The sequence below is a fragment of the Phacochoerus africanus genome, chromosome 11 (genome assembly GCF_016906955.1).
Source record: "Phacochoerus africanus isolate WHEZ1 chromosome 11, ROS_Pafr_v1, whole genome shotgun sequence".
Lineage (NCBI taxonomy): Eukaryota > Metazoa > Chordata > Mammalia > Artiodactyla > Suidae > Phacochoerus > Phacochoerus africanus.
In genome coordinates, this window is record NC_062554.1 from 121215210 (window position 1) to 121503567 (window position 288358).

The window sequence follows — 288358 nt, forward strand, 5'->3', positions numbered from 1 at the left end:
GTGAGTATTTGGGGTCGGGGTGGAGACAGAAAGGCAAGGTAGCACGCGAACAAGCCATGTGAAGAAAAGGAAAAAGGCTAATGTCTTTTGGAGGACAATTTAAGTGCACTCTTCTTAGCAGGCTGCTCACGAAGCACAGGAGAAAGGCTGTTAAAAACCGTCCCTCCCAAACCGATGATTTGGCGTCGTTATTTCACGGCACCTCCAGAGCGCTTTGTATTGGGGTGAGCACAGTTTGGGGAGAGCAGGCTCTTTCAAGGGAGTGGCCCCTTCTGTGTAGCAGGACTTTTTCCGATCAGGTGAGATTGACCCGTTTTTGTTTCTGTGGATGTGTTCATCAAGGTCACTCCCTATTCCCTGGGGGATGTGGGGGGTGGTGGGGGGGCGGGAGGCGAGAACAGGCAGCTTTCCTCATTCCTACAACAGCAGGAGGCTCTCTCGGAGCCCAGGGAGTGGGCAGGTGACTGTCAGGTCTTTGGTTTCGGTGGGTGGGGTTGGCCAGCTGGGAGAGCTCTCGAGCGAGCATGGGTCAGAAAGCCGGGAGAGGAGTTCCCATTGTGGCCCAGTGGAAATGAATCCAACTAGGAGCCATGAGGTTGCGGGTTTGATCCCTGGCCTTGCTCAGTGGGTTAAAGGATCCGGTGTTGCCGTCAGGCATGGTGTAGCTTGCAGATGTGGCTTGGATCTGGCGTTGCTGTGGCTCTGTAGCTTCGATTAGACCCCTAGTCTGGGAACCTCCATATGCCATGAGTGTGGCCCCAAAAAGCAACAAAAAAAAAAAAAGAAAAGAAAAGAAAAAGCCTGGAGAGTTCAATTTAATTTCCCCAGGGCCACCTCTCCAGAAAGCAGCCATCCCTGGGGCCACATTTGGAAGCACAGTCATAATTGGTCTCAGATTTTAAGTGATCTCCTTGCAGGTGGGGTAGAATTACAGATGGACGATGCCATCAATGAGCCACAAGCCAAAATAGTTCCTTGGCTCTTCTGAGGCTCGGGGATGGGGAGAAACAGACCACTACCTTCCCCAGCTGGAGGTCCAGGGGCTCCTCTATTGCTCTGCAGTCTGTTACTAAGGTATAAGGTGTAACCTGGGAGCTCTTTTCCCCCTTGCGAAAGGACAGGGATGAATTTCAAAGATGAGATGAGACCTTCTAGAGGCATTGGCAATATTGGGACCTGTCTTTGGCACTAGGAAAGCAATTAACTAGCAACCGTTAGCCGCAGTGCCTGGCTGAGAGACCCGAGGGTGGCAGGCTTCCGAATCCAGGAGCAAATTAATATTAAAAAAAAAAAAGAAACCAAGTGGCCAGTGGTAACTGATATAAGCAAACATGGGATCTGCGGGGCTATGGAAGAATCTGTATTTGCTGAAAAGTCCTAAGACCATGGAGGAAATACCAAATGCAAGGTCAAAGCTGACCCACTGGGTAAACTGCACCATGGGGAGGCTGGATCCTGGCCCTTTCAGACACTTGCTGCGAATGCTGAGGCCAATTCCTGTCTGTCCTTGTGCGTTCTCTTTCTTGCCTTGTCTGACAGTTTAAATATAAAATGAAAATCAACTACTGTATTGATAACCTTATTCCTGCAAACGAGTACAGTGAAACACCAGACAAAGAGGACAAAATTAAGACATAAGAAGAGTATTTGGCAGTGTCTTTTAATAAGGTTTTTTTTTTTTTTTGGCCAATATAAAACATGAAATCTGATAAGATCACTGGGGGCCATTCGATCTTTACAATGAAGTTCACGGTGAAGTTCACGCTAAGAAATCTGACAAACAAAAGACATTTTCGTCTCTGAAGCTCGAGCTGGTTCTTCTGAAATAACCACCTCCTGGCAGGAGGGCTTGGAGGCTTCAGCTTAGCAAAAGCTGTGTGCTGTGCGACAGGGCACGGGCGGCACCGTCACCCCCACGCGCCCCCCTCCCGCTCGCCACCCTGACAACTTGGTTCTAACCATGGAAATAATGACCATACCTCCTCAGCCAGCAGGGTCTTGCAAGGACCGAGGAGGCTCATTTTTAAACATTGCACTTTAAAAATTGGAAACCGTGAGATGAAGACAAATTGAATTAAGCGGAAATGAGTTTTGTTTCATTGCCTGCTGCTGAAGGGCTCTGGGCATGCTGAAAGCTAAATAAAAAGCACATCACTGCCTCTCTCTTTCTTGGACTGGTCAATTGGCCCTTTTTGCCGTAGTTGCTCCAACTGCTCTAGCACGGGGACTCGCGGAGCCAAAAAGAGAGAGTGCAGCAAAGTCATCCCATCCACACACTGCTTGGTAGGACCACACTGAAAGCACAGTTTCACGCTGCTAGCTCTGGGGAGGAGTCAGCTGCAGGTCTGGGAGGTGCGCCAAGCATTCCTTTGCTTTGGGAGGCAGAGCACAGGTGGACAGAGCAGGGCACCCCCACGCTCGCCGGCTGCCCACCTAGAGACAAGCATCATTTGTACGTTCTCCACTCGAGGACTGTGTTAATCAAACACACAGGTTCAGGGCTGCAGGATCCCAGAGGCTGCTCTGAACTTGCAGTCAGACCTCAAAGCCCAAGATCCCCCCCCGACCCCCGATCCCCTAAGCTCTGGATTGTTGCCCTCACCCTTCGCAGTGTAAATTTTGTACAGTTACAAAGAAGTGAAGTCTCCATTTCCTGGGGAAAAAAAAGAGAAAAAGAAAAAAAAAAAAAAAGGATCCACCCACCTACCCTTATTTATTGCCATGTGACTCTGGAACTGGTGCGTTGGTTTGTATGTGCCTCCTTGTGTTGGCATGAGATGTGTATGGTAAAACTATGTCAAATAAATATGGAATTCTTTAGAAGCCAGTGTGTCTTGCTTTTCATTTGCTTCCTGAAAGTTTTTTTCGCTTGAAGTGATAGAGTAAAAAGCTGTGCTGACATGGGATCCTTTCATCACCGGAAGGATACCCAAAGTACAGCTCTGAATGCAGAAATGCTTACAACCGTGAACGCCAGCACCACTCAGTAAAGCACTGGACAGACAGGTTCTCTGATTTCTCTAACACCAATGGTCTGGGGCCCAATCCGCTGTTTTGAGACTTAACAAATGGACAGAGAAAATCTGCTGATCACATACGTTTTAGTTCCTGTTTGTCCTGCTGCATTCTTCGTCCTTTATACGTATATATTTTCTCCCTGGGAAAATATGTGCAAATGTCTATATTTGGGTGAGAGGTAGACAGAGGGGTAGAAATATTTCATGAGGGCTCTGGACAAGCTTTTTGAGGAAAATCTCCATTCAGTTGTTTTTTTTTTTTTTTTCTCTGCAGGAGGCTTTATCATTGTATAGCTCTGAGGTTTAGCTAGAACGAAAAGAGCAACAGGTTCTCTAATAAAAAAATTTTAGGAGTTCCCATCATGGCTCAGTGGGTTAAGAACTTGACTAATATCCATGAGGATGCAGACACGCCTGGGATCCTACATGGCCATGGCTGTGGCTGTGGCTGTGGCATAGGCTGGCAGCTGCAGCTCTGATTCCACCCTTAGCCTGGGAACTTCTGTATGCTGCAGAAAAGTCATAACATTTCTGTAGAGCTGGTGTTCCATCTAGGAAAAACTGGTGCTTTTTCCATTAGTGATTCGTTTTGGTTTGGTTAAAGAGAAGATGCAAACAGAAGTGCACTGACCAAAATGGTAGCTATTAGCCACCTGTGCTTATTTAAATTGATTAAATCAAAAGTTTAGTTCCTCACACGAGCCGTATTTTATGTGCTCAATAGCTGCATATGGCTAGTAGCTACTGTATGTGGACACACAGATATAAAACCTTTCTTTCGTTGCAGAAAAATTCTGTTGGACAGGGTTGAGAAGTTCAGGCTCAGAGAATGAGCAGAGATACTCATTTGTCACCTGTTGGTAGCTACTAGTTATCCTGGAGTCCTTGGTGAAGTATTCTCAGACTTCTTAGACTATTGTAGCACTGACTTCTCTGCCATCATATTTTGCACGTGGTAACACACACCAGAACCACCGCTTAGGTACCAAGCGGGAGGCTGGGCTCTGGGCCTCTGAGCAGTTTGATGTCTTGTCTCAACCTAAATCCTAGGCCCGCTTTGTGTCCCACAGTCTACCCCAGTTAAATAGGAAAGATGCTACCTCCTAGACAGGAGGTCCAGTAAGATGCTTAGAGGGTTTAATCATTTTTTGGTGGAAACTCAAATCTCTGCTACCAAGGGAAGGGATTTGTGGTCCTTTGCCAAGTCGTCTCCTGTGGGAAATACTTTAGTAGGTTGAGAAAGGCAAAAAACCCTGCTGGGTGGGAGTCCCCATGTGGCGCAGTGGTTAACGAATCTGACTAGGAACCATGAGGTTGCGGGTTCGGTCGGTCCCTGGCCTTGCTCAGTGGGTTAAGGATCCAGCGTTGCCGTGAGCTGTGGTGTAGGTTGCAGATGTGGCTCGGATCCTGAGTTGCTGTGGCTCTGGTGTAGGCCGGCGGCTACAGTTCCAATTCGACCCCTAGCCTGGGAACCTCCCTATGCCGTGGGAGCGGCCCTAGAAAAGGCAAAGACTCAAAATGAAACAACAAAACACCTACTGGGTTATGCACCAAGGAAGGTGGGGATGAGAGCAACTAATGGTGTGAGGTGTGGGAAGAGGAACACGAGGGTTTTTTTTGTTTTTTTGTTTTTTCCCTTTACTAGCTCAGTCCCTTGGGTGGGTGGTCAGGAAATTTGCAAAGAAGCTCTGAAGGGCTCTGTCGCTCCTAAATTTAATCACGCATCTGAGTATTCCTGAGGCACTAATGATGGAGCCGGAGAATCCTGCCAGTGTGCCCACCACACACTGTGTCTCCGCCTTGTATCCTTGAGCCCCTCATCAGCAGCCTGTGTGTGTCGCGTCTGCGTCCCACACCCTGGGGACTGTTTTGGGTATATCAGGCTGACAAGTAATCCACTGGACCATTTCCCTCTTGTGCGCGCTTGCACACGGCTCCCAGCGCAATGATACGCTAGCAACTTTTTGGAATTATGCGGTGTGTCCCCCTCTCACAAAGGAAGGAGAGGACCTGTTTTTGTTTGTTTGGTCGCTACAGACCAGCTCCTGAGCAGTGTGCTTCTCTTTCTGACAGTGGCTTTTCAAAAGGACAGTTGTTTAAAGAAGAAAAAAGGAAAGAAATCACCGGGCAGAAAGAATGAAGTAAGACACAAAGTCAGGAGAACAAAGGCTCAACACTCAGTGTTCTCCACCTCTTTCCAGCTACTTTGCTAAAATCAGAAAAGGGTAAAAAGCAAAGATAAGTTAGTATGTGATAAGGTGTGACCATCTGCCGAACCAGAAGTAAAATCCTAGGAGAGGTGATCCTTGAATATCTGAACGTTTCTCCTTAGATTTGATATTTGAGACATAGTTTTAAAAATTGTCCTTTACAGCCTGGAAAATTGCTGCAACCCGTAGCCAAACCTGCTAGACGACTATTTCAGTTTTATTGTTTGGAACTCCTGGTGCCTCTCGTCATAGCATCCTGGGCGGCGTGTAGTGAGTGATGGAGCTGGGTCTGGGGGCTTGTTGGGGTCACGGCTGCCTTAGGGAGACGAGCAGCAGTCGGCCCCCGCTGCTGGGGACACACTGTGAGTTAGGAGTGAGGGAAAAACCGTGATGTTTATAAAATGAGCCAAATCGCTAGGATGTGGGAACTTTTATTATCAATATTCTAAAAGTAGCAATAGACATAACCCATCCGAACTAGTCAAGTCTTTTTGCTGCTGCCCTAGGGGAGCACATCACAACCTGTCGGAGAAAAGCAGGTGCAGGCTTCTGCAGGTAGCCTTTGTCCCTTTGTGACTTTTGCATTCGTGTTCTCTTTGTCAGGATTTTCCTTTAGAATCCTTTCCCGTTGGTGAGGCTTCCTTTAGCCATCTCCTCCGTTAAATAAAAAACCTCATTTAGGTATTGCTATATAATTCTGTAATTAAATGAACGAGTCACAGGTCGTCCCTGACAGGATGCAGGTCTGCTCTTCTCCTGAAAAGGGGCTCCTAGGAGAAAAAGGTTTCTGCGTGAGTCCTTCATCTTTCAGGCTGTTTCACAGACCACTGCCACGGCCAGGCCCTTCAGGGCTGATCCAGGCGAGGCTGCCTCTAGAGCTGGGGGAGAGTTGTTTGGTTTGGTTTTGTGTTTTGTCTGTTTTTTAAGATTTCTATTTCCCTCACTTGCTTGCCAGCCCTGAACCAGGATCTCCTGTTGGCTGGGAGGGGTTTGGGGATTTTGGAAAGGCTGGGAACTGCTTCCTGAAAGATAAAATAGAAACCCCCCAAAGTGCTCTTGGCACACACTTGAAGTTGGAAATAAGTTGGTTTTTTTTTTTTTTCCCCTAAGGCCATTAAAATGGTAAATAGGTTTCAACAGATGGCTTCGGCACAGCAGTGTGAAGCCCAGGCAGGGACATTAGGGTTAAAGCCCATATTTTAGTCACCTGGGACTGGCTTCTTATTCCAGAAAAATGAACATTTATAAAGTTGACAGCTCCCTGCCCGTTTGTAAAAGAGAGACGGTGAAGGTTGCTTGCTCAACGGCCAGCTGATGGGGAGCTGCCTGTGACCTGGGGAATTGAAAGTCACTTTTTTTCAACACCTGCCAAACGGCAGCTCACCCAGTCTTCAGGAATATGATAACCCAAACTATATTACGGGTGGGCCAGGACTTTTATACTCAATATGTGTGCTGGCTTTATTATTTTTTCCGAATCATTTTAACATTTAATGCTTCTCAATTAAAGTGATTTCCTGGAGTGGATGCCAAGCTTCGTTTAGAATGCGCATTAACCACTTTCTGTATCGGTAGTTAAAGGCACTGAGGGATTTAAACAGCAATCCACAAGTCTGTTCAGTCAAGGTTTGGCGGAATAAAGCAGATTATAAACAATAATATATGTCTTTCTCTTCTTTTTTTGGAAGGGTTCCAAACTCACAAACGGAGCTAAAGTGCTATAAACATATCCAGGACTAAGCTCTGGGCTCTGCAAATGTAGTCCGTGAAAGCCACGGGCACTGGCGGTGCCACTTTTTATCCCGTGTGTGTACGTGTGCATGTACTTTAAAAGAGCTTTTTATTAAACAAAGTGTCCATCAACTGAACTTACCTTCTAAATATTAAAATGGAAACCGGGAGAGGAACACGAGATGCTGGCTGCAGTGTGGATGATGAATTTGCTGCAGCTGCCCAGGGCAGCCCATGGAAAGGCACCTCTCTGTTCCTTAATGCCTCCCAGTCGCTCAAGTTCAGTCCCTGCGTCCAGTAACTGCAGGTTCATGGTCTTTTCCTACCTAGAAGAGACACTCACCCTGAGGGCCTAGAGTTCTGCCCTGAGGGCAGGTGCCTGCTATGGGGGCAGCTCCCTGGACGTTTCCCTCCTGCTTTTTTTTTGTCCTTTTAGGGCCACACCTGCTGCATATGGAGGTTCCCAGGCTAGGGGTCTGATCGGAGCTGTAGCCAGTGGTCTCCGCCACAGCCACAGCAACGCCAGATCCTGCGACCTACACCACAGCTCACGGCAACGCCGGATCCTTAACCCACTGATGGAGGCCAGGGATCAAACCTGCAACCTCATGGTTCCTAGTTGGATTCATTTCCACTGCGCCCCAATGGGAACTCCCCCTCCTGCTTTTAACTTCAGTGTTCTAGTGTCCTTCTGAGACATGTAGGAAAACTATTTGCAAAGAAAATTCTGAGTATAAACTAGCAGGTACCCTATGAATGTCCCGTCTGGTTTTCAGGGCTGGGAGGCTTTCTCTTGCTGGAAGAAGGTGACTCGAGTATGTGAGTCCCCCAAAGAAAGAGTCAGTGTAACATAACGATGTTTATAATGTTTATAATTTACAACGGTGTGAAGAAAAAGTGAGGTAACAAAACACAGGAAAGGAAAATTTCACGAATTTATATATAAAAGTAAAAACGGTAATAAATAAAAAGCCATGAACGCCCAATAACTATGATGATCCCTACAAAGATTAAACCATTAAATTTCTGCTTTCAGGTAGGAGCATGACAAGAATACTTCAAGGATAAGTGAATAAAGATGAGATTGAATATCTTTTCCTGTTCAATCCTTTAGTGTAATGCCAATTAATGCGTATTTGACAAATTGATCATACTTGGTGCGTAATAAACGTTAGGTGATAAGTATAACAAGGAAGCCTTTTTTTTCTTCAGTCTGGTAATCACCATACTTTGATCGAAATCTCTCTGATGAAGGAACTGGGAATGGTTACTGAAATAATTAAAGATGCCCCAGGTAAGCTCCAATAATGATCAAAATAATTTTTCAAATCACATGATTACAAAAGATTGCATTGAAGGCTTTTTATGCTATAAGGAGAAAATCCAATGTCTATATATAAAATCCACAAAGAGGCCTGATGACATACTTTTCAGGGTGCTGGCTTTTATTTTCACTTTAGCTTATCCTGATAATGTGGTGCAGAGAACACTTTTGGACTTGGTATCACAGGTTTGGAAAATCACCCTGATTCTGAAAAAATAAGATCGTGTGTAGTTAAGTGCTATATATATATATATATAATAAAGCCTATATAAAGCTGGGCATTTCTACATTTCTATTTGTATAACCTTGGATGATTGCCCTAACAAGTCCAAGTTTCAATTTCCTCATTTGTAAAGTAGAGAAAATACCAATTACTTCCATTTTTACAACTATTCTGAGGTTCAATTAAGATGCTTGTGTACAGAGTCTTACATAATGCAAGGTATAATTACTGTTATGTTATTAAAGTTAAGATGTTTTGACTGTAAGATACATTAGTTTATGTATTACTAAGAAAAAAATGCTGCCAATTCAACTATGACATTGTTTGTAAAAGACATCCAGTTTTGGATATGTTGAAATGTGAAAAAATGTGCATCTTAAAATTCATCAAATATAGTATTAATGACTGCTATTAAAACATTTGACCCCAAATGCCTTAAGGACTGGGATTTAAAATGTACTCAATGAATGCTTAAACTCAATATTTTCATTATTGAATTGTGGTTGATGAGTTATATACTTTTCTGTGATAAACATTTACTTAAAAAGGGGATCTTTAATGGACCTGAAGTTTGATGAAGGCCTTCATGTTTCAACTGTTCATTGTTAAATAAACATTTAAAAGTCTTCATGTTCAGCTGAAGCACACATTAGCCTGGGCACTAACCCTTCTGCCACCCAAGCTTAGCTCTGCCCCAGTCACACACCTTGTTCATTAATCCTCAGAAATGCTGTATGGTACCCGGAATAATAACCCATAGCCAAGTAGTTAAACCTGGCAGGAAACTAAGAAATACCTATTTATGGAAAGGTTCACTGGATCATGGCAACCTTTTAGCTGGAAAATGCTGAAACATTTCTTAAAAAAATTATAATAGATACAATTCCAGATATGATACTTGGTTTGTTACCTTCCTACCTAACAAGCATTAGAGATAACTGCATATGACCAGGTGGCTGACTTCTTACCTCTTTATTAGAGGCAGTTACAGCAGGTTTAAAAGATTTAGCTAGTTTTTTGATGGGTAACTTATAAATTGCTATGAGACTTTGCGAGATAATCTCTTGCAATATCTTGAGATACCATCACATAAGTACTTCTAAAAATCCATGATAATGGGAAAAGGGAATGACAGTGGCCTAGAGTGGTGCTTGTCATTTAGCAGGCTCTCAAGAAATATTCGTGGATTGAATGGAGGAGGAGCTTCAGCGCTCCACATGAGTTTTGCACCCTAATAAAGGGCTGAGATTCAGCAGACTTGGTCCTAACTGTGGCTCTAATATTACTTGTGATCTTGGGCAATATAAGCAACCTTTTAATGTCTCAGATTCGTCCTCCTTTAAGTGGCCTTAAGAGCACTTGTCCTACCTACTCTGCAGGGTTGCTGTGGAGGAGTGATTAAATAATGCCTGTGAAAGCCTTCTGAAAAGTCAAAAAAGCTAAATGCATGTAAAAATCCATCATTAGTCACACAGAATCGAACATGTGGGCTCACTTCTGCCCTGCAGCAGAATCAGAAGTCAAACAGGTCAGGGTCCACCTTTTCGGCCTGTGCCAATTTAAAAGTTTCTGATTTCGTGATCAGTGATAAAACTGTAGTCTATGTGTATCATTGAAATAGTGACCAATGGTTTTCGAAAAAAGCACTTCTCCTATCCTTCCAAACAGGTACAGTAACACCCTATATATATCATCTGGCAGAAGCACTTAAAACCATGAAAATTGGGTCAGTCAACAAAAAATTTTTCTTTTTTTTTTTCGGTACCTGTGACATGTGGAAATTCCCAGGCTGGGGACTGAACCCACATCAAAGCAGGGAGGACCCAAGCCAATGCCGTGGTAAGGCCGGATCCTTAACCCAGTTTGCCACCAGAGAATTCCCAAGATTTCTCATTCTCAAAATAGGGTAATGAGGAGCCAGCAAAACAGGGGTTCTCAGTGGGATTCACAGACCCCCGTGGAGTCCAGAGAAGGGCTTCAGATGTGTGAACTCCTCAAAATTCCATGCACGATCCTGTGTTCTAGGGGAGGAGGGATCCAGAGCTCCCCAAGATTGATTTGGTTGACTCGAGCAAGAGTTCTGAAGGGAGCAGTGATCCAGTTGCTTTTATTGCCTCCTCTTTCACATTTGTTTATATGATTCTCTTTTTATTCCTTGTTTTTCATTAGTGTGCATCAAGACTACTGCGAAGGCAGCCAGGGCCTCTTAGTTGGTAGAGTCAATGATGCTGTTGAATCAATACTAAATACAGAAAGTCATTAGCGTTGTTGTGAACACACTATCTTCAGAAGAGAAAAAGAAGAAAAAGTAACGCATTATTTTATTTAATTAATGAATTTATTTTCTTGTCTTTTTGCCATTTCTTGGGCCGCTCCCACAACATATGGAGGTTCCCAGGCTAGGGGTCAAGTCGGAGCTGTAGCCACTAGCCTACGCCAGAGCCACAGCAACTCGGGATCTGAGCCGCGTCTGCAACCTACACCACAGCTCACGGCAACACCGGATCCTTAACCCACTGAGCGAGGCCAGGGATCGAACCCGCAACCTCATGGTTCCTAGTTGGATTCATTAACCACTGAGCCAGGATTGGAACTCCACACATTTCTTTTTTTTTAAAGACATAGGAAAATGGGGTAGGTGTGTGGGTTATTATTTGTTTTGTTTTGTTTTGTTTTTGCTTTTCTTAGGGCCGCACCTTTGGAGGTTCCCAGGCCAGGGGTTGAATTGGAGCTACAGCTGCTGGCCTATGCCACAGCCACAGCAGTGCCAGATCTGAGCCTTCGACCTACACCACAGGTCATGGCAACGCCAGATCCTTAACCTACTGAGCGAGGCCAGGGATTGAACCTGCGTCCTCATGGATATCAGTCAGGTTCATTACCGCTGAGCCACAACAGGAACTCCAGGATTGGTGTGTTTTTATAGAGGTGACTGGAGAACAAGACAATAAAATAAATGTGGAATGAGAATGAGGTAGCCGTGGAAAGCCCAGAAAAATGCAGTCTGGAAAAATGCAAGAGGTAAAGTAACAAAAGCAACTATTAATAACTCCGACAAATGTCTTTAGTTACCCACCTCTTTTTTTTTTTTTTTTGGTCTTTTTGCCATTTCTTGGGCTGCTCTCGTGGCACATGGAGGTTCCCAGGCTACGGGTTGAATCGGAGCTGTAGCCACTGGCCTACGCCAGAGCCACAGCAACACGGGATCTGAGCATGTCTGTGACCTACACCACAGCTCATGGCAACACCGGATCGTTAACCCACTGAGCAAGGCCAGGGATCGAACCCACAACCTCATGGTTCCTAGTCGGATTCGTTAACCACTGAGCCATGACAGGAACTCCTAGTTACCCACCTCTTTATGATGCTTCCAACCCAAGTGGTTTTCAGTGTGAGAACACAGTAAAGACTCAATTTTTTAAAAAAACCTCATGTACACTAAAAAGAACAAATCTGAGAGCTTGAACCAAGGATGAGGTAAATGGAATTCACATCCCAGGAAGTATTTTTTTAAAAAGACCAAACAATTACTTTGAAGTTCGTATTGAATCATGACTAGAAATGAACCTTCAGAAAAAGGTTTTCTAGAATTTTTGAAAATATGAGGTGGCATATGCATAACAAATGCAAACTTGGACTACATTCAAGTATGTCCTGGTTTTATCCTGCTGACCTGTAAGAAAATGTGGTTTACTACATATCTGAGAAAGTTAACTGGCTTTCTGGTCCAGGAAATTTGCGTTCTTTGTTTGGTGGTAACCACTGCACCTTTGGCAATGGAACTCATGATCTGACTGAAGTGTGATGCACTCTGTTATAATTCCTAATTTAAGGGGAATGAAAACAAACCAAGATCTAGTTTTCTCTGACATTTATGAATGAAATCGTCCCCTTGATAAGGCACGGGTAGATGATCCATAGATTGTGATGTGACAGTAGGGATTTTGGAAATTCAGATACTGGTGATAAAAGAATAGAGATTTTTGGGAGTTCCCGTCGTGGCGCAGTGGTTAAGGAATCCGACTAGGAACCATGAGGTTGCGGGTTTGGTCCCTGCCCTTGCTCAGTGGGTTAACGATCCGGCGTTGCTGTGAGCTGTGGTGTAGGTTGCAGAAGCGGCTCGGATCCCGCGTTGCTGTGGCCCTGGCGTGGGCCGGTGGCTACAGCTCCGATTCAACCCCTAGCCTGGGAACCTCCATATGCCGCGGGAGCGGCCCAAGAAATAGCAACAACAACAACAACAAAGAATAGAGATTTTTGGAAACGGATTTTAGAATGTACTTGAAAATGTTAGGTTGATGACTGTTTTTACTGACAGCTTTCAGGTGCAAATTTGATACCTTTAACATGTATAAAAACCAAGTCACCTTCTTTATTTAAAAACAATCTAGGCAGTTTTCGATGTGGCAAAACAGCATCTTAAAAACTTGTCTAAGAAATATCAAGGTCAAATTACAAAAGATGAAAAAGGGAGTTCCTTGATAGCTTTTTGCTCAGATAACTGCCCTGTAAACTGGAAATGAATAAAGACTTTTTTTTTCTTTTTGATTTGCTAATGTCCTAAAAGTGTACAAAGTACTATCAATTAAGAGCTGCATGCAACATCTTGGTCACTTTTTACTGTAACTAATGAATAATGTTTCTTAACACACATTCAATCAATGTGGAATATGAGAGAATTTAGCTGAACAGTAGGTTGCGATGTAGCTGGGATTGTGGGAAAAGAAGAGATAATGAAGGGAAAACTCTGCTAGAATTACAGTAACATTTCAGTGTGTCCTAACATGCATATCACTTCCACGGAGAATTAAGAAGTCATGTGAAAAATGAATACTCTTCGTGAATGGTTTTTGTTTACATCACAGAAAGTAAAAGGTTGCAAGAATCACAGAAGCAGCATTATTTCTTTAAGCTTTATTTCTGCTCTGAAGGGGCTTGCTCCAGGAGGGCAAGTTAGCATGAGCTAATGAAACCCTTGTCCATTGCTGAGGGCTCCACTAAGCAAGTTTATTACTTCTTAAGAGTGACAGGTTAGGAAAACTATCCTTTAAACAGTCGTCTTTGCATCTAACTTGTTTTTTCATTTCTCTTCCTAGAACAACTATCTATTTTCCTTACACAATGTCAAGGACTTCCCCAGATGGACTTCTTGAGGCTTAAAGGGGAAAAATGTAAGGGAGACAGTTTCGACAGTGGCATGCTTGTCTATCCTTTAACTTAGACCTGTGGCTCACTCATCTATGTTTTTAATAAAACAAACAAACAGAAGCTCTCCAGAAAAAAACTTCAATCATACCTCAGTACTGGGGCGCTATGGCTATTTCATATTAGACCCAAACAGACCTAGCAGTTCAGGCCGAGGCTAGTTACAGAGACTGCTGCCATATGCCACAGGGACATGATAGCCAATGAAAAGGGCCAAGGTAAGTTTAAGGACTCCTGACCTAATCAGTGAATTCTCCAGAATCTGTCTTTCGATTCTCAAGTGAGGTCACTGAATCTTACTCTAAAAGATTACTCCAAGATTCTGAGGTTTTCAGTAAATCTGGTTGTTCCTCTGACTTCTATATCCTTTGTGACAAAAGTCTGCCCTTTCTCTCTTTTGCTTTCTTTCTTTCTTTTCTTTTTTTCTTTTTTTTTGTCTTTTTGCCTTTTCTTGAGCTGCTCCTGTGGCACATGGAGGTTCCCAGGCAAGGGGTCTAATTGGAGCTGTTGCTGCCAGCCTGCATCACAGCCACAGCCACAGCCATGCCAGATCCAAGCTGCATCTGGGACCTACACCACAGCTCACAGCAATGCCGGATCCTTAACCCACTGAGCGAGGCCAGGGATCAAACCCGAAACCTCATAGTTCCTAGTCGGATTTGTTTCGACTGAGCCAGGATCGGAATGCCTGCTTTCTCTTTCTTAACACCCCTCTTCTTATGGTTCCAATTCTGTCTGATGAAAGAACAGACATTTTAGTTACCTATTCAGACCAACTATACAAAATGCCACAAGACCAATCCCCACTCTACTGAGATTTCATGGAACTTTCCTAATTGTCAGTGAGGCCATGCGGGACCCCTCTTGCTCCTGTATGTTTAAAAGAGTGGCCATGGTTAATATTGTGAAATACGACGCGTCCCCTGCTCCCCACCCTCTGGAACAGTGATAAATTTCAGAGCACGCTCAGCGGAATTGGATTGTATTATGCACAGTACACATGTTCATCACCCAAACGGGACTCGCCAGAATGTATGCAAGCAGAATGAATTGCTGAGCCTTCAAAATTCCAGTTCCTCGCAACTGATTTTTATTAGCCAATGTATACCAAAGGTGGGTGGCAGAAGCAGCATTATTTTTGCAGTTTCCTTGCGCCACTGAAGCTCTGCGCTGTTAACACACTGTGGTTTTTCCAGTCTTTTGATTAAGCCATGCCAGCCATGTGCTGCTGTAACACCAAAGCGACCGCTTTGCACCCTGTCACCTCCTGGGGCAGGCAGCCGTCCTGGTCTCGGAGGGTGGCATCTGCGCCGGCCTGGAGCAGCAGCTCCACGATGTCCAGAAACTCACAGGCGGCGGCTGCCGGGGAAATTGACAATACAAAAACAAGGTTACTGTGAGACAAAGAGAAACTACTAGACTTGAGTAGGAAAGGCAGGTGCTGAGCAGTGAGGAATCCTCAAGGGTGACCAGGCCTTGTAACAGAACTGTGTGTCATTACAGCGCATTTGCCAGTGTGAGGAAAAGCAGTTTACCTCCGCGGTCGCCCAGAAGCAAACAAACAGATACTTTTTTTTTTTTTAATTGTGGACCCAGGATGGGAAGAGATGAAGAGAAAGAACAAAAACAGTGTTTAAATCGTTTACTTTGATCTAAATGATAGGTTTGTAGGCTGTCAAAAGACTGAAAATACCATAAATGTCAAAAGATTTTGTTTTGTCTTTGAAGAGGGAGTAAGTGGGTAACTAACTGAACTTTAAAATTTGTAAATGAGAAAAAAGTGGCCTAGTAATGAGAGCATCCCTTTAAAGAAAGCTTTCTATTTTTAAAATACTAACTGGCACCAACCACACAAGGCACAGGAAAAGGATCTAGGGCATCAAGATTTATTATGAAGATGGTACAGTATCGCCCCCAGCATGGACAAACTGACCAAAGGGCTTGAAGAGAGAGCCACCCACTTCTTCCGCACGTGGATGGAGAGTAGATTTATGACAATGCTGGCATCGCAGATCAGCGAGGAAACAAAGCTCTGTTCGTTAGAGGGCACTGAGACAAGAGGGCCAAGCACAAAAATAGGCGTTTCACACAAGATAAAACATTAATGGCAACAAACATGAAAAGATGAACAATTGTATTAGTAATCATGGAGATAAATATTAAAACCGGGAGATACCATTTCATTCCTACCAGATAGGTGAAAATTAAAAACGGAGACAATACCAAGCCCTGAGGAGGCCTGGAGCAAGGGAAACTCCCTTCTGACTGGGGAGAGAGTACACTGGTGCATCACTGTGGACAACAATTTACAGTCAAACCTAAACAAATGCACACCCTCGGACCCAGCAATGCTACTCCCAAGTATAGACGCTCTAGAAACGTTTGCATGTGCTTCCCAGGAGATACGGACAAGGATATACAGAGCAGCCCCATTTGTAATAGACCCGAATGTAAACAACCCAAACACCCATTAGGAATAGCATGTAAAAATAAAATATTGTTTACATATACAACAATGAAAACTAATGAACGATAGCGTCACATAACATGAATTTATCTCCAGAACAACATTCTGTTGGAAGGAAAAAAGCAAGACAGAAGAATACACACGGTATAGTTCCTTTTTTTTTTTTTGTCTTTTTGCCTTTTCTAGGGCCAATCCCGCAGCATATGGAGGTTCCCAGGCTAGGGGTCGAATCAGAGCTGTAGCTGCCAGCCTATGTCAGAGCCACAGCAACACGGGATCCGAGCCGCGTCTGCAACCTACACCACAGCTCACGGCAACGCTGGATCGTTAACCCACTGAGCAAGGGCAGGGACCGAACCCACAACCTCATGGTTCCTAGTCGGATTTGTTAACCACTCAGCCACGACGGGAACTCCGGTATAGTTCCATTTAAACAGAATTTTAAAAACAGATAACACTAAACATCAGTGTTCAGGGCCACACATATGTGGTGACACTATACGAGGAAACAGTGATAGAAAATCTGGGATAGTGCTAATGGCAGCGGGGGGCTGTGGGGAAGGCCATGTGATTGGATTACGGCATTTCAAAGATACTGGTAATGTTCTCTTTCTTTAAGTGTTACGTACAATTTTTTAAAGCTACATTTTATATCCTTCAAATACATTTTACATACAATTCTGCAGTGTGATATATTACATTCTAGCGACAACAAAAGTTTAAAAAGGGATGCTGTACCACAGAAATTGGGACAACACTGTAAATCAACTATACTTAATTTTTTTTTTTTTTTAAAGGGAGAGCAAGAAGGGTAAGGAGTTTGATTCAATGAGTATTTTACTGAATACATAGCATTACCAGTCCTACCAAGGATACAGGTCAGATTCCTGCTCTGGGGAACCTAGAAGGATGAATAAACACTGTGGCAGGCAGGGACACAGACACAGACACACAGACACACAGACACACACACACACACACACAGACACACACAGACACACACACACACACACACACACACACACACCCCTCTGCAAAGCTGCTAGTGGGGATCAGGAAAAATACCACCAGTAGGTGGTACGTAAGCTGAGCTTTGAGGAGAGAGTAAAATTCCAGTGCCTGCAAGGCACTGGCAGGGTAAGAAAACAGCATTAACAGAGGTAGGAGAGGGCACAGAATGCTGAGAGAGCTGGCTGCTGGCTCAGAGAAGCAATGAAGAGAATGAAAAGCAGAGAGGCTGCATTTAAGTCAAACTATATTCTGCCTACGAGCCATACCTAGAAGCTTAGTGTTTACGAGGAGCGAAGTAGCAAGTTCGGCTTCTGCATTAGGATGATAATTCTAGAGTGACTCAGAGAACCTTGAAATTAGCTAGTGTCAGCAGGAATATAAAGAGGGAACAGAATAAGAGAGCCACTGAAATTCAGCTAGGCTATAGCAAAATATGGAAATACCTTTTCAAAAAAGTTTGTGAACACTAAATTTAATAATTAATGAAGCTGATAAAATATCTGTAGACACCTAGTCAACATTTAATTATATTTCGCAATTTTCTTTTTGTTTTCTGGAGCAAAAATAATTTCAGGTTTTATGTATTTTTACAGGTTTTTGAAAAGCTCTTAGGCCCAAGGTTGTGATCATACGTTTACTGAATAAAACCACCTGAGTATTTCTACACTTATAATATGAAACCCAGATACCATAAAAAAATTGATAAATCTGATTATATAGAAACCAAAAACTGATAAATTTGAACACATAATTTTTTTTTTTAATCTTTTTAGGGCTGTACCTGTGGCATATGGAGGTTCCCAGGCTAGGGGTCCAATCAGAGCTGTTGCTGCTGGCCTATGCCAGAGCCACAGCAACGCCAGATCCAAGCCATGTCTGAGACCTACACCACAGCTCACGGCAATGCCAGATCCTCAACCCACTGATCGAGGCCAGGGATCGAACCCGCAACCTCATGGTACTAGTCGGATTCGTTTCCACTGCACCATGACAGGACATATAAAAATTCAAAACAGCTATACCACACACAAAAATACTATATACAAAAGTAAACCATAAATTGGGAAACATATTCACCTACATTACACAGGCAAGAGCTAATAACCTTAGTATTAAAAAAAAACTTCAACAAATCAACCCAAAAGAACAATGGGCAAAATAATTAGAGGAATCAAAGATGACACGTTTCGAGTCTGGGAGAACATCTGTTGGCGACATTAGCTCTAAAATAAGGAACCAGAAGAAGGAAGAGCAGGGGTTTTTGGAGAGGAAGAGAAGCAGAAAGAGACGGGTAGAAATAATATTGTCTTGGGACATGATAAATATATGGTGCTAGGCGATATCTATATTGATAAGTTCAGCTGGAAGGTACGATTTGAATCGGGAAAAAAAAAAAAAAAGACCTCCTCATGCTGTACACATTTCTATCTCCATTTTTACTGTACTGTGTGAAGTACATTTTTATTTTGACTTTGTGAAGACTTGTTTTGGGCTCAGGATTTTCAGCAGTTTTTCTAGATACTCTGTTTAATATATTTATATCACATGACCTCCCTGGCCAAAGAGCTACCTACCAAAGTTGGTGTCCCTTAGGATGCTGGAGAAATACATTTGAAAGAGACATAGGGATTATTGAAAATTCCTAATGGTGTCCCTACCAGTAGACACATTTATGTGGCTGGGAAACAAAAAGCTTCAGAGGCAAAGACTGTTAATGTCCATTATTAAATTTTCACTTGCATTTTTCTTTTCTACTACAATGTACATGCATCCACTTGTTTTATTGCTGTTGATCACTGAGCATGTTTTATTAATTATTTTGCGTGCTCCCTACTGGGCTTTCTTCTCCCTTTAAACTAGCTCTTTAAAAACGCCATTTCCAAGCCTCCTTATAATGACTGTCCTTTGCCACACCTGGCCTTAGCTCATCATTGTACTTCAACAGCCTCTAGTGCAGTGAGCAGGTGTCAGAAACACCTGGAAGGCTTGTTGGACCTTATGCTGCAGGGGCACCACCACGCTCTCAGTTTGATTGGTAGCTTTGGAGCAGGACTGAGAATTGACATGTCCTAACAGGTCCCCAGGTGATGCTGATGCTGCTGATCTGGGGCTTCGCTTCCAAACCCAGGGCGCTACCAGCTGCCTCCTGCCTCAAACCTTTGACCAGTTTTCACAGCTAGAGCCACTTAAGGTGTTGATTCCGCCTCACGCAGGAAGGAAGAAATACAGGCCTTTCATTGGTTCCCTACGACGACGTAACCTTACGGAGGGTTTGACGTGGGTAGCAGAGCCGGGCTTTTGCTGAGTTTTCGCAGCTCCCGCGCTTCATTTCTTCCTGGATTCCTTGCTGGACACACCGTTTCGTCTGGGATGAGGGCGCTTTGATTTCCTTTGCTCCCTCAGTTCCTTCTGGAAGCTGAAGACGCGCAGGTAAGCTTCCCACCTCCGGGAATACACATTGTTTTCCTTCTGGGTATTTGTGAAGCCATGCTCACCTTGGCAGGGTTGGTTTGCCTGCGCCTTCTTTCCGTTGCTTGTTGCTAAGACTTTGAGGTTTGCCCTTTCTGTGCCAGTGAGTCTAGAGTCCTGGATCTGGCATTCCCGCGCCTGACTTCAAATACCTCAGGCTACTTTCTCGGCTTTTCAGACATGACTTATTTCCACTGAACAGAGGTGTTGCTGTTTCTGTGACTGCTGCCCATTCTTCCTCTTTCGCCCATCTATGTTTCTGGGTCCCCGCCCCCTCCCCCAGGCTCCATCTCCCTCACAGTCTTGAGACTCAGTTTGGGCTTGGTCTTTTGCCCTCTGTGCATGATTACTTTTCTGGTAAAACCATGCATCTTAGCTGGAAGGCTCACCCACATGTATGACTTAGATCCAGGTAAGTCAACTATTTTCTTTTTAAAACCGTGTCATGGAGGCTTGATGGGCTTGCCACACAAGTGTAGTCTGAGGATTAGTGGCTTTTGGTGGGTCAGAGGAACTCGTTGGAAATGCAGAGCCTTGGGCTGCACCTCGGATGCACTGAGTTAGAAGAAGCCATGGTGTAAAAAGAGCCCCAGGTGATTTTTATTCACATTGGAAGAGAGTGATGCCTATAGGACGAACTGCTCCCACCTGGGGCCAAATCGTGACTGCCAACCTTACCAACCACTACTTTTCCCAACTTATCGCCACTGATGGAATGTTGCAAACTTGTGTGAGTTTCCTGCTGACAGTGTGAATTATGAACAACCACCCACCATACTGCAGGAACCCAGGGTCTCTGTGTACATCTCACATTTGTTGTTTCTTGGTATATCTTATGCACAAGGCCTTTTCAGCTAAGTCAGTATACCAAAGGAATATTTTCATGCTTTTGGCCATGATCTGATGTGGGCTTGGATGACAGGCCTGAGGGTCCAGGGTGGAGGGGTGCCAATCAAGTTCAATAGTAACTTTTAGGTGCTTAATGGAACGCGTCCCACAGTAAGTGATCATCCAGACACCTCTTATTTACTCATTTATTTATTTGTTTATTTTTAGGACCGCACCCTCGGCATATGGAAGTTCCCAGGCGAGGGGGCGAATCAAAGCTGTAGCTGCCGGCCTACACCACAGCCACAGCAGTGTGGGATCTGAGCTCTGTCTGCGACCTATACCACAGCTCACGGCAGCGCTGGATCGCCAACCCACAGAGCGAGGCCAGGGATTGAACCCGCATCCTCATGGATACCAGTCGGATTCGTTTCCGTTGTGCCACAATGGGAGCTCCAGCATTTATTTATTTATTTGGCTGTGCCCATGGCATGTGGAGGTTCCCTGGCCAAGGGCTGAACCCAAGCCACAGCAGTGACAACACTGAGTCCTTAACTGAGGCCACCAGGGAACTCCCCTCATCAGCATTTATTATGGAGAAGATGTTGAAAGTAGGTCAGGTTGGGTGAACTAACTCCACTCCAGAGCCTCTGTGGTGGGTGGGGCCAGCATTACTCATGTGGACAGTGACCAGTGAATGGCCTTGTTGGCCAGAAACCCATCCCTGAAGGAACAGGATTCCAGCCAGTGATTGAGTCTGCAAGTCAGGTGCAACCATTGCAAGAAGGGGTCTAATAAGACATACACGGAGTGTCAGAATCTCAGCAAGTGCCTAAACCCAAACCAAACAAACAAAAATCTGGAATTCCATAATGGCCTAGTAGTTAGGGATCTGGCCTTGTCACTGCTGTGGATCCAGTTCATTCCAGGCCTGTGCTTTTCTGCATGTCATAGGCTCAGCCAAAAAAAAAAAAGACCAAAAAAACCCCCCAAACCAAACAAGACTGCCTACATTCAGGATAGGGCTCGAAACCACAAAGGAGGAAACTGCCATGTTAACCTGGAGACCCAGGTGGACAATTCCATAGAAAAAATAGGGGTTCTAGAATCCAAGGTGGATTTCTGTGACCTTAAGTAACTTTATCCTCATATGGTCTTCCTAGGCAAATGAAAATGCATATCCAGGGTCTAGGAGAGAACCCACATAGCAGATGCTTAATTAAATGGTAGTTACTATTATGTTTATTATGGAGGAATCATATTCTTATGTGAGCCTATGGACCACAAAACTGCTCCAGGTTCTCTGAATTCTGAACTGACTGGAGGGTTGGGTAGCTAGTGTAGGACTTTGTTCAGGGATCTGGGCAGAAGGTCACATGCATACTCAAAGTATTAGCTAGTTAATATTGGAGGACTTTTTTTTTTTTTTTCTCTCCCGCTTTCCTTGTTTGTTCTCTTGTGATTGGACTATCTTTTAGTGTTTGGATTTCCTTTACTCTTTCATGTGTATATCTGTTAATAGATTTTTGGTTTGTGGTTACCATGAAAAGCCTCACCAAAACCGGTATAGGAGTTTATATTTATACGCTGATGTTTTAAGTTGCTGATCTCTTAATTTCAAATGCAATTTTTAAAAAAGATGGTTAGGCAGACTTTAGGGCCCTCAGGATAGGTACGGGGACCACTGCGTGGGATATTCCAGTAGGGGAGAGAGATTCGGTTCAACTCCAAATATGTCTTGGGCAAGTAGGAATTTATAGCCAAGGATCAGGGTGGGAGTCAGTGGATATCAAACGAGGAGGAGACACCAGAGATAACAGGGGTTCTGCCTAAACTGACCTATTAGAATTCTTGCGGAAGCCAGGCCAGGGTAATGAGACATGGCTGGAGGACAGGAAACCAGGTTAGCTATCAAGGGTAGGGGGTTCTAGTTAAAGTGACTTAGCAGGACTCTTGAAAAAACCGTATTTTCTAAGGAAGTACACGGACAGGCCTTGAAAAATATTCAGGAGGCGGACAAAAGTTTGGTCAAGTAAAGAATCATTGTTAGGAATTCCTGTGGTGGCCCAGGAGGTTAAGAGCTTGACATTGTGTCTGTGAAGCAGCAGCTTCAATCCCTAGCCTTACTCAGTGGGTTGAGGATCTGGTATTGTTGGAAGGTGTGGCACAGGCCAGCAGCTGCAGCTCCTATTTGATGCCTAGCCTGCGAACTTCCCTATGCTGCAGATGCAGCTGTGGAGGAAAAAAAAAAAAAATCATTGTTAGTTTTTATCAAACAAATGCATTTTATATATCCTGCATTTGTACCCTCCTCCTCTCATGATTACTGGTTTGATAACATCTTTCTGTGTGGATTATTCCTACCTTTACTATATGTTTGCCTATACTGGTGATCTTTCCCGCTTCAGAATTTCCTTGTTTCTAGTTGTGACTTTTCTGCTTAGAGAAGTCCCTTCAGCATTTGTTGTAAAGCTGGTTTGGTGGTGCTGAATTCTTTTAGTTTTTGGTTGTCTTGCTTTGATTTCTCTGTCAAATCTGAACAAGAGCCCTGCTGGGTAGAGTATTCTTGGTTATAGCTTTTTCCCTTTCATAACTTTAAATGTATCTTGCCACTCTCTTCTGGACTGCAGAGTTCCACTGAAAAATCAGCTAGTAACCTTAGGAGAGTTCCCGTGTGTGTTTGGTTGCTTTCCCCTTGTTACTTTGAGTATTTTTCTTGTATCTTGGTGTGTTCCTCACTGGGTTAATTCTGTATGGAACTCTGTGTGCTTCTTGGACTTGAAGACATCCTTTCTCATGGGACTTCCTTCACTGTGTTAGGGAATTTTTCAGCTTTTTATCTTTTTTTGTCTTTTTACTGTTGCACTGGCAACATATGGAAATTCCTGTGCTAGGGGTTGAACTGGAGCTGCAGCTGCCAACCTATGCAACAGTCATAGCAATGCTGGATTCAGGCTGTATCTTGCATAGGTGGGATCCTTAACCCACTGAGTGAGGCCAGGGCTGGAACCTACATCCTCATGGATACTATATCAGGTTCTTAACCTGCTTAGCCACAATGGGAACTCCAACTTCAAATATTTTCTCAGGCCCTTTCTTATTTTACTCTCCTAGGACCCCTATAATGTGAATGTTAGTGCATTTGATGTTGTCCCAGAGGTCTCTTAACGCTGTCCTCATTTCTTTTGTTTCTTTTTTTCTTTTCTTTTTAAATGTTTCATTAAGTAAAATGAAATAAGCAGAGTTTCTCTGTTGCTGCCAAACTGATAAAATTGTTTTCTTTTTTATATTTATTAGAGTATAATTGATTGATAATGTTGTGCCAATTTTTTGCTATACAGCAAAGTGACCCAGTCTCATGTGTACATATATGTGTGTGTGTATATATATATATATACACACACACACATATACATACATAGGTATGTATACACACACACACACACACACACACTCCTTTTCTTGTATTATCTTCCACCATGGTCTATCCCAAGAGATTGGATATAGTTCCCTGTGCTATACTGTCGGATGTCATTGCTTATCCATTCTAAAGGTAATAATTTGCATCTACTAACACGAAACTCCCAGTTCATTCCACTTCCTCCCCCCTCCCCCTTTGCAACCCACAAGTCTGTTCTCTAATAGGTAGGTTTATTTTTGCCATATTTTAGATTCCACATGTAAGTGATATTGTATGGTATTTGCCTTTTTCTGATGTACTTCACTTAGAATGATAATCTCTAGCTGCAACCATGTTACTGCAAATGACATTATTTCATTCTTTTTTTTATGGCCGAGAAGTATTCCATTGTATATATATGTACTATATCTTTATCTGTTCATCTGTTGATGGATATCTAGGTTGTTTCCTGTCTTGGTTACTGTGAATAGTGCTTCTATGAACATAGGGGTGCATGTATCTTTTTGAATTATAGTTTTGTCTGGATATATGCCCAGGAGTGGGATTGCTGGATGATACGGTAGTTCTATATTTCGTTTTCTGAAGAACCTCAGAAAAACACTGTTGTCCATAGTGGTTGGACCAATTTACATTCCCACCAACAGTGTAGGAGGGTTCCCTCTAGCATTTGTTATTTGTGGTCTTACTAATGATGGCCATTTTGACTGGTGTGAGGTGGTACCTCGTAGTTTTGATTTGCATTTCTCTAATAGTTGGTGATGTTGAGCATCTTCTCTTATGCCCACTGACCATCCGTATGTCTTCTTTGGAGAAATGTCTACTTAGGGCTTCTGCTCATTTTTCTATTGGGTTGTTTGTTTTTCTTGCTGTTGTATGGTTTTTGTTGTTGTTGTGGAGTTGTATGAGTTGTTTTTGAATATTTTGAAGATTAAGCCCTCGCCAGTCGCATTGTTTCTAACTGTTTTCTCCCATTCCATAGGTTCTTTCTTTTTTATGGTTTCCTTTTCTGTTCAAAAGCTTAGATGTTTGATTAGGTCCCATTTTATTTTTATTTCTGTTGCACTGGAAGACCAAAGAAAACACTTAATGAGGTTGATCTGAGAGAATGTTTTTGCCTGTGTTCTCTTCTAGGAGTTTTATGGTGTCATGTCTTAAATTCTTTTAAGTCTTTAAGCCATTTTGAGTTTATTTTTGTGCGTGGTGTGAGGGTGTGTTCTAGTTTCAATGATTTACATGCATCTATGGTCATACTGCCCTGAATGTGCCCGATGTCATCTGATTTACATGTGCCTGTCCACCTTTTCCAACACCACCTGTGGAGGAGACTTGTTTCCCTCATTATATATTCTTCTCTCTTTTGTTATAGACTCATTAACTCTACGTGTCTGGGTTTATTTCCGGGTGCTGTGTTCCACTCATCTGTATGTCTCTTTTGGTACTAATGGCACGTTGATTTTTTTTTTTTTTCTTTTTAGGGCCACACCTGCAGTATATGGAAGTTCCTGGGCTAGGAGCGAAATCGGAGCTGCAGCTGCTGGCCTATGCCACAGCCACAGCAATGTGGGATCCAAGCCACATATGTGACCTACACCACAGCTCACAGCAACGCAGGACTGTTAACCCACCAAGCAAGGCCAGGGATTAAATCTGAATCCTCATGGATACTAGTCAGGTTCATAATGTGTTGCGCCACAATAGGAACTCCAGGGATGTGATTTTTAAAAAAGTATTGCTTTTTGCTATCTCATTGTTAGTGTAAAGAAATGCAACCGATTTCTGTATGTTAATCTTGAATTCTGCTACCTTGCTTAATTCATCTGTCAGTTCTAGGAGTTTTTGTGTAGAGTCTTTAGGGTTTTCATGTATAGTATGTCATATACATATAGAGATAATTGTACCTCTTCCCTTCCAATTTGGATACCTTTTTATTTCTTTTTTCTTTGCTGTGACTAGAACTTTCAATACTATGTTGAAGAGAAGTGGTAAGAGGGCGCCACCTTGTCTTTTTTCCAGATTTTAGTGGGAAGGCTTTCTTTCAGCTTTTCACCTTTGAGTATTAAATTGGTGGTGGGTCTGTCCTAAATAGCTTTTATTATGTTGAGATACAGCATATAGTCCTGTTTGTGTCTGGCCTCTTTTTTTTTGAGCATGACGCTTTTGAGATTCATCCACGTTGCCGCAGGTATGAGTGGTTCTTTTTAATGCTGAGTAATATTTCATTGTATAAATGTATGTAGGCATCTGGGCGATGTCCAGTTTTTAGCCATTATGAATAAAGATCCTGTGAACACTGGATACATGTCTTTGTGTCGACCTTTTATGTTTTCACATCTTTTGAGTAAATAGCTTTCTAGGAGTGGGACTGCTGAGTCACATGAAAAGTGAATATTTAACTCGAATAAGAAACTACCAAACTTCCTAAGTTTGCATTCCCTCCAGTATGTGTGAATTCTAGATGCTCTGTATCCTTGTCAGCACTTGTTATTATCATTAAAATTCTTTAGCCATATAGTCAGATCTATAGTTTAGCTCTTTTCTTAGAGTTTCAGTCTCTTTGGCAAAATATTCCTTCTCTTCATTAATTTGTTCCTGGGCTCATTGAGCTACCTTTCCAAGTTTTCTTACAGTTTGCCAAGTTTCTTCATGTCCACTTTTTTGAATTCTTTTTATCAGTTATATTGCAATATTCCATGACTTTAAGTTTGGTTTCTGGAGAATTGTCATTTTCTTTCTGTAATATAGTGTTAATTTAGTTCTTCATGGTGCTTGGTTGTTCCTTTGCCTGGGTATTTGAAGTAGTTACAGGATAAAAATTTGAGGCTGTTTTCCAGTAGGTGGCACCATAGCATAAAATTTTGGTTTCCTCCTACCTGAGATGTCTCTTATTTTTGAGAGTTGCACTTTCCATACTCCACTGCCTCTGTGTGCCCCCCACGCCCCCTACCCATGTTATCAGTTCTTACATCTCTGGGGTCACTGATGCCTTGCTTCTGCCAGTGTTGCTGGCATCACCACCTGCTGCACCAAGATGGTGATGTCTTCCCTTATGTTTGGGATCCCCTGAGTCACAGGTTCTGCCACTGCAGGGGGACAGGAAGGGAAGAGGCAGGGAGCAAGGATGTTGCGGGCATCTCTTCTGTGTCCAGTGTTGTAAGGTCAGTGGGCTCTGTTGCTGAAGAATTGGTGGGGAGGGGCAGATGCCCAGAGTTGTGGGCACATCAGTGACTGTAGGGATGGAGTCCCAGGCCCCACTACTGCTGTTGCTCAGTTACCCGTGGTTGCAGGTGGCACTGTAGCTGTAATCATGTGCACGGCTTCTGCTGCTGCTGCTGGGTTCTTTGGGGCTGTGGGCCCAGCTACATGGTGGGAGGTCTAGGAGTGCAGGCATCACTTCTGCTGTGTCCTCAGTTCTGCCTCTTATATGTGTTCCAATCCACTGACCTTTAAGATGTACAGACGTGTGGAATTTTCTGGCGTCCTCGTGTGTTGGGCAGAGGCACCTTTGTTGAATTACAGATGTTTCACTGGTTGCAGATTGAAAGAGGTAGCTTTTCACTCCACTATGTTGCTGACGTCAATCCTCGGCAAGTTCTTGAACTTGAGAAAGAACATCTATGAAAAAATCTATAGCTACAATCGTACGTAATGGTGAGAAACTCAAAGCTTTCCCACTAATACTGGTTTTAAGGAAAAGATATCCCCTCTCACTACTCTTTCTGAACACTGTGCTGTGGAAGTTCCATGTAATGCAGTTAAGACAAGAAAAGGAAACAAAAGATAAGTGGATTAGGGAGGAGGAAATAAAACTGTCTTTGTTGGCAGATGACATGACCGTCTATAAATGTAGAAAATCCAAAATAATCGACAAAAAAACTCCTGGAACAAATAAGCAATTATAGGAAGGTTGCAGGTAATAACATTAATATACAAAAGTCAATTACTTTCATATGCACCAGCAATGGACAAGTGGAATTTGGCATTAAAAACTTAATACCATTTACATCAGCATCATCGAAGTAAAATACTTGATAGTTTTTATGTACAGGATCTATATGAGGAAAACCATAAAACTCTGATTAAAAAAATCAAAATAGGAGTTCCCGTCGTGGCAAAGTGGTTAACAAATCTGAGGCTGCAGGTTCGATCCCTGGCCTTGCTCAGTGGGTTAAGGATCCCGTGTTGCCGTGAGCTATGGTGTAGGTTGCAGACTCAGCTCGGATCCCATGTTGCTGTGGCTCTGGCGTAGGCTGGCGGCTACAGCTCTGATTTGATGCCTAGCCTGGGAACCTCCACATGTCGCGGGAGCAGCCCTAGAAAAGGCAAAAAGACAGGGGAAAACAAAAAAATCAAACTAAATAAATGGAGACAGACTCTGTGTTCATGCATAGGAAGATTCAGTGCTATTAAGATGTCAGTCCTTCCCAACCAAAACCCCAGCAAGGCAGGCTGTGGATATCAACAAACTGCACATTGATATGGAGAAGCAAAAGATCCAGAAGAGCCAACACAATGGAGGACAGACACTAGTTGACTTCAAGACTGATGATAAAGCTATAGTAATTAAGACAGTAGTATTGGTAAAAGAATAGAAAACTGGATCAATGGAACAGAATGGAGAGCCTAGCAAGAGACTAACATAAACACTGGCTATAAATATCAAGGAAGACTTCTCCCCAGGAGGGCAGTAAAGGGTACTGAGACCTTAATTCCTCAGCCTCATTGGATTCACCTGGTCAATGCTGTCTCTTCCAAATACTGTACTGTGGATTGTTTCGAGAAAGTGCCCTGAGGGCTGAAAAACAAAACAAAACAAAAACACAACTACCCCCCCCCCCAAAAAAAATGATGATCTTTGACAAAAAAACAAAGGCAAAACAATGGAGTAAAGATGAGTCTTTTTAACAAACTGTTCTGGAACTACTGGACATCTAAATGCACACACACAAATCTAGACACAGACCTTACATCCATCACAAAAATTAACTTAAAATGGGAGTTCCCGTTGGGGCTCAGTGGTTAATGAATCCGAATAGGAACCATGAGGTTGTGGGTTTGATCCCTGGCCTTGCTCAGTGGGTTAAGGATCCAGCGTTGCGGTGAGCTATGGTGTAGGTCTCAGACACAGCTTGGATCTGGTGTTGCTATGGTTGTGGCGTAGGCCGGCAGCTCTAGCCCCAATTTGACCCCTAGCCTGGGAATTTCCATATGCCGCAAGTGCGGCCCTAAAAAGACCAAAAAGAGAAAAAACAGACACCTAAATGTAATATGCAAAATTATAAAAATCCTGGAAGATAACATAGGAAAAAAAGCTAGATGACCTTGAGTATGTGATGAATTTTCAGACACAACCCCAATGGTGCAATCCATGAAAGAAATCATAGGTAAGCTGGACTTTACTAAAATTAAAAATGTGTGCTCTGTGAAAGATGATATTAAGAGAATGAGAAGACAAGCTGCAGATAGGTAGAAAATATCTGCAAATAACACATCGGATAAATAACCATTATCCATCTTGGCTCAGTGGGTTAAGAACCCAACCAGTATCCATGAGGATGTGGGTCTGATCCCTGGCCCTGCTCAGTGGGTTAAGGATCTGGTGTTGCCCTAAGCGGTGTTGTGGGTTGCAGACACAGCTTGGATCCTGCGTGGCTCTGGGTGGCAGCTGTAGCTTCAGTTCGACTGCTATCGATCCTCAGCCTGGGAACTTCCATATGCTGTGAGTGCAGCCCTAAAAAGCAAAAAAATAAATAAATAAAAAAGGAGAACCTCCTAAAACTTAATAATAAGAAAGCAAACAACTTAAAAAAAAATGGGCCGAAGACCTTAATGAACACCTCATCAAAGAAGACACACAGATGGCAAATAAGCATATGAAACGGTGATCCACTTCATGCCACTAGGGAAATGCAAATTAAGAGAACAATGAGATATTTCTGCACACCTACTGGAATGGCTAGTCCCTGGAACACTGGCTACACTGATGCTAGAGAAGAGGTGGAGCACCAAGAACTCACTACTGATGGGAATGCAAAACGGTACAGCCATTTGGAGGACAGTGGCAGTTTCTTGTAAAACTAAGCATACTCTTATCATACAAGCCAGCAATATGCTCATCAGTATTTATTGAAAGAAGCTGAAAACTCTGTTCACACAAAACCCACATATGAATGTTTACAGCAACTTTACTCCTAATGGCCAGAACTTGGAAGCAACCAAGATGTTCTTCCGGTAGGTGAGTGGATAAACCAACTGTGGCACATCCAGATAATGGAATATTATTCAGTGCTAGAAAGAAAGGAACTACCAAGCCATCAAAACACAGGGAGGAAACTTAAATGCGTATCATTAAGAAAGCCAATATGGAAAGGGTACGTACTATATGATTCTAACCATATGATACTCTGGAAAAAGGCAAAATGATGGAGTCAGTAAAAAATTGGTGGTTGTCAGGGGTTGAGTGTTGGAGATAGGATAAATAGGCAAAGCACTAAGATTTTTTCAGGCAGTAAAAATACCTTGTATGATGCTATAATGATAGATCGTCATTTTATATTTGTCCATAGAATGTACAATGCCAGGAGTGAACCATAAAGAAACTTTAGAACTTGGGTGATGATGATAAGATTATGGCATGCTGATGTAGGTTCACTGACTGTAACAAGTGTACCACTCTGGTGGGGGATGTTAATGATGTGAGTATGAAAAAAATAAAACATATATTTTGGTCTCTGCCTCTGGTTCCTGACACGGAAATCCTATGTGATTTCCTAAGCACGTAAACTGTGCACTTATTTTTAATTTATCTCTAGGAGTTTCATGTTTTTCTTGAGGCCACTATTAACAATATTTTAATTTTTTTCTTTTTAGGGTTGTACCCACAGCATATGGACATTCCCAGGCTAGGGGGAGAATCAGAGCTGCAGCTGCTGGCTTACACCACAGCAACTCAGGATGCGAGCTGCATATGGGACTTAAACAAAATCTCACAGCAATGCTGCATCCTTAACCCACTGAGCAAGACCAGGGATTGAACGCACATCCTCAGACTAGTCAGGGTCGTAACCTGCTGAGCCACAATGGGAACTCCATTAGTGATATTTTGAATTTTCAATTTCCATTTGATTCACTGCAAATATAAAGAAAAACAACTGATATGCGTAAAATGACTTTGTGTTTTCAATCTTCCGTTTCCAACTGTCTGTTACTAGTGTGTAGGAATACAGGATACCCAGGCTAGGGATTGAATCGGAGCTACAGATGCTGGCCTGCACCACAGCCACAGCAATGTGGGATCCGAGCTGTTTCTGTGACACCACAGCTCACAGTAACACAGGATCCCTGACCCACTGAGCAAGGCCAGGGATCAAACCCGCATCGTCATGGATAATAGATTGTTTCTGCCGTTCCACAATGGGAACTCCTAGAATATGGCTGATTTTTGAATACTGATTTTGTATCCTGTGAACTTGCTGAACTCGGCAATTCTAATAGTTTTTTTTTTTTTTTAAAGATCCTTTGGGGTTTTCTACATAGGTGATCATGTTATCTGTGAATAAAAGATGATTTATTTCTTCTTTTTTTAACCTATATGCCGTTTGTTTCCTTTGCCTTAATGCACCAGCTAGAACTTCCAGTGCAATACTAAATCAAAGAGAGAGGGGACGTCTTTGCTTTGTTCCCAGTCAGAAGGGAAGCATTCAGTATTTCACCATTAAGGGTGACATTAGCTATTACTTTCTTCAGGTTGAATTAGTTCCCTTCTATTCCTGTTTTGCTGGTTTTTTCCCCTTCAAATCATGAAGAAGGTGGAAGTTCTCAAGGGCTTTTCTACATACAAATGATTTTCAATTGCTGATCCAACCTTGCATTCCTGGGATAAACGCATTTGGTTATAATTTATTATCCTTTTTTGTACACTGCTGTGTTCAACTTGCTAGCATTTTATTCAAGATTTTTACATCTATATTTGTGAGACTTATTATATTAGCCTGTAGTTTTCTTTTCCTCTAGGTCTTTTTCTGGTATTAGGATAATGTTGGCCTCATAGAATGAATTGGGCAGAGTTCCCTTTTATCTTCTGGAAGAGTTCGTGTGTAGAACTGGTATTATTTCTTCCTTAAATATTTAGTAGAATTCACAGTGAAGCAATCAGGGCCTGGATATTTTGTTACGGGAAAGTTCGTAGTGACAAAATGAATTTCTTTGATAGATGTAGGGCTAGCTAGGTTCTCCATTTCAAGAGAATGTTGGTCATTTGTGTCTTAAGGAAAACATGTCCATTTACTCTAAGTTACCTAATTTACTGGTGAAAACTTGTTCATAATGTTCCAGTGTTCCCTCACTTGCTTCATATTATCTGTAGGTCTGTGTTGACGACTCCTTTACATTTCTGAAATTGGTAACTTGGTTCTCCTCCTCTTCTAAATGGGTCTGGCTAGAGGTCTACCCATTTTATTGACCTTTTCAAAGGTTTTCAGTGGTTTCATTGATTTTCAATTTTCTATTTCAATGATTTCTGCTCTGATCTTTTATTCCTACGCTTATTTTGAGCTTAATTTGCTTTTCTTTTTCAAAAGAAAATTCTACAGTGAAATCTTGATTTGAGATGACCATTGATTTGAGATGTTCCTTTTCTAATAAAAGCATTCATTTTACCTCTAATAACTGATGTAGCTGCATCCACAACTTTTGATAGGGTGTTTTAATTTCAATTCATAATACTTTCTTAACTTCTCTTGGAATTTCTTCTTTGACTTATGAGTTACTTAGAAGTGTGTTTAAGTTTCTTACAATTAAGGATTTTCCAGATATGTATCTGTTATTGATTTCTAATTTAATTTTGTGGTCACAGAGCAAATTTTGTATGATTTCTTTTATATTAAGGTTTGTTTTAGGACCTAGAATATTGACTATCTTGTTAAATGTCTCCTGTGTACTTGAAACTATGTATATTCTGTATATTAGGTACAGTATTTTATAGATGTCAATTAGGTCAAGCTGGTTGATAGTGTGGTTCAAATCTTTCATGTCCTTCATGAATTTTTACCTACTTGGTCTATCAGTCATTTATTGCTTGACAAGGAGTTGTTTTTTTATTTGTTTTGTGCCTCATAATTTTTGACTGAATGCAGAACGTTGTGTGTAGGAAGACATTGGAAGCTGAAGTAAGTAATAGTTGTCTACACCCGGAAATGGGCATGCTGCTGCTTCTGTCATGTATGAGAGTATGGCTGTTGAGTCAATCTAGTCAGTGGTTGAACTGGGTTTGGTTTTGTTGTTGCTATGGATAACTTCAGGTCATCATACACCTTAAATTCCTCCAGGTGTGGGCTGCTGTTACCTTATGCATAGTGTGCAGCCTAGGTGCCAGAGGGTCTTTGCCGTATTCTCACCCCACCCTCAGTTTTCAGCAGTCTCTTCATGTCTGCCACAGATGGTGTTTCTCTGTATGCTTTCTCCTCCCCATCTTGTTGCTGCTTGTAACTCGGAGTGATGTTCATGGGGAGAGTGGGAAAGAGTTCTTTGTTTTTTGGGGCCTAGCCTCAGTCTTAGCAGGCCCTCAGGGGTAGCAATTTATCAGTGTTCCTGCAACCTCCCTGCCCCCTAAAGTGTCAGCAAGATTCTGCCTTGTGTGAGGGAAAACATATCTTGAATGGGAACTTCCTGTCTTGCCTCCAGAGGTGAGAAATCCCTGTTTGTGTCTGAGCAGGGTCCTGAGTCCAGGGGTTCCCTGTCCCTCCCTCCCAGCAGACAGGCATTGATTTTACTCCTCCAAATGCAGTGGATATCTGCCTGGGCCCGGGGATAGCAGGAGAGAATAGAAACGTTTTCTGCTGTCTCCCCAGTGCCTTAAGGATTTTTCTTTGTATGAAATAAGGGTCTAGGGAAGTGGCAGAGTTTCATGCCTATGTGTCACTGAGGAGGGTGCTCTCTGTTCTCAGTTTCTCTTACAGCATCCAGTTAATCAAAGAGTATATGAGAAAGAAGTCTTCTTGGGTCTGAAGCTCCTAGGTATTCTAAAATGTCATACTAGCTCACTTTACAATTTTTAACCTTTAGCTCTTGTCTTCTTAGCTGCTTTTATGGTGCCTGCCTCTTCCTGAGGTGCTCCACCAAAGGGGAAACAGTTGGTGTGTATTGTAGGCACTTCTGGTTTACTTTGCTGACATGCAACATCTGCTATCTGATGGATCTGAGAAAAGTTATGATTTTGTAGATCATCTAGCATTTTCTTGTTAGAGTAGGAGCAATGTTCTGATGTAGTTTTCTCTGTCTTAAGTGGAAGCAGAACTCTGGGAGTTTTGTTTTAGATGATTTAGTAGTGCCACTTCTTCTGCACTCTGTGGGTACTCAGGTAAACATAGTTTCTCTGGCTCCCTTGACTGTCTTCTCTCCCCTGGAACCACCGTTTCAGCTCAGGGCTCTCTGCCTATATGCTCTGAAGTGGGCACAGAGCCAACAGCCAAAACTAGATTGTGATAAGTTATAAATTTGTGACAGCTTTGGTGATTCTTTATATTACCCATCCCGACAGACGAAGGCACCAAACTCTAATCCATAACAGCAAAGACTCAGAGGTGGAAAGCAGAAATTTTTCTGAACTAAAATCAGAACATTTGGGAACCCTATCTCTCTGCCCTTAGAGGGATTTCTTAGAAGGCCACTAGGATTATAAATATTAAATTAATATTTGGTGAATAAATGAAAAGGGAGTAGGAAAAAAAGGTACGAAAGGCAAATTTGCCTATTCTATTTTTTTTTTTTGTCTTTTTGCCATTTCTTGGGCCGCTCCCGCGGCATATGGAGGTTCCCAGGCTAGGGGTCTAATCGGAGCTGTAGCCACTGGCCTACGCCAGAGCCACAGTGACGCGGGATCCGAGCCGCGTCTGTGACCTACACTACAGCTCACGGCAACGCCAGATCCTTAACCCACTGAGCGAGGCCAGGGATCGAACCTGCAACCTCATGTGTTCCTAGTCGGATTCGTTAACCACTGCGCCATGACGGGAACTCCAAATCTGCCTATTCTAATCCTGGGACAGTCATTAATGGGCTGAGATCACATTCTGGGGTATGCCTCAGACCAGGAGGAAGGCAGAGACATGATAGCATTACCAAGGCTCAACATCCAACAGAAAGTGTTTAGGAGTATAACATCCTTTCAAGAGTTTAAAATTATCTTCCAAAGTGATATAATGAACATTTTTATTTAACATTTTTGAAATATTTTTTTTACCATGAATCACTATACACCAAGTTAGATTCCAAAGGAAGACAGTCTCTTTCAAAATATAACAAAGTTAAAGACAGATTATCTGGTGTCAGGTAGCTGTGAAAGAGGATATTTATCCTACATAAGAACCAGCTACATGACATTTATATTTTGAGGAATAATCATTTAACCTTTTTGCTGCAGCTATTAGTCTCTCAACTTATTAGAAGAAACACTTGGTTAGGTTTTCAAATTGGAACTTTTTAAAGCAGTATCAGGAATAAATTTCCTGGTGTATAAATCTATAACCCAGGATTATAACTACTATGGTCTGTGAAATCACACTTAGCAGTTTCAAATGTTGGATTAGATTTGAAATCAGCCTGAAGATCAAGGCTAAGTAGACTTGTGGGTATGGCTGAAGACACTAAGCTGGCAATCTCAGACAAAGGGGCATTAATTTCATATCATCTGTATGATGATGTGACCTTTCCAGCCGTGAGAAATGAAATAATCTATAGGCACGAACCCAGGAATGGAGCTGAAAATTTTTTAAGTTTCACATCTAGAGGACTGCAGCCAACCAGCTGAGAAAAGGCTTAACTGGGCTGTGTAACAAGCTCTAATCAAACAAAATGTCATAAATGAAATTTTAGCTCAAGTGTAACTACAAAGTGAGATTTAAATTTGGAATTTTGGGGTTGCAAAGCAGAAATTCAGGGTAAGGGATATGGCACCCATAAGGAAAGGGGTTTTAATTATAAAAAGGGCCTGGGGTTTATGCAAAGATCAGACTGATACGAAAGCATACGCAATTAGGAAACCGTGGTAGAGAGGGGAAAAAAAGGGACAAGAAGAGAAAGACTGATGAAAAGACAAGGGGAAAGCACACAGGTGACTCTCACCCTGGTATGAGGAGGACACCTGGTGTGCCTCTTGGAGGGTGGCTGTTAATAGGCATCACTTATGTTTATATTTAGCACAAAGCCTACTATCACCCATAGGTGCCCAGCAAACAGCTTTTGAAAATACATGCTTTGTGCTCCCAATTAGACGGTGAGCTACTTGATTCTATGCTTTTCTGTATTCTCCTCTTTATCTAACACAGCATTGGGAACTTGGTATTGGCTCAAAATTCATTAGTTAATTGATTTCTCTGCCTTTGGCATGTTCAGTGACGCTCACTTCACAAGGCAGAGTCGTCTTTCAGAAATGTGCGAGCTGCCCACTCCCTCAAAATGGACAAAGACAAAGAAGATGAGAGTGGGATGAGAAGGAAAGGGTGCTAACATTTTACCAAATTAATGAGGGGATATTGGTGCCCACAATGTGCTGCGAAATACAAAAACAGTCATAAGCCTATCTTGGAGAAGCTTGAGCAAGTCTACAGGGATTAGAACAGTTGCTGAATTTATGGTACCCTGGGAACCTCTATTTGTCAAGTGCCATAGAGGCAGCCCTGACACTGGCACAGGTGAAGATGAATTTTCATTCAGAGCCGTGAGCCTTCTGACTCCATTAATCCTCAGGGTTTTGATGATGAATTTCTTCCTTTTTTTATTTTATTTATTTTCACTCTAATGCCTCCTCCCACTGCCCTGTAACAGCGTGCAAGGAACAGAACAGATGGTGCTTTACGTGGAAGACTGAGGGCTCATGAGGATACAAAGCCTGCCCACTCTGAAATCACATGACTGCACGTGCAAGGAAAAACCTTGATTTCCCCTGGGAGACACAGATGCAATGATTTTAGTATTCCCAGCGGAGGGGGAGGAGGGGAAGGCTAAGGCCATTTACAAGGAAGACCACACTTATACTAATATACTCTTGAGCAAGGACCCTATTTAATCACAAAATAACAGGAGGACCAACATCTGAAGATTGAAAAACACCAAAGTAAAATGGAGACAAATAAAGGTTTTCGTATGCTGCTATGCAAAGCGCATTTAGAATGAACTAGGAAGGACATACAGTAGTAGAAGACTGGCCTCTGGTTAACCTGCCATTGGCTCTGACCCAGTTTTAATCGGAAGAAGCCAGGATTTACAACCTGCTTAAGGATGGAGTTTGACAACTGCTATAATCAGAAGAGCTGTCAACACAAGGACAGCTGTCAAGCCAAACTGTAATTCATAAAAAATAATAGCTAAGCGCCCAAGACATCCCTAACATTGTCTGCAATCACTGGATTTAACTATACTTATAGTTTTATGACAGTTCCAAGAATAGGTTAAGGGTTCTAAAAGAAAATAAAATCAACAAATAGCTACTGAGTGCCTCTTAAGTAAAAAGATTAAATAATAATAAGTAACTAAATGGATAAAATATGCCCAGCACATTTCCTGGCATATAATAGGTGGTTCATAAATGCTACTTATTATCATTACATGCCAAACTCTGTCTGGCAAAAGTCTAGTGACCTAGCAAGAAAATCTAAATTAAAAATTAATCATGCCTATAGGTGATTATGAAGCTTAAAATATTAATTTCACAAAACATTCCTGAGTTGTCAGACTGTTTTATATATTTATAATGCCCAAACCTCTAACATTAGTGATATTAAATGTTTAATTATCTTGTTATAACATATTATGGTATCTGTTCTTTCTACAGTAAATAATTAGAGAGAAATAAAGAACATTTTATTAGATAAGTTTTGGGCATAAAAATTTTATTCCTTTTTCTAATTTTTTAAAATAAAAAAAAAAATTTTTTTTTTAATGGCCGCACCCATGGCATATGGAAGTTCCTGGGCCAGGGACTGAATCTGAGCCACAGCTATGACCTGTGCTGCAGCTGTGGCAATGCTGGATACTTTAACCCACACGCTGGGCTGGGGATCAAATCTGTACCTTTGCAGTTGGATTCTTTGTGTGTGTGTGTGTTTAGGGCTGCACATGTACAAATGGAAGTTCCCAAGCCAGGGGTCAAATCGGCGCTATAGCTGCCAGCCTACGCCACAGCCACACGGGATCTGAGCTGTGTCTGTGATCTACACCACAGCTCATGGCAAGGCCAGATCCTTGACCCACTGGGCAAGGCCAGGGATCAACCCTGTATCCTCAAGGATCCTAGTCGGGTTCATTACCACTGAACCACAATGGGAACTCCAGTAATGTGTGCTTTAAAAGGAGACGAGGCTGTAATTATTTATGAAGTTATGAAAAGACTGGAAATGGAATCAAAAGACCTGGACAAGGGAGCTTCCATTGTGGCTCAGCAGGCTACGAACCCGACTAGGAATCATGAGGATGCGGGTTCAATCTCTGGACATGTTCAGTGGGTTAAAGATCCAGTGTTGCCGTGAGCTCTGGTGTAGGTTGCAGAGGCGGCTCAGATCCCTAATTGCTGTGGATGTGGTGTGTGCTGGCAGCTGCAGCTCCACTTCGACCTGTAGCCTGGGAACCTCCATATGCCATAGGCCTGGCCCTACAAAGAAAAAGAAAAAAAAAAAAAAAAAAAAGACTTCCACAAGTGTCTTAGCTCTGCCACCTACAACCTGAGTTACCCCATCAAGGTCACTTCACCTCTCTGGGCTCGAGCTTCTCATCTGCAAATGTACGAAAACAAGGCCTAGCTCAGAATGTGTTGGAAATTTATGTACATATATGCATATACATGTGTGTGTGTGATTATATACAAGTACATGAATATATATACGGATATGAAAACAGTAACACCATCATCTTACATCTGTCAAGGTTTGGGTTTGTGTGTGTGTAAATTTTATTAGAGAGTAAATGCATACTGAAAAGTAACAAAGTCATAAACTTTCTTAGATGAATTTGTCCATGTAACCAGCACACAGATCAAGAATCAGATCATTGTTAGAATCTCAGAAGCACCCCCGCCCTATTTACCCCTCCTAAATGCTACCTGTCCAGTTCCCCAAGGTGACCATTATACTTCCTGATAATGCTGCAGATGAGTTGCTCCCATATTTGATATTTATATAACCCGAAACATATAATACATACTCTTTTTAGTTTGGCATCTTGAACTCAGTATATTTGTGAGATTCATCTAAGTTGCTGCATGTAGTGACAGTTCTTTCTCACTGCTCTATCGCCTTCCATTGGATGAATACCTTATCCTGACCAGATCTCATAATTCCTGATTCTGAAGATTTCTTTTTTTTTTTTTTTAATCTTTTTGCCTTTTCTTGAGCTGCTCCTGCAGCATAGGGAGGTTCCCAGGCTAGGGGTCTAATTGGAGCTGTAGCCGCCAGCCTACACCAGGGCCACAGCAATGTGGAATCCTAGCCGCATCTGTGACCTACACCAGAGCTCATGGCAATGCTGGATCCTTAACCCACTGAGAAAGGCCAGGGATCGAACCTGCAACCTCATGGTTCCTAGTCGGATTTGTTAACCACTGCGCCACAATGGGAACTCCTAAAGATTCTAATATTTAATCAATTATGGAAATTATCAGTAAGTATATCTTCAAATAGTGATTCTTCCATCACTTCTTCTGGAATTCCTATTTAAAAATGCTGGACTTCATTTTACACTCAGTGTTTTTTTTTTTTTTAATTCTATTTCTTTATCTTTCTGTGCTGCCTTTTAGAATGGCCTTTCAGTTCACCATACCTTTTTTTTTTAAAATTTGTGCCAATCTTGCACTTTATTCATTGTAAGATTTCTGGATTTTTTTCATTTATTGACATTCTATTTGCTTCTCTTTCAAATCTGCTTTTTTTTTTTTTTTGAGTGTTCTTGTTTTTAACTCCTTGATTTTATAAAGATTTTTTTCCTGATAATTTCTATCCAGTAGCTTTACTCACATTCATTAAAGTCTAATCCTGTGGTTTACTATGTCTCCTGACATTGACTCAAGTGTATTTTGCCATTTTGGATTGTGAGCTCATTGTCAGCCGAGCTTCTTTGTGTAAGAATTCTGTGCTGCATTGGTTGAGGATGTCTCTCTCAGGTTTAGCATTTGCCTCGGTGGGGTCGTTTAGGGGCAACCAATCTAGATGTTAACATGTATTAAACAGGTTAACATGTATTATGTTAATTTTTCAACTTGAGAATTTCTGAACCAGAGTATAAATTTAAACCCCAAACCTGCATGGGATGGGACTCCCCCCCAACCAGATTCTGGTCTGTGGCAGATAAAACTTGTTTTCCTTCTTTACATTAGTGAGTCGATTTTTTTCTAATCCAATTTAATTTTTTTTTCCCCTATGGAGGATGTAGTCCTTTGAAGGTCCTGGTTTAAGTGCAGAATCTCAGGTGCAACTCCCCATTACCCGTGGCTCAAGAAGCATCATTTCCAGGGTTTGCTGGCATTCACATCCAAGTCCACAGTTTCTCCATATTAGATACAGTGTTAACTCACGCACTGTCATTATGGTTATCGGGTCCCAGTTTACTGGGTGGGAAGTGAAGAGGACATTCAAAATCTGGGGATATCCCTTATCTTAAAAAGGATGTTGGTATATTTTACTCAGCGAATAGTAGGCACTTGTTAAATATTTGTTGAATGAATAAAACATAATTCAAAAGTTGTCATATTTTGTTCCTGTCATGGCTCAGTGGGTTAAGAACCCAACTAATATCCATGAGGATGCAGGTTCGATCCCTGGCTTCCCCTACCCTGGGAACTTCCATATGCCACAGGTGTGGCCCTAAAAAAAAAATAAGTTGTCATAGTTATAGTACTAATGGAACCTATGATTTATTTTTTAAAAAATTTTATTGACATATAGTTGATTTACAATGTGTTCATTTCTGCTGTGTAGGAGCAAAGTGACTCAGTTATACACATATATATCATCTGTTCATATTTTCCATTACAGTTTTATCACAGGATACTGGATATAGTTCCCTATGCTATACATTAGGACCCAATGTTGTTTATCCACTCTATATATAATAGTTTGTATCTGCTAATCTCCAACTCCCAATGTTTCCCTCCACTATCCCCTTGGCAACCACAAGTCTGTTCTCTAGGCCTGTGACACAACACTGGATGCATGCTTAACCCCCTGCACCACAGTGGGAACTGTGGAAAAAACTTTTATCCTATGCTTGTATTCTAGGTCTATACTTGCTCTTCCCTTAGGCAACCAACACTGACTTTTTGTGTATCCTTCCAGAGATATATCAGACATTTACTAGAATATGCATAGAGATATATTCATGGCAGCACCATATATACAACTCTTTTGCACCTTACTCCTTTCACTTTACAATATATCTTGGAGATTATTCCTTATCAGTATAAAAAGAAAATATACACTGAAGCCAGTCAGAAAGACCTTCAAAAAAAAAAAAAAATCCCAACCCTGTTGCTACCTAGAAGTGAATTTTACACATACCAAATGTAAATGGACATTCCCACATCGGCAAAGGCCTTCACCACCAATGGTTAACCAGGGATGACAGCGTGACTCATCTACACTTTCAAGGGCACATTTAGTCTGGTTTTGCTGTTTCTTTCTAGAAATGAAAGGAAAACACAACATGCCACAGAGAAGGCACTTAAAAAATGCCTGGGAAGTGGATGAAAGAAGGAGTGAGGGGATGGCAATGCTACCTGATGTAGCACCCCATGTGAATGCCTTGGCAGGGCTTGTCTTCCCAAGCAGAGCAGTGAACTCTGGATCTTACAGCACACATTTTGGAGTAAAATAAAGTTTGCTTCTTGAAACTAGGCATCAGGAAGAAGGGGTAGCCCTGAATTTGATGCGGAAGGCCTCACAACCACTGTGAAGAGTTTCCTTTTTCTCCTTTCTGATTATCTGTGGTTGTCTGACCTATGCATGGTTGAAACAGCTATGCAGGTAGCTGAGTCACGTTTTTTCCTGGGTTGAAAATTAGGGCTTAGAGCAGCCAGCTCTTGATGATGTTAGAGGAGCCCTATGAGAGAATTCGATAAGCAGGTTTGAGGAGTGAGAGCTGTGAGCACCGTGGAAGGAGGGATGGGAGGCACTCATTTCTCTCTCCTTTCCTAGAAAATGTTGAGGTATGGGTTTGAAATTTCTGGCTCTAAGCCAAGTTAATTAATTTCTTTGAGTGTTGGGTTCCTCGATTATAAATTGGAGAAAACACAATAACTACTTCGCAAGCTGTTTATAGAAAGGAGATTAGAAATACCTGTATATTTTATATGCACTTTTTTTTTGGTCTGTTTAGGGCCACACCCATGGCACATGGAAGTTCCCAGGCTAGGGGTCAGATTGGAGCTGCAGGTGCCAGCCTATGCCACAGCCACAGCAATGCCAGATCCGAGCAGCATCTGCAACCTAGACTGCAGCTCATGACAATGCTGGATCCTTAACCCACTGAGCAAGGCCAGGAACCGAACCTGCATCCTCATGGATACAAGTCGGGTTTGTTACCACTGAGCCACAATGGGAGCTCCTGTATGTGCACATTTTTAGTGGTACACCTTTCAAAGGCATTTGGTTACATAAAACATATATGCTTAGGCATGTGTGTGTATGTGTAATTTAAATTAACCATTTTAAGCGTGGCATATAGAGGAACATAAAGGCTTATAAGACAAGTTCGAGGCTCTTACAAACAGTTCTGTAATACATGTTCTTAATCATGTCTCATCATATACACATTGGGGAGAAATTCTAGGGTATATGCTAGAAGTGAAATTGCTGGGTTGTAGGGTATGAGTACCTCCAGCTTTACCAGATCTTGCCAAATTCATCTCCAAAGTGATGGCAAGAGTTGCCTCCCACCAGCGATGTATGAGAGATCTTGTTCCTCCATATCCTAATGATAATATATGCAGATGTTTACATGTTGCCCGTCTGACCAGTGTGAAGTTTATCTGAATGTTTTAATTTGCATTCCCTGATTGCTGCTGGGAAATGGTTCTCTTAAGGGACCCTAATGTTTCTGCACCCCTTGTGAGCAGATGAATGACAGCTTTTGTTCCGGACTGTCTTTGCGTTTGGCTGAACAGCCTTCAACAACAGAGTAGTGTTTCCTTGCAGAGTAGAGGGCAGGTTGGTTTATTGTCCAGTATACGAAAGAGATGTGTTCTCCAGGGCAAATGTTGGGCAGGTCTGTTTGTAATTCATTATGAAAGACTGGAATTCAGAGTTCCCAATGTGGCACAGCAGGTTAAGGATCTGGCATTGTCTCTGAGGTAGCTACAGGTTTGATCACTGGCCTGGCACAGGGGGTTAAGGATCCAGCATTGCTGCAGCTGTGGCATAGGTCAAAGCTGTGGCTTGGATTTGAACCCTGGCCTGGGAACTTCCATATGCCATGGGTGTGGGTGAGAAATGAAAAAAAAAAAAAAAAAAGACTGGCATTCCCTAAGCTTAGGATTCTTAAGCTATGGCACACTATGTGTGTAGGACCTACCTGCGGGACTCAAGGGGAGACGACACAGATGTGCAGCTCCTGATGTTGCTGTGCCATGAATAACAGTCTCTTCTCTCTGATCCATGAGTTTTGAGTCTTTTGCCAGCGTCCATAAGACTGTGTCAGGCTAACTTGTTAGCTTGCAAGTGGTATATAATCTCAGACTAGTCATAGTTCTTGGAAGTTACTGGTGAGGGTGAGCATTTTTTCTTATTTTAATGGCTATTTGGCTCTTCCCATTTGTGAGCCTCTACTTTTTTAGGGTCCATTCTTCCATTTGATTGTCTTTCTTACTAACTATATTACTATATTCTGGTTTATCTTTTATTCAACCCTGTTCACACCCAAAGAGAATAAAAGAATACTCTTTCTAGTACTTGAGAGTTTACAAAATACTTGAATATCTTTTACCTCACTGAAATTACCCCGTAGCTCTTTAAGAGCCATAAAATTTCCATTTCATAGGTGGTCCTCTCTCCTGCAGATGACCGAAGTGAAGATTACTTACTTAGGCTAATCAGTAGGGGAAATAAGTTAAAAAATCAAATCTAATTTTCTTCACTTTAGTTACAGCAAGAATGAATCTCTTAGAGACTCTAGCTCCTGAGCGACAATGATTAGCATCTTAGTTGTCACTGACAATAAGAATGAAATAATGAACTTTCAAAAGGGAGGTGGAAGAACCTCCATTTCTGCTGATGGGGTAGAAATGCTCAAATAACTAGGAGCATTATATCCACAAGATACATACGCTATCCATAAGAATTTTAACATATCTCCAACTTTAGAGGTTATTAATCTATTTTTTCAACGTTATTGTAGCTCAAATATAATTAGTAATAATTTAAAAACATCTTACCATAATGTAGAGCTGTTTGACCTTCATTGTCCTATAAAAGAAACAAAGAATATATTTAGAAATCTAAGTTACACTGTGGAAGTACGAAAGCCCCTAAGCTATAGCCAATATATCTGATAGATCAAAGTTGCATGGGATACAGGAAAGGAAGTCAGTTCTTTGAGTCTCACTGTAACTTTTGCCAAGCTCTCTACCTAGGAGAAAGGAGAATGCAAAATGGTAACTTGTGCACTCCAGCAGCTACAGGCAGACTGATGGGATGACTGCAGCTGCAGATAATAAACCAAAGAGAATCCCCTAAAATGTGGCAGTTTGATGACTTAATTAATGGCAGAAAAACTGACTCTGTATGTCACTTGGCTAGTATTATAATGTTTGTTTTTCTAAACACATTCCAAAGTCTATCTAAGAAGTCAATCCCTTTTCAAAGATTCTCAAATTCCAGGCTTAGGACATTAAGTTTCCTAATCATATCAAATATAAAGAAATGTGATTTTAAAGCATACGAAGTCCCGGAGTTCCCGTCATGGTGCAGTGGAAACAATCCAACTAGGAACCATGAGGTTGCGGTTTGACCCCTGGCCTCGCTCAGTGGGTTAAAGATCCAGTGTTGCTGTGAGCGGTAGTGTAGGTCGCAGATGCAGTTTGGATCTGGCGTTGCTGTGGCTCTGGTGTAGGCCAGCAGCAACAGCTCCGATTCCACCCCTAGCCTGGGAATCTCCATATGCCGTGGGTGCAGCCCTACAAGGACAAAAAGACAAACAAACAAAGACATATGAAGTCCTACAAGTTGCTAAGATAGTCAAAAGTTCCCACATATGTTCAGCAAACTCCAACAGTTTAGTTAAATTTTTTTTTTTTAGAACCAAGATATTCTAACTATATAAACTAATAGCACAGATGAGTACATTTTAGCAATGCTATTTCTTAAGTTGAGAGCAGGTGATCACATTACATGAGCAACACATAATCAGGATTCACTACAGGTGAAAGCAGAATTTAGTAATTAATTTGATATGCACAGAGTACGTGCACAGCCATTATTAAGCTCCTGGTAATTAAAAATAAATGCTTAACCGTTGCAGTGAATAACTGAGAGAGGGTGGTATTATGATTTATATCAACTACTCCTGGACATGCCACATCTATCTTTCCCACTTCCTAAAAGGTGAATGTGGGGGTTAGTCCCCAGAATGTTTTGGGTATAGCTGTCTCTATTTAATCTCCTAGAAAGAAAAGCAAAAGGCTGCCACAGAGGGCTTATTTTCTGGTTCAGACAGATAACAAGAAAAAAAAGTTACTCCTTAAGGGCTTTTTTTTTTTTTTTTTTTGTCTTTTTAAGGCCACATCCCAGGCACATGGAAGTTCCCAGCCTTGGGGTCGAATTGGAGCCACAACAATGCTGGATCCTTAACCCACTCAGCAGGACTAGGGATCAAACCCATGTCCTATTGGGATACTAGTCAGGGTCGTTGCCGCTGAGCTACACTGGCAACTCTACGTTAAGGGCTTTTTAACACCTATTGAAGCTTCTCAGGGTTAACAGCTGGTGGAGTAGGGAGGCAATATAGTTTAATGAAACTTTTCCTACCAGGGAATGGGAGTTCTCATTGGATTTGGAGAGAGAGAGAAAGCAGTTTTGGAGAACCTTGTGAGTAGGGTAGACTCAGCTAAAGTACAAAAGTGGCTACATCTGGATGTCCATTAAGCATCATAGACTAAACTCTATGGCGAGGAAAAGACAGAAAGCAGCACCCAGAAATCAGGAAGACAAGGGATCACTTTTGCCTACTTGGTGTATTTCTCAGTACAGCCCCTACTTGCTCCCAGCTCCTCTTTGTCTTGTCCTGCCCTTGAGGTTAGGGGCAGGTACGGGAAGTGCTCTGAGGCAGCGGTCGTACCCAGGGTCCAGAAGATGATGATGTGGGGCAGCACAGCAGTGTCGAGTTGGGCTCCAGCGTATTTTGACTTGCCCGGCTACAGCCAAGAGCAATTTTGAAAGAAGTGCCACTGGCCATTATGGCTTTAGACTCATATCTGCTTTGCCAGTTTCCAAAGTTAATCAGTAAAAGTGTGTGTGTGTGTGTGTGTGTGTGTACATACACCTGATGGGTTTATACATTGACATTTATAGTTTAAATGCCCGGCAACAGAAAGCAATTTCAGGAAGGGTTTAATCTATTGCAATTTCAGGTCTCTAACTCGTGCATCCATCATGTAAGGTTATATTTTCCACAATTACCCATCTTCAAAAAGTGTAGTTCTCTTGCTGTTTGTGCATAACTTTCCTATTTAATCACTGTGTTTGTAGACACTCATAGTACAATTTCATTCAATTTGTAATTGCTCATCTTCATAGGGAGGTCGAAGCACAATTAATTTCTTTTAATCACATTTACCAATGAATACTGAATATATATCTCTAGCCCAGTATGCAATTAATTAATTAAAAATATTTATTGAGCTCCTGTTATGGCCCAGTTACTATCCTAGCATCTGAGAACACAGAGGTGAGCAAGACAGAGAAGGTTCCTAATGTTACCAATCTTATATTCTAGGGCTAGGGGAAATAATAAGCAGATACATCTATTCTATAATAGGCAGTGGTAAGTGCTCTGAAAAAAAAAAAAAAGCATATGAAGTGTCTAGAGTGATGTGGGATGCTGTTTAGACAGAACAAGGAAGGACTCTGAGAAGGTATAGAGAGAACTGGGGAAGGTACTGGGGTAGCCACGCAACCCAAGCTGAGCTAATCCTAGCACCTGTCTTCCTGGTCTGAAAAGTATGTCAGGAGTTCCGTTGTGGCTCAGTGGTTAGTGAACCTGACTAGCATCCATGAGGACTTGGATTTGATCACTGGCCTCGCTCAGTGGGTTAAGGATCTGGCATTGCTGTGAGCTGTGGTGTAGGTTGAAGATGTGGCTTGGATCCTGTGTTGCTGTGGCTGTGGTGTAGGCCCGCAGCTACAGCTCCGATTCAACCCCTAGCCTGGGAACCTCCATATGCTGTGGGTGCGGCCCTAAGCAACCCCCCCCCCCAAAAAGTATGTAACTCAAACCAAACTAATTAGAATTCTCTCTCAGGATTTTAAAAGATGGAGTTGTGGGGAGTTCTCATCGTGGCGCAGTGGTTAATGAATCCAATTAGGAACCATGAGGTTGCAGGTTCAATCCCTGGCCTCACTCAGTGGGTTAAGGATCCAGCACTGCGGTTAGCTGAGGTGTAGGTCACAGCTGTGGCTCGGATCCCGAGTTTCTATGGCCTTGGCGTAGGCCGGTGGCTACAGCTCCAATTAAATCCCTAGCCTGGGAACCTCCATGTGCTGTGGGAGTGGCCCTAGAAAAGGCAAAAAGCCAAAAAAAAAAAAAAAATGGAGCTATGGGACAGGAGAGTGTGAGCAGAGAAGGTCCTTTCCTCTCTGGTAAAATACAATGGTGTACTGAGTAAAGACAGACACAAAAAGGTAAATACTGCCTTACTCCACTTAAAGTACTTCAGAGTAATCAAATTCAGAGACAGAAAACAGAATAGTGGCTGCCAGGGGCTGTGGCGAGTGAAGAATGGGAGTCAGTGTTCAGGGGGTGCAGGGTTTCAGTTTGGGAGGATGGGAGGTTCTGGGGATGGACAGTGATGATGACTGCACAGCAGTGTGAATGCACTCAATGCCACTGACCTGTACGCTTAAAAATGGTTAATGTAGTTTATGGCATGTATATTCTGGCACAATTTGTGAGAAAAAGAAATACAAAGGAAAAGATGTGAGCCAAAAACTACACGTGGCATTGTTCTCCACTTGGGGGAGAAAACTGGCCTGTGGTAGGAGAGAAGGAAGCATCACAAAGAAAAAAAAGCAGTGGAGAGAGACTGAGTCTGGTTCTTGGCATCCTTGCGTTTCCTAGTTAGGTGAGCCCATACAGCAAAATACTCTCTAGACAAATGTGACCTTTTTGTCCCTTGCAAACAAGAGTCCTGAGTAATGCAGAACGAAAGGCAATTTCTGACCGAAGCCTTGGTCACCTTCCTCTCCCTTTTGTGACTGCCCAGTACCAAAAAGAATCCCTAGCTGGACTCCTGCAGCTGTAAATGCTCTTCACTCTGCTCGAAACCTTGAAAGAGACGCTGGCAAGAGCGTCTTGCTCTTTTCCTGTGTTGTAGAATTCCTCTTTGACATATTTGAGCATTGTAAGTAAACTTACAGTCCCTTTATTTCTTTTATTTGAGCTCGGGGAGAGGAGGGGGCGTGGTGCTACTCGGCATGTTTGTTGTGCTCCCTGAGATTTACGGATTGCTGATTGCTTCCTGTGTGCTTTATAATCTTGGACTGTAAATTCATTTTTAGTGGGGTTTTATCTGTGAAAAATTCTGTGCTATGTTCCCTGGATTGAGACTCTGTGCCTCCAGAATGATTTTGCTTTTGTTTCTGTCAAGCACCATGGAGACGTTATCCGTCTGAGATCCCCACGTTGATTTCTTAGCTTGGGCATTTTTGAACACTTAGGTAGTGTATCTAAAAAGGGCAGACCCTTTTCCCATCCCACTTCCCACTCCAGGGCTTGCAGCATAGGCCAAGAAAAGCTCTCTGTGTCAACCCTGTGTTGGTGGGCAGACTTCGTAAGCCTACTTCACCCTGAGAGCGGCTGCATTTTTTGAGAGTTCTCTACTTGATGGGTACTGCGACTGGCAGGCACATCCTCTCAGGGCAGCCGAGTGTTGGTTTAAACTTACCACTTTCCTTTTAAAGCTTTGGGCTTTTTAGAACTGTGTGTGTCTGGCCCTTGGAGGGTTACCTTGCCTTTTTCTAAGCTCTGCTATGCATTTAAAGGGATTTTATGTTGCATTTCTGATGTGGTGGGAGAATTTTTAGATTATTTAGTCTGGATTCTTGTAGGAAAAGGAAGTCCCCTCAATCTTTAAGACTCAGTTCATCTTCTTCAGGAAACCTCTTTGACTCCTTAGGTGGGGCTGCGGGGGAACCTCTTTGACTCCTTAGGTGGGGCTAAGGGGGTCCCCCTTTTCAACCACGGAAGCACAGCACATGCTACGTGTACTTACGTCTCTTCCACTAAGACTGTCAGCTTGTTGCATGCAAGTACTGTCTTTCATCCAGTGCCTAACACAGTGTCTTGCATAAAGTGTGTGCCCAATAAATGTTCATGAAATGAGGGAAGGAATATATTACTTTAATCTTTCCTTAATGATTTATTCTTTAATCTCTTGACTTCCCTTTTTTCTTTGAACTTAAAGAAAAAAAAAAAAAAGTCCCCATACATTTCCTTCAGTCTGGCGTATAATGCCAGAGGCAATAATCTAATAAGGACCCAGGGATCCAAGCCGTGGGCATGGCCAAAAAAAAAGAAAAAAGAGAAAAAAAAAAGTGAAAAATCAACTAAGCCACTGTTAATATCACCATTTTCTATGCATAAATTTCTGTAGCCAAATCCTGATTTTTTTCCTACTGTTAAATGCATTTTATCAAATTGAATCAAGAGCTCCATTTCCAAGTCAAGATTGATCTCTCTACACACACACTTAGTCACAGAAATAACATGCTTCCTGGATGTTCTCTCTGAGCAGAAAATTCTCCTGAGTGTCACTGGATTTCTTTTTTTGTGACCATAGTGATATTGAGACTCTAATTCAAATTTGATCTACCATTTCTACCAATGTTAATTCTAAAGCTTGAGTATGCAGCATGAACTGTTAGAAAAGTAATAATCGAGCTGCATAGAGGGGATGGATTTTCCTATGTGGTTAATGAGAGATTTTGTCCTTATCCAGTAATGTATATTGAAAATATAAATTCTATTTTAGTATTTCAAGTGAATATGCGATAAAGGAGGCACTCAAGAAAATTGGTTGTGAGGAATTAGACGTAGTGATAAAAATTATGAGTTAGTAGTATAATTTTAGGGAATTTTTAAAATTATTTCTAAGCCTGGATTGTATTGCCTCTCTTCATCTGTGAGATCTGTGACTCTATAATAGAATATGATTAAACGAATCTGATAATTTAGATGTTTGCAAATGTATTTTCTGATGCATGAGTCAAGCCTTCAGTTAGGGGTTTTCTCCTTTCTTTCTTGAAAAACATAAAAGTAGGTACAAACATCTCATTTAAGTGGCACCTTAGAGTGAAAAAACTTGTCAGTAGATTTTAAAAATAGTCGGCACATTACTCTTTGAGCATGCAAACATTAAAAACACCACCCCTATAAACTTTGCAAGGTATCTTATTTCTCCTTATCGCTCTACATGGAGAACACGGAAAATGACTTAACCTCTTCTTGATGATTCAGAGTTATCATAAACTGATGATTGTCCCTCAATGTCTTGTACCAAGTACATGTCTGGAGAGGTGAGTGAACAAAAACATCCTTTACTGTACATGCTACAGCATGAATGATGCCTTCACATGGCGCATCAAGGTATATAAAGCTCTTCGGCCTTCCAATAAATGGCCCCAGGCTACTTTCGCTTTTTATGGAGTTCAATTTATTTACAGCTTTTTTTCAGCCATAGGATTTCTATCAAGCAAATTTTATTACTGTCAGTGCACTTAGACTCCTGATATCTGCTACTGCTGTGGAGGGCTGGAAATCAAAGACAGGTGAAGTCCTCAAGTTGTGTCTAAAATGAGCAAGTCTCTGAGAGATAGTCTCATAACATGCTCTGTAGTAAGCTTTATCAGAGATGTGTGTGTTTTATCTTGGTTTTGGGTTATATTCTCCATCAGTGATTTTCAAGATGGGTTTTTTGGTTTTTTTATACTATGGAAGCTTTCGTTCAAGTGGAATCCTGGAGTGACAAGTAACTGAAGCAAATATGGGTGGCACTGCTTTGGCTGAGAAGGGGAGCAACCTGGAGCCCTTGCACACTTGGCATCCTTGCCCCTCCACCAGAAGGGGCTCTCACTGCACAGAGTTGGAAATCACTTTCTAGAGACTAGGATGCCGAGTAACACAGCTCTGCATAAGGTGTCACTCTGTGACTTGCTCTCTGTCTCTGGACTCTTGGCTAATCCACCGCAAAATAAGGGGTCATGACAGAAAATAACAAAGGAAAACAATTAAGGGCAGCACTTTGTCATTACTCATCCCTAAGGCAACTGAGCAGAGTCACACCTATACAGATGTTCTCAAGAAGAGGTGTGCTTTGGGAACTGAAGCTAAGATGACTGCAGTGACTTCAACATGTTACCTAAGCCTGCTGGAGAGAGAGGGACTGCAGTAAAGCAGGCACCGTGTAAGTGAGCAGCGGAAAGTAAAGAATGGATAATGGATGTGCTGGGCCCACAAGGTGGTGGTCTTAGGCTCATCTAATGATTCAGACTCATAAAAATACCACTGAACATACTGGGCATCAGTTTATTGAGAAGGATTTCAGACAGAAACCATTCACAACTTGCCATCAGGCCATCAGACTGCAGTCCTTGCAGGAATTCACAGGACAGCTGGTCCAAACATCCAGTGCCACCTTCTCTCTAGGAGACAGAGCGCGGGTGTGAGGAGGAGAGCTGTATTGGTGGATGTGGGGTCTATCTTGTCTGAGAGGCCCTGCCGCTTTATAGGAGTCATTGTATCTTGTAACAACAGCTTCTAGGGTCACAGAACAAATATGCCACTTATGAGAAACTCATGCCAGTCCACAGTACAGTGTCCCCGTCAGGGATTTATCATTCCTCTGCAGTTCCTTTCATTTCAGATACAACTTACCCATCATTTTCACCATGAGTGATGCTGCTCAGTAATATAACCGACACCCTTAACATGACTGGGTTACCAGGAAACTTGAGACATTTTAACCTAAGGCCAGCTTTCCATCCAGCAGGGGAAATGGTAGTCAATCTTATAATATGATATTAAACCTACAGAGCCAGAATTCCTATCTACAAGTTTAATGTGAAATACTTTGGGATCTCATAGGCCTTCGCCAACTCTTACTGTCTGTGCCACTTTGATCATAAGAAGTTATTCTATGGCAAATGTTCCCTCTTCCTAATTTTCTTCTTACCCAAGTTATCTGAAGTAGACTGCAGTATTATATTTTAATATATCTGATTATTTATTATGTAAAAAATATTATAGTTGATTTACAATGTTCTGTCAATTTCTGCTGTACAGCAAGGCGACCCAGTTATATATATATAGATTCTTTTTCTCATATTATCCTCCATCATCATCTGTCACATGCTTTTCCTCATATTATCCTCCATCATGTTCTGTCACAAGTAATTAGATACAGTTCTCTGTGCCATACAGCAGGATCTCATTGCTTATCCAATCCAGAGGCTATAGTTTGCATCTAATAACCCCAGACTCCCCGTCCATCCCACTCCCCCTCAGCAACCACAAGTCTGTTCTCCATGTCCATGAGTTTCTTTTCTGTAGATAGGTTCATTTGTGCCATAGATTAGGTTCTAGATATAAGAGATAGCCCATGGCATTTGTCTTTTTCTTTCTGGCTTACTTCACTTAGTATGAGAGACTCTAGTTCCATCCATGTTGCTGCAAATGGTATTATTTTGTTCTTTTTTATGGCTGAGTAGTATTCCATTGTGTATATGTACCACCTCTTCTCATTCCATTCATCTGTCGATGGTCATTTATGTTGTTTCCATGTCTTGGCCATTGTAAATATTGCTGCAGTGAACATAGGGGTGCATGTATCCTTTTCAAGCAAAGTTTTGTCAGGATATATGCTCAGGAGTGGGACTGCTGGATCATATGGTAGGTCTATACTTACTAGTTTTCTGAGGTACCCCAATACTGTTTTCCATAGCAGTTATACCATTTTACCTTCCCACCAAGAGTGTAGGAGGGCTCCCTTTTCCCCACACCCTCTCCAGCATTTGTTATCTGTAGACTTATTTACTAATGATGGCCATTCTGATTGGTATGAAGTGGTACCTCATTGTAGTTTTGATCTGCATTTCTCTAATAATTAGTGATGTTGAGCATTTTTTCACATGACTGTTGGCCATCTGTATGTCTTCTTTGGAGAACCATCTATTCAGGTCTTTCATCCATTTTTCAGATGGGTTGTTTGTTTTTTTGCTGATGAATTGTAGGAGTTTGTATATTTTGGAAATTAAGTGATTGTTGGCTACATCGTTTGAAACTATTTTCTCCTATTCCATAGGTTGTCTTTCTTAAAATGGTTTCCTTTGTTATGCAAAAAGCTTGCCAGTTTGACTAGGTCCCATTGGTTTGTTTTTGTTGTTACTTCTATTGCTTTGGGAGACTGACCTAAGAAAACATTTGCATGGTTGATGTCAGAGAATGTTTTGCCTACATTCTCTTCTAGGAGTTTTATGGCGTCTTATCTTATGTTTAAGTCTTTAAGCCATTTTGACTTTATTTTTGTGCATGGTGTGAGGGTGTGTTCTAGCTTCACTGATTTACATGTAGCTGTCCAGTTTTCCCAGCACCACTTGCTGAAGAGACTGTCTTTTTCCCATTTTACAGTCTTGCGTCCTTGGTGGAAGATTAATTGACTGTAGGAAGTCTGGGTTTATTTCTGGACTCTCTCTCTATTCTGTTCCATTGGTCTGTATGTCTGTTTTGGTACCAGTCCCACACTGTCTTGATGACTGGTGCTTTGTTATATTGTCTGAAGTCTGGGAGAGTTATGCCTCCTGCTTGGTTTTTGTTCCTCAGAATTGCTTTGGTAATTCTGGGTCTTTTGTGGTTCCATATAAATTTTTTATTGTTTGTTCTAGTTCTGTGAAGAATGTCATGGGTAATTTGATAGGGATCACCTTGAATCTGTAGATTACTTGGGATACTAAGGCCATTTTAATGATACTAATTCTTCCAATCCAGGAGATGGAGTATCTTTCCATTTCTTGAATCCTCTTTAATTTCCTTGACTAATGTTTTATAGTTCTCAGCATCTAAGTCTTTCACCTCCTTGGTCAGGCTTATTCCTAGGTATCTAATTGTTTGGGGTGCAATTTTAAAAGGTATTGTATTATATTCCTTTTCTAATATTTCATTGTTAGCATACAGAAATGCAACCAATTTCTGAATGTTAATCTTGAATCCTGCTACTCTGCTGCATTTATTGATCAGTTTGAGTAGTTTTTGTGTAGAGTCCTTGGGGTTTTCTATATATAGTATCATGTCATCAGCAGAGAGTGACAATTTTATCTCTTCTCTTCCAGTATGGATACCTTTTGTTTCGTTTGTCTGTTGGCTGTGGCTAGGACTTCCAATACTATGTTGAATTAAAGTGGTGAGAGTGGGCATCCTTGTCTTGTCACAGATTTTTTAGTGGGAAGGCTTTCAGTTTTTCTCTGTTGAGTATTACATCAACTGTGAGTTTGTCATAAATGGCTTTTTATTATATCCCCTCTATACCTACTTTGGTAAGAGTTTTTTTTTTTTTTATCATGAATGGATGGTGGATTTTGTCAAATGCTTTTTTTGCATCTATTGAGATAATCATATGGTTTTTGAATTTTCTTTTGTTAATGTGGTATATGATGTTGATTGACTTGCATATGTTGAACCATCTTTGTGAACCTGGGATGAATCCCAGTTGGTCATTGTATATGATTTTTTTTTAATATGTTGTTGGATTCAGTTGGCTAAAATTTTGTTGAGAATTTTTGCATCTATAGCATCAAAAATATTGGCCTATAATTTTCATTTTTGGTAGTATCTTTGTCTGGTTTTGGTGCTAGGGTGATGGTGGCTTACAGAATGTCTTGAGCATTCCTTCTTTTTCAGCCTTTTGGAAAAGTTGAAGAAGAGTGTAAGTTCTTCTTTGTATGCCTGGTAGAATTTGCCTGTGAAGACATCTGGTCCTGGACTTTAGTTTGTAGGGAGTGTTTTTATTACATATTCAATTTCATTTCTAGTGATCAGTCTACTCAGTTGATCTATTTCTTCTTGATTCAGTTGTGGCAGGCTGTATGTCGCCAGAAAGTTGTCCATTTCTTCTAGGTTGACAAATCTCTTGGCATATAACTGTTCATAGTTATATGCCAACAAATGGTTTTTTGTATTTCTGCAGTATCCATTGAGATTTCTTCTTTTTCATTTCTTATTTCATTTGAATTCTTTCTCTCCTCTTCTTTGTGAGTCTGGTCAGACATTTGTCAATTTTGTTTACCCTTTCAAAGAGCCAGCTCTTGGTTTTACTGATTTTTTTTTTTCCAACACATTTTATTTTTATTGATTGATTGATTGTCTTTTTGCCTTTTCTGGGGCCGCTCCCATGGCATTGATTTTTTTTCTATTGTTTTTTGAATCTCTATTTTATTGATTCCTCTCTGATGTTTATGATTTCCTTCCTTCTGCTGACTTTATTTTTTGTTTGTTCGTCTGATTCTTTCAGGTGGTAGGTTACGTTGTTGATTTGCTATTTTTCTTATTTTTGAGGAAAGCCTGTACCACTATGAACTTCCCTCTAAGAACTGCATTTGTAGCATCCCATAGATTTTGAGTGGTTGTGTTTTCATTATCATTTGTCTTGAGGTTTGTTTTTTTTTTTAATGGATGTTCTAGTGGCATATGGAGGTTCCCAGGCTAGGGGTCATATCAGAGCTGTAGCCACTGGCCTACAACACAGCAATGCAGGATCCAAGCCACTACTGTGACCTACACCACAGCTCAGGCAACGCCAGATCCTTAACCTCTTGTCTTCCTGGGTTTCCTTGGCTGTGATGCTCTGCTCCCTTAAGCTTTGAGGTCCCTCTCTCTCAGCTGATCTCCCCATCAGTTAGGTGGCTTCCCAGGGAGTGGGTTCCTTTCCTCTTTCACAGCTCCCTCTCAGGAGTGCTAGCCCCATACTGATTCCTTTTTTTTTTCCTCTCTTTTTTTCCTTTAGTTTTACTCAGTTATAAGGAAGGTTTCTTGCCCTTTTTGGGAGTTTAAGGTCTTCTACCAGGGTTCGGTAAATGTTCTACATGTAGATGATTTTTTTGATGTGTTTGTGGGAGAAGGTGAGCACCACATCTTAACTCCTCTGCCATCTTGATCCTGCCTACATCTGATTGTTTAAATCAGGAGGATCTGACAGAATAAACCTAATACTGAAATAATACTAATAAAGAAGAATATCTAGAAGAATAAATGCATGGGGACACTTAGGAAAATGGGGGCCTAGCAATTTCACTTTGGGAATCATTCTACATGTAGATGAAACATGGTCCCATCCCCAAGTGTTTTATGTTAATAAAGAGCATATCATGTGGCTCTACTATTTATCTAACTTCTCAAGTCAGACATGTGAGTTCCATCCTTGATTTTTCTTCATCCTCTGTAAATGATCTATAAGCAACTTACACCCTTTTACTTGCAAAATATGTATATATCTTCACTTCTTTTCATCCTCCTCATCCCCACCTGTTATAAATTGTGTCCTCCCCCAAAAGACAGGTTGAAATCCTAACTCCCAACACCTCAGAATATGACTTTACTTGGAAATAGAGGAATGATGTATCTATAAGCCAAGGGATGCCGAAAATTGTTAGCAACACTAGAAGCTCCAAGAGGCAAGGCAGGATGTTCCTCTGTAGGTTTCAGGGGAAGAAATAATACATTTCTGTTGTTTTAAGCCACCTAGTTTGTTTCCCTTTGTTAATGGCAGTACTAGGAAACTCATACACTATCTCAGCACAAACCTCCATCATTTCTTACCTGACATGGATGCAGTGACTTCATTTGTCCCCCTCCCCTGACCCAGTCTTTTCAAAAGCTAGATAAGATCATATTCCACTGGTTTAATAACCTTCAATGACTTCCTACTGCTCTTAGAATCAAGTCTAAAACTTGCGCTGTGGTCTAGGGCAACTGTTTGCCAACTCTTTGGTCTCAGGACCCCTTTACAGTATGTCTTCAAAATTACTGGAGACCTCAAAGAGTTTTTGTTTAGGTAGTTTAAATCTATCAGTATTTACCATATTAGAAATTAAAGTTAAGAAATTTAAAACCCATTACTTGTTACTATAACTTAATTTTAAAAATGAAAATAAATGTTCCAAAAGATAAGAAAACACAGAAGAGTGGCATTATTTTACATTTTTGCAAATCTCTGTAATGTCTGGCTAAACAAAAAAATAACTGGATATTCCTTTCTAGTTCTGCATTCCATCTGTTGTGATACCACGTCATGTAGCCTCTGGAAAATGCCACTGAACTGCATATGAGAGAATGAGTGTGAAAAAGGGCAAATAATGTCTTAAAATTATTGTGAAAATAGTTCTGACTTTATGGGGCCCCTGAAAACATCACAAAGACTCCCAGGGGTTCCCATTTCATACTTTGAGAATCACTGAGCTAGGAAATCCTGCATCATTTAAAACCTGCCTCACTTTCTAATTTGATCTCATAAAATGCTGTTCTTCTCACCCTAACATGGCTGGCTCCTTCCTTATCCTTCAACTCCCAGCTGCTATCTATGGAGAGAAAGTCCTTGACTACTTGCTCCAAAGAGGTCTCCTCCTACTCTTTTTCTTCAGTTGAATCCCCTAGTTGTTTGTTTACTAGCATTCATTACAATTTACAGATAAAAGATGTACTTATCTGTTGTTTTTACTTGATTATGAGCTCCCCAAGGTGAGGAACCACGTCTGACTTTTGGACCATTATATGCCAGCACATAGCATAATGTCTGGTATATAGTAGGCACGGAACCATTTTGCTGAGTGAGTGAATAAATGAATCATGAATTTGTACAAATACTTATATGCCAAGGACGTTCCCTGCTTACATTCACTCATTAATAGATATTTATTGAGTACCTACTATGTGCCAGACACTGTTCTTAAGTGCAATAAATAAAAACAGACAAACATCTCCACCCTAGTTTTGGAGGAGGGGGATATAGCAAATAAGCTAAGTACATAAAATATATAATGTTAGATGATAAATACTAGAGAAAAATACAGCAGGAAAAAATAAAGAATGCTGGAGGTGGGATAGAAAAAGTTTTAAGGTAGTCAGTGTTGGCCTTACTGGAAAGATCGTTGAGACAACAAGGGGTATGACTATCTGGGGATAAACAAGAGAGGGAGCAAGATAGGCAAGTACAAAGACCCTGGGATGGTTAGGTGCCTGGCATGTTTCAGGAACCAAAAGAGGCCAGTGTGTGGCTGGGGCCAACTGAATAAGTTAGAGTGATCAGAGAAGATGGGGTACGAGAGGTCTGAGGTGGGACAGGGCCTTCTAAGCCGTTGTGAGGATTTTGGCCTTTATTCTGACTCCAGTGGGAGGTTACTGGAGGGTTTTTGAGTACAGGAGTAACTGCTGCCAGGATCACTCTGGCTGTCAGCTGGAGAACAGACTGAAGAGTAGTGTATTTCAACCAACCAGGTAAGAAATGGTGGGGACTTGTGTCAAAGTGCTAGCAGAAACAAGGTGAGCAGTCATCAGATTCTTGACATACTATGAAGGTAGAAGTAATAGGATTTTCTGATAGATTGGATATTCCTATAAGAAAAAGAGTAGAGGTTAAGGATTCTACCAAGACTGTGGCCTGGGCAACAAGGTAATAATGACCATTAAGTAGGATGAAAACAACTTGGGGAGAAGCAGGTTTTGTGGGTAAGGTCAGGAGTTTGGTTTTGGACATACCCAGTCTGGGATATCTGTCAGACATCCGAAGAGAGGGGTCAATCAGGCAGTTAGATATAAAGGTCTGAGGTTCAGAAGGGAGGTATGGGCTCTAGATATAAACTTGAGATGTGAAAGCAGATAGTTATTTATTTATTTATTTATTTTTAATTTTTTTGGTCTTTTTGCCATTTCTTGGGCTGCTCCTGCGGCATATGGAGGTTCCCAGGCTAGGGGTCAAATCGGAGCTGTAGCCACAGGCCTACGCCAGAGCCACAGCAACACGGGATCCGAGCCGAGTCTGCAACCTACACCACAGCTCACGGCAACGCCGGGTCCTTAACCCACTGAGCAAGGGCAGGGATCGAACCCGCAACTTCATGGTTCCTAGTCGGATTCGTTAACCACTGTGCCACGATGGGAACTCCTGAAAGCAGATATTTAAAGCCCAGAGAAAGGATGAGATCAGTAAAGGACTGGGTAGAGAAAAAAGAAAACGGGATGACTGAGCTCTGGGGCATTGTAAGATAAGAGGACAAGAAAGGGAGCAACAAAAGGGACTGAGAAAGAACTGCAGAAGAGTAAGCAAAAGGGACCGAGAAGGCCAGTAGGTAGTAAGAGAGTCAATATCCTGAAACACAGGAGAATTAAGTGTTTAAAGAAGGCGTAATCAATTGTGCTTAATGCTGTTGATAGGTTGGGTATGATAGGACTGAAAAGTGGCCACTGGATTTAGCAAAACATTAGTTGCTGATTTTTGATTAGAAAAGAAAGAAGGGGAGTTCCCGTCGTGGCACAGTGGTTAACGAATCCGACTAGGAACCATGAGGTTGCGGGTTCGGTCCCTGCCCTTGCTCAGTGGGTTAACGATCTGGCATTGCCATGAGCTGTGGTGTAGGTTGCAGATGTGGCTCGGATCCCACGTTGCTGTGGCTCTGGCGTAGGCCAGTGGCTACAGCGCCGATTTGACCCCTAGCCTGGGAACCTCCATATGCTGCGGGAGCGGCCCAAGAAATGGCAAAAAGAAAAAAAAAAAAAAAAGAAAGAAGGGTAGAAGTGAACACCTAATTCAAGTGGGTTCAAGAAATAAATGGAAAGGAGGAATTAAGAGTATAGACAACCCTCTCATGGACTTTTGCTCTAAAGAGGAGTGAAATGGGGCAGTGGTCAGACAGGTAGAATGGAGAGATAGCAGCATATTTGTATTGGATGAAACCTGTATAGGAGAGAGGGAAAACTGATAATGTGAGAAAGGATATATGCAATAAGATCCTTGAGTAGGATGGAACCTCGTACATAAGCAGAGGGGCTGGCTTTAGGAGCACAGAGAGTTCACACATAGTAATAGGAGGAAAAGTGGGCTATGTAAGTTCAGATACAGGTAGGTAGGTAGATGTGATGGTAGAACTTGTGGAAGTTTTTTTTTTTTTTGTTATTTTTTAAAGAATCTATTCTTCCTGGGATGTGTTTCCTTTTATTTATTTTTTTTCCACACCTGCAGCATATGGAAGTTCCCAGGTCAAGGATCGAACCTGTGCCATAGTTGCAGCAATGCTGGACCCTAACCCACTGTGCCACATGGGAACTTCCTGTGGAAGTTCTTTAATGTTTCTTGTTTGCTCAGTTAAATGGGAAGGAAGGTCATCAGCAGAGAATGAGGATGAGGAAGGAGGTGTCTGAATTTTGAGAAGAGAAAGTATGAAAGAGTCACCTATCAGAGTGGAAAAGTTCATGGAGTAGAGAAATGCAGTGTGACTCCGGGCAGCACTGAGCGCCCCCTTGCCATCAGTGGTTATAAACCTGAAGTGAGCATAGCTGTGTGTGTCTCTCCGTCAGGTGTAGCTGCACAGGTAAAGACATGGAAGAGCAGAAGAATTAATTTAAACACCAATTTTCTGAAAGGCTACTTACACACCAGGACACAATGATAAATAAACCAGTTATGGTCTTGGCCTTCAGTGAGTTAACAGTCTGGTTTATATATGGGAATGGTTATAGTATAATAGCTTTGTATTACAGAATGCTAGGCAGCCATACTCGCAGCTGTGCGGAAGAATATCTGATATGCATATGAGAAGATATTCATGCTAAGTAGGATATAAAACGATGTACAGCATGATCCCGTTTTTTGTTTTTAAAGTGTATTATCTACCTATAGAAAAAAGATAAGGAAAGCATCCAAAGTGATAATACAGGTTATCTCAAGGGAAAGATTATGGATGACGGAAACCTTTTTCTTTACACTTATTATTGGTATTCTGTACAAATTCCTAAAATATATTGACATCCCTTTTCCGCAATAAGAAGTTGCTATTCATTTGTACTGTCTCTGAATCTGAACACCATTTATAAGTTTCCAAACATTTTTTAGTGATTATACCTTAGCTCTTTTCAATAAAAACTGATCAAATCAATTACAATTATGGTCAGTTATAAATGTGTATCTGTAGTTGCAAGTATGATGGGTTACCTGCTCCACCCCCATCCATTTCTTGTTTGCTATGCTCCTTAGACCACCGTGCCTAATTTGGGGCTTCTGAGTTCAGATGCTGTGGGCTCAAGTGTTCTTGGGTTTAATGTGAAACACTGAGATTTCTGATCTTACAACTTAGAGCATGTGCATCTAGAAATCAATTAGAGCAGGGGCATGAACATGGGAACCTGTGACAGCAATCACAGAATTGATTGGCAAGTGGGGAATAGGAAGGCGGGGCAGCCGTGTTGTCTTATTCTATTAATTTTTCTGTCTTCCAAGAGTACTAGAGAAAAGGTGTAGAAAGACATCACAACCTTTCCTCAACTCTGAATTGTTTATGTCTGAGTACCTGAATATGTCTAAAGAATAGGTATTTGGGTGAAACAAAGAAAAGATTATTTAAAATTATTCTCTACACTGTAGTCTTTAGGGATCCAAATATAAATGCTGCTTTTATTCATCTTTTGTACACCTAGCACACAGTAAGCACTCAAGAAATGTTCAGTCTGGAGATCTCATTGTGGCTCAGTGGGTGAAGAACCCAACTAGTATCCATGAGGATGTGGGTCTGATCTCTGACCTCACTCAGTGGGTTAAGGATCTGGTGTCGCGGTGAGCTGTGGTGTAGGTCATAAGCACGGTTGGGTCTGCTGTGGCTGTGGTGTAGGCTGCAGCTGCAACTCGAATTTGACCCTAGCCTTGGGAACTTCGATATGTCAGAGGTGCAAGCCTCAAAAAGAAAAAAAAGTTTGATTAATCAACTCAGTGATTGTAACTTACTAATATAAAGTCTGTTCAGGTTTTAATCATTATTACTAATTATTTTAAATCAATTACTATAGCAATACTCTATTACGATTTTGATGCTTTAATAAAACATCACTTTTGTATCTACAAAATCTTTATTTCTGTTACTCCTCTTTGTATGTTAAAGCGAAGTCTGTATTAAAGCATGAATATGATTGCAAACATTTTTTTCTTGGTAACCTCAAAATAGGATATAGGAACCCAAACCTCAGTCTTTATACACATTCTCTTTTAAAATATATTATAAAGAATAAATGGAATTGAATGTCAAGAATGAGTAAGTGAAAGCTTTTACTCATCTGGTTTACAACTTATATCAACTAATTTTTCTAAATTTAAGTTGATTAAATTTTTTTGTTGTTTCATTTCAAATGACTACACCAGAAGAGGGTTGTTTGTCATGGTTATTTATGCTTTTCCTTTCTGTTTGAGCTTAAAAGAAATGTCCAAATTTAATAAATATGGAGTTGTTATAAACAGCAGCAAAAACAATTCTAATTTGGTCATACATTTGAAATCTTTATAAGGGATTATATATTAGGATAAAATTAAAACACTCAGTTGAATTTAAAATTAGTTGAAATTAAAATCATATAATAAAGTTAAAATGTAGAAAAATTCAACCATGCTTAAAATTCACATTATAAAAGCATGGAAATGTGCAGTCCCCACACTGTACCTCCATATGCTTTCTGTTTCCAAATAAATAAAAATTCATAAGGAACACAGTGAATTACAAAAAGCAAAAAATGTCAAGACCCAGACTATCAAATAGGAAAAGAAAAAAAAATGTACCCATGATTCTAAGTGATTTTTTTACAGTTACCTTTAAAATGGTAGAGAATTATGAAAGCTCCCCTCCCTCTGACCTGTTCCTCTGTTCTGACTCTTGCAAGACTTTAAACTATGACCCACGACTCTGAGATTGGGTTCAAAAGCAGCCTCTCTTCTTGATAACTTTAAGTAGGACATTGAGTGTTCACAGTCCTTACTCAAAACTTTGTCTCATCCCTTGTGTTATGTGTGAATGTGTCTGGGTCCTCCTGCTCTTTTGAAGGTAAGGACCATGGCAGAGTTTAACTTTATAGACCCCTATTTCCTTCACCCCGTCTACCTACCACAAAACTTTGCATAACAGAAAAGTTAAATAAGACTAAACTACTTGCAGGAAAATCAAATATAGTTATACCTCACTAAACCCAGGGACTTGATTTTTGGCATTCTCAAGTAGCTGGAACAGGGCCCAGAGTAGGGGGAAAAGATGCTGATAAGGACCATATTAAACATGTTGTGACTGGCTGGCTTCTGTATAGGATTCTTCTAGCTGGTTTGAGAAAGCAACGAAAGGCCAGTCTTTGCCTATGAAATATGAGATGCAACAGGAGGCAGAAGGGACAGGGAAAGCAAAAAGTGAAGGAAAGCAAGGACTAAGAGAGCACAAGTGCTAAGAGGGCCAGCAGAGCCTAATGGTAATTAGAAGAATGGGGGCAGCAGTAGTAGCAGCCAGTGGAAATTAGAAGCTGTGACAGAAGTGGCAAGCTGCAGACATTGTGGACCACAGAGAATAGCCAGCCATAAAGAGGGCTGGGCTGCATGCCAGCCGATAGATTTTAGCAATCTCAAGAGAGGGAGAGAGAAGCTTTGGCCCTATGCTTCACCATCTATAAATACCTGTGGTGTGGTACAGTGATTTAAGGGGGAGGCAATGAAGTACAGAATATATTAAAAATGTTTTTAATAGAAAAAGTTAAAAAGCAGAATGTAACTCTTCAGCTATTTGAAACCAACACTAATCTAGAATATTTAACTTTCCAGAGGGTGCTAGATAGTCGAGCCTTGATTAAATGAGGGGAAAAAAAAAAAAGAACAAACATTGGGTGAATACCTGTTGTTTACTGGAAGTTTTATAAATATCATTTCTTTTAATCCTCCTAACAACCCTTTTACAGAAACATTATTATTCCCATTTTCAAGCTGGGTAAAAAGAGGCTCAGAGAGATTATATAACTTGTCCAGGGTCCCAGGACCTTTGGCATTAAAATCCGTGTTCTCTCAACTATACTAGGCTACTGAAAAGGAGGAAGGAGATACAATACCAATAAATGCAATACACAGAAAAAAATGTGGTTAAAATTTTTTATTTTTGTAGGTTAAAGACAATAGGTAGCCTAAATTAAAGTCTCATATATGGGTGCTCATGTAATTACTATTAACCATAATCTCAAAACAGCTATATCACATGCAATGAGTGAAAAATCTTACTTTTCAGGACCACACATTCATTTTTACTTCTTCTCAGTTGATGGCTATATTTTTTTTTCAGGTATGCTTATCTTGAATCTATAGCTTACTTTTAAAAATTAACTTAATAAGCTGGTCTAGCATTCGAAATTAAGTACATAAGAGAACAGAGCCAAACTATTTCCTCTTCTGAAGGCTGTTTGGCTCACTGTAGTACTGTTTCTGTAATACCATACAGTGAAAGCTCAATATATTTCAATCTACTTGATTCTAAGTCCCTCCTATGATAAATAATCAGTTATATAGTGAAGAAATCCAAGAAATGATTCTTTCCTTTCCGCCTCATTTACTGTGCACTCTGACAAGAAAATCTTCAGACTGGTAGGTCCACAAAATAGTCTGCCATCCACAGAAGGGGCTATGAAATAGGCACTTTCCTTAGCGTATCTGGGAAATTAATCTTAGTTTCTGCAGTTGTCTCAACTACAAATCCCTTATCAGTTCACATGTGAATGAATACAATGGCTTCACTGGTATTCCTCCCTTACTGCTGTGCTCCCTAGTAGTAGTACGCTATCACTAGACTATGAATTTCTCCCTTTCCCCCTCATCACCTCTTCCAAAGAACTTTCAGAGTATCTCCCACTATGGCACCTGATTATATTCTGGCTCCTAATTGTTCTTCTTAATGAGTTTCTTACTGTCTCACTTTTTTTTCCCCTTTTTTAGGGCCACACCTGCGGCATATGGAGGTTCCCAGGCTAGGGGTCGAATTGGAGCTGCAGGTGCTGGCCTACACCACAGCCATAGCAACCCCAGATCCAAGCTGTGTCTGTGACCTACACCACAGTTCATGACAATGCCGGATCCTTAACCCACTCAGTGGGGCCAGGAATTGAACCTGCGTCCTCATGGATACTAGTCAGGTTCTTCACCCACTGAGCCACAATGAGAACTCACTTTTTTTTTTTGGTCTTTTTTTTTGCTATTTCTTGGGCCGCTTCCGCGGCATATGGAGGTTCCCAGGCTAGGGGTCGAATTGGAGCTGCAGCCACCGGCCTACGCCAGAGCCACAGCAACTCGGGATCTGAGCCGTGTCTGCAACCTACACCACAGCTCACGGCAACGCCGGATCGTTAACCCACTGAGCAAGGGCAGGGACCGAACCTGAAACCTCATGGTTCCTCGTCGGATTCGTTAACCACTGCACCATGATGGGAACGCCACCTTTTTTTTTTTTTTTTTTTAATGCCACTGACTTATTACAGAAAGAGTTGTTCAGCAGAATGTCCCACAGTCCAGATTTATCAGTTTATTGCCTTTTGATATCATTTAATCTTTATCACGTGCATTTTTAAATAGGTTTTATTAAATTTAGGTTCAGCTTGTCTTGGTAAGAATAAACAGTGCTCTGTGCTTCCTCCTGAGACAGGGCCTTGAAGAGCACACGGTCTTTGAGTGAGGGTGGACCTCCATGTGCGAGGGTAAACATTACAGGCAAAGCATTACGGGTAAACGTGGGTAACAGCACAGATGCAGGCAGGTACCTGTGTGATGTGTTCACAGGCGGAAACTACGTACACGAGCTGGAGACAGGTTTCATTCCGTTCAGCCCTGCCCTACTGGCATGACCAGGGCTAGAGGCGTCAGTATCTTTATAAGGCTCCTGGGGAAATTCATACGCTTTGCCGGGCCTGAAACCCTCCAGCCTGGGGAAGAGCACACATATAAGTAGCTCCTCCTTGGTGCATTGAGCTCATGCCTGTTTCAGGGATTTGGGGCAAGACTTGTAGCAACTTCTCTCCCCGCAAGTCTCAGTTTCACTCTGCCCTCCTCAGTAACGTCTTGATCACTCTGTTCAAAGTTAACCAATCGACTTCATTCATTTCTTAGCACTTACCTGATGGTGTCTTATTTACTTGTTTTGGGGATGTTTCCCTCACTAGAATGTGTGCTCCTAGAGAGTGTGGGCCTTGTCTGTCTTGTTCATGGTGGTAACTCCAATGCTTAAGAGTTCTGCGTTTATAAGAGAAGGCGCATGTGAAATACTCAAAATGAAGGGATAGGTTTGTAAAGTTAAATTCTCTTTAGAACATTCTTATGTGATGTAGATAGAAAGCAATTAAAATTGTCCTTTAAGCGTGTCTTCACTAAGACTGGGATAGTATCTCTGAGAATGTCTCTTTGCATTTTGGATATTTTGCTTTACGATATAGCTCATTTCACTTTACTGTTTAAAAGGAAAAAATTGAGACAGCATTTCACAGATAACTGCAACCCTGAACATCTATCTAATCAGTTCAATAATAATTTCTAAATGTACTTAATGGACTATTAAATCAGTAATTAGAAATCAAATTTTGCTACACTGCAAAAGATGTCAAAATTATGTATGCTCAGATGAAGGTATTTTAAAATTAAAATTTTATTTAATTAGCATTCCTCAGAGAAAGATATTTTAAAATTAAAATTTTATTTAATTACTGTTCCCATAATCTATATTAAAATTTATTTGTACCCTGATGACTTATAAAAATACAGGCAGGGCAGTATAAATACACAGAAAGAGCTCATAGTGGTTAACAAAATTCAGTGTTATAAAATAGTTAACGACAATGAAAAAAAAAAAAAAAAGCCCAACAGAAGAAGTGAATCAGGGTTTGAGGAGTGGGGAAAAGAATGAAAAAACTTGTAAGTAAGTTGTTTTGTGGGGTGTTTGGAAACATTCCTTCCTTTCACCCACACTTTTGTGAGTTAAAGTTAATGGATTTCTATTGCACTCCTGTTGTCACTACTGCCTAATGCTTTCCTATGGATGAGGCAGATACCTGGTTATTTAAGGAGTAGGATAAATGGGCCAAGACAGCTTTCCCTATCCCCAATTCACCAGGGAGCGTTTGAGAATTCCACCTGACATGAGGACAGCACTGTGCTCTTAAACAATCTGCAGTTTGATCCGATTGTTCCCCAGTGGGGGAGGTAGGCCACAGCTCACTCAAGAGTCATTGATTGGATTAACAGCCTAATTCCCAACAGATGAATAGAATACTGATGTCTTGTCAGCCCAGATCACAAAAGGAAAACACAATCTGCTTCTGCAGCTCAGAGCTTTAACCCTCTGTGCACCCCCCGGAGCTACAACTGCAGTTTTTCATCCTGCAGTTTCTTCGGGACTATTTGCCAATAAATAATCAAACGGGTGGTTTTCATCACCATCTCTACTCTTTCATTCTCTTTCAGAGTAATTTTTAAAACGTTGAAAACCATGGAAAGATTTTTCGTTCAGTTTTAACTGTCCACGTTAGTCCTGCTGTGTAAATTCTTTCCTGGGTTTCCTCGAGAAATATTATATAAGCTGCTTTCTCAGGAGACCCAATAAAAAAGGACATAGCCTATGGGAAGAAAGGTAGCAAAATCCATACATTCAAAGACAAAACTATTCAGAACTGTTTGTCTGGCATATGCAACTGATTTTATTAAAGGGAACAAATGATTGTATTAAGGGGAATAGAGTCTCAATAAATGTTAGCTTTAGTTTATTCCCTACTCCACCTCTACCTCCCTGTCCTACTGTAATGTAATAACTTTGGTATTTGGCTGTACAACCAAGAGTCAAATAAAAAGGTCTCATTTCTGACAGTGGTTTAAAAGTAAGACTTCAAGTTATCTATGAATTAGAATTCCCTAATATATATTTCTTCTATGAGTAGCAAAACACACAAAGATGCAGTATTTTGGGCCATTTTTAATGACAGTTTATTTTGTATACCTTTCCGCCTGGAGCCTGCGAATGCAGCAGGAAAGACTGATTTTAGTCAGCTGAGAGTAAAAACAATGATGGTAGTGGCTGTTTACTGTGCTAAGCAAGTTACATGTGTTCTCTTATGTAATCCACCCAACGACCTTATGAAGTATTAAGTTATCTCATTTCACGAATGAAGAAACTGAAGCTTAGTCAGGTTAAGTAACTTTGTCTGAGGTCACAGGATTTGTAAGGTGCAGAGCCAGAACTTAAATTAAGTCTCTGGCTCTAAAGCTTATGCTCTTAAACACTACTGGGATTTTACGGATTTCTCTGAATATCTTCATCTTTTATGGAGATTTTCTAGTATCTAATGTATTAAAATTAAGATTCAGCCTTCTCTTAGAACCTGTTATTCTTCTTTTGGGAAAACAGTTCTATGTGTACAAATAATCTCTTTTGATGTTTCTTTAGGACATTTTTTAAAAATGAATTTCATGATAGCCCCTTAAAATTAGCTACATTAAAACCAGAAAACACTTTTTTTTTTTTTGCCTATGGCTTTGGAGTTATATTCAACTTCTTTCCTTTTTCTTTTCCTCTTATACTGTCTTTCATCACGAGAATTTGATTGAATTCTCCTTCTCTATTGTATTTCTCATTCTTTCTCTACAGTAATGGACCTTATCCATCTAACCTCCTAATCCACTAATTCCTCTAAGAGCCTCCCTAATAATTTATCTGGTCTCCCATCGCTTTTGCAAGCACTGTCCTAAGTATGCCATTCTTAAAACGTGGAAGCATATTCTGGAGTTCCCACTGTGGCACAGTGGGTTAAGAATCCAATTTCAGTGGCTTGGGTTGCTGGGAAGGTGCAGGTTGGATCTCTGGCCTGGCACAGTGGGTTAAAGGATCTGGTGTTGCTGCAGCTCAGATCCAATCTCTGGCCCAGGAACTTCCATATGCTGCCATAAAAAAAAACACAAGACAAAAAACCCCCCAAACGTTGAAGCAAATTTTATCTTTGAGTCAGATAAGAATTTCTAACTAAGGATTTCTCTAGCTTTTAATAGAACTTGGCATGTTGTTACAGCTTTAAAAATTAACACTTAGGAATTCCTGTTGTGGCTCAGCAGGTTAAGAATCCAACATAGTGTCAGTGAGGATGCAGGTTTGATCTCTGGCCTTGTTCAGGGATTAAGGATCCTGTGTTGCCACAAGCTGCATCATAGGTCGCAGATGAGGCTGGAATCTGGTGTGGCTGTGGATGTGACACAGGCCTGTGCTACAGCTCCAGTTCAACCTCTAGCCTGGGAACTTCCATATGCCACAGTGCAGCTATAAAAGAAAAAAAACTAAAAACAAAACACTGTACATATAGGAAGTTTAGGTCAGTTCAAATATGACATATTACATAAAAATATAGCTTATTAGGTATTTACCATATTGTATTATAATCTGATTCTTTATGGTAATATATGCTTTCATAATGCCTATCATTAAAAGACACTTGAAAAATAAGTTACAGACAATACATTTTTTTTGGAAAGTGACAATGAAAAAGCTCCACCAATAGCAATTAAAACCCATTTACAGAATATGCATACCATAAAAGATCTTTGTTACTAGCCTCTGTGCCTCCCACAGATCTTACGTATGTGTATATATGTACTTATTATTTAACTACAGTTAATCTACATCTTTCTTAATTCAGACATGCTTTTCTTTTAAGAAAATACAAATTTATACTTACATATAATTTTACAGAACACTTTGATATATACCAGCTTATTTGAAACTGACATTTTATAGTAAGCAGGATAGGTAGCAGTAGGTATTAGTAGCTCCATTTTATAAATAAGGAAACTCAACCTCAGCAGAGTTTAAATTACCGGCCCCAAGTGATACAGGAAGCCAAAGAACAGAATTATAGTTTACTTACTCCATTTGTAGAAATGACAAGTTGTGCAATTGCAATGTCTAATTCCCACTTCTAGAGTACAAGCAACAGTTACTGAATTTGGATAAGAAAACATTAGCTGCTAATAGTTTGGTTAACCAAGATCCCCCTTCCATTCCCAAGTACATTGACTGTTCATTCCGTTAAGCATGGAAAAAAAAAAAAAATCCAAGTAAGAGGAGAAGGATAGTATCATTAACTAAAAAATTTTAACTTTATACTAAAATAATAAAATCTAAAACAAGCAGTTAGAAGACACAAATGCCATGAACACATTCTAAATCAAGACTGGCTCTATTAGAGGTTCCCTGGAAGGTGGGAGAGCTTCAGGAGGATGATGCCCAAGGAATTTCTTTCTGCAGTATCAGAAAAAAGAGGCAGTGGAGTACACGAAGGAGTGGAAAATGGAATGCTTCCTTGGCATGTGAAAGACAGAAGGACCTCCATGGCGGCTGGAGACTTGCTGCTGTAATGCCACAAAAGATAGTTCCTAAGTTTGTTTTTTTCCTTTCTTTCTTCTTCTTTTTTTTTTTTTTAATGATTTTTGTTCCTTCATACTGTGTGAATTCTTAAATTCAAAGGAAATTTTGATGGCTCTCAACATAAATTGGAGAGGTAGAAATCGTTGTTCTGGCTGCCTTGGCCAGGCATAAAGTTAGCTGACAATACTGTATACTCTGGCAGGCATGTCTACCAACCCACCTTTAAAATATAATACCCTGAAAGGCCTATTGTTTTAATATTACCCAGGGGTTTTCACATTCTACAACTTTAGATTCCTAGCATATAATACAAAAAGAGCATTTTAGCAGATAATCTAAAGTAAGTCCATATTTAGTTATCCTTTCAAAAAATAATAATGTTAACAAGATCAAGCAGAAACGGAAAGCAAACCAAATCCAAGTGAACCAAAACCCCCAATTCTAATAGCAAGAAAAATCAAATCAATGGTGTATTTTTTGTGGTAACAGAGATATCCTTGTCTGACTGTGGAAACCAGGTTAAAGACAAGGGCTTGGACAGTTGTGTCCTGAAACAAGCAGACTGCAGGTTTTATAAATACATACAGAAATAATTAAAATATAAGGGGTTTAGAGGGATTAATCTCCTTTAAATAATCTCTGCCACAAAGCCTGTAAAGACACTACTGGCACCAGGCCCACGTGAGACCAGCTGTCGGATATCAGAGCAGCAGAGAGATTAACTGCTCCCACTTCTGCACTGACCTCCTCTGTGCAGTCTTCTCTGGACTCCATCATCAGTACTCACTGCACCACAGGGAAAGGTTAGCAGAATCATATCTGCTACCCTGGGGGAGCATTATGATTTGACTTGAGGACCTACCCTAAGCTGAGACGAAAAAGCAAACCGAAACAAGAGAGTTGGTGTTTGAACGGAATCACGAAATGTAGTAGGCTCAGAGGACTCTAGGGAGATGCAAGGGGGCGCCAGAAAAGTGCTGATTACCTGATTCCATTCATTTAACTCATGGCAATTTTAAAGTCACCTTTAATTATTTTCAAACTGAGTTTTAAGTAATACAGATAATACCCTTACTCCCAAAGGAAGCACAGAGCGACTGATAACTCTTTAAAAACAGGAGCATTTATTTTGCCTCAAAGCTAGCCACAGATTCAACAATTATTTTTAAAAGGTGGCAATGAAATGACTAAAACAAGAATATTGATAATAAACAGTACTTTCAGTCAGCTATCCCCCCCATTTCTATTTTATGCTATTTCCAAGACTTTAAAAGGAAACCATTAAAAAAATAGGCAATCAATGTTATGTACAAGTTCTTTTAAAAATAGTGTTATGCAAATATATTTTATGATGTATCTGAGTGGAATTTACTTGGACAGAAATAGAAGTGTGAAACAGAAGAACATTGAATCACTACAAAGCATTCAGACATTGTAAGATCAAATAGACATGTACATGTTAGCATACATATTCTTCCACCAGAAGAAAATGAGATTGGGTGCTGAACTGTCTTCTTTAAATAGCGTCCTAGATTCCCAACGCTGTCATTCCAATTTTGCTTCTGTGATTTTTTGAACACCAACAAATCTCTCTGCCCTAATTATTTTTCTTGTCAAAAAGTGATATTTTTTTTTTTTTGGAGGGGGTCCTCCTGTTTACTTCAAAGGTATGTTTTTAAGGACAGATGAATAAACAGCATCTGTCTAAACTTTCCTGACTCGAGAGTTGCACATAGGCTATTACATCAATTCTAAGTATTTCAAAGGCAATACCGTTAATACAGCTCAGTGAAATAGTCTAGATGACACAATCACCATATTACACAAAAATGATTAAGCTTCAAGAATCAGTATCAAATATAATTTACTTTTTAAAAAAAACAAAAAGGTGCTTTGTGTTTTTATAGTTAAAGGGCAGAAGTTCTTGTTAATAAGAAATTTTAAAATATTTATATAAACAACAGCTTCGTTCTGCTATTCTGCAAAGGGTCACAGAAAACTTTGCAGTAACACAGAGCACCCATACTTTTTTTCTCCTGCACTGTCTCTAAGATGAAAGCTTTGTCTTTGTTTCCCTGCACCGCCCCCCCACCCCCCACCTCAGAATGGGTTTTAAAGACTGTCAAAGAGAAGGCTAAAGGTCAAATATGAGAGTTGTTGCTGTGGCACAGTGGATTAAGAATCTGACAGTAGCAGCTCAGGTTGCTACAGAGGTTCGGATTCAATCCTTGGCCTGGCACAGTGGGTTAAAGGACCTGGCATTGCTGCAGCTGCATCTCTGATTCAATCCCTGGTCTGGGAACTTCCAGATGCTGTGGGTTCGGCCATGGGGGAATAAAAAGGACTCTCTTGAAGTCCATCAACACATTTTTCCTTTTTTAAAATTTTATATTGTTAGGTCCACACCCACGGCACATGGAGGTTCCAGGCTAGGGGTTCAATCCGAGCCACAGCTGCCGGCCTACACCATAGCCACAGCAGCACAGGGTTCGAGCCGTGTCTTTGACCTACACCACAGCTCACAGCAACGCCAGACCCTTAACCCACTGAGCGAGGCCAGGGATCGAACTGGCAACCTCAAGGTTCCTAGTCGGATTCGTTTCCACTGGGCCATGACGGGAACTCCATCAAAACATTTTTCACACATAAGATGTTAATGACTTTCAGACTATAGGATTTCAGATTTTGAACCACTGAGCCAGAGGTAAGAATGTCTTTGCACAGATCACCCAGACCAGTGGTTCTCCCCAAGTGTTGGCTCCAGGCCAGTAGTATCAGCTCCACCTGGGAACTTGAGCGCCACCCTGGACCTATCAAACCAGAAACTCTGGGGGTTGGGCCCAGCAATTTGTTTTAACAAGCCCATGTGATTCTGATGCTAGCGAAAAAATTAAATGTAATAAAAATAGTTTAATACATTTATCTTTCCCTTAATTTTTAAATTTAAACATATTCGACAGGATTCCTTTTCATCTTCCAGGGAAAGGATGCCCATCAGAGAGACCATTATTGTTTGGTGCACTGTTTTTATAGTTCTATAACATAAACTGACATTTATTGGAGCTTCACATAAGATTTTTTCCATCAACGGATGTGTTGGAAGAGTAATAACCAAGTATGCTGTGTTGGGCAAATACCTACACATCAGGATAGTTTTCAAAGCCATCAGGCAAAGGGGGTCAGTTGAGTTTTTTTTTTTTTTTTTTTACTGCACAGGCTAATGCTTTAAGAGTGTCTTGATGGAATCAAGGAAATTGGATTGTCCCCCCATTTGCTGGGCTAAAACAAGCCTTTTTTTATTTATCCCATTAGAGGGACACAAGAGAAACCTTTTAAATGTCACTAAAAATTTCCCTGCATGGCAAAACCCAGTCAAAAGGGTTTTAATTTTCTCTGAGAACTCTTAAGTAATGCAGTATGTCAAGGTTTTAATAAATTGTAGGTGGGGATAGTTTTCGTTATAGGCAACTTTTTTTTAAAAAAACAGGTGCTTAGACATGCTTAGGCTTCTCTCTGTTGAGAGGTCAGGGCACTACCTCAAGCAGTAGAGAACTCAACTTCAGTCCAAATAGCAAACAAATGAACCATGATGTAAAATATTTGCAATGAATTTTAAGGACACTTATAAAAAAGAAAATATTTTAAAATATATTGAAAATGATGGATAATCCTTTCATAAATGATATTTCTATATTGAGCTTCTTGAAAAATATGGCCTTGAACAAAGCCCAAGGAGAGCACAGAGATTAGGCATTAAACTGTCTCTCTCTCAATAGAAAGACGTACTGCAGAGCAAAGCCAGACTCTGTGTATCCCCCATCTGTAACACGGTAAAACCCATATTGTACAACTTTCAAACTACTATAGAAATATTAATAAAAACAAGTTGGTTTACATGCCATATGGATTGCACACATATCTACAGAAAATTAATGAATTGGTCTAAAGCTACCTTCTCTGATCATATACTTGGTGTATTCGCTGAATAGATATAATCATTAAACATTGTGGGGTTTTTGTTAATTTTTTCCCGTCTTCAATAAAATATTAAAAGTGCTTCCAACCACAAAACAAAATGTTATCCAGGGCACGTCAGAATAGAGGACTTTTTAAGAAGTGCTATCTATATAAATAAGTGTGGCTCCTTTCAGAATCATCCCTTTGATAGAAATATTCTTACCCATACTTAAATAAGCATCATGCACCTTACTCGGTCGCCTAGTTCCCCATACCAAAAAGAGAGAAACTATGCCAAAGAGAAAAGATACCTCGTATTTTGAAAATAGAATTAATAATTAAATTATGTCACATTCCTCTTTTATTACCTGCTTTAAAAAATACTTTTAGCTCACATCAGGGCCAGATGGTATGGGGTTCAACAACAAGAGAGTTCTATAGGGGAATCCAGCAAGCTTTTCTAACTGCTCATGTGTTGGGGGCCACCCTAGGACCACAGCTGTTTCATAAGATGGTTTTAGTGAAGTACCAGCTGACAAAAGGATTACCATTTTGCCATGTCCAGTCAACTGTCTCTACACTTTCAACAAACATTTTTTTAATTCTTAATTGACATTTGTAGTAGAAGCTAAATATCCTCTTTAATGGAAACTCCAGCTTTATTAAGTTCCTAATGACTCATTTTTAGTTATTCTTTCCATTATGTATATAGAGAGGTAGTTTTCCTTTTTTTTTTTTTTAAGCTGTCAGCAGTAACAACTCAGAAGCCCTACATGAAATTGTTAGGCCTTGGAAGTTGAGTCCCTGAAAGTCGCCCAAGTTTGTCAACATTGGTAAAAGAACTAACAATTATAAAAAGAAAAATCAACAAGCAATCAAAGGGAGCAGAAGCTGAAAATGGGAGTAAGGGAGTGTATATTAAGAAATTCTATAATGAATACTTCACCATTAAAAGACTCTGCCACTGGCTTAACTTTGCTGTTGTTTTTTCACAGGAGGACCTTTGCTAATCCCAAATCCTGACATTCAAGTGAATAGGAAAGTTGAGAAAATTTAGTGTTCTCTTGCTGGAATGCAAGAATTCGTATTCTTAATTCTTAGATTCCTAGGACATCCATGGAAGGGCTTCAGCAAGTATATGAACCTATTATAATTGTGTGCAAAAATGCAACATGCATATCCTCTCTGGTGTTCATATCCTTTCCTCATATTCTTTCTAAAAAGGTTAAAGACCACTGTTGTGGGGTAGCAGTAGATTAAAAAGATTGGCCAGGAACTGGTAGTTGCTGAAACTGGATGATGAGGACACAGAAGTTCATTACACTATTTTCTCTAATTTTGCATGTAGTTGAAGTTGTAATTAATAAATGATTTTTTAAAAAATAAACTGCTGTGAAAGTTACTCATTGTGTACAAATCAATTCTTGATAAAGGGCTAGTAAATCTGAGTAAATTGCTAATGTAAGTGCTGAGTCTTTCCTCACATCTTAAGGAAAGTCAAATGAAGGTAAGGGATTTGCAATTTCAGAAAACATAAGTGTGGAAATCTTTCATGGCGAAACTTTGAATGATGCAAGTTACTTGACTTTTGAATTGATTATTCTGTTTCACAAAACTACAAAAGGAGAAGAGAAAAAAGATAACTGGTAAAGCAAAGACTGCAAAGACAAAGGAGGTGGTGGTTTGGTGCTTGGGGTGGGGGGAGTGAAGGGAATAAAGTGGTGGGTCTAATCAAATCACTTTTAAAAGCTGCAGCCTCTCAGAGTTTAACCTTGCCAATCAGAGTAAGCAGGATCAGAAGCATGTTTGTGCACATTAAACTTTGCCTGCGTCCTTGAACCTCCGGTGCACTTCTCCTCTCAAGCAGCCGGGGAAGCCTTCGTAATGCTTACCCTTAGAGAGAACCTTGAATTCCATTAGAAAGCTCCACAGGAAGGAGAAACCCTCAAGTGGCAGCTTGAACCATAGAGACAGCTCATCTCCTTTACAGATATTAGAAGTGAGCTCATGGGATTAAGCCTGCAAGTCCTAGAAAATTAAAAAGTATGAGCGCACCGACAAATGCCATTATACCAACCAGATATCTCTGTCTTTTTTTCCTTTTAAGAGATGGTAAATATTTAAAACAACGATACAATAAAGACTGATTACTAAATCTACCATGAAACTCTAAAATTGGTCTGGCTAAAATCTAATAATATGTACATCTTACCATGCTTTGCTGTAAAATAAAATAATTCACCCATTTGATGGCTAGTACATCTTATACTATACCTTTTGTGTGTGCGCGTGTGCGCGCGCTTTTTTAGGGCCCCACCTACAGCATATGGAAGTTCGCAGGCTAGGGGTCGAATTGGAGCTACAGCTGCTGGCCTACATCACAGCCACAGCCATGCGGGATGCAAGCTGTGTCTGTGACCTACACTACAGCTCACGGCAATGCCGGATCCTTAACCCACTGAGCAGGTCCAGGGATCGAACCCACATCCTGATAGGTACCAGTCAGATATGTTTCTGCTGCACCCCAACAAAAACTCCCCAGACTATACTTTTAAATAAAAGGAAGCAGGAAGGTAAATACCTTGACTTCCATAATTATTATGGTTCTACTCTGTTCTATACTAATGAGAAAATATCTCATGCAACGTAGAATTTTAATATGTCAAGTAGGCAGACTCAGACTCAACCTGTAGTAGAAATTTCTAATAACCAGAACTTTCTAAAGTGGAATAGGCTACTTTGACATAAACAGCAATGTTCACATAGGCTATCTGGCTTAACCATCTTTTGGAAATTTATCAGAGAGAATTCTTGCAGTAGGTAGAGAACCAGACGATTTTTAAATTCCTTTCTACCTTTAAAATTTTACAGTTATGCTTTATTAGGTCACACAGTTAGTGGCAGAAGAGAAACTGGAATCGAGGTAATTTGACTCCAAACCTAGTCTTTGCAAATACAAGGTTACAACCCCCTCACATGTCCTCAGGTAGTAAATATAAGAGAGGTGAACTGGGTCAGGGCAGCAAAAGTGGGTGATAGAAAGTGGAGAGCTTTCAACCAGGATGACCATATTTTGAAATTTCTCAAGAGAATCCTAACATCTATAGCGTTATGTGAAATCCACTGACAGTTAATTACCTATCAACTGTGCTGTAACACTATAGGGGCCAAACAAAAAGAGAACTTTGGGCTGCATATGACCCATGCCAGTTTGAACTATGAGACCTTTCTCAAATTCCCATTTCCAAACTAAAGATTTTTAAAATTCCTTCTCTAGATTCTTCAAATTTATCAATATTCTTTTGAAATAAAAAAACTAGATTTTATGCTTTATGTTAACTGTAGTCTGCTATGTATATAACAGTGTTTTGCTCTGGTTTTTAGAGATTATATTCCTGTTACCACTGTGCCAACTTTACATTGGCTTTTGCAAGATCAACATCACCTTGCAGTATCATTGTCCATGATAACTGTCAAATTTTCTACAGATATTTGTGCATAATTTCCATACATGTGTATATGAATATGGCCCATAAATACTCTATAGCACTAATGTTTATAGAACAATCACATTTTCTTTGAAGAGTCATTTCCCCCCCCTGGAATTATCTTACTCCCAACTTTTAGGCATTAAAAGCTACTCTTTTTAAGTGTATTAGTTTGATCACCAAAAAAGCAAGCTTAACCATTTCCAGACCTTATTTTGTTAGTCTGTATAACTCCTTCATCTTTAATTCATCCTCACAATGTGACATTTAGAAGAACATTTTAGACTGAGCAGCATTAAACACAATGTTTTTATACCATGCATACATTTAAATAACAAATTTCAGAAATCAATAAGCTACTACTTCAATATTCAAACAAGTCAGTTCTTTTAAAGGAGATGAGGGATCCACTTCTTGAGCTCAATGAAGAACTGCCTGACTTTCTAAAAAGTTACTGAATTAGAGAATAAACCCAGTTCTGAGTGCACAGTCAACTAACGTGTGCAGAATGTTAAGATTCAGCTGTAGGTAGTAACTGAGATGTTCAGAAACCTGGATGATAAAGAAAGTGGATTGCCTGGGGATAAGAACCGCATCTTTTGTTTCAAGCTTATGACAGCATAAGATGTCAACAATTTCTGGTTTACAGCACCAGCAAGAGAGAATGTAGCCAGGGGACCATTACGAAGGAGCAATTTACTAGACCAGGTCATAACACTTTGACAGTGTCCTATAATTCAGTTAGATGTACAAATAAGATGACACTGGGTGTTCTCTGAACTCAAAGTAATTGGAACTTGATTCACACTGTTCTATGAGCCAGTTGCTCATTCTAAGAAACTCAGCAAAAGAAGTGACTCTTCAATATAAAACATGACAGAAAAAATAACATTAAAGAAAATTGTGAGACTGGAAACATGGATTAAAAGTCACACTGAAGGGGAAAACCTGGTGAACAAAATGATGTCTACATAAAGAAATTTCATTATAAATAAGAAAATATTAAGGACACGAAGAACTTACTATTATAATCTTCATAAAATGCATCAGATGGCCAGGAATTCTAAAAGCACTGAGTCAGTGTGATAAGAGTATGATAGCCTCATAATGCAAGAAAAACACATGAATGAATCTGCAGTCAAAATGCTCTAGTGTGAACTGGTTATCCTCCTTACTAGCTTTGTGCCCTCAATTAATAGCTCCTCTGAGCTTTCAGCTCAGTGAAATGAGGATAATGCCATAGAGGACTCTTGTCAGGTTACAGTGAGCTAACACTATCACCATATTTTATCGAATTTAAAACACGATACAAATATTTGGTCTTTAAATACTGGTTTATTTGTCCTTGTTCACAGTTTTCAGGCTTCTTTTGCATTGACATTTGTCTTTCTGTTAACACATAAACCTTTGCCTACTTTTTTTTTTTTTTTTTTTGAGATGTAGAGGTTTCTTTTCATAAGGGGATGAATACGTGTGTGTGTGTGTGTGTGTGTGTGTATTTTAGGGCTGCAACCACAGTATATGGAAGTTCCCAGGCTAGGGAACTGCAACTGCCAGCCTAAACCACAGCAGCACTGGATCCTTAACCCACTGAGCAAGGACAGATATTGAAACCATGTCCTCATGGATACTAGTCAGGTTCGTTTCTGTTGAGCCACAATGGGAACTCCACATTTTTTCTTTTAGTGAAAAAAACATTCACAAAACATCTCCAAAGCCCCTGGGACTTAAATAACAACTTGGTACCCAGTGAGGACTGACTAGACTTAGTCTTGAACTTTATAATCCATTATAGAAGAACTCTTTTTAAAAACAAAAGTTTATTCAGAGGCTTAATCTTAAAATAGGTAAAAGTTGATATGGGGACAGAAACTTCTGGATACCTCTGGGGAGATTCATAGAGCACTCTGAAAATCCCCGAGCTGGAAGGTAGGCCTCCTCTCACATTCGTGTGCCCAGGGCAAGAATACAAGTAGAGATCGCCAGAACCCCTTCTTTAACCACCCCCGGCTCCATCCTGTATCACAAAGGGCCTCATAGATATGAGTACAGACACAGATCTCATGGTCCGAGCTCAAGCCATTCCTCCACCTTCCATTCACTTGCCCCTGGGCCACCTTTCAGGCCTAGGGGCAAACGTGCTGGCAGCAACGTCTGCCCTTGGGTTAAATCCTGGAAGTTAACTGCGCCATTTGGACTGGTCTCTTTGTAAGCCAACTGAATCCATGGTGGAAGATGTGATTTAAAAGTACGAAGTGGATTTAAATTTTGACTTTTGGGAAGTGGAAAACGAAAGAGAGACAATTATCTCATACCTCAGCTCGCTCTTCTTACCACTCTAGTCATAAACAAATGCGTTCTACCACAGTTTTGAGAGAATGTCTATATTTCTTTCAACTCACTCAGAGTCTCAAAAGGTCAGTTAGAATAAAAAAGAGGAGTTCCCGTCGTGGCGCAGTGGTTAACGAATCCGACTAGGAACCATGAGGTTGCGGGTTCGGTCCCTGCCCTTGCTCAGTGGGTTAATGATCCGGCGTTGCCGTGAGCTGTGGTGTAGGTTGCAGACGCGGCTTGGATCCCACGTTGCTGTGGCTCTGGCGTAGGCCAGTGGCTACAGCTCCGATTTGACCCCTAGCCTGGGAACCTCCATATGCCGCGGGAGCGGCCCAAGAAACAGCAAAAAGACAAAAAAAAAAAAAAGAATAAAAAAGAAAGGACTGTCTGAAAAGGGTAAGTAACAGCTACATGAAACAAAAGCAGTCCACTGCCAAGATATTTGTCCAAAGCAGTAACTAACTTCAACATGGGCATTGTGGTTTCCCAATGCATAACCTACGCTTAAGAGTACATCTAGCCTGGAGGTCCTGTGGGAGCTCAGTGCCAATGAACCCGACTAGTATTCATAAGGATGAGGGTTCCATCACCGGCCCCGCTCAATGGGTTAAGGATCCGGCGTTGCCGTGAGCTGTGTGGTGTAGGTCGCAGACACGGCTTGGATCCTGTGTTGCTGTGGTGTAGGCTGGCAGCTGTAGTTACGATTTGACCCCTAGCCTGGGAACTTCCATGTGCCACAGGTGCGACCCTAAAAAGCAAAAACAGTCCATCTAACTTCTCTTTAGAACAAAGTCTTTGGCACCTCCTGCTCAAGAATGTCTGATTACATGCTACAGTATATTTAAGCCTGCCACATTCAAACAGTCCTCACAGAACTAAGCATATTGACCAGACCCTGTCAAGAACATCATGAAGTACGCAAATAACCTTGTTTAAAAAAATCAAGTTTTCCTAATTTCTTTCCTTTTCTTCTTTCATTAAATTCTAAAAGTTAACATTTCTTTGAGGCATAATTACTATTTCTATTCTAAACACACATCTCCTACCCTGTTTTATCTGGATCTAGGCTCTTCCCCACTCCCAACTCTCTAATCTCACCTCCTGCTACTATCTAAAGAATTTTCAGTGATGACTGAAGCCTCTCAACCGCTTTACTTCCAGCCATGGTGACCTACTTGTTCATCCTCAAACATACCAACCCTGCTGTGGTTTCAGAGCCTTTGCACGTCCAAGCCTTCTGCTTGGAAAAGGACACTGTTCCCCCTGATTCCACAAGAGTGATTCTCTGACTTCTTCCGTCTCTGCCCCAACGTCACCTCCTGACTTACTCCATAGGAAACAGCACTTCCCCCCTCCCCTCCCTCTCTATCCCTTTGCTTACTTTAGGTGTCATGGTTTTTATCACCTGCTGATACAGTATTCATTTGTTTATTGTCCATCTCCCCTCCCAGCAATACAGGCACTTTGTTTTGTTCCTGGTGGTGTGTCATCACCTAGAATGGCACCCGGAAGATGGTAGCACTGAATCAATTCTTGTTTAATAAGCATGTGAATGAATGAGTGTGATGCGGACACTACGCATAGTAAGCTTCACTGAGTTCTAAATATTTTTGTTTATATCAAACATACACTAAGTGACATGTCAAGTATTATGTCAGGAGTTGGGAACTAGAAAATATCAAAGTTCCTACTCTCAAGGAGCCTAAGAGGAGTCTTGTACGTGGAAAGATAATTATAATAAAAAGTGATATATTCTATGACAGATGTAAAAAAAGTGTCTTATAGGAGTGCAAAAGAGGATGTCTAAAGGCAGGTTGTGGTTGGAGGAGAAGGAGGGGGACTAGGTCAGGGTCTTCCCCTAAGAGGCGACGCTTTAAAGAATAGGGAAAGGGATTTTGTGTATGTACACATACACACACACACACACACACACACACACACACACGTATGTGTTTCTGGCTGGGAGAGTATTTACCTACAAAGGAACAACCATTTTTCAATATTTTATAATATTTACTGGATGTGTATCTGTCCAATGTTAGGCAAGAGACCACTAGGAACACTAAAGAAACAAAAGACATGATCCCTGCACTCAGAGAATTCACAACCAACCAGAGACACAACACGAGGTGGACAGTAAGGTAAACACAATTAATACAACAACACTAGTTCAATAAAACTGCTGGAAAATACTCTATTCATATATTGTAGTTCTCTCCAGAACTTAAGTTCCTCTTCAATATCACCTTCCTCGGTTAGGAATTTTTCTTAACATGCTTTTTGAACTCAGGATAGATAGCGTCTGACTACATTTGGCTTCAAAATGACTTACGACAAGTCTAAACATGTGTTCGTCCATTTGCCATCAGAGAGGAGCTGTTTTATTATTATTTTGGTGCGTACATGTACTTAATGTGATTTCCAAAATGAACAAAGGGCACAAACTGTAGAAATAGGCTAGAAAATGACCTCATGTTGCACTGCCTTATTTGTTCTACTTAAAAAAAATCTTCTCTAAAAAGCCTTAATGTTTTCATTTTATTTTGATAAACTAAAATTTTTACTAACCAGAGATTATTTGTTATTGGAAAATTTGGATTTGAATATTCACATGGCTGCAAATGTCTGACTCTGGATTCTTATATGGAAAAATTCATTTTAAAGTATTATTATAAGGAAAAAAGAAACCAAATAGGTAGACATATCTTGCATAGCTATCTGAAAAATAGCAAGTGCTCAGTCAATAAGACTTGTCTAAATTTCCATCCCTCCTTTAAAAATTCAAGTGTATCTGGGAATTCTAACCAGTTTGCATGATTCATCACAGGAATGAATTAGTTTAATCTGAGTTTTTTAATCCTGATTCCTATTTATGCTAGGTAGTACTGAAGGACTGGTAGATGGAGAATTATAAACCTGGCACTACAGACTTAGGCAGAGATGGTTATTTATTTATTTATTTTTTCTTTTAGGGCTGCACTTGCAGCATATGGAAGTTTCCAGGCCAGGGTCACACTGGAGCTGCAGTTGCAAGTCTATGCCACAGCCACAGCAATGGCAGATCTGAGCTACATCTGTGACATATGCTGCAGTTTGCAACAACGCCGGATCCTTAACCCACTGAGTGAGGCCAGGGATTGAACCCGCATCCTCATGGAAACTATGTTAGGTTCTTAACCCTCCAAGTCACAATGGGAACTCTAGGCACAGAGTTCATAATTTTGAAATTATCATCCCAGTGCCTCCTATCCCTGACTTACCTACTTAGTAATCATTATTTCTAGAGTTGAGGCTTAATTTTAAACAGATCTATAGTTGACTGTGGTGATCCAGGTTTGGGAACCTCTGAGATAGGCAAAGTGAGCTCGCCTACTCCATAAAGTAGGGAACGCTAGATAAAACAGCTTGGTCATAGAGGTGGGGCTTTGAGAGAACGAGAAGAGTGGAGAATTGATTCACAGATAAAAAATGATGAGATTTTTGATCATGGAGTCATTTAGAAACTAAAGTAACATTAAGATAATGATATTTAAGGAAGACTAATCTGTCATAATTACGTAGGATAAAAAAAAAAGCCATGATAATAATTGCGACAATAATATACACATGAAGGGATGATAATCTGGACTAGAAAAGTGTCAACTGAAATGGAATATATACTACAAAGCTCTCCATACCTTACAGGGCCAACAGCTGCAGATATTATGAGTTCCTTTCCCAAGTAAGTCAGCAGTTGAGCCTGAATGGCAATAATGCTATTAAACAATGAGTGAAATGCCAACGTTCTGTACTAATTAAGTAATTAATTATTGTTAAACAATAATATAATGCCTAAACTGCCCAACTTTTGATCGCTAAGTAGAAACTGAAAGTACGGACAGAATGGGACAGAGGGAAAGTTCTAATAACTGCTAGCCTTATGGTTTTACCGGATATTGTTCTTTGTTACTACTTTTTATGATGAAAAAAGTATACTGACGCACTTCTCATATGTAATAACTGCTAACACCTTGCCATATTTTCCTCTCTGTTGAAAGTTAAATTATAGACATCATGCCCCAACTAATCACTGTGCCCCTAATAATAACAAAATTCCTACACAACCACAATACCATTATCACACTTAACAATTCCTTAATGTGACATAGTTCTTTTAACTTTTACAGTTATATACACATTAAGACAGCACAGGGTTGTCTTATGTGCTTCACCCACAGCAATTCTATATGTTCTTTTTGAATTACTAACGGGAAAGTCAGCTCTCAAGATTAATCAACTAGGAGTTCCTGTTGGGACTCAGTGGTAACGAACCCGACTAGTAACCATGAGGATGCGGGTTCAATCCCTGGCCCCACTCAGTGGGTTAAGGATCTCGTGTTGCCGTGAGCTGCAGTGTAGGTCACAGATGCTGCTCAGATCCAGCGTTGCTGTGGCATAGGCCAGCAGCTGTAGCTCTGATTTGACCCCTAGCCTGGGAACTTCCATATGCCCTAAGTGTGGCCCTAAAAAGAAGGAAAAGAAAAAGATTAATCAACTAATTAACTTTGCAAATCATTGGGATTTCACCCGCAATGTGATACAATTCCTCTCATTAAAAAAAAAAAATCTATGATTAGAGAATGTCCATTTGATAACAACAAAGAGAAGCCACTTGGAGTTTCATACATAGTGTTTCCCTAAGACTTTCAAGAGTTCTTGGGAATGTTACTTGCTTCTCAGTGTCACGGGTATGGACTGAACATCAGCAAGAACCATGACATGCTTAAGACTTTGCCCTTAACAGAACCAAGAACTCTGGCCACTGTCAGATAATCTGTCACTATAAGCTACTTGTATTCAAGCCAGATATTTATTGCTATTGATCTGCCTGGTCCTAGCAAAAGACTTTTGTTCTCCCAGACCGGGACTTTGACCTCAATTAAGTTATGAATTTCAATCCGATAGACTGCTCCACTTACCCTACTGCTCTCCCTGACTGGATTAATTAGAATTAGCTAGGCCGAGAGTCACCCCAAGCTCCTCATGGATCATGTTATTTTAATAATAAATAAAGGAATAGCAGCAATGTACCAGAAGTATTTTTGAAAGATTGCTCATCTGAGAACATCATTCAGAACCTGCCAATATCAATTTTTCTAACTTTGATTACCTCATTTACTTTTTATTTCTATTCATCCATTGGAATTCCCCCTTTTATTTCAGCTTTCTAAACATATCTTTGCATAGAGAAATAAAAATATTTGCATTTTAGCACTTTATTGCTATGTTAGTTTCAGTAGAAAGTAACTCATCAAAGCAGTTGTCTTCAAAAATGTAACTTGAAACATTTAATAATCTCAGAACATCAGGAAAAAAACGGGGTTCCTATGTGGCTCAGCAGGTTGGGGATCCAGTGCTCTCACTGCTGTGGTGCGGATTTGATCCCTGGCCTGGATGCATGCTCCATCAAAAAAAAAAAAAAAAAAAAAGGAAAAACATACCAATGAAAAATACTAGTTTTTGCTAAATCTTTCTCTATGGCTGGTTAATGCATTAAAAGCAGACAAATCAGAATGTCACCAAGAAGGCAATAGTCAAGTTTGCAAAAAATAAGAATGTATACATATATTTGTTTTTAATCCATAACCCACTGGGACAGATTACATACTGGCCAATAATTCTAAATCATCATAGCAATAATAATCAGTGGGATCAGGATTTGCTGATACACTGTTCTAACTTTATGACTTACCCCCAAATACAAACAAGTATTTTAAAATATAAAAAATATTATATAAGAATGGGTTTTTTTTGCATTCTGGGGTGTAGAATTTAGTATTTCATACTGAAATTGTAAGATTTTTAGAAAGTATAGAGAGAATCCTAAAAACTATATACATCATCGACTGATGTTCTGACATGTAAAAGCCTATTTATTTATTTTTTTGCTTTTTAGGGCCACACTTGTGGCATATGGACATTCCCAGGCTAGGGGTTGAATCGGAGCTGCAGCTGCTTGCCTAGGCCACAGCCACAGCCACAGCCGATCTGAGCCACACCTGCAACCTACACCGCAGCTCGTGGCAATGCTGGATCCTTAACTCATTAAGCGGGGCCAGGGATCAAACCCGCATCCCTCATGGACACCAGTCAGGTTCATTACTGCTGAGCCAGAACAGGAACTTCCCCTTTTACATTGTTGATTATTGAAATTTTGAGTTTTCATTGGCTCTAGGGTACATAAAAAAAAAAGATGTAATTAGAATGCCTAAGTGTAATAGTAATTTCAACATTAAAAGCAATGCAGAATTAAAGTGCAAACTCTCTTCTCTAAATGCCAAGAATTCCTTGTATATTTAAGACACAGTCGGAAGATAGAAGGTCATACGTTATAAATCAGTGATTTATCAAGCCTTTAGATGAAAATATTCTTATCAGTCTTTCAGAAAAATAAATGAAAAACAAAATATCTGCATGAAAATGAATTCTGTAATGAAAAATAAAACAATTATATTTTCAAAAAGCACATCTACTGGATCTAATCTCCATGTCCCTTTCCTCACTATCACATACACATTCACTTGGCTTCTGTAGATTCTATAAAACTTTGTTTTAGAGAAGTTTTACATTTTCCTATGGAAAAGTTCTAAGCTCAAGCACTCGTAAACATTTCTCCCTTGGCATCCAGAACATATTAGTAATCTAGGAAGAAAGTAAAACTGGTATGAGACCTGAATTCTTTACAATGTTTGAGAATCAAGGATTAAAGAAATAATCTGAAGACCAGAGCTACTTTCACAATGATCCACAGGATCAGACGATCAGCAGGAAAAGATCAGATGACAAGATGTATGTATTGTGTGTTGGCAAAGAGCGTCTGTTTTCATGCCCGACTTTGATTAAGCTGCAGCATGTTCTTAAGCGGAATTAAAGCAATTTCCTAGCAAATCATATAGGTGACTTAACACATTAGCCCAGACTTTTCAAATGACCCCTTAATTACGGTCATGACAACAATATGTGAGGGAAAACAGGAAAATTTAACATTTGTATGCCTTCACTTAGAGCTGAAATATCTGAAATGTAGATAATCACTTAATGTCCTGTGAATGGTATGGGAACTATATTAAAGCAAATAAATCAGAGATCTAAAAGTCTCAAACATTACTGGGGTAACTTAAAATAGCAAAACAGTTTACAGCAACAAAAGAAAAATATTTAAGAATAAATTTAACAAGAAATGTGCAAAACCTATATGAGAAAAATACATAGGCACTTGTTGGATGTGACCCTCAGGATAGATTCCTACAAGTGGAATCATGGACTCAAAAGTTAAGTGCACATATTGTACATTTACTACTATGAAGCCTCTTTATTAAATATTGTTGTATTGGTACTTTTAGAAAAATAGACAAGTTTAGTACACTAGAAAATCCAGAATTATATCCAAATACATACAGAAATTCAGTATATGACAAGGCTAGCATCTCAGATCACTGGGCACTAATGGGCTCTAATCCATAACCATTTTCATTTATCCTCTTCTAATTTACATGAAAGATAGCATGTTATAGATTTTCTTTTGCACTTCATTTCTTTCATTTAACAGTAGGTCCTGAAAGTTACTCCGTATCATTTCATAGAGATCTTCCTCCTTTTTTCACAGCTATATAGTACTCCTCGTGTGGGTGTGCTAATAATTTATTCAACCACTCTCCTGTGTATAAGCATTTAGGTCATTTCCAGTATTTTGCAGTTACATTGCTATAAATAACTAATAAATGAAAGTGGTTGTGTATTAGTGCCCATTAGTGCAAAAGAGATATGGGAGGATAAGCCAGAAATGAAAGAGACTGGTTACCTATAGGGACTGGATAAGAAAGTAGTGCAAAGAAGCAAGGGGGATGGGACTGGGTAGGAGGAATGAAAGGAAGTGATAATTCTCTGAATATATCTTTCTAGACAGCTGTGACTCTTAGAATCACAGCGTTTGCGATAACCCCAAAATAAAAATTTAAAACCAACCAGTATGTGGGACAAATCTAAAATGGTATACAAACACTGACAAATGAACCTGACCTGAGCAACATAATCATATTGAAGAGGGCAGAGAAGAAAACTAAAGTAACTTTAGAAAACCTGAGAAAAGTATCTTGACTGGCTACTGTAAGGCTAATGGCAAAATGAACTATACATAAATGTTTTATTCTAGTTAGTAAATGTGTTCCACAGACGTACAGGTTAGCAATTCCGAAACTACTTTATGTGTACACTAGAGCTGAACAAAATGAACAGGGTGAGTTTGTTGTTGAATAAAGGCTACAAAAAAGAAAAGGCTAAACTAAACCCTGTAATGTTGGATTATAATTGAAGGCATCCATATAAATGCATAGTATTTAATTATACACAGATTGATGAAGAAATACAGTGTGTGTGTATATATATATGGATTAGGATACATACATATATTTCCTGTACCTATATCTATTTCCTAGCTCTATCTGCTGAGATAATGAAGAAGCAGTGATATTCGGATAGCAACGAGCATATCCCAGGTCCAGATCTTGGTTTCAAAACACTCTCTTCAGTAGAAGGAGCCAGAGATCCTTAGAGAACTGGTTGATTTGGGGCTCGGGTAGAGAAAATACAAGATGACCCTGGAGTCAGGAAAAGGGTCAGTTCCTTTTTACAGAAAAATTCCGGTTAATAAAGGCACAAGGAAAGAAGAAAAGAAAAAAAATCACCATCAGGCAAACACCATAATAAAAATTGTTGCAGATGAGATCTACTGATGGCTATTAAAATTAGTGGGCAGAAGTTTGAGGTAAAGCAAGATTTGCACAGTCTCCAAGCATCTCCCCTATGATATTTATTAACTACAAAGGAAATACAGAAACCTTACAGCAACCAGACAGAAGCTTCCTTAACAAAGTGATCACAGTTAACGCAACAGTAATAAGATAGATTAAGAAGCCTTAATGTACTGAGAGGGGCATATCACTTTTTTTGGTATTCTGGTAAAAAATGTACAACCTAAATCCAATCAAGAGAAACCATTAGGCAAATCCAAATCCAAAATGGCTATTTTCTTTGAAAGTGTCAAGATCATGAAAGACGTGGAAAGAGTGAAGAACTGTTACAGACTGGAGGATGTCGAGAAGAAATAACTACTTCCGAACTGGATAGGATCTTAGAACAGAAAAGTAGCAGTATTAGTAGAAAAACGGTTAAAATTCAAATAAGGTCTGTAGTTTAAATAATAGCATTATACCAATGTTAATTTCCTGATTCTGACAACTGTATTATACACATGTAAGAAGTTGATATTATGGAAATCTTGTTGAGGGGTATACAGGAACTCTGCAATGTTTTTACAACTTTTAAGCTATAAAGTTTAAAATTATTTCCAAATGAAAAGTTTTTTAAAAATCTAGATAAACTGTTAACGTTAGTGTTGGGAAAGGCAGTCTCACTTGAGTAGTCTTTAGACATCCACTCAGCTGCATAAGAATGGGCCTTACCTAGAGATAAAGAGCTCTTATCACCTCCTGAAGGAGTATCTTTCCTTTTCTCAGGCTCAGTAAGTATTCTTTGGTCTCTAAGTGTGTATGTCCTATGGCACCTGGCCAACCCATTATAATATCTGTCCTTCCTGGGGAGTGGATGGGGTTCCTTCCACTGCAGCTAGAAAGAGGCGCACAGAGGCAAACTGTCTTGCATTGGTTACCTGGAGAGATCTGCTGACCATGGGGACCCACACCCACTACTGAAGCTGATACTGCTCTCTTTTCTATGTCAGTAAAGTGTTGTTCCATCTAGTGCTTGACTGTGCTGTGTCTTTCTTGGTGACTCTGATACCAAGAAACAATGGACCGAGGTGTCTGGACTTCTATTCCTGGTAGGTAGCATAGTGATGACTTTTGCTTCCTCCCTGTAGCCGGAGTCCCTCCCTGGGATCAGTAATCAGTATGTGGTACTCTGCCCTTGGGACTGATGACCAATACGCAGTACTCTACTCAAGAGGTGATTTAAAATAGAACGTAACCTTTCTTTGAAGAGGTTTTTTTATATACAAACATACACAATTATGGAATAATGGTCATTCCGCTAATGATGAGTATTTGCTTTACTAGTATCAAATGTATTCCTCACTTCTATTTTTGCATCTCTCTCCAAATACAGTAACTTTTTTGTTTCAACATGCAATTATAGTCCTCTTTCTGAAAATATTTTAGATGGCAGTTGAGGCCAACATCACAATGAATGTAACTCAACTGAAGCAACAATATTAACTGAAAACTAATTTCACTCATGCACAGGTAATGACAACTACATTATTTGATTAAGGGTAACTATAGGATATCTCTCAATTTCAAGGTGTTAAAATGTAAAAAAAAAAAATCATCTTAGAATTTTTTTAGGGTGACATAATTAGTGTAATGTTATCCCACTAAGAATACTATGGCCTCAAGGTATCTGTAACTATAGTAATTCTGATAGCTCTTAGGATTTATAACTTCTCTCTATGTATGTCAACTACATACACATATTTGTAAATGGATTTATAAATGGATAAATATTTGAAAAAGGAAATAATGTGAATATCTTTGATTAGTTTACAAGAACTATATACCTAAGTCATTTGCCACCATATTCTACTTTTTCTTAAACTTCTAACCTTTGCAGTCTAATTTAAATATTTGCTTTAATGCTGCATTTTCAGTAATAGTGTCTATGTATATACTAAAGACAAGATAGTAAAAAGGAGAAGGCAAATCTTTTCTATTTCCTAGGGAGGATTTTTTAAAAAGACAGATGAAAGGGAAGATTAATACATGTCTTCTAAAATTAGAAAATGAGGGGAGTTCCCTTTGTGGCTCAGCAGTTAACAAACCTGACTAGGATCCATGAGGATGCGGGATTCAATCCCTGCTCTCGCTCAGTGGGTTAAGGATCTGGTGTTGCCGTGAGCTGTGGTGGATGTCACAGACATGGCTTGGATCCCGCATTGCTGTAGCTGTGGTGTAGGCCAGCAGCTGCAGCTCTGATTTGACTCCTAACCTGGGAACTTCCATATGCCACAGGTGTGACCCTAAAAAAGCAAAATAATAATAATAATAATAAGTGAAATTAGAAAATGAGAATACTCAGTGACATTTATATATTTGAATACTGAGGGGGAAAAAAAAGGAAGAAAGATTAGCCTAAACTAAAAACTGCTTCCTTTTGGGAGAAAAACTGTTAAGTTATTAGATGGCCTATGCTGAAAACATGAAATTTCCTTGTAAGTAATTTGTGTGCATTTTATATCCTACTCCACAACTATATATCCATGTTTGTTTATGTATCAGGTGATTTTTAGAGGTACTTCTAAGTTAAGTTATTAGTATTCCCTAAAAATCTTCAAGGAAAATGAATACTCTGGAAAGATAAACCACATTTATCTTATGGTTTCTCATATATCCTTGCATATACCATATACCCCACTGCTGCCAGGTCCTCAGTTTGATCAGCTATTAAAACAAACAAACAAACAAACCTATATAAAAAACACTTCGAAAAATACTGAATGATATGGAAAAATGGTCACTATCTAATATTAGGTGAAAAAGAAAGTTATTTCTTGTTCCAGGTAGGAGGGAAGAAGATACAATAAAGTAACTTTCCCAAGCCAACAATTAAAAAAAAAACAGCTGGGTAAGTTGAGAAAACTGTGTATATATATAAAGCTCTTTAAGAGTCATGGAAGTAAAAAGGACTGAGTAAAGTAAATCAGAGAGCTATTCAGAGAACAGACTCTCTCCTGCTGCTTTCTTACCTGGGGACATTTCCTCATTCTCTGCATAAGCTGAGGATGAGCAGGGCTCAAATGAAATGATGACAGCGGGGAAAATAAAATCAGCAAAAGTTCTGGAGGCTGTATAGAATTGGCTCAACAATTCAAACCTTTTAGAAGTACCAAACACAAAATGCTCTTCTCCTACCTGGTTTGCTTTCCGAATTCAAGGGCTTTGTGAGAAGCCAGAGTTTCTTAAAAAACCCACAGAAATCTGCTGTCTTGCAACATTTAAGACAAAGTTCTGCTTGAGGAAGGGGGCCTGCCTCAAACAACACATCTCAGCCTGAACACATCTGCCAAAATTTGGAAGCAGTTTGAGACAAGAAGCTGGAGAAGAAAGCTCAAAGAAGAAAAAAATCAGAATCAATCTTGACCAGTCTTTCAAGACAGGAAGGCCCATAGGCTCATGAGCAAAAGCCCTACCTAGAGTCACCCCCAGGATATGTAGGAAAATACAGCACTAAGTCCAACTAAATCTACAACCCAGCTCCAACCTTGCTCAGTTCCTCACTGGCCTGATGTGAACAGCCCCTTGAATTATGCATCTGACAGAGGTGAGGAGTGCCCTCTCTTGGGGAAAACAGCAGCAACTTCAGCCTCTATAGTTCTTTATATATAACGTGCAACACACTGTAAAACATTATGAGGTACAGTTCTTCCTCTTTTTTTCTGGAACGGTCCAGTTCTGAAGCCATAAGGTAAGGCTGAGTGAGATGGGTAAATTTGTGAGAGTGGAAGGTTGAGAAAAGGGGAGCCATAGTGATCCAGAGCAAGGTGATCCAGAACCTCAATGAATAAGAGAGTATCCACATAGAAAGATGTTTCAGTACAAAGTGTCAGAGACCAAGTGGAGGGAAGAAGATATCCCCACAAAAGGTTGCCATGGTACTGGATGTTAAAGCCCAACCTGAGTGAAGAAGGCACTCACATGGGAAAGTGACCTGGCTCAGGGTGTCAGAGACCAGGAGGAGTAAGGAGGGCATCCTCCAGAGTAGTGGTCTGAGCAAGCTGTCAGCTTCAGTATGGTGGGGTATCCATGCAGGAGAGGAGGTGGAAGCAGTAATGAGACTGGTTACACACTGGGAGAGTGAGCAAATAGGTAAATACGATAAGATAATGGGAGTCAGGAATCTCACTGTCAGACAAGAGTTAAAAATATGGAAAGAGAAAACTAAATTCTGTGGTGCTGAATTAGAAGTATTAGTGTAAATTTATGGTGTGTACACACATACATAAAGGAAAACTGAACACAGATTTCAAAGTGTGTATGTGCGTGGATCTGGGAAGAATGATAGCCAATGGCAATGAACACACCTAATGCTTGGAGCTTGGCTTCTAAATACCATTCCCTACTGAGTTAAACCAGACCTCTCTGGAGAAATTGCTATTTCCAGGGCTGGAAAAGGGAAAAGTTCAAGATGAACCTGGAACTTCTTGTTATGCCAGAAAGTAAGAAAATCCTCAAAGAATTATGGACACATGTCAACAAGACATCAAGGCCAGAATGAAGTAGTCTCCACTGGCCAAATCTGGAATAATTTGAGCATAACATTACATAAGGATAACATTGCCTTGTGACACTGAATAAAATAGGAACCATGAATCCAAACCAATGTAAATAAAAGTATGAATAAATTGAAATTTTTATGAAGGCAGGATATTTACACAATCTCCAAGTATCTCCCCACAAAACAAAAATGAATTTCAAAGGGACAAAAGTAATTTTACTGTCAAGAACCTGGGGAGTTCCCGTAGTGGCGCAGTGGTTAACAAATCCGACTAGGAACCATGAGGTTGTGGGTTCGGTCCCTGCCCTTGCTCAGTGGGTTAACGATCCGGCGTTGCCGTGAGCTGTGGTGTAGGTTGCAGATGCGGCTCGGATCCCGCATTGCTATGGCTGTGGTGTAGGCCGGTGGCTACAGCTCCAATTCGACCCCTAGCCTGGGAATCTCCATATGCCGCGGGAGCGGCCCAAGAAATAGTAAAAAAAAAAAAAAAAGAATCTGGCCAGACACCATCTTAATCAAATGATCAAAATCAACATCAGTAATGGAGCAAACTGAAAGTAGATGCCATCAGATATAGGTTCCAATGAGAATACAGTGTCACTTCTATGCTATCTCTGATAAAAATGAACAACATAAATGTAATCAAGGGGAAACCGCAGACAAACTCAAACTGAAAACATTCTGTAAATAACTGGTCTATAATTTTTTTTTTTGTCTTTTTGCTATTTCTTGGGCCGCTCCCACGGCATATGGAGGTTCCCAGGCTAGGGGTCTAATTGGAGCCGTAGCCACCAGCCTACGCCAGATCCGAACAATGCAGGATCCGAGCCGCATCTGCAACCTACACCACACAGCTCACGGCAACGCCGGATCATTAACCCACTGAGCAAGGGCAGGGACCGAACCCGCAACCTCATGGTTCCTAGTTGGATTCATTAACCACTGCACCACAACGGGAACTCCACTGGTCTATAATTTTTAAAGCTATCAAAGTCATAAGTGAAAAAAGAAACTGTGTAACTTGCAGACTGATGGAAATCTTTAGTTTCTTCCTTTCGGCTCTTTTAGACATGATAAATAAACACAGTGTGTGATTCTAAACTGAATTCTTTTGTTATAAAAGACATTCTACGAAAACTGGCCAAACCTGAATGATGTATAAAGATTAGATGGCAGTTATATATCAGTGATAATATACTGATTGTGATGGGTGAATTATAGGTACATAGTAGAATGTCCTTGTTTGCATAAGGGTTGTAAGGGCATAATGTTGGCAAAATACTCTTCCAGTTCAAGATTTAAGGTTCAAACATACTCTTATTACTTGTATAAATCCAAGACTGTTTCAAAATGAAAAAAAAATTAATTAGAAATGTGAACAAATGGCAAATTGTGATCCATAAAACAGCCAAAAGAAGCAGCCTCTTACCAGGAGGCCAGGGATTGCAGGAAAAGGGTCTTTTTTTGTCATCATTCACGTTCCTCCCTCAGTTTCTGAAATGATTATCTACAATTTCTCCACATAGGGAGTTCCCCTCCTGGTTCAGAGGTAATGAACCTGCTTAGGATCCATGAGGATGTGGGTTCGATCCCTGGCTTTGCTCAGTGGGTTAAGGATCTGGTGTTGCCAAGAGCTGTGGTGTAGGTCACAGACACAGCTCAGATACTGCACTGCTATGGCTGTAGCCAGCAGGTGTAGTTTTGACTTGACCCCTAGCCTGGGAACTCCTCTATGCTGTGGGTGTGGCCCTAAAAATAAAAAACAAACAACAAAAAATAACTTCTCCTCATAAAACGTCTCCTTTATTAATATAAATCAGTACTTAACCTAAGGGACAAAATGGCAGAGTAGAAGGACCCTGCCTTCAACTTCTCTTATAAGCACATCAAAATCACAACTGCTGAATAGCCATCGATAGAAAAGATTGGAGTCTACCAAAACAGATATTCTATATCCAAAGACATAAAGGAAAAAACCACAGTGAAATGATGGGAGGGGCACACTCATGATATAATCAAATTCCATGTCCCCTGGGTGGGTGATCCACAAACTGAAAAATAACTGTATTGTAGAAGTTCTCCCATAGGAATGAGAGTTATAAGCCCACATCAGGCTCCCTAGCCTGAGGGTCTGGCCTTGGGAATAAGAGCCCCCAGAATATTTAGCTTGGAAGGCCAGTAGGACATGACTGCAGAAGCTCCATAGGATTAGGGGAAAGAGACACCCTTGGTGGATGCACACAAGGTCTTGAGTGTACTAGGACCTGGGCAAAAGCAGTGACTTCACAGGAGCCTGGGCCAGGGCTACCCAACTGTGTAGGGGGTGGGTGTCTCTTGGAGGAGATGAGAGATGGTTGTGACTCACCCTGGGGACAAGGAGATTGGTGGCAGAGGTACTGGGGACTATTTATCAGTGTAAGCTCTCCTGGAGGCCATATTTTAGCACATGGCCCCCCTCACAGCCTGTAGGTTTCAGTGCTAGGACACCTCAGGCCAAATAACCAACAGGGTGGGGACACAGCCCCACCCATCAGCAGAGAGGTTTGCTTAAAGGTTTTCTGAGTCCACAGCTACCTCTAGATGTGTCACTTAACAGGGCCCTGTCCACCAAGACCCAGCTCTACCCACCAGCAGGCAGCCTCCAGCCCCTTCCTCCAGGAAGCCTCCAGAAGCCTCCAGAACAGCCTCATCAACCAGGGGGGCACACACCAGAATCAAGAAAATGGTGATCCTGCAGCCTGAAAAACTGAATCCGTAAACTCCAGAGAGAACCTACCCTGGGAACTTCTAGTCCCTGGCCCTTGAGTGAAAGAGGGTAGTACCCTGCTGGGACACATAGGACATCCGTTACAGAGAGCCACTTATACAAGGTTGAGAAAATGTAACTAACCTGACACAGATATAAAAATACAAATAGAAATTTAAACAAAATGAGACTGCAAAGGAATATGATCCAGATAAAGGAACAAGATAAAAACCCCTAAGAACATCCAAGTGAAATGGAGATAGGCAATCTACCTGGAGAAGGAGTTCATGGTAATGACTACAAAGATAATCCAAGAACTAAGGGAAAAAATGGATGCCAAGAGTTAAAAGTTACAAGAACTTTTTTTAAACAAAGAGTTAGAAAATATAAAGAACAACCAGAGTTGAAGAATACAATATTTGATAAGCAAAAAATATACTAGAAGGAATCAATAGCAGAATAAATGAGGCAGAAGAACAGATAAGTGAGCTGGAAGACAGAGTGGTGGAAATTATTGCTATGGAACAGAATAAAAAAGAATGAAAATGAATGAGGATAGCTTAAGGGACCTCTGTTACAATGTCAACTTCACTAACATTCAAACTACAGGGGTTCCATAAGGAGAAGATGAAGGTAAAGGGCCTGAGAAAATATTTGAAAGGATAATAGCTGAAAACTTTCCTAACACAGAAAAGGAAACAGTCACTCAAGTCCAGGAAGCTCAGAGTCCCATATACAGTTACCCCAAGGAGGAACATGCTGAGACACACAGTAATGAAACTGACAAAAAGATAAAAGGGAACTCCAATGAAGTTATCAGATTTTTCAGCAGAATCTCTGTAGGCCAGAAGGGAGTGGCACAATATATTTAAAGTTATGAAAGGGAAAAACCTACAGCCAAGAATAGACAGCAATGCTCTTTTTCACATTTGATAGAGAAATTAAAAGCTTTACACACAAGCCAAAACTAAAAGAATTCAGCACCAACAAACCAGATTTACAACAGATGCTAAAAGAACTTCTCTAGGCAGAAAAGAAAAAGACCCAACTAGAAACAATAAAATTACAAAATGGGAAAGCTTACCAGTCAAGGAAAACACATATTAAGATAGGAAATCACCCACACACAAATATGATATCAAAACCAGATATTGTGGGAAGTGGAGGGTACAAATGCCGGGTATTTGAAATACATTTGAAATTAAGAGATCAGCAACTTAAAACAATAATGTGTATACATATATATACATGCACACACATTATATGTCTACATTTATATACATATATGTGTGTGTGTATATATGTATATATACTGCTATACCAAAAGTTCATGATAACTGGCAAACCAAAAATCTGTAATGTTTAAAATCTCATCCACAAAAATTAAATACCTAGGAATAAACCTGACCAAGGAGGTGAAAGATTTATATGGCAAGAACTATAAAACATTAATCAGGAGTTCCCATTGTGGCGCAGTGGTTAACGAATCCGACTAGGAACCATGAGGTTGCGGGTTCGATCCCTGCCCTTGCTCAGTGGGTTAAGGATCTGGCATTGCCATGAGCTGTGGTGTAGGTTGCAGACGTGGCTTGGATCCCGCGTTGCTGTGGCTCTGGCGTAGGCTGGTGGCTATGGCTCTGATTCGACCCCTACCTGGGAACCTCCATATGCCGCGGGAGTGGCCCAAGAAATGGCAAAAAGACAAATAAATAAATAACAACAAAAAAAAAAACCATTAATCAAGGAAATTAAAGAGGATTCAAAGAAATGGAAAGATATTCCTTGATCCTGGATTGGAAGAATTAGTAGTGTTAAAATGGCCATACTACCCAAAGCAATCTACAGAGTCGATGCGATCCCTATCAAATTACCCAGGACATTTTTTCACAGAACCAGAACAAATGATCCAAAAATATATATGGAACCATACAAGAACCAGAATTGCCAAAGCAATTCTGAGGAACAAAAGCCAAGCAGGAGGCATAACTCCTCCAGACTTCAGACAATATTACAAAGCTCCAGTCATCAAGACAGTGTGGAACTGGTACAAAAGGAGACATACAGACCAATGGAACAGAATAGAGAGCTCAGAAATAAACCCAGACACTTATGGTCAATTACTCTTTGACAAATGAAGCAAGAATATAAAATGGGAAAAAGATAGTCTCTTCAACAAGTGATGCTGGGAAAACTGGACAGTTACATGCAAATCAGTGAAGCTAGAACACACCCTCAGACCATGCACAAAAATAAAATCAAAATGGCTTAAAGACTTAAGAGTTTAAGACATGACGGAGTTCCCGTCGTGGCGCCAGTGGTTAATGAATCTGACTAGAAACCATGAGGTTGCGGGTCTGATCCCTGGCCTTGCTCAGTGGGTTAAGGATCTGGCATTGCCATGAGCTGTGGTGTAGGTCGCAGATGTGGCTCGGATCCCGCGTTGCTGTGGCTCTGGCGTAGGCTGGCGGCTACAGCTCCGATTAGACCCCTAGCCTGGGAACCTCCATATGCTGTGGGAGCGGCCCAAGAAATGGCAAAGAGACAAAAAAAAAAAAAGAGTTTAAGACATGACACCATATAACTCCTAGAAGAGAACATAGGTGAAACATTCTCTGACATCAACCATACAAATATTTTCTTAGGTCAGTCTCCCAAAGCAACAAAAATAACAACCAAAACAAACCAACGGGACCTGGTCAAACTCACAAGGTTTTGCACAGCAAAGGAAACCATAAGAAAAACAAAAAGACAACCTACAGAATAGGAGAAAATAGTTTCAAATGATGCAACTGATTAATCTCCAAAATATACAAGCAACTTATAAAACTCAACAGCAAAAAAGCCCCAAACAAACCAATTGAAAAATGGACAGAAGACTTGAAGAGACGTTTCTCCAAAGAAGATTTACAGATGGCCAACAGTCATATGAAAAAATGTTCAACATCACTAATTATTAGAGAAAAGCAAATCAAAACTACAATGAGTAGTTGTTTTCTTCACACCAGTCAGAACAGCCATCATTAATAAGTCTACAGATAACAAATGCTGGAGAGGGTGTGGAGAAAAGGGAACCCTCCTATGCTGTTGGTGGGAATGTAAACTGGTACAACCAGTATGTAAAAGGGTATGAAGGAACCTCAGAAAGCTAAATATGGAACTACCATATGATCCAGCAATTGTCCTCCTGGGCATATATCCTGACAAAACTTTCACTGAAAAAGATACATGCACCCATACGTTCACTGCAGCACTATACACAATAGCCAAGACATGGAAACAACCTAAATGTCCATCGACAGATGAATGGATTAAGAAGAGGTGGTACATATACACAATGGAATACTACTCATCCATAAAAAAGGACAAAATAATGCCATTTGCAGCAATATGGATGGAACCAGGAAATCTCATACTAAGTGAAATAAGTCAGAAAGAGAAAGACAAATACCATCGGGTATCTCTTGTATCAGGAATCTAATATATGGTACAAATGAACCTGTCTACAGAAAAGAAACCAACTCATGGACATGAGAACAGACTTGTGGTTGCCAAAGGGGATTGAGTGGGATTGACTGGGAGTTTGGGGTTACCAGATGCAAACTACAGCATTTGGAGTGGATAAGCAATAAGATTCTGCTGTATGGCACAGGGAACTGTATCTAGTCACTTGTGATGGAACATGATGGAGGATAATGTGAGAAAAAGAATGCATATGTGTATATGTATGTATAAATGTATAAATACATATATATACACACACACGCAACTGGGTCACTTTGCTGTACAGCAGAAATTGACAGAACACTGTAAATCAACTGTAATAAAAAATATTGTGAAAAAAATATGTAATAGCTATATATACAAAAAAGAAAAAAGAATCCAAACACAACACCAAAGATAATTATCAAATTGCAAGAGAACAAAAGACAAAAGGAAGAAAAAGACCCACCTAAACAAATCCAAAACAATTAACAAAGTGACAATAAAAACATACATATTGATAATTATCTTAATGGTAATTAGATTAAATGCTCCAACCAAAACATAGACTGAATGAATGGATTAAAAAAAAAAAAAAAGATCCATATATTTGCTGTCTACAAGAGACTTCAGATCTAGAGATACATACAGACCAAAAGTGAGGGGATGGAAAAAGGTATTCCATGCAATGGTAATCAAAAGAAAGCTGAAGCTGCAATACTCATAAAAGACAAAAGAGACATTAAAATAAAGACAATTACAAGAGACAAAGCAGGGCACTACATAATGATCAAGGGACCAAGCCATGAAGACTTAACAATTTTAAGAATATATACACCTAAAATAGGAGCACCACAATATATAAGGTAGATGTTAACAGAAATAAAAGGAGAAATCAACAGTAATACAATATAGTGGAGGGCTTTAACACCCCACTTACATCAATGGACAGATAATCCAGACAAAAAAAAATCAATAAGGAAATATAGGTCTTAAATGACACATCAGACCAGATGGACTTAACTGATATTTACAGAGCATTCCATCTAAAACCTGCAGAATACATTCTTTTCCTCTGCATATGGAAAATTCTCCAGTACAGATCACATGTTAGGTCACAAAACAAGGCTCAGTCAATTTAAGAAAACTGAAATCTTATTAAAATCTGAAAAAGCTTTTGATAAAATTCAACATCCAATTATGATAAAAACTATCCAAGAGTTCCCGTTGTGGTGCAGCGGAAACAAATCCGACTAGGAACCATGAGGTTGCGAGTTCGATCCCTGGCCTCGCTCAGTGAGTTAAGGATCCAGCATTGCTGAGAGCTGTGGTATAGGTCGCAGATGCAGCTCAGATCTGGCATTGCTGTGGCTGTGGTGTAGGCTGGCAGCTACAGCTCCGATTAGACCCCTAGCCTGGGAACTTCCATATGCCGTGAGTGCAGCTCTATAAGGACAAAAAGACAAACAAAACAAAATAAAACACTATCCAGAAAGTGGGCATAGAGGGAACCTACCTCAACATTTTAACAGCTATATATGACAAACCCCTAGCTAACATCATACTCAAAGGCTAAAAACTGAAATCATTTTCTTTAGAGTAAATGATCAGGAAAGACAAAAATGCCCACTCTCGCTATTTTTATTCAACATAGTTTTAGATTTCTCAGCCACAGCATTCAGAAAGAAAAAGAAATCCAAATTGGAGAAGAAGTAAAACTGTCAATGTTTGCAGATGATATGATACGCTATACAGAAAATCGTAAAGATGTCACCAGAAAACTACTAATGCTTATCAGTGAATTTGGTAAAACTGTAGGATACACAATTAATAACAAGCCACTAAAGAGGTCTCACAAGAAATCAACCCTGCCAGGACACTGATCTTGGACTTGAAGTCCCTGGAACTGTGAGAAAATGTCTGTGGTTTAAGCTACCCAGTCTGTGTATTTTGTATGGAAACCCAAGAAGACTAATACAGAGATAGAGTAAAAGTAAAAGGACACAAAAAATATACAAGGCAACATTATCCACAGGAAAGCTGTTATCTCTACATAACACTGAACAAAGTACACTTTAAGGCAAGAAGAATTAATAGACTTTAGAACGGCCATTTCTCATTGACAAAAGGGCCAAGTCAACAGGAAAACTATTTTAAATTTGTATTTAATAACATATTTCCAAGATATATTCAATTGAACATGACTAGAAGGAAAAACAGATAAATCAAAACTAGAGATTTAAACATAATTCTCTCAATAATTGGTAAACAAAAATCATTAAGAAGTTAGTACACTTAAAAAAAAATTTTAGTACACTTGACAAATACCATCAAATTCACCTAAATAGTATTTGTACAAGTCTACACCAAAAATTACAAAATATGATGTTTTTTCAGACAAACATGCAACATTCCCCCAAATCAAAATATGGGCCAAAAAGCAAATGTTGATTTCAAAATACTGAAATTCTTCAGGGTATGCTCTCTTACAATAACAGAATCAAGTTAGAAATGAATATAGAAAGATAACTATAAAATCTCCAAATGTTGGCCAATTAAACAACACACATCTGGATAATGCACAATTCAAAGAAAAAAACTGCATTGCAAACTTAAAATTATGTTGAGTAGAGGATAATAACAATGTGTAAATATTTGCTAAATGCATTTTAAGTAGTGCATAAAGAAAAATTTATACATTTAAGTATACCTATTAGAATAGTTGAAAATCAACGATCTAAACTTCCATGTCAAGAAGCCAGAAAAAGAACAGCAAATAAAATCCAACAAAGCTTAAACTCATTCTCCAAAAAGATTAATAAAGTCGATAAATACTTGGCAAGAATAATTAGCAAAAAAATAAATGATCAATATCAGAAAATTTTTAAAAGGAGCTATCATACCTTCTAGAGATACTACAATGATAATGAGATGTTATGAATAACTTTAAGTGAATCTTTTATAACTTAAGATGAAATGGACAAATTCCTTGGAAAATCCAACATATATATATATATATATATATATATATATATATATATATATACATATATCAGTTTCAATATGTTATATATGTAATGTGAACAGCCTGTATCAGTTAAAAAATGAATCTGTAATTTAAAGTCTTCCAGTTTCAGATGGCCTCACTGGTGAATTCAAGCAAAGTATTCATTTATCTATAGTGTTTGTTATTATTTGTCTTTGTATAGTTTAAAAATTGTTGATAAAGATACCGTGTGTGTATGTGTGTATAACTTATTACTAATTACTGATATTGACATTTTACCACTTGGATGAAATATAGAAGCCTTATTCCATTTAACACCCTTTACCTTCCCCCCTTTATACAGGTATTTTCATTCTGTTTGGTGATTGCTAAGATCCCTGGATTTGCGATTGCAGTGTCTGTCATTACTTTGGAAAATTAGCCAATCAAGTATTTCTTCTTCTCTATTCTTTCCTCTCCTTCTGATATACCAATTACATGTATGTTAGTACACATTTTCAAATTGTCCAAAAGGCCTCAGAAACTGTTTTTATTTTTCTTTCATCCTTTTTGCATTTCAGTTTTTAAAGTTTCTACTGACATATCTTCAAGTTCATTGATTCTTTACTCAGTTGTGTACAGTCTACTTAAGAGCCCAGCAGAGAAACATTCGTTAGTTTCTGGTTTCTACCATTTCCTTTTAATTCCTTCTTGAAGTTTCCATTTTCCCAGTTACATGATCCATCATTTTTACATATTGTCTACTTTTTCCATTAGCTCCCTTAACATATTAATTAATCAGACAAATTCCCTATCTGCTAATTCCAAAGTCTGTGTCATATCCGAGTCTGGCTCTGATACTTGCTTTGTCAGTATATGTTTTCTCTTGCCTTTTATTATGCTCCACAATTTTTTGCTGAGAGCTGGATATGAGGTATCAAATAATAAAAACTAAGTTAAAGAGAAATTTAGTGTGAACTTTTATATTAATATGGCAAGGAGTTGGGCTATGTTTAATGTTTACCATAGCTGTAGGTATCAGCAGCTTTATTTTCTCATTTTTATCTCCATGTTATCTTTGAGTTTCCCAAAGAAATCCTTCTTAAATAGAGCCTTACCTTGCAGCTCTTTTGGCTGTAATCTACTGTTATTACATGAGAACCATGTTGCTGTGGTGATAAAGTGTAAGGAGTAAGGAAGCATTCTATTATCTTACAATTAAATCTCAGTCTTTTAGCGGGCCTGGACCTTTACAGGTGTTTCTTGGTTGTCATTACTGTTGTTTTCCTCCTCCTGGGTAAGGTAAGAAGACTCTAGGATGCTGGAAGAGAATAAATGCTCTTCTCTCTCTCTCTCTCTCTTTTTTTTTTTTTTGGTCTTTTTAGGGCCACACCTGTGGCATATGGAAGTTCCCAGGCTAGGGGCTGAACTGGAGCTGGAGCTGCTGGCCTACACTACAGCCACAGCAATGTGGGATCCAAGACTCGTCTGTGACCTACACCACAGCTCATGGCAATAACGTATCCTTAACCCACTAAATGAGGCCAGGGATCGAACCCTCGTCCTCAGGGATACAAAGTCAGAACATGTTTAAGTCTAGACTTTATCACCTACTAGCTCTATGACTTCTCCTGTTTATCACTAAAATGCAGATAATAATATACCTACATCATAGTATTGATGTGACGACCACACATAAAAAGCTTGGTACACAGTAAGTGCTAAAAGCTGTTTTATATCCTACCCACCCAACACACACAACAGAATTATAGATGGTTTTATTTACTGCTTTATATACTCCCCCTCCCCAATTTCAAGTCTACAGAGTTTGAAATTTATCTATAGGCAGCGCAGTCACCAGAAAGTTTTGACCAAGTCAGTGACATAAACAACAGTCTTCGGAAGGCTCTGCTGGCAGCAAAATGCCTGGTGAACTTAGGGAAGAAAAGTAGATTTAGCCAAGGAGCAGCAGGACAGCACTGAGCTAGAGGAGCTACTGTCAACATTTAAAGCCGCACAACACCCTGGAGAAATCTAGAATTGTCATTATCACCATTCTTTTAATATATATGTATGTATGTATGTATGTATATATATTTATTTTATAAAACTATGTATGCAGAATTTTTTTATATTCATTCATTCATTCATTTCACAAGTATTCTTTAATTGACATATATTGACACACACCATATCAGTTTCAGATACACAATATAAAGTCTCGATTTCTATATATTACAAAATGACCATCCCATCAAGTCTGTCTAGTTAAATCTCATGTTTTCTCCTGTTTTGAAATTTTCTATAACACACAGTCACTAAGGTATTCAGTGAGAGGGCATGTTGCTCTATGCCATTATATAAAATGTAATTTTCTGTAATTTTTACATCATGAAATTTCAGTAACACTCAAAATATTTTCCTTTTGAATTGCTTTACACCCAGTGCACAGTACAGGCATCCAATACTACAGATGCTGCTACTTCTCCCCCACTCCACTGATTTCCTTAATATTATTACTTTACAATAAATCTGAGAAGGCTGGCAATAAATCTTCAGCATTCAGATACTTTTCAATGTACTTTTAGAGTCGTTTTAATCTTTCTCTAGGATTTTAAGATCAAATTTACTCAAGAGGTTTGAGGGGTGAGGGGGTGTGTGTGTGTGTATTTATAATCTATACCCTAATCTCAAAGGTGGTTAAGAAGCTAACTTCCAGAGTTGAACAAAAAATCAATACCGACCAATGGACAAGACAAAACTATGTCCATAATACTGCCAGATAAATGAAATCTATAAAGGATCTTTCTCAGAAATAAAATTAAAAGATCCAATTCCATCAGAGTCACAGAATATAGGAACTACAGTGCAATAAAATTACAGATGAGATATACTGAAAGGTAAAAATGACAGAAAAACACAAAGTAGACTTTGACATATCTTTAATTACTACTTCATTTCAGGCTAATGGTAAAAATTAGTCTTCAGATAGTTGATAACATCAGCCTGCCTCTACTGGGTTAGTACCACGATCTGTGGCCAAGCAAATACTTCTAATAAAATTGATTTTCCTTTTTGGCAACCAATAGGCCAGTCAATAATAATGTTGTTTAAGAAAGACTGAGTCATGAGGGAGATGAAACTTTCCTTCCATTTATTATGTTTGTATTGTCTATATTTGAAAAGAGTTTTCAATAACAAAACCGAAGACAAAATTACAAGGGAAAAGCTATTCTGAGAGCTAATCTCCATAAACCCTTTGATTTGGAAGCATGTTAGCAACACAAACTAACAAAGCCAAAAGCATTCCCTTACTTCACTGAAGCTAGATCATATGGATTAGGATTGTCAATAGCAAAGGAAAACCGAGGCTGGGGCAATACAAAGTGGTCATATGAAGACAAAGAGTACAAGGAAAACACTGCAGGCATATAGTTCTAACTGATCTATCCTGAAACTTTTACTTTGCATTAAAGTTGGTGTTCAATAAAGAACATATTCCATAAAGCCATATCAGAAGGTTTTGTATTGTTTGTCTTATTATATTCAAACAGAGTACAAGAAACCCACAGGCAAAAACCTGAGACTAAGCCTAACTTGGGGATACTTCCCTCCAAAATACAACCCCTGACAACCCAAACCAAATAAAAGACATGAGTGCACTAACACGTTTTTGTTTATGTTTGTTTTTTTAACTTGGTGGTGGTGATTATGAGAAGCGAGGGATGGAAAGATGATTTCAAAGTTCACAGAAGAAAATAAACATGCACAAATAACAGAATTCTGAATAAGTAATTAAGTAATGCATCATCCCAGATATTAAAACATATTTTGAAGCTGCAAAACTTAAACCAGTACAGCCAAGTTCATGAACAGAAAAAGAGAGAAATGAAATATAAGAACAGCCCAGAAATACAGTGACATATGTAGATGAAATGAGAATATAAAAAGAAAGACACTTCAGATCAGTAGAAAAAAGATTATTCAACAAACATTATTGGAACAACTGGCTGATCATCCAGACGAAAACAAAGTAGACACTATCTGGATAAAAATAAAATTCCTATTACCTCCATATGATACAAATTAATTCCAGATGGAACACAGAAACCATGAAATGGTGAAAGTATTAGAAGAAAAATTTTAATAATTATTATATCACAAAGAAAGTGCCATTTTTCCTTAATATATAAAAGTTCTGAAACGAAGAAGAGTTTTTAAAACTTAGTCTTGTATTTTTTGAGTTTTTCTCCTTCTTATATATACAACCTACTAAAAAAAAATCAGTGCTATATATATATATGGCTTAAGGTTATGACAGTCATCTGTGACTTGAAGCTAGGGAGCTAGCCTACTCAAGAAAAATGCACACATGTCTAATGGAGAAAGAAGTATTTATTCTAATAAAATAACAAGGGTATCCAAAAAGTTCTGATAAATGCTTAGACCTTTTCTGGTTCTCATGTTCTATTTTTCTAATACCTTTTCAACTTCTTTATAAGCTGATATTATTTTGTTTAGCACTTACTGAGCACTAACTATGTGTCAGACATTATACAAGGCACTGGTGATACAACAAAACTCTGGTACCTGTGTTTGGTGGTGTTGAGGATACAGACATGTAAATGATAATTATAATACAAGGTGACTACACTATGGTAGCTCTTTGATGACCTTAAGAACAGGGAGTTATAAGAGAGACAGTGGGGGTGTCTACCTGGTCAGAGTGAAGGAAAACTTTATGAAGTAAATGATGAGTAAACTGAGGCCTAGGAGGGAGAACAAAGAAGAGAGAAAACAGCACATAAAAAACCCAACAGATGAGCAGCATATCAGGTTCTTCAGAACCAGTGGAACTTATCATACTAGGGATGGAGCATAAGCAAGGAGTGTGCTGAGAAACAAGTGGAGAGATGACTGAGGCCCATATTATAAAGCACTTCGAAGGGCAAATCAAACTTAGATTTTTATCTTCAAATTATAAAGTAAACAGGAGAACATCTGCAAATCAACATTTTAGAAAGTGGGAAATATATCAAAGGACGTCAAGATCAGAATCAGGGATATAGTAGAGCTGCTGAAATAACTTAAGCTTAACTAGTGTGGTGGCACTACTGAAATAAAGAAGTGGATAGATCTGAGATACTGGAGGTAAAACCTACAGGACTTCAGTAAGTGTGAAAATGAGAATAGAATCTAGGATGATTCCTGGAAAACAAGTGAAAACAAGGATCCAAACACATTTTTTACCCATATCCTGGAAGTATTAATCAACATAGCCAAAAGATGAAATATAAGTGTCTACAGATGGGTTATTTAGATAAACAAGATAAGGTATATACATACAATGCCATGCTGTTTAGTTATAAAAAAGAAAGAAATTCTGACATATGTTAAAACATGGATAAACGCTGAAGACATTATGTGAAGTAGCTAGGCACAAAAGGATAAACATTGTATAATTCCATTTATACGAGGTATCTAGAGTAGTGAAATTCCTGGAGACAGAAAGTAGACTGGTGGTTGCCAGGGGCTGGAGGGACAGGGGAATGGGGAGTTAGCTATGAACACAGAGTTTCAACTAGAGAAGATGAAAAAGTTCTGGAGATGAATGGTGGCAATAGCTGAATGATGTAAAAGTACTTAATGCCACCCAACTGTACACTTAAAAACGGTTCAAGTGGTAAATTTTATGTTGTGCATATTTTGCCACAATCAGAAAGAGAGAGAGAAGGAAGGAAGGAAGGAAGGAAGGAAGGAAGGAAGGAAGGAAGGAAGGAAGGAAGGAAGGAAGACGGAAGGAAGGAAGAAAGGAAGGAAGGAAAAATAGAAGTAAATATTAATGACCTTGGATTTGGCAATGATTTTTTAGGTATGACACCAAAAGCACAAGCAACCAAAAGAAAACAGATATACTGGACTTCATCAAAATTAAAAACTTTATGTGCACCAAAGGACACTACCAAAAAGTGAGAAGACAGTCCTCAGAAAGGAAGAAGATATTTGCAAATCATATATCTGATGATGGTCTAATGCCCAGAATATATATAAAGAATTTTACATCTTAAGTGTAAAAGCCAACTTCATGTAAAAAGGGGGAAAACACTTGAATAGACATTTTTCCAAAGAAGATACACAGATAATCAACAAACACATGAAAAGATGCTCAACATCATTAGTCATCAGGGAAACGCAAATCAAAATCATACTGTGATGAGGTTATCACTTCATGCCCACTAGGATGGCTACTAAAAAGGAAAACAGTAAGTACTGGTGAAGAAGTGGAAAAATCAAAACACCCATGCATTACTGGTGAGAAAGTAAAATGGTGTAGCTCCTACAGAAAACAGTTTGGAGGCTAAACGTCAAATTACCAAAACTTAAATTCTCCTCCTGGGTACATAACCAAAGAACCGAAAACAAATGTTTAAACAAAAACATGGACACAAACTGTTAATAGTAATCATTCAAAATTGCCAAAGGGTGAAAACAACTCAACTGCTCATCAACTTATGAACTGATAAAAAGGTGATCTATACAAGGGAAATTAGCCATAACAAGGAATGAAGTACTGTTACATGCTACAAAATGGATAATCCTTGAAAATATGCCAAGTGAAAGAAGCCAGACACAAAGGCCACAGATTTTATGACCCCATTTATATAAAATATCCAGAATAGGCAAATCCACTGAAACAGAAAGCAGATTGGTAGTTGCCAAAGTCTGGGGAAAGGGGGAAATAGGGAGTGATTGCTTAATGGGTACAAAGCGTCCTTCTGAGGTGATGAAATGTTGCGGGACAAGATAGTAGATGGTTTCACGCTGTTAAATATATTAATGCCGCTTTAAAATTCTATACTTTAAAATTGCTATTACGGTAAATTTTACTTTATGTGAATTTTACCCCAATGTTTTAAAAAAGCTCCCTTTTCATCACTCTTACCTGAGAGTTAATATCAGCTCTATATTGCAGCAAGACTGTGACTAGATCCTTATGTCCTCGATCACAAGCCCAATGGAGTAGAGCTCTGCCCTAAAAAACATAGAAAAAGACACATGACTTTGTTAATCCATTTATGGGGCCATATAAAAGATACGTCTTAAGAAAGATACAGAAATATGTAAAAAATGTAGGTTTTTTGATTCATATAAAATGCTCTATGAGAAAAGCACAGACTCTGGAAATCCTGAAGTCTACTTCTGGAATCCATTACGCACTAGCCCAATGACTTTCTTCAGCCTGATCCGTTTCCTCATCCAGAGAGTGGGAACAAGGATAATACTAACAATAATACCAACAATACTTCTTGAATGAATGAGCTATAAGATAATACTTTGCAAATTTCAAAGTACTTTATAACTGTAAAATAGAGTTTTAAATTGTTATATCCACTTCTGGTAAAAAAAAAAAATCTTATGGATTAAAAAAATCAGTAGTTAAGCCTAGGGAGAGATCATAATCTAAACACCATATCTAAATTTACTGGTTTATTCCTTAATATGTAAGAAAATCTAATCACTTTGAAACTAAGCATTTCTGCTTCCTATTCCAAATTTATACCCAGAGATATCCCCAAAATTTTAGTACAGTCTACCAGTGTTTACTTCAAATGTTGAATATGAAAGCCACTCGTAAAACAGAATAGATGACTAACTGTTAGGAGACACAGCACTAAATATGAAACAATTTTAACCACTGTCTACAAAGATGAACAGTTATTTCCGATACGTTAATTCTTTTCTCCACAGCCAGAAAATCTTGGTTTAGTTAACGAAAAAAGCCTACTTGGTCCAAAGAATAACAAAACTCCCAAAGCTAAGGCTTTTCTGAAGCAATGAGTGATGCATGGCTTAACACTACCTTTTGAAGGTGGTGATGTTGTAATTTTTTTAAAGATGGAATGTTTTCCCATATTAAGTTAAAATCCCTGCTTTATGTTATTGTAGAGAAGATTTAAGCCACATAAGCTGGGACAAAGAGGGCTTTAAAATAAAGAGCACCTTTCAAGAAAGCTTTCCTAAACCCACTACACTTCATCTTTCAGACTCTCTTCACGTACCTATTAGTTCAACTAATTAAATCAGGAACTATTCTTGAAACAAACAAACAAAAACCCAAAGTCAAGATAACTTCTTTACAAATTGTCCTTTTCTTTTTCTTTCATTTGCTCAATTTATTTTTACTTACTCGTGAATATCTGCTTTGTAACAGGCTTGCACAAGATCCAAAGAGGAAGGGAAGCATAAAATTTTAAAATGTGTGCAAATCACTTACAACTTGCAGCAGCAAAACTACCTTGTTCAGAGCCCACTAAGAATTTTTTAAATTGGAGACAATTCTAAAAGCCAAGTAAAAACTGTATTGTAGAGAAGAGAGTTTCCTATATTAAATTTTCTCGAGCTCTAGTGTGTACTGATTTACTTTTATTAGGGCACAAGTCAAATATTCTAGTAATACTCACAGGACAAATATCAATGTATAAAATAGTCTATGGTTCGATGTAATTGTTTCACAGTTTTTACATTCCAATAATCAAATAAAATGTCAAAGCCTGCATCATTTTTAGTTCGAAGTGTACATTTTACAGCTATTTAAATTATTCACAAGAATTAATACATAGTGAAAATGATGTGTGATATACTTTACACAGGGCACCTACCAGAACTACCTAATAGTTAAGTAAGAAAACATTAATATATCTAGTATTTTTACTGCAAGATACACCGATAATTTCTCAACCAGATTCCTGATTTCTCCTTAGGTTTAACCCAACAGGGTTACATCGACTAAGGCTAAAATATAAATCCTTAGCTGTTTCTGTGGGGAAAGCAGACAAGCAACACATTTTACTGTTAATGGGCAGTTATATTTTAAATTTCCCATATGTGGTGCCAAAAATTTACTTTAGGGGAAACACCTATGACTGGACCTCAATAGTGATTTTCACTTTGGATATATTTTCCAGGAGGGTGGCACTCGTATAGCAATGTTTTAAGGAGGATGATGTGCTCTCAGACATTTACACTATGCTTTTTAACAGGCTTTTTGACCTGCAATGTAATTAATTTTTGTAACACATTATTTTAATGGTACACTAATTAACCTTGAATTAGAATGAATTCTCTAACAATGACTTACTTTAGGAGTGCTGAAGATATAGCTACATTAAGACCATCTAGTGATTAATATTTTTATGCAGTATTAAGCTCGAAAACAAGGGCAGGATTAAACATACTTGTAAATAGGCATAGATAAAGTAAACCAGGCTTTGGAATTTTTGACTCCAAAATGTCCTACGTTTAAGTGAACAAAGACCAACACAATCAGGTATGTGAATGTGATAACTCTCTACTTCAAATTATAGAGTTCCTGTAAACACACTCTAATTTAAGATTATTAGCTCAAGTTATAAATAACCAATAATTTGCAGAGATGCTATCTCCATAACCCCTACTGATGAAATCAGTAAATAAACACCTGTGGTTTCTTTCTCTTTCTGGACCAATACAATGGTCCAAATTAAATTATTAAATATTTTAGATACAGGGTTCCATAATTTCTCTTCCAGAAGGAAAAGCATGAATTAGCTACACATTAAAATTATATTTGCTTAAAGGTTTTATACAAACTTGTGAGATGTTTTACCCATTTTTAATTGTTTAATGTTCTCTGAATGACATAATCTCTTACAAATTTTCAAGTAAAATTTATTTTTACTGTTACCACAAATGCTGACAGTTGTTTATTTGTTTGCTTCTAGTTTTAAGAACTTCTGAAAAAATATACCAGGACTAAGTGGGGAAAGCCATTATTAAAGGGAATCTTTGTTAGGCAACCAGAAGGCAACAAGCACTGTATGGAGAGCTCTGGATAATTCTGGAATTCAAATACAGTAAAACACAGGAGGAGGAAAAGAGTTCTCATCTATTAACCAAGGGTGCAGATACCGTCCTACCTCAGACAGATGAATGACTCTAAAGTGCTTTGAAGGTGCAGGGTAGCAGTTAACCTATTAAGTGGTATTACTTTCATGCCTTGGAAAATACAGAGTGGGTCTTAATATTTTAAATGCTTCTTTGATATCCTTGTTCACTTGTCCTTATACCATGCAGAATTTTTTAAAAATTAGATTTTTGCTTGGATATCCCAAATTAAATAAAAGAGATGGTATTATAAAACAAGTCTTGATGTTCTTCCAGTATTTTGAGAACAGATACACCATACATATGGTAGGTAAAAACATGGTAAATTGGTACGTTTAAGTTTCTAAGAGGTCTATCAAAGATGGGATATGGCATAATACTATCTAATTAGTAAATGAAATACAGTAAACACGAGGACTTCAATTTTTCTCTCTGGAAAAAAAAGGGTTTCAATTTACATAGTAGTGGAGATTGACACCAGCTACCAGGAACCTGTACTGTCTCTGTCTCTGCTCACCTATCCCTATGTAGGTTCTACCCTTTGCTGCTGCTGCTGTAGCAGCTGGCTCTAGTGACAATTCCCCCAACTGCAACTACCAGAAAGTACACAATGCCTCCTACTTCCACCTCCCTCTGAATAGTGAAATGACAAATGTTCTTTCAAAAACTTAGCAGTAAGACTGGGAGGCAGTTTATGATCTCAAGATGTGCCTAGCATGGACGCTAATACACATTTAAAATCAGTGACTACTGGATCCCTCTCACTGTTTAAGATCTAAGGTAAAGAGAAATTGTGTTGCTGGGCTATCAAGGAATTTAGGATTTTAAATATACTCCTTAAAAAATTGCTTTATAAGTGTTTACTAAGCTGTAATGTTAGTAAAGTGTAAAGAAATAAGCAAGGGAGGAGTTCCCGTCGTGGTGCAGTGGTTGACTAATTTGATTGGGAATGGTGAGGTTGCAGGTTCGATCCCTGGCCTTGCTCAGTGGGTTAAGGATCCGGCATTGTCGTGAGCTGTGGTGTAGGCTGCAGACGCGGCTCGGACCCCGCATTGCTGTAGCTCTGGCGTAGGCCGGTGGCTACAGCTCCGATTCAACCCCTAGCCTGGGAACCTCCATATGCCGCGGGAGCGGCCCTAGAAAAGGCAAAAAGACAAAAAAGAAAAGAAAGAAAGAAAGAAAAAAGAAATAAGCAAGAGAGAGATTACTTCACTTTGTATAAGTAATAAGGAGTTCAGTAATAATAATAAGGTGGCCAGGTGATCATCATAAGACAATGGATAAATACAATGAACATATTCATATTCCAGAATATTCCTCAGCAATATAAAGGAAATACTGATTTATACAATGACATCAATGAACCTCAAACACATTACACTAAATGAAAGAAGCCTTACACACACAAAAAAAAACATGTTATGATTCTTTCTAAAAGTTCTAGAACAAGCAAAACCAATCCATGGTAGAAAATTATCAGAACAGTGGTTACTTTTGTAGGATTAGGAGAAAGAACCAGCAGGGAAGGAGGATGAGGGATTTTTTGGGGGTGGCATATCTTGATAGGAGTTTCCGTTACACAGGTTTATGCATTTGTCACAATTGAATGTACGCATAAGACTTGTGCATTTCACTGCACATAAATGTTACCTTAAAAGAAAAACCAAACACTGAACTCTAGTTAATGATATATATGCTGATGCGCTCAGAAGAAAATGCATTACTTATAAAATACTCTGAAATGCATCAAAAAATAAGACAGACTGATGGATAGGTAGAGAGATGGATAGATACTGATAAAGCAAGCACAGTAGAATATCAGTGGTAGAATCTAGATGTTCACTGTAAATTTCTTGCTGCTTTTCTGTATGTTTAAAATTTTTCCTCATAAAGTGTTGGAAAGAAATCAAAAACGTGCACACCCACATTCATTGCAGGACTATTTATAACTGCCAAAATATGAAAGGAACCCAACTGTCTACAGACGGACATTTAGATAAACAAAATGCAGTATACACATGCAAATATCACTCAGTTTTAAAAAAAGAAATTTTGACACATTTTTAACATGGACGAACCTTGAAAACACTGTGCTAAGTGAAGTCACAAGAGAGCAATACTGTATGATTCCACTTATATGAAGTATCTAAAGTAGTCAGATTCATGGAGACAGAAAGTAGAACGGTGGCTGCCAGGGGCTGGGGGAAGGAATGGGGAGTCAGTGTTTAATGGGTACGGAGTTTCAGATGGGGAAGATGAAAAATTTGGGGAACTGAGAGGTGGTAACGGCTGAACAATGTCAAAGAACTTAATGCCACAGAACCATACACTTTAAAATGGTTAAATCTAAATGGTTTTATGTGCATTTCACTACAATAAAAACCAAAAACATACGTTGCCAAAGCTCATAAGATTCAAAGCACTTTCACTATTCTATGATTTTGTACTTAAGGAGTTTCTGATGTAAAGTATTACCATAGGCTTGATTTTTAAATGGTGCTGCCTCTATTAATACAAATAAGCATAATTTGACAGCTGAGAATGCATTTCTCACTTAGTAGTGTAAATGAACAAAGCTCCTTCAAATTAATATTTTAATCAATTTCACAATCAAAATAACTTCGAATAATATGAGAAAGTTATTTAAGAGGATGCATTTTTTCCTTCCTTCCTTAAATAAAAGCATAAATTTAGCCTTAGTATACTGACTTTGCCTCTTAAAACTTTTGCTTGTTAGGTTAATAGTGTCACTTTTGCCAGATTTTGCAGCAGTTTCTCAAGCCAAAAGCATGTAAATCGTATTCTGACATGAGCTACAGATTTAAAACAAAGTAAGAACAGAAAGGAATGGAGTCAAGGGAAAGGTGACTTTCTTCAAAGCATTTGAAAGAATCAGTAAACATGGAAAATGGTATAAAATTATACTTTCAAAAAGATAGAAAGGAAAGAACTAAAGAAACAACTAAAACAAAGAGGAATTTTAGAGATAAGAATCTATGGAAAACCAATGAATTACATGGATGCTTTTGGATGCTTGATGATAGATAGCTGTATTGGAATAATATCATCTAGTCAAATATTATTATATTGCTACATCTGTTCTAAAATAAATTAAAATTAATGTGCAAGTTTGAAATACTATTCAAGTATCACTAATAAGCATGAATTTAGGGTCTACTGTATATGGCACTGATCTGAGAAATAATATGTATGGTAAGAATTGTACAGACATAATATGTGCCTGATGATTATTGAGAAATATTCTGCTCATATCTTGCGTTCTTTACAAATAATCTGAATCATCCTTTCCCCTTAAAAGATATTTTCTTGGAAGAACTGTAAACATGTGGCATACGTGAAAGATTATATTAATACGGCTCAAAAATAAAAACTGAAGCACCATTTAAAAAAATTTATAGGTGCTCATTTCTTCACATTACCTACAGCTCAATTTCCCAATATTTCTGCAAATGATTAATATAATAAAAGCTCTAATTTAAAGTAAAAAAATAAGCACATAGAACACAATTATGCTATAAAACTGGAACTTGGAACATCTGATACATAGATAGCTTCCTGAATAGTAAGTATAAGTACAAAATTTTTTTCTATTATGTGAAATATAGACAATGTCCTAATTACTCTATCAGTAGGAAATTCCATGTAATTTTCTCAAATTAGAAATAAATGCCTTACTATTTTAGTAGCAATTATAACTTAAATAAATAAAAGATACATACCAGGAACTATACTTATACATAATAAATAACTTAATTATAAAATATAAATATTTTATTTAAGAGGCATTTATATACATGTTCATGTGCTATGAGAGTTATAGATTCAAACCTAAGCATTTTAGGCAATATAATAATTGTGTTCATTTCAACATGTGGAAGTGCAAATGTGCCCTATCATATTATGACTATAATTACAGAGAATTTTAAGTTCTCACAGAGACTTTTAAGTGCAATATATGTAATTTTTAGTAATTTCAAGGGAGAGAATGAAATTGGGTTGAACCTGCTGAATGAACATTTTAAATAAAGTCATATACTGTCCCAAAGAATTTTAGGCAATCAGTAGTGAAATAGCTCAAGTTCAAATATTAGATAGACAAGCACTTAGAAGAATTGACTATCCTTTCAAAACCGTAATTGTTACCCAATTTATTATAGTAGGGAAATGACCTTTTTTTTTTTTTCCTGAAAAAGGGGTGAAAAGTATTTAGCTGTATTTAGCTAGCAACTTAACTTTGAGATTATATACTTTTAATCCATTATCAAAACTTACTAAGTTGTTTTATTTGCTGGAGCTTTAAATGTCATGAAGCAGTGCCCTTTATGTTATTTAGGATGTTAAGTTTGATTCTAATTTTAAGCTCCCATGTCCCTCATGTTCTTAAATTAATTCACAGAAATCCCTGATTAATAATAAAAAAGCCTGCCATCAGTATTCAAAGCCCAGCCTGAGATGTCATGGCTGAGAGGGCAGAAATCTGCTTGGAGCAATGAGAGAACCCAACTGAATTCTGGGTCTCAGTCTATGAATGTGTAAGCACTTCATCTGCTCATGGAAACACAATGTTCTGGCAGGCTCGGGGTAAAGGTAGCTGCATGGGTAACAAACTGGAAGACCTGGGAAACGTACTGTATCAAAGTAACTAAAGGACAGAAGCAAGATATTTTACAAGCGTTTATTTTTACAAAAAATAGGGTAATTTATTGTAAGCTATTTGTGTCCTAAACATTTATTTTATCCCTGTTACTGCTGTCCAGTGATCTTGACAGAAGTCACAAGTGGACTTGACTTTTAACACTAGTGTATAGAAGAAATTGTCGCAAATCAGAGCATAACGCTAGCAGGGCCGACTGGAAAGTGATTATCCTTCTTAGATCCAGTCGTGAAAAGAACACTGCCTCGGATCTGCATTTCCACTTAGCAGCTGTATGCATTTGAGCAAGCAATGTGTACATCTCTGAAACAGTTCCTATCTGCAAAATAAGGATAACATCCTCCTTACAGAGCTGTTGTGAAGACAGCATGGTAATTAGTGAAAGGACCTTACTGAGTGAATATGGTAATAAGTAAAAGTACTCTGTAAACTCTGACCCACGCTGTATAAAATAGTATTATTTGAAAGATGGAGAATACTAACAGGGATCATATAGTACATACACAATAATTTCCAGTGAAAACGTGACTTTGTAAAGTTAAGTGGGCTTCCAGTTGCAAGTTTCTTATTTCAGGAGCTAGGAAGTTGCCACTCCATCCTTACAACAACCGAAAATCTGAAGAGACCAAAAAAATCAATTGTTCTTCTTAGATCCGTAAGAAGGGGGAGGATACAAGGCCAAACCACTGTCTCTGAGCCTAGAGAGAGAGATGTGTGAAGTCCACATCCTGGAGCAGAGCCTCATAAGTGCAAACTACCTGGAGAACCAGTGCCAGGTAGGAAATCCTGACAGTAACTGATGAGACTCAGTACAGACAACTCGGGGGCGGGGCACACGACGGTGAGGTTTTCCTCTAGGAGCCTGACCAGGTCCCATAGTTAATACCAGAGAAAAATCCCCTCATGCTTCTGGCAGGAGGAGGGGGACATGAATCCTTCTGAAATATGCCAGAGAACACTCTTCTTTTTACAAATGCCTGGCTTCAGGGGAAACCTGGTTTGTCAGCACCTAATCTGTCGGCGTATTACCAAAGCCTAACCAACCTGGAAGAAGGGAAATATCCACCTTCAGTCCACTCTAATTGTTCTGTCCCATCCTAAGGGGGAGGGGAAAACCTGAGATAACATTTGCGAGATTCCCAGCCCAGAGGCATCGGCTCACTAAAAGAATGACAGCCAATCATAGGACCAGAGAACACTTTCTCTCTCACCATTACATTACTAAGGGCCTGTCTACAGAAGTTCCTTTTTATCTGGTATATCACATCCAGCTATTAGTAAAAATTACAAGGTAAACCAAAAGGCAGAACCTCCCACAATTTGAAGACACAGAGTAAATATCAGAATCAAACAGGGCAGGGATGTTGGAATCATCAGGTGGAGAATTTAAAACAATCAAAATTAATATGTTATGCACAAAAATAAACTCAAAATGGCTGAAAGACTTAAATATAAGATAGGACACCATCAAACTCCTAGAAGAGAACATAGGCAAAACACTCTCTGACATCAACATCATGAATATTTTCTCAGGTCAGTCTCCCAAAGCAATAGAAATTAGAGCAAAAATAAACCAGTGGGAACTAATCAAACTGAAAAGCTTTTTTGCACAGCAAAGGAAACCCAAAAGAAAACAAAAAGACAACTTACAGAATGGGAGAAAATAGTTTCAAATGATGCAATGGACAAGGGCTGAATCTCTAGAATATATAAACAACTTATACAACCCAACAGCAAAAAAGCCAATCAACCAATGGAAAAATGGGCAAAAGACCTGAATAGACTGTTCTCCAAGGAAGATATACAGATGGCCAGCAAACACATGAAAAAATGCTGATTATAAGAGAAATGCAAATCAAAACTACCATGAGATATCACCTCACACCAGTCAGAATGGCCATCATTAATAAATCCACAAATAAAAAGTGCTGGAGGGGTTGTGGGGAAAAGGGAACCCTCCTGCACTGTTGGTGGGAATGTAAACTGGTATAGCCACTATGGAGAACAGTTTGGAGATACCTTAGAAATCTATACATAGAACTTCCATATGACTCTGCAATCCCACTCTTGGGCATATATCCGGACAAAACTCTACTTAAAAGAGACACATGCACCCGCATGTTCATTGCAGCACTATTCACAATAGCCAGGACATGGAAACAACCCAAATGTCCAACAACAGATGATTGGATTAGGAAGATGTGGTATGTATACACAATGGAATACTACTCAGCCATAAAAAAGAATGACATAATGCCATTTGCAGCAACCTGGATGGAACTAGAGAATCTCAAACTGAGTGAAATGAGTCAGAAAGACAAAGACAAATACCATATGATATCACTTCTAACTGGAATCTAATATCCAGCACGAATGAACATCTCCTCAGAAAAGAAAATCATGGACTTGGAGAAGAGACTTGTGGCTGCCCGATGGGAGAGGGAGGGAGTGGGAGGGATCAGGAGCTTGGGCTTATCAGACACAACTTAGAATAGATTTACAAGGAGATCCTGCTGAGTAGCACTAAGAACTATGTCTAGATACTCATATTGTAACAGAACAAAGGGTGGGGGGAAAATGTATACATGTAAGGATAACTTGATCCCCCGCTGTACAGTGGGAAAAAAAATTAATATGTTAAAGAGCTCTAATGGATAAAACAGGCAGCATGCAAGAACAAACAGACAATGTAAGCAGAGAGATGGAAATCCTAACAAAGAATGAAAAAGAAATGCTAGAAAATACATAAAAAAACCCCACTGTAACAGAAATAAAGAATGCCTGTGATGGGCTTATTAGTATACTAGATATGGCAGAGGAAAGACTCTGTGAGCAAGAAGATATATCAATAAAGTCCTTGAAAACTGAAAAGCAAAGAGACAAACACTGTAGAAAACAAATAAACCAAACAAACAAAAAACCAGAATAGAGTATTTAAGGATTGTGGGACACTTACAAAAGGTATAACATATGCATAATGGGGAAACCAGAAGGAGAAGAAACAAAGAAAGAAACAGAAGAAATTCCTGAAACAATGACTGCATTTCCTCAAATGAGTACCAGACAATAAAGCACAGAATTAGGAAGCACAGAGAACACTAAGCAAGATAAATGCCCCACTTTAAAATTATAAAAAATGAAAGAGAAAATTCCTGAAAGAAGCCGGAGGAAAAAAACACGTTCTTATAGAGAAATAAAGATAAAAATTATGTCAGACTTCTCCTCAGAAACCATGCAAACAAGAAGACAGTGAAGCAAGATACTTAAGCTGTTGAAAAAAAAAAGCCCTGCTAACCTTGATTTCTGAGAAATTATCTTTCAAACGGAGAGATAAAGAGAAAAATAAATATTGAGGGAATTTACTGCCAGGAGACATGCCTTGCAAGAAATGTCAAAAGAAGTTCTTCAGAGAGAAGGAAAGTAATGTAGGTCAGAAACTGGACCTACATAAAGAAAGAAAGAGCATCAAAGATGGAATACTGAAAGTACAATGAAACCTTTTATTTTTCTTATTCTTTTTATTGCATCACAGTCATCTCTTTTTTTTTTAATTTTATTGAAGCATAGAGTATTTTTCTTATTCTTAACTTATCTAAGTTTGTTCAAAATTTGCAACAGTGTATTTGATTATAGACACTTATTTATGTATGCATCGGTATATATACACACATAGAAAGTATGCATACATATATGCTTATGTGTGCTTATGTATAAGTGATATGAGTAATAGCAATGATACAAGGGATAAGAGAGGGGAATTAAGATTATCTTGTTTTTATAAGATACTCATATTACCCATGAAATGGCATCAGGTTATTTGAAAATGGACTTAGATTAGTTATAAATGTACAGTACAAACTAGGGCAACCACTATAAAAGGTTTAAAAGTAAAAGCGTAACATGTGCGAAGGAAGGAGAGAAAAAAGAATCTTATTAAATGCTCAATTAAAAACAAAAAACAAAATTTCCTGGTGGCTCAGCAGGTTAAGAATCCAGCATTGCCACTGCTGGAGTTCAGATTGTTGCTGTGGCACAGGTTCGAACCCTGGCCCAGTAAATTCTGAATGCTGTAGACATGCCCAGAAAAAAACAAAACAAAACAAAAAAACCCACAAAAGACAGAAAAAGAGTGGAAGTCAAAAATAGGAATGAAGAATAAGGGAAACACAAAGAAAACAGTAACAAATATGGTAAATGTCAACCCAGCTATATCTGCAATCACTTGTAAGCTGCAATGGCCTATATGTACCAATTAAAAGACAGATTGTTGGATTTCCCATTGTGGCTCAGCAGTAACAAACCCAACTGGCATTCATGAGAACGCAGATTGATCCCTGGCCTCACTCAGTGGGTGAAGGATCTGGAGTTGCTGTGAGCTGTGGTGTAGATCGCAGACTTGGCCCAGATTCCATGTTGCTGTAGCTGAGGTGTAGGCTGGCAGCTACAGCTCCAATTCGACCCCTAGCTTGGGAACTTCCACATGCCACAGGCACAGCCCTAAAACAAACAAACAATTGTCAAAGTGACTCAAAAGCACAATCCAATTATATGTTGTCTATAAGAAACCTACTTTAAATATAAAGAAACTATAAGTAAATGGACAGAGAAAAAAATACCACCCTAATGCCCTAAGAAAGCAGGTGTAGCTATATTAATTTCATTCATAGCCGACTTCAAAGCGAGGAAAGTTATGAAGGATAAAGAAGACATTATGTAATGATAAAGAGGCCAATTCTCCAAGAAGACATAACAATTTTTAATGTGGATATCCCTAACAACAGAGCACCAGTCACGGACAGTAGGAATTCAAGATGGTACAGCCATTTTGGAAGAGATAGTTTGGTGGTTTCTTATAGAACTAAACATCCCTTTTCCATATGATCGAGCAAGTGTACTCCTTGTTATTTACCCAAAGAAGCTGAAAACTTATGTCCACACAAAACCTGTACATGGATGTTTATGGCAGCTTTATTCATAACTGCCAAAACTCAGAAGCAACAAAGAAGTCCTTCAGGAGGCGAATGGATAAATAAACTGTGGTACACATCCAGACAGTGGAATATTGTTCAATGTGAAGATTAAGCCATCAAAAGACATGAAGGAAACTTAAATGCATATTACTAAATGAAAGAAGCCAATATGCAAAGGCTCAATGTATATATGATTTCAACTACATAACATTCTGGAACAGATAAAACTATGGATACAAGAAAAAGTTCAGTGGTTGCCACGGGAGCAGGGGGTATGAATACAAAGAGCACAGGGACTTTTAGGGCAGTTAAAATACTCTAAATGACATTATAACGATAAATATTTCATTATACATTTGTCCAAATACACAGAATGTACACCAAGAGTGAATCCTAAAATAAATCATGGACTTGGCATGATTATGATATATCAATGTAGGTTCATCCTTGAGTAAAAACAATGTACCACTCTGGTGAGGGATATTAATGATGGGGGGAGGCTACACATGTGTGGGGGCAGAGGTCATAAGGGAAATCTCTGTACCTCCCTCTCAACTTTACTGTAAATCCTAAAACTGCTCTGCTCTTAAAAAAAAAAAAAAAAAACCTAAGAAGTTCCCATTGTGGCTAAGTGGGTTATGGACCTGACATTGTCTCTGTGAGGATGTGGGTTTGATCCCTGGCCTGGCTCAGCAGGTTAAAGATCTGGTGTTTCCACAAGCTGTGGCGTAGGCTGCAGAAGCAGCTTGGATCCGGTGTTGCACAGGCCGCAACTGCAGCTCCAATTAGACCTCTAGCCTGGGAACTTCCATATGCTGCAGATGCGGCCATTCAAAAAAAAAATTAGGTCTTTTAAAAAGTGATTAAGTGGCTTCTTCATTTCTTCATTGTATCATCATCCTTCATCCATATTATTCTCTAAGGATAATTAAGACAGCTACTAACATTTATTGGGTACTTGGTATATGTGTGTCAGACACTGTTTAGGTGCTTTATATATATATATATATATATATATATATATATATAAACTCATTTAAAATTCAAAACAATTCTGACACAGGCACTATTATTATTCCCATTTTACACATCAGGAAACTGAGACACAAAATAATATATGTCACAGGTGCGGCCCTAAAAAGCAAATAGTGATAATAATAATAATAATTATGATAATCTTAAGTCATGTCGCTAGGAAGTGAGAGTACTTGCATTTGAACCCAGGTAGTCCAACTCATCACCATTACACTATACTGCTTCTGCTTATTCATTCATTCAATCAATCATTAATTCATAATTCATCAAATCTTTAGTTGAACATGTAGAATATACCAAGAGCTCTGACAGAAATATTTTCAACCAGGAAGATCTCAAAACATTTACCTTTCTCAGGAAGCTACTGGTGGAAATGCTCCACCATATCAGGAAATAAATAAAAGAGAAAGCCATCAAAATAGAGAAATAAACATTTAAAGATGAAGACCTGGGATCCAAAACACAGAATAATCCAGGAGAAAGGAGAAGAGAATTCCTATGGCAGTGGTAAAGTGTAACTCCAGAATGACAGCTATGTGAGAAGCCTAGAGAGCAACCAGTCCAGACCAGAGATGAAGAAAGAGGGTTCCAGAAGAGATATTGCTACAAAAATTTTTTAAAAATTAATGGTATTGATAACTTGATGTACTTGACTACACTGAGACATCTACTGGGCCATTTGAGGGAAGAATTAACAATAGGACCACAGTAGATGAAGAAAAGATAAAAACAAAAAAAGAGGCCATTATTAACCTTAAGAAAAACAAGCTATTGGTGTTCCCGTCGTGGCGCAGTGGTTAAAGAATCCAACTAGGAACCATGAGGTTGTGGGTTCCATCCCCGGCCTTGCTCAGTGGGTCAAGGATCCGGTGTTGCAGTGAGCTGTGGTGTGGGTCGCAGATGCAGCTCAGATCCCGAGTTGCTGTGGCTGTGGCGTAGGCCGGTGGCTACAGCTCGGATTAGACCCCTCGCCTGGGAACCTCCATATGCCTCGGGAGTGGCTCAAGTAAGGGCAAAAAAAAAAAAAAATCAAGCTATTGCACGAATGATATGTCGAGACTATATTCTTCATAATTACATAATTATTTATTCACTTTCTACCCTGGCCTTGCTTCCTTGTAATCAGAGCAGACTTCCTACTACACTGACCTGTAGCTTGGCTTTGTGACTTGTTTTACACAAAGGAATGTGAGTAGATGTGACACACGCCAAATCCTAGGAAAGCTTTAAATGTATTTGCAGGGTTTGGTTCTGTCTGCCTTTACCACCTGCCCCACATAGTGCCTATTCTTTGAGATTGGATCAAAGAAGGAGAAGACATGAAATCAGGATGAACTGAGCTCAAACAAGGCTAGTAAAATCCAGCAGTCTCAACTGATTCAAACCCTTTTGAAATATGAGCAAGAAATAAATGTTGTTACCCACTGCAAAGTGTTTTTTCGCTATAGCAAAAGCTAATACACATAGTCAATACACACTATTTATATGGTCATAACAATAATTATAATATTATAATTGAAAGTTACATTATTAGTTATATTATAATATAAATATGTAATAATAATAAAAACATTGATACAATAGAGATTCAATCAGAAAGCTGAAACTAAAAGCTGTGACATGACTATGTTAAGGAGATGAGGAAGGGGGAAGTTAAGTAAAACAGCTAAATCCTAATATAAAAGAGAAGAAAGTCAACGTTTAGAGTTGGAAAATCAAGAGATGCAAATGCATTATTATTATTATTATTATTATTTGTCTTTTTGCCTTTTCTAGGGCTGCTTCCTGCGGCATATGGAGGTTCCCAGGCTAAGGGTCGAATTGGAGCTGTAGCCACTGGCCTATACCACAGCCACAGCAACACGGGATCCGAGCCGCGTCTGCGACCTACACCACAGCTCACAGCAACGCTGGATCCTTAACCCACTGAGCAAGGCCAAGGATTGAACCCGCAACCTCATGGTTCCTAGTCGGATTTGTTAACCACTGAGCCACGACAGGAACTCTGCAAATGTATTATTTAGAATTATGTAAGTAAACTGCAAAAGAAACAACTAAAAGAAGTTAAAGCTTTTGCCTCAAGAGAGCTAGACTCAAATGTGAGAAGGATGCAGGAGAGGGAAGACTTTTTTGTTATAAAACATATAGTACTACTATTTGATTTGCTTTGAACTACCTACATGAATTCATTTTATAAAAATCTTAACTCTTGAGCACAAAAATATAAAATCACAATAAGATTAAGGGAAGCAATCATGCCTGATTAAAATACAATGCATTCTGATCCTAAAAGGCCAAAAACAAACAAACAAACAAACAAAAAAACCCGAGTTAGAATCAGAAGACCTGGTGATACTGTTTTACAATCTGGCTTCCACTTTTCTCTTACATGGTTCTTGGCTCTGTTTCATTATTTATGGGAGAACATACAGTATCACTGGTCCCCCTTTACTGCAGAATTATAGTCTTACATTTTCAGTACCAGATGTCACTGATAATATATTACAAGAAAGATTTTCCTAAAAATAAGATAACATTAGGAGCCAACCTGTGTAGAGCGCTCTCAGTTAATAGGTTAGTTATTATCTTCTACTAATATGTTATTAACATAACTAATACATTAATGTAACATATAAGTAACATAATTAATACATTAGCTATTATTACTATTATTTATCTACTCCAGACATTAGCTATGATCACTGTATGTCCTCTTCCTAGCAATGGCTACCTTTTGGTCATTTCAGTCATCCTCACTGCACTATTCAAGAATGGGAAAAATGATTAGTAAATTTTACACCTTTTTTTAACAACTATAATTCAGGGACAGTTTAAGCGCAATGTGAACAGTTTTATTGACAAAATAAATAATGTAAGAAGTAATATATTTTACAAAATAATTTAGTATAGGGTCCCATTAAATGGGGGCCTGAACTTAATGACTGGATTTACCAAAATTTTGTCATAGTTTTCTAGAAATACAGTTACTGCATAAAGGACAATATACCTGTTCGAGGTGCACTGTCAGAGAGCACTAAAGCTACTTATAAATATTTTTATACTTCCAATAGATTTCACATATTATGTTAATAATTTCTCCCTTTAACATGAACAAATATAAGTTATTTTCTTGCTGCAAGTTTCAACTAGCAACTTCTACAATGGACAGCAGTATGACCAATATAGACCCAGAAAGTATCTTAACTGGGTGACACCATCTCATTTAGACAGTTTAATATACTTTTAACCATACTACAGTTTGCGTTGCAGTTCACAGGCCTGCCATGTAGAAAAAAAGCACTGGGCAGAACAACAAAGTGTAAGAAAATAATTAACAGGGCATGTTTTTCATACCTCTTCATCTTTCATATTCACATCCACATTTTTCGATTTGATGACTTTGGTTATATGGTCAATGTTGTTTTCCCTGCAGTAATCAAATATGTTTTTGTCTTCTTCCCTAATTAGAGTAAAAAACAAAGTGTTTGTCTTACTAGGTAATACATAAAAGTCACATATTTTTAATAAAATCTGTTTGCTGCAGACAAACATTAGTGGAATCTGTTCTTAGAAAGACTTTCACATGAACAATAATGGATCTTCAGTAAGACATGATACATCCAATCTCTAAAAAGACTAAAGCTCTTAGCAGCTATAATTATAGAGAAAAGCTTCATTTGCTGTAATAAGTTACACTAGAACTTCAATAGTGTAAATAGTGTAATAAGTTACACTAGAACATGAATATAAATCTTGAGTAGATTTTCTCAGTGCTCTTTTTCTCCACAGTTGTTTTTTTTTTTTTTTTTTTTTTTTTTTTTTTGCTTTTTAGGGCCACATCCATGGCATATGGAGGTTCCCAGGCTAGGGGTTGAATTAGAGCTACAGCTGCCGGCCTATGCCACAACCACAGCAACATCAGATCCGAGCTGCGTCTGCAACCTACACCACAGCTCACGGCAATGCCGGATCCTTAACCCACTGAGCAAGGCCAGGGATCGAACCCACAACCTCACGGTTCCTAGACGGATTCGTTTCCGCACCATGACAGGATCTCCTTTCCCCAGTTTTTTACACACTGATAGACACATATGTTCCCTGACTCAGAATTTTCAATTGTAGCACTGCAGTGAGGTTATTTACGATTGCCTGAACAGAGGTAGCAAAAGATCAGAAGACAGCTTACCACCTCTCTAAAAGAATAACAAAATAAGCTGATTGCTATCCAAATTTTAAAAAAAGAAAAAAATATACATACACACACACCCCAAAGTAATTTTCTTAAGGAAAAGATAATGAGAGCATCACAAAATTCAGAAATCCTTCATGAGATAATAAAAACAGACAGGGGGAGTTCCCGTCGTGGCGCAGTGGTTAACGAATCCGACTAGGAACCATGAGGTTGCGGGTTCGGTCCCTGCCCTTGCTCAGTGGGTTAACGATCCGGCGTTGCCGTGAGCTGTGGTGTAGGTTGCAGACGCGGCTCGGATCCCGCGTTGCTGTGGCTCTGGCGTAGGCCAGTGGCTACAGCTCCGATTCAACCCCTAGCCTGGGAACCTCCATATGCCGCGGGAGCGGCCCAAGAAATAGCAACAACAACAACAACAAAAAAGACAAAAACAAAACAAAACAAAACAAAAAAACAGACGGGGAACAAAAACTAGGAGGCATACTATATACCCCACACCTACTCTAAGTATATCAATGTATTAATTCACTTACTCTTATTCCAACAGATTCACTTCACAGATTAAAGAAATAGGTAAGGAGAGGTTAGATGACCTTTCAAATGGCAACACATTTATTCAAGGTAGAACAAGAGCTAGAACTCACTCAGATCAAGTGATTTTGTATATAGTCCATTTTTCTATCATATCAAGCTACATCTCAACTAGGAAGCTGTAACCTATTCCAGAATCTAAAGGAAAAGATGAGGTCGATGAATTCTTTAAAACAGGTTTCAGAATTATCTGTGCAAATGTATAATGCATTTTTCTCAGTGCGTTGGGGAGGAAGATTGGGAGGAAGATCAATGAGGTTCTCAAGGGGGAGTTCCCATCGTGGCTCAGTAGTTAATGAATCCGACTAGGAACCATGAGGTTGTGGGTTCGATCCCTGGCCTTGCTCAGTGGGTTAAGGATCTGCCGTTGTCGTGAACTGTGGTGTAGACTGTGACCTGGCTCAGATCCCGCGTTGCTGTTGCTCTGGCATAGGCCGGTGGCTACAGCTCGGATTAGACCCCTCGCCTAGGAACCTCCATATGCCATAGGAGCAGCTCTAGAAAAGGCAAAAAAATGAGGTTCTCAAAAGGATCAGTTTTTAAAATTTGCAATATTAACAATGAAAATGTTCTATATGTAGACACATTTTTCTAAACAAGCATAAAAAAATGCAATTTGAGTTCCAAAAATTATAACCAGTATGTTTTATAACCTGTAAGGCCATAGCTTCCACTCATTAGAAATCAAAGCATTTGGCCATAGGAGTCCTTCTAACTTAAAAGCCAATACTTTATATCCTATAAAAAGTTATTTCCTGGAGTTCCCGTCATGGCTCAGTGGTTAACAAATCTGACTAGGTACCATGAGGTTGTGGGTTCGATCCCTGGCCTTGCTCAGTGGGTTAAGGATCCAGTGTTGCCATGAGCTGTGGTGTAGGTTGCAGATGCGGCTCAGATCCCGTGTTGCTGTGGCTGTGGTGTAGGCCAGTGGCTACAGCTCTGATGCGACCCTTAGCCTGGGAACTTCCATATGCCCCGGGAGCAGCCCAAGAAATGGTAAAACAAACAAACAAACAAACAAAAAGTTATTTCCTGTCAGAGGTAATTAACTTAAAACACATTACTCTGGCATTAACCATCTAAGTTTTCCTTATGCATCTGATGTATTTAATTGAGCACCTACTACATGCAAGACACTGGACAAGATTCTGTTGATAACAGATAACAGGGATAAGCAAGAAACTTTGCATTCAATGCATGTTAAGTAAGGCTGAGATGATAAAAATTTATATACCATTAACATAAGGTAGAATTGGATCTTTGAAAAGGCCCATCAGAATACAGAGGAGAAACAGCCTGCTTCAAGCTGGAGAAAATGAGGTAGGTTTCCAGGAAAAAGTTTAAAAAAAAGTCTTAAAAAAATACATGGTCTCTTAAAAATGCTCATTTGCAAAGGAGAAAATGCTTTTCCAAATCACTTACTCTGAAAGAAAACAGAGAAGTCTGAGGCCAAAACCCCAGAAAGGAGAAGTCTGATTTTGGCTGCATGTAATACTACTTTAGCTATACTTAAATATCATTTTAAAAAACCCCACTTTCTATGAAAAAGTGCATTTAGCATTCAGACTTGGGAATAAGAGGGACCTATTCTCCTTCAATACAGCAACTTTGATTGTGAGAGGAAGTACTGTGTCATTTTAAGTCATAATAAAAAATACACTACTCACCGACTGTTGTGAATTTGAAAATAAGGGGGAGTTGGTGGTGGGGCACAGAGAGCAAAGTATGGAAGCACCTTGCGATGTAGGTTACCCACACCCAGAAATATTTAAGGGTTATTCAAAGATGAGAGGACCTTCCTTAATCCCAAATGTGCCTGTACATCTATGCCATAAGCAGTAAAAGAGTAAATGTAGTAAAAACATTTAAAATGCTATATCGCATACTATATTTTCAGTATGTTTCTTATATGTATCATTTATATCAATTATTTTGCTTTGGTATGCACATTTTTTGGAGGTTGGGCATTTAAAAAAAATATTTTTGTGCCATGTTCCTTGCCTTTTTATTTTGTCTTTTTAAGGCCACACTTGTGGCTTATGGAAGTTCCCACACTGTAGCTGCTGGCCTACACCACAGCCACAGCCACAGCCACGCCAGCTCCAAGCTGTGTCTGCGACCTACACCACAGCTCACAGCAACACCAGATCCTTACCCTACTCAGCTGGGCCAGGGATCGAACTCACATCCTCATGGATACTATTTGGTTTCATTGCCCCTGAGCCACAATGGGAACTCCAGGGACATTTTTTCACCCGAATACCTTCTTACCAACTGTAGTTTATCATCGCTAAGTATGCTAGGCACATACAGTTACTTCTAAAATACTTCAGAGGGTGGAATACACACTGTAAATTAATATCAAGTGGAAAACTAATAAAAATCATCATAAATGTGCTACAAAGCTGAGTGACTAACTCACATTCAGGAGAGGGAGGAAGAAAGATAACTGGGTAAAAAAAAAAAGTAGGAGTTACCACTGTGGCACAACAACATCAGTGGCATCTTGGGAGTGTTGGGACGAGGTTCAATCCCCGGCCTGGCACAGTGGGTTCAGGATCTGGCATTGCCAGAGCTGTGACTAAGATCAGAGCTGCAGCTCGGCTCTGATCCCAGGCCTGTGAACTCCATGTGCTGCAGGGAGGCCAAAAAGAAATCAAAAATAAATAATGAAGAAGAAGAGCCTAGAAGGGTACTAAAAAAAAAAAAAAAATGGAGTTGATACTCTTGGGCTTAGTTGTTAAATATAATTATCTACCCACTTCAAGTTTGTAATCTTACTTTCCAGCAACCAAGCTGTCTTTATACAATGTCACCACCTAGCGGCCAAAATTGGGAAACATTCGGAGCAACACCTTTGTGTATCTCCTTTCTTGCCAAGATCACACACAATATTCAAATCAAAAATTTTCCCTCTACATTTTCCAGTTAATACAGTCTTCCACAGACAATTTTTTCTCTAATAATCCACAATTCAATGAAACGTGTGCAAACAAAATCAACTATTACCAAATAAAGTAGAACCTTAATAAATGTTATTGCCCTCCTACATCTCTCACTTTAGATTGCCTTCTCTCATGATTTTTTACCCAGTTATCTTTCTCCCTCCCTCTGCTGAATGTGAGTGATAAAATTATTTCCATTTTCTATAGGTGAGTATGAATTATTTTCAGGATGTCACCCTCAAGAATATCCTACATTATCCCTAGCACAAGAGACTCCAAATTTTCAAAAATTGACAGAAAATAAATACATATGAATCAAAAAAAAAAAAAAACCCACTGGATTTCTCCGAAATTCTTTTGAAATAAAAGGGCAAACACTTGTGGAAGAGAGGGGATGGTGTTTAAGTATGACTGTCTTTCACCAATCAGAGGAAAAAGAGATTCTTGCCTGCTCCTAAAAATGCTATCTGCACCACCTTCTACCAAGATTGCATTCTTCTATCAAAAAAATACTGCAGATAGTTAGGTTTCATGGCAAGCCATCTAAATTCCATTTAATTACTTTCATCCACCTCACAGAATTAAAAAACATTTATGGGACTATCTCAGAAATCCAACTACTTGATAAGACACATTCAGTAAACAACTCATACATTATCTACCAACTGGCAATCAGATATAAAAACAGTATTCCAATAAATAGACAAGGAAAAATTATTTAGTGAATGAATGAAACACAAAGGAGAGTAAGTTAATACCAACAGAAATATAAACAAATGCCACTAGTTCTTCAGATCAAAGAATGTATACCTGTGGGCTCCCTTCCTTTAAAGGAATATGCAGGTATGGAAAGTTTTAAGAGAATCCATACCAGCCTAATTTCTAAATAAACACATTCCTTCCTAAACTCATCTACCTGAAAAGCTTTTTGTGTAGGTAAATATTTCATCACCACTGCCCTTTTCGACATTTCCCCTGCTCACCTATTCCCCTAGTTCATAAAAGAAAAGCATACACCTCTCTTCCTCCAAAGGTGCTCTTCTAGGAGGTATAACCAAAAGACTAAGATTTGGCAAATGACTATTAATTAAACCTGTCACTCTTTGCTTCAAAGTACTGTTTAACTAACATACAGCTAACCCTTGAACAACACAGGGGTTGGGGTGCCAACCCCCTCCACTGTCGAATATCTGCCTATAACTTGAAGTCAGCCCACTGCATCTGAGGTTCCACATCCAAAGATGCAACCAACTGCAGACTGTGTCATGCTGTAGCACATATGTCGTGAAAAAAATCCACAAACAAGTGAACCTGCACAGTTTCAACACACATTGTTCCAGGGTCCACTGTGCCAGGAAAGTTTTGGAAAAAAATTAATCCCAGGCGGTACTTCCTCAAAATAAAAAATTTCCCATGGTACCAAATAAAGGGACACTTTTGGTGAAAAACTGGTGTTAGGAAGCCTCCTAAGCTTAGAGGATGGAAGAGGTGAAATAAACAAAACAAAAAAGACTTGGTACTGAACTCTGTCTCATTCTAACTAAAAAAAATTCATCTGTTAAATAAATTATTTTAAAAAGCCTCATCCATCTCAGTAAGAAACATTCCCAATAAAATTTTACTTATGTTTAATAATTATTTAACAAAATATATAATGAATATTGACCAACTGTATAGAAATAATAGTTATAGTAATTCAAATGAGAAAATTTTAATGCTTAAAGCTTCTATATCGTAGAAAATTAACATTTGAACAATTCCAACTTATATATGTTTCTGTTGCAGAGAACTGATAGTGTGCTAAGACTACACCAAAATATATTGCTTTAAAATAAAACTGGGTGAGAAAAGTAGAATAAAAGAAGAAAAAGAAATGATGTCTAATTTCTAACTACTAACAACCTTATTCACATATTTTTAAATCAAGATCAGAATTTTATTTAATTAAACTTTCTATTTCAAGACAACTGAAGAATCACATACAGTTTTGTAAGAAATAATACAGACATCTGGTACTATTTTCCCTGTTTCCCACAACAGTAACATGTTCATATATTTTTAAAAATGGATTATCATAACATTCAGACTCCATTGGATACACCTAAGACAGCAGTCTATCTTAAAATTCCATTATTTATAAAATGACAGAAATTACATCCTTCGCAATTATTTAAACTGTTAAATAAAAATTTTAGATGCTATCTTAAAAATATAAAAGGGAACATAATCTTCCAAATCTCTCATAGGAACTATATCGGCAAAGGTTTTTAAAATATCACTGCTCTAATCCAATATTCTATAAAGTAGAGGCCCTGAGCCAGGAATGGGCCACTCAACCAAGGGTGATCAAAGAAGGCTTACAGAAGAACAGACATGACAACCTCTCCTTAAAGGATAAACTGACCACCGAGCTCAGTTACTGAAGCATTCTGAAGCACAGAAAGACAAGGAAAAGCATCTACAAAATAAGTGAGGTATTCGGAGGAACTGCAAGCTACTAGTTATAGCAGGATGTTAGGAGATCAGGTTAAAGAGATAAGCTGGATAACAGATCACAAAGACCCTCCTTGGACACTGCGTATAATGTAAATAACACATTTTAAGTAAAAAAGAGTCATCTAACTGCCAAAATTTGGAGTAGGCGGGGGGGAGGGTGAAATTACCCTCTTAAAGCTCAACAAACTAAATAAGGGCTACTAATGAGAGGAGAAAAGAATGTTTCCTAGTTAAACTTGATTCAGACACTAACCTTACTTAAAAACATCCAAAAAAAACCAAAAACAAAACAATGAGACAACTATCATCAGTAGGAGGTTAAGGTTAGCAATAACCACAGCGGGGAAGAAAAAGTCAGTGCAGCCAATTTTGAACACTGCCCAAAAGAAACAGCTAATTGACGGCAAAAAGGCATTCTAAAATATTTCTCTGCTGGGAGACAGGTTGTGCAAAGGGCATGATTAGGACTTCGGCTAAGGCAAATCTAAAAATGATTCCCAGAGTTCCCACTGTGGTGCAGTGGGTTAAGAATCTGACCGTAGCAACTCCAGTCACTCCAGTTTGTGGGTTCGAACCTCAGAGGTGTGGAGGCACGGGGCTGTGGGTTAAAGGATCTGGCGTTGCCACAGCTGTGGTGTACGTTGCAGCTGCGGCTCAGATTCACTCCCTGGCTCAGGAACTTGCATGTGCTGTGGGTGTGGCCATTAAAAAAATAATAATAAAACCTCTTCCCCTTCTCTTGCTCTAACATTTACAAATGGTCACCTATTAATTTTTCTTTCTAGGTTCCTCAGTACTCAAACTGAGGGTACACAGCATTTGAACTGCTATAAAGATATACGCTGAAGGAGTTCCCGTCATGGCACAGTGGTTAAAGAATCCGACTAGGAACCATGAGGTTGCAGGTTCGATCCCTGGCCTCACTCAGTGGGTTAAGGATCTGGTGTTGCCATGAGCTGTGGTGTAGGTCACAGATGTGGCTCGGATCCTGCGTTGCTGTGACTTTGGTGTAGGCCGGCAGCTACAGCTCCGATTAGACCCCTAGCCTAGCAACCTCCATATGCCGCAGGAGCAGCCCTCAAAAAGGCAAAAAGACAAAAAAAGAAAGAAAGAAGAAAAAAAAAAAAGATACGCGCTGGTAAGTAAATAAGCCATTTCGTTTACACCTCAGTTTCAGATAAATTTTATTACTGTTAATTTGTCTCTGAGGGTCTGGTCATCTCTGTGTCATTTATGTAGATCTCTGAGATTGAAGAATGGACCCTGACCTATGGCCAATTCACCAAAAAGCCACCCTGTGAAGCTCCTTAGCCAGTTTTTCCAAGATGAACGCCTGCACATGTTTCATAAAATTGAGCAGTTCTGCTAATGAATACTACTTCTTGGTAGGAATTTAAGTTCCTAATTGATTTACTGGATATATGACCAGGAGTTGCCAATTTGAAAGGTAAAGGATTACTATTCTGTCCAAATATAAGTTAGAAAATAATGATGTCATCTCATTGATCTCATTTGACTATGATTTCCAACATTCTATCACTTATGCCAAACACAAAATTCTTTTTTATGTAGCCTTTATATAGAGTTGGCTCTTGAGCAATGCAGACTTGAACTCTGAGGGTCCACTTATACATGGATATTTTTCAGTAGTAAATACTCCAGTATTAAACAGTCTATAGTTGGTTGAATGTATGGATGCAGAGGAATCTTGGCTATGGAGGGCTAACTATAAATAATACTTGATTTAACCTCTGCCTTGTTCACAGAGCAACTGCATAGATACATAGAGACTTTATACATCTATCGATAATCATTATATAATTGTTTTTCTTTCTTTCTCTTTAGGGCTGCACCTGCAGCATGTGGAAGTTCCCAGGCTAGGGGTCGAAATGGAGCCATAGCTGCTAGCCTAGGCCACAGCCACGGCAGCACCAGATCTGAGCCAAATCTGTGACCTAAAGATGTGGATCCTTTAACCCACTGCGCCAGGCAAGACACTGAACTCTGCAGTGATCTGAGCCACCCCAGTCAGGTTCTTAACTCAGTGTGCCACAGCAGGAACTCCATTATATAACTTTCTTTTTTTTTTTTTTTAACAGCCACACCTCCAGCACATGGAAGTTCCCGGGCTAGGAGCCAGGCCTATGTCACAGCCACAGCAACACCAGAGCAGAGCTGCATCTGTCACCTATGCTGCACCTTGATGCAATGCTGGATCCTTAATCCACTGAGCCATCTCAGGGATTGAACCCACATCCTCACAGAGACAATGCAGGGTCCTTAACCTGCTGAGACACAATGGGAACTCCCCCATTCTATAATTTTTGATATAAATATAAACCATCAATATTTTAGAAGTTGAGATGAAAGGCCTACATAAAAAAATACATCTATATATTTTTTTCCCTTTCTTGGCAACCCAGAAGTTGGAGTTCCTGGGCCAGGGATCAGATCCAAGCTGCAGTTGTAACCTATGCTACAGTTGCAGCAACACTGGATCCTTTAACCCACTGTGCCAGGGTTGGGGATTGAACCTGTGTCCTGGCGCCGCAAGGCTGCTGAGGCTGCTGATCCTGTTGTGCCACAGTGGGAACTTATGCATTTTTTAAAAAAGCATGTTTAGTTCACAAATATAAAAAAAAATTCTGGCATATCTTAATTTTACTCACAGGTACTTTTTTCTCTGAAGGAACCTACTTTTACTCAAAGGTTTTTTTAAGTGGAGCTGGTGTAAGGCTTATGTGGGAGGAGGAAAACAGGTAAAGTCCACTCCTATATTAAGGATTAAATAGTCATAGTTGTCATATTTAGCACATTAAAAGTCTCTACTTTTTTTTTTTGTCTTTTTGCCTTTTCTAGGGTGGGTCCTATGGCACATGGAGGTTCCCAGGCTAGGGGTCTAATCGGAGCTGTAGCTGCCGGCCTACGCCACAGCCGCAGCAAGGCCAGATCTGGGCCACATCTATGACCCACACCACAGCTCAGGGCAACGCCGGATCCTTAACCCACGGAGCGAGGCCAGGGATCAAACCCACAACCTCATGGTTCCTAGTCGGATTCGTTAACCACTGCACCATGATGGGAACTCCAAAAGTCTCTACTTTTAATTAATGTCTAATTAAAATTTTAGATGTTACTATCACCTTCTAAAACACTGTTTGAGTCTCAATCTTATTACAGACCATAAATGGGAGTCTAAACCATGATCCTTAAGTAAAATTTCATGAATAGCATCTCCTTTCTGAAACACTTCAATCCTAAGCCCTCAAAGAGGTAAAACACTTCTTGAGTAGCAGCCATGCTCAAGAAGCCTTAGCAATGAGATCAAAGCACTTTAAGTGCTTTTTATGCTGTTTGTTGTGTTCTTGGAACAATTCTTGAAATCCCAGGTGCCAGATAAACACCTAGAAATTGTTTATGAAGTTGGTGTTATTTCATTGATTCTATCACACATTTTTTCATATTTTAACATCTCTGATGGATCTTATGATCTTTAGCATCTTACAATTAATTAGTGACTTTTTTCCTTAATGGTATTTAAATAATGGTGTTTTAAAACCAATGGTGTTTTAGTCAATAAAGTAATAAGTAGGTTCCGAATACCTGGTGCCAAATGGACAAGAGAATGAGTGAAAGAATTCACATACACTGAATCACAATCCTCCCACGCAGAGTGTTACTATATCAGCATTTGGTTCCATGCAGTTATAGGAAATAGCTAGTTAGTTTACCCCTTCCTATTATGTAGTAATGACAACATCTTTCACAAAATAATAACTACTTTCAAACTGGGTTATATACCCAGTGTATTTAATTCTAGGATCAGAAAATTCTTAAAGGCCTCAAATAAAAACCTATTTATTATCTTATTTATATTGATGAGGTTCTCTTCAAATGAAACCACTTACGTTTTAACATATATTTCTCACATTTTTTTCAGCATGCAATGACGAAGGAAAAATCAATGCCCCAGGTACTTCTCGAAGATAACTTGTTATACTGGAAAAGTTACTTAGCCATAATTTATAAAAACACTAGTTACTAAAAATGCATTTTCACCTGTTAAAACCTGCTTAACTCTAAAAAAGTTGATTGAAAATTTCTGATACTTTAAATGTCCGTAAGAAAAAATGTAGTTCAGTTCTGATCAATCACTCTAAAACTAGTGCCCACTTCAGAAAAATCTATAGACTTCCTTGGCTACAGAGATGAGTTACATTCTCAACCATTAAGGTAAGTCTAAAATCAATAAAAACAATTAATCCAAGGGAAACATCATCATCAGTATATTGATAAATGAAAGACTACAGTCTCTAATTTCACCAGTGAAGTACATTTTTAAAAACACTAAATGGAAAAGAAATTTAATTTAAAAATGTAAACTGAAGATACTATATTAATATAATAACAACTATCAAATTCAATTTCAGTAATCGGAGATTATTGAATGATTCCTTAAACATCTCAGAAGCAGTAGAGCAATTATGAGCAGAGTTACTAATTATGTGACCTTGGGGAAGTAAACTAATCTCTTTGAATCTCAGTTTCCTCATCTGCAAAACAGGATATTAATAATACCAACATCTCCTAGGATCATTCTGAAGATTAAGTGGAATAATATATATAGATAAATGAATAAATACATATACATATATTTGTAACACATGCAGTATGGTTACCAGCATACAGTAAGTGGTTAATATATGTTAGCTGACATTATTATTATCTTAAGGTTCTAGCATATGCTGTAAGCAGGGGTCATTTTTCATACTCATATAACAATCAGTTTACCTAAAAAATAATAATTAGACCTCCAAGGAAATAAAAATGGGCCAACTGGTTGGAGCAGAGTCAACAAGTGGGGGGGGGGGGACGGGACTGGCATTAGATGAGATGGTGCAGGGCCCTATAAGACATGTTGAAGGATTTAAAATTTTTATCCTAAGTGCTATGGGAACTCAAAGGGTTTTAAGGAGGAAAGTGATATGATGAGATTTGAGTTATAAATCTGGGGAAAAGACAGCAAAGGAAGCGAGAAATCCTGGCCAAGAAAAGATAATTGTTTAGAGTACTGATGGTAACGGAGATGGTGTGAGAGCACTGATTATGAAAAGCAGATGAATTTGGGTTATTATGAACATGAAGAAACAGAACTTCTGATACGTTAAGACATGACAGAGTAGACCAAGAATGAAATACTTTATATAAAATATGGTAAAAAGTACTTATCTAATGGATATGTAAAATTTTGTACTAGGTAAAAATTTTAAAATAAAACGATGTAATTAAATGCAATAATGCCTTTCCAACACAGTACTCAAACTTCAGTAATGACTCTATGGGACGTTCCAGTTGTGGCTCGGCATAACAAGCCCAACTAGTATCCATGAGGATGTGGGTTTGATCCCTGACCTTGCTCAGTGGGTTAAGGATCTGGCGTTGCCATGAGCTGTGGTGCAGGTCACAGACACAGCTTGTATCCCGCATTGCTGTGGCTGTGGTGTAGGCTGGCAACTGCAGATCCAATTTGACTCCTAGCCTGGGAACATCCATATGCCACACCTTCAGCCCTAAAAAGCAGGAAAAAAAAAAACAAATGACTCTATCACACAAAACTGTTACCTTTGTTAACACTTTTAAAATATCTTTAAATATATCTGTAAAGCATTTTAATAGAAGAAAAATTTATATTATCTAATACATATAACCATCTTTTATAATAATAGTATAGCTATATGTATCTTTATATGTTTGCACACACACATGCGAAATTCTGTAACACGTAAGTCTGAATGCCTAGCATTTTACAGGTACAACATATGAATAAGGATGTAAGAAAGAAAGAGAAGGAAAAGATTAGAAGGGGAAGATAAAAAAGGAGAACAAAGTGGAGGAAAGGATGAAGGGGAAGAAAAAAGAAAGAAGAGGAGAGAGGAAGAGAAAATGGTTTTGGCTGAAGAATGACCTCTTCAGAAAGGGCTGTTGATCTGCAAACAGGTGGATTGCCTATATGCTTGGCTGGCATCGTGACATTGAGCACACAGGAGACAAATAAAGCACGTAGGCAAAGGGTGAGTATGAGAGCCAGGAGACTCTTACAACAGTTACTGTTTATGTCAAGACCTGCTTGTCCCAAGGGACCCATTTTCACATAATCTATAATTATCTCTCCGCTTTAATCGCCTTGTCATTCCTGAGGCTCTCATGGGCACTGGAAGAGGAAAAGCTCATTAACTAAACCTTTTCTCCTCTCTCCAGCCACCCATGGCTTTTAATTGCTTGGTGTGTTATTATCTAGGAGTGCAACTGGGATCATTTTCATAAGAAAGGGAGGAAGAGAGGAGGAAGGGAGCCACGAGTCCCTGAGGTATGCACCACAGACAAACCTTTGCTTTCTCAATTATTTATGCCAGCTGAGGTTTTACAGGCTGAATAAATCCATAACTCAAGTTCATTCTGAGCAGTCAGATTCTCAAGGGGGAGCTGCCCACTTGCCCATACACACTTGTGCAGTCCTCAAAGAATAACCAGAATGTAACAAGACACATGTCATCCAATTTATCACCTATCACCAAAGTGTTAACACAGTGCTGATCACAGCCAACATGGTGAAATAGGGAAGGATTTCACTACTACAAGCCAAACAGATGGAGGGAAGCAAGATCATCTTTTTGGTGCTAAGGACAATGGTATCAATGGGACAGTAGTATCCAGAACGACTTGGCCTGCGAAAAGGATAAAAATCCAGATACTCAACTTTTTAAGTACAAAATATGTAACATGTACTCTTGATGCTGCAGAGTCTTAAAACATTCGTTAAAAACAGGTTAACAGTGTGAGGCTCTGAATAAATAACTGAATGGAATTTTATACTATCTGATTTTATAAGTCACTTACAATAAAACCATTTATGTTGTAGCTTTTTCTCCAATCACACCTTCTTCAGGAAAATTGTAGAGTACAATTTATGTGTGACTGGCTTTTATGCTACTTATATTCCAGTTTATATTTTCACCAAAAATACAAAATTATCGCTTTTGTGCTAGTGGTTTATACTTACAGTCTACCGTTTTATAATCAGGACTAGAGAACAAACAAGCAATGAAAAAAATGTTTCTAAAATATTTTCAAGATCCATTACGGTTTAAAATTTTTAACTTTCTAAGTCAATGATGAAAACATCTCTTTAAAATTCTACAGGCTTTTGTGTTTGACCACAGCAGTGACCTCTGGTATTTTCTGCCAAAACAGTTCATTTGTCTCAGCGAACGACTAATCAATTCCAGAGCCCATCAATCATTTTAGTTGTATACTGGTCTGGTCTTGCTTAGAGAAGGTCCAGATGGCTGCCTGTGTAAGTGGGATTAATAAAATTCTGATAGATTACATAGTATCAAACCACAAAATATAATAGGGAAGATCAAATTTTACTGCAGGATGGGTTGGATACTGTACATGCTTTCATGTTGTATTTTTAAATCTTGCCTTAATTCTTTCTCAAGTCTCAATTCATGTGCCAACTTCTAGGTAAAACCTCAGTCATACAGGTCACCAAGTGATTTCTTATCAGGTGAGTCTGCATACATAGTGCAGAACCATTCGACCCTTTGCAAAGCCCTATACTTATTATTAACTAGAGCTTTTCCTGCCAGCCTGCAGTTTAAATGAAACACAACTGATCTCAACTCTAGAGTGACTGTGAAGTACAAGATTTGTTACTCTTATTTCTACAGTTTCAAACACAGACCTAGCAGCAATGGCTTTCCCTTCCTGTTTTGCCATTTTGTTCTGCAAAAGCAAACAAACTGCACCTAATTCCACGGTTAGGTACTGAGATGTGCTTTCAGTTCCTTCCATCAGTCCTGAGCGCAGAGGTCTCTGCTGTGGGGGCTTTCTGCTTAATAAAGATACTAAAAAACCTGACAGTTACAAAATAACTTATTTTGTTCTACATACTGTTCCAGGATGTCTGGGTATTAATACTTAGTCCTTAAAATGCCATATGAGAAAGGTACTATAATTATTCCCATTTTAAGTAACTTGTTCTAGGTTACAGAGCTAATAAGAGGTGGAACCAGTATTTGAATTCTGGAGTTTGGCCCCATAAATTTTTGTAGTTAATTAGCCTCACCTTATATTCCCTCCATTATACTAAAGAACAATTAACTAGCTTCAGAATGAAAAATTAGCATCAGAGCTCTGGAATATTAACGCTGATATCTGTACCTATGACATTATATTGCCACTTTCTGTGACAGAGTGGAAATAAAGGTCAGAACCAACACAGGCACGGGGCAAGCTCAGAATTGACCCCAGTGGCCCTTGGCTCAGGAACATTTACAATAAAACTAAAATGGGCCCTTAACTTATCACCTACAATGCATATTAGTCAGGAGAGCTGCCACAACAATGGAGCCCAAGTCTTAGTAAATGGATTCATCAGATAGTGATTTTCCTACTCTTCAAAAATGTGAAAGAAAGTAAAGTTTATATATAAGTATCCAAACGGACCTTCAAAATACATTATGTTCTTTTTAAAAACAACAGTTCTATAGATGAAAACTTTTCCTTTCATCCAAGTTTACCATTTGATATTTCTTTTTTTTTTTTTTTTTGTCTTTTTGCTATTTCTTTGGGCCGCTCCCATGGCATATGGAGGTTCCCAGCCTAGGGATCGAATCAGAGCTATAGCCACCAGCCTACGCCAGAGCCACAGCAACGCAGGATCCGAGCCGCGTCTGCGACCTACACCACAGCTCAGGGCAACGCCAGATCGTTAACCCACTGAGCAAGGGCAGGGACCAAACCCTCAACCTCATGTGTCCTAGTCGGATTCGTTAACCACTGCGCCACAACGGGAACTCCACCGTTTGATATTTCTAAGTTGAGCATATTCTGCCAAGAAACTGCAATTAACTTCAATTAAAGCTGTTTTCTCTTAGAAAAATAAAACGCCAGATACATCTCACCAAAGTACAAGCAAAATTTGATTACATAAACTTCAATAAATAGCCTGTTTCCACTGTTGCAGCTGCACTCTTACAACTAAGAAACAAAAGGGACTATTATCTGGTCCTTCACTGGAATAATCCAACATTTCAGTATATAATAATTTTTATTGTGATCTGGCTTGTCACACACTGGAATTCTGTTAAAGAATGAATTCCCTAATATAAGAATATGACTAGGGAGTTCCCGACGTGGCACGGCGGAAACGAATCCGACTAGGAACCATGAGGTTGCTGGTTCGATCCCTGGCCTCGCTCAGTAGGTTAGGGATCCGGCATTGCTGTGAGCTGTGGTGTAGGTGGCAGATGCAGCTCAGATCTGGCATTGCTGTGGCTCTGGTGTAGGTGGGCAGCAATAGCTCCGATTAGACCCCTAGCCTGGGAACCTCCATATGCCACGGGTGCGGCCCTAAAAGAACAAAAGACAAAAAAAAAAAAAGAATATGACTAGTTGCTGTGATTTCTGATCTGCTGTACTTTGTGTACTACTAAAAAAATTACTGTTTGTAATAGTTAAAAGGCTTTTAGTGGCTCTCTCACATTCATTTTCCTCACCGTTTCATATATTAACAGTAAGTTCCAGAATACAAAGATTTAGATCCTGTTATAAAAAGACTAATACTTGGAAGACTTAATGACATTAAGGCCAACACTAACCAGTTTTCCCACGAGCAGAGGTTCATATTTCACTTGATTAACCAATAAGGTTTATTAAATACTCTCACATGTAGACGCTACAAACACCAAAACATACCATTTGAAAGTGAAGAAGCTGAGAAACACAAATATCCACAACGTTTCATCTCATTTTAGTTTCACAATAAATGTGTACTGAGTTGAATTAAAACCTCTACCTTATGAAAATAAAGTTCTATTATTTTATTATTATTTCTCATGATCAAAATTCTAAATGTTGATTTAACTCTGAGTCACTTCTTTAAGAACTGGGTAGAAGATAAGCAGACAGGCTAACTTTTTTAGTACAGTTTAAAACTCCAACTACCCAGGTATCTACTCTCACACCAAGTGCAGCGGATCTAATCTGCTTTCTGTTCTGCAGGGCTACTGTGATCAGTCATGTCACTGGACATTCCCAAAGAAAATGCATTCAACGTGTCATTGTGAAAAACACTTGGGTCCGGGAGCCTTAATGAAATCAGCACACAAAGTAAAGATCACTATTATTTACAAATAAGTGATTGAAATGATTAGAAAATACAGTGATTTGAAAAAGGCAAAGTTAAGAACTCTCTCAATTTATCTAAGTAGAAAAGTGGCCTATACATTTTTAGGAATAGAGGTGAGTGAGGATGGGAATGTCACAGGAAAAAAAAACCAGAAGCTCTCTGCTTTCGCAAAGGGCCATTAGGCTAACTGTGTGTAAGCAACAGTCACTAAACTATCAGCTTCCTTGAGGGAAGCAGTGGGGATACCTCCCCAAGCTCTGCGCATTTTTACTAGGTACCTATTAAGTCCTGGGAACGTCCCCAGATATGGAGTACAACTCCTGCCCTTCAAAAACTAAAAGTTTAACAGAAAGGATAAATTTTTTAAAAATTACGATCCACGGTGGCATTATGTCATAAATGCTGTAATGAATGAAAGTGTGAACAAAGTACAGAATATACAAATTAATATACAACACACATTCTGAATCTATAAGGGTTAAGGGGAAAGGGAAGAGAAACTCTGAAAATGTTTTTTAAACTGTTCTTCCTCAAAACTGTATAGGCTCCTCAGAGTTCTCAAGGCACCTCCAAGGGATCAGTGTGGCAGATGTACTCCAGGCCAACAGCACTCTTGAAGGGTATCTTTATCTCCCTCAAATCTCCATCAGGCTTCCACGATCCCACCCCAAAGAAACATTTAATCTTAGTAAAAATGGTTTATGTGCTATGCAAACAGATTCAATACAGGTCCCCTCGTAATTACTGATTAACTAGTCACCAACTGGAAACTATGATTATTTAAAGGTTTTGTTTTGACTCATAGCAGTATTAATAACTTTCTTCCTAGAATGCTACCTGGGAGTTCTTATCACTATATCTCTATGTGGTGAATAATGCAAGAGTGAAGTGTAAAATTTTGGTACAACTTCCCTTTCGTTCTACGAACACAGACATTTCCCTTCAATTTAGGTGCTTTCAATTTTCCACTTGAAAATTGGAGCCCATTTATCTCATGTTAATAAGAAAAAAAATTCCTATAACTCAGAAAGGGCAAGAGCATCAGAAATTCCCATTTCTCATTTGTTTGTAAAGTAACAATTGTAGAAGAATGTGCCACATGACTTTAAAGCAGGATAGAATCCTTTTCCTGATTTACACAGTGCTGAAAGAAAACAATTATCCAATAAATTCTATACACAAAACAAAATTTAAGACTTTTATTACATAGCACGACACGACCTTTAAAAAATACTGAATAGTAGTTTAAAAAAAACATAAAGTTAATCATAACCATTTCTAAGTGTACAGTTTAGTAAAGTATATTTACACTGTTGCACAACCAATCGCCAGAAATTTTTCATCTTGTTAAACTAAAATGCTATACCCATTTAACAACAGTGCTCCATTTTCCACACCCTCTGGCTCCTGACAGCCAAGTTTCTATGAATAATTGCTCTTGATACCTCATATAAGTGGTGTCACACAGTACTTAATTCTTCTGTGATTGGTTTATTTCACTCACAGCGCCATGTCCTCAAGGTCCACCCATATGCTAGCATGTATCAGACTTTCCTTCCTTTTTAAGGATGAATAATATCCCATTATATGAATACACCACATTTTGTGTATCCATTCATCCATCAATGGACACTTAGGTGCCTTCTAACTTCTGCTATCGTGAACAGTGCTGCTATGAACAAAGCTGTGCAAGTATGTCTTTGAGATCCTGCTTTCAATTCTTTTGGATATAGAATGAGAAACAGAATAGCTGGATCACACAGTAATTCTCTGTTTAATTTTCTGAGGAAGCTCCAAACTGTTATCTGCAGTGTGCCACTTTACACTCTGAAATGCTTTTTAATTTGTAGCTAAATAAACTACGGAAATTAAAATATTTTTTAAAATTAATAACATTTTGAGGAAACTAGTAAGAACAACAAAAATCATATTTTTTATTTTTTATTTATTTATTTATTTATGCCTTTTTAGGGCCACATCCATGGCATACGGAGGTTGCTAGGCTAGGGGTCAAATGAGACCGGTAGCCACTGGCCTATGCCAAAGACACAGCAATGCCAGATCCAAGCCACATCTGTGACCTACACCACAGCTCACAGCAATGCCATATCCTTAACCGAATGAATGAGGCCAGGGATCGAACCTGAGTCCTCATGGATACTAGTCAGATTCACTTACGCTGAGCCACGAAGGAACCCCCAAAATTCACAGCTTTAGATTAGACAAAACCTTGCCCTACCAACCACTGACATGCGAGAAAGGTTACCATCGGTCACTGATTTAGACACTTAGAGATTTTAAAGATCATATACATAGAAATTTATTTCCTGCCATGTATTATCCTTCTAGAGGCAGCACCAAATCAGTTTCATGTTAAGAAAAAGTTCTTCACAAACGGAAGCTTTCAGGATTAAAAATACACACACGCATACGCATATATATACACATGGATAGGTATGAGTATACCCCAATTACAGAGGATCCAAAGAGAATTTACCTGATGATTTCCTCGTGATACAGAGAACTAACAACGGGCCCGCCAAAACCAGTATTCGTTTCTTTTCCTTTCTTCTCTGGTAACTGGGAGGGGGAAAGGTGGAAAAAAAGATGCATGGATTAGAACTGTGTTCCTTTATACCAGTTACAAAATACTACACGTCGCTAAGGAAACACAAAATATTTGCTGATTCGCCGTTTCTCCAAGGGCCTAGCGTCAATTTTAGGAGGGTACTGAAAAGGCAAGAGGACTCAGGTCATCAGAGCAGTGGAACGAACTCCCTCTAGCAAGGTTAGTCCACTTCTGCCTTCCGGAGCCACCTAAAAGCCATTCCCCTAGCGGGTTATGTCAGTTGCATTCACTGTGGAAAACACGGACACTCAGTGTGGAAAAATGAAAACAAAAAATGAAATATAAATACCAGACATGAATGTGACCAGGAAAATCTTCTCTAGAGCAACAAAATTAGAGTTCCCACGTAAGAAGGAAACTGTAATAAAACTTCAAACATCACCACAAAAAGTAAGGAAAATATTTTTAGGTGGCAAGAAGGAAGGAGAGAAGGAAGGGAGAAAGGCAAGGAGGTTCAGACCTAAAATAAAAGGAAAAAAAGCAAACTTAGGGAACATTTTCCAAAATAAGTATTCAGTAGGCCTGTGCCTCTATGTTCCCAAAAAGCACATGATTAAGACTAAATTTTAGGAGTTCCCATCGTGGCTCAGTGGTTAACAAATCCAACTAGGAACCATGAGGTTTCAGGTTCGATCCCTGCCCTTGCTCAGTGGGTTAGCGATCCGGCGTTGCCGTGAGCTGTGGTGTAAGTCACAGACGCGGCTCGGATCCCACGTTGCTGTGGCTGTGGTGTAGGCCGGTGGCTACAGCTTCGATTAGACCCACAGCCTGGGAACCTCCATATGCTGAGGGAGTGGCCCTAGAAAAGGCAAAAAGGCAAAAAGGCAAAAAAAAAAACAAAAAAAACTAAATTTTTAAAATAAAATTCTTCCGAAACATGTAATGTGGAAGCAGCGAACTTGGATGCTATTATTGTCGGAAAGATCACATTGCAACCTCTGCAAAGGCCCACATCTCCTGCAATATTGATAGTTTTTAGACCATCCTTCAAAAATAAAACCTCTGACTCTGAACATAAATATTATCTTCAAATCAAAATTAAATACTTTAACTGCAAAAATAATTAGTGTGACCTCAGGAAAATACAGACAATCCCCCATACATGTGTTTTCATACTTCAAAGAAGGGGTTTTGTTTTATTGTTATGTTTCTGTTTGTATCTTTTGGTCTGTGAACTACTGGGCTGAGGAAAAAGATCCCAGAGGCGACATAATCTGTCATTTCTTAACACCAACTGAAGTTTCAAGAGATGGTGGAAGTTTTTGAGTTAACTAACTTGGTTATCAGTTTACGACAGAAACAAAGGGACAGTATCATAAACAACAACAAACATCACGATTAAATAATAAAGTATAGAAAGCACAGTAGTCTGATGTTGGCAAAAAAGAAGCACAAAGTGAATGCCAGGTCCCTCTCTTCTCTGAGGATGATTCTTAGAGAATAAAGGCTGCAAAGAATTTTTGGGATAGAGAACGTTTTTCCTAAAAATGCACAAACCAAGGAAGAACTTATTTTATTTAATCTAATCATATTCTAAATACATGCTCCATTAATAGTTGAAACATACCTGCCACTTAAGAGACACTTGCTAAATAAATGACAAAATTGGAAATTTCCTGAGAAAGAACTGACCCCAGGAAGATAATATAGCAGAAAATCTGGGTTTGCAATCACTTTTTAGAAACAACACCAAAACTGTGATCTATGAAAGAAAAAAACTGCTATTAGTCTTTATTAATAAAAATGTCTGCTCTGTGAAAGACATGGTTAAGAAAATGACATGACAAACCACAAACTACGAAAAAAAAAAAAAACTGCAAAACACATACTACTAAATGGTTGGAATGCAAAGCGTATTTTTAAAAATTCTCAAAATTCAATACTATATATTCCCACCAGCAATGTAACAAGGTCCCAATTTCTCCATCCTGGCCAACACTTGTTGTTACGTGTGTTTTTTATTACGGTCTAAGTGTATGTGACATGTCATTGTGGTTTTGATTTGCATTTCCCTAATAACTAATATTTCATGTGATTTTTGGGTCTATTCTCTTTGAAGAAATGTCTACTCAAGTTCTTTACCCATTTATTAGTTATCTTTCATTGTTGAGTTATGTGTTATTTATATGTCTGGATACTAGATCTTTATCACACATGATTTGCAAATATTTTCCCCCTTTCTGTAGGAGGGCTTTTATTTATTTATTTATTTATTTATTTATTTTTTGGATAGTTTTTTAAAGTAGTTCATTTGGAGTCAGGATTAAGATGGCACAGTAGGACTGGAGCTCACTTTCTCTCATAAAACCAACAGCTGAACAATCTTCAACAAAACAGACTGCAAACTGTCAAGAAAGATATCATACTCCAGAAGACAAAGAGGAGGCCACATTGAGAGATGGTGGTAGGAGGGCAGTTACCCATATAAGCAACCTCATACCCATCAGGTAGGTATATTACAGACTGGAAAGTAACTATATCACAGAGGCTCACCCATGGAAGTGAGAGTTCTGACCCCATGTCAGGTTTCCATGCCTGGGGATCTGGTATTGGGAGGAGGAGCCCCCGGAGCATTTGGTATTGAGGGCCAGCAGAGCTTGTATTCAGGAGCTCCACAGGCCTGGGGGAAATGCAGACTCCACTCTTGAAAGGCACGCACAGGTTTTCATGTGCACTGGGTCTGAGGACCCATAGGAATCTGGGTTGGCCCTTCCTGTGATTCTAGGAGAATTTCCTGGGAAAACATGGGGTGACTGTGGCTCATTGTGGGGTAAGGACATTGGAGGCAAAGGTCTCAGGAATAATAATCAGTGTGAATTACTATAGAGGTAGCCATTTTGGAAAAACTTGGCCCCAACAATGAGGGCAGAAAAGCCCCAGGCTGAACAACAAACCTGGTGGGAACAGAGCCCCAACCCATCAGCAAACAGGCTGCCTAAAGACCCCCCAAGAACACAGCTGCCTCTAATCACATCCAGAGACAAAGCCCCTCCCATCAGAGGGATAAGAATCAGCTCCACCTACCAGTGGGCAGGCACCAGTCCCTCCCATCAGGAAGTCTGCAGCAAGCCCCTGTACCAACATCAGCCACAAGGGGGTCAGACATCAGAAGTAAGACAGGGTACAAACTTTTGTCTACAAAAAGAAGGCCACACCAAAAATCTATACAAAATGAAAAGGCAGAGAATTATGACCTCAGATAAGGGAACAAGAAAAAAACCCAGAAAAACAGCTAAGTGATCTGGAAACAAACTGGAGGCAAAGACTGATAAATTACAAGAAACACTGAGCAAAGAGATAGAAGAGTTAAGGATTAAGCAAGCAGAGATGCAAAATGCAATAACTGAAATAAAAAATTCATTAGAAGCAACCAACAGTAGAATACAAGATTTAGAAGAAAAAATAAGCGAGGTGGAGGAGAGAGTAGTGACAATCACTGATGTGGAACAGAAAAAACAGATTGAAAAGAAATGATAGTCTAAGAGAACTCCGGGACAACATTAAACACATCAACGTCTATACTATAGGAGTCCCAGAAGGAGAAGAGAGAAAGGGCCAGAGAAATTGTTTGAAGAGACAATAGCTGAAAACTTCCCTAACATGGGAAAGGAATCACTCACTCAAAGCCAGGAAGCACAATGAGTACCATATAAAATAAACCCAAGGAGGAACACTCCAAGACACATATTAACCAAACTGACCAAAATTAAAGACAAAGAGAAAATCTAGAAAGTGGCTAGGGAAAAGAAACAACATACAAGGGAACCTCGATAAGGTTATTGGCTGATTTTTCAGCAGAAACTCTCCAGGCCAGAAGGGAGTGGCATGATATACTTAAAGCGATGAAAGGAAAAACCTCCAACCAAGATTACTCTACCAGGCAAGGCTCTCACTCAGATTTGAAGAAGAAAAAGCTAAGAGAATTCAGTACCTCTAAACCAGATTTACAACAAATACTAAAGGAACATCTCTAGGTGGAAAAGAAAAGGCCACAAATAGAAACAAATATATTACAAATAACAGGCTCACTGATAAATGCATATATATAGTAAAGGTAGGAAATTATCCACACACAAATATGCTACCAAAACCAGCAATCATGAAAAGAGGAGGGTAACAAGTGCAAGACACTGGAGATGCTCTTGGAATTAAGAGACGAACAACTTAAAACAATCTGATGTGTACACACAGACTCCTCTATCAAAAACTTCATAGCAACTGCAAACCAAAAATCTACAATAAATACACACACAAATAGGAAAAGCAATCCAAACACAATACTAAAGAAAATCACCAAACCACAAGAGAAAAGAACAAGAGAAGAAGGGAAGAAAAAAGGCCAACAAAAACAAATCCAAAACAGTTAATAAAATGGCAATAAGAATATACTTATTGAATAAGAATATATCAATAATTACCTTCAATGTAAATGGACTAAATGCCCCAACCAAAAGAAAGAGACTGGCTGAGTGCATACAAAAATAAGGCCCATATATATGCTGTCTCCAAGAGACACAATTCAGTAATAGGGGCACATACAAATTGAAAGTGGGAGGATGGAAGAAAATATTCCATGCAAATGGAAATCAAAGAAGGCTGGCATAGCAATACTCATATCAGACAAAATAGACCTTAAAATGAAGACTACTATAAGAGACAAAGAAGGACATTACATAATGATCAAAGGATCATCCAAGAAGAAGGTATAATAATTGTAAATATATATGTACCCAATATAGGATTACCTCAATATATAAGGCAACTGCTAAGAACCTTAAAATGAGAAACTGATAGTAACACAATAATAGCAGGGGATTTTAACAACCCACTTACACCAATGGACAGATCATCCAGATAGAAAATCAACAAGGAAACAGAGGCCTTAAAGGATGCATTAGACCAGATGGACTTAATAGATATTTATAGAACATTCCACCCAAAAGCAGCAGAATACACTTTCTCCTCAAGTGCACACAGAACATTTCAAAAGGTATGGGATGAAGCAAAAGCAGTTCTAAGAGGGAAGTTTATAGCAATACAAGCCTACCTCAAGAAACAAAAACAATCTCAAATAAACAAGCAAACTTTACAACTAGAGAGAGAAGAACAGACAAATCCCAAGTTGGCAGAAGGAAATAAATCATAAAGATCAGTTCAGAAATAAATGAAACAGAAAAAGAAAACCACAGGAAAGATCGATGAAACTAAAAGCTGGCTTTTTGAAAAGACCAACAAAACTGATAAACCCTTAGCCAGACTCATCAAAAAAAAAAAAAAAGAGAGAGAGAGAGAGGTATCTGACATGTATCCATGAGGATGTGGGTTCAATCCCTGGCCTTGCTCAGTGGGTTAAGGATCCAGCGTAGCTGTAAGCCATGGTGTTGGTTGCAGAAGCAGCTCAGATCCTGCGTTGCTGTGGCTGTGGCGTAGGCTTGCAGCCTCAGTTCTGATTCAACTCCTAGCCTGGGAAATTCCCTATGCCACAGGTGTGGACCTAAAAAGACAAAAAAGAAAAGAAAGAAAAAAAGATCAAGAAAAAAAAAAGAAATAAAATAATCCAAATTTGAAAGGAAGAAGTAAAACTATCACCGTTTGCAGATGACATGACACTGTAACTAGAATATCCTAAGGATGCTACCAGAACACTGTTAGAGCTCATCAATGAATTTGGTAAAGTTGCAGGATACAAAATTAATAAAACACAGAAATCGACCACATTTCTATATACCAACAATGAAAGATCAGAAAGAGAAATTAGGGAAATAGTCCCATTTGCCATCACATCAAAAAGAATAAAATATCTAGGAATAAACCTACCTAAAGAAACAAAAGACCTGTACTCTGAAAAACTATAAGAATTTAATGGAAGAATTCAAAGATGACACAAATAGATGGAAAGATAGACCAGATTCTTGGATTAGAAGAATCACTATTTTCAAAATGACACTACTACCAAAGGCAATCTACAGATTCAATGCAATCCCTATCAAATTACCAATGGCATTTTTCATAGAATTAGAACAAAATATTTTAACGTTTGTTTGGAAGGACAAAAGACCCAGAATAGCCAAAGCCATCCTAAGAAAGAAAAAGGGAGCTAGAGGAATTGGGCCCTAACTTCAGACTATAGTACAAAGCTACAATCCTCAAAACGATATGGTACTGGCACAAAAACAGAAATATAAATCAGTGGAACAGAATACAAAGGCCAGAATTAAACCCAAGCACCTATAGTCCATGGCAAAGGAGGCAAGAATACACAATGGAGAAAAAGACAGTCCCTTCAATAAGAGGTGCTGGGAAAACTGGACAGCTCTATGTAAAAGAATGAAATTAGAGGAGTTCCTGTAGTGGCACAGTGGTTCACGAATCCAACTAGGAACCAGTTGCGGGTTCGATCCCTGGCCTTGCTCAGTGGGTTAAGGATCCGGTGTTGCCGTGAGCTGTGATGTGGGTCGCAGACGCAGCACGGATCCCATGTTGCTGTGACTCTGGTGTAGGCTGGCAGCTACAGCTCTGATTAGACCCCTAGCCTGAGAACCTCCATATGCCACGGGAGCAGCTCAAGAAAAGGCAAAAAGACACACACACACACACACACACACACACACACACACACAAGGAATGAAATTAGAACAGTTCCTAATGCCATACATAAAAATAAACTCAAAATGGATTAAAGACCTAAATATAAGACTAGATTCTATAAAACTCTTAGAGGAAAACATAGGCTGAACACCCTCTGACATAAACCTCAGCATATCTTCTCAGATCCACCTCCTAAAGTAATGACAATAAAAACAAAAAATAAACAAATGGGACCTAATTAAACTTAAAAGCTTTTGTACAGCAAAGCAAACCTTAAACAAAAAGACAACTCACAGAATGGGAGAAAATGTTTGCAAATGAAGTGAGTGATAACAGACTAATCTCCAAAACATATTAACACCTCCTAAAAAAACAAACAATCCCATCAAAAATGGATAGAAGATCCAAACAGTCAATTCTCCAAAGAAGACATACAGATGGCCAAAAACACATAGGAAAAGATGTTCAACATCACTAATTACTAGAGAAATGCAAATCAAAAATACTATGAGGAGTTCCCGTCGTGGCGCAGTGGTTAATGAATCCGACTAGGAACCATGAGGTTGCGGGTTCGGTCCCTGCCCTTGCTCAGTGGGTTAACGATCTGGCGTTGCCGTGAGCTGTGGTGTAGGTTGCAGACGCGGCTCGGATCCCGCGTTGCTGTGGCTCTGGCGTAGGCTGGCGGCTACAGCTCCGATTAGACCCCTAGCCTGGGAACCTCCATATGCCGTGGGAGCGGCCCAAAGAAATAGCAAAAAGACAAAAAAAAAAAAAAATACTATGAGATACCACCTTACACCAGCCAGAATGGCCACCATCAAAAAGCCTACAAACAATGGGAGTTCCCTTCATGGCTCAGTGGTATAGAACCTGACTACTGTCCATGAGGATGCAGGTTCAATCCCTGGCCTTGCCCGGTGGGTTAAAGATCCGGCCTTTGGTGTGAGCTGTGGTGTAGGTTGCAGACACGGCTTAGATCCTGCATTGCTGTGGCTGTGGTGCAAGCCAGCAACTACAGCTCCGATTCGACCCCTAGCCTGGGAACTTCCACATGCCATGGGTGCAGCAGTAAAAAGACCAAAAAAAAAAAAAAGTCTACAAACAATAAATACTGGAGAGGGTATGGAGAAAAGGGAACCCTCTTACGCTGTTGCTGGGAATGTAAATTGGTGCAACCACTATGGAAAATAGTATGGAGATTCTTCAAAAATCTAAAAATGGAATTACCAATTGATCTAGCAATCCCACTCCTGGGCACCTATCCATAAAAAAACTATGACTCGAAAAGATACATGTACCCCAATGTTCATTGCAACACTACATATAATAACCACGGCATGGAAGCAACCTAAATGTCCACCAACAGAGCAGTAGAGGAGTGGATAAAAAGATGTAGTACATATATACACAACAGAGTATTACTCAGCCATAAAAAGGAAAGAAATAATGGCATGTGCAGCAATGTCGATGGACCTAGAAATTATCATGCTAAGTGAATTTAGACAAGGAGACACTAACGTCATATGCCATCACTTTTATGTGCAATCTAAAAAAAAGGATACAGTGAACTTCTTTGAAGAACAGAAACTGACTCACAGACTTTGAAAAACTAATGGTTACCAAGGGAGAAAGGTTGGGGGAGAAGGATGGGCTGGGGATTTGGGATGGAAATATAAAACTGGCTTGTGATGATGGTTGTACAACTACAAATATAATAAAATTCATTGAGTTTTTAAAAAGAAGTTCATTTATTTTTTATTACTGAGCAGTATTTCATTGTATAAATATTCCAAAATTTGTTTATCCATTACTTGTTGATGAACATTTGAATTGTTTACAGTTTTATGCTATTACAAACCTAGCTGCTGTGAACAGTGGGGTACTAGAGAGAATGTGGTGAAAGTTAACATTTGGAGAATTTAAGTGATGGGCATGTGGGTTTATTGTACTATTCTTCCCACCCTTTGTATGTTTGAAATTGTTTCAAAATAAAAACTTAGAAAAAATGAAGTACAATTCTTACTGAACCTGATCAAGATACTTTAAAAAATGTTAGCAATTATTATACAGTAAAATTGACTTACAGTTCTATGAATTTAAAAACACCTATCAGTAGATAACTACTACACAATTGAACACCTCCTTGCTTTTTTGATAGTATTTTTGAAGTAGAAAAGTTTTAATATTGATGAAGTCTTATTTACCATCTTCTCTTTGGTGCTTGTGTTTTTGCTGTGATACCTAAAAATCCATGACCTAATCCAAAATCACTGACATAAAACATTACATTTACTTTAAAGTAAATATAGTTCTAATTCCTATTTTTTAGATTGTATTGTTGATCCTTTTGAGTTACTATTTATACAGAGAGTGATGTAAGGATGCACCTTCACCCTTTTGTATGTGTTATCCAATTGTTCCAGGTCATTTGTTTAAAAGATTATTCTCCACTGAATGGTCTTCGCATCTTTATCAAACATCAGTTGACCATTAACATGAGGGTTTATTTCTGGACTCAATTCTTTTCCACTAGTCCACGTGCCTATCTTTATGCCAGCATGACACTTTTAGGGCGGCATGTGCAGCATATGGAATTTCCCAGGCTAGAGGTCAAATCGGAGCTACGGCTGCTGCTGGCCTATGCCACAGCCACTGTAACACCAGATCCACGCCATGTCTGTGACCTACACCACAGGTCATGGCAACGCTAGATCCTTTAACCCACTGAGCAAGGCCAGGGATTAAACCCACATCCTCATGGATACTAGTTGGTTCGTTTTGGCTGAGCCACAACAGGAACTCCAACACTGTTTTAATTACTGCAATTTTATAGTAAGTTTTGAAATTGCAGATGCGAATTCTACAATTTTGTTCTTTTCCAATATTGTTTGGTCGATTTGGGGCCTTTTGTAATTCCATAGGTACTTGAGGATCAGCTTTTCCATTTTTGCGAATATGGCAGTAGAGTTTAGATAGATTCCAGGTCACTTTAGGTAGTACTTCCATCTTAATGATATAAAATCTTGCAATTTATGAACACGGGATGTCTTTACACTTATTTAGGTCTTCTTTGTTTCAGCAGTGGTTCATAGTTTTCAGTGTAAAATTTTTCACCTCCTTGGTTAAAACTATTCCCAGGGAATAGTTTTACAGAATAAAATAAAACTATTTTATCCTTTTGGATGCTATTGCAAATAGAATTGTTTTCTTAGTTTCCATTTTGAGGTATTCACTTCTGGTGTATATTAACAAAACTGATTTCTTCATGTTGATCTCCTATCTTGAAACTCTGCTTAATCTGTTTACTAATTCTAGTAGTTTTTTTGATGGTCTCTTCTGATTTTCTGTAAGATAGGATTATGTTATCTGTGAACAGAGATAGTTTTACTTCTTTTCCAGTTTGAATGCTGTTTATTTTCTTTTTCTTATCTAATTGCTCCGGCTAGAATTTACAGTACAAGGTGAAAGCAAGCATTCTTGTCTTATTCTTGATCTTAAGGGAAAAGCTTTCCATTTTTTACCCTTTCCAGTTCACATTTAATGTTACCTGTGGGTTTTTCATAAATGTTCATTACATGGTAAGTAAATCACCTTCATTTCTGGAAGTTATTTCACCTGGTATAGGATTATAAGTTGGTAGCTTTTTTACCTTTTGATGTTGCCCCTGCTGATTTCAGACTTCTAAAAAGAAATTTGCTGCAGTTCTTATCTTTGTTCCTCTGTATGCTATTTTTTGTCTGGATCTTTTTAAGATTTTCTCTTTTTCACTGGTTTTCAGCAATTTGATTATAATGTGTCACACTATAATTTTCTTTACATTTCTTAGCTTTCACTGAGCTTCTTGTTCTATGGGTTTATGGCAGCAATTCTCAACTGGGGGAAATTCCCCAACCCCTCCCCCCTCTATCCTCCACTTGGCTTATTAGCATCTAGTGAATAGACCAGAGTTACTGAGACCAGAGTTATTGCTAAATATCCTGCAATGCACAGGACAGCCCTCCACAGCAAAGAATCACTCAGCCCCACGTGTCAATAATGCAAAGGCTACAAAACTCTGGTTTACAGTTTCATCAAATGTTTAAAATTTTCAGTTACTACTTACTAAATATTCTTCTGTCTTCACTCTCTTGCTTTTTCTCTTCTTTCTGGGATTCCAGTTACATGTGTATTTGTTCAGTCTTTTTATGGTTTGTGCTTCATTTTTATGTTTCAATTGATACATCTTCAAATTCACTGATCCTTTCTTATGTAACGTCCAAAATGCTGTTAATCCTTTCCAGTGTATTGGGGGTGGGGGTGGGGCACAGAAATGCCTGGGCCAGGGATCGCACCTGAGCCACAATAGTAACAATGACAAATCCTTAACTGCTAGGCCACCAGGGAACTCTGTCCAGTGTACTTGCCATTTCAGATGTTATTTTTTCCCATCTTTAGAAGTTTCATTTAGGTCTTTTTCTATCTTCCATTTCTTTCTTGATTATGTTCCTCTATTTTCTTGAATATATAGAATATATTTACAATAGCTGTTTTCAGCTCTATCATTTCTGTGCCTGCTTTCACTGACAGGTTTTCTCCTAGTTTGGATCATATTTTTCTGCTACTTTCACATGCTTCAAAGACTTTTACTAAAAGCGAGGTATTGTAAATTTTACACTTGTTTGCTGGATTTTGTTGTGTTCCTTCAAATTACGTTAGACTTTGTTTTGACGTTAATTCAGTTACACCGAATCAATTTGATCCTTTCAGCGCTCATTTTTAAGCTTTGTTAAGGTGTAGGCAGAGCAGCCTTTAATCTAGAACTTATTTAGCCCCACTACTAAAGTGAAATCCTTTGGAAACCTCTACCATATGCCCCACATATTACACTTTCTTTCCACTCTGACCAGTAAGAAACTAAGTAGTATCAGTCCTATGTCAACCCCAGGAATTGTCTGGCTTGCTGCCTTCTAGTATTTCATTCTCTAGCCTATTAATTCCCTCCCGCACACACAAAGATTAGTATTCAATACCAAGAGGGACCTGTCTGCAGATCTCTGGAACTCCTCCTTTCTATACAAGAACATCCTCTGTAGTATTCAGCCCTGCATATGTCAGTCAAGTTGGCAAGATGGCCAAGCTCTCTGGGAACCCTTCCCCCATACTGAAATTGCTTCCAGGCAATAAGCTGAGGCTCACTCTATTTCTCTTCTCTCAAAGTTTCACACTACTTTCAGGGCGATGTCTGAAAATCATTATTTCAACCACTGTGTCTGATTTTCTTCCTGTTTTAGACAAAAGGGTAAAATCTTGTTCCTACTATACAACCATGACCGAAAGAAGTCCGAAAAACATTAAAAACCAGCATAATATTCCATGAAGTAATGTACCATAATTTACTTAACCATTATATGACAACTGTCTATTTAGGTATTTTCACTTTTTTACTCATAAACAAAGATATGATGAATACCTTTGTACATAAAGCATAATATAGTTTTAATTAGAATCTTTAGGGAAAAAAATGACTCTATAATTTGATTACAGTGTATACTAAACATATTTCTTCCTGGAATTAATTCCTCTTTCTAAAGCAACTTCACAAAGCATATTAAAATGCTGGTGACAATTTTGGGGTGTGGGGAGGCAGATTGTATTTTAGGCAGAATATTTTAAAAATAATTTGCCATTATCAGATTGAATTCAGAATAAAGTTGCCAAAGATACATTAGTTTTCTTCTCCATCCACTTCATCTATAAGAAGAACTAAACTTTGGCTACTCTACCCTCTTGATTTCCACTCCAATGAAATGTTTCTCATAGACGCTTAAGAAGTTTATTCCATTTCTCTCTACTCAAAATCCATTAAGTTATTTTTATGTTGCATCAGCAGTTAAAGAAAGAGACTCCAATTTGGCAGCCAATAGGATAAAATTTGCCAATTTTTATATTGCCTCAGACTGTATTATTTGAGACACTGAAATGCTCCTTCACTCAAAGGGGAAAGGATAAGTAGTTGGCTGAATCTTTATCACCTGATTCACATTCAACCTTAGTCAGTTACTGGGTCAAGATTTAAAATCTTGTGAAACCTTGTTTCTATGTGAAAAATAACTACTCAAAAGATTATCAGGCTAATAGGTACAAGGAGAGGGTTTCTTGCTATCTTTTTTGGCTTCTGTTTTATCAGTTTGTTTGCTTAATTTGTTTGTAGGTCTAGCTGTAGGAATTTGGGTAAATTAACCTTCTGCCTTAGCTTCCTCACAGGAATAATAGTATCTATCTCATGTGAGTATTTTCAGGATTTAAAATATTTATGTAAAACAGAACAGTGTCCAACAGAAAGTGGACACCCTTTGTAAGTGTTAACTGATATAATAATAATTATGATTAGCCAAAATACGGCCATTTCTCCAAAGTGCAAATGTCATAGCAACACAGATACAGGATGTTTTGATGTGGTGACAATAACACTGAACCACGAGTCTTTTTATCTAATAGCTTTAAACTTCTGTTTCTCCTGTAAAAACAATAAATACCAAAACCAACCAACCAATCAAAAATGCAAACAAACAAAAACCTAAAACAATACCACTGTCATTAAGAAAAAAGGAAAGGAAACTAGGACTTCAGGGGTGGCTCCCATGCTTTGCACTTTACATATATTATCTAATTACAGCTTCAAAATAATTCTACAAAATTGGTGTTTTTATTGAATCTCATGCATTCTAAGATATCATCAATTATAAGTACCATTACTGAGAGAGGTACTCAGTGATAACCAGAGTAGTAGGATGTGAAGCTCACCTACTCCCACAAACACGTTGAAAATACACCTACATGTGGAATAATCTGCATAGAAAATTTGCTGGACACTGGCAAAAGACCTACGATTCTGACAGAGCAAGAAAATATGCACAAAACCAGGTAGGACAAAGGCAAAAATAAAAAAGAAATAGAAAATGAGAAAGAAACAGGACAGGACCCATAACCCTAGGAGGGAGGAAGAAAGCAGAAAAGCTCCTGCACACTGGGAAGTCTCCCCACCAGCAAGGCTATGAGCCAGGATAAAGGAGGAACTTTAGAGTCTTGGATAGAACTCAGCAATCAGTGTGAAGCAGTTAAAAGGGAAACAGTCCTCCACAAATGGTCAGTGCTACCACCCTGCACTTCGCAACCTTCTGCTGGTGCCAGCAGGGGCTGGGAACTGAAACTTGGGCTTTGGAGATCATACTCAGAGAGAGAAGTGGAGCTGACTGTGTGAGGGGAAATGGGCTGGCCACATGGAAACAGCCTGGAGGAACTAGAGTCAAGAGCTATCATATTTGAGAGTGTAAGCTGAGAAAACCCAAACAGGCTTGAAGACCAGGCTCCATTATTTGGGAGTGCTGGAGGAAAGAGGTGGGATCCATCACCTTGTTCTCTGTGTATGCTCTCAGGCTGTAGGGCACCACCTGTCCAGGAGCTACGGCAGGAGCAGCTGCTGCCTAGCAACAGCTGTGGAGCAGCCCCCATGACTGGTCAGCAAAGTGAGTGACCCCAGGAAGAGCAACTGCCCCTGTAGCTACAGAGAGCTCTCCTGCAAACTGCCCAACAAAGGGAGTGACCACGGGAATAGTGCCCACCCCCACAGCTCAGAGAGCACTCCTGCAAGCTGCCCAGCAAAGTGAGGGACCAAGGGAACAGCGTGCATCCCTGCAGCTACACAGAGCAGTCCTGAGAGCCTCCTGGGGAAAGGGAGAAATGCAGGAGCACCTGCTGATGTTGTCAGCTACAGGAAAAAGTCCTGAAAGCTTCCTGGTAATGCAAGGGGTCAGAGGCCACTGCTGCCCCTCCTGCTACACAAGCAGTCCCAAGAACCATGAACCACTGCCACCTCCTTCATGGACTCCGTCCCTAGCAGTGACCCATATCCAGGAGAGATAGTGTGATACTGCTGATCCCATGGTGTGCTCTGAGTACACATAAGTGGCCACACCACCCCCAAGAACTCCAGGACTGAGCACAAGGTGCTGCATATACACACCTGCTGCCAAAGGGACCACAAACATACAAACCTAGGCAATATAACATGACAAAGAAATAGCTTTCACACAAAGGAACGAGATTAAGAACACACAAAAACAACCAAATGAAAAGGAGATAGGCAATCTACCTGAAAAAGAATTCAGAGTGATGATAGTAAAGATGATGCAAAATATTGGAAAAATAATGGAGGCATAGATCAAGAAGTTACAAGAAATGTTTAATAAAGAGCAAGAATATTTAAAGAACAGGAAAACTAAGATGAATACCACAATATCTGAAATTAAAAATACATCAGAAGGAATCAATAGCAGATAAAGGAGGTAGAAAAACAAATAAGTGAGGTGGAAGACAGAGTGGTGGAAATCACTGCTACAGAAAACAATAGAAGAAAAAGGAATGAAAGGAATAGAGAACATCTAGAGACCTCTGGGACAACATTAAATATAACATTTGTATCATAGGGGATCCAGAAGAAGAGGAGAGAAAGAAAGGGCCAGAGAGAATATTTGAAGAGATTATAGCTGAAAACTTTCCTAATATTGGGGGGGGGGGGAAACACTCATTGAAGTTGAAGAAGCATAGAGAATCCTAGACAGGATAAACCCAAGGAGAATATACAATTGTAAAGATTATATACGCATCCAGTATAGGAACACCACGATATATAAGACACTGCCAACAGCCATAAAAGGAGAAACTGACAGCAACACAATAACTGGGGGGACTTTAACGCCCCACTTACATCAATGGACAAATCAGATAGAAAAGCAACAATGAAACACAGGCCTTAAATGACATCCTAGACCAGACAGGCTTCACTAATAGAACATTCCATCCCAAAGCAGCAGAATATACAGTCTTCTCAAGTACACATGGAACATTCTCCAGGACAGAGCACATCTTGGGCCACAGACCAAACCTTGGTAATTTTTGTGTGTGTGTCTTTTTAGTGCTGCACCCAAAGCATAGGAAGTTCCCAAGCTAGGGATCAAACTGGAGCTGCATCTGCCAGCCTAGGCCACAGCCACAGCAACGCTGGATCCAAGCCACGTCTATGACCTACAGCACAGCTCACACCAACGCCAGATCTTTAACCCACTGAATGAGGCCAGGGATCGAACCCAAGACCTCTTGGGTTTGTTACCACTGAGCCATAATGGGAACTTTCAAACCTTGGTAAATTTATTTAAAAAATGGAATTATATCAAGCATTTTCTCCAACACAACACTATGAGACTAGAACTCAACTACAGAAAAAAAAAAAAAAAAAAAGGCAAAAAACACAAATTCCTGGAAGCTAAACAATATACTGCTAAACAACCAATGGTTCACGGAAGAAATCAAAGAAGAAATCAAAAGATACTTAGAGACAAATGACAACAAAGATACGACAATCCAAAACCTATGGGACACAGCAAGAGCAGTTCTAAGAGGGAAGTATATAGGAATACAACCTTATCTTAGGAAACAAGAAAAATCTAAAATAAACAAACTGATATCACACTTAAAGCATCTAAAGAAGGAAGAACAAAGTCCAAAATAAGTAGAAGAAAGAGATCATAAAGACCAGAGCAGAAACAAATGAAATAGAGACAAAAAAAAGAATAGAGAAGATCAGTGAAGTCAAAAGTTGGTTCTTTGTAAAGATCAATCAAATTTATATACCTTTAGCCAGACTCATCAAAAAAAAAAAAAAAAAAGAAAGCCCAAATCAATAAAATTAAAAATAAAAAGGAAAAGTTACAACTGACACCATAGAAATACAAAGGATCAAAAGAGACTACTATATGCCAACAAAATGGACAACCAAGAAGAAATGAATGGACTCTTAAAAAGGTACAACCTTTGAAGGCTGAACCAGGAGTAAACAGAAAACATGAAGAGACCAATCACAAGTTGTGAAGTTGAAAATGTCATTTAAAAACTTCCAAAAAACAAAATTCCAGGACCTGATGGCTTTTCATCAGTGAATTCTACCAAACGATGAGAGAAGAGTTAACACGTATTTTTCCAAAACTCTTCCAAAAAATTGCAGGGGAAGAAACACTCCCAAGCTCATTCTGTGAGGCCACCATTGCTCTGATACCAAAACCAGAGATACCACAAAAAAAGAGAAAATTATAGGCCATTATCACTAATAAACATAGATGCCAAAAATCCTCAACAAAATACTAGCAAATCGAATCCAAATATATATTTAAAGGATCATACACCATGATCAAGTGGGATTTATCTCAGCAATGCAAAAATTCTTCAATATCCACAAATCAATCAGTGTGATACACCACATCAAAACCATATGACCATCTCAAAAGATGCAGAAAAACCTTTTGACAAGATTCAATAACCAATTCTGATGAAAACTCTCCAGAAAGTAGGTACAGAAGGAATCTACCTCAAAATAATAAAATCCATATATGACAAACCCTCAGCTAACATCATTCTCAATGGTGAAAAACTGAACACATTCTCACTAAGATCAGGAACAAGACAAGGATGTCTACTTTCACCACTGTTACTCAACATAGTTTTGGAAGTCCTAGCCACAACAATCGGAGAAGAAAAAGAAACAAAAGAATCCAAACTGAACGAGAAGAAGTAAAATGATCACTGTTTGCAGATGACATGACTATACCTAGAAAGTCCTAAAGACTCCTGGAAAACTGCTAGAGCTCATCAATGAATTTGGTAAAGTTGCAGGATACCAAATCAATACACAAAAATCAATTGCATTTCTAAATACTAACAATGAAAGATCAGAAAGAGAAATTAGGGAAACAATCCCATTTACCATCATATAAAAAAGAATAAAATACCTAGGAATAAGCCTATCTGAATAGACAAAAGGCCTGTAGTCTGAAAACTCTAAGACACCGATGGAAAAAATCAAAGATGAAAGAGATGGAAAGATATACCATATTCTTGGATTAGAAGAATCAACACTGTCAAAGTGACTAATTACCTAACGCAATCTACAGATTCAACACAATCCCTAAAAATTGCCAATGACATTTTTTCACAGAACTCAAACAAAAAAATGTTAAAATTTGTTTGGAAACACACAAGACCCTGAATAGCCAAAGCAATCCTGAGAAAGAAAAATGGAGCTTGGAGGACTCAGGATCCCTGAATTCAAACTGTACCACAGAGCTACAGTCATCAAAACAATATGGTACTGGCATAAAAACAGAACTATAGATCAATGGAACAGGATAGAAAGCCACAGAAATAAAACCCAAGCAGCTATGACCAACTAACCTACAACAAAAAAGGCAAGAACATACAGTGGAGGAGTTCTCACTGTGGCCCAGAGTGTTAAGGACCCAACATAGTGGTCATAAGGATGAAGGTTCAATCCCTAGTCTCATTCAGTGGGTTAAGCATCAGTGTTGGCACAAATTGCAGTGTAGGTCGCACATATAGCTCGGATCTGGTATTGCTGTGGCTGTGGTGTAGGCCTACAGCTGCAACTCTAATTTGACCCCTAGCCAAGGAACTTCCATATACCACAGGTATGGCCATAAAAAGAAGAAAAAAAAAAATACAATGTAGGAAAGACATTCTCTTCCGTAAGTGGTGCTGGGAAAACTGGACAGCTACATGTAAAAGAATGAAATTAGAACACTAATACCATACACAAAAATAAACTTGAAAGGCATTAAAGACCTAAACATAAGGCCAGATACTATAAAACTCCTAGAGGAAAACACAGGCAAAAAGCTCTTTGACATAAACCACAGCAATAGCTTGTTCAATCAACCTCCTAGAATAATCACAATAAAAACAAAAATAAACCAATGGGACCTAATTAAACTCAAAAGCTTTCACACAATGAGGGAAAACATAACTCATGTAACTCAACAACAAAAAAATAAAAGATCCAAGTGAAAAATGAGCAGAAGACCTAAATGGACATTTTTCCAAAAAAGACACACAGACGGCCAATAGGCACAGGAAAAGAAGCTCAATGGTACTAATTATTAGAGAAATTCAAATCAAAACTACAATGAGGTGCCAGCTCATGCAACTCAGAATGGCCATCATTAGTAAGTCTACAAATAAATGCTGGAGAGAACATGGAGAAAAGGGAACCCTCCTACACCATTGGTGGGAATGTAAATTGGTATAACCACTACAGAAAACAGTATGGAAGTTCCTCAAAAAACTAAGCATAGAACTACTATATGACCCAGCAATCTCACTCCTGAACATATATCTGAAGAAAACTATAATTCAAAAAGATACATGCACCCCTACATTCACTGCAGCACCATTCACAGATGAATGGATTAAGAAGATGTAACATATGTATACAATGGAATACTACTCAGCCATAAGAAAGAACAAATTAATCCCATCTGCAGCAACACGGATGCAACTCGAGATTCTCATACTAAATGAACTAAGTCAGAAAGAGAAAAGACAAATACCATGATATCACTTATTATGTGGAATCCAAAATATGGCACAAATGAACCTATCTACAAAACAGAAAAAGACTCACAGATATAGAGAACAGATTTCTGGTTGCCAAGGTGGAGAGGTGAGGGAGTGGGATGGACTGCAAGTCTGGGATTAGTAGATGCAAACAATTACATTTAGAATAGATAAGCAATGAGTTCCTACAGTATAGCACAGGGAACTATATCCAATCTCTTGGGACAGAACATGATGCAAGATAATATGAGAAAAAGAATGTGTGTGTATACATACATGTATATATACATGTTTATATACGTGTGTGTATATATTCTGTATAGTAGAAATTGGCACAGATTGTAAATCAGCTATACTTTAATTAAAAAAAAAAAAGAAGTACCATTATTTCCTGTAATGCTAAGCAGGAAAAAATAGAGCCAATTAGATAATAGTTTTAAAACACATCTAGAATTTTTAACTGTTAAAAACTGAGTAAATGCTTTATATTTGAAATATATCTCCATTTTACAGATTAGGAAACTGAAGATAAGAGAGATGAAGTATCCCTATGCCATACAGTAAGTGCAGAACTGAGATCCAAACCGAAATCTGCTATCCATAGCCTATGTGCTTTATTAAACTACAAGTTACCTCTCCAAGCTACTTTATAAACCATTGTTAAATATTTACAAATGTTCTGATTTAAAACTTAGTTCTCTCTTTTAAGCGTATATTGAAAAGATTTTTTTCTTTTTACAGCCTCATTAACAGCAAGAAAATTTTTAAGTACTTTATTAGTTCAAAAGGAAAGTTTAAAATTAAATACAGAATATTTTTTAACTTTTCTGAGGCTAATTTATTATGACATATTATACACAATTTAATCAATTACATGCAATCAATTAAGTTTGATCAGTTAAATAAAATGTAGTCAATTAGAATAATAAGATAGATATTAATGAGATTAATAATTCAAAACATTAATAAGACGGCCCTTAGAAAACTTTTCAAATAATCCTTTTAAAATGTTCAATGCAGTTTTTTTTTCTGAAACATGAATAGTCATTCATTTCCACATACAAAAGAAGACTATAAGGAGTTCCCACTGTGGTGCAGTGGGTTAAGAATCTGCCCACAGCAGCTCAGGTTGCTGCAGAGGTGCAGGTTTCACTAGGCTACCACTGGGATTCAATCTGTGGCCCAGGAACTTTCATATGCCATGGGCACAACCATTAAAAAAAATAATAAAATAAAAGACTATTAATCTCACCTCAGCTATTATCTGTCATTAAAAGCATTGAAAAATAAAACTTTACATGAAAATATTGTTGATTGCTATTTACACAATAATACTTATAAAATTTCTCAAGAAAGGTAAACTCCACAAACCCGTCTTTCTGACCTTAGTTTCTCTTAAAATTACAAACATATATAGCATACTTTAAAACAATTACCTACTAAAGCTTAAAAATAACAGACATTGAACTAAGAATGTTAATGTTAATTATCTAGAAATATTACATACAAGCTTAAATTGGTATCATAAAATTTTAAAAAGAAAATAATTTTAGATAAAAGGGAAAAAACAGAAATGATATGTGCGAGCAGGTATTTTATTGAAAACTCCAAATGTCAGCATTTCCTACTATTTTTTACATATATACTATTACACTAGCTTAAAAAGTGATGCAGATTTTTTAAAAGATGAAAAGGCTTTTCAAAAGGAAACTTTTGGTGCCAAATGTTTCAATCTGCATCATTAAAATATATGAAAGATAATTTTTCCAGATAACACACTCAAGAGAATTCTTATAAAATCCTTAAAATCCACCAAGTAAATTTCATCACTCTGTACAACATAAGCAAAAAATGGCAAATTGCTCTTTTAGCACTCCATAATGGAATTTAAGAATGAATATACTAGTTATATCTTAATTCCCTGGCTATTATCAATTGTCTTGGTTCTAGGGTAATTGACTAAAGCACAAAAAATTATCACTTGTATACATGCTCAGCTTCCACTGTAAATATATAATATGTCACTTACCTCTGTGAGGTATTTTTACTCAATTTAATGCTACTTTAAATGGCTCTCATGGAAAATTACCTTTAGGTTATTATAGCTAACTTTATAGAACTGTAACAATAATCAAGATTTAAATGTTCTTTGGAAAACTATTCTGCATATAATATCAGATTATAAAGAAATTACTACTTTTCTTAAAATTTAAGCTCCAAAGAAAATCATAAAATACCAATAGTTTCAAATACTTAAACTGGCATTTCTATAATAATATAATAAAAAGAAGTAAGAAAAGATTTGTATTTTAAGCAAATAAAACAAATGGCTAATATTTCTATAACATTCAAAGCAATATATCCAAATGATCTCATATGGAAGATTCAATGGATACACCTGAAACTAATACAGCACCGTTAAGTCAGCCATACCCCCAATAAAATTAAAAACAAAAAACGAAAAACCCATCTGGCAAAATTTTAAAAAAATGTTATTTACTGTTAAACTTACCACCCAAAGATAATCCACATCTCCACTTAGGGTTTATTCTTTTACCCTTCGTCTATGACTAGGCGCATGTACATTTTTCAAATGTGGAAATATAATACACTTACTAAATTTTAATGATTTTTATGTAATAAACTATAAAGATATTTTTTCATTAAAAAAAGATCCAATGGATAAACAGACTAGGCAACAATTAGTATTTGAAGTTACAGAGAAGTTTAGGATTTCATTCGCATACATGCACATAAATATCAATAATGCTATATCACTACTTGGAAAAATGTTTCACATCTGTAAGTCATTTAAGAAAATGCAAATTAAAACAATAAGCAATGGATTTTAAACTAATTCCATTAGGATAATAAAATCATTCAAGTTGGTAAAAACGTAGTGAAACAGGTACTAAGAGCATTGCTTTAATGCTCTTGTAGGAGTTCTTGTCTTGGCTCAGTGGTTAACGAATCTGACTAGGAATCATGAGGTTGAGGGTTCGATCCCTGGCCTTGCTCAGTGGGTTAAGGATCGGGCATTGCCATGAGCTCGGATCCCGTGTTGCTGTGGCCCTGGCGTAGGCCAGCAGCTACAGCTCTGACTGGACCCCTAGCCTGGGGACCTCCATATGCCGTGGGAGCGGCCCCAGAAAAGACAAAAAAAAGCTCTTGTAAAATGGTACTACTCCTTTGGAATGCAATACAGCAGTCCTATGAAGACCCATAAAAATACTGTCACTTTATTATTTTAACTATTAATACAAATTCTGGATATTATAAGACAAATATAATTCTCAACTACAGTAATTTTATATAGGTTTCAATCACATTCCTTTCTGTTGCTTACTTTACATAAAATTAATGTTCTTGAATTTTTAAGACAGAAATGTGAATCAGGGTATATACTTTTGGGTATATAACCCTCTTTTCTGTTGTTTTCATGAAGTAATTATCTGGCCCCTAGGATACTTTCAAGATCACCTGGCTCTAGTCCTCTCTTCCATTCTAAATCTGGTTTCTTTTTCCTTTTGTCTTCATTGCCCTTGTCCTACTTGACTTTCATTAAATTCTCTGCAGATTTCTCTCATTGTGGGGCTTTGTATTGGTAGGGGAGTTTTGGCTGACTTATTCTGGAACTCTGGAGATAGCTCTAGAGAACCTTACTATAGACCCCCTGTCCTTTTCACCTGTTGGCAATTTTAGGCTTCTGCCGTCCTCAGGTCAGTCGAGAGTCACTTACTGTTCATTTCTGCTTCTTCCTACAGAAACGCCACTGCTACATAAATCCTGGAGCTTTTGATGGTCTGTCCTTAGTTTCTCTGGTCAGCTAGTTTTGCTACAGATAGTGCCCAAGAGCTTTTGGTTGTGCTATCCTCCCCATTCTGTTAAGGATTGAGGGAAATTAAAAAATGACATTACAACCACAGCCATCTTCCCAGAATTCCAATAATCACAATGGATTACCCAATAACACAAATGATAGATTAGTAGTGCTAAACTAAGTATATTTACATTCCATTTTCTTTTCCATTACTTTTGCCTCATTTAACCAACTATCTTTATAAAATGTATGATTTCATGAAAGAGAGATATAGAGATTGATAAAGCAAGACGAGTTTAGTGAATACCTGTTATTTGTTGCTATTAGTCTTTTGTACACTATTCCAACATTTTAATTGTCTCCCATATTAAGAATTCCAACTTTCCAAGGTAGAATGCTCAAAACCTCATTCCTCAGACTCCCTTGCAGCTAGGATATGCAGGGCCATGATCTAGATTCCATCAGTAAGATGCACAAGCAAGCTACCTGGATATAGAATGAAGAAATAAGTCACTGACCTATGTAAGTCACACTGTTGGTTTTTTGTTGTTGTTGTTGTTGTTGTTTTCTCTTTTAGGGTCACACTTGCAGTACATGGAAGCTCCCAGCCAGGGGTTGAATAAAAGCTGCAGACACAGGCCTATACCACAGCCACAGAACATCCGAGCTGTGTCTGCTACCTATGCCACAGGTCACGGCAAAGCGGATTAACCCACTGAGTGAGGCCAGGGATCAAACACTCATCCTTATGGGTACTAGTCAGGTTTGTTTCCACTGAGCCATAACAGGAATTCCTAAGTCACATTTCTTGATTCACAGCTCAAAATTCGGTTGATATGATCCTACCAACAAAAGTAGTGTATTTGGTATAAGCAGGATTCGAGTTATTAAATCAAATTTCTCATGTGAATTGTTATTTTCATTTTAAGTACACAGAAGAAAATTCATGCCATAAGCAAATTCACAAGTGGAAATCAATGTTATGATGAATAGCTCTCACGAGATACAGCAATTATTGCTTTGTGATTGCTACTTTAAAAACACATATTTATAAATTCATCGGATGTGCAAACCTGTGGGCCAAAAACATTTAACAAACATGTAAAGATGAAAAGTATTTGAGTCTGACATATGCTGTAGGCTTTTTAAATTCCCTTCTATTATAGCTGTTAAGAGTTTTTATCTAGAATGAGTATTAAATTTTGTGAAATCTTTTTTCCATCTGTCAAAATGGCCATGTAGTTTTTTTTCTTTTTTTCTTTTAATTAAACTGTTTGTCAAATGTTAAACTACCCTTACATCCCAAGAAGTAACTCTATCTTATTGTGATGTGTTGTTATTTGTTGCTGAATTTTGATTTGTTATTACATTTTAAAGGACGTTTTCATCTATATTAATGAGAGCAATTATCTTGCCTTTTCCTTTTTTGTATTATTCACGCCAGGAATCAAGGTTATTCTGGTCTTAAAAAAGGAATGGGAAGTGTTCCCTCTTCTTCTATTTTCCAGAAAAGTTTGTGTAAGATTGGCATTATTTCTTATTTAAATGATTGAAAAATATAAGAGTGAAGCTATCTGGGCCTGAGGTTCTCTTTGCGGTAAGTTGTTTTTGTTTGTTTCTTTTGGTCTTTATAGGGCCACACCGCAGCATATGGAAGTTCCCAGGCTAGAGGTCAAATTGGAGCTATAGCTGCCGGCCTAAGCCACAGCCACAGCCACAGCCACAGCAACCCAGGGTCTGAGCCATGTCTACAACCTACACCACAGCTCACGGGCAACACCAGATCCTCAACCCACTGAGCAAGGCCAGGAATTAAACCTGAGTCTTCATGGATACTAATTGGGTTCGTTGCCACTGCACCACGACGGGAACTCCTGCAGCAAGGTTTTTAACTAAGGATTCTATTTCCTTAATAGATAGGAGACTATTCTGATGTTCCATTTCTTATTGACTCAGCTTTGATAAATCGCATCTTTTTGAGAAATGTGTCCATTTCTTCCAAATAATCAGTTATTTGATTAAAGTTGCCCTTAAGATTTACTTACTAATTTTTAAATCTTTACGATATCTAGCAGGAGTTCCTGCTGTGGGACAGTGGATTAAGGATCTGACTGCAGTGGCTTGGGCTGCTGTAGAGGTGCAGGTTTGATCCCCAGCCTGGTGCAGCAGTGAGTTAAGGACCCGGCATTGCCATAGCTACAGCTCAGATTTAATCCCTGGTCTAAGAATATCAAAAAAAAAAAAAAAAATGTAGTGACATCCCTTTTTCTGGGTTTTCGTTTGTTTGTTTGAGGGCTACACCCACAGCATATGCAAGTTCTCAGGCTAGGGGCTTAATCGGAGCTGTAGCCACCAACCTACAGCACAGCAAGGCAGGTTCCAAGCCACGTCTGCAACCTATACCACAGCTCACAGCAACACTAGATCCTTAACCCATTGAGCGAGGCCAGGGATCAAACCCACGTCCTCAAGGATCCTAGTTGGGTTTGTTACCACTGAGCCACAACAGGAACCCCATGATGTCCCTTTTTCATTCCTGATATTGGTCTTTGTCTTTTTTTTCTTCTTTCTTGATCATTCTTACTAAAGTTTTACTAATCTTCTCAAAAAACCAATTCTTGGCTTTATTTTTCCTCAGTGCATATCTGCTTTTTTATTCCACTGGCTTTCCCTCTTATCTTTATATTTCTTTTTTTTTTTTTTGGACCTTTTTCAGCCACCCCAAGGCATATGGAGTTCCCAGGTCAGAGATCAGATCCCAGCCACAGTTGCGACCTACACTGGAACTGAGATGCTGAGTCTTTTAGCCAGGCTGGAGATGGAACCTGCGTCCTGGTGCTGCAAAGACACAGCCAATCCTGTTGTGCCACAGTGGGAACTCGTATGTTTTTTTGTTCCTTTTGTAACTTCTTGAAACGTAAACTTATGTCTTTTTGGGAATTACAAACCATTCAAGAAGAAACTTACTGAGGATAAATATCCAGAAATATTAACTTTCAGGGGATTCTCTAGCTTTTCACTTGGGGGAAAAAAAAAAAAAGGAAGAATTTGTTCTTGTTTCATCAAAAAACATGAATCGAAAGAAAGGGCTCAAATACCTTAGCCTAGATAAGGTTACTCTTGTCTAAGCATAAGCTAAAGACAGTTTACCTAAGGACTGTAATACATGACACACAAAAAGATAAAGAAGCATTTCCTGAGAGAATGTATTTTAGAGCCCCTACAATAATCAAAATTTATCTTAAGTAACATGTCTCTGGCCCCACAAATACTGCAAAATAACTGCAAGGAAGAGTGAACAGGAATATTTTCTCCCACTACTCAGTTCATTTGTTTGCCAATTCAAAATCCTTATTGAAATATCACCCTTCTCAATAGAGCCCACCCCTTCCGCTCTATTTAAAATTGTAACCCAATACCTCCTTTATCTATATTCCTAGCCTTGTCTTCCTGTGGTAGAAATTAAGCTCCACGAGGGCAAAGAATTTGTCTATTTTTGCTCACTGATATCCTAGGAACTTATTAGAACAATGCCCAGCACAGAGAAGGCACTTAATAAATATTTGCTGAATGCATGAATAAATGGTTAAGAAAAGTAAGGCATAACTTCAAATAAGGTAGATTTTTCACGAGTCAATTTCAGTTAAGTATAAATTTTAGAATGACAGACTATCCAAAATGTACTCTACTACTTATTAGCTGTGTAACTTTAGGCTGAATTATTAATTTCTCTAAACTTCAATTTTCTTGTCCAGAAAATGCAGATAATAGTGTCTGCTTTATAGGGTTGTGGTGAGGTCTAAATAGAATAATGTATCCAAAATAATTAGCAGAGTGTAAGAGCTCAGTTAATATAGCTCACACTTTTTTTTCCTGTCTTAAGTTTACTTCAATAAAATAAAGTTGATTTACAATATTGTGTTAGTATCAGGTATACAGAAAGTGACACAGTTTTACATATAGTTATTTATTCAAATTCTTCTTCATTATTGGTTATTACAAGATATTTAATACAGTTCCCTGTGCTATACAGTAAATCCTTGTCTATCTATTTTACATACAGAAATAGTGTATGTCTGATAATCCCATACTCCCCTTTCCCCTTTGATAACCATAAGTTTGTTTTCTATGTCTGTGAGTCTGTCTCTGTTCTGCAAATACATTCATTTGTACTATTTTTTAGATTATAATATCTGTGATATCATAGAATATTTGCCTTTCTCTGTCTGACTTATCTTCACTTAGTATGACAACATGTAGGTCTATCCATGTTGCCGCAAATGGCAATATTACATTCTTTTTATGGCTGAGTATTATTCCACTGTGTGTGGGTATACACACCACATCTTCTTTATCCATTCATCTGTTGATGGACACTTAGGCTATTACAAACAGTGCTGCTATGAACACGGAGGTGCATATATCTTTTTGAATCACAGTTTTCGTCTTTTCCAAATACATGCACAGGAGGGGGACTGCTGGATCATATGGTAGCTCTATTTTTAGTTTTTAAAAGAACTTCCACACTTTCATAGTGGCTGCACCAATTTACATTCCCACTAACAGTGTAGGAAGGTTTCCTTTCCTCCACACCCTCTCTAGCATTTATGCTAACAAATACCTTTATTGAGTATCTTAACCAAAAGGCATGTATAAGTGGATAATTATAGAGTAGAGTTCCTAGCAGCAAAGTCCACCTCTGACCCTAGGCTATATACCACCTTCATCCATAGTTCACCTCATCAAACTTCCTGATGATAGGGTCATCAAACACCAGGAGACATATTCATGATCCAAAAGAGTACCTTAATATTGGAATAATATGATGAATCAAGTAAATGGAATTTGAGTACACATAAAGCACTGAACTTAGTACAGAACAGACATAACAGAATGTGTGAAAAAAGACGAGATTTTAGTTTCCTGAAAGTTAAAGAATTAACGTTGTAATGTGGCTGCCAAGAATGTTAAAGTAATTTTAAGCTACATCCCTAAAAGTACAGTTTTCAAAAGAGAAAATTTTGATTCTATAGTGGTCATACTATATCTCAAATAGCCCGTTCAATTCCAAAGCCATATTGTTTGGTGTTGAGAAACTACAGCTTTAGTCACATAAGAATGACTTCATGGTGGTGGGATTTGACGAGGATGGGGATGAAGAACAATTTTAGAATTAGGAATATCAAGCCTCCAGAAGAGAAGACTTAAAAGCTATCTTAAAACAACGAAGGACTCATGTAGATGAAGAACTGAACTTATTCTAACAGGCCTAGAAAGCAAAAATAGAACAGATTAAAAACAACAACAATAATAGTAACAAAAGTGAACTAATAATTTTGGCCCAATAGAGAAAGAAGCTTCTAATAATTAGTGCTATTAAGAAACTGGGCTAACTTGTTCACAGTTTACTTCCATCATTAACAGTCTTCTAACAGAAGCTAAAAGACTGTATGTTGTAATAACTTGGGAGACAGAAAATTAGTCTAGACAACCACTAACATTCTAACCATATGATTATAGCCATACAATAAAAGATAAATATGATAATGTAAAAAAAGACAATATACAAATGGCCAATAAGCAAATAAAAGGATGCTCAACATCCTTTCTTAGTCACCAGGGAAACACAAATCAAAACCACAATGAGATACAACTTCACACTTACTAGTATGCCTATAACCAAAAAGACAGAAAATAATGAGTGTTGGCAAGGATGTAGAGAAAGCAGAACCCTCATGCACTGTTGATGGGAATGCAAAATGTTGCAGCCACTTTGGAGAAAAGTCTGACAATTCCTCATAACCATGAGAAATGAAGACATCTATCCACACAAAAGCCTGCACACGGATATTCTCAGCAGCATTATTGAAAAGAGCCCAAAAGTGGAAACAGAGATGTCCATCAACAACAGAACAGACAAATAAAAAGTGGTTTGACCATACACTGGAACATTATTTGGCCATGAAAAGGAATGAAGTGATAATACAAACTGCGACTTGCAAGAATCTATCTTCTTCCATGCCCAACTACATGGAAGAAGTCAGTCACAAAAGATCACATACAATATATGATTCCATTTACTTGAAATGTCCAGATTAGACAAATCTACAGAGACATAAAGCAGATGAGTAGCTGCTAAGGACCAAAGAAAATCACAAAATTGAAACTGATAGCTAAAGGGTATGGAATTTTTTCTTAACATAAATTTATTTATTTACTTACTTATTTATATCTTCTTAGGGCCGCACCCACAACATATGGAAGTTCCCAGGCTCGGGGGCAAATCAGAGCTGTAGCTGCCAGCCTACACCAGAGCTCACAGTAACTCCAGATCCTTAACCCCACTGAGGGAGGCAGGGATCAAACCCATGTCCTCATGGGTACTAGTTGGGTTCATTACTGCTGAGCCACGTCAGGAACTCCCTAGAGTTTCTTTTTGAGGAGATAAAAATATTCTAAAATTGATCACAGTGATGGTTGTACAATTTTGTGAATATGCTAAAAACCATTAAATTGAACTAGGTGAATTGCATCATGTGTGAATTATGATGTGTCTCAATTTTTAAAAAAGCACTCAAAAGAGCACAAAGTTTAGAGACAGGTGAAGATATAATCTATACGCTAAGTAGCCTTTAAGCTCTTCATATTAACCATCGCAATGATTAGTAAATGCAATGATAATCCTAGGAGGTGAGGAAAATGATAAAGTGTATTTAGTAAAACTATGTTTATTTTTTTTTTCTTTTTAGAGCTGCACCTATGGCATTTGGAAGTTCCCAGGCTAGGGGTTGAATCAGACCTGCAGCTGCAGGCCTACATCACAGCCACAGCAACACCAGATCTTTAACCTCCTGAGTGAGGCCAGGGATTAAACCTACATCCTCAAGGAGACTACATCGGGTCCTTAAACCTGCTGAGCCACAATGAGAACTCCAATAAACTATACTTAAAGAAGCTAGGGGACAACAAACAAACAAACAAAAAAACACAAGAAGCTGGAAAACTCATGATTATATCAGAAAATGTTTTAACCTAAAAAATTAAAAAGTGTAGCTATTTTAAAAAAGACATTTTGGTTAGCTGAAAAATCCACCCATGTAGAATAGTTCGTTCCCCAGATCTGGACTCAAGCAGGCATGACTATATAATTGGCAATCTCCAATCTAGAACCACCAGATTATGATTTTATCATATCACTAAAATCACAAAATTGAATTAATTCTAGACTGTGTAGAGATTTATTAGTACATATACTTTTTTAAAAAGGTAACACAACTTTAGCATTGTATTTCCCGAACTGTGGCCAACATGGTGAAAATGCATAAAGGAAATGTATTCATAATTAATTCTTCAGAAATATAATTACAATCAATGAAACTTCCAATCTTTTTTGTTATTCTTTTCTTATTACTGTCAGATCCAGGTTAGTCCTCTAAAAAAATTAAAAGGCAATGTTATCTTACAGTTTAAAACTTTCCAAGTAGCAATGTTATTTTACAGTTTAAAATTTTCCAATAAGCAAACCTTCTAAAAGTTTCAGAAACTCTCTTCTCATTTTCTAACTCTCTATCAAGGCATGCCACAACTGCCCCCAGGGAAAGAAACCTGGGCAGACAGTAATTGTATTTGACAACAGCAATTACATGCAAGGTTGGAGATTAGGAGACCATTAATGGGTGTGCAGTAATTGCTCTGTGGCTACTGAAGGTCAGCTCTAAGAGAACTCACGGTAAACTTTACCTTGGATACATGTGATCCAGGAACTGCCCCCTAACCAAGCAAGTGAAGAGTGAACACACTGGTTGAAGTGCTAGCAGGCAGGCACAACATTCCTTTGCAAGAATGATACAGGAACAATACATAATTCTAAAAGATATTTCCACCTATACCTTTCAACTAACTATGAAGAAGTCAGAAAAGCTCACACAATGAATATGATGAAATGGTCATCTTTGGCAAGAGTCCAAATAAATTATTTTCATAACATCACGCTGTAACTAAAGCTTACTCAGTATCTGGAAACCATATCAGAGCCTAGGAAACTCTGGAAATGTCAGAAGGACAGAAGAAACAGTTACTGTTAAAACAGTAACAGGAGGCTGGCGGACTAATCGCATGTCCTTGGTTCCCTCTCTCTCCATATCATGCTGAAGCAACTAAATCTAGCCTGGAAGGAATTATAGCATACCTAAAGGGAGAGGGTGTGGAGCAAGAGATCCACAGGCCCAAAGGTTGGCAAAGAAATTTACTCTGACAGTAGTAAAACCTAAACCTTCAGGTACCCAACCACCTGATAAAGATACAAGAAAGATTCCCTTAGCAAACAGAGGGACCACACCCACCACATGTTATATCCAGTCCTATACATGGTGAATCCTCATACTCCGGCAGCCCTAGAGCAGCCTGGTAGACTAAAGCTCTTTGTTCAAGAGGGATCTACCATATTTCTTAGAATTTTCCTGGAGAGTCCTAAGAAAGGTCTTCTTTACACCATCTCACCTTGTCTCAGTAAAGAGATCAGAGCTCCCTGGCCCACCAGACTAGGAAAAAAACTACATCTGCTTTTGCCTGTCAGTATATTACTGCTTGAAAGACTTCAATAACCAGATCAGGGCTGAGGAAACCTAAAATCAGTGGTCAGAGAAAAATTATAATCATTTAAAGAGAGGGAGAAGCTAAGATAATTCAGAATGATTGGTTTCTTTTGATGTAGGCAAAATGAATCGAAGAAAGTTTTCATACAATAAAATATACGGACAGAGACATACACGTACACTAAATGAATTATGCCATGGAAGTCTACTGGACTGCAAATATTACAATTCCATCAATGTTGATAATGTATATGCTAGTTCAACGTATCTCTCCTGAAGCATGGCTCAAAACAGCCCTTCTATGAATAAGCATGATTCAGCAACTGAAATGTTTTCCAAAAGACAATGAAAAATACACATAATTATTAGAACCACGCGCAAAAAGCATACATGTCACATTATGAGACATAATTTATGTCAGTAAACATCTGTAATTTTTTCAGTTCAATTCAACAAAGTACTTCTAAACACTTACTCTCTTAAACATTGAGCTTATCACCTAAAAAGTATTGTTAATCGAGGTAACTGCTATATAGACACTTGAAATTACCAGGGATTTAGGCTAAGTTGCCACTTTTATAAAACAGATAAGAAACAGTATAAAACAAGATCAAATATTAAAATGTGCACTATAAACAATAAATGTGATTAATTTATCAAAAGAGGGAAATTAGTAGTGGGCTGGAAGCTTCATGGACTGAAGAGGAATTGATCAGAGCTAAAAACAACACAAAACAAAAACAAAAGCAAAAAACCCCCTACAGAAGTAAAAATGGTTTTTAAAAAGCACGTCAGGAAAGAGCATGAGCAAAGAAAGGAATAGTAACTCCAATGTATCTGAGAAGGCATGGTGGATAGGAATTCAGTCTCACAGTGAATAAAGTTAGAGATAAATCTAGAGAAGTTGGGCATAGAGATACAGGTTACAGCGGACTTGAAATTAAGAATTAAAAACTTAGGGAGTTCCCGTCATGGCACAGTAGAAACAAATCTGACTAGGAACCACGAGGTTGAGGGTTCAATCCCTGGCCTCGCTCAGTGGGTTAAGGGTCCGGTGTTGCCACGAGCTGTGGTGTAGGTTGCAGACACGGCTCGGATCTGGTGTTGCTGTGGCTCTGGCGTAGGCCAGCAGCTGTAGCTCCAATTCGACCCCTAGCCTGGGAACCTCCATATGCCACAGGTGTGGCCCTAAGGTGACCAAAAACCAAAAAAAAAAAAAAAAAACCCAAAAAGAATTAAAAACTTAGTTTTGAGCTAATAGTTCCTAAGTTCCTAACTAATTTTATCATTTTCCTGTTAATCTTTATTATAAAGGGAAACACATATTCTAGTATAAAACTGTTCTCTGTAATACATCACACTTAGAATGCACCAAATTTTAAAACATACAGCTTCAAACACTCTAGTAAAAGTAATTACACTTTTCATGATCTCAATAGTATAAAGCACTAAAAATAATTCAAATCATAAAACTAACAAATTATTCATAACATTAAGACACTGAAAGTGAAAGCTCATCAGGCAATCTAGCAGTATAATAGAGAGCTTAAGATATTACAGTTATCAAGAGAAATTTCTAATATTTTAGTAATCTGGCTCCAGTTCACCTTGTATTTCTAATTTTGAAACTATGGTCAATAATTTTAACTTTTTTGGCAGTTTCTTCATAATTATAATTTACTGTTCTATTTCCTAACTTTCCCAATTGTATCTGTACTGAAATGTTCACTCCGAATTTAACTAAGGAGAACCGGCTCAAAGTAGGTAGAACTGACAAACAGCTAACAACACCCTTAATGATGACAGGCAAATGAGAAGGCTGGTCCTTTGTGACTATTCTACTCCTAATATGAAAGTCTGTTTAACTAGGGACAAGAGAATCTCACTAAGAGCTCTTAGTACATATTAAAGAGTGTTCTTGCACATTCACCTTAGTTTCACTGTAACACACACAATAAGAGGACTTTGGCACTCCATCTGGTAATGAATGTGCAATGCCAAGAACCTCAAGTTCCAGGGGGAGAAGGAAAAAACTTAATTCAATGTTTAATTCATAAGTTATTTTTCAGAATTCTATTAAACAAGGGATGCTTATACAAGGAAAGAATTATTACGTATCTATTTATGTTTACATAACAATTATAAATTTGACAAGAAAAAATCAAACATATCTAATCTCTAGAAAACATTTAAGGCTGGTAAACTGCAGGTATTTACTCACGATACTATTTTGGGGGTAAAAGGTTAATTTAGTAACCTCTGATTCAAAATGTAAAATGAAGCCATTAGCATGTTATTTATTCTAATTATATTCACTTTTAAAGCAACAAACCAACAATATAAAATTGATATGTAAATACAGTATATTCAAGAGGGATTTCTTAGGACTATCTATAACCTTATTTCTATAAAAATATTTACTACACATCTGATTTGAACACAGTTTCTCTGCAATGGGGTTGTAATCTCCATAGCAATTACCAAATTTTAAGTCATTTATTTTCAAAGTACCCATTATGTTTTGGGATTTAAAAGAAACTTTCCTAGATGATATAATTAAAATAAATGTTAAGCATTATTATTCTAAGATAGTGGTTTGCTTGTTTGTTTGTTTGTTTTTGTGGCTGCCTCGAGGCATATGGCATTCCTGAGCCAGGGATCAGACCTGAGTGACAGTCATGGTGACCTAAGCCACAGCTGCAGCAATGCCGGATTCTTAACCCACTACACCAGTCGGGGGAACCAGCGTCCTAGCACTCCCAAGACACTACCCATCTCACTGCGCCACCGGAGGAATTCCAAGACAGTGATTTTTAAACTATTTAGCCAAAACACCACAATTGCAAAAGGAAACTCATAAGGCTATTTTAAAAGCTATCGTTAACTGGCAGCCTACTCTGGGTCTGTTTTATCACTTCCAAAACTGTCAGAAGGAAGGACCCTTCCAGGCTATATTAAATAATGTCCAAGAGTTTTACAATCCTTAAAAAAAAGAAAAACCCGCTAACCTGAAAGATTTTTATCCAGTATCTCAACACATGAGATAAAAGTGGTAACCTGAACTGCCAACTACTCCAGAATATCTTCACTAACTGGGCATTTGTTCCCTTTCCCTGAATTTGCTGACAACCATTCCCCTACAGACTAGAGTGATAGTTGTTCCTTCTGACATTCCATCCTGGCTAATACGAGTTCAGATAGAATTGAGTAAATGAATTTTGTCCCATAACAGAGCTGAAGCAACAGACTTTACTGGGCACTAAAAGTTTACAAAAGAAAATCCTTCAGAAATTGGTAAAACAGACATAACACAATTGAAATCACAAGTTTAAAAAAGAAAGCATCCTTGGAATTTATGCTATGGTGCAACAGGATTGGCGGTGTCTCTGCAGCAACAGAATGCAGGTTGAATCCCTGGCTGGCACAGTGGGTTAAAGGATCCAGCGTTGCTATAACTGCAGCATAGGTTGCACCTGTGGCTCGGGTCTGATTCCCCTGGCCCAGGAACCGCATATGCTGTGGGGCAGCCAAAAAGACAAAAACAAAAACATCCTTGATAATTGTTTCTATTTTTCTACTTTGATAAGTGTGAGTATATCAAAACCACTGGAAAAAATAAACATTTAAAATACTTGACAATTATTTTAAGAATGTATTTTAACTTGTACTGTTATTATGGGACTGTAATTAGAATGATATAAATATGTCACATTCAGAGTTTGAAAAAACTTTTTAAGTTTTCTTTAAAGATATTAGACCTCCACATTGCTGTGTCATTTTCCTATAGCAAGATAAAGCACTAAACATAGAAAATTTAAGCACTAAAGATATGTTCACACTATTCTAACCTACCTCTTTATATCCTTTCAAGTCAAACAATAAAAATCTTATTCTTCCACATATAAGTTTTTCTAGATCACTAGCTAAACATCTTAACAATTAAGTTAAAATCACTACATTAAAAATTCTCAAGCAAGGTCTACCAAGTAGTAGGCATTTAAATATTTTAATACATGAAAAAATTATAATATTTAAAAACAAAATAATTTTTTCTTTTAAAGAATAGTAAAAGGTGGTCTTTCCTCATTACACAGGGAATTTCAAAATGCTGCTAAAATAATGATTTAGGGCTAATTTACCAGTATTTTCTTAACCAATGATGCACCATATTAAATTTCTCTCCATTTTCTGAATATGCCAAGCTCTCTTATACATCTACTTCTTTGCACCTGCTGCCCCTACCCAAAATTCTGTTCCATCTTCTTCTTCCCCGCATAAACCTACTCAAACTCTAAGACCAGCTTAAAGGTAATCTTCCTGGCTTTCCAGCAGTCCACAAACAGGGTGACTGTAATTCCAAAGCCCTTTGTTCACAATGCTATTAGTACTCTTCAAACTCCACTACAATGATCAGTTTAGCTTTTTTTTTTTTTTTCCTGTCACTAGATTTTGACCTGAGAAAAAGAATTATACCCTATTCACTTTTGTATCCCCAAATCTAGCACTAAGGTCAGGCAAGCTGATTGAATGAAAAGTAAATGAACAAACAAATGAGCATATTATCAAATCTTTCTTTGAAATTCAGTAGCTACAGCATAGCAGTACAATGCAAGTTATAGGAATTTAAATATTTTGTACACTACCCAAACATCCACTGAATTTGATAATCTCATGATCGGGAAGAACATTAAAGAACATTTAGAAAGGAAATAAACTATTAGCATATGAATAAAAATAGTAATAATGAAACAATGATCAACATTGTTAAACCATTAAGCCATGTCTTTATGTTTAACCGTTTTCATACATTTTCAAAGATGAGGGATCATCATATTTCGTACAGTAATGAAAATATCAATTAGATCAAACTAATTATTCTAAGTATCCTTTTATCTAAGTGTAGCCATACATGACAGTACTAATCTAGATTAATATAAACAGTATTTTTAAGTATTCTAAATCAAAATTTGTTTAAGTTCATAGGCTTTTGGTGGTCACTGGCAATCAATCAAGTGATCTCTAAGTGGTGTGACAGCTTGGTTATAATGCTTATTCAACAAGAGCCTTACATTGTACCAGCACTTACTGGTTTCTTTGACTTGCTGGAAAAAGAAATTAATTATGTATTATTGAATGAATTTAAATTTCAAATAAAAATGCTTTATTATGAAAACAATTATGATGAATCTTCATTAAAATTTACTTTTAATTAGTATTTTGCTTATACAAAAAAGTAACAGACCGTGGATGCCAAACGCCTAAGAAATACTTTCTAATTGGTCCAGAAAACTTGCTGCTTGTCATTTTTTTTTTCTATTTTCTCAGAGTTACAATCAAGATTATTTAGCTTTTACTATCAAAAAGTGAAATCTGAATCACCTACACAGAGAATACCAGTGATAACTCAGAACAACAATCAACATAAAAGAGGTAACATCCCTCCAATACCAAGAAACTTGCCATCTATTTTATAGATATTCGTTACTCTGTCTGGATCCTATCTAATCACTTGTGGTCTTAAGCTATTCATTTGTAAGTTGACTGAAGGAACTGGTAAACACTCCTTTGGGACATATCATTTGTAATACTGATTTATTGGTCTGCTGCCTCCCAGTATAGGTCTGACCCTGAGTTTATAATTAGGCTGCATAATGTGGAAACAGAATGGTGGTTCACCAACTTGCTTTATGAAATGGTATAAACATATAAAATGGTGTGGTTTAATTAAATGAAATGAGAATGTTGGTTTCATCTATATAGCTTTAAAACATTATTTTTAGCAACATCATAACATATATCCAAAAGGTTCAGGCTCCAGATCTACAAACATCTAAGGAAAAAGATACTTTGCTTATATTACATAAACTCTATTTCCACACACACATACACACACACACATAAAATTTCTCATTTATTCATTAGTTCAACTTATAGTTACTGCCTCCTAACTGGGAGTACAATGGTGACCTAAGCAGATATGTTCTTTTAACCTCTTGGAGCTTAAAGTTTAGAGGAGGGAAGAGAAAATTATTAAGTCACTTATGATTTAAGTAGATGAATACAATATAAGGAAAAGTATAATCTATATATTTTTTAAATTACATTTCATTCTTTTTCCTCTAAATCCTATGCAATACTATACTCCTATATTTTTTCCGTCCTTTACTATGAAGCAACTGTGGCTCATGTTTGTAGTCATGGATTTACCCAGGACAACATCCTAAAAATAACACCTAGTAAGGCAGTGCCATATTCACTGTGGGTGTTCAATATTCCCTGAGAGAATTCAACAATTATTAACCATTAATGAAAAGTCACAAGTGAATAGGAGAAAAACACGAGACAGTATTATTTCTTCTAGACAAATAATTCATTGCTCAATGAGTCTATATATCATCAATAAAAAAACTGAAACTAAAAAACTTGGCTACAGATCTCTAGGAATTCATTCTGAAGAAAAAAATAGCTAAGTGTGTAAAAATATAAATAGAAAAATGTTTATTGCAGCATTATCCATAAGAGTAAAAAAAAAAAAAAGGACATCAAAAAGAATAAAATACCTAGAAATAAACCTAGCCAAGAAGACGAAAGACCTATAGTCTGATAAACTATAAAGCTCTGGTAAAGGAAAATAAAGATGATACAAAGAAATGGAACGACATCCCATGTTCACAGATTGGAAGAATTAATACTGTTATAGTGGCCACAGTATCCAAAGCAACCTACAGATTTAATACAATCCCTATCAAACCCATGATGTTTTCCACAGAACTAGACTAAATAATCCTAAAATTTATATGGAACCCAAATAACCAAAGCAATCTTGAGAAAAAAGAATAAAGCTGGAAGTATCAGGATCCTTAACTTCAGACTATACTACAAAGCTACTATAATCAAAAGAATATGGTACTGGCACAAAAACAGACACAGAGATCAATAAGACAGAACAGCAAGCCCCAAAATCAACCCATGCACCTATGACATGGGTTAATCTATGACAAAGGAAGCAAGAATATACAATGGGGAAAAGACAGTTTTCAAAAAGTGGAGCTAGGAAAACTGGATAGCCATATGCCAAAAAATGAAATTAGACCATTTTCTCACATTATACAGAAAAATAAGCTCAAAATGGACTGAACACTTAAACTAAGATCTGAAACCATAAAACTCCTAGATGAAAACATAGAACACTCTTTGACATAAATCGTAGGGATATCTTTTTGTAAGTGTCTCCCAAAGCAAAAGAAACAAAAGCAAAAATCAACAATGGGACCTAATTAAACTTAAATGTTTCTGCACAGCAAAGGAAACCACAGACAAAATGAAAAGACAGCCTCCTGGATGGGAAAAAAATATCTGAAAATGATATGATCAATAAAGGGTCCAACATATATAAATAGCTCATACAACTCAGTAACAAAAAAATCCAATTAAAAATGGGCAGAGGACCTAAATAGCACATTTCCAAAGAAGACATATAGAAGGCTAGTAGGTACATGAAAACATATGCAACAATGCTAATCAAAGACATGCAAATCAAAATCACAATGAGATACCACCTCATATCTGTCAGAATGGCTATCATCAAAAACTCTACAAATGACAAATATTGACTAGGATGTTGGTGGGAATATAAATTGGTATATCCACTATGGAAAACAGTACAAAGGGTCCTCAAAAAACTAAAAACAGAACTACCATATGATCCAGCAATTTCACTCTTAGACATATATCTGAAGAGAACAAAAACACTGATTCAAAAAGATACATGCACCCCAACGTTCATAGTAGCATTTTTAGAACAGTTAAGATATGGAAGCAACCCAACCCAAGTGTCCACTGTCCATCAACAGATAAATGAAAGAAGATGTGGTCTGCATATAATGGAGTACTACTCAGCCATTAAAAAAAAGAATGAAATTTTGCCATTTGCAGCAATATGGATGGACCTGGAAGGCATTACGCTTAGTGAAATAAGTCAAAGAAAGACAAATACTGTACATTATCGTTTATATATGGAATCTAAAAAATATAACAAATTAATTAATGTAACAAAACAGAAACAGCGTGACAGATACAGTGAACACAAGTGGTTACCAGAGGGTAGAGAAAAGGGAGGATGGGAATGATAGGAGTTGGGGATTAAGAGATACAAACTACAATGTATAAAATAAATAAGCCTCAAGGATATACTATAAAGCAGAGGGACACTATTTTATAATCATTTTAAATTGAGTATAATCTATAAAAATGTTTAACCATTATGCTGTACACCTGAAACTAATATTTTAAGTCAACAATATATCAATTTAAGAAACAATAATGAAAAGAAAAGAAAGAAAAGAGCTGATATAAAATGGGGAAAAGACAATCTTTCCAGCAAGTGGTGCTGGGAAAACTGGACAGCCACATGTAAATCAATGAAACTTGGACATGCACAAAAAATAAACTCAAAATGGCTTAAAGACTTAAACATAAGACATCATCCAACTCCTAGAACAGAACATAGACAAAACTTTCTCTGATATCAACCATACAAGGTTTTCTTAGGTCAGTCTCCCAAGGCAACAGAAATAAAAGCAAAAATAAACCAATGGGACTTAAACTGACAAGCTTTTGCACAGCAAAGGAAACCATTAAAAAAAAACAAAAAGACAACCTACGGAATGGGAGAAAATAGTTTCATACGATGCAACTGATGAGGGCTTAATCTCTAAAATATACAAACAACTTACCCAACATCACTAACTATTAGAGAAATGTAAATCAAAACTACTATGAGGTATGACCTCACACCTGTCAGAAAGGCCATTGTTAACAAGTCAACAAATAACAAATGCTGGAGAGGGTGCAGAGAAAAAGGTACCCTCCTACACTGTTGGTGGGAATGTAAACTGGTACAACCACTATGGAAAACAGTATGGAGGTACCTCAGAAAATTAAATATAGAACTACCATATGACCCAGAAATCCCACTCTTAGGCATATATCCGGAAAAAACTTTTCCTTGAAAAAGATATATGCACCTGTATATTCATTGTAGCACTATTCACAATAGCCAAGACGTGGAAACAACCTAAATGTCCATCAACAGATGAATGGATTAAAAAGATGCGGTATTCAGCCACAAAAAAGAACAAAATAATGCCATTTGCAGCAACATGGATGGAACTAGAGACTCTCATACTAAGTGAAGTAAGTCAGAAAGAGAAAGACAAAGACCATATGATATCACTCGTATCTGGAATCTAATACATGGCTCAAAGGAACATTTCCATAAAAATATGTGTGTGTATAAGTTTCTAATAACTGTATAGTATTATATTGGAGAACAGACTTGTGGTTGCCAAGGAGTAAGGGGGAATGGGATGGACTGCAGGCTTGGGTTAACAGATGCAAACTATCGCCTTTAGAGTGGATAAGCAATGAGATCCTGCTGTATAGCACAGAGAACTATATCTAATCACTTGCGATGGAATATGATGGAGGATAATGTGAGAAAAAAAATGTATATGCGACTGGGTCACTTTGCTGTACAGTAAAGTACAGCAGTGACAGAACACTAAAAACCTACTACAATGGAAAAAATAAAAACCACTAAAAAACAAAAACAAAAAAAAAGAGCTGAACATTCAAACAGAATATGGTTTATCCATACAATATAATACTATACAGTTATTAGAAACTTATACACACACACAAAAAAAAGATGACTGTGATAACTGGCAAGTAAAGCAGATTTTTAAAAATCATCTGAGTAGTATAATCCCATTTGGAGGAAAATATTTTTAGAATTCTAACTATACATATAAGTAAATATACAAAGAAATTTTTCAAAAAATAAACACCAAAATGTCAACAATGGTTATTTTTAAGACAATCGTTATTTTCATCTAAAAACTCTGTTTTCTGAAAGTTTCTATAAATGTTTTAACAAAAAAAAAAAAACTATTTCCACTTTGAAAAAAAAAGTCTGTTCCCACCCACCAAAGACAATAAAACTTGGCCATCTATGTCAAGTAGTATGTAAGCGGCTTTACAATCAGATCATACACAGCTTGTAATAATTAATGCTATTGGACTGAATTAGAAACAGTACGGTTAGATCCCCAGGAGTCAGGCAAAACTGGCGTCACTTCCTAACTATCATTATTGAAGCTTTAGGACATCAAGCAAGGCTTTGTTTTTGCCTTTTTTTTTTTTAAGTTTTTTTATGCCTTGGGTACCTCATCTATAAAACAGGAATTATACATACCTCGTAGAGTTACTGTGACCAGTAAATATGATAATATACATTGAGTACTTTTATAAAAAAAGCCACAGCTTATATCAAGCATATCTATGTCTATACACACAGACACACAGCCACACACACACACATATACATATGTAATAAAGTTTAAAAAGTTAGTTTCAACATGATGCCCCAAGATCAGTATTAGTGAACTAAACACTCTGATACAGTTTCTATCCCCTAAACATATTTGTTTTCCATTTTTAACAGTTATCCCTTTGTCTATATGAACTTAAGCAGCAAATTTTCCCAGTTTATTACATACTCAGTGTAGAAAAAATAATTTTATAAAAGTGAGTAAGGTGAAAAGTAACAATCCCTCTTTCCTCACTTGCACATCAGTCCCAATTCAACATCATTCCTGGCAATAACGTACCTGTGCCCATAACCCAATTTGTGCAGTGGCTTAATTTCCCCAAATGGGATCAAACTAAACATACTAATCTACACTTCACCTCACATAATATATCATGGGAAACTTTCCGTATCATTCCTTTTATTGCTGGATAGTATTCCATTGTAAATATATCATTATTTAACCATTTCCCTATTAATAACCATTTCGATTGTTTGCAACTTCTCAGTAAGCCAAACAATGCTGCAGTGTACATCCATCTACATATATCTTCTGGAACTTGCAAATATTTTTATGCAGTAGAGTCTCAGAAGTGAAATTACTAGCTTCTTAGCCTATTACTTCCTGAAGGAAAGAATCTGAGGCAAAGCTTCCAAGCTAAGGAATTCTTGGGAGGTAAAATCCTAGGATACAAAGAATGAGAGGGAAAGAGAGGTGAGGTGGGTAAGGAAGAAAAGCACCAGATGGTACTTGACCAGGCTGGCTTCGCTGACCTAGGTCACACAAGTACCTTCCAGGTGGGCTAAATGCACCACCGCGTCTCAAAAAGGGAAAGGAGGAAAGGAAAGAAAGCAGAAGAAATTTCACTGCCAGTTCCTTCCCATCTCTTGCCTCTCCTTAGTCAAAGTTTGCCCCCTGAGCTTCGGGGCTTGCTACCTAAGGCCCCTACGCAGCTGCTGAGGACAGAGCTTCTGCCACACGCCCTGAGCCCAGGAGGAGTCGAAGTCAAAGTTTCCTAAGAACCTGGTCGGGTAGAAGGTCCTGCTGAAGCTGAGCCTCGCAGCAAAACCGAAGTGGGAAGGGAGTTTTAGGAGGGGAAGAAATCATCTCCTAGAAGATTACTGCTAATTCTCACTTCATAAAAACCACCGCAGGCCTGTGCTGACGTCCTTGCGCTCTGCCAACAAGTCTTCTCATTCAGTCTGTCGGATGAAAAGGAGCCGTATGCACTGCTTTATCTTACATTTCTTGATTATGAGTGAGATCGAGTATCTTTCATTATTTATGGGCATTCATATTCCTTCTGGGGATGGCTTGTTCTTATACATTTCAAATGTAATTTCTCACCCTTCGACTTGGAGCCCACAATTAAACTACAGAATTCTATTATTTTCAGCTCTGCCCTATTACCCAAAACTGCATCAGGTGACCTATGAATCAGACACTTATGGCCATCGGCTTACATACGGTACCATAACATCTTTGCTGGTTATCCTGCCCATAGAAATCACAGAAGAGGACATGGCAAGAACCTGACAACTGCCTTATCACAGTTTCCGTAATTACTTTTCACACAGTCAGGGAAACTTCAACATATAAGAAAGAAAAGTTTGCATTTCCATCCAATTTCCCTGTGTCCTCAAGCTCGGGCCAAAACGCTTCAGTATCAGTCAGAACAATGACCTCTGTTTGCCATCATCTCAGACTCTAAATCAGTCAAGCTTCACTGCCAGTGTCCAGTTCAAGTTTTCTTTTATCACTGTAGGGTTTTGAGCATTACATAATCACCTTAAAAATACTGAAACTTTTTTTTTTTTTATACAAAGACAAGCACCAAAGGAAGTTGCCTTGCAGTGCAGAGGGTTAAGGATCCAGCGTCGCCACCTAAGTCACAACTGCGGCACAGGTTCAACCTCTGGCCCGGGAACTTCCGCATGCCCCAAGTGCAGCCCAAAAAAAAAAAAAAAAAAGAACACAGGCACTAAGAAATGCAGACCTAAATTTCTGATAACAACTTTTTCCTCTATGCGTTTTTTTTCCTTTTAAGAATTACCCTGATTGTTTTTTTGATTCCATTTCTGCAGTGTACCCAAGGGTCAATTCATCACCACTCTCTCTCACCCTTTCCATCTCTGCCATACTTTCAAGACTGAAAGACCAACAAACATATGGTGACTATTGACCGTAAAGCTATAAAGTTAGTAATATATCTGGTCTCAAATTAGAAACTGTGTTAAACAGCAGGAAGTCTTACTTCATATGTACTGTGTTATGACTAAAACTATACTGCCTCCACAAGGGGGTACTCTAGAGTGAGACTGAATGTATTACTCGGACAGTGTTTAAACTCAAGCCGCTCTAATTTTTTTTCTAATCAATGTATTTATTTTCAATGTGGTTAACAAAATCTAATTCATGCAACTGACAGGTTCAATGTATAGAGAGAATAACTATTTCCCAACTCTAAATTAAAAGAATATGACTTAAGACTTAGCTAAATCAGTCCTATATAATTCAAGGCATGTTATGGTGGAGCCACAAAAAGGAAATGTATTAACTTTCCCTCTGCATAATTCCTCTATAATTTCAACCTAGTTATTTATTCAATATAAGCTACCGTGTGCTATGTTATCACTCAGTAATATCCCCAACAATACTAACAGCGTATCCCATTTATTTGTTGGTAGCATATTAATAAAATTCTTGCTTCTATTAAATATTATAGTTGATATAACAATAAAAATAATTTATATCTGCATTACACGCTACAGTTTACAAACTCTTTTCTACATATATAATCTCAATGAATTATCATCTTCCTTCTCAATGTTAAAACATGACAATACTACACATCTCCAAAAGCAAACTCTATCAAATATTGTAAACAAGTTTCTAGCAATAAAAAGCCAATAGGAATATAAAGATATTAACCTGCCATTCCCTACTTACTTTGCTCCAAGACAGCGCCACATTAGCACTGTTGGTTCATTTTCTCAACTTAAGCTTTTAAAAAATACATACTAAATTTCCCTATATTGTATTTCAATCAATTGCTGTAACTGAGAGACTACCATGTCATAAATAAAGCACCCGATCATAAATTTCTCAAAAGACATAAAATCAAAGACACCCTACACCTACAAATTAAATGCAAAAAACACAAACTAAACAACGAAAAGGAATTACTACATGAAATTAAAGTGATCAGTTAGTTACCCTGTCTATTTTAAACAGACTTAGTCTTTATTCTCAGTACTGATATTAAGATTATAACCATGCACCAAAATCATCTTGGTCTAGTCTTTTCATTTTATGTTCTCTTATAAATTATGGAGCTATGGGAAAAAAGTCAATCACCTTTCAGATGTTTGACTGCAAAAGCACTACTTAGAATAGCAAAGATATGAATTATTTAAATACAGGCTGTGCATAAAATCAGGGCTATCTGTAAAACAGCACACACTTAAACTAACATATATATTCCAACATTTCAAATACCTGAATATCTCAGGTCTCCCATGATTCTATATTTACACAAGTGATGAAGAATTCCAGTATACAGAAAAAAAAAAAAAAATTTAAGGGCCTAGAAAAGATAGCAACACAGCTTTTACTATTTTTATACAAATAAATACTACATCCATATCTTATTATCTAGGCATTAAGAGGCCACTTTGCTTTTGCTCCCTATAAAATAATTCTTAAAGAATAAAGGTAACTTGAATTTATTTTTAAAGCACAAGATGGAAACGGCATTTAAAACCAAACATCATATTGTGGAGATAGGTAAAAATAATTAATTATTCAATTCTTTTGTTACAATACACTCATTTCTTAAAAGTGTTATTTGAATAGAAACATATTCTAAGTTTTCCAAAATTTCAGAGCTTTCTGAATTAACCTGTGAAAATAACTTAAATGGATGTTTGCAACTTGAGAATTGTTGTCCCACTCATTTTGCAATTGATATGTTCTTGTTCCTAAATGATACAAATAATTGAAAGTTAATCTGCTGTCTTGGAAAGATATTATTAACACTTCATTCTTTTCCAACAAGCATAAGGCAAGTAAAAAAGACTGCAGATTTTACCAAAGCATAAAATGATCAAACAAAAAAAACAAATGTGATTCATATAACAAATTATTCAAGACGCATAGTTTTCGGCCTTAGCAGGGGCTTACACCAATGTGTTTCCTCAAACACCTCTCTCTCACACATGCACACATGCACAGACACACATACACATTTGTAAACACCAATGTTTACAACTCTAATTACTAAAGTTATGCATTTAATGATATTATTTCTGATGTGCTGAGGTTTAGGAACTTTTCTATACACAGGGCAGAGCCTGATCTGAGGGGTTCCAACTATAGCATCAAATTTTTCCTTTAAGTTAACCTCTCTTCTTCTGGGGTCATTTGGACACCAAATATGTTAACTCTTCCATTACTTCATTACTCAGACTTGACTTATATGATCAGTGACACCCGGCAAAAAGACAGACTGAAAGAATGCTATCCACCTTACTGATACGCAAGAATAACTCAGAACAGTAGGAGACAACAGCATCACAACTCGGGGCAGAGTCTGCTAAAGCACCCCTCAGGCATCTCTAGGAACTCTGGATAAACCTATCGGTCTGGGCAAATGTCTCCAATCTCAATTTCCTTGGGGAGTTCCCACTGTAGCTCACCAGGAATGATCCCAACTAGTATCCATGAGGATGAGGGTTCATTCCCTGGCCTCACTCAGTGAGTTAAGTATCTGGCATTGCCGCAACTTGCAGTATAGGCTGCAGACGTGCTTGGATCTGGTGTGGCTGTGGCTGTGGCGTAGGCCAGCAGCTGAAGCTCTGATTTGACCACTAGCCTGGGAACTTTCATATGCTGCAAGTACAGCCCTAAAAAAATAAAAAATAAAATAAATAAATCTCCTTGGAAGACACCACAAACACAAAGATGTATTTATATGTGTGTGTGATACATATAATTGTAAAAAAAAATCATAAAATCCTCTAATTCAGGTTTTTCCCTAAGTCACAGTCCAGCGACACAGTAATTAAATTGGATGATTTCATGATTTTACCCTGATCAGCAGAAATGCTAGAGGAAGGAGGTTAAAACTAAGTGATTTGGCATCTTGAGTTTACTGAGGAAATCACACTGCAAAGTACATCAATTCTTTAAAAATTTCAAAAGATGACATATAGTTAATCATTATTATTATAAGATTTCAGCAGGATTACAGCATTAGTTTATGCTAAGTAATGTGGCCTGAAAATGCTCAATAAATCTTAGCTGAACTGAATCTCAAAGGACAGATTAACACAGTCACCCACAGTTTTACAACACAAATAGATCTGAAAAGAAAACAAAGACTACAGCACTTGCAAGCACAGAAATATAGTATAGTACTAGAGTAATGAACAAGAATATAGAATAATTCCATGGAATAAAACATATACAAGAGAGACGCTCCATGGACTATAAAAATTAACATGGAGAAAAGATACAAAGATTAAAATAGTAATAAAGGAGTTCCTGTCATGGCTCAGTGGAAACAAATCTAACTAGTATCCATGAGGATGCAGGTTCAATCCCTGGCCTCGCTCAGTGGGTTATGGAGCTGGTGTTGCTGTGACCTGTGGTGTAGGTTGCAGATGCGGCTCAGATCTGGCATTGCTGTGGCTGTGGTGTAAGCCGGCAGCTACAGCTCAGATTTGACCACTAGCCTGGGAACTTCCATATGCCATGGGTGAGACCCTAAAAAGACAAAAAAAAAAAAAAAGATAAAATAGCAATAAAGTTAGTCAGCTATAATACGAATACAAATATTAGACATTTAAATCATTCAATCTCTCAATATGTAAAGCTTTCTCACATAATCCAAGTTTGAGGATATGGGAAGGGAAATCAACCTCAAAATTTATCCATTTAGGGAATTCCCATTGTGGCACAGAGGAAACAAATGCAACTAGTATCCATGAGGATGCGGGTTCAATCCCTGGCCTTGCTCAGTGGGTCAGGGATCTGGAGTTGCCATGAGCTGTGGTGTAGGTCGCAGATGCGGTTCAGATCCCAAGCAGCTGTGGCTGTGGCATAGGCCAGCAGCTGTAGCTCAGATTCGACTCCTACCTAGCCTGGGAACTTTTATATGCCACAAGTGCAGTCCTAAAAAGAAAAAAAAAAAAAATTATCCATTTAGGTTTATAACACTAAATTTTAGTAACCCCAAATTAAGAATTTTTTAAACTGGAGTTCCCGTCGTGGCGCAGTGGTTAACGAATCCGACTAGGAACCATGAGGTTGCAGGTTCGATCCCTGCCCTTGCTTGGTAGGTTAACGATCCGGCGTTGCCGTGAGCTGAGGTGTAGGTCGCAGACGTGGCTCGGATCCCACGTTGCTATGGCTCTGGCATAGGCCAGTGGCTACAGCTCCGATTCGACCCCTAGCCTGGGAACCTCCATATGCCATGGAAGCAGCCCAAGAAATAGCAAAAAGACAAAAAAAAAAAGAATTTTTTAAACTTTTAAAAAGCAGATACACTAAACTGTCCAAGCAATCTTTTTTTCTTAAGTAAATGGGGAATAAAAAAATTCTCTTCCTTCAATGGATTTCAAATCTAATTAACAGATTTTCAGGCCCTACATTTAAAATGACCTAGTGTCATAGCTACTATATGATAAGGAAATGCTATGATAAAACCTAACTATATTACTTAAAAAGAGTAAGTAGGACATTTAAAAAGCAAAATGACTTTCTTAAGTATATTTCCCTTTTACTTAAATTAAAATTACAGATTACTAAGAGTTCTACTACCTTTTTTTTCAAATAGATGAAATATTCAACCTAAGGAGAAACTGGAAAACTGGGATATGACTACACTTATTTATTATGGTGAGGTGCTACCAGAAGAAATAGCGAAACTAACACCTATCATAAACTAAAATTAGAATTTGGTTCGAGCCAATACAACTTAATCGCATCAGTATCAATGAAATTCTAGGAGTTTATCCATCCCAAGGTAATTTTATAAGACATCTCTAATGCAAAACTATGGTCTTATTTAAACACAGGTCCTAAAGGTAATCATAAGTTTTGTTTAAGTTATACCAGTAAACTATTTTTTTTAATAAAGAATGAAGTTGTCACTCCAAGTTTTTACACACACATAATGCACATGTACATATACTACTTCCTCTCCTCAACTGGCAAATATAACAGGAGAAAACTAAAAACTCAGAGACAAGTAAATGCATGGAATGAATGTGAAAATACCCAATGAATGTATCAGATGAATACCTATTTGTCAATTCCTCACTAAAGCTAACCAAAACATTATACTTCTTTTTAACCACAAATAGGGATCACAGGATTCAACTGTCAAACACACACCAACATATATACTCATTAAGCATTTTATCTTTCTTAAATATCGTGAAGCCTTTTATAAAGTCAGTAGGGTAGACTATTTTATTTTTTACTAATACGCCTGCTTTTTTCTGTATCAGAAATTATCTATACTTGGAAGCTAACAAATGTGACCCCAAATATATTCAATCTTTGTCCCCAATATTAAAACATGTCATAATAGAATTCTACTAGTAGAATAGTACCAGTATTTTTTTTCCTGTAGGAAACAATAATCTCCTAATAACTTGGAAACCAGATAAAATATAGTTTCAACTGGCAATTCCTAATTAATGCATTTAAGTTGTTCTTTTTTAAAATCAAAATAAATCTGAAATAATAATCCATTCCAAAAGACCTACTCCTGGGTTACTTCTTCTGCCTATGACTTTAATATCGTAATTAAATTAGTCTACTCAAATGTGTAATTGCTTTACTTACAAAGAAATACATGCTGTTCTACTGCACAAATAAGAAATTGTAAGCATTCACTTGTAAAATAAAATTTTAGTTACACAGGATACTGATTTCTCCGAACTGTCTAATAAATTTAAATTATCAAATAAAATTTATGTTGCTTATTTTTCTTAACTTACATGAATTGAAGAGGACAACATCTTTTCCCATTTTTAGTTCTAATTTATTTTCCAATGCACCAACATTTTTAGATATAAAAATAAGATGTTCTTTATTTAAACTTTATCTTAATCTTTCATAAAGACATATTTTGATTTATTAAATATGGCCAAAATTTCTAATCTTGCAGTTGTTTTAATGTGTGTCTATAAGGGAACAAAAACACAAAATAAGCACAATATAGGCAAGTATATTTATCGTCACAGGAAATCAGTCACTTTAAGCTGTAAAACACTGCCCTCTATAGTCCACTGAATAAAAAAACAATTCAATTTACCTAAATCACAATACAATTGAGCCAAGTAATTTTGGATTTTTCCTTGTTCCTAAAGCAAACTTCTGCTCTTTTTTTATTTTATTTTATCTTTTTTTTTTTGTCTTTTTGCTATTTCTTGGGCCGCTCCTGTGGCATATGGAGGTTCCCAGGCTAGGGGTCGAATCGGAGCTGTGGCCGCCAGCCTGCGCCAGAGCCACAGCAACGCAGGATCCAAGCCGCGTCTGCAACCTACACCACAGCTCACGGCAACGCCGGATCGTTAACCCACTGAGCAAGGGCAGGGACCGAACCCGCAACCTCATGGTTCCTAGTCGGATTCGTTAACCACTGCGCCATGACGGGAACTCCTGCTCTTTTTTTAAAAAGCTTTTTTTAAAAATGTTTATTTTAGCAATATGCCTATTTGAAATATCCTCCAACTACTTTTAAAGTCTCTCCTTCCCTTCTAGCTCACCCAAAACTCAATTTGAAGTTAAACATGCATTAACGTTCATGTTCCTGCATAAAAAATATAGTATTTAACCCAGTTAATCTCACCCAATTAATTCAGAAAAAAACAAATCTAAGAAAACACAGACCCAACACATATAAAATAAGAATAAAGATACTGAATTCAGAATTCAATTTACACAAGGTCTTAACCTGATTTTCCATTAACTTGGTACTATAATAAGAGGGAAAGCTACACATAGCAAAAATAAGCAGAGGTGTAACATACTCAGGTATTACGGTAATCTAGGTAAGCTGCACTTTTGGGTAGACAGACTCACACTCTTCTTCATGCCCTCCCCGCCACCCAACACAATATGACTGCGAGGTCAGTCCAGCTCAACATTTATTGATCATCTTCTGTTTCAGATACTGGCAGGTACAGGGAACATAAATATGAGCAAGACATAATCTTAATTCTTGAAAAGTTTACAGTACAGTGGACAATAAAGATAGTTTTAATTCAAAGTGTTAGGAACAGTGAAAGCATGGACTTTTGCCTATCTCTGTCTGGTTCAAGGAATGGGGAAAGAGGTGAGAACACCCCGAATTTAGTCTTCAAGGATGAGCACAAATTAATCTAGTAAACAGAGAGAGTTCTCCAAATAGAGGAAACAACTTGAACTAAGATCAGAAGATGTAGGTCTTCTGGACAAAGGGCAGTAGATACTGAGAGCTTCGGACTCTGCTTCAAAGTGACTGATGGGCCAAGAGAATAAAAAAAAAAAAAAAGTCGAATCCTACCAATAAACTTTAAGTAAATCTGAGGTAAAGCTTATGTATCTCTATTTAAAGCTCCCTACAAGGGATTCTGATACACAGGGTGGTGAAACAATATTACAAGCCTGATAGTAATGGAACTTAGATTGAGAAGGTGGGATTGAAGTGAATATGAACCAGATTATGGTGGAATTTGTATGCCATACTAATTTAGCCTGTAAGTAAAAGGGAATTTCTTTTAAACTGGGAAAACATGGTCAGGTATGTACTTCACATAAGCCATTTTGGGTTTTTTTGTTTTGTTTTACTTTCAAGTTATATCATTTAACTTTATTTTTTGGCTGTGCCCATAGCATGTGGAAGTTACCAGGCCAGGGATCGAACCTGTGCCACAGCAGTGACAACACTGGATCTTTAACCCACTGAGCCACCAGGGAAGCCCCCACATAAGCCATTTTAGAAGCAATGTAGAGGAGAGAACTGAATGGGATCAGATTCAAAATAGGGAGAAACACAGGAGGTACTGTATCAGTCTAGCCAAGAAACAATGATGTACTAAGACAAAGGTAGTAGGGATGGAAAGAAAATGACGGATGTGAAATATTTAGAAGGTAAAATGAGACTTGCTAACAACCTAAATGGGTCACAGAGAAGTTAGTAAGGAGGAGTTCCCACTGTGGTACAGCGGATTACAGATCAGGCATTGCTGTAGCTGTGGTGCAGGTCGCAGATGAGGCTCAGGTTTGATCCCTGGCCTGGAAATTTCCATGTGCCATGAGTGCGGCCAGTAAAGAAAGATTCAGGGATTCCTCCTAGGTTTCTCACTGAATAAACTGAGTGTCTGGCCATACCATTCATTAAGACAGGGGCGAAAAGAAAACTGTTTAAGGCAGGTGAAGGGGATAAGGAGTTGATGGACTTGCTGAGACTGAAGGTGCCACTGCAACACTAAAAGAGAAACACTCAACAAATATTTTGACACACGAACCTAAAACAAAGTCAAAAAAAAAAAAAAAAGTAGAGCCCTTAAGATTGAATGTACCTGTGGATGTATCTGCTTTGGCTCACCCTGTAATACAAGAGTCTGGTCAATGTTAACTTACTTCTTTTAAAGCCTCATTCAAAAATCAAGAGATATCACACTAACATCAAGATTTCATATCTGAAAAAAAAAAAAAAGATTTTGTATCTGATCAGCTACTGCTGGGCACTCACAGCAATAACTGGCTGGAGGGAAGGTCCAGTTCCCTTGTTTATGTAGGCACACACTCCCCTGTAAACAACAGTTCCCATGCCTACGTATAAATGCCAACACATTTCATTTATGTTAATGGCCTGGCCTCTGCAACCATCTCAGTTTTTAAGAGAATACTTTTCGTGATGACATTCTAAAAACTCTGAGCCCTAAAAAAACAAACAAACAAACAAACAAAAAAACCTCTGAGCCCTGATTATGATCACAAGAAAGGTCAAGGCTAAAAAAAGTAAGTTTAAAATCAACAATAGGTTGCAGTTAAAAACCACAACAATAGTAGGAAGAAACATCAACATAGGCTTGGGCACAATATTTAATCATGCAGACTTTGTGCTTTATCATATTACTACAACCTTAACAGTGCCCTTGACCACATTCAAATCTTAATTCAAAATTCACTTTCCCTATGTATGTATATTTTAATCTCTTTGATGCCATTGTTAATCCTTAACAATAAATGCTCAGTTTCCCATTTCCAAGTAGTTTTTTCAGGAACTAAAATAGCATCCTGTGTATCTCATACTCTATAAATGCTTTCTGAAATAATCTCCCTAATACCGAGCAAAAGTTATGCCCTAGAACTTGACGAAACAAGGGAGGAGCCAGAAGAGGGTTAAAAATACATCCTAAGAGAGAAATATAAAGGAAGCAGTGTCATTTGAAAAGGAATAACCTAAAAATTACTTGGTAAGCAGCTTCGATAGCATTGCCCCATGTTAAAACTTGCAGACAGTAAAGTCAGGATACAAAGACGAAACCAACACAGCCCTAGGCTTTGAGGATCCTGTAGGCTTGATGTAGTACTAATAAATATAAAGATTAGATGAGGTTCTTTCTGAGAATTTTCGTACCTGACAAAAGGTAGTTTATAGAACAATTCTCTAGCATAAGGCAACCAGAGAAAAGAAATATAATACCAATACTTGACGGTCTACAAAAGTTAAATATGATTGACAAGGGAGAAAAAAAAATCCCTTTTTTTTTTTTGGCCACACCTACAGCATGTGGAAGTTCTCAGGCTAGGGATGAAACCATGCCATAGCAGTGACCCAAGCCACTGCAGTGACAATCCCGGATCCTTAACCCACTGTGTCATAAGAGAACTCAAGGGGAAAAAAAAAAAAAATCAAAGATAACTTTTTGGTTAAGATAAACATATCTGCCTAATTATTTTTTAAATATAAATTTCAGGAGTTCCCATCATGGCGCAGTGGTTAACGAATCCAACTAGGAACCATGAGGTTGCGGGTTTGATCCCTGCCCTTGCTCAGTGGGTTAAGGATCTGGCGTTGCCGTGCGCTGTGGTGTAGGTCGCAGACGCGGCTTGGATCCCGAGTTGCTGTGGCTCTGGCGGAGGCCGGAGGCTACACTTCCGATTAGACCCCTAGCCTGGGAACCTCCATATGCCACGGGAGCGGCCCAAGAAATGGCAAAAAGACAAAAAAAAAAAAAAGAAAAAAAAAGAAATATATAAATTTCAAAAGTGATGACTACCTTTATAGGTGAGTATACTATATGCACAAATTTATCTCCTCTGATATTCAATGAATTTTTATAGGTAAGATAGAAATAGATGATGCTGCTAAAAACTACAGATGAAGAGTAGCAAATTTGCAAAATGCTAGCTTGCTACTGGACAGCTAGATAACCACCCATCTGGCTATCAGAACAAAAAAGAGTGTCGGTTCTCCCATCTACGCTATTTATCTTCATGGACAATACACATGTATAACATGATGGATGCCAGGCCTGAGTCATCACACCAGTGGGGCAAAGAGCTATAAAGTTATTAATAAGATCCTAAGTAAGTATAAAAGCTTTAAAAATCTAAGGAGTAAACAAAAAAAGGCAAAGGTCTAAATGGTCAATGAGAACCAATGTTTTAACAATACCGGAATACCTAGAAATTCCTGAGAACACAACTGTCTTATTTATAATGAACTTTGCTCCCTCTGGTGGTCAGAAGAGGTTTACCAGGCGTGAGCAGAAACAGAGGTACACAGCAAAGACAATGAGACTGTAGCAACAATTCATGGTCTTTTTGCCTACTCTAGGGCTGCTCCCAGGCTAGAGGTCAAATTGGAGCTGTAGCCGCCAGCCTACACCAGAGCAACAGTAACATGGGATCCGAGCCGCATCTGCAACCTACACCACAGCTCACCGCAATGCCGGATCCTTAATTCACTGAGCAAGGCCAGGGATCGAACCTGCAACCTCTTCGTACCTAGTCGGATTCGTTAACCACTGAGCCACGATGGGAACTCCGTGTAGGAACTATCTGTAGCTCAAAAGTTCAATTGACAACGAACATTTTTCAAAAAAGACTGAGTTTAGTGCTACGGAGGTAGCAATGAAGAATTACAGAGACAGTCACAAGTGCCTAAGTCTACTCAGAAATAGGACTGAATAGGATGTGTGGGGCAAGGAACCTTAGAGTTTCATTTCACACCCTTTCGCATTGTTTGAATTTTTATTTCTATATGCCTGTATTACTTTCATTAAAATATTTATTGGACAATGCGGAAGAATACCTACGTCTTTGTACAAGTTTATGATCAACGCTTATTTCCCTTCTCATTCAGAATAAAAGCCATAATCTTATAGACAAGGCCATGTGCCCCACCCTACCTCGCTTCCTATTTCTCGGCCCTGCCCCCCACTCCCATACACCCATTCAGTCCTTGGTTTCTAGAGCACCCTGGGCAGAATCCTGCCTCAGGGATCTGCACTAGCTACTCCCTCTACGCAAAACACTTTTCCCCAGGTATGTATGTACGGCTCACTCTTTCACTCCTGTCTATGTTCGATGTCACCTCTTCGGTGAGTCTTGCCTGACCGTTTCAGGCCGGAACCACACTTCCCGAACACCCTCTTCTCCTCTGCTTTCTCTCCATAGCATCGGTCACCTTCTCACACACTACAGTATTTACTTATTTATTTCATCACTTTGGCCTGTCAGTCTGTAAAGTCCCTAAGAGCAGCGATGGTTCTCCTTTGTTCACTGATACATCCCCAGCTCCTGGAGTTTTAACTTGCACACGATAAGTGTACAATGAGTAGAATGAATGAATAATATCAACAATACCTTGATATCCAAAAAAAAAGGACAAAAGCCCTCATTTTACAGTTGGTTCAACATGAAACAGTAATCTATTACAGATTTGGATAAATTTTTAAGTATATATATATATATGCCAAATACATAAGTCTTTTAATAAGTAAGATTTATAAAGAAACCGTTCATGTGATTTTCTTTTTTTTGGCCTAACACGTATGATGAATATATACCAAATAAGCTCAAATTAAATCATCTTGCTATTCATACTCAACAGCCTTTATACAGGAAAGAAACACTACTCATCACACTCTGCATCTTGGAGTAAGAATCTTCTCAAAAGAGCTATGGAAAAAGCTTAAGTATTAGCTAGGAATTACGGAAAAACACAACTACTATGGAAAACAGTATGGAGTCTTCTATAAAACTAAAAATAGAACGACTTTACTCCCATGTTCACTGTAGTATTATTCTTAATAGCCAAGATATGAAAACAACCTAAGTGTCTATCAACAGATGAATTAATATTTTTTATATATACAATTATTTTCAGCCATGAGAAAGAAGGAAATTCTGCCATTTGCAACAATGTAAATGGACCACAAAGGCACTACTCAAGTGAAGTAAGTCAGAGAAAGAAAAATACTACATGACATCGCTTATATGTGGAATCTAAAAGAGCCAAACTCAGAGTTCCCATTGTAGCTCAGTGGTAACAAACCCAACTAGCATTCACGAGGATGCGGGTTCTATCCCTGGCCTCCCTCGATGGGTTAAAGGGTCTGGTGTTGCTGTGGCTGTGATGTAGGCTGGCAGCTGTAGCTCTGATTCACCCCCTAGCTTAGGAACTTCTATATGCCACAGATGCAGCCCTAAAAAGAAAAAGCAAAAAAAAAAAAGAGTCAAACTCATAAAAACAAAGAATAGAATGGTTTTTACAAGGGGCTTGGCGTGTGAGGGGGAAATGGAAAAATGCTGTCAAAGGATTCTTCCCAGAAGCTTTAAAAGAGAGCATGGCTCTGCTAACGCTTTAATTTCTAAGCTCTAGCCTCCAGCACTGTGAGAGAATAAATTTGTTTCTTTAAACTACAAAGTACTAGTTTGTGGTACTTTGATATGACAACCCTAGAAGACTAATACAGCCTGAAACATCTTATGCCACGAAGTAAGAAAGTGCTCAAAGAGTGATGAGGGCATAACAAAAGCACACAGGATCCATCTTGAATGAGCTCCAGGGGCCAAATAACAATGGTAATTGACTATAACCCACTGAATAAAATAGAAATCTAGGAGTAGATTCTGGCATATTCTGGATGAGGCAATCAGTCATGGATCCAGAGCATCCCACACGTTCATGTTCAAAATGCCAGGCTCTGACCACTCTTCATCTAGGCCATTTCTCAGGGCTGTGTGTACAGTAAGCCACCTTGAGGGATCAGGTAATGCCTTCCCAGTCTCTGACAAACAGCAGGTTTCCTTCTACCTGCTATAAAAGTAGTGAATCCCTAAAGCTCAGTGCTCTTTCCCTACAGCACAAAGCACTGCATATGCAGGAATCCATCTAGGCCCACCTGTGTCACCCCAGGGGACTTGGAGGACACAAGAAACTGATGCAAATCAAATGAAGCTCATGCAGTTTGCCATGCCATGAATAATAAAGTCCTCTGGCTCAGACCCAAGAGTCTTGTACTTCTGCCAGCATCTAAGAAAGAGTAACAGGCTAACTTATTAGCTTGCAAGTAGGGTATAATCCTAGACCTCTCACAGTTCTTGACAATGAATAAATAAATAAACAGGGGAGAAGGGAAAGCCCATCCTTACAGTGGAATGCCAAATAATAAATGTAGAAGAAATGATGGAGTCGGAATATCATTAATGGATGCTAAAACTAGTTGGTGAAATCTGATTAGGAAAAGGATATTGACATAGTCTCAAAGTATCTCCCCCCAGATTACTCATTAATTATAAAGGGAAGAAAAAAGGAATGTTACAGTAGAGAAACAGCAGATACCACCTTAAGCAAGTGACAAAAGTTAATCAACATTGGGACAAACAGAAGACATTGTGTATTTCCTGGTATTACACATTGAGGACACAATTCTGTGGTATTCCTTCTAAAAGTGTATAATATAAATCTATTTATGTGGAAACATTAGACAAACTCAAATTAAGGGGACACACTACAAAATAATTGGCCTATCGTCTTCAAAAGGAGACTAAAGAGACAAGACAACTAGATGCAATACAATACATGGTCCTGGATTGGATAATGGATCAGAATTTTAAAAAATAACTATGAAAGACATATTTTAAATAAGTGATAAATCTGAATATGGACTATGGACTTGACAATAATATTGAATCAATGTTAAAATCCCTGATTTTGAGAAAAGAGAATCATTGTACATTGCTGCTGGGAATGTAAATTGGTACAACCATTATGGAAAACCATATGGAGATTCTCCAAAAAATTAAAAATAGAACTCCCATATGATCCAGCAATCCCACTTCTGGGTACGTATCTAAAGAGAATGAAATTAGGATCTCGACGAGCTATCTGCATTCTCCTGTTTCCTGCAGCATTATTCACAATAGCCAAAATGTGGAGACAATCTAAGGGTCCAGGTATGGATGGATGCATAAACAAGATGTGGTGTACACACACAACGGAACATTATCAGGCCCTGAGAAGGAAGGAAACCCTGCCATTTACAACATGGATGAAGCTGGAAGACATTATGCTAGGTGAAATAAGCCAAAGACAAATATTATATGATCTCGCTTATACGTAAATTTAAAAAAATTTAAAAAGTCAAATTCATGCAAGCAGGGAATAGAATGGTGTTTACCAGTGGCTGGGGGAAATGGGGAGACATTGGTATGAAGTTACACTTATGTTGGATGAATAAGTCTAAGAGATCTGACGTACAGGCATGATGACTACAGTCAATAAGACCGCACTGAATACTGGAAACATGCTAAGAGAGTAAATATCAGGTGCTCTCATCGCACCTACACAGAGAAGAGGTGAATACGAGAGGAGCTATGAGCTTGACTGCAAGTCATTTCACTATGTATATACAAATCATATCACCTTAAACATATTTACTAATTTTTTTTGGTTTTTGTCTTTTTAGGGCCACACCCTCGGCACATGGAGGTTTCCAAGGTAGAGGGTAAATCGTAACTGCAGCTGCCGGCCTACACCACAGGCACAGCAACATGGGATCCGAGCCTAGTCTGCAACCTACACCACAGCTCACAGCAACACCGGATCCTTAACCCACGGAGCAAGGCCAGGGATCAAACCTGCGTCCTCATGGAAGCTAGTCAGATTCATTTCATGTATATATGCATGCTGAGCCATGACAGGAACTCCAACATACACTATTTTTATATTAGAAGATACACACACACACACACAAACATGCACACACACACATGCATAACCTGCATGGTGTTTAAAAGAAAAAGAATTTCAGGGACGTCCCTCGTAGTTCATCAGGTTAAGGATCCAGCATTTTCACTTCTGTGGCTTTGGGTCTTTGCAGTGGCATCAGTTCTATCCTTGGCCCAGGAATTTCCACATGCCAAGGGTGAGGCCAAAAGAAAAAACTGACAAAAAATTCATGACTTGGGAGTTCCCATCGTGGCTCAGCCGGTTAAGAACCCAACACAGTGTCCATAAGAATGTGGGCTCACTCCCTGGCCTTGCTCAGTGGATTAGGGATCTGGAGTTGTCGTGAGCTGCAGTGTAGGTCAAAGATGTGGCTCAGGTCTGGCATCACTGTGGCTGTGGTGTAGGCCGGCAGCTGCAGCTCCCATTCAACCTCTAGCACCCAGGAACTTCCATACATTGCAGGTGCAGCCTTAAAAACCAAAAAAAAAAAAAAAAAATTCACAACCCCCCTCCCAAAATTTACCAATTTTGATAACTAGTATAGTAACATATTGAAGTATTTAGTAGTAAACAGACATGATATCTGTAACTTATCAAAAATGGTTTAAAAATAATAAAACGATTCAGAGGAAATTTTATATGTATGTATGTATATATGCATGTGAGTGTCAATAGAGAGAATCCTGAAACAAATATAAACTGGCATAACTAGATAAAGGCCATCCAGAAGCTCCTCATACCGTTCAACTTTAAAAGAAAAAATTACATCAAGTATACATTAGTTAATAATAGTGTATCATATATATAAAATTTGCTTAGAGAATAGATCTCAAGTGTTCTCATCATAGACACAAAACCATGCAACTATGAGAAATGACAGATATAGTAATAAATCTGCGATAGATCATTTCACAAGGTAACATGTATCAAATAACCCATTGTAGACATTAAATATATACAATTTTTGTCAAAATAATAAAAATAAAATTACACCAAAAGAAAAACTCACTCCTCCTCCCCACCAAAAACTACTAAGTGAAAGCAAAAAATTGCCTTTATTATACTAGCTATTCAACAATACATTCTTGAGATAAGACGAAACATAAGAGAAAACCGTCAAAGGGTTACATTTTAAAGCACAGTTCATATTTTACTTCAAGGTACCATGTAGCTTTGATTTTAAACATAACTACCTTTACCTGAATTTTCCACACACACACACAAACACACAGTTTACATGCTCTTTTAATATACATAATATCAGCTGTAGACCAGATAGCAGAGTGGTTAAGACTGGGGATCTGGACTCACCTAAGTACAGGTCCAAATCCCAGTACCATCATTTATTAGCTGGCTAATCTTTTCGGCAAACCTCTCTGTGCCTGAATTTCCTTCTTTTTTAAAATGCAGACCCTAATAGTTTCTAACTCTTAAAATTCTTGTGAAGATTTCAAAGGATAATACATGTAAAGAGCTTAGCATATTCAGCATGAAAATTGCTATTATTTCATTGTTTTTAGAAACAATTATCAAAAGAAACTGATTCTTTTAACCAAAAAGATAATGAACTAAATACCAAATCTACTGAGACTGAGGTTATGATCTGCCCCATACCAATTAAAAACAAAGGGGAAAAAGCTATGAGTCAAAGGGACTGGCTCAGAGTGTTTAAACTAAGAATTAAAATGTAAATGAAACAGCACATGAAAAAATGCTCAACATCACTGAGTATTAAGAGACATGCAAATCAAAACTATCATGAGACACCACCTCACACCAGTCAGAATGGCCATCATTAATAAGTCCACAAATAACAATTGCTGGAGGGGTTGTGGAGAAAAGGGAACCCCCCTGCACTGCAGGTGGGAATGTAAGCTGGTACAACCACCATGGAGAGCAGTATGCAGGTGCCTTAAAAAACTATACATAGAACTACCATATGACCCAGCAATCCCACTCTTGGGCATATACCCAGACAAAACTTTCCTTAAAAAAGACACATGCACCCACATGTTCACTGCAGTACTATTCACAACAGCCAAGACATGGAAACAACCCAAATGTCCATCGACACATGACTGGATTAGGAAGATGTGGTACATATATACACAATGGAATACTACTCAGCCATAAAAAAGAACAAAATAACGCCATTTGCAACAAAAGGGATGCAACTAGAGACTCTCATACTGAGTGAAATAAGTCAGAAAGAGAAAGACAAATACCATATGATATCACTTATATCTAGAATCTAATATACAGCACAAATGAACCTTTCCACAGAAAAGAAAACCATGGACTTGGAGAATAGACTTATGGTTGCCAAGGGGGAGAGGGAGGGAGTGGGATGGGCTGCTTGGGGTTAACAGACGCAGACTATTGCCTTTGGAATGGATTAGCAATGAGATCCTGCTGTGTAGCACTGGGAACTATGTCTGGTCACTTATGATGGAGCATGGTAATGTGAGAAAAAAGAATGTATACATGTATGTGTAACTGGGTCACCATGTTGTACAGTAGAAAAATGACAGAACACTGCAAACCAGCTATAATGGAAAAAAATAAAAAATCATAAAAAAATGTAAATTAAACAAACATAAAATTCTTTACAACTAGATTACGATGTTAAAATATTTCTAGAACAATGTATTAAAGAATCATTTTTATTTGAAAGTCCCTTTGCTTCTGCTTAGTTTACTCAAGTTTACATGTAAGTTCAATGGGTAAGATTTTGATATTTTAAAAAACATCCTTAATGCTTGTTTGGGTTTCCATAAGACAGAACTACGTAACTATATGGACTGTGCAAACACTGCTAAGAGCCACAGTTAGGGGAATTTTACTTAGTAATTAAGGTATTGAAGGTAAGACATTTTATCAGAAGTTATAAACACAAATGCCTACAAAGGCCAGGCATTGAACATAGTCAAGTATAAGTCAACAGAGAAGAACTGAGACTACAGCGGCTGGGCCTAAGGAGTAACCACTCACCTAAAGGCATGACAATTCAAGTCCTGTTTGGGTTTGTTTTGTTTTGTTTTTTCCTTTTGTTTTTTTGCTTTTTAGGGCCACACTCGGCATATGGAGGTACCCAAGCTAAGGGTCCAATCGGAGCTATAGCTACCGGCCTACACCATAGCCATGGCAACACGGGATCAAGAGCCCTGTCTGCGACCTACACCACAGCTCACAGCAACGCCAGATCCTTAACCCACTGAGCAAGGCCAGGGATTGAACTGGCAACCTCATGGTTCCTAGTCGGATTCATTTCCCCTGCACCACGATGGGAACTCCAAAATAAATTTTAAATAAAATAGCAAAACACCTTTATTAAATTCTTTCTAGATGAGTTCCAATAAGTATACCAGAAAAAGGAGGTACATTTAGTGAACAATATCCAATGCCCACAAAATCCAAGTAATCGCTTCTCCCACTGGATACTGGAACACTTGCATTATTGTTTTATACTATCACTCTATTTTTGAAATGTTTTATCTTCTCAGTATACTTTAAACTTCATAATAGCAGAAAGCACGTCTTATTCATATTTTATCTCTATGAACAAGTATTTTTGTGCTTGGATAGAGTTTTTGGTTCTCATTAAAAAAAAGAAAGAAAATCCAAGCGAAACCTACCAGTTCTCAATAATGATGATCTCAAACTTTCAAATTCTGAAATAAATTTTTACATGATTGAAATTACAGGGAGTTCCCGTCATGGCACAGTGGAAACGCATCCGACTAGTATCCATGAGGATGCAGGTTCGATCCCTGGCCTCTCTCACTGGGTTAAGGATCTCACTGGTGTCAGATCGCAGATGAGGCTCGGACCCCATGTTGCTGTAGCTGTGGTATAGGCCGGCAGCTATAGCTGTGATTCGATCCCCTAGCTTGGGAACTTCCATATGCTGTGGGTGTGGCCCTAAAGAGCAAAAAAAGAGAAAAAGAAAAAAGAAAGAAAGAAGCTACAATTACACCTTTAAAAATCCTCTATAATTCAGAGAAGTTCTCAATGTCAGTAGCTGATTATGTTCACATATAAAGAAACAGTATTTTTAGATAAATACTGCAATAACTTTACAATATTTTGATTTGAGAAAATAAAATTTTAAGGATGTTATTTAAGCCTAATGCTTAGTTTAAAACATTTGAGAGAAAGATGGTATTTTTTTAAAGTATTATTCACAATCATTAAGTCTTACCTGAGGATTCCAATCTGGATCTAATTTTTTAACTACGGCGATATATTCCTGCATTGCTTGGCTGGGGCTTGAATCACCAAGTGCTTTCCATGCTTCCCTATAGTACGGAATATCCAAAATGACCTATCATTAACTACGTAAAGAACACAAACAGTATATTTCTTTTTATTATTTAAAAAAAACGGCACACACATTTTAAGGGTCGGGAGATACAGATATAATAAGCCCGAGATGAGTAGCCTTGTCTTTTCCATTTACCTTGGTCCGCAGCAATACAGACCTTATCACCCACCTAAGCAGCCCTTAGAATGACATTTTTCCCCTCATCACCCTCTCCTATGAAATTTTAAAATTACACATATATCGCACATCTGCGGAATTTGGAAGACCATAAAACTACTGTAGTATCTAAAATTTTAGAACTCCCTAAAACCTAAACTTTTTCCCTATGGGGAACATATGGTCTACAAACAACAGACGTAGTTTCCTTCTGATGAATTAACTGTACTTTTGGTAATATATGGACTATTTTTCTCCCTTTTGCCCAAGAGGTTATTAAAAGCACTTCTTTACTGTGGGTGTGGGAGGGGCAAGGCACAGAAGAACACTAGCGATGAGGAGAAGGGGAGAAGAGTGAAAAACGGGGATTTACCCTCTTCTCCCTTCCCATTCTCCTGGCCTTCTTCCAAAGATCCCTCCAGAGAAGAGCGGTGACCTATTACGGACTATGTGACAGGGAAGGAAAATTTCAAGCAATAGCTGTTATGGTCACTTCTAGAAGCTATTCATATGTGAGGAATGTATATCTGCTACTTATACACCAACATCATGGCATAAGAACCCTTTAGGAGACTTATCTAAAATCGGATTCTTTTAATCTCTCTCGCACCTGCCTGTCATTAGCACAGTCTATAGCAGAAAGAGATTAATATAAAAATAATTCTTTAATCTGCTCACTACTTTCTAATTCCTAAACACCTAAACCATTTACAATAACCACATTAGATCTCAGGAATTTCTTACCATTTTTGCTTTCCTTCGAAGTCAAAGAAGCTTGGTTTAGGAGTATTGCAATTTCCAACTTTGACCTAAATGAAGCAGAGGGGGAGAAATCAACAACTTATTTTTCAAAGAAATGTCAGAGAAATTTTCCATTTTATATATATTTTGTAACTATAGGTTAGAAAATATCTACATCTATAGAGAATAACCAAAAAAAAAAACATTATTTGCAAAAGCAAACCAACTGTAAACACAGGCTGCTTTGGCTTATTACATAAAATCATTACCTAACACCGTAATACATTACAAAAAAAAGTGACTAACAGTTGCAGTCTCAAATTTGTATACAAATTATACATATAAAACAAATTAAACAAATAGATTATGCAATCCTTATTACCATTTATAATGCAGAAGAATTTTAAACATGCAATAAATAAGATTTAAAGTATAGTTTATCAGAATTCATAATATTGTCTATGCTGATTCTCATAACACTATCAGCACTTTATCTCTCTCAAATTCTAGGATAAAGTACAGCATTTTTAAAGAGCCCTATTATGAATCTAATCAATGTAAATTTAGACGCTGCAAGTCATGCAAAAAAAAAATTTTTTTAAGTTTTCTCAACAATATAAATTCTATCTAGGCCACAATAATCCTCTTTTGTGTGTGGCCAATACTCATTTTTAATCTTCAAATAACATTTGCAGTTAAACTACACAGTAATTATTTTCACTGTGAATAAGCATAAATGAAATTCACACACGTGCAGAATTCACTATACAACCTGATTCCCACTGCCAGAAGTAATCTCCCTTTCTGACAAACTCTCACAGCACTCACTCTCTACTTCTCCAATGGCACTTTTCACTGTTACCTTGTATTAGCAAGTTTTGTGCAGTCTCATCTTTTTATGAGGACACAGCCTCTAAGAAACCATTCTTACCTCGCTCATTGCCTGTAATGTAGTATCTAACTTGAGGCAGTAAAAAATGTTGAATATACGATGCATACATGAGGAATGTATTCAACAAAATACCTACTTTCCGTAAAGCTAAATACCACAATCTGAACCGAATTTACTTCTAAGGGACCTGCCCACTACCTCCTATGACTCTTACCTGCATTTTGCTAAAATCAAACAGTCTACTCACTGCCTTAGGAATTTTGTTTGTTTGTTTGTTTGTTTTTGCTTTTTAGGGCCACACCCGCGGAATATGGAGGTTCCCAGGCTAGGTAGGGGTCAAGTCAGAGCTACAGCTGCCAGCCTACACCACAGCCACATCAGATCCCAGCTGCGTCAGCGACCTACACCACAGCTCATGGCAACGCCAGATCCTTAACCCACTGAGGCCAGGGATCGAACCCCACAGCCTCATGGCTCCTGGTCAGATTCGTTTTCGCTGCATCACGACGGGAACGCCAAAGAATTTTTATCCTGTTTCGCTCATGTTATTTCTCCCACCTGAAAATCCTTTCTCTCTTCCCTCGGCTTTTTAAAATGCTCTACCTCCTTACAGTCCCACTCAAGGTTCAAATTCTAAGAACCCTTCCCGTCTACAAAGATCTCATCCATCCAGAATATTTCAACAAAGGTTGCCAATGGTAAATGCCAGTGAATCACGTGTGCCCAAGTTAAGGTAAGAGGACATGCTAGGTATCCCCACTTGTGCTAGTGCTGAAGGCTCCTCAACAGGGGATTGAAATTTTCATTGTCCTCTCGTTTTCACAGATGTCAATTCATCATTGTTTGCTGGGAGAGTGCAGGCTAATGCACGGAGGACAAAAAAAACCCTGTTAATTGGTGTGATCTTTTTGAAACTTCACTGAAAGATGACTGTGGAGCCATACGCTTATCTAAGACTAAAAGAGCTATTATGTTAGGTACATTTAGGGCCCTGCAGGAGAAAACAAGGTTCACAGCTCAGCTTATTTTTATCAACTTCCTACTGACAAAATAGAGTGCTATTCTGAACAGAAAACATAAAGATATAAAAACCTTTCTATGAAATTTGGAGAAAATGAGTCTTACAATGTCCAGAGAATCATCAGTCAGCCACATTACTGGTCCAAACACAATGCACAATCAATTCTTGTTAAATAATTAAAAGTCTCATTTCAATGTTATAAGGGCAGGATTAAACCTCCCCACCCCACCCCCCCAAAAGATATCCAGAACTTTTGCAAGAAGACAAATTCTGAGGCCAATTTAGGGGCAATTTTCACTCAACACTATAATTTATACCATTTGTTCCTAGAGCTGCATCCCTCAGGTCACTTTACAACTGATACTCATTGACCTTCAAAAGAAGGTTCATATCTACCCTGTTATATTCAGTTTAAGAAAACAGAGGGAGCCCACAGCTTTCTTTTTTTTGTTTGTTTGTTTTTTAAAGAATACAGAGGAGGGAGTTCCCCTTGTGGCTCAATGGGTTACGAACCCAACCAGTATCCATGAGGATGAGGGTTCGATCCCTGGCCTAGCTCACTGGGTTAAGGATCCGGTGTTGCTGTGAGCTGTGGTGCAGGTCACAGACAAGGCTCAGATCCCGTGTTGGTTGTGTCTGTGGTGTAGGCCAACAGCTGTAGCTCCAATTTGCCCCCTAGCCTGGGAACCTCCACATGCCTTGGGTGCAGACCTAAAAAGAAAAAAACAAAAATAAAAACAAAACAAACAAAAAAACAAACCCAGGGGAAACAGATACCAAGAGGCAAAAAAAAATTTTAATAAAAGAAAATGGACTATCCTCCAGAGCTTCATCGCTTCCAGTGTTCCAAAGAGCTAGAGTTTTCCTAAACTGTTATTTAACTCTAGTCAGCAATTTTTCACACGTTTAAATCTAGACTCCTCAATTAACTTTGTAAAGTCTCTTGATGGCAAGTATCACGATGCTTTTGCTTCTCTGCATTCCCCACAGGCATAAAACCCCAAGTGTTTTGCCCACTTTTGTCAAGGTTCTGAAGCTGGTGAAAGCTTAAGTGCAAGGTCACTGGGCAAGTCAGAGAAGACACAGAAAAACTCATTCAGTAGCCAGCTAAATATCACTTCTCAGATAGCAGACAGGTCCTTTCCATGTCCAGAATGATGCAAATCCTTAACAGATAATTAAAAAACAAAGCACCCACATAAACTTCATTACACCTGGCCATTAACTAAGCTTGTTGAATGATGCAAATCCTTAGCAGATGATTAAAAAACAGAACATACACACAAAACTTCACTACATCTGGCCATTAACCAAGCTCATTTACCATCGGATTTTGGAGAAAAGAGAAGGCCTTTGGCGTTCACCCGCATCCACCCCTTCCTCGTGACTTTACCTGCTTGTACCTGGCATACAGGTACAAGAGCTGCTCCCTGCTGGCCACCTGAACCAGGCCTTGGAGGTGCGCGGCCGCCTTCTCAAACAGCTCGGTCAGGCTCCTGGACGCCTCGGTCTCGGGGCTCTGAAGGGATTCCGCATCCCCGGAGTCGTCCCCCGAGCTCAGCTCTCCGCCGCTGTCGCCCGTGGTAGCCCCCGAAGGCAGGAATGGCGAGGCCATGTGTCCGCCTGTCTTCTTCAGACCGGGTGTAACGCCGTCTTGGGGGCCTGGCCCACCAGTCTCCTCCCTGAGTCGGACCCAAGCTCACTTACTCCGCGCTCCCTCCCTTAACTCTCTCTCTCTCCCTCCCTTTTTCCGCCCGGCGCGTGCAGAGCTGGCTCCGCCACCCTCTGCGGCTAACCCCTGCGGCCCAGGTCTCCTCCGGCCTCTCCTAGCTACCCAGGACCTCGGACTCATCCGGGGTCTCTCCAGCAGCGATGGAGGTCCGCTAGCCACAGGCCTCGAGGTCCCGGAAAGAAGGCGGGGCGGGGGCCGGTAGGGGGCGGGGCGGGGGCCGGTAGGGGGCGGGGCGGGGGCGGGGCGACGTGAGTGCCGAGCTCGCGCCCAGGGCTACTGCCGGCTCCCTGTTACACGCTGGGAGAGGGAAACGTGGGTAGCTCTGGGTTGGGCACCCTCCAGTAAATTAAGGGACTCTTGCGGCTGAGCTAGGGAAACGCTGCTTGGAGAAAGTGCCCTGAGTCGTTCAGATGTCCGTTAATCGTTTTGCTGAAAATACCGGAACCCGTTCTCGGGCTAGGCCATCCGCGGGTGGGGAAGGAGGCCGTCTATTTGGTAGTGTAGCGATAGGAGCGGAGTCGTGGGAAACTTGGAGCTGAGCACGAAGGTTCCGCCTGCGCCCGCCTCCCCAGATTGTGTGGCCTCAGTGTCCCAAAGCGGACGTCGAATGTCGGCATTCTCTTGCTGGAGGGATTGGTTCTAACTTGTAGAGTGAATGAAAATATGGGAAATGGGACCTTCAGCACCCAAACTGTGAGATTGGTCAAATCTCTTCATGTGTTGCTTTGCACGACTTGCAGAACCCACACCTCGCAGAGCTCATGGGACCCCACCCCCGTGGCCCTTAGCCTGATTTGCTTGTTCCCAGCTCAGTCTTTGCCGCTGTGCTGTGGCAGACACTGACAGTGAAACCAGAAATACGGTAAGTAGTTCTGTCCTATGTTAGAAACCTGCAAAAACTACAATATGATTATAATAATGTTAACAGAAATAATGATCTATAGTAAGAATAGGGTTTCCCAGGTGGCTCAGCGGGTAAAGGACCCCACGTGGTCACTGCTATGGCTTGGGTTTGATCCCCGGCTGGAGAACCTCCACCTGCCTTGTGGCAGCCCCAAAAGAAAATAATAGAAGAATGTTTTGTTTGAGCCAAACCGAGGACCAAAGTCGAGGAGTCAGCCTCTCAGTAGCTCTGAGGTACTGCTCTGTAGAAGCGTGGTTTTCAGCACGTGAATGAATCTCATAACAGTAGAGCCCAGTAAGCCACCAAAGAGCTCATCCTTTGTGTTTCCTTTGCTGCAAAGCTCAAAACCAAGCAAAACGGACCTATGATGTCAGAAATCAGGACAGTGAATAGTCTGGGGGTTAGTCACCTGAAGGGTACATAAAGGGAGCTTGTGGATGTTGACAGTGTTCTCTTTCTTGAACCAAATGCTGGTTACACAAGTGGATTCACTTAAAATATATGTGCTTTTCTATATACCCAGTATATATGAATGAAAAATTTAAGAAAGGAAAAAAAAAAATAGCCCTTGACATTCAGAAGCTGATCTAGTACTCACAGCTAAACCATATCATCCTCCTATTAGGTAGAAATCACCTCATGAATACCAACCTCAGTCAAGGGCATCTGAAACCATGATCAAATAAAGACAAAGCAAAGCACTTCAGAAGTTTGTTTAATCACAGACAAAACCAGGATCACTCTGCCAAACACAAAATATCAAACACACTTTCTCTGAGCCAAAATAAGTGACTCTTGCATGTTTACAGAGTACAGGTTTGTTCTCATGCGAGTCTTTCCGCTATATAGATAAGACTGATTGAGATACCCAGTCATAGAATTGTCCCAGCTTCCTGACAGTGTCCAATCGTGAACATACCCCCAGTTTCTTAGACTGCCCCACTAGTTACTAGTCAAAGCACAAATCCTGTCATAGGTCCATCACTGAAACAACCCATAGTTCTCCACTTTATGTTCTTCCTCATGGAAATAAACACAATGTGGTAACTATAGGGGCTTCCTGGAGGGCTTTGCCTCAAGATCACTGACACCTGAGAACCTGTGATTTCTTGAAGATTCTGTTTGAAGCCCCAAACAATCAGGATCTGGTGACTTTGAGCGAATAGAGTTTTTCCAATGGGTGTTTCTATTTGAGCAGTTCTTGGGAGTGGATATGTTTTTCTGAATCTCAAGGAAAATCAGCTGAGAAATCAGGAAGCCAGGAGAAAATGTGACTAGAATAAAAGCTTAAGCAATCAGGACGAAAGTTTAACAATCAGCATAGAGAAGTTCCTAATTAAACTAACAAGCCAAAAGCAATAGCAGGAAATGCTAACACCTAGAGTCCAAAATGAGCCTGAAAGGAGCAGACAGGAGAAAATCTCATGAAATTCTAATGTCTTGCTTGTAGAGCTGTCATTTTATATGCAGGTTCATCTCCCCCTCCCCCACTGAAAACAGTGCAAGTAAAATGTTAATAAGATTATATGCATAGGATACTTCGTACAAATTCTATGAGTGCTGTTCTAAGAAATAAGTTTTAGAAGCAGAGTAGGTTCTTAAACTGGTCATTTCTTTAAGTGATTCTGAGTAGTGTTGTTAACTTTACTGAAAGGCCTGAATGTTACGCTATTAGAATAGTACCCAGCTATTTTTGCCAGCATTTCCCAGTGTTTGCACTCACCAAAGGCTCTAGATCTTTGTAAGTAGTTTCACAGGAGAAGAGCAAAAAGAAGATGGGAATGTTTTTGTGAAATATTCCACTACAACATCCTGAACTGACCAGAATTCTGAATTAACAAGTCATATGTATTCAATAGCAAATCCAAAGTCTGAGCAAACAGAAAAAATATTTTTGTTAGAAAGTAATTGGACTGGGAGTTCCCTGGTGGTCTAGTGGCTAGAAGTCAGAGCTTTCACTGCTGCAGCCGGGATTCAATCCCTGGTCTGGGAATTAAGATCCCACATCAAGGAGTTCCCGTCATGGCTCAGTGGTTAACAAATCCAACTAGGAACCATGAGGTTGCGGGTTTGATCCCTGGCCTTGCTCAGTGGGTTGGGGATCCGGCGTTGCCGTGAGCTGTGGTGTAGGTCGCAGATGCGGCTCAGATCCTGCGTTGCTGTGGCTGCGGCGTAGGCCAGTGGCTACGGCTCCAACTAGACCCCTAGCCTGGGAACCTCCATGTGCCACGGGAGCAGCCCTAGAAAAGGCAAAAAGACAAAAAAAAAAAAAAAAGTCCCACATCAAGCTGTAGCACACCTGGGCTACCCCCCCCCCACCAAAAAAAGCACAACACCTATACTCCAATAAAAATTTTTTAAACAACACTGTTGTTAAAAGTTTTTTAAACAACACTGGATTGAATATAGTACCACTCAGGTTTTGTGAAATAACAATTTTTAACATTATCATCAGAATACTCATTAATACGTTTTGTTTTGTTTTTTGCTTTTTAGGGCCGCACTTTCAGCACATGGAGGGTCCCAGGCTAGGGGTCCAATTGGAGCTACAGCTGCCCGCCTACCCCACAGCCACCACAACTCGCGATCCGACCCAGGTCTGCAACCTACACCACAGCTCAAGGCAACCCCGGATCCTTAACCCACTGAGCAAGGCCAGGGATCAAACCCTCAACCTCATGGTTCCTAGTCGGATTCATTTCTGCTATGCCACAATGGGAAGTCCTTTTTTTTTTTTTTTTTTTTTAACAGCCACACCTGTGACATATGGAAGGTCCCAGGCTAGGGATGGAATCAGAGTTGCACCTGTCAGCCTACACCACAGCCATGGCAATACCAGATCCAAGCCACATCTGCGACTTAGGCCACAGCTTGTGGCAATGCTGGATCCTTGACCCACTCAGCAAGGCCAGGGTTCTAACCCAAATTCTCATGGACACTAGGTCAGGTTCCTAACTCACTGAGCCACAGTGGGAACTCCTAGTATGTTAATTCTTAGTAGGTTTTGGACCCAATACTAAGTTCTAAGGACATAGGATGATAGTGACTATTTTTCCTGTCTCTCACTCTGCTCCAGCTACATGGGCCTCCTTGTGGCTTTTCTACCAACCAGCTGTAACCTAGCACACTCCCATCTTAGTGCCTTTTCATTTGCTCGCTCGTCTTTCTGGAAGACTTTATCCCCCAGTACCATTCCACTGCCCTCTCTCCCTTCAAGTTTTTGCTCAAATGTCACATTAGTCACATATTTTTTGATCACCCTGTTAAAAATCACACCACCTTCCTCCACCATCACTTTCCACCCAACTTCTTTAGCATTTATCGCCATCTAAACTACACTTTTTTTGGGGGGAGGGGGCCCCTCGGCACATAGACTTCCCAGGCCAGGGATCAGATTCGAGCTGCAGCCTCGACCAAAGTTGCAGTTGCAGCCAGATCCTTAAGCCACTGCCGGGGATCAAACCTGTGTTAAAGGGCTTCAGAGACACCACTGATCCCATGGCGCCGCAGCAGGAACTGCTAAACTACAACATAATTTACTCACTTATTGCATCATTTCCAAATAAGGTCCATGAAGGCAGCCATTTTTGTCTGTTTTTATCCCTGCTGTATTTCCCAGATCTGGCCTGTAGGTAATCTTTACTGAATAGATAACTGAACAAGTGTATGAAACACACACTCGTTGTTCTTTAAGGGTTGAATTGTGAATGAATAAGGACAATAAAACATTACAAGTGACATAGAAAAGGGCATACCAGGCAACAAGTAGCATGGGCAAAGGCACAGCAGTGCAAAAATACCAAGCAATCTGGCTATAAGCAAACAGCAAGCAAAAAACCAGTAGTGAGCTGGTTTTCTGTCTTACTCACCATAAACCAAAAATTGGAATATGTGCTAACATACTCCTAAAAGGAAAAATCTTGCTTTAAAAAAAATCCACATTTGGGAGTTCCCTGGTGGCTAAGTGGGTTAAGGATCCAGGGTTGTCACAGCTGTGGCTCAGGTCGCAGGTGTGGTGCTGTTTCAACCCTAGCCCAGGAGGAACTTCCACATTCTGTAGGCATGTCCAAAAAAAAAAAAAAAAAGCCACATTATTTTACAAATATTTAAAAGAAGAGAGTTTTTCAAGGTCCAGTGGCTTCTTTTTACATCATTAAATTAGGTTGTCTGTATTTATTGAGAAATAATCTTCTGGGAAACCCATGGCCTTTAATCCAACTCTTTAAGCAGGTTAGTGGGACTCTAGCATATAGACAGATAAGCAAGTAGAGATATTAGCCTGTATTACCTAATCTGCATAATCTTGATGCTCATATGATCATCTTCAAATAAAATAACCAGCAGAATTATACTGCATCAGTTACCACAATAGGAAAATTAGAGCCCTGGCCTTGGAGTTTTTGTGACATCTGTATGAACACGACTTAATGAAAAAACTTACAACCTCCAGTTTTCAGGAACAGTTCGTAGATATTTCCTACTAAAAATTAAAGAGGAAAAGTGATTAATTTTGAGACCACCTTGGCAGAATCTGTTTGATAATAGTGGACAGCTTAGCGCAGCAAGAGGAACAGAAATGTCTGGGGGATGGGTGGGTGCGTATTTAGAAACTGACTTTATAATAGAACCTTGTAGAACTTTACGATAAATCTTGCAATTTATCATGAAAGGGATTAAATTATAGGCAAATCGCATGCCGAAAACAAAAACAGGATTAAATAATAAAAGCCTAGGATAGTCGTACATATCAATCCTAAGAAGATTCCATTGTACTTGATATATCTGGACCACAGAACAATTCAGAAAATCAGCAGACATAATTTAGTGTGTAGATATGACTGACTTCTGCCCCATGTTTGAAACATTTTGGTGGTTGTTGTTAATATAGTGGCTAAGACATTAATGGAGCTTATTGAGTATTACTTATTAGTAAAGGTAGGTAATTTTACCATTTCATATCGTTATTTTGACTTGCTAAAAATTTATCAACAATAAATTATTAAGGGACGTCTTATTAATCTTTCAGATAATGTAATACAGTAAAAAATACACAGACTAGGGAGTCTGATATCATCCTTGCCACCAAGCAACTGAAATTTTAGTTGGAGAAACAAGATTAGGGCTCAGGAAACAATTACAAATCACATAGGACAGCAACATTAAGTGCTAAATCTTATGATGCAAACTTCACTTCTGAAGTGAAATAATAATGGGATTTTTTTAGCTGTATGGCCTCTCCCTAAAAGTCCTCAATTGAGCCCCATTATTTTTCCAGAAGACTCTTTAAACATTAAATGATTTACCTTTAGGTGGGTGAGCAATACACCTTGCACTCAGATTCACTACATGGAAAGGGAGCTTTAAGTCATTTGTTAGAAGTTAATGTGCACTGTTTGCAGGTACACATGAAGTGAAGATTTTTTGTTTGGTTGGTTTTGCTTTTTGTTTTTTGTTTTTTGTCTTTTTAGGGGCACACCTGAGGCATACTGACATTCCCAGGCTAGGGGTCAAATTGGAGCTGCATCTGCGATCTATGCCACAGCTCATGGCAACGCCGTATCCTTAAGCCACTGAGCGGGACCAGGGATCAAACCCGTGTCCTCCTGATTTCAATTATATCCTCACGTCCTCAGTTTTGTTACCACTGAGCCACAACAGGAACTTCTAGAAGTGAAGATCTTTGATAAGGAAAATATCCCTGAACTTGAAACTAAGAAACTGAACATTTTCTTATCCCTCGCTGTAATCTATTTCTGGGTCCAGTTACTGGTTTGAATAATAAAAGGGCCAGAAAGTAAAAACATAACAAACACATTGTTCCTTTGTAAAATATAATTTCTTTATATGAAAAATGAGTTCTGTGAGTTTGTCTCTGTGAGGTTTAAGACTCCAGATGTGGGAGTTCCCGTTGTGGTGAGGATGTAGGTTCAATCCCTGGCCTCACTCAGTGGGTCTGGGATCCGGAGTTGCCATGAACTGTGGTGTAGATGGCAGATGCTGCTTGCATCCCTCATTGCTGTGGCTGAGGCCACAGGCTGGCAGCTGGAGCTCCTATTTGACCCCTAGCCTGGTAACATATGCCATGGGTACAGCCCTAAAAAGCAAAAATTAATTAATTAATTAAAATTTTTAATTTTTTTTTAAATTAAAAAAAAATGAGACTCCATATTTGCATCATCTTGTGGGGCATCCCTGGGGTGGAAGTGTAATATACAATTTCACCACATGATGGAAACATAGAGCCAGGTTTGTTTTCTGCCAGTGTGACCATCTTGCTGGATTATCTTTGTCCTTTGGATTTTTAATGCTTAGCAAAGACACAGACCTTACACGTCCTATGGCACAGTGAATGGAACAATCATTTATGTAATTATATCTTTATTTTAAACAGCAGCCAAAACCTAAATCTGTTTCTTCTTTAGACTTAGAACCCAAGAATTAAGAGTGAAGGGGAAAATAAGCTTTGTTAAAATGTGCTTGGCTTAAAAAAATGTTCTGACAAGTCCGCTTATTATTCTGAATGTCACAATAAGAAACAGAGATCATACAGCATAGCATGAGATGACTTAGCTCTGAATCTACACCATTACCTGCTTTTGATTCTTGTTGATTGTTGTTTTTGCTTTTGTTTCGATTTTCTTTTCTTGAGTGTTTGTAAATTAACATTTACACTTCTCAATCCTGCCTTGCTCTTGTCGCTCAAATATTTCGGGAAACCTTAAATTTAAAATCGACATGCTAAAATACACAGCAAAAGATACACTGTTTAGCATGTATATCTTGACATGTTTAAGGTTTAAAAAACTTAGCAAATTGAAAATGTACAAAAATTTGAATTTCTCATATGCTAAATTTTCTTTGTTTGCATTCACCAAAATATCCCTTCTTTGTTGATATTAATATTCACAGCTGAGCAACATCCTGGAAGAAACCAAGACTTTGATAAATTTTGTGACATTTACGCTCGGCAGGGTTGATCAGACATTAGCAATCAAAAACCAGGAATGGTTTTTATCATCAAGGAATCTGGTCAGACAGACACAACTACATGTAAACAGTCTCATTTATATTACCTTAAAATAGTGGATAACATTCACTAGTTTTGAATGTAGTAATTTTTCCAAAAAATATCTTTAGATTAAAAATTACATTGTTTTTTATATTTCTAGTTGAAGTCTGATCGTAATTCTTAATTTCCATCTCTTGAAATGTCAAACGACCACGTATATCAGGCCATTATTTGGGTGTAGAATTAAGCTATTTCTCCTTGATCCCCCAAAGAGTCAAGAAAATAGTAGCATTTCTCTGTTAGAGTGCATCACATATTGCTCTGAAGTGACAGCATAGCAATGCTTACCAACAGACCACACGCTAATCACCATCACTGACTCTAAGGGTATATGGGTACATAAGAGCATCACACACGCATGCACACACATACACACTCATGGCTATTTTAAGTGGTCAGAATATTGATGTTCCTGCTTCTGACTTTTTTCATGATGACAAGTGTTTTTAATCAAATGTTTATTATTAACCTTTCAAATGTACAGAAAAGTTAAAAAATATTAATCACCCAACAATCTAGCTCCTGGATTCAATACTTATTATCCTTTTTGCCATATTTGTTTTATCTATGTATTCATAATCTTTCAATGAAGTATTAGAAAATAACTTGCAGACATCAGGATACTTCAAAACCCAGGTACCATAGTATATAGCTTCTAAAAGCAAGGAGAGTCTAGTAAGGAATGACAGTGTCTTATCATACTTGAGAAAAGTAACAAGTACCATCTAATATGCAGTACTCAGTATTCAAATTCCCCAGTTTTCCCAAAAAGGCATTTAAACACACACACACACACACACACACACACACACACGCAGATTATATAAAACCAAAATATGTGAATATATTAAAGAAATGCGATAAGCAGAATAGTTTCTCCATAGGAAACAGCAGATTCAGACATATCCATCCACGTGTCACTTAATTCAGGGACGTTTTGTGCTCCAAATGGAAATGTTTCTGTAAACTAAAAGTTGTCTAATTGGAAGACTGCTGTCATCATCGCTCTCACAGTCTCTGGAGTGAAGTTGCCCTCGTACTGATGGCCTGGATGTGGCCACATGGCATCAAGACCCACCTATTGGTAAGTAAGCCAGTCAGTCCTAACACATGCTGAAATAGTGTCGTGAGTATGCAGCTTGATGAATTTCTACAAAACTATCAATGCATGTAACCAGCAGCCAGATCAAGACATGGAACAGTCCAGCTTCCCAGAAGCCCTTCTTTTTAAAAAAAAAAAAAAAAAAAAACTTTATTTTTATTTATTTATTTAGGCCACTCCTGCCGCAGGCGGGAGTTCCTGGGCCAGGGACTGAATCCGAGATGCAGCTGTGGCAATGCTGGATCCTTTACCCCACTCCGCCAAAGCCAGGGATCGAACCCAAGCCTCTGCAGTACCTGTGCTGCTGCAGTCAGATTCTTAACCCACTGTGCCACAGCAGGAACTCCCCAGAAGCCCTTTTTGTGCCCTCTTTTCAGTCATTATGCCTGTCCACCCCAGCCTCTGCCCACCAATACTGTTTGTTTGTTTGTTTGTTTTGCTTTTTTTTGGTTGCCCTGTAGCATATGGAGTTCCAGGGCCAGGGTTCAGATCAGAGCTACAGTTGTGACTTACGCCACGCCGGACCCTTAACCTACTTTGCTGGGCCGGGGATTGAACCAGCGTCCCAGCGCTCCTAAGATGCCACTGATCCAGTTGCGCCGCAGCAGGAACACCTGAGATTTCTTTTTAATTAACATGCGTTTAAAATGCTTCAAAGAATTATATTTTCATTTAAATATCAAGGAAGAGAAATATGAAGTCTTTTGGTGATATTTTATCCTAAACATGTAGTCGTCCTTTTCTAACTCCTACACAGTAAAATAACTCCCATAGAGTCGTCATCTTACACAGATCAAACTTTTCTTGAAAGGGCATGTTATCAATTATAGGTAAAGGTAATATTTGGTTACATTAAGTTGTCCCACTCTTTTGCTTGATAGTACGGTCTGTTTCATTTCGTGTTTCAGTGCACGGTGCACAGTGCTTATGAAGAGCCATAAGCTAGAGACAGAAGGGATGAGAAGGAAAAGAAGCCTTGAGTTACACACAGACCCATGTGATGGCGGGGGGAAGGGATTGATACCAAAGACAGGTTCACCCGTTACATAATTCAGCTTAAAGGATGTGCCGAGGACTGTTACCGTGGCTGCTACGGGGGAGCAGGAAAGAAGAGTATCTGTGAGGCTTGGTGTTGAGAGGGGGGCGCCAGAGCTTCCTGGAGATGGAAGCTGAGCCTTGAGGGGGGGTCGGATTGGAATGGGGCAGGGGCGTGGGAAGGGCACTGCAGGTGAGTGGAGGCCCGTGGGAAAAGCCATCAGAGCACATTTGCAAGAAAGAGCTTGCTTTGGGGTGAAGGGGACCAACTGGGAAGCAGGGAGGGAAAAGGAGAGGTGGGGTGGGGGGTGATGTGATGAAGAATTGGTAGAGCAAACCTCGCCTCCCCAGAACAAAGGAAGAGCCTCTTCTTCCACCAGTACCCCTCTTTGCGGTGGCTATGCAGTCATGGTAGAAGCTGAAGAGTGGAATTTTGAGGTGAAAATAGGTGATGAGACAGGCTTAGTTAAGGGAATCCAGAATAGGAAGGACGGATGGATGAATCTGACATTAACTCAATGGCTACCATCCATCTATTAAAGTGCCATTTGCTTGACTTGGGTTTCCGTCTCTTTTTTTTTCTCCCCCTTCATCCTTTTGTTCATAATATTCCAGGGCCTCCCTTGCTAAGTATTGACTAGAATAAAATAATATTACCATTTATCATATTGAAGTAGTTTACAATTATCCAAAGCATCTATTATAACGGAGGGGTTGAAATAAGTGTATTCAGTTAGATTCCTACTAAAGCCTTTACGTCTCTCTGGAGCCCAACCTTGGCCTCCCTGACAGATCTACCCTAATGGGTGCACATCCAAGATAATCCTCTTTAGGGGGCACTGTTCACCCATCTGAGAACCCTGCCCCATTTACACTGCCAGTGAGTAGTTCGTTCGCAGGCATTTACATGAAGAATTTGCTGCTGATACCAATACCAAGAACGGGACAGGCTATGTGGCAGTAACAAACACTGCCAGACTGTAATGGCTTAACCCCATAAATCTTTGATTTCACTCGCCATTTTCATCGGTTCATCAGAGTCATCAGGGACCCAGGCTGACAGCACCCATCTCGACACCAGCTTCCACAATCTCTAAAGCAGCACTACAGGAGAATGTAGCAAATTGCGCCCTGACTCGTCAAGCTTTCACTCAGGAGTAAGGTTAAGTCACTTCTGCACGCATTTCATCAGCCCAAGGCAGCCACATGGTCATCCAGGCAGAGAATTCCAATCTACTATGTACTTTCTATGTGCCTAGAAAGACAGGAAAGCTAGACTCTTCAGGAACATTTGCAATGACATTCACCGTCTTACTCTTTTTTCCTTTCCTCTTCCCTGTCGTTTCGCGAAAACCTATTACTTAATGGAAAGAAAACTCCGTGCCAGGGTAGGGTCACCTGCGGAATGATGAGATGAGCTTGCACTACATTCTTCCTTTGAAAGATAATTCTAGGCAGTATGTAACAGGACTCGAATCTGAGTTCTGCAGAGATCGCCCAGTTCAGAGACCATCTGTAGTTTATGGAAAATATTAACTGTAGTGAGCATAATTGCACTGAGTCACATGTCAGCAACATCTTCGTCTTTTCCATGGAAACCAGGAGACATTTTACAATTTATCAACAAGTGTGCTGCCAGATTAGAGCCGAAGGCTTGCTTCCAACTCACTGTGCTTGTCCAGGCATGGCCCAATTACCCCTAACGTATGGAAGAAATAGTTGTGTATTTCCCGCTGTGCTTCTCGAACTTCACCTGCTGGCTGAGCACTAGGCAATGTGTTGTACTGTCACCTTCCTGCAGGGTCAGTTGAGGATTTTCTGTTTTTATCATTGGAATGATGAGCATGCCTTCGCAGTTTGGAGGAGTTAGTTATCTGATACCGTCTGGCATGTCAAGGGCATTGGCCTTGACATAGAAAGAGCTTTGCACAGGCTTGCCACCTATCCGGGAGACGTTCTCTTATTTTCTGTTTAAAAACGGATTCCCTCTCTTGTTTTGCATTTTGCCCGCTGTCTGTTTTTAATTTCTCTACCTTGAATTCCCTCCAAACATTGTTACATGTTGATAAGGAAGGTCACAGCTGAGGACAAGGAAGACCACATGTTGAGGTGTTTTTTCCAGAAGGGTAGAAGCCAGGTCTGTCTTGTTTGCCACTGAATCGCCATTGCCTGGGATGGTTTCTGGCACAAGGTGCCCAATAAATAGCATCAGATTAATAAAGGAAGGAATGGCAGATAGAGGAGACATTATGGACTCACCTGCATGGTAGTTCTCTTTCTTTTCACCAGTGGCAAAAAAACTGTAAGCTGGAGTTCCCGTCGTGGCGCAGTGGTTAACGGATCCGACTAGGAACCATGAGGTTGCAGGTTCGGTCCCAGCCCTTGCTCAGTGGGTTAACGATCCGGCGTTGCCGTGAGCTGTGGTGCAGGTTGCAGACGCAGCTCGGATCCCGCGTTGCTGTGGCTCTGTGTAGGCTGGTGGCTACAGCTCCAATTCGACCCCTAGCCTGGGAACCTCTATGTGCTGCAGGAGCGGCCCAAGAAATGGCAAAAAGACAAAAAATAAAAATTAAAAAACAAAAAACAAAAAAAACCCCTGTAAGCTGCTGGGCTGGAATGAGAGATAGAAAAGCACATTTCCACGTTAAAGCACCTCTCAATAGATGCAGAAAAAGCATGGACAAAACCCAACACCCACTGATGATAAAAACCCTTCAGAAAGTGGGCATAGAGGGAACCTCCCTCGAGATAATAAAGGCCCGATAGGACAAACCCAGAGCTCACATCCTTCTCCATGGGGAAAAGCTGAAAGAATTCCCGCTGAGATCAGGAGCAAGACAAGGACGTCTAGCTCTTGCCACTGCTCTTCAACATAGTTTTGGAAGTCCTAGCCACGGCAATCAGAGAAGTAAAAGAAAGAAAAGGAATCCACATGAAACTAAGTGAACAAGGCTATAGTTTTGTTCTCCAATGATTTTAGTGGCTAGATGGTTTTCACCTCCTGCTACTCCCGAGTCATACCCAAATTCCAGCCTAACTGAACTACCCACTATTCTCAGAATGGTGATGCTCCTTGTTAGGGGTTGAATGATGTGTCCCCCCCGCCCCCCCCAAAAAGATATGTTGAAGTCCTAACTCCTATTCCCACAGAATGCGACCTGATTTAGAAATAAAGTCGTGGCAGATGTAACTGGTTAAGATGAGGTCATACCGGACGAGGGTTGGCCCCTAATCCAGAGTGACTGGTGTCCTTGTAAGATGACCATGCGAGACACCTGGGGAAAAGGCCTCATAACAAGGAAGGCGGACATTGGAGGGATAGGCAAGCCAAGGAATGCCAAATGCTGCCAGCAAACCACCAGAAGCTGGAAGAGGCAAGGAAGGAATTGCCCCTACGGGTTCCAGAGGGAGCATGGCCTTCCTAACATCTTGGCTTTGGATGATAGCCACTGGAATGGAGACAGTACGCTTCTGTTGTTTTAAGCCACCGAGTCTGTGGCACTTCATTACAGCAGCTCTGGGAAACAAAGACATTTCTCAGGGCCATGTCCTTTGCGTCCTTTATCTGGCCTTCTCCCCACTGTCCATCTTGAGACCCTCCGGAATAGCTCTTCTTCAGGAAAGGGTTTAAATCATTTCTCAAATATCAGACTGGCTCAACTCCTTGCCTCCTATCGAGAAGTGGGTGATGGTGAACAGGCAGGAAATTCCGGAGATGGCTTGCTTTGAAGGTACCGAGGTTAGTTAGAAGAGAGAAATGAGTGAGTACATGAAAATGAGTAAATTAGGAGGAAAACATATTGGTCCCCGAGACGGGGTGGAAGACAAAGGGGTAGGCCAAGAATACAGAAGAACCTTGGACCTAAAATATTTTTAAAAGACAGGGTTAAGGCTCCAGGGAAGACTGCACTTCGGAGGGGAGCAGGCACCATTCCTGGTCTGCCTGGCAAAGAGGCTTCCTCCCCTTGCTCAGGGTACCATCACAAGGCAACCAATGGGCATTGGAAAGACCAGTAATTACAGGCAGAGGCATCTATGGTGCAATAGTTCCACTTGATTCAAGGAAGTTCTGAGAAAGAGGTTGGGGCAGGTTATGCCACAAAAAGGAGGTTACGAGATAAAGATTTTGCGTTCTACATAAAAGTGAGCCTATGGTCGAATGCACTTTGATTCAGAGAAAAAAAAAAAGAAAGAAACAGAAAGAGAAGCAGAGGCAGGCAGGGAGAGGAGGAAGGAGAGGGGTGTCTTCTGGGGACGTCTGTTATTTCTCTCATGGCCTTTGGTCAAGTCAATTAGCTAATAAATTATGCATAACCATCACTACTGGCATTAAAACGCTTGGAGTGAAGAATGATGGATGTCCTGGTGACCCGTGTAAACTTGCTTGGGTCAGAACAATTGTTGCAGCCTGTTGCTTAATTTGTTCTCTTCCCCCACCCCCCTCCTAGTGATCACCTTGGAGGGCTGGGCCCGGCTGGGGGAAGGAGTGATTTAAGGTAGAGCATCAAACACTACCTCCAGTGTAGTGCTCAGCCTTGGTGTTGTATCATCTTTGAAACAGCAATGAGTAGCAATCAATTTAGTGAGCGCGAGCCAAAGAGACAGAACAGATCTACACTTGGTCTGGGATGGATGGGGAGAGAAAAAAGGAAGAGGTTGCTTTACGGGAGGGAAGGCGCTAGAAGCAAGGCCTGCGGGGAGCCTACCAGCTGTGCTGACCCTGTCACCCGTCACTACAGCGCTGCTGGTCCTTAAGGCCTTTAGGGTTCAGGAGAACACAGGGGTAAGGGTGGGGTGGGGTGGGGCTGAGATGGGGTGTCGGACGGGGGCTGCGTGGTGGAGGGGGCGTGCTTCCCCAGGAGGCAGACTGAGCACAGGCTTTGAGCACCAGCCAATCAGGCCTCCAAATACTCAGGCGGAGGAGCATTTGACAGTTCCCCCAAAAAGTGTTTACATAGTCAGCATTTAATTTGTTGGAGTTTATTTTCTGGTTTACAATTTTTAAATTATAGTTTATATGTTTGTTTGTTTGTTTTTTTTTTTTTTTCACTGCTTGGCTATAGCTTTCAGCACAGCCGTAGGTGGTTTTTTTGTTTGTTTGTTTGTTTGTTTTCTCTGCTTGGCTATAGCTTTCAGTGCAGCTGTAGGTATTAGAGGTAGAGGAGAGCCAGGCTTCTGTCCAGAGGAATGCAGGGGTTAAAGTCTGGGATTCGGGTCCATGGTGAAGGACAGGAGCTGAGGTGTGTGGAATGGAAACGGGGGAGGAGGATGCAGCAGGGAGAAAGGGAGAGGTTCCCAGTGGGAAAGCCGAGAATAACGAATGAGAGGAAAGCGGGCACGTGGGTGACGGTCTGGGGCAATTCCGGAGGCTGATGGATGCTTGCAAAGGGCTTTCAAGCCCCTTACCTGGGTGAATGCGGGTTATATAAAGACATTGGAACTGATGAATGCCAGAAGTTCAGCCCTTGTCTGTGACGTCCTGGGCAGAGGGGGCAGACTCAGTGGCATCATGGGTGAATGAGAAAAAAGAAGAATCTGAGAACAGCATGCTCCCACCTGAGAGCTCGGCTGGGAAGGCCTGTGTGGGGTTCCCATTGTGGCTCAGCAGGTTAAAAACTCAATGTAGTCTCTGTGAGGGTGGGGTTCAATCCCTGGCCTTGCTCAGTGGATTAAGAATGGGCATTGCTGCAAGCTCAACAGAGGTTGCAGGTGCGGCTTGGATCTGGTGTTGCCATTGGCTGCGGCATAGGCCTGCAGCTGCAGCTCCAATTCTAACCCTAGACTGGGAACTTCCATATGCTGCAGGTGTGGCAATGAAAAAAAAAAAGAGCACTGTCCTAGAGGTGAGCCAGGGCTGAGGATAGTGGCCTCGGTGGCTGGTACATTGCCCAAGGGGTTCATGAGCCATTTCATCGGTGGTACTGGAGCAGCAGTTGGGGACATAGCACGACCGACAACGGGTGTGAGCCATCCTAGAAACTCATCCCCCTTTGAGCCCTATCATTTTTTGGGCTACCTTTAATTTTCATCTTGCCAACACTGGAGGCTGGCAACCTGGGGAAACCTCCCTGTCACACAGATGAGGAGGAGGAGGATGCACGGAGGAGCCACGGCGGACATTCAGAGATGCTGGCTCTATAAACGTAGCGGGTACAGTCTAATTAGAATGTTCTAGAGCTACTCCAAGTGAGTCAGCTTGACCTAACTTAATCTGTATGTGATAAACTGCCATTAGACACAGGGCCCAAGAAAACCTTCCTATTACCTCTGGGCTCTGGGTTGGTTCGTTTAAAAATGAGAAGCCGGGAGTTCCCTTCGTGGCGCAGTGGTTAACGAATCCGACTAGGAACCATGAGGTTGCGGGTTCGGTCCCTGCCCTTGCTCAGTGGGTTAACGATCCGGCGTTGCCATGAGCTGTGGTGTAGGTCGCAGACGCGGCTCGGATCCTGCGTTGCTGTGGCTCTGGTGTAGGCCGGTGGCTACAGCTCCGATTGGACCCCTAGCCTGGGAACCTCCATATGCCACAGGAGCGGCCCAAGAAATAGCAAAAAGACAAAAAAAAAAAAAAAGAGAAGCCGAAGAGTTCCCGGCGTGGCGCAGTGGTTAACGAATCCGACTGGGAACCATGAGGTTGCGGGTTCAATCCCTGGCCTTGCTTCGTGGGTTAAGGATCCAGCATTGTCGTGAGCTGTGGTGTAGGCCGGCTGCTATGGCTCAGATTCGACCCCTAGCCTGGGAACCTCCATATGCCGCGGGAGCGGCCCAAGAAATGGCAAAAAGACAAAAAAAAAAAAAAAAGGCTGTTCCCGGTTTCTTCTACCTGTGGTGGTTGCACCTGTGTTGCTATAACCTGGGTATTAGCAAGTCTTCTTCCCTCCACAGGCCACTCTTGCCTTTGCTATTCACTGTGGAGACAGAATTGCCCTCCTTAATGCCAACCCCCACCCCACCCGGGCTCTGCAATCCTGCTTCCTGCTCCATTCTTGCTCTTTCCTCTCTACCATCCCCGGACGGAGCCTAAGCATAGCCTTGGCCTGTCTCCTTTCTGTTGCAAAACACCACTAACACAAAGCAGTTGCCCATAACAGACTTTCCTGAAGATGTTGTGGCTAATGAGAGTAGACAGAGCTATTATGGCTTGGGGCAGGAAATAATTTCAAATGCAACATCAGACATCATTGTTCCTAGAAGTGCATTAGGCATTATTCCCACGAGGAATTTCTCTCTGAGTGTGCCCCTTCTTGCCACCCTCGGGGCAGAGCCAAAGTTACCCAAAAAGGATCAAGAAACATCCCATCCTCTGTTCCATCCTTTAGAGAGCTGGAACTACCATGTATCAAGCGCCAGGGACCTCACTAGTGCTCACATCCTCTCAGCAACACTGTGGGGGACATACTCATTTTTACAGATAAGGAAACTGAGATGCACTAACTTGGCCAGAGACACACAGCTGAGATTTGGACCCAGCTCTTTTCTGCTCCAAGCTTATGCTCTTCGCTGCTACATCTGTTGCCTCCTAGGAGCCGGATTCCTCTCATAACCCTTAGGTCATCAGATTTCAAATCTATGACTCACTCCTTAACTCAGCACAGCTTTCTGTAGAGTCAGGTAAAAACCTCCTGAACATTCCCCATGAGCTCGCCCTCCAAGACCTCCCTGTCCTGAGATCATGTTCACCTCGGCTCTGACCTTTCCCACTGAGTGGTTTCTCCTCGCTGGCTCTTCCAGGGAGCAGTCTCTGCTTCCCACCCTCTACCCAATTTCTCTGTTTTGTCAGCTCGTCTATGGAAAGAGCCTCATGTGATTCCAGGAACTTGGAGCCGTTTGCCCCACTTCCTTCTCGACGCAGGTGACTCAAGCTCCAGAGAACAGGGAACATCAGGATGTCTTGGTCCCGCACTGAATCCCTCAGAGCTTTGGTCCAGGGGCTGCGCGGGAGAGAAGGCGGGACCCTCAACACGTTCTTCCTCCTGTTTCCTTGGCCTTGTTGGAGCTGAGCTTGCCATGCCATTAAGCCAGAACACTCAGCCCTCCCGAATCCTCTTTTTTTTTTTTTTTTTGTCTTTTGTCCTGCATGCAGCCCATGGACGTTCCCAGGCTAGGGGTCAAATTGGAGCTGCAGCTGCCGGCCTACACCACCACTCACAGCAACGCCAGATCCTTAACCCACTGAGCGAGGCCGGGGATCGAACCTGCGTCCTCATGCATACGAGTCAGATTCGTTTCCACTGAGCCATGATGGGAACGCCCTCATAATTCTTAATGGTGTCCTTACCACCGGTTGGGGTAACAGCCACAGAGGAGAGAGCACCCACATTCCAATGGAGCTGAAAAGAAAACACTATGGTTCTCCTCCGAGATCTTGCTCTGAGAGGCTGGAACAGCAGGAACCCACAGTCCAAAGGAGACCCGTCAGCCAGGTAACGGTGAGGAAGGAGAGGTCTGCCTCCCCCAAGGCCCTCTCTCCAAGGACCAAGAGATTGAGTCCAATTGAGAGGTGGATTTGAGGACCTATTTGGTCTAAGGCAGGTTAGCAAGGACCTTTTTTTTTGGGGGGGGAAGGGGGTGATTAAAGAAAAGAAAGGAAGATTCGCCTGCACTGATGGAACTAACAGCCCATTTCCGGAGATGGGCTATGAAAGGCAATCATCCGCACCAGAGAGGCTATGCCAAGATGTCCATGGGTCAGCAGACAGGAGGCCTTCAAGAGTTCAGCCCGGGGAGATGGCACTGAGCTGGGACAGAAAGAAAGAGTATCTATCAGGCCCGCAGTGAGGCACGTAGTCTTCCCCGGACTGAGCAAAGGGCAGAGGTGTGCGGGCAGGAATGGGAGTGACGTGTTCAATGGGAGACAATGAGTCATGCCCTTGGCTTTCTTTACTCCACAGCTGCCACATAATAATGGGCACATAACAGGTTATTATTTTTCTGCTTTTTTTAAAAAACCGCAAAATTAAAGCGAGACCCAAATTCTCAAGATAGAAAATACGCCTGTGATGTCAGTACCTGGTGACACCAAGGAGGTGAGAATTCCTGAGCCCGACAGGAACTCGAACCCTGACAAAAGTCTCACTCTCGTTTGCTGGAAACTCCATTTATGTCATGCTGTCTGTCTTACAGGAGTCTCTTCTGTAGAGAACCTGAAAATAACCTGGTCAGACTTTTCCTCAACCACTAAGCTCAGCATCAGCAATTAGTTTGGCTGTGTCATGATGGAGCACAAAATGCCTGCTGTTTTAAAAATACTTGAAGGCTCTTTGGAGCCAGGAAATGTCTCTAGGAGGAAACCAATCCTGGTAATGGTCACAGCACAAATGTCTTAGCGATGTCACCTCAGCAGGTGTGGTGGGGGAGGTAGGGCGTCTTCAGGTGCATTTCCTGAGACTTAGGAAGAGATGCAGAAGCGCTTTTCTGCTGACTTCCCTCCTGTATCTCTGCATTTCCAAGTAGGTATGAATGGTGGTGGGTTGTCTTGCCAGGCTTCCCAGCCAGTCCAAAGGCACGTCCACCCCCAAGACATGAGCAGGAGGAGGTTTTTTGCTTTTCTGTTGCAAAAATAGAAAATTTCAATATTTTCTGTTGATGTTGTTTTTGTTTTTCTCGTATTTTATGTTGAGGAATATTAGCTGTCTCTAACTCCGAGCTTATGGAACGTTCTCCTTTATGTATCATCTTAAAACAACTGATTTTTAACCTACCTCTGTTGCTCAAGTGGCTGCTATACATTTCCAGGGTGTTTGGAAAGGAAACAAATTTCTCACTTCATGAGTCTAGCAAAACAGACATTATCAGAGGGCCGAAGGAACGAGTCCGGGAGACACTGTGTTCTCTTAATCACCAGCACATACTTGGAAAAATTCAACTAAGCCTCACTTGTGTGTATTAAAAGCTCTTTTCCCAGCTCAAAATCACATTTCAAAGGGCGCCTGGTACAAAGCGAAGCCAAGTATAACCTAGCCACACAATAGTGCCAAGGGTAATACATGGTTTTCCATCTCGTTTTAAACAGAAGGTAGGGCGGAGCTGTGAATATGCAGAGAAATAGCAGTGAGCAAAGCTGAGCGGCAGGGAGCTGCGTGACCTTGAGCAAGTCGCCTAACCTGTGTGGGCATCTTCACTTAGAAAATGAGGGGAAATGCCCTCGTACTTTAGCACAGAATGACCACAGGAGAAAAATGTGTGCAAAAGCACTTTGTAAGGGTTTTTTTCCTACAACACGAAAGGGAATTGTAGAGGTGGCTCTTTGGAGGAAATGAGATATGTGCAAAGCTTTTTTTTTTTTTTTTAAATTGATTTAATATCTACCATTTTATGGGATTTAACTTTAGCAATTAGAGGTTCATTAATTAACACCCTAAGAAAATACAGTTATGCCATTAGCATGTCTTCTAAATGAACCATTTCTCTTTTTACTGTCATTTGGAATTTTCTCTGTGGAAGAAGAGTATTTAAAAGACAAATTACCTGGAAGATAATGGGGTGAGATTTTTTGAAGCAGCTTCTGTCCAGAGACAAAAGGCTTTTTCTGCTGTACGCCACTTGAACGCAGTGATTTATTTGACAATACTTTTTTTTTTTTTTCAAATAAAGTAAGAATATAGAGGGTGTTCCAGCAAGTCATATGGAAGGAGGTGTCCAGGGGAGGGTGGAAGAGCAGGAGGAGGAAAAATATTGAGGGAAGTTGACCAGAAGTATCAGGAAACCATACTGGATGTCTTCAAAATTGAAAGTCCATAAACAAGGCTCCTCCCAATGAACGGAGCACTTGGGCAAGTCACCATCTACCTGTGCAGGTGTCGAGGCTTTGACGGGCCCCACCTCTCTTCCCTACCACTCTTCTCTTTTCCTTTCTTCTGTCTGTCTGTTTCTCTCTCACACTTTTTTTTTTTTTTTTGGCCATGCCCATGGCATGTAGAAGTTCCCAGGCCAGGGATCAAACTCATGACCCAAGCCCTGACAGTGACAAGCCAGATCCTTATCCTGCCGAGCTACCAGGGAACCCCACTCTGCTCTTCTTTAAAAGCTAATCAGTAAGAACATGGAGGAGCCCCTTTCTCCTAGGGCCATGATCTGTTATTCAGGAGAGAGAGTTCTCCAAGCAAAGCCATACACCAGTCTTCCAATGACCAACGTTACTGCCTAAAAGCATGAAGGGCACTAAACACCCAATAGCTCACTGCCCCCACTTGGAGCTTCTCCTCGAAGAGCTTAACTTCTGACTCATTTTCATTTGAGGCAAAATCATTCGAAGAGTTGATCCTTGTATGCGGGCACCTGCGACCCCCAACTTGACTAAATATTTTTCAGCGACTTTGCAATATTACCTGACAGTTGCTTTTGCCCATTTGCAGGAAACCAGCCCTGACCACTCTCTACGATAGCTCTCAGTGCCTCCTCACACCATGATGGGATCCCCTTTGCTTCTCTCCTAACAGGCCAGGCTACAAAATAATGCCAGAAATTCCCTTTCTACCTTGTACTATGAAGAAAATGCCATACAACGCTGGAGAACCAGGAGCACGGTGTCCAAGTACCAATTTCTCTACCCTCTCTCATCTCCTGGCTGCTCTCTCATCTCTAGCCCTCTCTCATCTCTAGCTGCTGGGATCCCCTATCTACCCCAAGTCTAAAGTACTGATTCTTTTTCATCATTAATGACCACAGGGACAGCTCTGAGATGACTCTTTTTTTTTTTTCCTTGGCCTCGCCCATGGCTTGTGGAAGTTCCTGCGTCAAGGATCGAACCTGCACCATGGCAACAACCTGAGCCGCTGCAGTGACAGCTCTGGGTCTTAACTCACTGAGCCACAAGAGAACTCCCTGATTTTTTTTGTTCTTTTTTTACTATTAAAAAGTAAAGAAGGGGAGTTCCCGTTGTGGCTCAGTGGTTAACGAATCCGACTAGGAACCATGAGGTTGTGGGTTCGATCCCTGGCCTTGCTCAGTGGGTTAAGGATCTGGCATTGCCGTGAGCTGTGGTGAGGGTCACAGACATGGCTCAGATCTGGTGTTGCCATGGCTCTGGCGTAGGCTGGAGGCTACAGCTCCGATTAGACCCCTAGCCTGGGAACCTCCATATGCCATGGGAGCCGCCCTAGAAAACACAAACAAACAAACAAACAAAAAAAAAAAGTAAAGAAGGAAATTTTTATTTTAGTGGGATTTTGTCCGACAATGGGATATGAAGGAGAGGATAACACATTCCTGTGTCTTGCTGGTGCCAGTGGGTGCCTATACTTCATGATTAATCCTTGGATAGAGCTTGAAGGGGAGGATGGAATTAATTGATGTTGTTAATTGAAAGCCCCAAAAATTGTTTCCCATAGATATCACCTGAGCATCACCGACTGCCTCTTCTAAAATTAGTCTCTTAAACAAACTAATTCATTCCTCTGCTTTCAGGTCAGTCAACCAAGACCACAATGGAAGTAACAAGAAAATATCACTAAGAATAAAACTTTGACGGTCAAATGAAATAAAAATATCAGTTCACGGATGTATTTATTTGCCATATAGTTGTCAACCACTGCAGGGGACAAATGAAGAATAGGTATTCTTCTGTCTACTGGGAACACACAATCTAATTGGGGGAAAAAAACACACAGTAATTATAATTGAATATGACCATTGCAAAAAATTGGGAAAATGGAAAAAAAAGTATAAAAAAGAAAACTGGGAGTTCCCTCGTGTTGCAACAGGTTAAGGATCCAGCATTGTCACTGTAGTGGCTTGGGTTGCTGCTGTGACATGGATTTGATCCCTGGCCCAGGAACTCCCACATGCCTTAGTGTAGTCAATAAATAAATAAACAGAAAATTATTAACTTTTTAATAGAGTTTCTTATAAAGATTTTTCTTCATTTTTATGTGCTTTTAAAAATAAAACTGCTACCATGCTACATATATAGTTTGTTTTTTGTCTTTTTTTTTTTTAGGGCTGCACCTGCAGCATATGGAGGTTCCCAGGCTAGGGGTCTAATCAGAGCTGTACCTGCCAAATCCTTAACCCACTGAGCAAGGCCAGGGATTGAACCCGCAACCTCATGGTTCCTGGTCGGATTCGTTTCTGCTGCGCCACAATGAGAATTCCCACATACGGTTTTATATTCTGCTTCCGGTTAATTTTATTTACCATGAGAAGTGGAAAAGAAAGGTTTAACTCCTCCACTTCCAACATATATGATAGATAAAGGGTTACTATCATACAAATAAGGGTTCTTACAAATTAAGGGAAAAAGTGGAACACCTCAATAGAAATGGACAAAGAACACGTGAACAGAGAAGTCACCAAATAAACACAAGTGGCCAATAAACATTTTTAAAATATTCAAATTCACTAGAAATTCAAGAAAAGCAAAATAACCAATAAGATCTCATTTTTACCTATCGAATTGGCCAATATTTTAATAACATTTATTTCTCTAGTGGGAAATCTCGTACATGAATAAAAGCCTTAGTATGTTCACACCTTTCTCTATTGGAGTTTTTATCCTTAGGAAAAAAGTATTATAACTTACAATAGGTAAAAAACTGAAAGCAATATAAATATTTAACAACCTAACATTGACTACTGAATATTCGTCCAAAAATATATACAGAAATTAAACATTGTGTTTTCAAATATCACTATCACAATGTTCACAACACATTTGAATTTAAAAAAGCTGATTATAAAACTGTGAACAGTATGAAGTCAGTTTTGTTTGAACTATGTATACTTGTATATTTAAGTATTATTTTATATCAAATCTTTAACAATGGTTAATTCTGTGCCTTTACAAAATGTCCAAATTTTTTTGTTCATGCATTCTTTTGCGATTAGGAATAAAAGTAACTAATTCCATTTTTAAAAAGGAAGAAGGAGGAGTTTCCATGTGCTCGGTGGGTTAAGGATCTGGCATTGTCACTACAGTGGCTCCGGTCACTGCTGTGATGTGGATTCAGTTCCTGGCTCAGGAACTTTCACATGTCACAGTTGCAGCAAAAAAAAAAAAATTAAAAAAATAAAGAAATAAAAAAATTAAAAGGGGGCTATGAAGATCACTCTGTGAAAGACTATGATTTAAACCTTTGTCTAGGTGATATCTTTGATATCTTAATCTCCTTCAACTTGACCAGGAATCATGATATGTCTTAAATATCAAGGATGAAAATTATTATTATCATTATTATAACAACCACTTAGTGCGTACTAACTGTGCTAGGCAATATGTTAAGAAATTTACATGTATGGTTGAATTTAATCCTCAAAACTACCTTTTAGGAAGGAAATCTTTATTAGTCCCCATTTCCAGTTGAAGAAACTGAGGCTTAAGGAAACAATAAGAGGCCAACTAGCTAGTAGGTGGTGGGGCTGGCATCTGAACCCTGGCATCTGTCTCCAAAGCCTACACTCTATCTTTACTCATAGAGTCTTACTTTCTCCTTGGCAAAAAGAACCTGGAAAACCCATCCAAGTCATAAGTTTAGTAAAATTGGGTTTGTTGGAGAGAGAAGAGGGTATATTGTTTTGCTAAATTATGGAATTTGATATGAATTACCTGGAATTTTGCTCTCAGGGTTACCGAAGGCACCACGCTCTGACTGCCCAAGTACGTGCATCTAAGAGCTGGGAGTCAAGCCCAAGAGCTTGCTCCAGAGTTTGCTGCCACTGCCAGCCACTCTGACACTTCTTGGAGTTATCTGAACAAGTCTCCATTTCTTGAAAACATTAGGAGGGAAGAGGCGATGTTTCTCATTGTGATTCAGTCTGGTGCCCTGATAGCTCCATCACCCAACTGGAAAGTTCCCTTCTCAGGCGAGCTTCTCCAAAGCCCCCGTGATTCCCTCGGCATTTCTAGGCATTCGGGATGCTTATTTCATCCCACTTTTCCACTCCCCCAACTCCTTCTGACTCCAGATTACCTCCTATCAGGTATGTCACTTGACTGTGATAAATCCAAGCCACATCTCAGCATCTCAGAAATTGATTGCAGTGTCTCCTGAGGCGTGGGAAATTTGTTCTTGAGGGTAAAGTTCACTCTAAGAAAATATTAATGTTTACAATCAGAAACTAAAGAACCATGTGTATTTCCAAAGGAGGAGGTCCTAATGGTTTTCTGAATGCAGAAATGATAGCTTGTGAGAAGCTTTTAAAGAGCTTTCCTGCTAACTCAAAAGCCTCCAGATTTGGTTTTTTTGAGGTTTCTTAATGGAATTGAAACACTTCGTTGTGTTCGCTAGAGCAGCGAATGGAATATAAAGTGGCAGACTTAAAAGGGCAGCCAGTGAGTTGGAGCACAATCTGCATGAAATGCATTAGATTTTCCTTTTTTTTTTTATGGCATTTAAATGTTCCCACTGGAGATGAGTATGACTTTTAGGTGGTTTCCTGTTTTCAACTCCAGGTCCCATTGCAGAGTCATCCTCGCCTACCTTCCAGGCGTCATGCCCAAATTGCCGCCTGGGGGCAGTCTAATGCCTCCTTCTCTTCCCATTGCCATCTTCCCTCCTGCCGTCTCTACAGAGGATTCCTTGGTGGTTGGCCTGGTTTCTGGTCCCTCTTATCATATCATGATCTTTTCCAATCTCAGCAGCTTCTTAAAAAGAAGCAAAGGTCCACATTCTTAACATGGTGAAAAGTAACACGTCATATTGCTTTTCAAGGAGCATTCAGGAAGATTACCTTTCAAAAGAACCTCTTGAGGTAGGCAGGGCGGACCCCTTGGCTTGGGAAGAGGAAGTCAATGTTTCACTCTTTAGTGGTTCTGAAGTAGCAGGTTCTCTGATCCTTTGGTTAGGACTCTTTCTGTTTTGTTTTTGTGGGGGTTTTTTTGTCTTTTTTTTTTTTTTTTTTGGCATTTCTTGGGCCGCTCCTGCGCATATGGAGGTTCCCAGGCTAGGGGTCGAATCGGAGCTGTAGCCACCAGCCTATGCCAGGGCCACAGCAACACAGGATCCAAGCCGCGTCTGCAACTTATACCACAGCTCACAGCAACGCTGGATCGTTAACCCACTGAGCAAGGGCAGGGATCGAACCCGCAACCTCATGGTTCCTAGTCAGATTTGTTAACCACTGCGCCACGACGGGAACTCCAGGACTCTTTCTTGCAGTCATTCTGAAATAAGATCCAGACTTTATTTTGAACAAAGATCGTCTTTTAATGAGGACATCAAAACAATAAACAGCAGTATGAATAATACAATAGAAAACGAAAATCACATAATCATATTTCTTTGCTGGTATTTACTCATAAATGGCAATCCCTTTTCAAAGTTTATTATAGATTCACTTCAACATGGAATAGACAGCTTGTCCAGATCTTTTCCCTGCCCTTCTGTCCACACAAGGCAATTTAATAAATGGGCAAACAGCCCATGGTGGATTTTTCTAATAGAGCAGCTTGAACAAAGAGGTCCCATCCTCACATAGAGCTTGTTGGCACATCACTCTGGCTGCATTACAGAAACAGAACAGAGTTGTATGGTTCCTGGAGCGTAATTGTTTGGCAGGGCTCTAGGCTCATGAATCCACATGGAAAGAGTGCTCAGGTGGCCCTGTGTGGTGCCAGGGTGGATGGTAGAGGGTGTACATGAATGCGTGTGTGATGGTACGAGGTCCTGAGGGGGTGGGTGGAGGAGGCAGCAAGGGATACTGAGAGACCCATAAAAACAAAATCACTCCTGCTTCCTCTGCTCCTGTCATCTACTCATTTAGCCATCAAATGTACACTGAATATCGACTGAAAGCTCTGCACTGAGCAAAGTTTTGCATAAGTGAGATCAAGAGATGAACTTTTAAAGGATTTTTTCAAAGTCCATGCCTTTGATAAGCTTCCAGTTCAGATGAGAAAGTCCTTTTTTTCAAGAAGTGATTTATCAAGTGTTTATTGAGCTTCTACTCTGTGCAGTGGGTCTGTCTGACAAGCCACCATATTAACTGAAATATTGATATGTTACAGTGTAGAGAGGTAGCTTTTAGAGCCCATATCATTGACATGTTCCATGGTATAGAGAAGTGCAGAAGTGAGTTGCTTTTAAGACTACCCCACATTTGTGGTCCAGGTATAGTCTGAACCAACTGGAGAACAGTTCAAGGAATCTGCCGGAAGCTTTTCTAGGATTTTTTTTTTTTTTTCTTTTTAAGGAGCAGGCAGAAGGGCAAACTCCCATCTCAGACTTCAGATCGAGTAGGCATTTGCCCTGATCTCAGCACCAGGACTTGCTCTGAGAGAGGCACCCCCACCACCTTCATTTTGCTGTTTCTGCAGATACGAGCCTCAAGCATAGTCAGCATCTTGTGTCTTGCCTAACAGAAATGTTCTCAGTACTGTGGTTGCAGATTCCACGTCCCTGTCCCCTCCCAGCAAAAGGCAACAGCAAAACTTTTGTGGATATTTTAAAAGGCCTTAGCATCTCTCTTTTATATGAAAATGTCATTTGGAGACCAAAGATTGTGACCTTACACTCCGCCCATACCAAGACCAGCCTGTCAGCCTCTTACTACAGAAAAGGGAGGTGGTCAGCTCTCAGTCACTGTTAAGTGGGACCATGCCGCCTCCTGGTCCTCTGAGCTGGGACCTTTGGGTGCTGCCCTAGTTTCTGCCTTAGCTGCTTCTACCCAGCATTTCTCTACATGTGAATTTGGCCACGTGATGCAAACCCAGATCTACTCACTCACCATCATATACTGCTTGGGACAGGAAACTGAAGCAGAAGAAGCTGCCTCTAGGAGGAAAGGGCAAGGCTGCCGAGGGTGCTTCAGCTGCTACCTGACAGTACCAGCCTTGCCCGCTAGCTTCACGTGCAAACTGGAAGAGACATCCATCCAGCTAATCACAAAAAAGCAAAAGACACCTTGGTTTCATCCTGCCCCTAGCTTTGATTTTAAGCAAGTCATTTATCCTCTTTGGACCTTGGTTTGCTTATTTGCAAAACGAAAAGTGTAAGACCCATGACTTGTAGCTCTGTTTCAGCTTTAACTTTCTCTCTCCCTCTCTCTTTTTTTTTTTTTTATCTTTTTAGGGCTGCACCTGAAGCAAATGGAGGTTCCCAGGCTAGGAGTCAAATCGGAACAGTAGCTGCCAACCTACACCACAGCCACAGCCACCACCAGATCCGAGCTGTGTCTGTGACCTGCACCTCAGCTAACAGAAATGTCAGATACTTAACTCACTGAGAAAGGCCAAGGATGGAACCCATGTCCTCCTGGATACTGGTCAGGTTCATTACCACTGAGCCATGATGGGAACTCCAGCTTTAATTTTCTATGTATGTAAAAGCCAAAGGAAAAAACATAGGAGACAGGCGTCATGAAGATTTACTGCCCTGCGGCTGAACCAAGAGAATCAGCATTAATAGTTATTAAAATTTGTATAAAATCGATTTAAAAACCCTAATAATTTAATTAATAATTAGCACAGAGCAGCATATCCATTAGTGGTTGGCATACATAGAAGAGCCCTGGACTCTGAGTTAAAAGACAGTGCTCTGTGGAAGTGGGAAAAAAACTATGATTTTGGAGCTGAGTTCAAATCCTGACCTCATCACTTGCAAGATATTTACTCTTTCAGAGTCTGTTACTGCATCAGTAAGTGATAATAAACAGTACATCACAGGCATGTAGCATAAGATTTACAGACATAGAGCTTAAGATTTATTAAGCTCTTGTCACGTTGTAGAAATCCAATATATATTAACTTATGTAAGTGACTTTTCTATGATCCTTTAGAGAAGGGAAATTAACATATTTTGAGGTCCAGCTTTGTGCCAGAAACTTTCATGACTTCATCATTTAATCCTCATGAAGGGGCTACTGTTTGAATTTCAACCTAAATTCACTTTCGCCAGGTGTAAAATGAACATAATTCTACTTTCTCTGACTCACCTAAAGAATTCTTTTGCAGGAGTTCCCGTCGTGGCTCAGTGGTCCACAAATCTGATTAGGAACCTTGAGGTTGCAGGTCCGATCCTTGGCCTTGCTCAGTGGGTTAAGGATCTGGTGTTGCCATGAGCTGTGGTATAGGTTGCAGACGTGGCTCAGATCTGGTGTTGCTGTGGCTGTGGTGTAGGCCGGAGGCTACAGCTCTGGTTTGACCCCTAGCCTGGGAACCTCCATATGCCTCGGGTGTGGCCCTAGAAAAGATTAAAAAAAAAAAAAGAATTCTTTTGCAGATTAAAAGAATTTAATGTGAAAGCGCTTTGTGAATTGACTTTTACTTAAATGTGAATATAATAGCTATTGTTTTAGTAAACATTCTTTATAATAACATTCAGTCACCCAACATGCATTTATTCAGCACCTACTCATTAGCTCTTTATTCAGAACACAGTCTCTGTTTTCTTTCTTTCTTTTTTTTTTTTTTTTTTTGGTGGGTCTTTTTGCCATTTCCTGGGCTGCTCCCAAGGCATATGGAGGTTCCCAGGCTAGGGGTCCAATCGGAGCTGTAGCCACTGGCCTACACCAGAGCCACAGCAACACGGAATCCGAGCCACGTCCGTGACCACACCACAGCTCATGGCAACGCTGGATCATCAACCCACTGAGCAAGGGCAGGGATCGAACCCGCAACCTCATGGTTCCTAGTCGGATTCGTTAACCACTGCGCCACGACGGCAACTCTAACACAGTCTCTGTTTTCAGAGGCTTTATAACCAGGATACACCAAAATGACACTCAGGAAACTGATGAGAATAGCTAGAAACAGCTGAGTTGCCAATGTAGTAGAAAGCTGTTGAAAAGAGAAGGATGTGACTTCAATGATTAAATAAATTTAAGGTGAAGAGATTGAGAGCAGGGGAAACACTTTATATAAAGTAACATAAACATAGAAATAGGCCCCCCCAAAAAAAGGTCTCTTTTGAAGCCTGTGAAGAAATAAGGATTCTTGGCCTTACAATTTACAAGACCATTAAACCATTCACGCAGGAAATCGTCACTGAGCATCTCCTATGGGTGAGGCATGGTGCTAAGTGCTGGGGAAATGGCAGCGAACGAATTAAAAGGGGGCTATTTTGAGGAGGTTCGTTAATAAATTATACAGAATGGTAGCAAGTAATGAGTGCTTTAGAAAAACAAGAGTAGAGTAGAACGGGGAGATTGATTCGGATTGACAGGAGCCAGGTAGTAGATGGGAATATGAAGTAGAGTGGTCAGACTAGGTATCGCCGAGAAGGCCACATTTGAATGAAACCCTGTAAGAGATGAAGGAATGAGTCAAGGAAAAGCGTCACAGGAAAAGAGCTTCAGGAAGAGGGAAGGGCTGGAGCCTTGGTCCTCCGTGTGGTCCGCACCCTGACCAGCGGCGTTAACATCTGGGAATTTGCTAGATACGCATATTTTCAGGCCCCATCAGAATCACCGGTGGGCCCAGCAATCCCCCTTCAGAGGACTCTAATATTCCCTAAAATGTAAGGCCACTGAACTAAAACAAAGGGCTAGATAGTTTGCGCCCAGCGGTGCCAGCCTTGCCTAAGGCCAGCATGGATAGAGTGAAGTAAGCGGAAGAGGAGGTTTGGCGAGAGAATGGCGTGGGGAGTGGGAGGGATGCCATGAGATCTTGTGAGCCATTGTAAGGACTTTGGATTGCACTCTGAGTGAAATACAGAGACATTTCAGGACTATGTCTCACAGAGGCACCATCTGTTTTGAAGGTATCACTGGCTGCCGCTAAGAACAGATTGTAGGGGGGCAAGGTTGGGAGGGTTTTTTCAGTAATTCAGATAAGAGATAGTAGTGGCTATCAAGACAGCAGCAATAAAGGTGGAGAGAGGAGGTGGCGTCTGAATATGTTCTGAAGGGTTAAGAGGATTTCTCAACCGAGTGGTTGTAGGGAATGAGACAGAGAGACACATCAGAGACGTTTCTGAATTGAGCCTTCAGAAAGCTGAGCTGCTATAAACTGAGATGGGGAAATGTACAAAGGAAGCAGCTTTGTTGAGAGACAGGGAGGTGGGTGGCACAGAGATTGAACGTTCAGTTTGGGACGGGTTTGGGATGCCCATTCAACCTCCAAATGGAGATATTGTGTAAGTTGCCGGGTATATGAGCCTGTATTGAATTGAATCGACTTGTCACCATTCTGAATTAGATGGAGAACCAACTTCCCCCAAGAGCCCTAAGAACGGATTCGGCTCATTTCAAACCAGGGATGTTGTCAGAGCTCTTAGTTCTTTTGCTGCTTGTTTCTTTACGGTCCACGTATCCAAAAGGGAGCTTGCTTTTTTGTGACCAGCAAAAAAGCCCTCCTAGGTCAGCCCAATAGATTTCCATCAGAGAAAGAAGTTCCTAGCTTTGGAGAAATGCAGGGAGTGTGGTACTTAGGTCTCCAGACATTTAGTGAGAATCAAGTGAATGCTCTCATGCTAGATTTTGACTTTTTATCTGAAATTCTACCTATGTCATAATTTAAGGAGCTTCTCACCATAAGGGGAAAAAAATATGGTAGCATTAGCTAGCTCTGCTCAGGATACATGACAAGAAGCTCCAATCATAGGCTAGAAGAAAGTGTATGTTACAGAAGAGCCAAACACCTCACTATAATTAACTGTTTTATCAGCTGCTTTGAAAACATATCATTGAGAATTTCCAGAAGAAAAAGACTTGGGTTTTCCAGCTGAGACTGTTTGGAACCTGGTCGCTGGGGTTTCCATAAACTAAACTATCATTAAACATTTCTACCACTGAAGGGGGTCATTAGGTGTGCAAGCCCATTTGATTTAAATTCCTATTTATTTTGGTTGTGGATCTCTATATAGATTTGTTTCCCTGAGGCAAAAAATAAAATAAAATATAATAATGACATTTATGGACCTTAAGATGTATTTTCTCAAAGGTTCAGATGGATAGAGCATCTAGGGCTGCCATCAGTGGTAGAAATTTATACTCAAATATTTTGCCTGCACAATATTCCTTGTTTTATTTTCCGAGGAACTTGGAAACATGCTTTATTTTAATAAAGATGACCAGGGACTGCCCAAGGGAAGCAATTCTTACATCCACCTGCCTGCCACATCTGTGTGTGGATACTTATAGCAAGAGGAGGCAGGCTGGGAAAGGTCCAGGATTGCCTGCCCACAGGGGCAGCCTGGTGGGGAAAAAACTAGTACCAGAGAGCAATGCTGTTAAGGCAGATATAGGCCTATTATCCTATCAGGTCCTCTAGCTTCGAACAGAGACCAGATGGAAGAGACTTTTACTCAGAGAAACTGTCCTCTGCTAATTGGTGCCACCCCGATTCTATGCCTCATCCCAACATCTTCTCTCCGGTCAGTCCTGGGATTCTGATTTATTTATTTATTTACTTTTTTTTTGCCATGCCCACAGCGTGTGGAAGTCCTTGGACCAGGGGATCGAACCTGTGCTACAGTAATGACCACGCTGGATCCTTAACCCACTGAGCCACCAGGGAACTCCCTGGATTTTAATTTAGTCGGATATTGGACTACCTCAATTCTACTTGGGTTTCATGGAACTAGATTCTAGCGTCCAGCCCCAGCTTTCCCTGCCTCTGTCTTTAGTCTTTATTCTTTAGCCTGCCTCTGTCTTTAGTGTCCCAATAGTCAGTTCCCCTGTGAACCCCTGAGCCTGACTCACCTCAAGCCCAGAGGGTTCCGTATGCATAGACCCATCTCCCACGAGGCTTCTGTCTGGAGTCTTCAGCAGTAATTCCAGCTGCATCTTCAGTTTTCAAGGTCAGACTCTGGAGCACCCTAAGTGCAAACAGCAATATCAAAGACCCTCAGCCCTCTGAGATTTACAATATGGGCTTTGGTCCCATTTCAGGGATAAGAAGCCAAAATTACTATAGTTGATGAATAACCCCACTTACTCACAGGAGCATTGAGAAAGCCTCCCCAGGCTGGGTAATTCCAGCCAGCCTTCTGCCACTGCCACCAGGGGTGAATCACCAAGTTTACAGTTAGGGATGTGGCATCTTGGGCCATGCACGTATGACCGAAGACACAGGATGCAGATGGAAGAGAGGGCCCATCCAGGACAAAGGATTATAGTATTCTATTCTAAACCTCCTAAGGATATTTTGGGGAAGCAAAAACATTCCCTTTAGGAGTTTCCATCATGGCTCAGTGGAAACTAATCTGACTAGCATCCATGAGGATGCAGTTTCAATCCCTGGTCTTTTTGTCTTTTTTTTTTTTAAGGGCCGCACCTGCAGTATATGGAGGTTCCCAGGCTAGGAGTCCAGTCGGAGCTGTTGCTGCCAGCCTACACCAGAGCCATAGCAACACCAGATCCAAGCCGCATCTGTGACCTACACCACAGCTCACAGCAACGCTGGATCCCCAACCCACGGAGTGAGGCCAGGGATCGAACCCACAACCTCATGGTTCTTAGTCGCATTCATTTCCACTTCACCACAAGGGAAACTCCTTGATCCCTGGTCTGGCTCGGTAAGCTAAGGATCTGGTGAGGCCATGAGCTGTGGTGTAGGTTGCAGACATACCTCGGATCCCATGTGGTTGTGGCTGTGGCTGTGGTGTAGGCCAGCAGCTACAGCTCAGATTCAGCCCCTAGCCTGGGAACCTCCATATATCACGGGCACGGCCCTGAAAAGACAAAAAAAAAAAAAAATCAAAAACATTCTCTTTAGATTATGTCATAGTTGGGGGTAGAGGAGAAAATTCAGCCAATCTTCTGAGAGTTTTACCTCCACCCATGCTCCCTTGCCCGACACACTCGCAAGCTCTGTGACCCCTTTAGGTAACCTTCTCCCAACCCCAAAAGGCAGTGCTTTCTCCCTGTTTGACCAGCACCCTAAAATCCTCCAATGCAGTAATCTTTTTAAAATGAGGTAATTACATGTAAAGCAGGTAGAACAATGGCTGGCACATAGTAAGCCTTGAATACATGCTGGGCATAATTATTATTTTTGTTTCTGGTTTGCAAATGAATTCAGTGCCATTAGATGCCAATATCATAATGCCTCCCTCTGTCCCCACCACACATACCACTAGGGCTCATCTCAATGAAAAACAAAATAAAACAAACAACAATAATAACAAAAACAACCCTCAGCATTATAATCCAATACACCAAGGTGTGCTATTTAGATTGATTTTAAAAATTAATTGAAAAAAAACTACTCAGGGATGGGAAATTAATTTTAAAGGCTTCAATGATAACCAAATGTAATATGTGGACCTTCTTTGGGTCCTGATTCAAACAAACCAACTATAAATAGACACTTTAGAGACGATATGGGAAACAATTACAGACTAGGTATTTATGATTATTGGTAATTTTAGTTATGGTTATGTTTTTTTTTAAGTCAATATTTTGAGAGAGAGGTGAAATAATATGATGTTCAGATTTGCTTTAACGTACTTCAGCAAATCAATGGAATAAGCACATTTAAAAGGGGCGATAGATCAAGTAAATATGGCAAAAACTTGGTAATTATTGAGTATAGGTGATGGGAATATGGCAGTGGATTATATTCTTTTCTCTATTTGACTGAATTGGTCTTCTCACCAGGAAAAAAGTTGCAAACTGAAAGTCTTTTAAGTTTTCAACAGTCGAAACAAGGCTGTAAGACTAGGACCACCCGATGAAGCAGCTGAGAGCACTGGCTGCAGTGAGAGCTGGTTGCAGTTCAGCCCAGAGGGAAAAGCTCTGGGGTCAGGGCAGTAATGGGTTTGGATGAGTTTGAATCCTGGACCCCTGGAGCCTGGAGGAGAGAGAAACATAGAATAACTGAGAGTGCCAGTGGCAAGGACTGGGGGAAGAGGAGAGAGCTCCCCAGGCAGAGGGACCACAGTAAATCACCGCTGCTGGGGGTGAGGCATCCAGACCCCTTTGCGCCCCCCCCCGCCTCGCGCTGGACTAGTCTGGTCCTTGTTCCTTGGGAAACAGAGAAAACGTGTGGAGGGAGTCAAAGCCAGGAATGACCGCTGTCCTTTGCGTCCACGTGCCCTAAAATGATACGATTCTCTTACCAGCGCTTTGAGCTGTGATTCCGGGAGGCTTGGAAAGGGCCGTCTCTGCTCCTCCTGACCTAACGTTCTATTCAAAAGGGAGGAGGTCATTCCCTGAATCCTCAGGGTGGGCGTTGCTGTGGTGGCTCAGCTGAAATGAATCTGAAGAGCATCCATGAGGACCCAGGTTCCTTCCGTGGCTTCCATTGGCGGCTTAACGATCCAGCATTGCCATGAACTGTGGTGGAGGTCGCAGATGCGGCTCAGATTTGGGTGTGGCTGTGGCAGTGGTGCAGGCCAGCAGCTACCGCTCTGATTTGACCCCTAGCCTGGGCACCTCCATCTGCCGTGGGTGCAGCCCTTTAAAAAAAAAAAAAAACTTCAGCATTGTTTACGGCAGTAACACCCTTAGGTTACAGCTGCAACTCATTCACTGTAATGGGAAAGGACCGAAATCACATGTACCCCTCCCTTGCTGGTGAAATCCAGCCGAATTCAGAGGGCCCTGGACACCGAGAGGATGAGGATAAACTTAAACGGCTTGTTTTACAGCATTGCTGAGCGCCGTTTACCTACCTCTACTGGGTGAACAGAAGTGGATGAGGAGTATGCAGCCTTGCCTACTCTTAGAAACCACTCTGATGGAGACTAAAGGAGAGGGCGTGAGAGGACATGTATGTCATCGATGACGCAGGCATCCGTGATAGCTCTTCTCTCCCAGGCACCGTTCAGGAAAAATGTCAGGGAACACCCAGTTTTGGAAGCCATGAGCCTGCTGTGCCCCCTTCACCTGGCAAAGCGACAAAGCTGTGCTTTTTTCCTTCACCATGCCCAAAGAAAAGAAAAAAAAAAGTCAGATGCTGACTATATCCATGGCAACCAAGGATACTCCTCCTGCAGTGCTACCTTGGCCCCATCACTTTCCTTTTCCAAGTCTCAGTTCTTGAATTTCTGAAATGGAGAAAGAAGGAGGGAGAGAGAGAGAGAAATCGTCCTTATAAATTTGCCTCTTCCCATGCTGGGGTTTTGTAAGAATTAATCAAGTAGTGACTATACCTGACGCCCTGGAAAAAGACACATTTATGGGTACTGGCAATGATGCCATTTTCTTTACCTATTTTTGTCAGATGTCTTTTCCATTAAGAGAGATTTTGAGACTTATAAAGGAGTTTCATTTCCTTTATATTATTTTCTCACTCAACTATATTTTTAAAGAGAAGCTAGTCTGTGTTCCTGCCAACGATTCAGTAGAGTAATGCTCCAAGTGGGTTGTAGTAAAATAATGTGAATCTTTTACGTGGAGCGGGGGGAAATCTATCATTTCTTTGTCCCCTTGTGCACAAAGTGGGAATCTTGTAAAAACCCTGGACTTGTGCAGGCGGTAAGAGAGCACTGAAAGAAGAGGTGTTTGGGGCTGGCATAGCGCACAGTGGTATACCCAATGACTGGCCGACGGGGACCTGCTGTTTGTAGCACAGGAAACTCTGCCCAACATTCTGGGATGATCTGTATGGGAAAAGAATCTGAAAAAGAGTGGACGTGTGTATGTGTGAATCACTGTGTTGTACAGCAGAGAGGATCACATTGCAAATTCACTCTAATAAAATGAAAAAAAAAAAAGGAAATACAGAAAAAAAAGGGTCCACCCAGAAATGGCAGTTTCCCTTCTGTTTGATCATTTACTCCTTCCTTTCCTCGGAGACTTATAGCTCCCCACCCACTCAGGTCCCAGCGAAGTGTCAGTCACAGTGGCCCATCCCTCTCCCAGCTTCCCTGGGGAATATGCGGACTCGAGCTGACCCATCCAGATGCACCATCATTCCAAGCATTGCCATTAATTCAGAGGTAAGCAAATGGCCCACGCAGGCCAATTGGGGTTGTCAAAAGCTGACACTGCACCCTCCAACAGAGCATGTCTATGCTGCAGTGGTGTCCCTGTTGGTTTAGAACCATGGTACACGGACCCCTGGCTCTGAAGTGAGTTCACACCCTTGGTGCCAGGCCAGGGAGACCACCTCCTGAGGTCCTTCTTGCCTGGGCCATGTGCTCACCGGAGCAGGGTCAAGGGTCCAGGGCAATGGCAGCTCCTGTGGTTTGTCCAAGCCAGGTCTCAGATAATGCTTTTTGGACCGGCTGAGGTAAGGATGAACCTGAACCAATCCACCTGAGGACAGCGTGCCCAAAAGGGAAACTCATCAGGACAAAAGGAGGTTTGGAGGCTGGTGACCTGGGTTCTGTGCCAAGATCTAAAGATCTGTAAGGTAAAATAGCATCTTGCTAGGATTTGGCAGGTCACAAAAAGACTCATTGTATACTCCACCCCTACCCCCCCAGGGAGCAGATGCCTACACACAATTATACTAGGCTAGCCAGGTGGGGACAATGCAAGGACCACAGAAGAGAGAAAAAAGACGCCTCAAGGTGACCTGAGGTTACCTGTGGATAGGGTAGGCTGCTGTAACTTTCCAGTATTTTCCTCAAGCTCCATTGCCTTCATCTCTTCTACCACTTACACCTGAATACTTGGGAGATTACTAGTTTCTCCTGAGCCAGCCTAGAATCTGGAGGTGGAGGCAGGGCGTTCTTTGAACCAACATGTGCTTGGCATGAGAAATACTCTAGGCCTTTCCATGGGGCAGACCAAGAAATACACGGATCCCAGGTGAGTTAAGAATTTAGTGTCTTTCAAAGTAACTTCATGCTGGTGGGGGTGGACCCTGGGTTGTTTTATTTTCACTGCAGCCTATGGTCTATGTCACTGGAGTAAGGCCACTTTGATATAAAACCAGTAATATATGGAGTCTTGGGTCGAACTTACCTGGCATCATATTTCTACCTTATTCCTGAAAGCATTCTTTAGGAATTGGCACCTAAGGCGGCGGTCTGACCTTCAATTCAGTCCTGTGTCTCTGTAATTCCTTCACTGTGCCCTCTATTGCTTCCCTCTTCTCTCTCTCTCTCTTTTTTTTTTGTCTTTTTGCTTTTTTTTCTAGAGCCACACCTGCGGCATATGGAGGTTCCCAGGCTAGGGGTCGAATCGGAGCTGTAGCCGCCGGCCTGCGCCAGAGCCACAGCCACTCAGGATCCGAGCTGCGCCTTTGACGTACACCACAGCTCATGGCAACGCCGGATCCTTAACCCACTGAGCAAGGCCAGGGATTGAACCCGCAACCTCATGGTTCCTAGTCGGGTTCGTTAACCACTGTGCCACGACGGGAACTCCTGCTTCCCTCTTCTCTTTAGAGAGGTCATGCTGTGGTCCACCAAGGGACAGTGGAATGTACCAGTGACAGAATTCTACAGATAAAAGCCAATCTGCAGTTGTCACTGTAACCTGCCAGTGTTTGGGACCCAGGGGGCCAGTGCCTTGTCTCCCAAGGCCTGACATCACTAGGCCCGGCCAGAACAGAACTTCTATTGCCTTACTTAGGCCTTTCTGGATTTTTAATCTTGTAATGCTAATGAAAGCTTTGTCCAATATATGACATCCTACTAATAAAAATGTTGGCATGTATGGCTCTTTCTTATCCTCTTGGCTGGTGGTAAAATAGTCTGTGATGTTAGTTGGGACTCATTTTGACTCAAGGGTTTCTTAGCCAGAGGTAAATTGTTTCTTTATATCTATCCTGGTGGCTATCTGAATTTTATAAGTTTAAATGTTCTCCTGTCAAAGAAAATAACCCAGATAGAAAGTGTGACCTTTGTGTCTAGGGAGACAGAGAATGGTGTCCGAGTGGGACTACTTAATAGAAAAATAAAATCCTCTTCTCTTACTTGTATATTGCTTTAAGCCACATTTTGGACACCTAATACCAAAAACATTTCAGAGCTCAGTGGTAGGCATTTGAAATTCCCAAATGGAGCAACACCCAACAGTTAACTAGTAAATACTATTGTAAAGGATTCTAACATGAGAAGCAACAAAAATTCAGTTTCAGGCTCTGCCTTCTGAAACATAGCAAGGTGAAACAGATTAGGATGAAAAAAATAGAGCCATATTCATTTAAGATATATATTCATTTAAGATATGCAGACAGAAATGGCCAGGAATTAGCACAAAGCATAGGCAACACCATTCGGTGTATAGAGTGACCAACTGTTTTGGTTTGCCAGGGACTGTCCCAGCTATTAGCACCCAGTATCCCCACATCCAGGAAACCCCTCCATCCCAGGCAAACTGGATCATTTGGTCACCTTAAAGCAGGCCAGGTCACAGATCACAGGCATGGCCAAAATAAAGAGACAACCCAGACATTTTTTTGGTTGATGCCTATTATTTGTCTCAATATCTTTGTGTCTTAGTAAAAGAAGGGTTAAAATCTGCAACCTCCCACTCAGAATTGTGATGAGAAATTGCCTCAATTCATTGCTAGGCAATTTGCAAATGTGAAATGCTATAAAATGATAAATAATAGCTTGGCGGTGCTTTTCAGGCAGCTAGTAGACCTTACCTGGCCGATGCCAAAGTCTTGCTGTGTAACTATTAGAGCTTTCCCTATGGAGAAAATCTACCCCATTGTGAGTAATTTTACATTTCTTTCATTCCTGCTAATGCTAGGCCACCTCTCAGGACAATACAGGGCAACCTTGGCTCCGATTTTGTTTAACCCAGCTGGATGCAGCCAAATTATGGGCTTCTCTTCGGGTGGAGCATATTTTTGTGGGCTGTGGGAGACCTGTAATTCTTTTTTTTTTTTTTTAATGCAAAACCATTTATAGCTTTGGGTGATGTAAAATCCACAGGGTGCCTACAACAGTGTCACGTAACCAAAGGGCTTCCCACATGATCCCTCTGGGACACAGCGGAGCCAGAGCCTCACCCAAGTCTCCATCCACCCACTCTCCACATCCCCTGCTCCCATCTGCCCTCAGGCTGGGTGGCAGCCTGCAGAGCCTTCTATTTCTTTTTCTGCTTGTGGTTCAGAGGTTTCAATTATCAGCCAGGTTTTCTTTTCATCGAGAGAGCTATTGTTTGATGCAGTGCATTCATCCATCCATAAGCACCTCCAATCAGTCTGACGTGCTAGCTTCAGAACCATGGCAACAGCGTAGTTGTGTGCATGAATCCCAGAGGAAAAGGCAAAACCTCACTTTTAGGCTCAGCTCTGGCTCAGATGCCGCAGGCCGATGGACCGATCTCACAGGACTTCTGTTTCCTCATCTGTTAAATGAGAGGGTTAGATTAAATGAGCTGTAAAGCCCTTTTCACTTCTAAAATTCTATAACTCAATACAGGAACCCTAACTGGTAGGGACCATGGGAAAGAGAGAGAAGAGATAAAGAGGTGTAGACAAGGACCAGCTCTTCGAGAGGAAACCAGGGCCCTGAAGAGGAAGGGCAAGATCCCACCAGGGCAAGATCCTTAATCAAAGGGCTAACCTATGACTTTAGGACAGAAATAGCTGCTATTCCATCCTAAGGAGTTTGCTGGGCTCTGGCATAATTGGAGTTCTCTCCCATCACCACCTTAAACTTTTGGTAAAAGTGCTACCCAGCAGCTCTCCCTTGGGAGTGATGGGGAGAAAAGATTACTGTGACGTCAGAAAAGATACCATTGAAAAGCTGGTTCTAGGGAAGAAACCGCAGAAACCCATTAAACTGAAATCCATTACAAATAGCTCATTTTCTCAACAGAACGACTGCCCTTCTAAAGAGCTCAATGGGAAATCCTGAATTTAGCAAACAGCTCTTCAAATGCAAGTTCTTGGGAAATATTACACAGGGCAGAGCTGTAAGGAGATGAAGCAAGGAAGTAGAAATTATCCCTGTTGCCTGGACTGGTCTTTCCTCTGGGCTCTGCAGCTCTTCTTTTTTTTTAAGAGATCCTAGAATTCTATTTTACTGGGATCTGATAATGCCTATGACTCTAAAAGATCATATTAATAGAATCAGGCTCCAGAGGAAGATCATTTACCATCAGAACTCTTTAGTTCCTGATATTACCTGTGGGTCTCAATTATTGCTACTCCCTTTTACCCTACTTAACTTCTAGGGCATAGTCCACAAAGGAAAATAACAATATATTGCCTATTCTAGATTTTTTTCTTCCTGGGGTCCCCAGAATCCCAAGGGGTATGCGGTTGTGCTAAAGACCTGAGAGTTAATTTCACCGTGTTAAAAAGTGTATTGACAAGTATGTATTTCCCTGAGTCTGCTCCATCCCTGAATGCAGCTACTGTCACACTCACTACTTAAGAAGATGTATTAAATGATGACTGTCCAAGAATTTACTCAGGTTCAATCTCTGTTTATTGTTTCATGCTATGACTGGCTCCCTTTATAATCCTGACTCTATAATCCCTCTAGATACAGAGCACTGATATTTTGTATTTGGTTTCTAGAATTTTTAAAAATGTTTTATTGTGGAAAAATTTTTATATGTATATAGATGTATATATAGAGACAGAGACAAGGAGAGTGAGACAGAAGCAGAGAGAAGAAATAGAATAATCATCCCCATGCACCCATCGCTGACCTTTCATATTATCAGCTGATGCCCAACTGCATTGAATGCCCAGAGGAAATCATTTTAAACACTCTCCTCCATCATACAATGAAATTCTTTTCGGTAAAACTTATGACATGAAACATATACTGAGTATCACAGAATTGCAGACAGTGAAAATGTTCTTTTATTGAACTTCATGTATAATCATTCCAGCTAAAAAGAGAGAATGAAATTAAAACTAGTACTAAAAGAGAAAAAGGCATACTATTTATTCAAGAGTGTTTATTCAGTCTAGCGGTTTGAACTTTGATCCAGTCTGAGATAATAATATTTGATGTACATAATTGTCTAATAACTAATAAGTGAATATCGATAAGACTGCAATGTTTACAAAAGGTTGAACTAGAGTTTCTGTTTGGCAAACTAGATGTTTGAACATTTTGACTGCCTTCATTCAATTTCCCCTCCTGTCACCTCTCCCCTCTGGTAATCAGAACTCTGATCTCTTTTTCTATGAGCTTTGTTTTTTATTTGTTGGTTTACAGTCTGTACATAAGTGAGACCATACAGTGTTTGTTTTTCTCTATGTGACTTATTTCACTGTGCATAATCCAGGTCCATCCATGTTGTCACAAATGGCAGGATTTCCTTTTTATGGCTAAATAATACTCCATTGTATAGATTAAAAATTTGTTTCTTTTAAGACATTATTGAAATCTTCAAGCAGCAGCCACAGTATCTAAAATCCCACCTGATGTCTTTTTACAAAGTACTCTAAATCTCTAGCCACACTAGGCATATTGTCTGCGTCCCATGAGACAATGGGAAACAATTTAATCAGTTGTTTGCTGCCTTCTGAAAGGATAGCCATCTTTCCCCTGGAGAAAGAGGTGGCCCTACCAAACTCAACTCAGCTGGTCCACATTTCAAGACCTGCTATTTTAAATCCTCCACAGGCATTTACCAGGACACCAAGCAGAAAAGAGCTGAACTCAGAGGAGTTTTGCTAATAGCTGACACATGAAGAAAAGCAATTAAGAACCATGATAACAGACTAAAACAGGCGGGTAGGATAGAACAAAACAGATGGATACCCCAGGAAGCCTAAAAATTCAGTCCTTCTTCAAGTCAATACTCCTTAGATATTTGTTCAGGTTTTTTTTTTGTTTGTGTGTGTGTTTTTGGCCATATACATAGCATGCAGAAGTTCCAGGGCCAGGGACTGAAACCGTCAAGCTGGGACCAGAGCCACAGCAGTGACAACACTGGCTCCCTAACTCATTGCACCACTAGGGAACTCTTGTTCAATATGTATTTATTGGACAGGAATATTTTAAAATTTCCATTTTAGATACTGTCTCATTTGGTAGGAATATGACCAAATTATACATCCTCAAGTTATATAAAAATTCTCTTGCGGACATCTCCATTAACTTACACCATATAGCCAAAGTATTCCATTGATGTTTTATTACTTATTAATTAGTGCCCTGGGCATCTACCCACCTGGCACACTACTTAATTCAGATATTGATCAGGATAAAGGAATACATAATTAGGAGCTCAGGGTTGAGAGAGTATGGTAAAGCCTGATGGACTGTGGTTGCTTTTTTTTTTTTTTTTAGGGCTGCACTCTCAGCATTTGGAAGTTCCCAGACTGGGGTGGAATCAGAGCTGCAGCAGCTGGCCTACTCCACAGCCACAGCAATGTAGGATCCGAGCCGTGTCTGTGACCTACAACACAGGTCATGGCAACACCAGATCCTTAACCCACTGAGCGAGGCCAGGAATCAAACCCATGTCCTCATGGATCCTAGTCAGGTTCATTACAGCTGAGCCATGATAGGGACTCCCTAGGGTTGCCTTGTTTCTTGTTTCTGCTGTTTTTCATTGCCTTTTGTTGTTGTCTTAACTATGCGCTGTCTTTTTTTTAATGACTATATCCTTTAAGTTCCAAAGCAGCCAGTTACATGACCATTCTTAAGTAGACAGACAATTCTGCAAACTAATGTTAGTTACTTTTTAAAATTTCTTCTGGGGGGCTTTTCAATATATGTAATAGTAATTTAGCGTTTGGTTCCTCCAGAATTAACTTGATATACTCTCTGTCAGTTCCCCTATCTGAGCCAATTCACAGACCCATAGCCCCCTGTGTGAAAGGCAGATTGGGTCATTTTGGAGAAAAGACACTACAATAGTGCCACGAAAATATACTGCAGGGAGTTTCCGTTGTGGCTTATTGGAAATGAATCTGACTAGTATCCATGACGACACAGGTTTGATCCCTCACCTCGCTCAATGGGTTAAGGATCTGGCATTGCAGTGAGCTGTGGTGTAGGCCAGCAGCTGTCGCTCTGATTCAACCCCTAGCCTGGGAATCTCCATATGCCGTGGGTGTGGCCCTAAAAAGACTGTAGATCAGATCTTCCTACAAGCCCTCCGTAAAGCGTCTATATTCATCTACAGGGAAAAGGGGACGCCCCATGCTTTTATGGAATTACTAGACACTGACTGAATATGAATTCCACAATTCATGTTCACTTGGAACCTAAGAATGTGGTCTTATTTGAACATAGCATCTTTGCAGATATAATAATAAGGATAATACCGGACTAGGGTGGGGCCTAAATCCAATGAAAATGCCCCAGTGAGAGACAGAAGACATCAGGAAGAAGGCCACGTGAGGATGGAGGCAGAGAATGGAGTGATGCAGCTCCAAGCCAGGGGATGCATGGAGCAATAGGAGCCACCAGGAGCTGGAAGAGGCAAAAAAGCATCCTCTTCTAGAGCCTTTGGAAGGAGAGCAACCCTGTCAACACCTCAATTTCAGCTTGGGTTTCCAGAACTATGAGAGAATACATTTCTGTCCTTTAAAGCCCCCAAGTCTGTGGTAATTTGTTCTGGTTATTCTAAGGAACGGACACAGGTTGCAGCTCCCCGTTATGGCGCAGGGGAAATGAACCCAACTAGTATCCATGAAGAAGCAGGTTCGATCCCTGGCCCTACTCAGTGGGTTAAGGATCTGACATTGCTGTGGCTGTGGTGTAGGCCGGCAGCTGTAGCTCCAATTTGACCCCTAGCCTGGGAATTTCCATATGGTATGGTTATTTCCCAAGTTCCTGAATGCGTAATTCGAACAGACATGCTAGGCCACTGGCAGAATCACCACATCTGCCTCCTGATCCCTGGAGTGACGACTATTAGAGTAGGAAGAGCTAAGAAGAGCATCCTGGGAGTTCCCGTCGTGGCGCAGTGGTTAACGAATCTGACTAGGAACCATGAGGTTGCGGGTTCGATCCCTGCCCTTGCTCAGTGGGTTAATGATCCGGCGTTGCCGTGAGCTGTGGTGTAGGTTGCAGACGCGGCTCGGATCCTGCGTTGCTGTGGCCCTGGTGTAGGCTGGTGGCTACAGCTCCGATTAGACCCCTAGCCTGGGAACCTCCATATGCCATGGGAACGGCCCAAGAAATGACAAAAAAATTTAAAAAAATAAAAAAAAGAAGAGCATCCTGGAGCATCCTCTCCCAGTGAGAATAGTAAACAAAAAATCAATATGGCATCCTTGGAAGAACTGTCAAGTTTACTGGCACCGTCAAAGACTTAGATCCCAAGGCAGTGATTTCTGTCTCGTCCTCCACTTCGCTCACCTGTTTGGACCATGGAGAAAGTAGATACATTTTGGAGAATAATTGTAGATTATCATAAGTCAATCAGGTATTTTTTTGCAATTGTTTTTCCAATTTGGCATATATATATCAAGCAAATCATCTCAGACCCTGACTCCTAATACACAGCTCTTGATCCTATGTTTTTTTTCCTCTGTTGGTGTTTTCTTTTTTTTCTATTTCAATTTACTAGTCCTGTCAGCAGCAGTTTGCTTTCAAGTGGCAAGGATTTGCCTCAGGGTTACATCAACTTTCTTGCTTCCTGCAATAATCTAAGTTAAAGATAGTCATCTTAACATTCCATTAATCGACAGCATGCTAATTAGTCCTGAGGAACAGAGAGTAGCAGGCACCACAAATTACCTTACACACATGCGTGCTATGGAGGAGGAGACAAACATCATGAAAACACAGGGGCTTTTAGGGATTTTAGAAGCAATATGCATGTGATTCTGGTATGCTGCCCATTTACACCATACCCAAAGTCTGCCGGTTTTGAATTGCACCCAAGGCAAGAAAGGGGTCTACAAAGATCTTGGTCATGTGACCCAACGGTTCCAGCCATACTCAAAATATCAGTGGCAAATATGGATGCTTGCTTTAGGCAATTCTAAGAGAAGAGACACAACGCAGACTCCTGGGGACAAAACTGTGCTTACTTCTTCAGATACAAATTATTTTCAGGAAAGAGTCCCTAGCTTGTTATGGGGCCCTGGTAGAGGTATTTGGGACATCAAGTGCAATACAGACAAAGCTGCCCATCATGACCTGGGTGGTATCTGGTCCAGCAATGTATAAATTGAGAGCATACTCAGCAGCAATCCATCATCAGGTGAAAATAATGTGTAAGAGATAGGACTCAGGTTCCTGAAGATACAAATAAATTGCATGATCAGAGCCTTAGACTCCCATAGCGCCTAGTCCTGTGGCATTACCTCCTCTTCCTCAGTACACACCTGTGACATCCCATGGAGAATCCATTATGATCAGACTGCCCGAGGCGGGGGAACTCAAATCTTCTTTACAAATGATTCCACACAGTATACCTATGTTGGTTCTACACAGTATATCTTCTGATTGGAAGTGAACTGCAGCCATTATAGCTCAAATCAGATGCATGTTAGACAAGAGTCAAGGGAAATCCTTCCAGTGGGAAAAATGAAGGAAGGAGATATTTGGTTAGTTATCTCCTCTTTCAGGACAAGAAAAACTGGCACAGATTCACAGACAGTGGATGGATGGTCAGAGAATTAGAAAGAACAGGAAGGGAAGATCAGGGACAGGAAGACTGGAAAATGTATAAGGCTGGACATCCTGAAATGGGCATAGATTGAGGATGTCTGTTTCCCTTGTGCATATCTAATGCAGAGAAGGCTATCAAAAAGTCAGGCTGATAAGCTGACACATTCTTGGATCTCAGTCAGACACTCCAGGGCTTAATGAATCCATGGCCAAAGTAGTCATGGCAACAGGGATAGAAGCTACTCATGGGCTCAACATTATGGACTTCCTCCCACCAAGGTTGAGATGTCTTCTGCCACTGTTGAGAGCCTCATTTGGCAACAGTGAAGACCAATGCAGAGTTCCTTAGGGAGCACACTGGCCACCTGGTAGCAGATTCACTGCACTGGACCTTATCCATTGCGGAATAGGCAGAAAAGGAATAGAGAAAAATTGGTGAAATCAAGGTAAAAGACAAAGTGTTGTTTTGCATCGCAGCCAAAAAGAGAGAAGCACAGCTCTTTGTTCTGCCCCTTTGGATTCTGACCCACATTCCACACCTAGAAGTGTTACTCCGGGAGTTCCCGTCGTGGCGCAGTGGTTAACGAATCTGACTAGGAACCATGAGGTTGCGGGTTCGGTCCCTGCCCTTGCTCAGTGGGTTAAGGATCCGGCGTTGCCGTGAGCTGTGGTGTAGGTTGCAGACGCGGCTCGGATCCCACGTTGCTGTGGCTCTGGCGTAGGCCGGTGGCTACAGCTCCGATTCAACCCCTAGCCTGGGAACCTCATATGCCGTGGGAGCGGCCCAAGAAATAGCAACAACAACAACAACAACAACAACAACAACAACAACAAAAGACAAAAAAAAAAAAAAAAGAAGTGTTACTCCGGTCAATATATCAAGAGACACCAACGGCTTCCCGTTTTCGAATAGGGCCCAGAGCAGGAAAGGGCTCTGCAGCAAGTCTAGGTCAGCTGCAGTCACAGTGCCACTACAGCCACCAGATTCATTAGATCTTATGTTGTTGGAGGTGGGTTTCCCTTGAGGCAGTAAGGAATTTATGATAAGCTCCAGAAAAAAATCTCAATGCAGATCTCTGAGATTCTGGAGTAAGTTCATGCCATCCATGTGAGCAAATTATAAATTACATGTCCTTTGAGAAGGAACTCTAGGTGTATAACTAGTTCCTGGTAGGACTGGAACACTTGACTCTGAGATATCAAGGGACCGTGATTCTGGGACTGTGGATGAGCTAGATTCTGTCACACTCACCAGGTCAGGTCATAAAGTCAGAATGGCCTAGCAAAGTCTACCATGAATTGACAATGGTACATCTGGGATTGAACCCAAGTAAGACTTTAAGGCCTAAGGCAGCTGCATAGCTAAGTGGCCTAGGGCCTCATGTCACCTGCCCAATCATTGCATTGGGTTTTTCCTATGAGGGGGCTCACATGACCAGCTGAAAGACCTGCCAGAGCTTGGTTTATGAATGGGTCAGTTTGGACTGTGGATATTTCAAGGAGTAGCCTTGAAAGATAGTGAAAGGGGAAATCTTCCCAATGGGTGGTTCCATGAGCAGTATACCTGGTCATCCAGTTCATATGGAAGAGGAAGTAGCCCAGATGGGAATATATGCAGCTCCCCAGGCAGTGCTGTCTGGTCAAGAGCCTAGAAAGAGAAAAACTTAAATGATCAGAGACAAGGAGGTCTGTAGCAAAGGCATGTGGATAAATGCAAAGTATGCACATTTTTGCCCCACACATTAATGTCCACACCAGCACAAACTTGAGAGTGAGTGCCTCCCTGAATTTTGCACCCATAGGCACCTCTCTTGGCTCACCCTAACCCCCACCTTGCTCAAAACTCGCTATACTCTCTTGTTGAAGATTAAACTTAAAGGTGTCTAGATACAAACTCAACAGGTGGAATGTAATAGAACATATAGCCTTTTTTTTTTCTTTTCTTTTGTCTTTTTGCCATTTCTTGGGCCACTCCCGCAGCATATGGAGGTTCCCAGGCTAGGGGGTCGAATCAGAGCTGTAGCCACTGGCCTACGCCAGAGCCACAGCAATGCGGGATCCAAGCTGTGTCTGTGACCCACACCACAGCTCATGGCAATGCCAGATCCCCAACCCACTGAGCAAGGCCAGGGATCGAACTCACAGCCTCATGGTTCCTAGTCGGATTCGTTAACCACTGAGCCACGACAGGAACTCCATATAGCCATTTTTAAAATTGAAGTATAGTTAATTTACAATATTGTGTTGGCTTTGGGTAGACAGCAAAATGATTCAGTTTTATATATATTTTTTTTCAGATTCTTTTCCATGATAGGTTATTATAAAATATTAGATATAGTTTCCTGTATTATACAGTAAATCCTAATTGTTTATTTTATATACAGTAGTGTGTGTCTGTTAATCTCATACTCCTAATTTCCACCTTCCCCTACTCCCTTTGATAACCGTAAGGTTGTTTTCTATGTCTGTGAGCCTGTTTCTGTTTTGTAGAGAAATTCATCTATATCGTTTTTTAGATTCCACATATAAGTGATGTCATATGATATTTGCCTTTGTGTAACTTACTTCATTTAGTATAATGTTCTCTAGGTTCATCCATATTGCTACAAATGGCATGGTTTCATATTTTATGACTGAGTAGTATTCCAATATGTGTGTGTGTGTGTGTGTGTGTGTGTGTGTCTTCTTTCTGCACTCATCAGTTGTCGGACATTTAGTTTGCTCCCATGTCTTGGCTCTTGTAAAAAGTGCTGTACAGCCACACAGACCTTGTTCTTCATGTGGATGCTTAGACGGTCACTGGCAACGTTTTTCATGGAAATGACATATGAAGAGGCTTTCATTCTACCCCAAAGTGAACAAATGGACCCTGAGTGAAAGGGTGCTATTTTCCAAAGAGAAAAGTTTGGCCCAAACCCAAGTCATAAAGTCATAAAGTTTCCCCCTACTGACATGTAGGATTATAGAATGTATACTAGGTTATTATCCAGTTCCATGGGTTATTATTCAGATTTAAATTTCCTAAGTGGAATCAACAGCCAGTGGAAAGCATAACTGCCTATAAAAGTGTCTTGATGCACCCATTTTGAGAATTTCTTAGATGATATTCTTGGTAAGATCAAGATTAGATCATCTTGAGTTTGACATTTATGATAAAAAGTTCTGAACATGTGCTTCTTGATTTAACAAAATTTGGCATTTGTGACAATGAGGCAATACTGTAAGACTTAATTCTTCCTTCCATCTCCAGTAGATGGGAACTTACAGGAACATGAACTCATTGCCTCTGTTGCTATATGGAACCATGTGTCTGGCCTCACAGGTAGAGATAAGACTAGGTACAAAGACCTCTCATTTGAAAAGTGGGAGGAGAAAGATTAAGTTGCTAGGTTGCCCTGGCAAGGATACTTATCAAGCAAACCATCAATGTGTCAACCCAAACAAAAGAGACTTGAAGAATGCCTGAGCCTTTGGCCATCACAGGAAAGCGAAATAGTAGTAATAATAGCAAATACTTACTGAGTTCTTACTATGTGCCAAGGACATTGCTAAGTACTTTCCATGATCTATCTCCTTTAACCTGGATGGTAGCCATATAAGAAGGCACATTATTATTATTAATATTACTATTATTGTAAGAAAAGTAAAGCTCAGAGAGGTTGAGCAAGAATTACCAAGAATTACCAAGACTTCCTAAGTGCAGACTTGGAATCACATGCTATTGTGTTTCCTTCAGCTGAAGGAGCAAAACAAAAAAACATAAGGGCAGCCAGGCTAGAAGTGAAAGAGATCAAAAGAATGGCTGGAGGTAAAGAGAGGAAGTGGGGGAGTTGGGGGGGGCGGGGGCTCAGGAAATGAAACTCACAAGCACTGGACATGTAAGAGCCATGGGTATCTTGCCCGGGCAGGAGAAGTTCCCGGGCAGCCCTGTGCCAGGCAGGAGCTAAGGGAGAATCTAAAGTGATTTGAGGTCATAGAACCAGTGTTATTGAAGATCCAGAGTGCTCATGGACCAGGGTGGCATTACCACATTGCTCATATGAGATGTTCCTTCTAGGGTGTCTCAATAACAAAAGAACACTAGAAGTTACATGTAGAGCTACATACTGGGCATTTGAATTTTTGGCTGCACATCAGAGTCCCTACAAAAAATAAAGAAACGTTTCTTCTCTGGCTCAACAACTACTTCACTCATTTTATTTTACAGTTCTGCACGGTTGATATACATCAGAAATGACTTTGAATAACCTATGCCTTATGCTGGCAAAGTTAGCATGGAGAAGGTTCGGCTCACTAAGTGTTCAGTAGCATTTACTTATTTTATAAGACGTTGTAACTTTGCCCTCCAACAAGTTAGAGTAGGATCTCGCCTTATGTAGTAGTCAAGCTCTTTTTTTTTAAGTGTATAAATTAAAGTGTTTGGTAAATTAAATTACACTCAATTTAATTCATCGGTTCTTTAGGAATATTAAAGAACATGACACTTACTTTTTTTTTAAGTTTTCCTATTATAAGTCTTCTTAGGGTAGGGGGAAATCTTGATTGGCCTTTCTATTTTCAGTTCCACGGTGGGGGTTTGAGTCACTATGTTCTAGCCCCAATGAATTAGCGATAAGAGGAAAAGGCACCAAAAGGTTATCAGGAAGTCAGGTTATCTGGTATAATTGCTCTGCTCTCCCCTGGCACCGCTCCGTCGTTGCTCTTGCCTGGGCATTCTTCTCATTTCCATCTGTCCTTTTTTTTCTTTTTTTTTTTCCCCCCCAGTATGCTGTTGGAATGGAAGCTCAGAAGGCATTTGCATGAGAGTTATTTGGAAAGGTCAAATTGAAACCACTGTGGTGACCAAGGGCTCAATGGCAGCCCAGCCACAGATATGGCAAGAAGTGGGGCCCAAACAGGGGGCATCTCTGTGACCATAGAGAACGGGGTGGGCACAAGGGACCAAGCATTCACTGTCAGGACGATCCAGCCAGGGTAGCAGGTGGTGTTGCAGGAGGTGGGCGGAGTACACAGCAGGGACTTTGCGAACTAGAGATCCACAGAGATCCAGACAGGAGACAGCTCTCAGCATCGGGCTGTCTGGCAGCTCGGAGCAGGGCTTTGCACGGGCCGGGACGTATGGAGTAGCTGCGTCCTCAGCCTGGCCGGGGTTTGTCTGGGAGGACCTTCCCTGTCATCATCCAACCTGGCCTGTGAGAAGCTATGGATGCCCCAGTGGCTCAGGGGGAGGATGAGCAAGTTGAACGGCAAGTGGGTACAGTCATAACAATTGAAGTGGTTTTTAAAAATAGTCTTTTTGCAGAATACCCACTGTGGCTCAGTGGGTGAAGAACCCAACCTAGTGTCCATGAGGATGTGGGTTCAACCCCTGGCCTCGATGATGGGTTAAGCATTCAGCATTGCCACAACTGAAGGATAGGGTGCAGATGCGACTTGGGGCCCACGTTGCTGTGGCTGTGGCATAAGCTGGCAGCTGCAGCTCTGATTCCACCTCTAGCCCGGGAACTTCTACTTAGATGACAGGTAGGGAATAGGTTATCTAGGGTCTCAGGTATAATGTCCTGAGGGATCCCATGAGACCAAAGAGAGTGGAGAGTATGTCCCTTATGCCTCTAATAGCTTTCAGAGTGCTCTAACTCAAGGATCTGTAAAGCCCTAGGTCAAGCAGAGGGACAGGAGGGGCAAGTCTGATAAACTGGAGAATAAAATCTGGTGGTCAAAGCAAGGAGGCAAACCTGAGGCTAATATCTGGCACTACTTACAAAGCTAAGGCGCTCTGGGAATACATGCTACTCAGCAATGGATGGAGTGTATACACAGGGAGGCAGGCTGATAAATATCTGAATCAGGGCCCTGGCTGATTCTTCGGAGCTGCCTAAGGTGTGACGTACGATTGGACCTCTAGCGTTAGAGGGACACAAACAGAGGGACGGAATGGAACAAACACCAGTTTAGTGCTCAGTGTTTTCATCTGGTTAAAGCCTAATTTCCGAGTTCCAAAGGCGAAACCAAGAACGTGTCCTTTCTCCTCCAAACAAGTGGACCATTAAAGGCAGATAAAGGCACCAGTTGAAGGTAAAGGCAAAAGCAGCTTTATGGCTTACCTGCCTTAGTCTCCAGGTCTGGTGGGCAGGTCAGAGGAGTTCCCCAGCCCAGGGGGGACCTCAGGTTTGCAGCCCTTGGCCCTCCTGGGACGGTCCAAGGCATGCTGGGGGCAGAGATGGAGTTTGCCCTCCTAGCCTCCTAGAGGCCTCCAGACAGCCTGGGTCCACCTCCCCCAGCCAGAGAAGGGCATCTGTGAATCAGAAAGGCCCAATAGATTTAACAGCAGCTGCCTGGATGGGATTCATGTTCTGTTACCCTAGGCTTTCAGAAAGAAAACCAGGGGCCATCTCCTTTACAGACTAACCTACTAAAATCCTCATCTTCCTGAACACAACCAGGCATTCTTAGCCTGGGTCACCAAGCAGAGGATGCCCACAACATTTATCATTCTACTTGACACTTCTGAGATCGAAAGGGGGCCTATTATTTGTGTCGGCAAAAATAGGTATAAACTTGGACATATCTGGCAATTGGAGACCTATAATTGCCCAACTCATACACAGTAACCCAATCTTTTCAGTTTTACTATAAAAAGCTAGTCATGCTCTTAAATTCAAACACAGCCTTGAGCCTAAAGTAGATGTGCCAGAGAAAATACGATACTCTGTTCAATTTGAATTTCAGATAAACACTTTTTTAGTATAAAGATGTCCCAAATATTGCATGGTGCATACTTGCACTGAAAAAAATTATTCATTGTTTATTTGAAATTGAATCTGAATTCCTGTATTTTAAGTTGTGACTGGCAACTGGCAGCACTAGTCTAAAGTTAAACCACTATATTATATGTTAATTCCATCCCAGCACTTAGTATGCAAGGCTTTTCGTCTTGAACTGATTGAGGACATAGTTTGGTGGCCCAAAAGAGAAAGCGGAGGGGACAGCGCCAAGGAACCCAGTCACCTGAGCTACTGAAATTAGCTTCCTTCAATTTCTCTGGACTAGGAAGAGGCTAAGCCTAGGTCACAGTGCCCAGGGTGAGCTAGGCCAGGAGGCGAGAGCACTCCCCTGTGGGACAAGCAGTTAAATGGATAAACACAGTCTTCCTGTTTTCTGTTCACTTTTGCTGGATCAAGCATGTATTGGAATCACCTGGGGAGCTTTTCCAACCCACTGAGGTTAGGGCCCCACTTCCAACCAATTAAATCGCTACTTCTAGGTGTGTGGCCGGCCACCCATGGAGCGCAAGGGCTCCCCAGGTGATCTTAATGTTCGAATTGAGCCCCACTGTCCTAACCCCTCATTCTGATCCCAGTAGCCTAGGCTCTGCTTACTTGACTTCTCTCCTTCGAATACCCTCCCTGTTGTACTGGCTATTTCAGAGTCCAGGACATGAGCCATGTCCATGTCGGAATGGTGGCATAGATGAGGTTCCCCGGAAGGGTTCCTGGTCCACACAGGACCTTGCCTCCCACCCGTTCCTCCTTACCGCTCGCCTTTTGTCTCTTCAGCTTTGGCATGCTCTGTCTCCTGTTTTTCTCCTCCAACACATCAATTCCCAGTTTACAATTAATCCCGTCTCAAGTTCTTCCGATGGCCGACCCCTCTGGCTTGAACCAAGGACCTCCTCCAGACAAATGCTCCTGCAGCCCATGATGCTGGCACTGGATGCCTTTCAGGGCTAACCTCTTCCTGGTTTCTGCCCCCAGAGGGCGAAGCCCAAGACTTGAGCCATAGAAGAAATCCAGATTTTGCATTTCCAGATCAGGAATCAGTAGGTCCTTTAACGGTGGTGTGTTAAGTGTCGATTTCCTTCCAAAAAGCTCACAAGATAAATAGTGGTGTGATTTACAAATGGTAGCAAGAAGGGCCTGGCAATGGCACACTGCCCACGCAGCATTGAAAATCGACTCTCTTGCACTCTTTGGAATTTGACCCAGTGAACTCAGATGAGCTTTGGGTAACGGCCAACTCAGAGTCCAGAGCAGGCTATAACAAGAGCTTTTGATTTTTTTTTTTTTTTAATGGCTGCACTCACAGCCTATGGAGGTTCCCAGGCTAGGGGTGAAATCAGAGCTACATCTGCAACCTACACCACAGCTCATGGCAAGGCCAGATCCCCGACTTGCTGAGCGAGGCCAGGGATCGAACCTGTGTCCTCATGGATACCAGTCAGATTCGTTTCCACTGTCCCACAATGGGAACTCCAGCAAGAGTTTTTGTATGAATCATTCACCGAGTCCCTACCATGTGCCAGACACTATGCTATAAGCTGAGAGGCCACTGGTGAATAAAGCAGATATGGTCTGTGGAGCCTATGAATCTTACCACCCATCTGGTCACAGATAATTGAAAATAAGACGAAAACAGAAGAATCTGGGATGGAAATACAGGTACAGAATGAGAATGGACACAGAAGGGCCAGAACATACAGGTTTTTTTAAATGCAGCATTTCACCCAGCAAACAATCAACCACCCTGACCTTCTCGGAGGCACAAGGCCACACACTCAAATTCGTTCATCAAACAATAGGCTGCTGCAAATGGAGCTATTTCTTCAACCCAGCTGTTTACACAGCAGCTACAAGTCTGTTTAGAAAGAATCCCCGCCATTCACAACTGTCAATCGACCAGATGCTAGGAGCATTTGTCTCTCACCGCCAGGGTTTCAGTTAAGAGGAGGGAGCAGGTTTGAATGTCTGCAGCTCCTGGAACATCACACGGCTCCGTCTGTGCCCAGAGGCTGCTGCTCCTCCCCCCAGTTCCCCTCTCGGAACGGTAATGATTTTTAGAGGCATAATAAGGAGGGTTTGCACTGAATTATTAAACAAGGGGCGTTGAAGATGTGTTTTCTTTGACCTCCTTACCTCCCGCTTTTACCAGTCAGTGTTCTCTGCCACGGAGGCAAAGCTTTTTAAAACACTAAAGCCGATTGTGTTTTTCCTTTTTATAGTCTTTTCCAAACTTATTTAAAACGCGTGCGTTAAAAAAAGCCATTTCTCATTTGATCAACTTTAAAACATGCATGCCCTGCTTTCATTTTTCTGAAATTCAACATAAGTACCAGGGGGAAGAAAAGCCCTAGAACAAAGCAGGGCTTTGTTTTCAAACCAGACCTACCACCGGCCCCTCTGAGATGCGGGTGGGCTGGCACGTGGGAGTCGGAACACCCGCCCCCCACCTCCAGTTCCTGGGACTCATTGTTCTACATGGTAATATTAGCATTTACCATCTTCATGTGAGGGTAGCATCCCTTAGCATTTTCAGTTGTAAACATTTTCTCTGCGACTTCACTAGGAGCTGTGACAAGAAAATAATGAGTCGGGCTTTTAAACAAATAAACTAGAATGTATACAATCAAATGAGCAGTGCGCCTTTGAAATGGCCACTTCGGAGGTCCCCACATGTTTCTGGGGCTGAAATGCCCCTAGGAAAAAAGTGTAGAGCAGTCCTCTAGGTACAGGGCAGAGCAAAAAGCATGAGCATTGTTTGGAGACAGGTAACTTGGGTACAAATCAAGTTCAGCCACTTTTTAACTGTGCAACCTTGACCTAGGTGCTTCATCTCCTGTTGAGCCTCAGTTTTCTCATTGGTACGCAAGACAAACACCAGGTACAATGTATATAGGTTATCCGCATATGCCAGGTAACCCAGTAAGTCTTTAGTAATATCATAATTACCATGAATGACATGCTCTTTTGAATTACATAGAAGATCTTCGAGAGTGACTGGGGGGGGGAGGGATTCCAAGTCTTTTCAAGTCAAACGAGGAGAGTAAAAGTGGATAACAAATGGCTAGAAATTCTAGTTTGGGTGGGGAAAAAAAATAATTGTTGCTATAGTCACAAGCCTGAAATTTTATGTGGCTCATGAAGGGACTCTGAAGTCAGCTCTAGGAGTTATTTCCAAAATGTTCTGAAAGACCACACTCTCCTTAGAACTGTGCCTGGGCTCTCTGGGTGGTCCCTTTGAAGTGGGTACAGTCCCTTTGAATGTTTAACCAGGTTGTGTGGTGTTAAAGAAATTCTCTTTGCTTTATAGACACACCGCAGATCTGGACTCTGGAAAAAAAAAAAAAAAAAGGCTTAATTTTTGCAAAATCTGCCATGTCATTTCCTCTATGTCCTGACATATGTCTTCCTTTTTTAAACTGCCATGTGGGGTAACCAGAGCCCCCCACCCACCCCTTTTAAATGTCCTCGCTTTAATTACTGATCCTTTGTAAGTGAAAAGGAAAATGAAACTCAGTTCCTGCTACCAAAAGCTACTGTCTTCATTCCACAATTTCAGGAGGCTTTCAGGTTTCCGCTTCCCTTGTCTCACCCCAGATGCCTGGCATACGCGATAGCAACAAAAACAAAATCTGTTGTATTTGTGGAAAGTTATTAATGCTTAAGCAGCCCAGGGATTGAGATAGCTAAGACAGCCACACACACACACACACACACACACACACACACACACACACGCTTTTGTGTTTTTAAATCCAGAGAGCAAAGATCAAAATTGTGCCCAAAGAACTTTGTCTGGAATAGTCACCCAAGTGCATTCTAATTCACTAATATCCCTCGGCGTGCGCTCGACCGCCACCCAGTTTCTGTTTCCCGGTAGGAAAACCACTTTATATGTTAGACAATGATATTACACAATAGAACTATAAATCCAGTGTTTGTCTAGAATATAAATGCACTGCCGAGCTCCACCCTTCCTCCCATTAACAGCATCAGAAAGGCAGTAAGTAAGGGCAAAATCATCTGTTAGTGACTCTGAGTGGATTTGAAAATTGCTCCCCCCCAGGGTCTTCTAGGGTTTTAAAATATGAAGGTGTTCATCCAACTGAAAACATTTTATGTCTATAAGCAATTTAAAACTCAGCGTGTCTGGCAATTCACATTTTTTAAAGGATGAGAAAAAGGCAGCACTAATGTGACTATGTAGGCTGCGCAAGGGAATTTCTGGACTCTTCACTGTCATCTTGAAGTCTTTAGGATGGAAGCACTTCAGGATGTTGGGTTTAGACCTCATTGATTTCTGGGACTTGAGGATGTCTCTCGTAATAAAACAAATGTACGATTACAAATGAGGTGTTTTGAGCTGAAGGGAAGATATATCTTTAACACAGACAATTCTAACTCTCTAATAAAGTCACATTATGCCTCTTTTCTTTTTCCTTTCTTTTTTTTTGGCTTTTTAGGGCCGCACCCATGGCATAAGGATGTTCCCAGGCTAGAGGTCCAATCAGAGCTATGGCCACTGGTCTACACCACAGCCACAGCAACACCAGATCCAAGCTGCGTCTGCAATCTACAACACAGCTCATGGCAACACCGGATCGTTAACCCACTGAGCAAGGCCAGGGATCAAACCTGCAACCTCATGGTTCCTAGTCAGATTCGTTTCCGCTGCACCACGACGGGAACTCCTGTGCCTCTTTTCTTTAGAAGTTTCTACCTGACCTCCCTCTTCCCCAGGGCTGACAGGATTCATCATCTATAGCCAGTGTGGTTGGCAGCAACAGGGCTATGAGGATTTAACTGGCATGGTCAGGAGACTGGTTACAGGTGAATGGAGTAAATAAGTAAGCATATTGAGGATAATTAGGAGCCAAGTGTCTCACTGTTGGACAGATCTATATTTGGGTTACTAATACAGAAAGGAAGAAGGCTGGAGTAAACTCTGTAGTCCTAGATTGGAATGGAAGGTATCTGTGTGAGCTCCAGTTTTTTGTATAAATAAATTAGATTTATGTGCATTTAGCTTGTGTATGTGTTTATAGATATATCCTTACATAGGCACACATACACACAAGCATACTGCTATACCTGTCTATTTATCTCCCATCTTTCTGTCTGTGTAATTTCCTAGCTCTATCTGCAGAGTGTCTAGAAGTAAAACATTCAGGTAGCAACGACCATCCTTAGTTATCTACACCTCAACTTCTAAATAGCACTCCCCATTAAAAGGAATCATCACTCCTTCAAGAAATGACTGATTCCAAGTTGAGGCAGGGGCTAAAAACTGATATTCCTAATGACAACCACATCCTCATCCCTAGAACCTCTGCAAGTTACCTTATTCGGAAAAAGGATCTTTGTAGGCATGATTAAGTTTCTCTCAAGAGGAGGAGATTATCAGGTACTAACTGGGTGGGCCCTACATGCCATGACAAGTGTCTTTGTAAGAGAGAGGCAGAAAGAGATTACAGGCAGCAGAGGAGGAGCCCACATGACCGCAGAGGCAGTGATCAGAGTGATAGGGCCACGAGCCAAGGAATGCTGGCAGCCATCAGAAGTTGGAAGAGGCAATGGCTGCATTCTCCCCCAGAGCCTCCAGAAGGAGCTGAAGCTGCTGACAACTAGATTTCAGCCCAGTGATGCTGAGCTCAGACTTCTGGCCTCCAAACTTGTGAGAGAATACGTTTCAGTTGTTTGAAGGAGCAAAGTCTGTGATAATTTGTTGCAGCAGCCACAGAAGCTAACACACAGGGCTAGGACACTGGGTGTACAGGATGAAACTGGAACATCTCATTGTGCCAGAAAGGGAGGCAATCTCAGGAAGGATGAGGCTGTATCAAAAGAACTCAGCTCGAAGGGTCTCCCATTAGCCACATGGAGGACAATCAAGAATCAAAATCAATGAAAAACTAATATATTACAACCTGTTAGAAATAAAGTAGGAATCCATGAGTCAAAAATGATATACAGAAAGAAAAGAGAAAACTCTACTTTGTAGTACAATACCAACTAATAAATTTGGAAAGAATGATGGAATTAGAAAATAATCAGTAAATAATTGATTTAGGCCAGAATCATCAATGGATGCTAAAACTACTGGATGAAGATGTGATGAGAGGCAGAGTATTTACATCTTCTCATGGTATCTCCCAATAAAATACTCATTGATAAGAACAAGATGCTTATTGATTAACTCGACTATAAAGAACCAGCTTAACTAAGTGACCATCTTTTATCTAATTTTATTTTATTTTTTTTTTGTCTTTTTGCCATTTCTTGGGCCGCTCCCATGGCATATGGAGGTTCCCAGGGTAGGGGTCAAATCAGAGCTGTAGCCACTGGCCTACGCCAGAGCCACAGCAATGCAGGATCCAAGCCGTGCCTGCGACCTACACCACAGCTCACGGCAATGCCAGATCCCCAACCCACTGAGCAAGGGCAGGGATCAAACCCGAGACCTCATGGTTCCTAGTTGGATTCGTTAACCACTGAGCCACGATGGGAACTCCTAAGTGGCCAAATTTGATGGCACAAATTTGATGGGACAAACTGACATCGCATAACCCTGACGTGAGCCACTGAGAAGATTCAAGTTGTTACCCTGGGGTGGCCCTGCCAAACATGTAGGAGCTAAAGCTAATCATGAAGAAAGAGCAGGCAAACCCAAACTGAAGAATATTCCACAGAATAACTGGCTGTATTCTTCACGAATGTCAAAGACATAAAGGACAAGGAAAGGTTTAGGAATTATTGCCCATTAAAGACAAAATGTGTGATAATGAAGTGCAATGCCTCATCCTGGATTGGCATCTAGAGCCCTAAGGGACATTATTGGGACAGATGGTAAAATTTGATGTTATTTATGGACTTGATGGTAACCCTGTCCCAGTGTTTGTACTGTAGTTCTATTGGAGAATGTTCCTTGTTTTTAGAAACCGCATATTAAAGTATTGAGAGATAATACTCAATCTTATCTCTGTGGGGCACTCTGTCAGCAATTTTCTCTTAAATGTTTGGAAAAAAGTATACAAATATGCAGAAAGAACAAAGACAAGTGTGGTAAAATCTGTGTGAAGGGCAAAATGCATAGGGGAGTTTGTAGTATTCTTGCAACATGTTTGTAAAGTTGAATTTATATCTAAACAAAATAAAGGCCATTATTCTTCCAGGCAATCTTAACACTTCCATTCAAAACATCGTTATGGAATGCCTACAGCATTATTCAGAAAAGTGAAAGGGCATTAGAGGGAAAGCCGGGAGACCTGGTTCTGCCACTATGTCACATTGTGCAGGTAACTGAACCTCTCTGAACCTCTGTGTCCTCAGGTTTCTTATTCTCTTGCCTTTCTATGCCTAAGGCATTAATTTTTCCAGTGGGTTTATTTCAGCTCCACCAATAGCTCACTTAAAAATTACTGCCCTGGAGTTCCTGCTGTGGCACAATGGGAGAGGTAGCATCTTGGGAGCACTGGGACACAGATTCGATCACCGGCCAAGCACAGTGATTTGAGGATCTGGTGTTGCTGCAGCCATGGCTTGGGTCTTGACTATGGATTCGATCTGATCCCTGGCCTGGGAATTCCATATGCCCCAGGGCAGCCAAAAAAGAGAAAACCAATTGCTGCCCTGGGGTGGGGAACAGATACTAATGGACATCGAATTGCATTTCTTCTGGAGGGGTAAAATTAAATTGTGAGGTTTGACTAACCCTATGAAAATACTGGAAAATCTGGAATTTTACACTTTAAATGAAGACTTACATGATGCATAGATTATATCTCAATAGAGCTGTTAAAATCATTGCTTCTGCCCTCCTCACCCTCCCCCAACTGTGACTCTTTATGGTTCGAATAGGACGTCTGTGATGGAATGGCTGGAATTTAACTGCTGGTTGAGTAGAGAGGCTTATTCTCAGGATTTCCCACCGTGGCACAGTGGCTTGTGTCGACGTGGAGGCTCGTGTTCAGTCCCCAGGCCTGCACAGGGGGTTAAAGGATCCAGTATTACCCCTGCTGCAGGGTGAGTCACAGCTTCAGCTCGGATTCAGTCTCTGGCCTGGGAATGCCCATATGCAGCAGGTGCAGCCATTAAAAAGAGAGTGATGGGGGAGAGAGAGAGAAAGAGAAGGAGAGAGAGAAGGCTTATGCTCTCCCAGAGGCAGGGTGGGAAGGAAGAGGATGGTTAAGGAAATTTTCAGAATGGATGGAGGTGGCGTTTGAGGGACTCCTTAAGTGCCTGCCTTCCAGGCTCCGTTATTATCCTCTGCTCTTCTCACTGTACACAGCCCCTGGTGACCAGATCCATATCTGTGGTTTCAGTGCTCTAGACTGGTGACGCCCTGCATGATTTAGGATAATACTGGTGATTTAAAAGCTTAAACAAAGGAGTAGTTTTGAATCTTTTTCTTTTTCACATAAAAGTCTGAGTACATAGTCCAGTGTCATTATGAAGCTCCATGACGTCAGGGACCCAGGCTCTGGGCCTCTGTTTACAGCTTCACAGGCTGTGCCCTGCAGCTCCAGGAAGCACTGTCTATGATGCAGCTGGAACAATTCCTTCTGGAAAAGGGCAAAGGGATGGCCCTGCCCCAGACCCTTCCTTCTCGATATTCTCCTTTAGGTAGTCTCAACCTTATTGTCCAAAATGGCAGCATCTCTCCTCCAAGCAGGAAAATAGAGGAAGAGGCATAGGGTTCACATGGACTGAATCTAAAGCAAAGTTTTCATGGGAGTTCCTTTCGTGACTCAGTGATCTAAGGACCTGATGTTCTCTCTGTGAGGATGTGAGTTTGAGCTCTGGCTTTGCTCAGTGGGTAAAGGATCTGGCATTGCTATAAGCTGCGCCATAGGTCGCAGATGTGGCTCAGATCTGGTGTTGCTGTGGCTGTGGTGTAGGCAGGGCAGCTGCAGCTCCAATTCGACCCCTGGCCTGGGAGCTTCTATATGCCACAGCTGCAGCTGTGAAAAGAAAAAATATAACAAATTAGGGTTTTCTGAACTTCTCACATGGCACTTCTACATCTTAGTCGTATGACAATGACCAGTTGCCAAAGAAGTTAGGAAACGTGGTTTTTATTCTAGGTGTTCATGAATTCAGGAGAGAGGTGTGTGTGTGTGTGTGTGTGTGTGTGTGTGTGTGTGTGTGTGTGTGAATGTGTGGAGGGGATTTAGAATCCTAACACCCAAGACCAAAAAATAAGTGCAATAGATATTGGAGAACTAGCAGAAATGGCCTTTCTTTCCAATCCATCCTTCTAATCCAGATCCATGTCTCCAGTTGCCTCCTGGACATCTCTACCCAAGTGACTCACAGACTCTAAACCCGAACACACCCCAAATGGAAAGCATTGTGTTTACCCACCCACTCCCATCGCAGACTTGCACCTTCTCCGGCGACCTCCATCTCAATGAAGGGCAACCCCATCCACTGGATTGGATGGAAATCCTCTTAGCGGCTCATTTCCCTCACTGCCCGCCCTCTACCTCTGCCCTGCAAGCTCTACTTCCTAAACGGCTCTTATATTCATCTCCTCCTCTCCAGTCCTATAACTGTATCTCAGACTTTCATTTTTTTCTTGTCTGCATTGCTATTACAGATCTTAAACTGGACCCCCGGCCTCCAGGCTGTACCCCTACAACCCTTTCCCACATGGCGCTCAGAGTACTCTCTCTAAACATAAAGCTAGTTTCAACCCACCCTCCCTAAAACTTTCCAGAGGTTGCCCTTAGCTCTGATGGTAAAGTTTACTTTGATAAGCATGGCACCCAAGGCTCTTCCTCATCTGGCCTGGGTCCACCTCTCTCAGCCCTTCCCCTGCCCCTTGCTCCAGTCATACTTCCTCAAACAGTCCGTGGTTTCAGGCCCCTCTGCCTTTGCTCATGCTGACCACTCTCTCTAGAATGACCTTCCTATTTTTCTGTAACTTGTGCTTCTTCAAAACCCAGCTTAAGCATTGCTTCCCCCAAGAAGTGTTCCCATGTTCCCCAGTCTGATTTAGATTCTCTTCCTCTTGCTTCCATAATGCTCCCTTCATACTTATCTCAAAACTCAAAATACACAAATCTTTCCTTCTAGATTATAAATTCTTCAAGGGATAAGATCTTGCTTTTTCTTTCCCTTTATATCCCTAGTGTCTGGCACATACACGTTGAATGATTCAATATGCCAAACTCAATCTTACACATGTTTATACGTAGCATCTAATTTTCATAAAGCCCTTGTATGCGTTTTACAAATGGGGAAACTGAGGCTCGGGAGTATTGTAGGACATGTCAAAGCCACCGAGCTAGTTAGAAATGCCAGCGGAAATTAAACCCAACTTTCTTGCCTCTCTATGTGTTCCTGTTTAAACAGATAGTATTTGTGGCCGTCATGAATTGAAATATGGGAAGCACCCACTTTGGAGCTGGTTAACCTCCACCCTTAATCTACCATCAGAAATGTGCATTTCTGGGAGTTCCCATCTTGGTTCAGCAGTAACAAACCTGACTAATATCCATGAGGATGTGGGTTCCACACCTGGCCTCACTCAGTGGGTTAAGAATCCGTCATTGCCATGAGCTGTGGTGTTGATTGAAGACACAGCTCAAATCTGGTGATATTCCTGTGGCTGTTGTGTAGTCCGAGAGCTACAGCTCCGATTTGATCCCTAGCCTGGGAACTTCCACATGCTGCAGATGCAGCCCTAAAAAGACAAAAAACAAAACAAACCAAACCAACCAAATAAAAACATTTCTTCTCTTTCCCCCAAATCCCAAGTTCCTGAACACAGTTCTGGGGTAATTACAAAACCCCAGAAGTGTAGGGACTTTGTTTCTTTGCCTCCTCCTGGGAAAATGTCTTTATTAAGTTCTGATCTCTCACAGTGGAGTCTCAATCTTTACTCATCCCCACCTTCAGTGAGTATTTATTAATTATGCAAAGATGTGTCAGCCATTACCAGAATCTTTTAATCTTTTTGTTAGAATCTCAGAGATTTGGCCTTGTCTGCAGACAAAGTTACCAACGAAGAACAAGCAGCAGAGCCGTACTGTATGCTCAAGGTTACTTGTCACTATTGTTCCTTCCTAATCCAGGCACATACAATCCTTCTAATGGAAACAGGTTTCGGGCACAAGAAACAACGAGCTCCTTTATCCTCGATGCACTAAGGCCCTTCAGCGAGTTGTTTACCACCCAGGCATTCCTTATTCAGCAGTTTCCATACAATAATGATACCTTTAAATTCCCTAAGGGTCTACCTTCCCAAAACATAATAAGACATGGAAATTGTGTGCTCCTTAAATGAATTCATTTGTGTGGAGAACAAAGCCATTTTTATATACTCCTCCATGTGACTAGAAGCCAGCACGTTTTACACAAGCAGCAAAATCTATCCCCTGAAATTGATTCAGGTTTTGTCCAATGGAGGCGGGATGGAAGGAAGAGAAAAGTACGTGCTTACAATGGCGGTTGGAAGCAGTCCCATTTGCCAGAGCCCTTCTTAAAGCTGTTCTTTTGGTTTCACCTTGAATTATTTTAATGGAGCAGTAAAGTTTAGTAGGAACAAGGAAAAGCAGGAGGAGGAAAGCTGGTGTAGTTCTTCCTTGAACAAATATTGAGCATCCACCAAATACGGTCCTGTGGAAACATGAAAATTAGTCACAAGAGAGTTCTGCTTTCAAGAGTGTACAGTACAGCATGCAAGTTAACAGGAGCACGCACATGCATGCGTGCACACACACACACACACACGCTCATGCGCATGTACATACCTTGCTGTCCAAACTCTTGCTGCCCAAACACAGGAACTGAATAGATTCATATATATATATCCTTTTTTTTTTCAGGCTGCGGCATATGGCAGTTCCCATGGTTAGGGGTTGAATTGGAGCTGCAGCTGCTGACCTACACCATAGCCATGGCCGCACCAGATCTGAGCCTTGTCTGCGACCTACACCACAGCTCATGGCAATGACGGATCCTCAACCCACTGAGCAAGGCCAGGGAATCGAACCGGAGACCTCACGGATACTAGTCGGGTTGGTTAGCCCTGAGCCACCACAGGAACTCCAGATTCCCATACATTTTTAAATAAATCCATCTACTTCCAAGCTTTTTTTTTTTTTTAAGAATTTATTTATTTATTTATTTATTTTGTCTTTTTGCTATTTCTTCAGGCCGCTCCCGCGGCATATGGAGGTTCCCAGGCTAGGGGTCGAATCGGAGCTGTAGCCACCGGCCTACGCCAGAGCCACAGCAACGCGGGATCCGAGCCGCATCTGCAACCTACACCACAGCTCACGGCAACGCCGGATCATTAACCCACTGAGCAAGAGCAGGGACCGAACCCGCAACCTCATGGTTCCTAGTCGGATTCGTTAACCACTGCGCCACGACGGGAACTCCTCCTTCCAAGCTTTTATTACTCACTTCCCAAAACTCAAAAAACCTCTGGTAATTGTTATCTGAATTCACTATTCAAACGGGGAATTGTTACCTGAACTCACTCTTCAACCTGTCAATCTCCAGATGCAGGAAACCGATTCATGCGACTAGCAGAATCCTCAGTGCTATTATACATGATAAGGGCTGTTGAGAGTAGCCCCTAAGGTCAAGGAAGCTTGGAGGACTGTGAGACACCTCCTGGTGTGTGTGCGCAGGGGAACAATTTCATGGAGCATATATTTTAACCAAGCCTTGAGGGATGGGTAGCATTTTTTTCATTTCTCACCTCAGGGCCATTTGGCGATCCGTTTATCTGACCCTATAGGATCCCCCCAGCCCCTCACGGTCACACTAGCAAGACTTCGACACCTTTCAGGACTAAAGTCCTCTACCTCTATTCTCCCCACGCATTCACTCTCAGCAAATGCCCTTACTTTTGACTGCAGAGAGTAAAAGAGGAGGCTCTGAGAGAGCACAATCTTGAATCCCTTTGTACAAGCACACTAATCCCATCCTGAGGACCCTACCCACAAGACCGCATCTAAAATAAATTACTTCCCAAAGGTCCCACCCCCAAATGCTATCAGATTTTGGGGGTTAGGATTTCAACATAAGCATTTTGGGGGACACAAACATTCAGGTTATAGCGAGAGGCCGGCTGTCTATTTCCCAGTATCTTTCGTCTCTCCTTAGCCTTGATCGCAGGCATTTTCAAAAGAGGGGCTGGCAGCTGTGAATGACTTCATTTTACTGACCACCTCCCCCTCTTCCCAATAAAAACCGCCTGCCCTTTCTGCATTGCCTTCATCCTTACCTCATCCCCATCTGTCTCAAAGGAAGGAATCCCTCAGCAATGCGATTTCTTCGTTTGTCCTTCAAATTCTCTTCCCAAGTCTGTGCATGTGTGATAACCATCTCCCGTGGTTTTGCCTCTCTGTTCTGTATGCCTTTCTCTTCTAATTCCCCTTCTGCTTTCCCTGTGCTCCGGGCTGTCAGCATAGGACTCTGCTTTCCCTAGCACGTGGTGGACCCATGACTTAAATAAAGCCAATTAGAAAGTTTTAAGACTGGATAGGGGCACGGCACGACAGATGAAGTTTTTTTGCTTTTGTTTTTTAATAATGATGAAACTGGAGTTCCCATTATGGCTCAGCGGTTAGCAAGCCCAACTAGCATCCATAAGGATGCGGTTCGATCCCTGGCCTCGCTCAGTGTGTTAAGGATCCAGCATTGCCATGAGTTGTGGCATAGATTACAGATATGGCTCGGATCCGTGGCTGTTGTGTAGGCCAGCAGCTGTAGCTCCAATTAGACCCCTTGCCTGGGAGCCTCCATATGCTGCGGGTGCAGCCCTAAAAAGACAAAATAATAATAATAATGACAATGCCAATGTTAGCCTGGCCATCTTATATGGAGTGAGCCTGCCTAAGAACACGGCTGAGGAGGGGCAAAAGATGCCAGGAAATGCAGAGCTGGAATACTGCTATGGACTGAATATTTGCATCTCCTGCCAAAGTCATATATTGACATTATAACTCCCAATTGGATGGTATTTGGCAATGGGGCCTTTGAGAGGGAATCAAGTTTAGACGAGGTCATGAGAGTAGAGGCTTCACTGTGGGATCAGTGCCCTTCTAAGAAGAGACCAGAGAGCATGTTCCCTCTCCCCGCCATGTGAGGACACAGCAAGAAGGCAGCCATCTGCCAGCCAGGAAGAGGGCTCTCCCCAGAACCTGACCTTGCTGGCACTCTGATCTCTGGCTTCCCAGCTTCCAGAATGGTGAGACATAGATGTCTTTTGTTTGAGCTACCTGGAGCATGGAATTTTGTTACAGCAGCCTGAGCTAAGACGAGTACGGACAAGACTGTTTTTACATTTTTGGATTTTTCTGTTACATGAGCCCCCAGACTTCCTTTTTGCTCAAGGTAGTTTGGATGGTGTTTCTGTTGTTTGACATCAAAAACTGATTAAAGCAGTCTTTTGGCTCCATCCATCAGCCGCCTCTCAAGTCCAGGAACTTTAGTTTCTCCCCTCAAAACTAACTCCTTCCCTTGGAGCTCCCTGGTGGCCTAACAGGTTAAGGACCTGCTGTTGTCACCTGTGGAGGGGGTTGGATCCCTGGCCTGGGAACTTCTGCATGCTATGGGTGTATCCAAAAAACCAAACCAAAACAAAACATTAAACCCTTCCCTTCAGGCTATACACATGCTCCAGACTCCACCTGTCCAGACCCTGCAGTCACTGCCTGTTTTCCCTGCTTCCCTTCATATCCACAGGCCAGGGTTTGTGGATGACGAAATTTTCACTAGCCAGCGGCAAAACCAAAAAAATAAGGATAATGAAGTGAAGTTTGGTTTGGTTTGGTTTCTTAAAGTACAATTTAATACAGTAAAAGTCACCTTTTTTACACATACAGCACTAGGAGTACTGAGAAATAGAAACAGTTGTGTTACCACCAGCATAATCAAGATATAGTATGTTTTCATCACCCCAAAATTTCCTTTTGTGCCTTTAAAATAAACCTGTCCCCCAAGCCCTGGCAAACACTGATCTAACTGCTGTCCCTATAGTTTTCTTTTCCCAAAATATCCTATAAATGAAACCATACAGGAGTTCCCGTCGTGGCTCTGTGGTTAACGAATCCAACTAGGAACCATGAGGTTGTGGGTTTGATCCCTGGCCTCACTCAGTGGGTTAAGGATCTGGAGTTGCCCTGAGCTGTGATGTAGGTTGCAGATGCGGCTCGAATCTCACGTTGCTGTGGCTGTGGCATAGGCTGGCAGCTGTAGCTCCGATTGGACCCCTAGCCCAGGAACCTCCATATGCTGTGGGAGCGTACCTGCAAAAGACAAAAAAGAAAAAGAAAAAAAAAGAAATCATACAGTATGTAGACTTTGTGTCTGGTTTCTTTTACTTTTGTAATTATTTTGAGATTCATTCGTGTTATTGGATGTTTCATTTACTCATCCTTTTAATTGTTGAGTAGTATTCCATTGTATGGTGATGCAATAATTTGTTTATCCATTCATCAGCTGATGAACATTTAGATTGTTTACTGCTTTGGGGGGAATTATGAATAAGCTGCTACAAATATCTGTATACAGGTCTTTGTGTGAACATGTGTTTAATTTCTCTTCGGTAAATATCTAGGGGTAGGACTGCTGGATCAGGTGATCAATGTTTAACCTTTTAAAATACTGCCAAAATGTTTTCCTAAATGGCTATATCATTTTGCACTCCTACCACTAATAGTTCAAGTTACTCCACATTCTTGGCAGCACTTGGTGTTATTAGAATTTGCTTTTTGATTTGTTCTTGCCATTCTCATGGGTGTGCAGTAAGAGTTTATTGTAGTTTAATTTGCATTTCCCTAGTAACTAGCGAGGTTGAATTTTTTTTTTTTTTTTTTTGGCCATGCCTGTAGCATGTGGAAATTCCTGGACCAGCAATGGAACCTGTGCCACAACAGGGACCCAAGCCACTACCCAAGTCAGAACGCCAGATCCTTAACTCACTGCATCACAAGGGAACTCCCATTGAACATCTTTTTATGGGCTTATTTGTCATTTGTATCTCTTTTTTCATTAAGAGATCTTTTTCTCATTTAAAAAATTGAGTTGTTTGCACTCATTGCTTTATGAGAGTACTTTATATATCCTGGAAAGGAATCCTTTGTCAGATGTGTTTTCGGCAAATGATTTCTCCTAATCTGTGCCTATTTTTCAGCAACATTGAAAGACCAGAGTTTTAAATTTTGATGAAGTCTGATATACCAATTTTTAAAAATTAATTAATTTTATTTATTTATTTATTTATTTATTTTGCTTTTTAGGGCTGCACCTGTGGCATATGGTAGTTCCCAGGCTAGGGGGCGAATCAGAGCTACCACTATGGGCCTATGCCCCAGCCACAGCAATGCCAAGTCCGAGCCACACCTGTGACCCACACCATAGCTCATGACAACACAGGATCCTTAACCTACTGAGCAAGGCCGAGGATTGAACCCACATCCTCATGGATACTTGTTGGTTTCATAACCTGCTGAGCCACAGTGGGAACACCCTACCAATTTTTTCTTTCATGATTCAGGCTTATGGTTTGTGTCCTATCTAAGAAATCCTTGTCTAACCAGTAATTTTGTTTCTTAATTAAACATTTAATTCAAGGCATTTTAAATTTATTCTGAAATTGTGCTCCTTTGTTGGAATGAAAGTATTTTTTAAAATAATAAAGTGACAATAAGAATAGATAGCTGTGTGTGCGTGTGTATGTGTTTGCCTAGAAAAACAGAGTTGATCGATGATTCTGTGTTGGTGTCATAGGTCAGGTTCCCCAGGAAACAGACAGAAATTTGCATGTGACAAAGACACTCTCCTTGACCAAATGCTAGTTAGTCTCCTTTAAGATCTCTTCTTAACTAGGCTTTGACCTTGGGCTTTGGAGTCTGTCCTTGTCAGTGCATCCCTCAGTTTTAGCAAGAATCTTGTCAAGTCAGTTTAGGGAGAATCCCCCACCCTCAACATCTGATCGCCCTCAATACCTGATGCAATTCTTCATCCCTTAGCCTCCTGCAGGTGATATTTGCTCTCCCTGGTCTGCTCTCAGCAAGAATCTTGTCGTGTTGGTTCAGAATCCCCCATTACCCCCAATGTTTCCTCTTAATATTTCCCCACCACTGATTCCACCCTGCTCTTTGGCTATAAATTTCCCCTTGTTCTTCTTATAATTGACATTGAGCCTGATCCTATGCTGAGATTTCTTTTCTTCTCGTGCAATAGTTCCCAAATAAAATGTCTTTACTACTTTACTGTCCAGCTCTGGTTTTTCTTTGTCACATGCTGGGATTTCACTGGGAAAGTGCTACCAGGAACAATATCTCTAAGAGTGGGAGTGAAACGGGATTGGCGAAGTGAGTTGCTGAATTATGATGCCCTTGCAACAGAGGTCTCAGCTGATCCCAAGGGGAGTTCTGGAGCTGGGATGGCCCTTCGGAATTGCCCTGAATAGAGGGAAGGGTCTGGACCTTTGCATTCCTCAATTCTTCCTGCCCATCAAATGAAATAGTGTGTAAAACTAATATAAAATGCGGTATGGGAGTGAGAGAGATTAAAATTTGAATGATAGTAAGTCTTGGTGAGCCCGAGGCAATCCTTTTACAAAGAGAAATAAATTAAAACTAATTAGTCATTTGTGAAACCCTTTCCATGGTTCTGTGACCTTTGCCACCCAGCAGCCATGTATCCTGGCAACAGTTTCTGGGCTTTGTGCCTGGTTTGCATCATTGCCCTCGGCCCCCCAGGGTAAAGACATCGCTTTTACCTGTGCCATTGTTTTTCCGCCCTCTTGAAAAAAAGGAATAACACGTTTGCCTGAATGCAAATGGCTACCCTTTGCAGCTGGTAGGTCAGGATGGTGAAAAAAGTGCAGAAGGAAAGAATTCCATGCCCAGAAGTGCATGCTAGGGGGATGTAGACAAGGCTTTCTATGAGGACTTTAATGAAGAAGAAGTCTTGAGGGTGTGTGGGAAATGATGTTTTCCTGGGTTTAATTGACATGCTTGGGCATCACCTAGGCATCAAGGAGCCTCTGCCCTACTTCTCCCACTGCTGTCAGCCTAAGCCAAAAAGGCAGGCAGAGGCTCAAAGTCACTTGCCACTCAGCTCTGCATAAATCAATCTGGGGATCCACTAAAGAAAGAGAGGTTCTTCCTTCCCCAAGGTGGTCCTGCTGGCCCCTTCTAGTCCTCTCAGCAAAAAGTGCTCCTGGGAGTAGGAGCTGTCAGGAGAGATGAGATCAATCTGCTATCATTTTTTTTTTTTGGTCTTTTTGCCTTTTCTAGGGCCGTACCCGCAGCATATGGAGGTTCCCAGGCTAGGGGTCGAATTGGAGCTATAGCCACCGGCCTGCACTAGAGCCACAGCAACATGGGATCTGAGCCGCATCTGTGACCTACACCACAGCTCATGGCAACGCCGGATCGTTAACCCACTGAGCAAGGGCAGGGACCGAACCCGCAACCTCATGGTTCCTCGTCGGATTCGTTAACCTCTGCACCATGACGGGAACTCCACGCTATCATGTTTTTAATCTGACCCTCTCCAAACGAGAAAACTCGCCTAGGATCCTTTACTAGCATGTGGTAGAGCCAGCGTGAGTGTCAGCTCTCCCGTCTCTCAGGTCACTAAGCCAGAAATTCCGAGCTATGCTTGATTCTCCTATCTTCCCCACTCACATCCCCTCAGTCACTAAGTTATGTTATTTTGACTTAAAAATATCTCTCTGACCTGACCTCATTCCCCCAATTATTATCATCACTTCTTTTGCTTGGCCTCTACCTAATCTCTTGGGCCATTTCTATAGCTTCATACCTGGTCTCCCTGCCTTGGTCTCTTCCACTGCCAACCCATTCTGCACACAGCATCCAGAGTCCTGGTTTTCAAGCTTGAATCTGACAACTCATTCCTGTGTCTAACCCTCTCCATAGCTCCCATTCCTTTTCATGATAAGGGTCAAACCTTTTAGGCATATTACAAAATGTCATCCTTAACATGACAGCAGTTATGACAAATCTGATGGCAAACCCAATGAATAGTGCCTTGAACCAGAAGATATGTATTGTTTCCTCAGCTAAAGGTCCTAAGGCAAGCAGTCTTATAATTGGCCTGGTGTCTCTGTGATGTTGTTGAAACCCCACTGCTTTATGTACTTTCTCTTCCACCCTCAATATGTGACTGTCACCCTTAGTCTTCTCATGATGGTCCAAAGATGGCTATTGCAACTCTGGCTCTCATACCTTCCTACGACAGCATTTGAATCATGAAACAGGGAAGAAGAAAAAAGGGAACTCCTTCTAGCACAGAATTTTTTTTTTTTTTAAATCAGTGCCCTCTCCCAAACTTCTGCTTCTTTGGCCAGAACCAAGTGCCTGCCATACCAATCCTAGAGCAAGCGTCATCATCAAGGTGAAGGGGTTGGCTACAGTTGGCTTAACCAGTTGGGATTTATGCCCTGGCCTTGGTCAACTTACCACCTGAACAAAACCAAAGTTCTGTGAACAAAAAGGAGACCTGGTTCATGGGATGGCAACCCAGTGTGCGCCCCAACATATAAGGTCCTTGTGAGCTGGCCTTGACCTACCCGGAAGCTTCATCTGCTTCCACCCTCTTCCATCACAGCCTTTTACTCGAGCTTGTGGAACCGCTCACACATCCCAGAACAGCCTGCCCTGACTTTGCACATGCTGTTCCCCCCTGCCAGGATTATCCTCTCCCCTTGGTCATCTTATGAATTCTGGTTCTTCCTGAAAAACACAACTGAAGTGTCACCACCCTTGCCAAACATTTCCTGAAATATGTTCAGTCACCCTTAACCTTTCCTGGTACATGGTACGTGCTCCATAAATACGTGTTGAGAATCTTTGCATCATTCAAATGGCTCAAATCAGATCATCACCACTGCTTATACTTCAGTTAAAATCATTACTCTCATCCTAGAGCCATCTGATGGTTAATTTTTTGTGTTAGCTGGTTTGGGACTTGGGGTGCCCAAATATTTGGTTAAACATTATTTCTGGGTGTGTCTGTGAGGCTGTTTCCAGAGGAGACGAGCATTTGAATCAGTGGGCTGAGGAAAGCAGACTGCCCTCCCCAGGGCAGGTGGGCCTCATCCAACTCCTTGAGCACCTGAAGAGAACAGAAACACAAAGGAAAGAATTCACTCTTGGCCTGACTGCTTGAGTTGGCACGTTGCTCTTCTCCCACGCTCACATCAACTCCCCTGGTTCTCAGGCCTTCAGGCTTGGACTAGAACTACACACCAGCCACCAGCTTTCCTCTGCCTCCAGCTTGCAGACTGCACATCATGGGACGTCTCAGCCTCCATAACCACATGAGCCAATAGCTTACAATAATCACTTATATAATAAATAGGTGTGCATGTGTGTGTGTGTGTATGTATTCTCTAGACAATCCGGACTAAGACAAGACAGTTAATAGATTCCTTAGTATATAAAAAATATTTCCAAATGGCGGCATTGAGTTGGTGGTACAAAATGCAACCCTGAGGAAGCTGAAACAGCCTAATTTGGTGTTTAGTTTCATAATATTCTTTCCAATGGTATCTATGACAAATAATTCTCTTGCACCCCTGTTTATCTTGCGTACCCTTGCAATGTCAAATTATCTTACGCATGTTAGGTGGAGGTAGGGACCCTTAAAACTGCTCATCTGTATTGGAGCCAATGGGAGCTGGGGTGTGTGGATAGAAAAATTATTCAAATGTACCACTGAGATCCAGGGTGAAAGGATG

The 288358-nt window shown here is 40.0% G+C and overlaps 1 protein-coding gene across 3 annotated transcripts; it reads right to left on the reverse strand.

Moving 5' to 3' along the window:
* Nucleotides 1-14777: 14777 nt before the first annotated feature.
* On the reverse strand, nucleotides 14778-214655 carry ACBD6 (acyl-CoA binding domain containing 6). 3 transcript variants are annotated; one of them, XM_047752107.1, is made up of 8 exons: nucleotides 214131-214655; nucleotides 210828-210892; nucleotides 209805-209901; nucleotides 146414-146496; nucleotides 126855-126960; nucleotides 109840-109929; nucleotides 44314-44344; nucleotides 14778-15069 (listed from the first exon to the last, which is right to left on the reverse strand). In XM_047752107.1, the coding sequence occupies exons 1-8, from the start codon at nucleotides 214350-214352 to the stop codon at nucleotides 14915-14917; spliced, it is 849 nt and encodes a 282-aa protein (XP_047608063.1). In that variant the 5' UTR covers nucleotides 214353-214655; the 3' UTR covers nucleotides 14778-14914. The 3 variants fall into 3 exon arrangements, with proteins under 3 accessions (XP_047608063.1, XP_047608065.1, XP_047608064.1); XM_047752109.1 differs by lacking the exons at nucleotides 14778-15069; nucleotides 44314-44344 and adding an exon at nucleotides 65643-66104; XM_047752108.1 differs by lacking the exons at nucleotides 14778-15069; nucleotides 44314-44344 and adding an exon at nucleotides 70354-70563.
* Between the last annotated feature and the right edge of the window lie 73703 nt (nucleotides 214656-288358).

Excerpts from the sequence above, each read along its gene's own strand:
- ACBD6 (XM_047752107.1), bottom strand. The coding sequence starts at position 214,352 with ATGGCCTCGCCATTCCTGCCTTCGGGGGCTACCACGGGCGACAGCGGC. Across the intron at positions 209,902-210,827 it reads TTCGAAGGAAAGCAAAAATG|GGAAGCATGGAAAGCACTTG; the intron begins GTAAGAAATTCC and ends TCCGTACTATAG. Across the intron at positions 146,497-209,804 it reads ATCCAGATTGGAATCCTCAG|TTACCAGAGAAGAAAGGAAA; the intron begins GTAAGACTTAAT and ends TCCCCCTCCCAG.